This window comes from Falco punctatus (assembly GCF_963210335.1).
Source record: "Falco punctatus genome assembly, chromosome: 13".
NCBI lineage: Eukaryota > Metazoa > Chordata > Aves > Falconiformes > Falconidae > Falco > Falco punctatus.
Genome location: NC_137593.1, coordinates 17015346 through 17259138, shown reverse-complemented (window position 1 = coordinate 17259138; position 243793 = coordinate 17015346). Strand labels below are relative to the sequence as shown.

The 243793-nt window shown below is 38.1% G+C and overlaps 1 protein-coding gene and 2 long non-coding RNA genes across 3 annotated transcripts; 1 reads left to right on the top strand and 2 right to left on the bottom strand.

Moving 5' to 3' along the window:
- Positions 1 to 1639: 1639 nt before the first annotated feature.
- Positions 1640 to 12201, top strand: LOC308072915. Its single transcript, XR_013931845.1, has 2 exons — positions 1640 to 1750; positions 1789 to 12201. It is a non-coding gene; the product is annotated as an uncharacterized lncRNA (long non-coding RNA).
- An 8236-nt stretch (positions 12202 to 20437) lies between these two features.
- Positions 20438 to 239134, bottom strand: SLC9A9 (solute carrier family 9 member A9). Its single transcript, XM_080410492.1, has 16 exons — positions 235267 to 239134; positions 226815 to 227017; positions 222787 to 222864; positions 222080 to 222156; positions 188181 to 188296; positions 179885 to 179990; positions 152867 to 153002; positions 151942 to 152050; positions 141622 to 141710; positions 121511 to 121624; positions 119624 to 119735; positions 113729 to 113882; positions 84712 to 84760; positions 79190 to 79269; positions 26506 to 26611; positions 20438 to 25993 (listed from the first exon to the last, which is right to left on the bottom strand). Exons 1-16 carry the CDS (start codon positions 235439 to 235441, stop codon positions 25790 to 25792), a joined length of 1908 nt encoding a protein of 635 aa, XP_080266618.1. The 5' UTR covers positions 235442 to 239134; the 3' UTR covers positions 20438 to 25789.
- LOC308072916 lies at positions 67944 to 79182 on the bottom strand. The gene is made up of 2 exons (XR_013931846.1): positions 75300 to 79182; positions 67944 to 68489 (listed from the first exon to the last, which is right to left on the bottom strand). It is a non-coding gene; the product is annotated as an uncharacterized lncRNA (long non-coding RNA).
- Positions 239135 to 243793: the final 4659 nt, after the last annotated feature.

The following is a 243793-nucleotide window of genomic DNA, read 5'->3' as shown; positions in this document are numbered from 1 at the left end:
CCTTTCCTTGAAGGAAGAGAATCACTGTACATTAACGCTGCCCTGAACAAAGACTTTTAATCTTCTGGGGATGATTTTGTATTCAGTGGTATTAAAATAATTCTAATTCAAATTAAAATGAAGGCTCTCCTGAAATCACCTACAGATACTGTTGTCCCTAATTTCTGATAACTTATTCTTCACATACTGCTTTTCATCACTGGGCATTGTGTTCTGTTGTCAACCGTATCCTTTTATTCAGGGGAAGTCTGGCTGCTGTCTCATGCCAGCATAATTCAGTAAGGTTACTCTTGAGTTTTGTCAGCATAAGTGAGAGAAATCATGTTTGTTTCCTTTCTTAAAAACTATAGTTTTTGGTGTTAACTACTGCTGATAATACAATGGATAGAGAAGACACTCCTGTACACTTGATGTAGAACCTCTCATAATTGTTCCTTGGCCATTGGAGTTCTTGGTTCTTTGGAATCTGATTATTTGTGAAATATGGCACTTATATAAAAGAATGAATTCTGTAACCTGTAGAAGACCTCATCAAATTAGGTGGAACTGAACATGTACGAGTTGGAGGGTTTTGTTGCTGGCTGTGAACTCTAGAGCAGGTTGATGGAAAAGACCTGTGTTACTGTCTAGTTCTTAGCATAATTAAGTTTCACATACATGATCCTAATCTCTCTCCATGAATGCAGAAATTCTATTAACTTCACTATTTCAATTTAGCATGATTTCTTGAGAAAAGGTTTATAAGACACTTATGAAAAGTTCTACTGAAATAGCTGTTTGTTTGAACACAACAAAACATGATGATACGCCTAGTCTGGAAAATATTTCCCTGAAAGTGGTTCTGAGTTTGTTTTTGCAAATAAATCTTTCTTCAACTCACCTGAAAGGCAGTGTCAAAATGTGCTTGACTTTCAAGTTTGATCTTGATAGGATCAAACTTTAGCTGTATATGATTGTGAATAATCAGAAAAAATTAGGAGGCTGAAAAATCATGGAATTAAGAGGAAGGGATGAGCACAGAGTGACTGAGAATGGGACGCTTGTATCACTGACAGAAATAATATTGACACAAGGGATTTCTTCTAAAGAACTACATAGGGTGTACATTGCTTTGATGGCTTTCTTTAAAATTATAACTTTCTGTGTAAAGCTTGCTGTGTGGCATCTGAGAAGGTTGAACCTAAGTCAGTGCATGCTCTGAAGAGCTGGAACTCTTTACGGATCATGTTTTGGGCAGAAACCATATTTGGCTTCTGCCCAGGCTCTGCCAGTAAGGGAATGTGTAGGGAGGATCTTGTAATTATGATCTGATGAATAGACTGACCGTTCACCCAAAATCTTTTTCAAGTGGCAGACATTCTCCCTCCTGTAAAAAGTATCAAATAATTTGTTTTGCACCTATTACATCTTATTCAAGAGAATCAATGTGTGTTAAGTAGTTCTGTATATGAATTCTCCCGTCTGCTAGTACATTTTTTTCGTGGTAGAATACGTGGAGACAGAAATTGTTTAAGGTCACATAAGACACAGCAGTCAACTCTGATTTACCTGTGTCTTTTAATTTCTAAGTATGACTTTAAATTATGCATAACATTAAAGAATTTCTGCCCAGCGAATACCCACTTGTGTGAGGCACTGTACTTTCAGGTGAGGTTCTTCAGTACCTTTATCGTTAATATCAGCATTTGTGGGAGGCTTTTGAGCAGTTTCATGGGAATGTATATAGTCTTGCAAGACTGCATGTTTATAAGTAAGAATGCAAAAGTCTTCCAGTAGTTTCAGGCTCAGTTATTCAACTATCTCCTGTTCTTCCAGTCCAAGTGATCAACTGTGACATTAGCATCATGAAGTTGTGGCAATGTGTCCAGTGTCAGCAGTTCTACTTCTCTGAGGAAAAGCCAGATGTAGACTAAGGGACTAGTAGGAGTATGCCTTCACTGCAATCCAAGGTAGAACTGATCCGTGTGAAGCCTCAAGGGTGACAGCTGTGGTAAAGCTCCCATTTGAAATCAGCTGCTCTTTGGGGGCATGATCTCAGCTACTGAGTGCACACTTGGAATCCTGAATAGGCTTCTGCAGGCCTTGATGAATACCAGGAATCTGCAGTCTCAGTCCTATGGATAACAGAGCTGTCTAGCTCAAAGCTAGTTTGTTTTCTTATGTACTGCAGATACACTTCTTGACTGCATTGCAGATAAACTGTGTATATAAACTTGATTTATGTAGGTACATGTTTACTCACCCTGAAACAGACAAACACAAAGACAGTGTATACAGCATTATCCTTACTGTACAAAATCTTCTAATGGCAATAAGCTGATTTCCAGGGAAGAGCTGTGCCTTATTTGCCTCAAGCTAATAACACTTTCCAACTGCTTAGTAGGATATCTCTGAGTTTTGACACCAACTTGCATCATCTTGAAGATGAGTACATGCTTATGCACTGCAAAAATCATTAAGGAAGCTGTCTGTGACTTGCCCTTCTTTGTGTTGTATGATATCAATGTAGTGTCTGTGTTTCTCACGCTGGTTAGTGTTGGGTGAGCTAGACTTAACTCAGGTAACAAGTAAAAATTGGAGAGCATGGTGTATGTCCAAGTTGTCAATGACCTTAGATTTTTAAAAAGGCTTCCTTTGCTATGGCTGCCTTTAGTTCTTTGAGGGTGTAAGTGCAATATCTATTTATTTTCAATGAAGTGTTCAAGTATGTGAAGCTAGTAATATGCAGAGTGCCATAAACAATCTGTAACAAAAAGAACTGCTATGTGCACTCCCGGCAACCATGGGGGAAAAAAATAGCAATTTAGCTGAACGTTCAGAGCAGATAATCTTGGGCCTTTTCCTGTCTCTTTGAAGTTTCTGTGAGCATGCTGCAGAGCCAGACTTTAGGTTCAACATTGCTCTAATTAGTGACTGAGAAAAGAAGGTGTGTTTGTGTGTCAGCTGGAAAAACGTGCCTTCAAGGACTCAGCTCTGTTGATCTTGGATCTGATTTCAAATTGGCTGACTTGCAAAACAGCCCTTTAAACATAGAAACTGCTTCAGAATGACTGCTGTCAAAACAGTAGAAAAAATAAACAAAGTAATATATATCTAACCTTATAGTGTATGCAAAAAGCAACTCTAGGAGCAGCACGGTTGACTTATAAATGATGTGCCATAGGCATCCAACTGTGTAGATGTGAGGCTTCTTCCACTAGAAGTGCATGGGCATCCCTTTGTTTGCTGAGGCATTGTCTAAACTCAAACATGCAGTATTTTCTTGGGAATGGAACTGCATTTTAAATGCTCTAGTTCTAGGCTTCAGCAAACATTCTGGAAGAAATGCAGTTGGCTGCTATATATGTAGGAACAATCTCACCTTTTTCAAACAGGGTCATGTGGCATAGAGATGGGAGAGGTAATGCTTGTCCCCAGGAAATGGTGAGACTTCTGTAGGGTGGCCTCCTAAGCTGCCCTATGCAATTTCATCTGCTGTTCCAGCAATACATCCAATTTTTTCAAATGCATCCATACAATTATGAGATGATTCAGACTTGAAGACTCTTTTAATCTACTACTGTTTTAGGCCTAGCTTTTGCAAAAAAGTAGTTTTACAGTTACAAAGAGTCTGTAGGTTCAGAGAGAGCAGAGTGGTTTATAGACTGATGCTAGCAAGAGCTGCTTAAAAACTGGAACTTTGGTATAAAAAAAAAGAAAAATTGAGAGGCAAAGCCACCACTGTTTAGTGGTGTCTGCGCATGTATGCTTCAACAAAATGGGAAATAAGGAAATGCTTGCTTTAGTGGCAACTGATGCTTTTTTCTTCTTTGGCATGAAGCAAAATATTTTTTTTATTATTATTTCACACACACAGACCCCCCCCAACAGATTCTTAGAAATTATTTCAGACAAGTTGAAGACTCATTTTGAAAATGTAAAACCAAAAAATCTTGGTATTTCCCAGGAGAATAACTTAATCTGACAATGTCAAAATTAAGTATTTAAACCTCTTTGAGAATCCCCATCTGCACTTCTGTTTAAAACCTGTTTGCTGAATTTGACGTGGATTTGTGAACATTTTTGTTCCCTCAGAACTCTATTTTTCCAAGTTCAATGGATGGAGAGCAAATCCTGTATTACGTCTTGTTATTTGACTGTAGGCAAATCATACTCTCAATGTTTCCAGTGTTCATGAGGGGACACTGTGCAGACTTGAGTATTTAGTTATTCTTTCGTGTAACAAAGCAAGCTCAGGCCTTGGACAAAAGCAGACCTTGTGGATTAGGTCTGCAGGGTTTCATGAAGCTGCACGTAGTCTTTGGAAGCAACAAAGCTGGAGCAGCAGTCTGGCTGATGCTGCAAAACAGAGCTGTTATTGAGAGCAGTTCTGCATCTGTGAGTTATATGCTGCAAATTGCTATTGCCAAGCCTGATCTTCTCAGAGTATATGCATACATGTCAACAAATTAGAGCAGGAGTACAAGTAGCCTGGCACTCTTGGCTTGCTTTAGTCCCAAAGAAATGACCCACCCTCACAGTCTAAATTTCTCTTGGCTGCAGAGAAGCAGGACATGAGTTTAATATTCTGGATAATAAACAGAATACTGAATTAAAATTGGGATGATGAACCAGACAGGGAATCATTTGTGCTGCTCTGCTTGTCTCTTTTTGGGCTTTTTGCCTAGCTGGCCAGTGCCCAGGGAGCGCCAGGAGACCAGCGACTGAGGGAAACTGGTTGGGAATTAAGTCCTGCTTCCCATTCCTGATGATGAGAGGCACTTGCTGAGTGCAGCAGGGGAGTTGATGGTCTGTCTAAGGAAAGCAGCTTGCCAGGGCTCCAGAGGGAATGGCAGCTGCTCAGGGAGGAGGAGCAAAGCATTGGGACGCAGTGGCACATAAGGCCAAGCCTGCAGCTGTAACAGAAAATGTTATTTTAGAAATACCGAGCTGATTCAAATAACAGCCTGGCTGAACAACGTCAGTGTGTAACACCGCAATGATGAAGGCACTAAGAGACACCTGCTTGAAGCACCGGGGTAGTTGGAGGTCAGCAACTAAGGAAGCAAAATGGAGCAGCCCGAAGAGAAGTTCTCAGGCTTGATCAGAGACCCTGTGGGAAGGGCAGGACTAGGGCAGCATTGGGTGCTTACCCGAGAGAAGACGGGTGGGCATCAGGCAGAGGAGATTGCTCTGTGGGAATGTGGGAACACTGCAGCAGTGTAGTGCTGCGTGTGAGGTTGTCACAGGGCATTCTAGATGTGTGTCATGGTAGATAAGTCCACAAGGAAAAGACTGTGCAAATGAAAAGGGGTGGAAAAAGTCAGGAAGGCTGCTAATGTCTAATATGAAATACTCTACAGTGAAAAGGGAGGAATGGAGCATGGAGGGGAAAATGGAGACATTGGAATATTCCAGCTTAATAGGCAAAAGGTATTTGGAGGCTGAAAGTCTTGCGATCAAAAAGTAAGCTTGTGGGAGCTGCTTCTACTATAAATGACCCTGACAACCACTAAAAGTATAACTGCATTCCTCTGCGCCTTACGTTTCTTCTATTTTTAGGATGGGGACACTAACAATCTTCCATCTAATGTTGTGTGTGTACCTGTTATTTGTGTGTGGGAAGGCCCAGAGACCCCAGTCAGGATCTGAGTCTTGTTACACCAAGTGCTGTAAACTGCAGAAGAGCCCAGACAGCTTTAAAATAATTAATCTGCGATTTAAGTGTATTTATGTATCACTGTAGGGAAGCTGTTTGAGTTCTAGCAATATGTTATAGCTTAAAAAGGAGGACATAGGTGGGAAGTGAAGAATAACTGTGAAATGGCAAGAATCAAATAAATTAAGCTCACAGAATAGTAGTTCTTAGTCATAGACAGAAAATAGTGGGAACAGATTTCCCAATATCTGACAGAACTGAGAATAGAGTATTTCTTCTTTCCTGACCTTTCACTGCAGATAAAGATTAAAAATAAATAGGACTTGGGATACTTAGGAGAAAGGGGCAGAGAATTAAAATGGATTATGCTGCTCTTGCTGCGAGAATAAAGGTGATCATAACTTCTTAGTCTGTGACTTCTGTTGCTAGATAAGGTGTGTACTGTTAATTTTGTGATTTGGAATCAAAGTATTAAAAGGATTATTCAGTATCCTGCATGCATTCAGCTGGCCTGAATGTGGTGTGTGTTGGGTGTTTTGTGTGGGTTTTTTTGTTTTTAATAAATGAACAGTGTAGGCAGAGTGCATTCAATCCCAATCTGGTTAGAAGGAGGGTTGTTAAATGGGAAGTGGCTTATTGATTACTGTTTTCACAAGCTGCGATAGCTTACCTTTATCATTTTAAGAGATTCTTGTTTTGCCCTTTCACTTAGTGCAAGGTCGTGGAAGAATTGATTCAGCATTTGGTAGAATTTGCAGTTAAAGGGATGGAAACCATGTGTGAGGAAGTAAAATGGTTGGGGTGTTTGTTTTTACTTCTTCCCCCTGCTCTCCACCCCCACCCCCCCAAATGATTAGTTGCTGTATTTGCAAGGAAAATTAATAACCAGATTGTCAATCTAAGAATTTCTGCTTGATCAGAGGCTCAGCTGGATCCAGCAGTTCTTCCTCTAGCAGGTGCCAAAGACAGAATGGAGTTCTGCTTTTACCTACACTCTCCCTTCCCCCCTTCACTAAGACAGCAGCAAATCCACGTTGTATGCTTTTGTCAAAAATGTAATACAGCATTTAGGGTGCAGTGCATGGTTATTCTTTATTCTTAGTTATTTTTAATCCTTTTTAAGACTCTTGTCCAACATGTGACATGGTCTTAAAGTTGTAAACCAATGCGATTTGGCTGTCTGAAAACATAACTTTACATATTTGATTTTTCTTTTAAAAACACACCACACCACACACACCAACACTCAAAAAACAATGCAGTGCTCTTGTATGCAAAGATGCTGTGTTGGGATGGTGGATGCTAATTTGCAGTCGACATCACCTGCTTCATAATACAGTGGCTCTTTCTCTATGGGGAGCAGAGGCGCTGATGCAATTTGAGGGATGTCAGAGCTAGTGGGTATTTTCATGCAGTACGGGCAGTGGTTTGGCTTTTGGGTTGGGAGTGTGGTAGCGGCAGCCCTGTGACAACAGCTCTATTTGACACTTCTGCCATGACAAAGTTCCCTAGCAACTGCAGCTGGCAAGCGGGGTGTGCTTGCAGGGATGCTGTTGTCCTGCCTCAAAATGCTGCCCTTTGCACACTGCAGAGGGCTGGGGGAGGAAAGTGGCCTGACTCCAACCCAGACTGTGTGCCCGAACAACTGGATAGCAGCTGCCATGCAGACGGCAGGCACACTGAAAAACTGCTTCTGTGTGCCTGGGTTTTCAGAGCTACAGTGCTCTCTAGGATAAAATTGTGACAGGTATTAGCCAGTGTTTATGATGGGTATTGTCCAGAATATATCATACTGGTTAAAGATTTCTATCAGGCACACTATTCTTAGTACTGGGGACAGGAATAAAAGATGAACTGTGTATATTTCTTTCCTATTTCTTTATGAAGAGGAGTTTGTGGCTTATTCTAATCTGTCATACAGCAGCTGTAAAAAGACAACCAGTCCCCTGCAGTCCTAGCATCTAAGATCCTTTTACTTTAAGGAAACACTGTAAAGAACAAGCCATCCTTAACCTTATTTCCATAATGAAAATAGAGAGAAATCTAATGAAATCTTTTGTGATTAGCAATGCTCAGGCACTGAAGGTTCTCCGCAAATAGTAGCGCAAACTGTTTGGTGCAACCTCATCAGATAAGAGATTGTTCCTTGCCCTTTCTTAGGGAATGTTTTTTGTTAACAAGCCCTATTTGCAGTGTGCAAAGAGTTAATTATATCTTGTGTTTAATGAGTTCTTAGTTTGTGAGAATTCCTCTGGCTGTTGACGTATTTCATAGGCAAACCCTTTGCTGTTATCTCTGGCTTGCTGAAAGACTGCAATTGCTTTATCTTTGTGGGTGCTGGTAGTGAAACTGAGGGGTGGATGATAAGAATGGAAATTTCCTGAGAAAATTGTGTTATAGAACACATGCTGTGCAACTTCCATGAGAAGGTTCTTAATTTTTGTAACCTTGCTCTTTACAGCAGTCCAGTTCAGAAAAAATAATTGTGTATAATGAGGGCTACCTTTGCCACGGAGCCATATTCAGAGGAAAAGTAGGAAAAGGAGGAGGTGGCAATTCCCCTACAGCTAGTAAAAAACGAAGACACATGATTATTTCTTCAGTATGTACGGGAACTGGCCATCATATTTATGAGAAAAGACAAGCTTATTAGTATTGCAGTAACCTATGGTCCATACAAGTATTACTTCATCTTGCTAACTATGCTTTGAGGTGTGGAGAAGGCTTAATATGTTTCTTGTCATGCCTACCTAATTGTACCACTAATAAGAATTGGTGTTTGAGAACTACTGGCTTTCATACCTCTGTGAGAGCTGGGGGTGGCCAGCAGTGGACAGGATGGAACCTTTTGTCTTTTGCTGATGCAAATTTGGAGTAAAAATCCACACATATGCTGGCATGGTTATGGTGAAAGAGAGGAGTCTGTACCCCTATGTTTATTTTTTTAAAAAAAACAGAGATACTGGCTATTGCAGTGGAAGTCTGCATGTGTAAATGATAATGAATCAGGAAGTGAATGGAGAAGAATGTGTCAGGGAAGCAGTCAGGAAATGGCAGTTAATACCAGCTGAAAGGAAAATGGTTTGTGTACAGCACTTGGAGCAAGGGATGAAAAGGAGAGGAGCAACATGGTTAATAGGGCTTCTCTCATCATATTTAATTTTTTGATGGGGATGAAAGCCTGAAAATAAGTGGGAGGCAGCAGACTTTCTTGTCTAATCCCCAAGCACTTTCCCCTTTTCCAGTGTAACTAGGGGAACCTGGCATTAGTCATTACTACAGGTGATTGGGGAGCAGGAGGGATATATGGCTGAGAAGTGAAGGGTTTAGAAATCAGTCACAATTTATCTAATCACAGCCACCGAACTGACTTTAATTTGAGAGCATTTGGTGTGTTGTTGGCAAGCTTTCAATCTACTGTAAGCAGAGGCACCAAAATAATGAAAATACTTGCCAACCCCCTTACCTCCTACACGAAAACATTAAAAAGATAAGTGGCAAAGATGTGTCTGATGCTGAATGACTACTGGCAGGGGCAGGAGAGCATCTATTGATCTGCTTCACATAGGCATGTCTATAACTCGGATGACTGTGTTAAGGTGAAATAGCAGGTACAGAGAAGTGGTTTGATATTGGGAGAGAAGGAATCTGCTTCTAATAACTATACACATGGGCAAAGCAGCTTTTAAAGCAAATCAAAGTGAAGAGTTTGGTCCAAATTCAACTCTGCTACAACTCCACCGAGGGCAGTAGAGTTACACCAAGGATGGATTTGTCTTTCAGACCTTCACAAAGGGGATGTTATTGAGGCTGGTGAAATGAATTGACAATATAGTGGGTCTCAGGAGGGGATATTCAGAGCAGTAAAAGCCCTGGCCTTTTTTGCCAGGCAGGTACTGCAGATGGAGCAAAGGGCTCTGTGTTCCCCACAGTGCCACAGGGAGGTATCTTTCTTTTTTGTGAAATGGAAAGGCAGTGATGAGAGAGATAGATGGCAGCCTACCTGCCTATAGGAGTAGTCATTAAAATGAGGAGAAATAATCAGCCCTTTGTCTGGAGGTGTGCAAACAGCCAGCAGCCTTGCTGAACAAATGAAAATGTTCAGCCAGGTTATGTGCATCTCTTCACTGGGGCAGGGAAGGGAAGCAGTTGGAAAGACTGTGCAAAGCTCATATGGTAGTGCTGTTCTGTTTTATTTACAGTTCATAACACTTTCAATTCTTAGTTCTTTGGCAACAGCTAAAGCTAAGCAGTACTAGGCTTCTCCTGACTTGATCCTGTAGTACTATGAGGTCAGGGGACACTATGCTGTCTATCATTTAGATCACCAGGAATCATGGTTTCCTGGTTACTTGTGACAGAAAAGGTGCCTGTCCCTCTTTCTGAAAAAATGTCAGAAGTGTATTCATGCAGAGGGTCAGCTTCAGCAACAAAAATGTAGGTCGTTCTGAATGAGATTTATGTCCATTGCTTTATCCAAGCCTATGAACATGTAATGGCTGAAAGTACCACTTCCCTACTTAAAATTTCACTTTTAAAGTGGAAGTAAAGAGAGAGGCATTCTTTGGTTTATGCTCCAGTCTGTTTCCTAGCTTAGGTGAACTTGGCTAAGTCCATTTCAAAAAGCAGGAAAAGTAAACTCATTTTCTGTGAGAACATTAAAGTCTTCAGGGTTTTGAAGGCTATAAATACCAAGAAGAAAGAAGCTTCATTTTCATGACAATGAACAATACGCTGGGAACAACAGACTGAAAATAAGGGAATAAAGATTTAGGCTTTTATGTCATGAAGCTGTTTTTAAGTGGAGCCTATGTGCCATTGGCACATTTTGAGGAAGAGGCAGAGCAAGCCAGCAACTGGCTCTTTTAAAAGCGGGAAAGCTGAAATGCTGAGCTGTGTAGCCACTGGTCTTGGCAGTAGCTGGGGGATAGCATGAAGGTCCGAGATCAGCATCACTGAAAGTGCAGAAGATGTTTTCTTTATGTGCTTTGTGCTCAGTGCTGGTATGCATGGCAGAGACTTGAGTCATTACTGTGCTTCCCAGCATGAGCAATGTAGTGCTTTCCAAGCTATGGATATATGTAGGCATCTGTGGCTTCAGGTTTAAGAAACAGCCTGAAAAGCTACTGACTAGCTGTGAAATAATTAATTTTGATTTTTAATGTTAATATATTCCCCTCTGACACTGGAAAGCTGAAGTAGCTAGAGGATATCTGGAGTCTTAGACTAGTGATGAGGTACCTTGCCTTGTGGTAGAAACAAGGTTACAGAGATAAGGGAAGTAGTCAAAACCACAGTTGCAATAGGAGACCCAAACTGTGATTCCCAACACATTCAAATTGGGGTAGAGACTATTTAGGGCTTGATTCCTAGGGTAGGGACTTGCTCCTCCCAGGACTGGTAGCACAGGGCCTGTTCTGCTCAAAGTGTGACTGTCATCTTGTGCACAGAATTTTTGCAAGGGGAATAAGAAGCAGCCCCTGATGCAGTCTGCTCCTCACAGATGGGTCAGCTTTTATTTGCAATGTTCAGTCTCAGCTCGCTGCTAGTCCTAATGTAAACCCACCATAATGCCTATCTGTCTGAAGACAGACTCCACACCCTGTCTGCAGCTTGTCACACAACAGGGGCAAACCAACACAGTTTTGCTGGAGTAAATGGGGCCCCTCAGTTTCCTAATGGTTGCTGATTTGCACATTACTGCTTCTGGCAAACACAATTTGATGCTTCGTTGAAGTAAGACTAGATTAATTCAAGTTGTGCACTTTCATTAATTTTTTTGAGTGCAGTGAGGGGATAGAAGGGGATTAAAAAACCCACACAAAACCAAAAAGCAAACCAAACCCCCAGCAGTGGGTAGTATCCCATTCAAGAGGCCATTCAAGACGATAAGCGACCTGCTCCTCATCACCCCCCACCCCATCCCCCACCTTGCTGAAGGCCACGAAACGGAGCAGGAATGCACTAAACTGCATGTTCTCAGTAATAACGGTTCAGCAGGCAAGAAAATATCAGTGAATAAACCCTACCTGGGAAATGTTCTCCTTTTAACTGCTCTTACTAAATTCTCAGCTGTGTAACAACAGCGCCTTGAAGTCCCTTGTCCTCCTACTCCTTGGGGTACTGACTTTGGGTTCATCTTCTGGTTCAGCAAAAAAAGTGACTCCAAAGGCTCCCTTCCAGCTTTGATTCCCTGTACTGCAGCATGATTGGGTTCAGCTAAGGGTAGGCACAGCCTTCCCCGTGGCTGGGTTGCTTGGCAGCACTGGCAAGACTAGATGCATGCACATTGGCATGTGGCTGGGATGTCTGTCGTGGTAAACTTCCTATTTCCAAAATAAGGGGAAGAGGAGACTCCATTTATTCATCTGCCCACCAGATGCAAGGGGAGGTGGTGCTTTAAGGTGAAAGGCAGGCAGGCTATTTTTGAGGGTATCCCCTTTAAGTTCAAAGATCAATGGAATTATTTGATACTTGCCTTCTGAGTTTTGAAATTCCTGAAGTTCAAGTGGTCCCCATCCTTCAAAATAAAAAAAGTGTGTTTTGTTTCTTCTTTTTTTTTTTTTTTAAAAAAAAAGCAAACCAACTTCCTAGTCAGAAGGATATATTCTCTCAGATAAGCCAATAGTCCTGGCAGTGTGTTAGAGAAATTGGCTGCACTGTCTCTCTGTTCAGTTCCTTGGGTTGCTGTAAAACCTACTTGAATTCAAGCCACTGATGCAAGACAGGGAAAAACACCACCACAAAAAGGGAAGCGTTTACAGGGCAATTGCCACTGCATGTGGCAAGTCCCTTTCTTAGCACAAGAACAGTCTGCTGGGACTAACTTCTCAGTTAGGATAAAGCTTTTTTTGCACATATTGATAAATCTGCAGCTGGACTTGTGCACAGATCAAGATTTCAGCAGGTAGATCTGAAATTAAGATTGCACTAGGTCCCTATAACCTTCCCCTTTCCAAAGGTGAAGCATACCCACTTTGTCTGCATCTGAGAAACAGGCTTATTAAAACAGATGTGTCACAGGCCTGTTGTGAACATTGCCGGCAACATCTGTCTCGTCAACACTGGAAATAAAGGTGGGCGAAGGCTGCCTAGGTCCTGGGTGGCCCAGCTCTGGTGGCAGATGGGTGAACTTCCCACTGCTGGCATGCTGGGCAGGCAGAGCTGCAGTCTGCAAGTGCTACAGCTCTTTCCCCTTCTCTGGCACTCAGGACCCAGTGCTGGTGGGAACCTCCTCTCGAAGTGTTAGAAATGCCTGTGTTAGTTCCTTTTGCCTCCCTGAAACTCAATGCCATTTCAAGCTTTAAAATTTCTTCATTGCTGTACTACATCTAAAATGGAAAAAAAAATGCATAAAAGTGGGAAATTGATGTTTCTCAGTTATTTTACCCTCTTAGCTTTCTCTTGAGTAATAACAGATCTAGATTTTCAAACCACTGTTTGGTTTGAAACTAAACTTTTAGTTTGGAAATATTATCAAATTGAAGACCAAGGAAAAAAATCTTGGAAGGAAATTAAAGTGTTTTCTTCTAAAAGTAGAAGTCCAGATTTTATACCAGCAGCAGTGATTTTACTTGGGACAGGATTCATATACTTTGTCTCTTCAAAAAAGGTTTTTTTCCTTTCTGTAAGAATTTCCTTATTATATGCATTCCCTTTCCCTGGGACTTTTCTTAAACAAAGCACCAAACCAAAAAAAAAAAACAACCAACCCCAAAACCCAGCTTTGCAAACCCAGGGAAACTGTAGAGTTCTCCCAAATGTATGATTCCTATTGCACAGGTTTCATTTTGACATAGAGATGTGATGCTTGAAAACGTCTCCATTTTCTCTGTAAAGGGATAAAATCAATGTGTTTCCAAATAGACAGCTTATATGAATGACTATTTTATTTTTAACAGAAGTCTGCCAGCTATGTGCAGCTGGGTGTTTAATTCATACTGAAAATTTATGCAAGAAATTTCTCTTATTGTATTCACAAATTCTTTTTTTAACATAATCTTAATTTCAGGCTTAACTCCACTTTAACAGATGCTTTTGCCCATGAATATTATTAATAGACAGTTGTCCTTCCTTTAACTAGTGTGAGTTTCCTGGCTTTGTCGTCATGTTCCCATTTAAACCTCTGGGGGTTTTGGGGCCTTGTCATGGAAAAAGATTATTGTTGTGGGACGGAGTTTATTTGGGTGAAGCCGACAGGGAGCCAGAAAAGAGAGGAAGTGAGCTGGTTTGAGAGTGCTGGAGTTCATGTGATAAATGACATTCTTTACTACCCTGTCACTGCTGGAGCAGAGAGATACTTCTCCTTTCTTATCTGGGAAGCCCTGTGCATGTCCTATGTCCCCGGCGGGGCTGTTGGTTGTAGCAGTTGGGCTCTGGGACTGGAAGGAGCCTAGAAAGACTCTTAGGCAGGTTCTATAATGCTAACCCTGGGGGTTGGGGAAGAAAATCCTTGTATATGAAATCTTTTCCCTCTTCTGAACTCAAATGAAAACGTGAAACTTCTTAGGAGGACCTGAACCACTATTGTTTCATAATTTTCATCTAAAATTTAGTTTTGAATTTGGGTATAGTTTACAATGTCAAATAATATCCCTCTATGTTAATATTTAATCCGGCAAGGATATAAATGTGCAAAACTTTAACCAAAACAGAGCAGCAATCAAAATGATTAATGTTGGCTTGTGTTCTGTGGAGCTTTTAGTGAAATCAGTGCAGTATTGTGCAGTGGGTTTTTTTTTTTGGTTTTGTTTTTTTTTTTTTAATGTAAAGGTGCTTTTTCTAAGGCAAAACAACTGAGCAGTGGTTTTGATCAGTTCTATAGCAAGTGCTCTGCAACAATGAGAGCTAATTTAACTGTGCTTGAGTTGCGATGAATTCTGTAGTTTATGGAACAGTAAAGGTTAAGACTGTCCAAGGGGAAATGAAGTAACAAGGTGCAGAAAATGGACCATCAATGCATGTCAGACCAGAAGACTGACTTGTTCCTGTCAACTCTTGCACTGGCTTTACCAGTTGTCTTCATTTTTGAGACAAGGAAGAACGTTTTGTATTTGGAGGAGAACAAAAGGACATGACTGATTTTGAGGGCATGAGGGTTTATGGATACCTTCAAAGGGGTGATGCTTGCTGACCTTCACCTTCTTGCACGTATAGTGTTTTTCAAAGATTTTGAGGCATATCTGCCCCTTCTGAAGGGGGCAAGAGGGAGAGTGGGCCGGTGCAGGAGGACAGTTTGCCATCTGCAGGGAAGCATCAGCATAACACTGTGACAGGCGCTGGGGATAAGTGCTGGGAATAGTCAAATTGTTTCTCCAGTCCTCGGTGGTGGTGGCTTCTTGTCAAACCAGTTTACCTTGGAGGAAACTATGGAAATAGAAGCCTCTGCGGGAGGAGAGTGGGAAGGATGTGTTCCTTGTCTGCCTGGGATGGCTGTTGTCTGTGCAGGTGTGGGCAGGGTCTGACCAGGCTCCTGCACCCTTGGGAGCTGGTGTGGACTAGGTCATCCTTTGGAGAGGCCTTCACAGAAGCCTGCTCTAGGGAAGCTCCAATGCTTTATCCCCCCAGCATAGTTACAGGCAACCGGTACCTATAATGTCTGGGAAACTAGGGTAGAGTTTGCGGTATGATTTGTCATGTAGGTGGAAATAGACCAAAAAATCAGGAGCTGTACTTTCAGAGAGGTAGTTATTCATGTGTTTTCTTCATGCAGCTATGGCTTGAAACAGTTTAAATTATATCATAGCTGTAGTTTAACTTGCCAGTTATTTGGTGATATTAATTTCTAGATAATACAAAACCTTGTTGTAAGGGCTGTGAAAAGGTAGGTGATGGGTTAGTGAAGTTGGCCAGTTAATCTTTCATTAGAAAATCTTATAAGCCTTCTTAGTTTCAGAAGGTTTGGGCCTCCATTTAATACTGCAGAGCTGCATGATGGCAAATTCACGTAAACCAGAGAATTATTTCACTATGGTGCAAAATTAAAGCATTAGAGCTTCAATCCTCAATTTATGCCTGAAGGAGAGAAACCTCATAGATCTTATGAACAGTTTTCCCTGTATGTAGTATATCCCAATATAAATTGCAGAGCTCATCTGTGTTTGTAGATGCTTGTGGAGAATATTCTGTTCATGCTTTCAGAATTTGGAGGAACAGATGGCGAAAGCTTTGTCTAAAAAAGCTGTGTCCCAACTAGGGCTTTCAACATGAGTAAATCCTGGATATTAAAACCATAAAGAATCCAAAAGCTTCAGGCATTGCTTAACTCTAACAACCACGGCACTTTTCTGTACAGGAAATTTCTGAGAATCTCCATCAGCTAAGGCTGTTATGTGCACGAGACCAAATAGCACAGAAGGCATATGCTGGAGCAGCCATGGAAAAATAAGCTGCAACACATGCTGGGCTTTCACGCAAATCCTGGCTTTCCTTAGAAGTCATGCAGACTGCTCCACATGGCCTTGGCTGAGAGGCTGAACAAAAGATGAGGTCAGCACTCCTCATGCTTGCCCAGGTCTTAGCCTGGTTCTTAAGCCTCAACTTAAAACAAACAAAAAAACGGGGGTGGGGGGAAGGAAAAAGAGGGGGACACTCCCACTAAATCCAACAACAGTGGCCTGAAGGGGGTCACTTCTATTTAACTCCCTGAATTATTCCTTATGCAGTAACAGTCACACTGCAATGGAATAGTTTTGTTCTTGGAGCAGGGAGCTTATTGTGCTGGTCAGAGTAAGGTGCATTTCATGCTGCACTTCTGTCTTGCAAGCCCCACTGGGAACAGTAGGTGTTTTGACACTTCCTATGGGCTAATTTCAGCGCGACTTTAAGGCTGCAATAGGTTTCAGTGTGAGTTGCTGGGTATTCATCACTTCTAAAAACTGGATTATTTAATAATGAGCCTGTGAATTTTAGGAGCTGAAATTTAGGCTCTCTCTCAAAAATCATTTTAGGGTTTAACATGAAGCAAACCTTTGGACAACCTTGGACTTCTAAAAAAAAAACCCAAAAAAACCCGAATGGCATTAGCAAAGATAAACTGGGAGCTGTTATAAGCTGCTTCAACCTATCCTCGACCAGTTTCCTGTAGAAAATGAAGGGGAAAGTGGTGAAGGGGAGGCTGTGTGCTGCTGACAGCATCTGGATCATCCTTGCCCCAATCATCAAGGCTGCAGCAGCATGATTGCAGACTGTTTGCTGGCTCAGGTCACCCACTTAGTATGGTGGTTAGTACAGCAGATTGAGGGATACCAAAATAACCTTCTAAGGAACGAGACTTCATTGATAAATCTAGAAACCACCTGGAAAGCCTTAAGGACAGAACTGATTATTGTAGTGGTCTTCCTTACTCTCATTGCACACTGTTGAAAATTCTTTTAAGAAAAGCACCTAATAAAAGTCTTTGAGGTCATTCAGATAATACTCATGATATGTTAATTTCTACATATTTCAAAGAGACACATTAAATTGGTGAGTAGTGGCTATTTCTAAGAGCACCAGTGGATCTGTGTCTGTTTTTCTTTAATAAACCTTGTTAACCAGGGTTTAAGTGGTTTCAGAAAATGGTGCCAAGTGTCTGTGGAATAAACCAAGTTCTTCTCAGACTTTTGATTAAGGTGGGACACAAAACCAACCTAAAGTATATTATTATTGCTTTGTTCATGCAGATACATTTGGACTGTATATTAATGGAATGGACTATGTCACCGTTTGTTCACTGTGGATCTTGCATGAGCATAAAGAAATATTCCGAATGACTTTATAGTTGTATGTGCAGAAGGCAAAAACTTCTGTAAAATGGCTATAAGTTTTATTCCTTGGGAAGTTTAGCTGCAAACAATGCTCCTTAAGTGGTGTGTGTGTTTTTTTTTTTTATTTAAGTGAAAGTTAATTGTTGGCAAAGGTGGCTTACAGTTATCCTCCAAGGGCATCTGAAAGTACAGTAACTAAGCATCAGGGAATCTGCATCTGTGTTCCTGCTTGTATACTGAAGTCTTCTTCCAGTGCTTTAAAACTTCAGTTTAGGAATAGACCATTGCATTCTCCAATGAACCAGGTCAGTGTGAAGCCCTGCCTCATGCTGGCATATGGGGGAAGGTGGGGGTGGGGATGCTCGTGCAGAGCGGGGAGGATGTTTGTTCTGAGCCAGATTTAGGAAGTCTGAGCATCCATGGCATATTCTCCATTACTGGTGTCTAGGCCTGTAAATATCAGGCTCTCAGTGTTTGCAGACAGATCTTTGTATTAAACAAAAAGGTTAAACAGGAGTGTGTGTGTAGCTTTTTTTATTTTTTTTTTTGCATAGGCCTTGATGGTTCATTCAGCAGAAACTAGAGTACTTGTCTCAAGTGCCCACTTCACATTAGCTTCTATCAGAAAATGTGCTTCAGTCATTTCTCAAATCAACACCAGCAGCAGGGCTCTCTGAGTACCAGGAGGCAAACGTGCCCGGACCATGAAACAGTAAGAGCACAACACCACTCTCCCTACTCTGCCAGCCAGCCGGAAACCTCTGCTTGGTTTGTTGCAGATAGATGTGAGCTCCCCTATGGTGAGAGAGCCTTCCCTCCAGGAGCTGCCCCAGGCTGTGGGAGTATGCACAACGGGGAGAAGGCAGCGGTTTGGATTTAGGGTGTGTATATCGGTGCTACTCATTTATTTTCTGTGTGCTGGCACCCCCCAGCAGTGCATGTAAGTTAGTGTGCCCTAGCTTTTGGAGACTAAACTGCATCATCCTTACTACAGAGAATGTGCAGACAGATTACTCATATGACATTGCTGACTGGTTCCGAAACTGTGTTCGTGTCTCCCTCCCTGAGAATGGTTTCTGTAGCCTTGCTTAAGGGTTTTTGCTCTTGTTGGTTCCTGTAGTAAAAATATGAGTGCTTGCTCTTAACTTCACTAGCCATACTGAAGTGCCTAAAGGATATTGCCATGTGTTTGACCCACCTGTCTTCGGGTGTGAGCTCTACTTTGGGTGCAAGTTATATAGTTCATGCACTCTTGCATCATATTGGTTTCTTTTTTGAAGAACTGTTAAAGTTGTTGGCTGTGGATGTTGTGTGGAGGAGGATAAAGACTTCATCAAATTTTGCTAGGCCAAGGGGTGGGGGAAGTAAAGTTCCATCTTAAAGGTCAACCAGGGAAGGTGAAAGAAAACTTGGTGAAAGAAATGAATAGCTGGTGAAGGAGGTAGAGATGAAATTAAGAAGGCTGAAGAACTTATATCTTCAGTTGTTTTTCCACACTTCTGCAAATATCAGGCTTGTGTTGCTTTTATTGCTTTGCTAACAGTGCCGTTGAAGGATTAGCCTTTCACCTGGGGTCCTTTTTCTTCATTTTCTTTAAATTTGGTCAACCTTCAGCTAGCAGTGGTGGTTCCCTTTAGGTCTGTGGAAAGTCCAAGTTTTTACATTTTACAGTGCGGTAGTAGTGTCAGGGATACAGCTCTAGCAAAGTTTTTAGAAGTGTGCTTCAAGCTAATTCTTAGTTTCTCACTACTGGCAAATACTTAATTTGGGTTTTAGTCTGAAGTTGCTATGAATATCTTTCTAATCTTTTTCAATTTGAATATCTTTGGCACTGATTCTTCCCCCCCCCTTCCCCCTTTCCTCCTTTGATCATTCATGTATTCATTTCCTTTTCTCTCTTCTATATTTTCATTTCCAGTCAGGCATGTATTCTAAAGTACTGGGTTATATTTAGAAGGTACTGTACCTCTGGAATAAGAGATCTCACTATGCTTATGGGATATTATCCTATTTTGACTTGCTTATGTATGCCTTGTCCTAGGACTGCATAATGTCTAATATCATGGCATAAGGTTATTACTTTCAGTGTTTAGAACTCTCTAGTTTCAAATCCTTATTGAATAAAGTACCAGTATTTTCTTTATGTCCATCTGCCTTTGCTGTAGCACACCAGAAGCAGCCAGCTATGTGGTAAAGAATGATGTAGAACTGTAGCTGGAAAACACTCCTGGGTGTTCCCTACTGTTGCTGGCACCAGAATTTCCAGCCCTGCCTCAGAAGGATGATGTTAATTTTGACTTGCTTGGATTTGGGATACTCTGAGGCCTGAAACAATACTTGTTCTTCCATACCTCGGATTTGATTTTTGTAGGGGAATGATGTTGACCAGTGACTGAATTAATTAGGTGGGGAAAATGTTGCCTCTGCTCTGACACTAGCGATAAAAGATTTATTTGAGCCGAATCATTCCTGTAACACATCATGCAGCAGATCTTGTGCAGCACTCACTGTCTCCTCTGGTGTGCAAGAGGGAAGACTGTCCAGAGCCAGGGTGGGCTGGTGTGGGAGGAAGTCAGTGTGGTGGTTAACAGTGGGATAGCTGGCAGGGTGTAATTAGAAACATGAGTACTGTGGTTTTTTTCTGTGGGCTTCCTTGGAAGTATGAGACTATCTTGGCTGGTGGCTTTTTTAGCAGTGTAGCTGCAGTGTGCCCGTGCTGATGGTGCCAAGGGGCTGTTGGGAACAGAGCCAAAGTCGGAGGTGGGAGACTTGACACACCTTAAGTTAACTGTAGGAAAGTCCTTGTGCTTTTCATATGGGAAAGACAAGTATGGGCCATTGATTTGCAGCATGGAGGTGACAGATACTATCTTCTGCTTTTTGAAGACTTTGTGCTTCTTAACACACGCCAGAGTGTCCAGTAGATTGTTTTAGATCTGGAAATATGATTTGCACGCTAGGCTGTTGGTGGGGGTATTCACTTGTCTGTTGTCTGTTATTGCACTAGGCACATTCCTTCAATCATTTGAAAGAGACAAATAAAGACAAGTACTACATTGGCTGACAAAGCTTTCTTTCGTACTGCTCAGAAACTTGCACACCAGTATGTGATCATGATGTAAAAAAAAAAAAAAAAAACCACAAAAAACAAACAAGCCAGTATTCAAGGAAAAACATGTTCAAATGTTTAACTCTCCTGAACAGTAATATCTACCATGAAAACTAATCATTGAGCTAAAGGAAGCAGGGGGATTTCATGATCTGAAAACTAACTGGTATTGGGACTAAGGCTGTGGAAATCTGGATCAGCTGGAGAATTTTCAAGTTCTGAAAGACTGTTTATAAAATAAAAATGTTGTCAAGTCTTTTACAGTTCACTGAACAGAACTCATGTCTGTTGGGATTATATTGCCAGAGATGAGCTTGCTTGTGTTACTTAAAATGCTCAGAACTGGTTTGCTTTAAGATGTTGAAAAGGGCTATTTTCTATTTTGCTGGAAGGAATAGGGGAAAAAGAACTTTGTTTTTAGAAGGAGTAGTTTCCAATCTCTGAATCGAGTATTTAAGTTACGTTGTTCTCTGAAGTCCATAATTAATATTTGTATCCCAAGAATTCTCAGTTCTTGTGGAAAAAAGAATTCTGAAAGCACGCGTGCAATGCTCACGTGCATCTAAGATACTAAAGTATATCACTGTGTTCATGTTGTACCCAAACGTACACAGCAAACAGGATGTTACAGGCTCAGTATTACTTGATGGCTGATAGCAAAATACAGAACAGCTTTCAAAAGGAAGGAAAGACCTATTGTGCATACTATCCTCAGCTCAGCAAGGCATGTAAGTTGCTAGGTGGAAAGGGTATGAACTGCTCTCATGGCTTCAATGCAATTAGTTTAGCAGCTTAAGTAATGCACAGGGTTAATCAGTTCACCGATGATAGCATTGATGTGGTTACTATGGAAAAGTTTGAGCTTTTAGCGCAGCAATATAAATGTCTGCTTCCAATGGGCCCTGCTTTCAGTGGGGTTACTAAATGCTGCACTTCTCTGTCAAAGTTAACAAAAGACATGATATTTCTAGAACCATAGAGTCATTTAGGTTGGTAAAGATCTTTAAGATCATCAGGTCCAACCGTTAACCCAGGACTGCCATGTCCATCACCAACCCATGTCCCTATGCACCACATCTACATGTCTTTTGAACATCTCCAAGGATGGTGACTCCGCCACTTCCCTGGGCAGCCTGTTCCAATGCTTGAACACCCTTTCAGTGAAGACATTTTTCTTAATATCCAATGTAAACCTCCCTTGGTGTAACTTGAGGCCACTTCCTCTTGTCCTGTTGGTTCTTATCTGGGAGAAGAGACCTACAACCTCCTTTAAGGTAGCTGTAGAGCACAGTAATGTCCCCCCAAGCCTCCTCTTTCCCAGGCTAAGTAACCCCAGTTCCCTCAGCGGCTCCTAATAAGACTTGTGCTCTGGACCCTTCATCAGCTTTGCCCTTCTTTGGACACGTATTAGAAAAAAGAACTCCAGAGATCAATCCCCACTGTTTGCAGCTGTAATAGATCTTGGGTGGCGTCTGGTGGCAGATGGGGCCAGCTGCCATCTCTGTCCCACTGCCTGGACAGACTCTAGATGTGCTGGCGGGGTCTGGGGGTGTGTCTGCGCTCCCCATGCTCAGCAGAGTCTCCAGTGCTGGGAACCTCTAGGGCTCTGCAGCTGCTGCTGCTCCTACTGTTGCTGTGGCCCTGCATGAGCATGGAAGCGGTCATGACTATGATGGGCCACCCTGTCATGGTCATCCTCTACCTGCAGGTGACAGATGGCCATGATAGGCCCCTGGCAGAGTGGGTGGGTGACAGTGACTTTAGTGCAGCCCAGAGCTGGATGCAAGCATGGCAGAATGCATGCCATCACAGATCCAGTGGGGCCTTTGAGGGGACCCAAGCAGATGGGGCAGGTGTCTCCCCATGAGGAGATCCTGGCAGCTCCCAGCACTGCTGGCTCATGCCTGGAGGCCGCCGTAGCTGCTGCTGGAACTTGTTGTCCTGTCAGCCCCTGGTGGCACTTGATGTCTGGTCTGCTGCTGGTAGAGGTTGATGGCTGCCACTGGTGGGACTCTGTGGGTCCTTGGCTGCTTGCAGGTCACAACATCTGGTATGTCGTGGCAGGACTGGATGGCTCAGGTGCTGCCCATGGGACTTGATATCTCATGTGCTACTGGAAGTATGTGATGCTGGCATGTGTTGTTGCCCACTGCAAGTGACGTCATGGTGATGTCACGGGGCTCTTTAATGTTGCTACAGTGTATTTTTGGACTGGCTCTGCTGTGTAGCCAGGATTCATTCTGCTGCTTCCAACCTTTAGCTAAATGTTCTCTGCAGTTCAGTATGAAATTTCAGTTATTACTGTGATATTGCAGGTTTCCATCTTTCCTAACACTTTGGCCTTCATACTGAGTTTGCAGTAACTACGTTTTGACAATATATTTTACATTTCATTTTCCAAGCGGTGTTTTATTAGATTAACTCAGATAGGAAGGATAGCTTCACATTTATCACAAGTGACGTGTATGTTCAGTCAAACATTGTGTGATATTGAGTAGCTCAAATCTCCAGCGTATGAACTGTAAATTAACATTAAAGGCCTCTCTTAACATCCATTACTCTGTTTAAACAGTCATGCAGAATTACTAGTTGATGGTAATTTCTCCTCGAATACAAATATATCATCTATTCTAATATTGTTTTAACTCTTTTGATCTGCTTGTCATGAAAAGAACATCTTCAAATTAAGAAATGGCAAGGCAGAATAGTGTAACATAATTGAGAATTTTATTGCCACTTAGTAGAAATTTCAGGTTTGCTTGCAGCTGGGTTTACTGATTTTCCTAAAAGCGAGTGACACTTTGGTTGCCAAGCGTGGTCTCGGAGGATAAGTACTCATCCTGTGAGGACTGCTGCTTAGCATAAAAAATCTGACCTGTGAAGTATGCACACTTCTGCTGCAAGGGTTGACTTTCTAAGTAAAGTAGTCCTTTAAGGCATCCAGGTAGAACAGTGTGAGGAGTATTCACTACAGACTTTTTTTTTTTTTTTGATAAACAGAGAATTTCAGAGCCCAGAGCTCTCAATTTATCACGGTGCACAACTTTGAGAAATTTGGACAGGCATAATAAATAAATTGGTAAAAACCCTGTAGAGTATGCTGCAGGATGCATTTGAGTAGAATCTAAGCAGAATCATTGGTGAAGAGCCTGTCATTTCCAGTTCATGTAGCAGTTGTGGAAAAACAGCTTTGCATCTTCATAATACTGCAGCAGTTTATTGATTTGCGCTATAATCTAAGGACTGGGATATGTGCTTCCCAAGGAGCTTAAGAAGCCGGGTGACATGCACTCAATACTGCTGAAGATTGAAATCGGAAACTCTGTGTACTGAAAGCAGGACTGTGTTAGCACCCATCTATGATAATATCTTGCCACTGTGGTGCCACATATTCACCTTACTGCAGTGTGTCTCTCTGTACCTGCTTATCCTGCCTCCTGTTATCCGTGCTGTCTCCCACCGTATGCTGTGGGGTGCACAGGACTAGGCCATGAAACTTGACCTCCCTATTCATTCTCCATCCTCTCTTGCAACCTGCTGCACATCTTTTCCCACCTCATGCAGCTAAACAAGGCAAAGCAGGGAGCTGGGAATTCATTAGTTCTCCTCGGAACTTGTTATCGTGCCTGAATATTACTTGTTTTAAACCACATGGGGATTAAGATCCTTTGAAGTTCCTTGATTAGTGTTTAGGGGAAAATAAAATGCCCGTTTAAGCTTCTGATCTTTCATAAAAGCATATAGAATGCCAGTGTTCAAATTTGTTTAAAACAGCTGTTCTAGAATCACATTTAACCAGAAATTAATTAGCCTGGAAGAGAATGACTAAAACTTGATTATATTAAGTTTCTATTTCAGTTTCCATCTGTGGTGAAATCAAGACCTATTCAGCTTTACGATCATTCATGGAGATAGCGTGATTTTTTTTATTCTTTACAGATCAAAAAATTCTTGTTTGCTTATTGTCTTTGTGTATTAAGAATCACCTGATTTAAAAATGCCTCATGGTTTTAACTTTCTTAGTAGGAACGCTGTCATGCACAGTTAGTTGAAACTTCTGCAGTAAGAAAAGGCACATGCTCTAACAACAGAAGCCTGGCTTTATCCCTGTATTTGCCCTACTTAGCCGATATGCGCAAAAGCTGATATGCTTGATAATATGAAATGCCTGATAATAGTATATGGCAGCTAGATGTATGTATGGTTGATCAGCTGTTTATCCAGTTACTGTGTTTATGCAGGCAAAATTAACATTTCATACCTAAGCTCTCCTCTTGTTTTTTATATCTAATCACCACTGTCCTCATCACTAGTATGATACTGAGTGCCCAGTATAATTAGATGGACAAATTTATCCTTGGAGCAGCCAGTCTTAAGATATAGTAACTTTGCAGAAGTATTTGATTAGAAATTACTCACTTTCCTTGAACAACAAAAAAAATGAAACAGTAGACTTCTTAAAGCATACATCCAGAAGAATCTTGCAAAACAACAAAACTTCTCCTGGCATGTAAGCTTTGTGTGCTGCAAAGCTGTAACAAAACCTTGTGGAGTAATTGTTATTTAAATAGTGGTTGTGCCTATTCAGTGCAGCAATAAAAGCAGGTCTGTTGCTGGTTTCATAGACTTCAGTGTCTCCTATCAACATTCAGTTTGGGGCAGCCTGGGGCAATCCTGTATGGACTAAGCTATAAGGTGCATGTAGAAAGCAAGCGTTAAGCTGGTTGTCGGGAAAAGTCTATACTGTGAGCACAAAGGAGCTTGATCTATCAAGACTGAGGTGCTGCACTGCATCTTTTAAGTATTTTTACATCATGCCCAGAAAAAATCTTTTGCTTATTCCTTAGTTGTAATAGCTACTGGAGCAGTAGTGATCCGTTCAGGACCAGCTGCGTAAGAAGTGATGTCATCATGTGAGCATGAATGTGTTAGCAAACTATTTCTCTCCATTCTAGCTGACTAAAGACTATAAGCAACATTCAAAGGCCTGCAGACATGTGAGGAGTGTGGTACAGTCAAGTACCATTGAGACAACATGTGATTGTAATGGCTTTACAGTGGGCTGACAGTGCCACATCTTTTTATTAAAAACTGCTGCAGTCAGAAAACCTGCATATTGTTGATGAGCTCTTTCCTGGGGGGAGAAGGCATTTAGTTGGTAAAATCTAAGTTTTCTTTGATTTTTGTGCTTAGTAGGTATTTTGGAGTCATGCTCACGTAAGAGTATCTTTTGTTTCTTTGTCTTAGTCTTATTTCTTGTGATTAACTTTAAGCTGTTCATGCCAATGAATTAATCTAGGGTTGACCTGCGATGTGTTTAAACTGGAGTTTGTACCCTCCTAATCCTAGGTCTCCTTCATTAATATCTTCCTTGCCTGTAGCCTGGGTGGAGCCTGTTCTGTCCTGTGTTGGCACTGGTATGTGAGCAGATGTTTCATAGTTTTCAGTCAATTCATCGTTATTTATGATATAATCTGTGTCGTCATCCTTCAGTTGATCCTGTATTCAAACAAAGAAAAAAATCAGAGGAAGGGAAGGGGGGACGGGTAAGGAGGATTTTTGTTAAAGCTTAAACTAAGAACAAGTCTGACACAATTCCACTTTCATTTTATTTCCTTATTTGCTTATTTTTTTCAGGTTTTAATTTAACATGTTGATTAAAGCAAATAGTTGCTTACCATGTTCTGCTCTCAAGCAGAGCTGAGAAACATAACCTACCCTTCAGATCTTTATGGTAACTTCACTGCTTAAATATCACTGATGGGTAGCCAGTACTTTCAGCATCTGGCTGAATTATTTAGAAAATGTCATTCATATTTGAAGCTCACAGTATTAGTAGCCATTCTTGGAAAGGTACTGCTGCACCTTCTGGGACATCTTCTCCACAACCCTGAAGAAACTGTGTAGTCCTTAGCCTTAGCTTCTGAAAAGGGACTTTACCTAAGTGTTTCATTGAGTATGGCAGGTTTTGGGTTAAAACTTAAATACAATTAACCAAGTGAGGTACTTACGCCATATGCACTGGGGCTGGTCAGAATCCTGGCAACAGGATGACACCATTCAGGTAATGTTGTTGTGAGAGGTGGACCAGTGTGGGTTAAGATAGGTTTCAGGTATCTGTGAATTTTGTTAAAGAATATTGCTCATGCAGACATTGATACTAAAATGCTTCTATTAAATGAAGAAATTCCATTTTAAAGCATAAGGGAATCATCTAGGTGGAAACATAAAAAAAAATCCCATCTCTTTACCCACGTGTAACTGTATACATTCACCTGTCTTCAGCCTTGTCTAGCGTTTTTCGGGAATAACAAAAACCCAAACTCCCACCCCAAACAAAACCCCAAACACTTAATGCTCAAAGTCTGTCTTGAAGAGTACCAGAATGGCTGAAGGGGATGTGTCCTGGGATGCCTCAATACAGTAGGAGCTGGAAGAGAGGAAATGTCTACTAGGTTATCCTGTTTACTATTCTTATCGACTGTTTGCTGTAAGTGTGATCTCTTATGCAATTTTAACAGGAAACAATTTAAGATGCAATTACATCAGCTACATAACTTACTGTTATGTAAGAACAGTAGTGAATGTTTTCTTAAACATGTATATTCAGCCTTTTGTAAAATCAGTGCATTTCTTCAATAGACAAAGTACATTTAATCAAATTTCATCAAGCATTAAGTTTCTTCATCACTGGGAGTGTATGTAAGTTTTTTCCCTGTAATACTTTATTTTCAGCATTCAAGGTATTTGTTTTGCACTTCATACATAATTTTGTATAAAGGAGCATTGATGTAAGTAAGTTAGGAACAGGCTTTATGCTATTGTCTTGCACCTGTCTTTCCAATCTTTTCATGCAGAAGTGCTCTATTGAGAAAAAAGAAATACCTGCTCATCTTGAGCAATTATATCCTCCTTGTATCTGTCAATAACTGCTCTCCCATGAGTCCCTCAAGTTGGCTTATCTTCTTTGCTACTTTTACTCGCAAAGTAATTTTCAGTGTTCTCTGGGAAGCAGGTCTGTCAGCTATTTTTGCTGCCAGGGAAAATTTGCTTTATTGATTGGCGTCCCACTTTCTCTCCCCTGCTCCTGCCTTTTGCTTTGCTTGCGCTCTCTCCCTCGCTCTTTGCCTTCTTACAGAAGAAAGGAACAAGTATAAAACAGAGTAGTGATTTGAGCTCTGCAGCAATATTGTAGAAATACTGAGTGAGTAACAGTGGGTCTTAAACCTAACTATTCCAGTGTCTCCTTTCCTTTCTTTATTGGTTGTTTATGGTATCACTGCTTTAAACACAAAGTTCAAATTCAATATTCTGAAGAAACTTATGTAAAACATCCTAACCTTGGTTACAGATTGAAAGGCTAAATAACTTTACTGTTTCATATACTACAGCCATGAAGTTGTTCTATAGTGTTTGGACGACTGAGATCAAATTGTGTAGAGAAACTTTACCTCCTCTTGCTTTTTTAAGAGTAAAGTCAAACGAAACAATGCTTTTCTGATCTGCTTCTGACCTTATTTGGAAACTCCAAAGTGCCAAGCAGTTAAGAACTACTATTAAAAACCAATGTTTGAAAGCTGTCAATTAGAGTTGTTTTCAGCACTTCAGAAAAAAACTAATTAAAAGGTCAAAAATGGAAGTAGGAGCCTAATTCTAGTGTTTTAATCTTTGAAAATATTGGCTTCGACAAATGACTTGAATTTTTTTGAACTAAATTGTCAGACTTAGCATGAAAAATACAGGCTTGTAATGGAAGTTGCATTTGATTATGCTGAGTTCTGTCTGCTCTGTTGTTTTGTTTTCTTCCAGTATAAGCAACTGAAGATTAATATTATTCTAAATTTCCTCCTTAATCTGATGATCTCTGAGCTAGGCCTTACTTCTAAGCAGCCTTATAACTTTATAATGAGCTTTTATATCTCTGAGTAAAAAATTGAGTTCAGTTTTCCTCCCATGTTTGCAGCAAGGCCAGCATCGCATCTGATAACAATAAGCAGTACATGCTGAAATGGGCAATCTACTCTGCTGCTACAGTAGTCTAGTCTTTTGAGTCACTACCACTTTTAGCATCGAGTCTTGTCTGGTGCATTTAACTGGTTGCTCTGTGTGTACACTGATGTTCTTAAGTAGAGTGGTTGCTTCATTTTGGGATGTAACAGATCCTCTAATTCCCCTCCCTTTTGCATTTGCTCTAATATGTTCATTGTGTATCACCCATGCTTCTGTTGTGAAGCCTTTTGAGATGCAGTTTAAAGTGAAGACTATTTTCTGGTGCTTGTTATGAGGCTTCTGATACTGTAATAAATTATTTATCTCTTTGTTCTTTATTTAACTATTATTATTTGACCCACTAAAGGAACTTAAATTGCACTGGCCTATTTTTCCTTGTTTTAATAACCTATGCCATAAATGTTTCCTCTTTATTGTTGACACAGTTGCTTTATAGTATTACAGACAAAATCACATTGTTCAGTGTAGCATGAAAGAGGAATTCTAATCCATGTGCAGTGCTGGCATTTCAAAAGTATATCACACATGGGTCCATAGCACTTTAGGGCTGGCAAGAAGTCTTATGCTTTAGCTGTTCTGGTTGCATCTCCATGGAGAAATCACTAGGGCTGCTTTAAAAATTGGAAGAAACTAAGTGTAAAGCTCTTAGCACAACTCTGAAATTACTGTTGAACCAAACTCATGCCTGCCTAATTCAGGGATAGGGAAAAGCTAGCAGGAAAACTTTGTATTGATCAATCCACTTCTAGATTTGCACTTCAGCCCTCCGTGGGGAGAACAGTTCACCTGCATGCCTCAGATTCTACACGATACAACATACTCTGTTAAAGAACATTATTGATATTGTGAAGGTGGTAATTTCTAAATTGGCAAACTGAATTCAGGATGCCTGTGTATGCATATGCATAGTATTTTAATTCGTACACAGTGCTGGCACATGAACATGCCTTACTCGTAATCAAATACCAGTTTTTCCATTGATTCATACATCTCCAGGCTTCCACTCTCAGTTCACGTGCCCAGAAATGTTTACCCTGGTTCCCTTTGTTGCTATTTGAACATCCTCTTGCCCAGGCAGTTCCAGTCTTCCCTCGCCACTAGCCAGGCACTATTCCCTCCCTCCCTGTCTCGGTGACAGCAGACTCGACATATAAATCTGTTTACTCCTTCCTGGTTCAGCCTCTGTCTCTTCCGAGTTTGACTGGTATGATGTCCTCTTCGGTGCTGCGCAGCAATCGGCACAGAAGGCAGATGCCACTGCAGACAAGCCAGTGGGCAAGTGTCTGAGCAGTGTAGCCTAAAGCTGAACCACAGGCAGGTGGTTTGCTGAGGCTGATGAGGCTGAGCAATTCAAATAGGGTTTTCACAGTGTGATCTAGTTTAGGCTAGCGTTTCAAATAAATGGCAAAAAGCATTTCCAGGGTGGAATATGAGGCCTTTGCTGTAAGTACACTGCACTTAAAAACTATCACACGAGGATTTAGCAGGAAAAGAACCGTGAATTTGTGTGTATTTTATTTTTCCCTCAAAACATTATGCCTGAAACATCTATTATGGAAATTTTCCTCCTACAATATAGCTACTGTTTCACAAAAATACAGGTAACCTGAACCAGACTTCTTAAGTGAGAAGTCTCCGGTAATCTTGATGAGAAACAGTACTGCCAGTAGCCATATTGCAAAATAATTAAGATTTCCATTATGCAGAAAAATCTGTGATTTCAGAATAATTTTTGCATGGTATCAGGATGAAAAATCAGAATCTTAAAATTTCTGTTCTTTCAGCCAGTAAGTGTCAAATGACCATATTTTGGACAGAATGTATCAAGTTAACAAATTTTGAGAATGTTGGTAGAATGTACTATATCTTTTTGTCAATATAGCGTTATTGTGTTCAAATAGGGGAAAATAATTATGTGGTTGCTTTCACTCAGACTTAAAGGAGGTTTACTTTTTTCTTTAGTTTGAGTCCTAGTCCAACTATGGCTTTGCTGAAAGGCATAATAGTGAGAGAAGAATAACTTGCGGGTTGGGGGTGTGGGGTGCGGAACCAACCACACAACAACAAACCCCAAAACAAACAGCCAACCCTCCTCCACCCTCTCTCCAGCAGAAGTTGTGGCCCCAGTTTAGAAATATGTATTGCACCTCTGCTTCAGCTCTGTGAAGCCCTGCATTTGGCCCAGAAGGTGGTTTGCCTTCTGCCTCATTGCAGAATGGGGGCTCTGTAATTCAAGTTAATCCCATCCTCCCGAAAGGCAAATATGCTCACACTATAATATTTCCTATTATAAAGCTCCTTTGTACAGGAATTCTCAAGATAGTAGTCAAAATTACGTATAGTGATTTGTTCGGAGACCATTTTTCTGTCTCAAACTGTGCTATAAATACACATTAGTTAAAAGTATGTTGTTTAATATTCTATTGCTAGGTGCTATACTTCTGCTGTAGGCATAAGTCCCTAGAGGTAAATGTCACCACTCCCAGAATCCATCCTTTGCACAATGTTAGTAAGATTTCTTGAGGTTTGCAGTCTTTTATTTTAAAGCGTCCCTTTCATTAATATTTTTATTGAAGTCTGAGTTTGTAAATTACTTATGTCATGAGTTGCATACCACTTTTGTACTTATGAAGAAACATACGTAAGAAAGGTATCAAAAAGAAAAGTTGTCACTGTTCAATTTATTTTCTGTAGTAAGGACAAAAGATGTTTTGTTCCTTGGTACGGTGTGTTGCGTGTGTGTATGTTGTGGTTTTTTTTTTTTTTTTTTTTTTTTTTGAGAACACGATTTTGCTATTAGCTATGTGATAACCTAAAGAGCAAATATTTCCATCTTGGTAGTGTTTGAGTGGGAGCGGTCAAACCATGAAACTTTTATCTGGCTAAATTCTGCACGTGGCTGACTCCTGCTAACAGCTGAGCTGAGATTATTTGGCTACTTTATCGAACAGCCTGTGCGCATGACTGGGCTGGTGAGGCGCAGAGACATCTCCAGGTCTTTAGTGCATGCACAGCAGATTAAAATGACCCAAAGGAGAGGATTTTATAGAGGGTTGTCTCCTCCTGCAAAAAAGGATGATGTTTTCTCATGTACTGTGGAATTTTCTTCAGAGGATAAGGAGTTATCAGTGTAGGCTGGTTGAGAAGTGCAGGGTATGGTTATATTAGATTTAATTGTTAGAATAACAGATATGTTTTTGAAAAGCCCATGAGATCTACAGTGACTTGACATGTAAAGATAGCTTTATTCAGAGTGCAGATTAGGTTGAGAAGGAGTTACTAAATCTGATTTAAATGATATTTCAACGTGTAGCTGTTACTAATAAAGTCTGCTCTCGTTCTTTGTGACTTTTTCTTCTCTTTTTATGGAGTAGTTTAAAAAACCAGATCCCACTACTGTTGTAACTTAAAATACTAAATAACTGAGTATAAACAGAATCATACTGTAGTCCTGTAAAGTCAAATGATCAAGTCTCTTTATTTATTTTAAAGATTCATTCTGTCTTACTCATGTCTGAGAGCAGGGGGGGGTGGATGAAAATCAGTGGGAACAAAAACTAGTTCAATGCATCCTTAAGGAAAGTCTGACTCTCAAATTCTAGAACCAGACGTAGTGTCAGACCCAAAGAATTAACTTTATTTTTTATGCAGAACATGGCTAAAAATTTACTGCTTTCAATTTTGAAACTGGAAGCATTGCAGAGATGAGGGCAAAATGGAGGGAATTAATAGAATTGTTCTTAGTCAGGTGTTTTTATGTGTAAGTAGCTGCAGACTGAGAAGTGGCTGTTCTCTAGTATGCACTGAGTAAAATGTCTGGGATATTTGTAGATCATGGGCTTATAGTCATGAGCTCGCTGGAGCGCAGAGGAAAGTTGAAGCATCTTACTCAAGTTATTTGAAGCCTGTTATATCCTAAACATAACATCTCTGTGCAAAGAAAAAATCTGAGACATAAATGGAAACCTGCTTATATAATTGAGTGGGTAATGTAGCTCCTTTGGAAAATAGAAGGGGTAGGGCACACAAAGTTAGAAGAATACTCAAGTAAGGTTTGAAACAAATATATGAACAGGCGCTAATGTTAGACAAATTAACATTAGAAAGATCTTTGGAAGATGAAGACTGTGAGGCAGCTAAAGAGAAGACCAAAAAAACCTCCCTGACATCAGTTGTATAACAACATGGAAATGACCCTCCACCTAACAAACCCTGCTCCTCCCCGAAGAACAATTAAAAAAACAACAGAGATGCCTAAGTCAACTACACACACAACGAAGATATAAGACTGTGTTGTGTTAGTGACATCAGCATTGATGACATGCATTGACTTTTCTAAAAAATGTCTGATGCAAAGTTGGTATCATTGATAGGATCCATTTCCCCTATGTTCACCTATCTTCAGACACCTTATAGTAGGGTATCTGAATGAAATCTAATCTACCAGTCTTCCTTTTTCATCAGTAAAATGAAATAGCCAAATCCCAGGGCAGTTAGTCTCATCCTGCAATGCTGGAGTTAATTGGGATGAATTGAAACTAGGATGAGTTTATTTCCCCTTATTGACTATAAGAGTCTGAACAACAAGATTAAACTTAGTTAGCTAATAATTAAGTATTTAAAGTTTGGTGAAATTAATCTCACTTCAGGATGTAAGAGAATGGAAGCCCTGAGGCAAAATACAAGAAAGCAAACGTGACATCCTCCATACCAAGGAAATTATGAGTGTATGAAAGGCATCCTATTTCATAAATAGGAAATACTATATTAAATGCATCTAGAAGAAAAGAAGATAAAAATAATATAAACTTCTGTGTACTGAGTATGGCATCAAAGCCAGCAGCAGATTCAAAAACTTTAAAATCATTAAGCTTGTGAAAACCTGAATGACTATGGAATAAAAATAAATAAATAAATAAAATCACCCCTGAGAAAACGTAAGAGATTTCCTGGCGCATTTGAAGGAATAGAAAATTTTTCAAGATACTGCAAAACTGGTCTACCTGTGGATTTGCAATAGGGTTTCTTTTCCTGTAGAAAAGGAACTTCTGCATATGGGCTATCTTTAGCATGATTACAAAACTGGAGACACCGTTGGCATGAGTAAGCTAAATAATTGCGTTGGAAAGGATGAACAGTAGTGTGACCTGGTTGTGCATAGACCCTTAAGGCCTTAAGACTCTGATGCCAGCTGCCTCAGATGACATCACTTTCAAGCTCTTCACATGAAGTGCATTCATTGTATAAAATGCTTCAGCCTTCGTACTGGCAGAGAGAACAAATATAGAAAAGCAAGCAAGTTAGCTGGGATTTCTGCACTGCGTGGAAGATTATTTCATGAGGATGTCCTTGGCATCACCATATGCCTGAGAAGTACTCCAGAGAATAGACGTGTAAAGAATGAGGACTGGCAGCGGTTACATGCTTTGCTAATGACAGTCTAACACCAGTGGCACCGCAAATCTAATCATTTGCAAGATACAGGGAAAGTAAACCTTGAAGATTAAACACGGTGAAGTACAAGTACAAATTGGTTTTGATCAAATGAATTACTTCAATCAAATCCTAGAGGAAGAAAGAAAAAGTATGACTGAAATAAAGTGAAAGCTATAAAGCTTTTAAAAACCTCTCATCAATAGATTCTATCAGGTACAATGGACTCACACCTACTAAGACAGGTACCGAGGACAGCAATGGTTGTAGTGTCTTTGTCCTGGGAGAGGAGAACTTGGGGACCAGGAGGGTGGTGGAAGGTGTGGGTAGCAAAAGGCTAATGTGAACAAGACTTTCCAGACAAGATGGGTATCATTCTGTTCAAACTAAAATACTACAGTGAAAGCAAGGCAATAAAATGGCTCCTAGAACCTTGTAAGCAGCAGCTGGAGTAATATTCTTGCTATGGTCCTCTGGTGACATGGATTGAGGGCTAAAGCCAGTGTGCCAAAATTATACTCAAACAGGAAAAAAATGATTTGGCATTTTTTCAGGAAGCTGGATTGGATATTTTATCATTACGTAGATATAGCTGCACAATAGCAGTTAAAGTAGTTCACAGATCTGTGGAGACTGTTTTTGGCAAATCTCCAGCTCCTGAATTGCCAAGATTCGGAGGATGGTCTAGCAGTTATAAAGGTATGACTTGAAAGGGAAATATGATCCCCTATGAAAAAAATCCTTTACGACCTTTTCTTGCACAATTCTGTTGAAGGATGAGCTATGAATGAGGAAAAATGTGTCTTATATTCTGATGCTTGCTTGAGTTCAGAAAGATGCGAACAAAACCAGAGAAACAAAAGTGATAATTCACTGCATCTTTTAGAGGAAAAAAATGGTCAGTATAATAATAATAACAGAATCTTTTCTTCTCTATTAGAACACTGGAATAAGTAAATAAGGAGATGGGTGTCATGCCAGAAGGGAAAAGAACAGTAGCTCCAAAGAAATAAAATTCTGAATGTTTTGTGAGGACTGGTTGGTACTGTAGCGAAGATATACCAGAGAGCTATTCTCTTGGCCCAGTATGAGTGTAAAAATAGAACTATGATCAGGGATGTGTGTATCCCTATAGAACATAAAAGCAAGGTACCAAGGTTACTCGTGCTGGGTCAAGCCCACGACAAAGCTGACAGCAACAGGATAACCTGAAATGTATTAATGAAAACGTTACTGGTTTCTCACAACTGTACAAATAAACATACTTGTTCCAGAAATGGAAGTAGACTCAAAACCTGTGTGACAAGATCAGGATGTGGTTTAGCACTTTCGTGGATGAGTATTTTACTCAGTAATGTGTTGTACTTCTGGCCAGTTAGGTAATGAGTAAGAGGTGCTGGGAGTGACTTAGAAAAAGCAGTCTTTTAATCTCCCTATGCTGAGCTGCTGAGGGTAGGATAGCCTTTGCAAAGCTTTGTTAATAGAAAGCTTGTTTAGTTTAATATATCCTCTGAGAATCTCTACTCCTGTGAGCAGATTGGTCCAAAGATTGTCTTCAGATTCTCTAGCAGCTTTTTACAATATGTAACCCATGTTATATGCACGGTTAGCTAGCTGGATGAAGTTGGAAGTCTCTAACAGGTTTGTGAAAAAAGCCCATTGAGAAGTAGTGGGCTCAGTGCTGAGGAAGGAAAGACGTTCTTATTGCGCAGGAATAGGGGCCACTGTATCCAAAGTAAGTAGCCTTCTGGCAAGCCAGACTTTTACTTTTGTGAAGATATTTTAAAACTGAGAAAGACTGACTAGAAAACCCTTATGATATAACGTTCCCTAAGAGGTATGCAAATTTCAGTGCAAAGAACAATTAAGGGTAATGAATTATGGCAGATATCCCAGCAAAAAAACCCCAAAACAACCCCCAAAAATTTACTGAATAAGAATAATAGCGGCTTTTATACTGCTAGGAGTGAAAGAAATGTGAGGCATTTATCTTAATATCACAATTTAAAATTCTAGATAGGTAAACCAGGATATTTTTTTTAGTAACAGTGGCAGATTAAAATCACAGTACAGAGGATACATATTAAGAGATCATCAAATGGCCCTTTGGTCAGCAGAGAAGCTTATCAAATATGAAACAGAAATATGAGGAAGTAGCACTAGATTTCCAGCTGGCATAGTTAATCTCGCTGCTCCTATCACCATACTGTCTGGAGCAGTATAACCAAACTTCATATCTGTCTTTGCACGAAAGGCTTTCCTGCAAGCCTATGAATGTTAGAGAAAAATATGTTGAGTAAGAAAAGTGTGCTGTGATGGAGGAAACGTGAGACACATGGGTCAGGGGGTGTGTGGGGTAGGAACCAGATTTTTTGCAAATGTGGCAAGTGACTTGTAATTGTTTGGTCAGAGATACAGTTGGGCAAAGGTGAAAAAATAAGATTGCTTTTGCCAGAGTGAAGATTTGAAGGGGATATGATTTTGCAAAGCTATGGTATTCCAGATGAGAAGCTGCAATGAGAATTTCTAAGCTTTTCTTCTGCTTTGCTACATATTTAAAGGAACATGGGAACTTAATGAAATTAAAGGGCACTCACTTTCAGGCAAACAGGAAGATGTATGATTTACAGCACATATTCAAGGTGTAGCAATCACTGCCTGAAGAAATCACGGAGCATGTGACAAAGGGAAGAGTGATCTGATAGCCTAACACAATTACAGCTGTGCAAGCCAAGGCAACACGGGTGCCAGACCTTATGCCTCTGGGATGGGTGAGGGAATTTCCCCACTTCTTTGTGTACAACCCACAAGATACAATTGGAGGGTTTTATTTCTTCTGTCTACTGCTGGAACATCAGCATGATGGTAAATAATGGATCTGCCACAGTACAGGGAAATCTGTGCCCTTGTAGTGTCATTGCTGTGTTTGACCGAAGTATAAAATGCTTTTGTAACTCCTTAATGGATTGTTTTGAGATGTTATTAGGGATGTTGCATATCCTAGTCAGGCACCAGTTTCAGAGAGGTTAAGCCAGTCTCTTAAAGCTTGCCTACCTCATGTCTGACACTTCATTATGTTTCCAGTGAAAGATTCTGGAAATGGATTATGAAAGATATTTTTGTTTTAATTTGGCACCATTCCCTTCTATTTATTGGTGCAATACACAGCACACATGTATCAATGCTGGCACTGACCCAATACAGACAATAACAGAGGTGGGGAAAAGTACAGTGCAGCATGAATGAACATGAGGTTTTCTCATTCTCAGTGTTCCATCAGAGACAGAGGTCGGCTGTTGGGGTTTCGGTCACGAGTTGCTCATAATATAAAAGCCGGCTATACTGTGAGTGAGCAAGCGTAGCTGTTCTGTGGATGTGATTTGGTTAAGAAACACATTCTTTGAGATCACTGCTTTCCTTTTCCTTTCCCATCTCTGACAACTCCTGCATTTAACTCCTAATCCAGATCTGATTTCAGAGCTCTTTGCCCCTCAGATTTCACTCTAATGGCTTGTTTCCTCCAAATACCTGCGTGTTTTAATTGATTTAGAACTGGATTTGTATTCAAAAGCCTACCTCTGTGTGAACTTATGTTCAGTTTATTTCCTTTTTACCCAGCTATATTTCCCCACATAAAACTGATGTAGTCACTTGCTTATCCCCCCGCCCCCTCCTTTTTCCTTTTTTTATTTTTTTTTTTATGTATGGCCTATCTGATTCAATGACCTTTTAAATTACTGCTTGGCTCTTGATGACAGCTTGGTTTGACAGCATTTGTATAGCTAAGCCCATTGATCTGTTTTACCCCTGTGAGAGAGCATAAGAAGGAATTTGGTCACTTGACTCTCTCAAGTTTTTCCAAAGTACTGTTGCGTGCAGAAGGGACCTGTTTCCAGCAGCGCAGTTAACTCCCTCCAGCATGTTTACATAGCTCTGCAATCTGCTGTGGAAGGGAGGCAAAGCATGGTGCTTTCCTTTCTGGGGCTTCAGCTTTCAGGATTTATGTTAGCGGCCTTGCTTGCTTTGGTTTCCAGGAATGCTTATGTCTAAGACCTGGTAGATATCAAAATGACTTCTAAACATGTGAGAGGAGCATGGATAGCCTGGCCCTATAAATAGCTGATCTCCTGCAATGGTATGGTTAAAGCTAATTTGGTAACAACCAGAGCACTCTAGTGTAGAGGACAGAAGATCAAGCAAAGAACTAAAATCTTGTCTGAACCTGTGTTTTTCAAAGTGTGAAAGGGCTTTGAGCAGCAGCAGGTATGACATGTCTCCTGCTTTCTGTGTGAGCTAAGGCAATGCACCAGACTCATTGTGTGCAAACTGCAAGAGCTCTGCAATACGTTTGGAAGTGAAAATTGGAATACAATTATAGGCTAGTTTGATTTGCCCTTTCAGCTGGGGTGGTGTCAGTTATGTGGTCTAAGAACTGAATTGTTCATGATAAACTATAATAAACTCGTCTAGAGTTTCACCATTAAGACTCCCAAGGCAAGGCGTTCCCTGGCATGTCAACCAGTGAGTGCAGTGACACAGTCCTCCAAGCTCCCGTGAAGAGGTACGCACTGCTGCCACAGGCACCTCAATTAGCAAGACATTCCAATACAGTAGTATGGACTACTACACCTAGATTTCTGTCTTGTTAATTAATAACCCCAATTGAAGGCTACCTATTATTTATTAGGAGGACAATAACCTGTAATTTTTTTTTTTTTAAATCAAGATCCATGATGGTACCTTAAAAACCAAAACAAACCTAAAACAAACACTGCCACCCCCCACCAGTCTCCCCCCCCAAACCATAGAAAGTATGGAAACTTAAAACATATTGCTAAGCTCACTGGGTATCTTTGCAGCGGTAGTCATATTTTTGAGTACTTAATGAATTTTATGTAACGCTGCAGTATAGAAATGGCTGGCACCAAGGTACTCTCTTAAAAAATACCGAGCTTGCAATGCTGTGCCAGGAAATGAGCTGCCTGAAAGATTAAAGTCAAATTCTTCTAGGAAAAAAAAAAAAAGAAATAGGGAAGAGGGTAAAATAAATGTTTTGTTTCTGTCTAAATTAGAAATTGTTACTATTTTACAGTAGATGTTATTTAAGTGTTCAAGAAATTATTTTAAACTAGACATCTTCAGTGCTTATTGTGGAATTTGGGGACTAAGTATTAAATTGGCTTAATATTGCAAACTGTCAAACTATTAAAAAAAAAAAAAGCTCAGCATTAGTGAATCATGTCATTTAAAACCATATAATGTAATTTATAAGAGTAAGCTCTTGTTTTCTGATGTTTGATACTAAAAACCTTCTCCAACCTCTAATATAGTCCTTGGAGATAGACTATTTTAGGCTGTATTTGGACCTTTTTTCCTTTGGCTTTCAAGGAAGAAAACTGTAACACAGTGACAATAACATCTATTTAATCTACATATAAGGATGCTGAGAATGCTCTAATAGAAAATAGATCTTGTCAGACAAATCTAATTTTATCCTTGGATGAAATTACAAGTTTGAAAAAACACGCATGCATTTAATAAGTTTTGTTAAGGCATTTGGAATGGCATTATGATAAAAAAATTATCTCTCTGCAGTATCAATAAGACATGCATTAAGCTGGCTAAGAATTGGCTGGTTGATAAACCTGAAATAGTAATTGCCCATGGAGAACTGCCATGAACTGGGTGGGTGTTTCAGTGCAGGTTTTAGGGGGGTCAATAGAAAATTTGATATTCAATAATTTCACCATTATGAAGTTGCTGATGATAAAACACGTGGATGATGCAGACTGAATCTCAGTAAGGACAGAGCAGTCATGTCAACATACCTTGACTGCCTGGTAAGCTGTTCTCATTGAATTATATTGCCTCTAATTGTGTTTCTGAAAACAAATAAGCAAGGAGGTCCAAACGACTCTGCAGTGCTTGTGGGTTGTAGTGCCCAGACTTTTCATGAGCTCTGAGGAAAACAATGGCTGCAGCCAGTGAGTGGAGAATGAAACTAGAGTGTCAATGCTTTTGAATTAAATGCTAGTGAGACTCGTACTGGAATGCCACGCCTAATGTGTTGGTTCATGTTTTAAAGTGGTTTTCACGAAGCTGGGAAGGACGTAAGAAAGAAAGAACCCCCTCATTCTCCCCCCCCAAACCACTAAAAGTAAAGGAAAAGGTAAAATGGTGACTTAATGAACTCTTTAAGTACCTTTTAATGAAAAAATACAGGATACTGGATTGGTTATTTTTAAAAATAAATCAATGCAGGCAATAAGCTAGATCTATGCTAAAAGACACAAAACGTATTAACAGCATCTAACCAGTGGAAAATATCCCTTCCTGTTCAGAAAAGATCAGCAATGGACAGTTCATTACTACCCTTAGGAATATCTCACTGATACCCGGTATCCTTTAGCTCACACAAGTTTCTGAACTCAATATAGGATTAAATTTAAGTCTGATGTCCAGGAACTCAGACTTGGTAATGTAAAAGGCCCTGTACAGCCTAAAATTTAAGCTTTGTGAATTTAATTAGTAAGCACCTTAGAAGCCCTCTGACACTAGGAAAGTCATAGAAGTGCTCACTCAAGTTAATTCCCTCTGGAAAGATAGTTGCCTTAGTATCTGAGAAATAGTTAATCTTTAAGCATTTTTTTTTTTAATTATTTTTTCTTAATTTCTTATGTGCCTAGTTGTCCCAGGTTGTCTATGTGACTACACTTGCTAAACTTTATCTTTCTAGTTACTTAGCTCTGCTTCATTTAGCTGGCTAATATTCTGTGGAAGCACATAATCTAAGCTCCTCTTAATTCTCTACCGGTGGAGTAAGTATTTAATTATCTTTGTGTGTGAACCTGTAGTTCTTCAATGGGTTTTACAATACTGTAGTGGCTTTGTACTCAATTATAATCATTAGCTTCGAGTTTGCCAACAACAGACTGCAGAGGACACATAACTCATTGAGCAACTTGAGGAAATTGCTGTGTGCAAGGTATGTAGATTTAAAGTAATTTTTTTAAACTCCCATCTCTGACATATATGAATACAATTACTGTATTCATAATGTAAAAATACATTACAAGTAATGGATTATTCTCTCTTATTCTGGAAAAAATACCTCCAAATCACATCTAAGATCTCATGGAACTTGACACCAGCTCAAAGATTTGTCTGTCTCTACAGAACTATTATCAGCATGCTGCAGCAAGGCATTGGTGGTATACAGGGAAAATCCAGCCAGGACATTATTAGTGATGGACAGCTTTCACAGGGTCATGTGTTTATTTTGCTACAGGTGTCACCCACAATAGGTGTCCCAGGCAATAGGTAACTTCAGTACTGTCACAGAAGCTGACTTAAAGCTGTGTTAACTAGACTCAATCTCCATGGACATTGTGGTGGCAAATGTCTATGACTGAACAGTAGTAAAATTACTCTTAGTTTTGTGTGTGGCCCTATATCACTCTAGACAGCCAGGACCATCCTTTCCCCATGCTCTGTCTGTCTTCACTCCCACGCTATCCATTTCCCATCCTAGAGTTTTGTACAGCTTCTGCTCCTCCTGGAGAAGGACTGCTTTTCCCTCCTTTCCACGTGGCCAGTGAGGCTACTTCCTTTGCTTCCCAAAGAGCCAGAGCAAACTTGTGCGTGTGATTGGATGGGGGCGTTTAGACCTAGGAAATCAGCAGGAAAGAAGGAAGCTGTGTTGGGGCAGGGTGTTCCCAGTGTCTCTGCCTGTGACAATTTCTCTCCCAGGGACAGATGCTCATCTTCTGGGGAGTTGGTGAGATACAAGAGAGATATCAGGTTTCTGGAAACCATACCTAGTTAGCTCCTTATCCAGAAGGCTTATTAGTGTGGTAGTAGCTGATAGCTAGTGTGTAATGATTTGTGGGTATCGGTATCAGTATCATGAAGGACTTAAATGAGGTAATGAAGTTGCCTCTCCTTAGTTTCACTTCAGCAACCCAAAGGAACACGCTGAGGGGACAACTTCCTTTCATCCATTTTGGTCGTTGGTATTGCCGTGATCTAGGTGAGGGATTACGACACTTTACTAAAAAATATTGATTTTTTTTTCCCTCTATAGCTAATAATTTTCTTCCAGAGCACTACTGGACCAGCTCCTTTTGCTATTTCTAGCATACATGCCTCTAGACTGCAAACAAGAGCTCTGCCTGTCCCTGCCTAAATTATGTTTTTCTGTATCTGAGCGTGATGGTGGGTGTTATTCTGGATTCTGTCACAGTAGTTCTTGACTATTGCACACCCAGGAAAGCTCTTTTTGATCAGAGTAAGGGACTCAAACTAAAGTTTCTGCCAGATGTTTAATTAACACTTATAATAGAAAGATTTTCATCTGAAAAATGAAAGATATTTGAGTTTAGCCACCTGACACTTCACTTAAAAGTCAGAATTTACCAAGGGCATTTTCATTCAGTTGAAAGCTGCTTTTTTTGTTGAGAAGAGTTTTTAGGGAAAATACTTGACCAGCACAGTTAAGGCCCAGCTATGTATATAAATACAGCTTTGTCAGACTTAGGGTAGTAGTCAAACACAGAGGATTGGAATTATTTTGGGTTGAGGATGGCTAGGTAAGTCTGACCTCAGTACTAAGCAAAGTCTTTGAACACCTTTTGAAGGAAAAGGGTAATCCAAGGACATGAAGTTACATGGAAAATTGGATAACATGTAATGTGTTCCTAACAAAAGCAGATTGTGTCAGACTAGACCAGTATCTATCTCTGATAAGATAACTGATTTGCTCAACAAGGTTGATGTAATAGATCAAATATATGTAAAACATATAAGGTATATTGTATCATGGGAAAATATTAGTCAAAAGAGACAGAGGGGAGTAGTATGCATTACAAGATCGATAAGAAATTTATTTCCCATTTAACCAGCTTAGGTCATTTTACAAAGGGCGTTTAAGAATGGAGAGACGCTGAATGGGTTGTACCTCAGGCCCTAGTCTTGGGAACAGTCCTGTTACACATAAGTGAGGTGGAAGCAGGAAGTAGTGTCCATAAGCAGATTTCATAAACAGGTACAAAACAAAACTAGAATAGTGTCACCAATACCGAGGGAGTGTTAGGTTATTCTAGCAAAGATATAATCTTGAGGACAGCAGTAATAGAAAAGGAAGAAATATAAAATATAGCTAAGGATCTAGTGACTAGCAAAATGAGAATGCACAGCAAAGCATTATTGTTTAATAAATCTGACTCCTTAGCTGGCGAGTCCTTATTTTTGTATAACCAATAACATCACCTAATAATGCAAGGAGAGCTGCTTAGTAGTTACAGTGCAAAAGCAGCATGGCTTTGAGTGTCAGTAACAGATGCAATTTGCTCAAGAATTGCGTAGATAAATTACTTTAAGCACAAGGAGACTTGTCATACCTCAAGAACAACTTTTCAGGATGTGTCTTTTAATTTATAGACTTGGTTATGCGAAGATGTCATTTGAATAATATGGACTTCCATTTTTTTGCAACCCTGTGGATATGTGTGCAAATATATTCACAAATTCTCTTCTTTTCAGTGGGGGCTATCAAGCATTACAGCGGGGAAATGGAATTAATTTGATCCATTAGGCTTGTGACGTTTATTTTTAAAAGTAAAAGCAGGTAAAAATATGTCAGTCTGTTTGAAAGCATTTGATAACGATGTTTTCCTATGTTTCAAGTTTGATTCTTGCTTAACTGTTTGGCTTTAATCTTATTTTATTTATACAAGTTTGCCAAGTGTCTAGTTAATAGCTGCTCTTTGCATACTTTACACTAGGAGCTATACTCGCAAGGTGTAATCATACTTTACACTTCTGTCAGGAACCAGTTTTCACCATTTCACAAATATTACTTGAACTTCACAAAAAGTATACTGTCTTCTGAGTTCAGGAGATGAGAACCATAGTTCAATTTGCCTTGTAAATGCATTTTTCAGTTTATCATTCTGTAAAACAGGATTACTGATGTGGTATTTGACCTACTTGACAGGTATGTTGTAATCCTATTCTGTTTCTGAGAATTTATTAACGCTGCTCTCTCTGGTTCTGATTTAAAGTACCTTCAAAATATCTTTAGAAAGGGTTACTGTTTGAAAAGCAGAGGGGTTTGCGTCGGTAGCTCAAACTCTCTAGATAAGTAGACAGATTTTTAAAAGAACATGAGAGTTCAGGTGTTGTGGCCTGTAATGTTAATGATTTTTAATTCACACTGATTGTCCAACAAATTGTGTGGTGGTTTTTTTTTTTTTTTGTAAGGGGCTGTTTTAAAACCTTGGTTTTACTTATTTTTGAGACTAAAAGAGACTTGAAACTGGAAGAAATGCAGATCAAAAGGAATTAAAATAGGGTGACTTATATAAAAATCATTGGAATGACTTAGTTCCAGTTTGAGTGCCAAGTTTTTAATATCATCAGTTATGCTGATTTCCAACGTAGACAGAAGTAAAAGAAGGCAGGTAGTGTAACATTTTGGCAGTCTTAATCTGAGACATCATTTGAAATGAAAATGTGTTTAGATGACTTCCATATATGGAGTATAATGATGTGTCTTTCTGTGGCAATGCCTTCAACCTAAATAAACATGAAATTTACTCTTACTCATCTCACTTACCTCTTTAAATTCACTTTACTCATCTGACTTTTGCAATCATGGGTCTCAAATAACTTAATCCTAAACCAATCTATTAGGAAGATGATTAAGAAGTGCCAGTAACATTTTTAGGGGTTTTAATCGAAATTACAAGTAAGTTATCTGATTAGATCCTTTTCATGAAGTGGAACTCTGACAGCAAATGAATCTGTGTGTCATTATATGATTTTTTTTGTCATTTAAAAAAAGTCCTCCCTTTTGAACTGTGTGGCCTCGTGTATATGTTTGTGTGATTGTATAAAAGAAATGGAACAATACCAGAGGTCTGAAATTAGCAGTAGTCATAGGTACCTGATAGGAAAGAAATTGTACTGCAGTTTGAACTCCCGTTTGTCATCATTATTTACTTCAGCTTCCTTATTGTAAGGTCTTAAGCCTGCTTGTTCTTAAGTGATATAAATGGTACTTGGATACCTACACTATTTTGATGTCTCATCCTGTTTTGGCAACAGGTTATGTATACAGACTGAGGAATGGTATTTGATACACAGTCTGTCTTGGAATTAGGAACAAATTAGTCTGAGCTTTTCATAAAAGCTAGACATCTTTATTTGAATCTTTTGGTCTGTTTGCAAATGTCTGTGTTGCATTTTGTTTCCTAGTGTTTGTGTTCATGTGCTTATGCAGTGGACAAAAAGCATCTTTCATATGCCTTGTAGTATTTAAAAGTGAGAGTGGTTAGCCAGACGTTCAACATATAATACAGCATCATGCATACTCTAAAACTTATCCTTCTGAACTGTCTTGCTGTTTATGATTTTTGGTTTTTTCTGTAAGAATAGATCCACAGTATGTGGAGTTCACAGGCTTTCACATTTTTGTTAATGGATCATGGAAGTTTCATTAATTTTATTTAATGTGGATTTATATATATATCACCTAGGTTTTATGCAGCAATTTCTTCTAAATGTCTGAATTTTCCTGATCAGTATTCCTTGTAGGGTGGTGTATGAGATACTTTCTTGGACCTATTAGGATTCTGAGACTTCTCAACTTCTGTTAATTCACTTTTTTTAATTTTTGTTAATTCCTAAGGAACAAAGTCCTGAGTTGATATAAAATACTTTATTTGATTCTTCATCCTCGTTACTTTCCCAGTCCTGAATTCATGCAAATTTAAGTTAGTGGTATTATTGCAGATGAATAGACACAAATCAGTACACACAGCGTATGAATCCGTCATCTAAACATCTAAACATACTAGAAACTATGGGAATTAACTATTGTATGGAACTATTGAAGGCAGCTATTGGGCTAGTATGACCCAGTGCTAATACTATGAGACGTGATGTTATTTTGGTGTTATGTGGTAAATAGTTTGGTGAACTCGCATGATTTCCAAGGTGACAGATCTGCAACAGTAAAAAGAAAAGTCAATCTGATTTTTATATGGTTCACAAGGCAGTGAAGTGTGTTGGAAAGTGTATGCCACAAGAAGTGAAGAGGTCTGCGTTTTTCCTAGTTTTCTTTCTGACTTTGTGATGCTTGACATGCCACTTAACTTTACCTCTTCCCTTTTCTTGTCTCTGATATTATCATCTTGCCAAGCACTTTGAAATCTATTGGTAAAAATGTGTCACATAATTCATGGGTATCCTTTTTGAAAGGTATTTGTGGAGGAGCTCAAGGACTGAACTGGTCAGGGGGAACTTGCAGCCAAACACTCTTGGTTGTAGTCAGAGCTGAGCATAGGAAGGTGGTGGTGTACTGTCATAATGTAGGGCTGTCTCTTGTTGTGTTTGAATATCACTATAAAAATGTTACGATCTATATAATTCCTTCCTTGATTTTTTTTTTTTAATTTTTGGTTATTTCTCACATAGTATCAGGCTGATTTGTTGCTTATAGTAAAGCACTCTGACAATGTGAGAAAGGTGCCTGAGAAGTGCACGTTTCTACTCCTGTCACTCTGGGACACTGAAGTATTCTGTGAACCTTGTCAGGTGAGCAAACTGAAAGGAGCCTGTGACACAGAAGTGGAAGGAATTTAAGACACAGAAAGGTTTAGTAGTGGAGCCCTCTTTTTGACCTCACAGTTTTGACAAAGAGACTCTTACAACATTATCTTATCTTGAGAGACAAGTAGAAAGCTTTTTTCTGAAAGAAAAGATGACAGCAGATAAACTTTTATGGCTGCAGCAACATTGTTTGAATGGGTGAATCAGGATCCTGTGTTTGTTTAAGGATGAGACAGAACTTTGAGCAGACCTAGCATCGTTTTGAGATGCTGTGTGTCAGGTAGTTTTATTTGCCTGCACCTCAGTTCCATCACTGAGAAAACAGACACCTCATTCAGTTGTTAGCCATACCCTGCTGAACTACCTCAAGTTCTGCTCCTAATATCAACACACAGAAAATACTCTTCAGTTTACTGAGGGAGTTAAGGCTGGCAGGTCCCAACTCCCAGGTAGTATTTGTGGCCCTGCTGCATGAATTCATTCTGTTTTACTTTACACTGCGTGGTCTTTACCTGCAGAGATTGACTTGCAGTTAAGTCTAGCAGAAGGTCCCTGTGTGTGTATGTGGGATAGCATTATGGCATGGCCTAACAAAGGGAGGAAAATCCAAATACACGCTACCAGTACTGATGTTATTTTGATTTTCCTACTGGCAGTAGACAGACTAGGCGTTGTGTTGTAATATAAATAGTATGTGGTATAAAACACTTCATGATCAAACGAAAGATTATTTCAAGGAAATGAAGTATCTACACAATGTTCAAAAATCATGTCTGTAGTACTCCTTACAAGTGCTAGTAACTCTTCCCGGTATTCCTGTGGTAATAGGAAAGGAGCTATATTACTTGAACTCACAAACATTTCCATTTTGCAAGTTTTTGGTGTGTTTTTGTGGTTTTTTTCACTCCAGTAACTAAGGGATGATTATTTTAGGAAAGATTTGTGATTTGCTTTCCTCTCTCCTCCAGTTCTGGACTTTCCCTAATGATCTTTGTCACTCAGATGCCGAGATAAACTGCTGTACATGTCTTATACCATAAAAATTAATTGGGGCTTAGAGGGACTGGGAGGTGAGGTAGTAATAAGGGATGAGGAATAATGCTACTGAATTATTTTTGCATTTGGGTGTCTGTCAGGCAAGCTACGTGGAGGGGTTGGGGGAGGAGGCTTGCCAACTTGGTTGTCATCTTACACTCACTCCTCATGTTTCGATGGAGAATCAGGAGGTGAGCAAAGTCCTGCAATGGGAAGGTGGACAGAAGGAGGACTAGCACGTGTGCATTGATCACTGAAACATGAACAAAAGAGGTTTGAGGAGAAAAAATGGGTTTTCTGGAAAACCATTAGTTTGTATCATGGTACACACTGCATACACAAAGGGCTGAATGACAATAGTAAAGATTTTTTCTAACTTTTGAAGCTGTAAAATAAATATTGAAACATATTGAAAAATAAAGCTGCAGCTTTAAAATAAGAGCAAAGCATTTTGGTGTGCTGCTGTTACCAAGAGTGAGATCCTTCTAAGGGGTTGTGAACTTATCCACTAGATTTCAGACTTGGTGATGATTAGTCATGCTAAATCCTAGGAGTGTTCATGTACATAGTCTGTCCTCCCCCTTTTTTTTTCCTGTTCCTTTTGGACTTTGCTGTTTCCCCAGATTTTCTGATTAACCTAATTTTCACAATTTGCCCCACCCCATCATTCATCTCTCACTGAAGACTGAGTTGTTCTTCTGCCTCTGTTTGTCAGCATCCTAGCTCACATATTACCTACCTCTTAAATTTTCCAGGAAACGTGTTCTTTATTTTGTGTTGCCCCTCTGACTTCAATTGAGTTTTCTTAGGAAAATACCTTGGCTGTTAAGTTTCTTAAAATATTTTCTTAAAACTGCTGCTGTTATGTCACAGACATCCATCTCCACCACACTATCTTCAAAATCAAATTATACTCCTAAATACTCCAGTAAAATGCAATGGTTGTTAATTACCAGTGTTTCAATGCCCCAATCTATTCTGCTATTGTATACTTTCTGAAAATTTCATTCTATATCTTTCTCCAGCTCTATATCCATATGGTGGTGTTATACAGGTGGCTGTGCTGTAGGGTATGTGGGAGCTCTATTTGGATTCTATGCAGTGTCAAGCACAGTGCAGCCTCCAGTTTGTTACTGAAGGTTCTGAGAACAAACAGTATAGAAATAACAAATATAAACACATGATTTTGCATTTATATTGTGCAGGAGTTTTCTGTAACAATGTTTATATGCACCCTCTCCTTCACACCTCACCTTCAAATTTTAGGTATAAAATGAGATTTAAAATTAAGCTGGTGCTTGTTCATATGATTTTACATTGTTCAGTTAAAGATCAAAATTGAAACTAGAAAAGAAATCAAACTCTAAGAAATAATAAAGAAACAATATGTTTTTATTGCTTTTCGTTTCTTTGTCTTTCAGCTTGTTCTTACTCAGTGCCCTTTTACCCAGTGTAGGAGTGATTTCTTCAAAATTAGTTTCCCTTTGGCTTTTGGGCTTTAACGCACTGATTTTCTTCCTACTACTGAATATTATCTGATTCTGAAACAGGCTACAGTAAATAATAGAATCTTCCTGTCAATCACAGCTGCTTATCTGAGTTTTGTTGGGGCTGAAGCTGAAAGTCCCTTAATAGCGTGTTGTTGGAGCTTAGGTATTTCCTCACAAGGGCCGGGCCAAATTGCATTCCCCTCCTCCTTTCCCCTCTACATGCATCATGTCCATGACCAGATGCAGTGGTTATAAACTCACGCAAAGCATTGAGGTGAATCTCTGTGCGCATTTCACCTTGCGAACTGAGAGGGGTGCAGTAGCAGGAAGGAGGTGTTAGCTGAGATGGGGAACTAGCCGAGTTCATCAGCTATTCTTAAGCACTGCACAATGCTTGGTGCAGCAGCTGCTGAAAGGTGAAGCTATTGCTGCCCTGTAATATGTGATAGAAGATTCTGACCCAATGTGCACAGCCTCTTCTAGGTTTGCAGGATATGGCTTGCTTCCCTTCTACCTGTCCAGCTCCCAGGAGGTGTTAGAATAATGTAATGTTCAGATATCTGTCCCCAAATGATCAACTGTTGTTAATAATTCATTATTTTGATTATCAGCAAGGCTTGTGTTTACAAGGCTGCCATAAATCATGAACAACATCTAATGAAAATCATACTGGCAAAGAACAAAAGAAAGCATAAAGGTTTTATAAAGAGATGAGAAGAAATTAATTTGTAGAAAAGAAACTAAAACAAAAAAATGCAGTTGTGAAGTATTAAAGAAACTCAACACTAAACCCCACCATTTTCCTTATAATCTATATGACAGCTGAGTAAAGGCAGTATTCATTTTTTTATTTAATGTGTGTTTGTGCATAGCGTAATATTAATTTTAATTTCTGTCCAACTGAAGTCTTAATTTCTGCTTCTTTACAGAATTTGTAAAACAAAGATAAAACATCTTTTTTGCAAGTTGTTTCATGTACCTTCTGTTGTATATTTGATAGAAGCAGATTGTATCATACTTAGTGGAAAAATTGGTTTAAAATGATGAAACCTAACATAAGGCAAAGTAGTCATATGACTTTTAGCACAGCATAGTTGGTGTTTAGGAAGTCTCAGGGAGTTAGCAAAAAGGTGGGATTCAAAAAATTAATTGGGGGGAAATAGTCTGCCTTGGACAGATTTGTCAGAATCCCTTCCCTGTTTGCATTTCTGAGTAAGCAAAATATCTTAAGGGGAAAAATAAGTAACCAAAGAACCTCTGTGTTAATGTGGTAACACATTGGCACAGCTGAGTGCAGTACTTTCTCATGAGAGACTTGTAGGCTGTGCTGGACACACCTGAGAGGTGCCTAGCAAGTCTTAGCAACTGTCTGTCATGGTCCAGAGGCAGAAGATGGTTATTGATAAACACCTGTCTCACAGCCTCTGCAAAGGGAGAATACCTTGATGTTACAGGCAGAGTTCGCTCTATTCAATCATTTGGAGCACTGATATTTATGGCTTTTTAAATAATTTAAAAAAATGGAATAAAATCCTTCCTTATTTGCAGCCAATGTGACCAAATGTCACCTAGTTTCAGAAGACTTTCAAAACATTCTCAGTCTGGGTAATTAAACTTCATTTATACAATTAAAGGATTAATGAAGTAGCTTTGCTTACATACATGGAAAAATTGCAAAAATATTACTGAAAACACAAGAATTTTTGATATGAAAGACTTAATATGATGTCATAGGAAACAGTTTGCAAAACAGGTGTAGTAAATTGTCCAGTTTGTTTCAAAAATAAACTTTTGGAGTCCTGTTCATGTTAGTTGTTGATGAAGGCTTAGCATGCTGATAGGTATTCGAATACACAGAATCCCTGTTAGCCTGTGTGTAAGTGTGCACAGATGAATCTATTCTCAGTGGGAGCCAGGGTAAAACAGATGCTACCTTTGAAAAATTGATTTGTTAGTAAAGTTTATTTATTCTGATAGTCTTGTTAAATTTTGGCATCTTTCCAAAGTATTACTAGAATTCTCAGACTTTTTGCAGTGCCTTGCTACTTAATTTGTTAGCTTAGGACAGACACACTTATATTCAGAGCTGTACCACTGAAACTTAAGTCAGGTAATTCAATCATAAATTCGGTATGTTGACTGTCTATTATACTAAAGGTGTCCACTCAAGGTTTTGCACCACTTGGTCAATTTTAAGATGCCACCATTGAGTCAGCATGACTTTGAATAAAGATTGGGTGTATGTTCTCCAACCTGTTAAACTGGGTAATGCTGAGAACAGGGGAAGAGATATTTTTCCCATAAGTAACACCAGTAGACCAGCAGTCACATAAAACAAACTGCCAGCTGAAAATAGTTAACAAGCTTATGCAGCGCAGTCCTCAGCGATGGATGGCTTCCCTTTTCTTTTATCCTGTCTAGCCAGTGTGACTGGGCAGGACTTCCTGTCCTGAAACAGGAATATTCTGTGCCGCTGCCTGGGCTGGAAACATTGCTTTGGAGAACAGAAAAGGAAGTAACTAATTTTTGTAATCAGCTCTAAACCAAGTGTGGTGGTATTTACGTTACAATTTATTTTTTTTAAAAAAAAAGCTAATGAAGATTTACATGTAGTTATGATATAATTGTATTATAATAGGTCGAAGGATTAATTTCTATAGCCCTTGCTGATAATCTATCTTCTCACCAAGCCTCCTGGCACTACTCATTTGTGTATGTGTGCCATGTAGTGTGACACCTATATCTGCTGAGGTACTGTATAGTCCTCATCAAAATCGTTTCTGAAACAGGTTCTTTGGGGTACTTTGGTCTTGTAACACTCAGCACTGTGCTGTATAACTCCAGGATCCCAAAGTGCCTACTGGAATCCTGAGGCTTGGGGTCTATAATAACAAGACATAGGCATGAAGAGACTTTAGAGTCCAGGTGAGTGAGAATCCCTGAAGCTGTGGAGCAATAAGATGCCAAGGGATGGTGGGAAGCAGGAGCACCTCTCTCTGCCTAGCGCTCTGCTCTGGCAAGCGCTCCCTTCAGTGGATCTCTATCTCTTAGGATCTTAAACTAGAATCTGATGTTAGACATAATCTATGAAAATAATGCCTCTTCTCCATAGCTCTAGATACCTAATGTCCCAGGGGCTAAAGCACATCCAAAAGAGTCTGTTCAGATTTAATCTGCCCGATCCAGAGTTGCAAGTTGAACCACAGCCAGGACTATGTGGCATTCTGTGGTGGATCTCTGTCTCATCCAGTAGTATTAGTATTGGTAGTGGTAGCACTATCAGTAGTAGCAGTATTATTTCTATTAATCCATTTGGACATGGCCTTGAGCCTCAGTTTTCCCCACATGAGGCACCAACAGGTTTTAGAGTCTGTTCTTCTCTCTGCTTCATGGAGTATTTAAATACTTAGACAAGATAAAGTAGCTGTAATGGGAGAAACAGAGAGTGCCTGAATCGGTCTCCAGAATTTTTTAAAAAAATGAGGTTTCAGTCTCTAACATAAACGTGGTTCTTTATACCTTATGTAGCCAGTGAGCTCTGCTGGGACAGGGAAAAGGTGTGCTCAAATGCTCTTGCCATTCTCTGAATATGCCTAAGGAGTAGGAGCAGACTGGCATCATCGGCAGTTTTGCAAGTCATGCTCTAAGACGACAGGAACAGTTATATGTAAGCTGCATGCATCTGGGGCAGAAATTTAGCTACCATAAAATGTTGGTGCTTCTGGGGATAGTTCACAAATTGAGTATAATACCTGCCACTTAGGTTAATAAGCATCAGTATGTGTAAAAGCTTGGAAGCTTCTAAATTGTTCTGGACACATTTTTTTTGGAGTTATAGGACTCTCTGGTATGCTGCTGCTCATGCCCTTGTACCTTTAGCTGAGTACGCCAAACTTCTGCCCTTGAATTAAATGGATTTGTTCCTTTTGGGTTTATCCTATAAATTATGCTGTAGCTATATGAGACAGGATTAGAGCCCTAAATATATCAGGAGCATAATATGTATTTTATTTTAGCTCAGCACTGCAACCATTTGAGAAAATTATTTACATAGAAAACCACAATAATAGAAGTAACTCTTGTAAGATATCTATGCAAATCAAGACTGCATATATTAAAAAGCAACAAGTAATTGATATCCTTGTGTGACAGACCAAAGAGGAAGTGTAAAAGTGAGAAATATTGTACTAAATCTGAAAATTACTGTTAGAGTTAGGAAGTCTGTTTAGGACATCTGCCTGTGAAGTGCAAGAATGATTTATGGAATTTCATTTACACTAGTTAGCCAAGACTACTATTTACTGTGAAAAATGCCAGCTGTTCTTTAGCTTTAGGTTGGTCGTCTTTGCTGTCAAATGCAGCACAGTCCAGTGCTGAGATGCGCTGCTTTCTGCAGGCTTAGATGCTTATCCTGAAGATTATTGTTTAGTCACGCTAAGGATTTCCTGTACTGAAAAAAGCCAGGTGTGTGGGGCATGGCATTTTAAGAAAAGGTGTTTACAGCAAACACATACAGAAAAGAAACATAGTTAAATGAGCATTTTGGAGAAAAATTAGACTAACACTAGGCTTTGCCCATGTTACAAAGTTCTGCTTTATTTTTGTGTAGTCTTAATGTTACTTTAAAACACTAGGCAAAATAATTAAGCTTTACTTGGTATCTCATTAAAGAGGTGGAATAGTGCTCTGCCGGTTGATCAAAAAAAAAAAAAGTCAGATGTACCTCTCCTCCCAAAATGTTCATGCTCTATTAAGTCTTCTTGGACCATTCCTTCACCAACTAAATGTTTGCTGCCTCTGCTCGGGACTGTGCTCCCCAGTAGCCAGGGCTGTGGGAAGACTATCATCTTAAGTGGAGAAAAGCTAGAAAGGAGACAGCTGGTAGCATGCAAGACTTTAAATGGGAAAGCAGAGAGAAGGGGGGCAGGGAGGACTCTGCAACTGGGTCATTTCCTTCCTTGGTTTCTCTGTTACACTTAAATTTGTCTAATATTCCTCATTTCACTGCTGAATTGCAGTAAGGCAACTTATGTGTATTGTCAGGTCACCACTTTAGTCAGTCACAGATAAAACAAACATCCTGTCATCTCAAGTGAACGTCCTCCCCACTATCTTTTGACTTCTTGTAGCTTCTGTTCCAGGTATTTTTCTCTTCCCCCATGACTCACTTTTTAATATACAGGTAATAACACATCTCCTCCCCACCCCCCTTCAGAATGACATTCAAAATTTCTGCATTTAGTATAGTACATTGTAACTCAGCATCAGTAACAGCTGTCTTACTGTTTTTTCACTTTTCTTTATATCTAAACCTGTAAATACTTTTAAAATAACTATTTGACCTCTGTGATTACTAAGCCTGAAAATGGATTTTGATATTTTTGCTCTATGCTCTTCTTTGTCAACTGAACATTATGATTGAATTAGATCTGTGGATTACATTGCAGATGTCTCATATAGTACTGAGTACAGGTTTTTTCTTTTGTGGATTAGTTGTAACTTTAGCTTTTAAAAAAGAAATAACTGATGGCAGTGCTTGAACTCCGCCCAAAGAACAGTAGGAAACATTAAAGTTTCTACTCCTGAACCTAAACATACTCCTTAGTTGTGACCTGAAGCATGTTTACTCATCTACTGCTCAGCTGAAAGCACACTCTCCATTCAGAAAAAAATTCCTTAGTTTTGTTCAACAGCTACTACAGTACGAGTAAAGCACAGAGATCTATTTTATTTTTCTTTCTAGCTTGGATATATTATCAGGCATTAGATTTAATATTAGGGACTGAATAGTCTGTGTATTAGCCAGGGTATAAAAAAGATTATCTAGTATTATGCATTTATTGTGTAATTTGATAGTATTTGCGACACATTCTGGCTCTCCTGCGAGGAACACTTAAATACTTCTACTTGGTAGGGAGATAAATTAGTATAGTAGTTTACCTACATCTTCATTAAAAATTGTGTTTTTAAAATGAAAATGATTGCTTGATATTTCATGTGGAATGATACTACTTATTGATCGTCTGTTCTGAAGTTAATGAGATGTGTATCTTTCACACCTATCAAAGTAACATAAGCTCATTCCTCTGTATATGGCAGATACTACTGCAGCTACAGACATGCCCATCACAGTATGGTGTAAGGACACAGTGTCCTTAAGCTTAGAAAAACAAGCTTGTCTACAGGATAGTCATATTAATCTGGTTGGTAAATGATACTAGATCATTGTATTATTTACATAGATAATAGACGCTATTATCTCCGCACAATTATGACAAATAAAAAGGCAGATGAGGAAGACTTCATCCTGAGATTCTCATTGTGATCTTTGAAATGCAGAGCCCCACAAGAATCTTCAAGATAAAGATAACTAAATTTAGTCTATGATAGAGATACCTGAAGGTCACACATTACAGGTATATCACCCTACTGGTAAATGTAGTTTTTTGAGACAAGATTCAAAGATAGCAAAATAGAGAAAGTATCATAAAATGCAGATTAAAAGGAGCAAAACATAGGGCTGTGCCTCACTCTTTAAATTTTTTTCTACATCTAGGGATGCTAGTTAAGAACAGGGCTTGAATCTGTTCAGTTAAGCTTCGAAGCTTCAATATGGCAGCTTGATATGTGAGATAAAGCAGATTCTCAAAGAGCAGCATTCAGCATAAGTGTCAGTCTGTTTAGAAAAATTGTCAACTAGTAAAGACAAAATACTTTGTTTTGTATCTGAACAATGCAAGGAGATGCATTTTACTCCCGTTTTTACCACCTGTAGTACCTTAGGACTATTTTCCCCAAATTAGATTACTGCAAATGTAAATAATATCACCTGATAAGAGCTGAAGTGAAAGAAATGCATGGCACCTCTTACGTATAACCATATGTGCTCATCTGTTTTTTCCAAGAATAGTTAAGGTTGACACTCCAGCTGCAGAAACCAGTGAATCATTTCCCTCAGAAAATACATACATCAGTTTTTCTCCCTTACAGGGATTGAAGAGTGAGAAGAAAAACATCATAATAATCCATGGAAAGGGAAAAAAAGTCTAATGTGAATTTTCAAACAATAAATCAGTTACATCAATTTTGGGGAATCTATACATTTTTTATTTTAAGGTGTTTCTTTGCATAATATGAAAATGTGTTTTGTATTTGTGGTGGACAAGAAAGTAGAGAATATTTATCTTTCAAAGCTGGCAAGTATGTGCATTTTGCAAAGGACAGATGCTATTAGATTTCTTCCCAGTAGGAAGTCCTCTAAAACAATCAGGCTTCTGCATACAAGTAGGTCAAGGAAGACTTCTTCCAAAATGTGTACTTTTAAGCTGCAAGTAGGAAACTATTCCTAATTTTCATGTCCAAAAGGCCATATTAAACCTGACCTTGAGCTTCTGTACACTTTTGCTTGACCTCTATTTAGAATCTTTTCTGCTAGTAAACTGCCTCTTGTTGTCACTTAAAATATATTTCACTGTCAATATTAGTCAGTATTCAAAGCGAAAAGCTTTCAATTCAGCATGCAGAGGTACAGCAGAATCCAGACTTCACCGATGCCAGTGGAAATGTTTCCACCTGTTCTTATGGTACCAAGATTTTCTTCCACCTGCTTTATTATATCAATTGCTTTCATTATTTTTTCTCTGTTTTTTTTTTTTTTCTTCTGCCTGGATTACAAAAAAAAAGCATTTTTTTGACAGAGCAGCATATGTGTTTGTATATATAGAAGCATTCAGTTCTGCATTTATGCAATGACAATTACATTTGTGTAACTGGTGTTTTCATCACTCCTCTTTAAAGAAATGGTAGGGTTTTTTTCTTCAATTACATAACATCTGCATGAAAGCAGAATTCTCAGACATGCTTCTTGTTATTTCTTTTAAACATCAACCTACTTTTTTTGTAGCAAGAACTGCCTGCAGGCAGCATGCTGATAGCACAAGAAATGCTCACGAGCCAATTTTGTGGCTTGCTTCTCTGGTGACACCAAACCTAATGAGAGAGTTTTCATAAGAGCTGGAGTAATAGCGAAATGGGGATCTATCGAGTTAGATAGATCCTGCTTTCTTCCTTTCTGTTATTTTTAAAGGTTCTAGTTTTTCTTTCCAGTCTGTCTACCATAAAAAAAACCCCAAACATTTTTCCTGTCCCTTGGCAAGTACTGTTATACCAAGAACTTGTGAAAAGAAAAAAATTTCTCAAAGTGTGAATCATCTTTGAAGTTACAGGCACAATTACTGCATCTGTAGAAATGGACATCTGGGTCAGCAATTGGTACCTTAACTACTGTGTCTTGTGGTTTATTCAGCTGCAAAAAGGAAACAGTAATATTTATATCATAGGCGATTTTGAAGGAATAAATTGTAAGCTTCTTTGAGACCTGTGCTACAGGCTCACCAGATATATGCGTTACCATGAAGTTTGGTTGGAAAATTGGGCTAAAAAAGTGCCCAAATCTATTGTATGTATTAAATGGATGTATTAAAATGGATGGAAAAACTCCCCTTGACTTCAGTAGTGCTGATCATGGCCCATGCAACTTCTTTGAAGTTACACAGTGAAACTGTTGTGAACCTGGGAACAGAAGCCCAAGATCATTTAACTTGCAAACCTCTGTGCCATGCTCAAACAGGTGATAAAGTAGGCGCTTCCCATAAGATACTACTTAAACTTCAGTTTGTTTTTTTAATTCAGCAGTTCTTAAATATTTCGTATATTTTTTGAAATCTGCCTCCTAAAATTAGAGCTATTTTTAAGGGGAAAAAACCCAAACAAACCACCAACACTGCCACCCAACAAAATTTGTGCAACATATTTGGTCTTTATGTCCAAGCAGTATTAATAAAATTAAAACACATAGAAGCAGCATGAAAAAAATCTTGCACATTGTTTTGACATGTGCATCTCATGGAAGGATTGCTAATTGGTGAAAATGCCAATCATTACAGAACACGATTCGTTCTCAGGAGTGGATGATATCTACGGATGCTACATGGCATAGAATCAATAGTGTAGGAACCAGTTGTAACCAATATTTAAAGTATTTGGGAGAAAACTCAGTCTTCAAACTAGGTCTTCAACAGAAAGAATTGCAATTTTACACTATTGTAAGCACAGAAAAAGGAGAAGTTGTTTTTAGGGGAACAATGGAATAAAGAAAAATAAGAAATTGCTGAAGGTGGAAAAAATAATTATGTATCTATATCTTTAATTTTGGTAAAAATTAAAAATAGTGCCTCACTTAATACTCACAGAGTGGTGCTGGAGAATGAACACTGACAGTTACCATAGGAGTGATCTGGTCTGAGCACTGTACGTGCTCAGTTGTTTCCTTATAGCTAGGGTAGATGGGTTTTACTGAAGCCTTGCACTGGGGGGAGGGGTGGTGCTGCCTCTGGGGACACATAGCCACAGGGCATAGCTGCTGGGGTTTCTCTAGCTGTATGTGCAGTGCTGAGAGGATGGGAAAGGGAGTAGGTGAGCTGTACCTCTAGTCTGCCCCTTTCTTCCTAGACACTTCCCTTAATGTTCCTCTGTGCCCTCAGCAGTGAAAGATCTTACTATGCATCTTCTAAAAATCATGTAGGCTTTTGCTCATTCTTGCCTCCCAAGACTGAAGACATCCTTTACCTCAATATCTGAAAAGCTGTCAACTCTGTGAGCCAGGCTGTTGGTTTGTTTACGAAATGCCAAAGTTCATTCTTCTGACTTGTCACTTATCCTCTAGGTTCAATGTTATACTTAGCGCTGCTGTCAGAGGCGCGACTGCATGCTCCTCCTGCTAGCCCTTATGTTAGCTGGCTTGGGCTCTGGTGGCCACGCAACAGCAGGAGCAGCATGGCTTAGTGTGGGCCAATTGTTAGGGAATTCTTACTCAGGTGTGTTCCAGAACAGGTGTTGCGCTGCTAGAAGCAAATAGGCAAGAGTTGTCATAGTCATTAATCACATTCAATAAGATACAGGACATGTGTTCATCTGTCAGGAATAAAGAGCAAGTTTCACTTACAGAACATTATCAAATGCTTATGAAAATCGGACAATAGGTTTCCATTCACAGAAGGTTATCAATTTGCCTTCTCTAGTGACAGCTGGTATTGTAGCTTACAACTTCTGAAGCAGTGGCTGTGCTGGTGGTATATCTAAGTGAAGAATGAGAAACCTTGAGAGACTTGCACTTGAATTGTGAACAACATCTTTTAAAAGTCTCCAAACAACATATAAGCTATTAAATGTGTTCCAGCAATGAAGGGCTGATTAGGACATGGAGGACAACTTGGTGCTTTTGTTGGGGGGGGGGAGACAAAGATTTCAGCTACTTTGGAGTTTCATAGATTACCAAGAGGCAACTTTGTTAACAGAGCAGTAGGCAGCACTTCTGTTGCCATATCAAAACAACCATTGCAAAGAAAGGTGTTTTATTGCTTGCTACGGAGACTTCTCCAGGTACTGGAGGAAATACCATGGCAGGCTTCTCTGAATCACAAGTTTGCTGGCTTGTGCTTTTCAGGCTTAAGGTGAAGAGTTATATCTAAATATGTGATGCTGTATTTCTCCCCTTATAAATCAGTTCAAAACATGACAATTGGTTCTTGCAGGAAGATCAGGGATAAACCCGATGGTGGTAGACTGTGTAATTATGGAAATTGCCTTACCACAGTAAAGGGATGGGTTTTAAATGTCTTGGGTTAGAGTTTTGTTATATATAGCTTAACTCATATTTATGGAAAGAGTTGTACTTGGTTTTTGTGTGTATCTGATGGTATTTAACACACAATCATATACGGAATTTAAAAATACAGATTGCATTATGTGTGTACGTATGGTAAAATACGCATGTAGCTCTTAAAACCAGTCATGAGGCATCTCTAAAGCCTGTTGAAAACACCATGCTACTGGTTTGACTAAGAAAATAGATGATTCCAATGAAAGCAACAGATCTATGGAAATAATACCTGTTGATTCATGGAGAACTTTCAATTCACAGATTGGAGGTCATCAAAATACTATCTCTTCTATGCAGGTGGTATTATTAAATAATGATTGACATGCAATAATTTAGATAAATCAAAAAAACCCTGTAGGATGATCAAAAGAAAAGGATCTTACATTTTTTTTTAACCAATCTATTAAAGAAGCATGACGTGTTTATCAAAGTTTTAACTCTTCAGGTTTTATTAGACTCCCTTCAGACTTCTCAGAGAAAAATTACTGCCCATAGACAATAGTTGAAAAAGTCTTATGGAGGCTGAAAACATAAGATGTGGTATCAAGTAGTTGTGTTGCAACCTTGGTCTGTTTTAGCAGCAATTTATTAATTAACTGATGGTCAGATATTCCAGGCCTAAAGGATTCTGAAAAGATGATGGGTTTTACAAGTATGCCCTTGGAGGATTAGTATTTATTGGAAGCCTGCTACAACTACAGGATGTTAGACAAGTGCTTATAGATGATAGAATGGCAGCTCAAAACCATATACTTACAGCAAAGCAGCAAAGCTTTTTCTTTTGTTTTTTTTTTTTTTTTTTTTTGTCTGCAGATATAGGGGATCTAAAAGGCCTAGTACTTTGTGCCTCATTGACTTTTCTGACCTTTAGTGTGTGTCATAATTTTTTTTTCTTCTTTTCTTGTCTGTTCCCACTAAAGCCTCATTTCAATGTCCAAATTCCTTTACAGCTACTGTGATTGACCGGAGTTTCATCATGTGATGAGCATTTAATCTCCCTTCACAGATTTACTACAGCTTTCCCTTGTTCTGCTGTGTATGCTACAAGTACATCTTACCAAATAGCGAGATATATTCTGATTTTTCTGTTTCTATACTACTTTTTTCATGCCACCAATAAAAATGTTATCTCACAATGTCAAAGGCATTCTGTAAGATTGAGGGTGTGCACATCCTTGCTGAAATGTCCACAAAGAAACCTACATCTTATGAGATAGCAAAACAAATGATCAAGTTCTCATCTGATCTTTTGGTGCTTTTTTTTTTTTCTGCATTTAGCTAAACAGGTCTTCTGTCCCAAATGCAACAGCATATTGAGCAGAACGTCTTAGCAGTAACCATAGTCTTTGTTTTGAAGAAAACCAAAACCTGAAACAAAGTAACCCACCCAACATCTAAAGGTAGGATTTAGAGAAAAGCCCCTGTTATCAAAAAGCAATGAGGAAAATTCATATTTTTAACACGAAAACATTGGGGTCTATTGCAAATTTCGGCTTGAGCTGAGCTACAGATTTAAGGGCCTTTCAGAATCAGGTGAAGATGAAAGAGAAAAAAATAAGTAGGGCAACTACATAATCACAACTGGATACTGACATAAGTGGAGCAAGAACTGGAGAACTGAAGTGATGCAGTGCTTCAGTGAGGATGCAAGAGCTTGAAAGGAAAACCTACATACTAACTCCTTAACAGTTACTAACTCAAAACCCCTGTGCAGAGCAACACTGAAGAATTTCAATGAAACTGTAGTGCTGGTAGTAACATATGGTGATTAAAGTTGAAGATGCATTAGATCATTAGGGAAGAAAGATACATTTTCAGCAAATGTCTTGGAAAGAATTTCGTCATCCAGTGAAAAGGCTAGTGCCTTGATGAATGCTGAAATACCACTAACCAGTCTCTTAAAACTGAAGGAAATTTTAAACACATTAAAGTGCGTGTATTTTGGCTACGTACTCAGCCTCATTAGATGATTAATTTTAAATCAATCAGTGTGAGGAAATAACCATGCCAAAGAGAAATATTAAATATATTCCTTAACAGGAAAGCAAACCAGTCCCCTCAGCATCTGAGAGAACTGGAAGAGGTTAACTTAAATTCTGTAAATGCCAGGATGGGAAGGATAAAAGAAGTGAAATGATGGTTAATGATTTTTTCAAAGCTGGATCTATCATTCATGACTTCTATGTAGATCTCCAAATCATGATCAGCTGTTTACCTCCAAATGACTAATGTCCTCTTCCTTTGGATATTGCAATAGGAAGACTGTAGAATTAAGTTCCTGCTGTAAGGTGGCTGTGCTCATTTTGTGTGGTTAATATATCACCTTGTCTTTGTATTGTCGCATTGGCTGGCTTTGGCTTGTAATTTGCAGGGTTGAGTTTGAAGCTGTAACTGTCCTCAGCTTTCTAACTGCTGTAAATTAGCATGGTCTGGCATTTCAGAAAGAAAGAGTTGGGTCATACACTCTTTTTAAAATACCATCATATCTGTGAATACAGCAAATGTAATTGAACCAATACAGCTTTAAAAGTAGATTGCCTCCCCCTCCCCCCCCCCCCCCCCCCCCCCATATGTCAGTAATTTGCCTTAGATTTTTGTTTTGGTATATTATTTAATGTAGGAATCTGTAGGAAGTACTGAAGCTGAGGGAAGTTTTTACTTGTTTTCGCATTGATTATATATGTTTTACATGCACACTGATGAAATGTCTCTCTCCTTAATATATGTGTAATCCCCTTGTATTGTCTGCTCTCTATTCTGCTTGTCCCTACAATTAATAAAGAATATATGTATATTTGGTTAAATACCTAGCACATGCTTATGAGGGCATCTAATGTTGTGTAGCTCTTGGGTTACAGATCTTGCAGATGGTCCTTCCACTGTATAAAGACATGTGAAGGTTGTACCCCTACTTTGCACGAGAATGTAGGGAAGGATGGTAGTGTATGCTGGGTGCCCTGATGCTTTCAGATCCCTTGTCTTTAACTGTGTTTACTCTGGCTTTCACAGCAGACAGTTGAAAAGCATCTCAGCCTTCAGTAGGAATGGGCTGCACACACCATTCTTAGTCATTTCAGTGACAGAAGAGCTTGTTTCTATGATTTCTATTGTGTCTGCGGGCAAAAGGAATTAAGAGTAGTTTTTTTCAGCACCTGCATGAGAAGGACAAGCAAGATCTTGCATACCAGACAGCTTGGGTATCTACCCTGTCACTTGTCAGTACCAGCACTGGCTACCTGTTACTTTGGCTATTGTTCCCAGTTAGTGATGGTTATTGATAAACGCCGAGGGGTATGCTGGAACAAGCACCCTTCAAGACTGGCTTTTCTTGCCTGGTACCACCATTACATCAGCCTTCACAACCCACTGAAACAACAGGAAGGAGTCACCAAGGAAATTTCTGCCTTTAGTTACAGCAGTGCTAATGCAGAATAACCGACTCCATCTGTGCTGGTTTTAGCACTTGGAGCAAGAGCCTAAGGTATGTCAGGAGTCATATCAATTCCATTCATTCTAGGGGGATTATCTTGAGTTTACTTTTTCATTGGGTTGTTGTTTTATTGACACTAATGCAAAGTGGCAGCGAATGCATGTGCTGTTTTTGCATGTAATTTGTCTATATACTTTTCCTGTATGCTATTTTCACAACAGTTTGTGTATCTATAGTTTAAAAATAAAACATAAAATAAGCAGCATAAACACAGAACAAAGAAGTCACATCTATGCTCAGATAATGCAACTTTTATAAATATAACTAATGCATAGTCTAAGGAGATTAGCTGAAATTCTGTACAGAATCATCATACCCCTGACCTTGAAGCTCTCTATCATTTACTGTGAAATTTGTTGCCAGAAGATTTTCTCTCTTTTGCTTCAGTTTCCCTGAAATGTGCATTCTAGCAGCGGTCATCGAAACTGCAGGTATTAAGATGTAGGGTATGGAAATATAAGAATCTAATCTGATTGTGCGTGATAGATCATTGCTCTCTAGAATTAGTTTTGAGCATTGTTTGACACACAGTTTTGCACACAGTAGCGCTAAAGTGTTCATTGCTGAGGAGCTTACACCCACCTCTGTAAGCAACTAGAATCCAAACCGATGATAATAATTGTTCATACATCAGAAGGAGGAAAGAATGCAAGAAAAGTAATTTCTCTCCTGAAGCAGCCTGTCTCCTTGACTCTGTCAGGAGAAGGAACACATACCTTAGGAAATCAGTCTTCTCTTGTTAATTCCAGCTGAAATGTCTCAAAAATGTTTCTTGCAAGTGTTTTGACAGAAAGTACAGAGAAGTATAAGAGGCCTATTCCTCTGGTACTTCAGCTGGAACTAACACAGGAAGACTTTTAAAAAAGAATATAGTCAGGGGGCTCCACAGTCAAGGTGGGAATTCATGCATTAATATCCAAGTTAAAGTAGAAGTTCTACATCTGAAAAACTACAACTGAAACAAAAAAAAGCAAGAAAACCCTGCTGTAAAATAGAAGCTTCTTATAGATCAGAAATACTTAACAAGTGGAAATAGGGACTTAGTCATAAAGGTTTAGTTCTGTTCTCCAGTGTCCAAAAGAAAAAGGGCGCTCTCAGGCTGGTGCTGACAGCATATAGGCTTTATGAGAGGAAGTCAGGAGGAGCCCCATGCACATCAAATGCAAAGCAAATAAGCATTTTAATTCAATCTGTCAAAATTAATTAGAAACAAGATTAAAACCCCCTCACAATCAGGTGAAGCATTAGCTTGTTAATGTTAATTCCTGTTCTGTTATTGTTTGTGATAAACTGAGTCATAGTTATTTGCTTTGCAGCAGTCATAGTTATTTGCTTTGCAGCTGATGAACTGCGCTACAGAATCTGAATTTTCTTTTTATTTACCTCCGAAAGCTTGAGCAGAAAATAACTATCTGTAGTGAAAAGCTCATAGCCTATCTCCATAGCTGTGGGGAGGGAGGTTTTAGGGGTAAGGTCTTTTTGAGACTTTTGCTGCAGGAACTCCCCTCCCCACTCTAGGGAACTGCACACCTTTCAGGGAAGGGCTGTAGAAGTGGGTCCCAGGTGTACCCTTTGAGGAACTCCTGAGAAAGCATTTGTGATGCATTTGCCCTGAGCTTCCAACCTGATCTGGTCCATGTCTATTTGCTACAGCTTCCTAGCTGTATTTCATAACATACCTACTTGGTCTTTCCTGCTGTGTGCTTTCCAAAGATAGTAGCTCTGGCTTGGCACTGCTCTCATGTGCAGTGTAGCTTTCACATTGCATTTACCTTTCCCATGGAGGTAAGGCAAACATATGTCTGCTTGCTAGTGAGTGCGTAGCCATTTTTGCTTATTGGCATTGACTAGACGTGCTGCTGTGCATGAAAGCGCACCCCAAACTTTCTTTATGTCTTGGGTCAGGTTTCATCTGACCAGTTCGGTAGGGGTAATACTGTAAACCCCACTATGTGATGAGGGGGTGTTGTGCACCCTAACTACTATGTATCTGGTCTGAGTGCGGTGAGGTTTGGTCCCAGAGAGGTTTATTTTGATCACACATATCTAATTTTAGGAAAAAATTGTGAATCATTATTGGAATAGGTGACAAATTATTGTTCTGTGCTGTACAAAGGGTGGATACGTAGACAGAGGAAGACTGAGAAAGCAATCCAAGACATAATGCTCGTTCTGTAGTTGTACCCATAATGTAAGCACCCATGTACTTGTGCTTGAAAAATAGGATCTAGCTCTTTTATGTGCAAAAGTAAAAACACTGCCATTAATACATGGCTGTCTTGTTGAATCTGTGGCAACAGAGCCTAAAGCAAAAACATAGAGATGTAGAGGTATTTATTACTATATAAGAAGTTGAAATAAAAATGTAATTTTCAGCTGTCCTTTATGTTCTTGGAAATGTTGGTGAAGATGCATAGTCCAATAAAATGAACAGGATTGGCATTTTAGACCGAGAATAAACCACAAGTTACCTGCATTATTAGCCATAAATTTACCTAGGTTCCTAATCATATCCTTATGCATGCTAAGAAACAGCCTGGGCTGGGAAGCGAGGCATCAGAGGTAGACAACTTAGTATCGCTGTATTTTGGGAGAGGGTTGTGGAGATATTTCATTTCTGCCTTATTTCCTAGAGTGACATGATAAGTTAGATGTCCTTGCGCCATCCTTAACTCATGGAGACAGCAGTGAACTCAACCAAAAAATCTCAGCTGCCAGGTGAGCTACTGGCCATTTTTTACATAATAGGTTAGGTGTTAAAGCACTGATCTGGGAAATGAAAGATCAGGATTTTTTGTTCCTTTTAGCCCCAAGAGGGTTTGAATCAACTGCTCCTGTTTCCTAAAAGAATATCCTAGCAGGTGAGATACAGACCAGCCTGTGTTGAGGCCACGCTTTCTCTATTGAATATTGCTGCTGAGGCTGCACCGTTGGGTGACTGAGAATGGAAGTGGGGGAAATGAACGTTGAAAAAATATTGTATTCAATATGGACCACATATATATGTATACATACATATTTTTCATATTTTAAATTTCCTTATATTTTAATATTTAAGTTATTAAATGTTAAAACATTAAGGTGTGAATTGAGTATCACAGATAACTAAACTTAAAAATTGTATCTTTATATTGCCTCTTTAAATTTGTGTAGCAACCTGTGGAACAATCAGATCCAGAGTTGCTTTATCTGCATTTTCATAGATCATTAAGAAATAGCATTTTCTGCATAGCACAAAGTGTAAGTCTCTAGTTTAGCTAGAAGGACTAAGCCCTGAAGACCAACCACATCTTATTCACTCCAGTTCCTACTGATACTGGCCATGATATGAAATATCAATAGCAGTTTAACTATGTCTTAGTGGACTGTGTATATGTATTTTCTACATCTGAGTTTTAATTAAATGTGAATGAACCTGATACGCAGTCATTTGTGCAGCAAATGTAATCATATTTTATGCATCTGAAACTTTTGGATGCCTGCAGAAAAGCACTTTATGGGCACTTGCGTTATTGCATATTTCATTATAATGTAATTCTATATTAGATATTCTATTTATGCAGAATCCAAAAATAGTTTGTGCTGTGTAGCAATGCAAATTTGAGTGAATAATCCACAAATAATTTCAAAGCCTTAACCATTTGTGACATGCACTATTCTATATCTTTAATGAGGACTCAGGCGTTGAATAAATAATACTGGGCTTTTTAAGAGTAAAAACCATTTTTGTGCTTACCCATTAAAGAATGGTGTATCGCTTCTTATCTGAATCACATTGAAAATATTATGGCTTATCATTGCTGTTCAAAATTCCTTAAACTGGTTTTAGATATTCTGCTGACAGTTAAAGTGTAAATCAGATCGCTGTGCTCCCCTTTCCCACCTGACTGCTGATCACTGGAGAGTAAGAAAGCATAAGCAGTTTCATGACCGAGGCTATGTAGGATAGTGCAATAACTGAGGAAGAATCCACTTCTCCATGTTTTCTTAGGACTCCAGCTAAAATCAGTGTAGAATGGAGGGAATTTCTTTTGTACCAATTTGGGGAAACAGTGGACGTGAATGTAGGGATGCTTTGTTTTACCTGGTGTAACTGAGACTGTTAAGACATTGAAGCCAAAGACATGTCTAATAAAGGCCTAAAGGTTTTACGCATTAGTAGTTTCTCTTGTACTGGTGTAAACTACAACGAAACAGACTACACTTCAGTTAATGTTGTTACACTGGTATAACAATTGCAGTTCAAGTCATCTCTGAGTTTCGATCACAGGTCCTTAGTGGTGTACCAAACACAAAGTGAAACAAGGAAGGAACAACTTGAACTACTTATAGACATTGCAGAGTTAGGGCTTTCTATTCTTTAAAATAGGTAGTACCAAGCAGAAGTTTGGCTCATAAGAATATAATGAAAATCTACTGTTTAAAATGTCAAGATTATGGTCAGTGTCAGTGGGATATTTTATGAAATTCTCTATTTCAAACAGTGTAGAGAAATCCTTATTTTTTCAGCTGGTTTTCCCTACTGCATCCAAAATTAAAATACTTTATGTGCCTTAATGTGCCAGAGAATCAGTTCAGAAAGTCACCAGGTTGCTTTTTAGCAGATAGAATAAAACACCCCCTATAAATTTCTAATGAACAGATAGCAAAACACCCAAAGTCCATCAGCACTGGCTAGAAACTTTATAGAATCTGAGTCAGATTTTACTTTTCTTAGCACAACTGTGTTCTCAGTACATAATTGCACAGAGACAAAAAAAAACCCAAAACCAAAATCCTGTAAGAACTGTACGCATAAATAATATATCCTTTGCAATAATTTTTTAAAAAATGTTTAACCCATTAAAACTTTTTTCATGGGGTATAATAGCACAAGTTAAAAATGATGAAAATAATCAGATCAAAAATACTCATTGCATTCCTTCATGTAATTAAGTATGCATTTCCCAGTCTTCTATGACAATACTTGCTTTTTGAAATAGCATCTCCAGGACATTGAACCCACAAAATTTTGGTATTATTTTCATGATCTTTTAGGTAAACTATATACATTTTGTCAAAGTTATTATTTTACAATATAACATTACTCCTGTTCTCTGCACAAGTATATGATCAGCTGTGGCTAAGTCACAAAGAAAGCATCCCAAAATGTTCTGTGCTGCCACCCGTTCCTCTGCTCTTCACTTTTAGGAATGGCTCCTTTTCCTTAAAGTAAAGTAACAAAGTTCATAAAAATAATTGTGCTGTCCCATTCTGTCACAGACCAAACCCTCTAAGTCACAACATCTTTTTGTGTCCATCTGTTGCTAAAAATGGAGAATAACAGATTTTATGGTTGTGGTGCTGGTATCAGTGGTGGAACTGGTGCCGTGATTGGAAACTGTGGCTCATTATCTGTATGTCAAACTGGATTCTGTTCATGGCAACTAGATGCATACTGATAAAGTTCTAAAAATACCAAAATTTCTTCAGTTTCTAGGCCTGTAAGAGATTATATAAATCTGAATGCTGTGTTTACTATGAGTAACTAAGTATATCACGCTGTGCAAAGAAGGTCAGGATGGTAAGTTCTGTCAAAGAGCCTTCACTGAGAAGCCCACAAACGTGTTCAGCTAGAAGGAATGATGCTAGCTTTACAGAAAAAAAACCCCAAGAAACAAATTTACCTCTGCTAGGATGACTTCAATACACAGAAATCAAGAGGTTCCTGAGTTCTAGGTCTATATTTATAAAAAATCAAAGGCCAAACCCTTGATTTTTGCAAGTGTTGTACTGCTTTTTTTTTTTTTTTTTGAGGCATCTAAATTAAGAGACTGTGTTCCGATGGCCACTGTAATCTGACTTCCCATTGTCCTTGAAGCTTTTAGTATAGTGCAAGATGAACGGCTGCCTTTGTCTCCCCTGTTTGGGAGACACTTTTGCATCCTCTAACAATAGTTAAAGTGAGCTCATAAGATGTGATGATCTGCTGCAATACCTCATGCAAACTTGTAGTCAGTCCTAAATCAGCATTTTCATTCTTCTGATTTATCCTCTCCACCTTCCCTTAGCATCCCCTGAGAAGTGCTGAATTAAGAACTGGTACTGATGTTGGTTGATTCATAATATATTTGAATGCATGATGACGCACGTGTTCTAGTGTATTAGGCACCTATTTCAAGATCAGAAAATAGAAAATGGCTCTTGAGTTTCTCTGCTGCCAAAAATTGAATTATTTTGAATCACTGATTGCCAGAGTTCTCTTAAAATTAGAAGCAAACAATTTTTTTTCCTTGCACATTTGCCTCAGCCTTATTGGTGGTGCTGTGTTAGGGTGTGCTGAAGTAGTTTAGCTCAGAACTGTTACAGCCAACACAAACCAAGGATACCAACAGTGCTTTTTATGGAGCAACCACCTAGATGGAAGAATGCCAATATATAGATTAAGCTTCTAAATAAGACCTGTATTGAGGGCCTCATCCACGCCCACTGAAGGCACTGGAACATGTCAGTGACTTCAAGGGTTTTGCATCCTGATGATACTAGCTTTCTGTAGAAGAGTTCAATTCAAGAATACTTTCTAATGGAAAATCAGTGTGCCCTTTGGCTTTCCTGGTAATAACCTTAATCATGCTGCATTCCTTTAGTCTCACAGCTTTTACAGGAATACCACTGTAATTTAACATTAAAAACAGACCCTTACTTAGGAAGTATTTCCAATTTCTTGCTTAGATGATGTTATAATTAGCAATATCTTGCTGTGACAATTGCTGCTGTAAAAGTGCCATTTATAGATGGTGCTACATATGCTACATGCAAGTCCAAGCACTCTGATACCTGCTAAGTGGCTGGAAAGGCGATGGTGAAAGAAATACATGCAGAAGAACATTTAAAAACACTTTAGGTGTAATGTAAAGTAACTTTTTGCACATACAGGGCTGTAAATGAAATAAGAAGTGAATTGAAAGAAGGTTTTAAGTTATGCTTGATTAAATCTGTGTAATAAACTTCCGGTACTCTGATATCATACTTAGGTCTCCTGGGTGCTGTTAGGTATTGTCAGCCAACAAACTATAATTTCATGCTTGACTGGACTAATACAAGCCTAGGCTTCTTTGTATATTCAGACTACAGTATGCTATAATAATAAAGTGAGAAAGGGAGGAAAAAATAAAGCAAAATTAAAGATTGTCAAATGGAATAATAATTAATACTTATTAGTAAAATCAGACACTAAGATGACTTCATCTATAATTTGTTGGGTTCAGTAAACTATGAATCCCCATTTACTTCACTACACTTTTTAGATCAACTCCTTCAAGCTCTGCATTTGATTTGACAGGTGCTGTAACAGACAGCTATGCAGGTAGAAGCAAGCTGCAGAACTGGAAATGCTTTTTACACGTAGCAGTTTTTCTAGTTGTGTCTTTTGTCTGTGCTGGAGCATTTGGCTCTTGGTCAATAGCTATTAATATAGCACCTCTGTATAAAATGTACCTGTAAGAGGAATCCTCTATACCTAGCTCTGTTTCAGTAGTTTATGTGCCAAATTTCTCTTATACTGAAGTGTAAATCTTGATGCTGTTTTATTTTGACATGCTACAGCTGTATATGGCAGTGTCATACAAGTAAAAACAGTTCTGTAAGCTGGATTGCCTGACTGAAGCCTTGGTTGGGCAGTGCTATGTGCTCTTGGTGGAACTTGTAAACTTCTACTGGTCTGCTGAATAGCTTCAGAAATGGCCCTGGGTATATTTGTGTTATCGATTTGTTAATAAGTTAAGATTGATTAATTATATTAGATTGATTGATTGATTTTATAAAATCATTTAATAGAATTAAAATATAGAGGAATAAGAAAATTTTTATGGAAAATTTACAGCTATATAGTAGAAGTAGTTATGACATCTTTTGCACGTCCTGTACCAAGGCTAGAAGAAGGGCCTGGAACTATTGTGGAAAAACTTAGGTAATAACTTTAGGGTTGAAAGGTTCCTTTGTACTTAACCAGTCTTCTTTACGTAGAGGTGCATTGAAATGTCAGAGGATGAGATTAATGGGAACTGGGGAGAGTCGACTGGAACAGCTTGTAGGTGCCTGCCAAGAAACTGTGAACTTTAGTAAAAGGTAATTCCGGCAGGGGGAGATCGCGACCACCGACTCATATACCACCTACCCAAATCGTACCCTAGACCCATTTCTAGACCTTTCTAAGCTTTACTGCGCAGAATCGGATATAGGAGGAGAGTATGTAAATGATTTATGGGAAATGTTATGATTATGCATGAATATTTAATGAATATGTATGAATAAGTTCTATATATGGAATCTGTTTTTGGGACCTGGCGTGCGTTGATCGTGAGAGGACTCGCTCACGCACCCGGCCGTCAATAAAGAAGTGTCTGCTTATCTACATCACATTGGTGTCGATAAGTTCTTCATTCCGAGATTTCGGTAACATTTGGGATGAATGGCTCGGATATTTCTGCTCTTGGGTGTAGTGCAATGGTTCCTCAGGTCAGAGGGAATGACCACTCATCCACAGGCAGGGATGAAGCATGTAGTGGCACTTTGCAGCTAAAGAGGCTTTAGTGGTAGCTGCTAAAATATACTGAAGAAATCAGTTATAGCTAGTCAAAATTTTTCAGTTATCTCTGTGTCTAAAGTGTGGGTTTGCTGAAATAAAATAAGTCCTTTTTACTGGCATTGCAGACAGAAGCTTTACCTGTTTCCTGCTCTCTCCCTCTTTACTCCTCTAGCTTGTAAACCATGTGGAAGGCACGTCACACTAGCAGCCTCTGCTGAGAGCCCCACAAAAGCCAGATTTCTTAGGACTCCAGTTCCACTTCTCTACTTTTTTGTCAACTTTCTGACCTACTTGGTGGGCTGATAGACTCCTATGCAGATAATGAGTCTCAGAAACTTTTCAGAAATATTAAAAAAATTTAAAAAATTACTTTAAAAATAAGCTTTGGAGTTGTTTTGTACTGGAAAAATTAAAATGTTATATTTATTCTATGAATAATTTTATTCTTACATTTTAGAACTGCTTGTGGGATAAGGATTGTAGTTTATAGCTATTACAGATTTTAATGCATTTTAATATATTTTTATATGAAAGTGATATAGTTGCGTAAAGACCTGTGCGTTTACACTGGGGCCGCTGGGGTCTGTGAAACAGTCTTTGTATCAGTGGTGGACCTTATTATCAGAAACTGAGAGAACAGCTTGAACAGCACAAACGAAAGGGATGCTATCTCAAATAAAGCTAGGATGTTAAATGGAAAATCTGTTGGTTCTACACAGAGTTATCTAGAATAAGCTGTAGGCTGGGTTTTGCCTTAGATGCCATGCAAAACTCCTAGAAAAATCAATGACCATTCAGTGCAAAGAACAAAAAATAGAACTTGGCCCAGCATGTCTCCGATGGATGACAACACAGGTTCGGTAACAGCTTACAACACTTTTTTTACTTTACTGTGAATCTCTTTTCACATTAAAGCACTTCCCCTTTTCTCAGATTGCAACAATAATGACATGCTCTCCTCCACTGGCCCCATGCCTGCACTGTTTAACCATTATTTTGAACACTGATATTTTATTTTTTCTTAAATCCCACAAAGTTTCCCCTGTATGTATTTCTTCCTTTAGAGGCAGAAGCACTGCAGACTACTATGAAGGATTTAAAGAAATCAAAAAAATTGATATAATGGTTTTGCTACCAGCAAAGTAAAACCTTTGGCAAAAACGTCCTCTTCCAGAATGATTTAGTTTCTGTATTATTTTATATAACTTTTTAGAGATAAAACGAGGCTATGAAAAAGAATCTGATCTTTCCATTGTCTTCCCTTGTCAGTTCCTTTTCTCCATAATTTTTTTCCCCCTTTTTGTTTTGTTTTAAACATGTACATAGACTTGTTTGCAGTGTAGTGAATCTTAGTGCCAGGATGAAAAAAACTAAGTAGTAAAAACTTCAAACTTTATCTCGTTTTGGTTATATTTTGTGGAACCAAAATTCCTGCATCTCCCTTTTTCCTTCAAAACTGTGGTGGAGAAAGAGGGGTTCAAAGATTTATTTTTTGCAATAAAAATATCAAGAAACTATTGTATGTGTCTATGCAATGGAAGGGTGAAAGGGATCATGTCAAATCTTGTAATGGAACCAGAGATTTTTCATTTAAGACTGTATTTAACTTTGCTTTCATACTTGTTATTTAACTCATGTTTAGTAATTTTTTCTTGTAAAAATACATGGACATGATTGAGATTTTCAACGACTTGACATGAGAGAAACTTTACAAATGAGAATGATTTTACTTGCATATTCAGTGTGGAATTGTTTAAGAGTTATTTATCCAGGTTTCTGTGAATGGAGGACAAATCGAGGTCACTTATTATTCTGGTTAATCATTAGCCATGTTTATTTATTAGGTTAATTTGCAGAGTTTCAACAATCTTGTGTCCTTGGAAAGGGTCAGGAAATAGCACCAAATCAGATATACTGATTATCTGTGCTGTAAAAAGAACAATGAGTTTTTTCTAGATCATGTACTTGGAAATGTATTGTTGGAGTGAGTTTTGAACCAAGTTCAGGCAATTGTTGCTATAGATAAAATACCTTCTAGGGACTCTGGGCTACTCAAGTTTGCCCTGTTTGAGAAAGCCTTATGATAGTCTGCTGCTCTTGTGTCATGTTCATGTTATGATATCCACTTGAAAGCACAACTCTTAGTAAGTGAATTAATCTCAGCTTTTCTTATGGTCTGCTTGTGACACTGCAAAACTGATTATTGTGCTCTATTGGCATATCTATGCTATAACATCTACCTTTCGTGCTAGCCAGTTCTACATTACTGTTTGTGTGGTACCTGAATTTGCTTACATTGCATTATCTGATGCATCTTTGATTCGTAATTAGACTGTAGTCTCTCAGAGATAAGACTGTCTTTTCTCTGTCTGAAAACTGTCTAGCAAAATGAGGTTCTGGTCCAAAACTAGGACACTGTGAGCTACTTTGCTGTTGTCACTGGGGTGATAAAGAATACCAAATCAGAATATTAGCAACTAAGAAACTCAGTTATCCAGCAGGTAAAAGAAAATGGTGTGCACGTGCATGCTTACAGCCTCTTGTCTTTTCCTTCTAAAGATGTCTGTTTCTGATATGAGAGTGGCAAGTCATCCTTTAAGGAAAATTCAGCTGAAGACCATAAAATGCTGCATTTTTTCTTTGATTGTCAGTTCACCCTGAAATGCACTTTTGGGTTTAGTAGCTTTTCTATTTTTTTCACAGGTATAGAATAGTACTTATCTTACTTCATAGGCAGCCATTACGTCTGTTTTATCCACATACAAAGCACCGAAGAAATAAAATGATAGGTGCCCTGATAAGTTAAGGAGGATAAACTTTTGAAGTCTACAAATAATACAGTTCCTTTTAGCTGATTGATTTCAGGTAAGTGCAAAGGACACATACAACCCCTTTTTAAACTGAAAGGAATGCATCTGAATGATGGGTAACTGCAGTTCAAGTAGAAACACTTTAGAAGTTGCTTTATGGAGAATTGGTGCTCTCTGTCCCAGACTCCTGCTTCTATTCTGTGTAACTGAATGTTAGTTTTTCAGATTGAAAAGAAATCTGTAAAGAAGGAGAAAGCTTTCCTCCTACTCTATTCATAGCAGCGTGTATGTGAGCTGCTTGAAAAGCAAACCTCTGTGCAAGTGAGAGCTACATTGCTAGTTGGTAGCTTGGAGCAGTGTCAAGGATGCAGTAGGTCTGTCATTGTGATCCTTGTATTACCCATACTAGCCAGCTAACAACAATCATTGTATCTCTTTCTCCTTCTCACTCCTTGTATATGCCATCATATATACAGCATTAGTGCTCTGGTCATGTTGTTTAATCTTGGAGGACCACATCACATGCAATCTCATCCTCACCCCATTGCCAGAAAAAAACCCCATGTTAGTCTTGGCTGCAGATGGGCCCAAGGTCTGTCTTGCAATTTAATACATACCTAAATAGTCAAAGAAACTTACTGTGCATTTGAAGCCTTTGTCCCTCTTCCTTCCCTTCTTTCTTCTATGGTAATCTTGCACACATTTTCCTGTTGCGCAGTAACTACTCTTTTTTTCTCAGTGCAAGTTTCAGTGTGTACTATTGAAGTACATATCCTGCAGTATCATGTAGGCTTCTCTTTATGAAGGTGGTGAGCATTTATGGATGGAAACATCTTAGCACTTACATTATGCTCTCTTTTTTTCATGTTCAGTTATTTTTGCACTTTTGTGTGAGTGCAGCAATCCCAAATCCCTCATTCTCCTTTCATTATAGAGCATGAGAAGCCAGGAGAACAGTGTAGTCATCTTTCTGACTAATGCTACAGAGCAGCCAGTAAGGGCAAAAATGCCCCGCATGAGGAAGCAAAACTATATGAATACGGAGAAAGAAGCGTTAGTTGACAAAAAGCCTTGTGTAAGATCATATTAAACCAGAAAAAAACTGCAGGAGTTTAGTCTAAAGTAGCTGGAAAAACTGGTGAAGATTGTTTGCAAGACACTTATTGATTTTACCTTCATTTTTAGTGGTAGATTGTAACTGGGATTACTGGCCTGTGTAGAGGAGGAATTCTAACTCTGGTCAGGTGCACAGTGTCTTGGGACTAAGCAGGCAAAAACCAGTGATATTTGCTGGAGTAAGAAAGTAAAGATATTTGGGACTGAGAAGAGTTAGAAGCAAATTGCTACTACCTGGGAGCAAAGTTAAAATTTTATTGTGGGATGCTCTGGAATGGGACAACTTTGCTCACTGTTTGTTTGAGCTCTGCCTTTATATACACAGGATGAAATGTCCACGTACTTATTTGTTAGCTAAACTGGGCTATATCTGTCTTGAAAAAAGTCACGCAATATAAAGCCATGTACATAGTACTGGATTATAGATCTTGGTTTTTTTTCCCTGATAAATTCTTGAAATACCTTTGTTTATTCTCTCACTTTTCCACTAGCCTTAAGTAGAATATTACAGCTTCAAACGGTAATGCATTGTAAGCTGTAAAAACAAAGTAGCTGGAAAAAATTCACTGGAATTTACCCGCTGTCAGATACCAAGTATCTTATTTTGCATTTTCCTTATTTAAATTATTGAGATGAAAATCCAAGAGGATACCTTTAAGTACTGAAATGATCTGTTCTTTGTTTTTTTTATTCTAAAATTAATATTTCTTAGTCTAGATTTTAGAGAATGATATGTTTTTCTTAGGTGTCAATACCTGATTCAAAGACTTGCTTAAAAAACCCAGCCCTTTTTGAACCTAGCTGGCTCCAGATCAGGCTGCTACTGTTTCTGTCAGAATAAAAATACAATTTGATTCCCAAACGGGATTTCAGGTTTTTTTGTATAGTTCTACCCTAGTGTGGCACATTGCCATTGCCTAAGACTACTGAACTAAGTGGATATCATTCACAGGGACAACAAGGATCAGCACAACTTTTTGATTTCCTCAGTGGTATTTCCTCTCTCTTGCTTTTCCCTTGTGACATAAATAGGCGTAAGAGATGTTATTGCCAGAAGAGTGGGTAGGTTTTTGTTAATGCCTAAGAACAAATGTCAATCTAGAAATGTCAGTCTTGTATGCTTTCGAAGTATTTAACCAGATTATTATTTTGCTCTATCTTTTCTTTGAAAACTTTATCATAATGCTCTATGCAATCTTGTATTGGGCATAAATACTGTGCTACATGACAATTTCTTGCTCCAGATTTAGCAGCACAGCTTTGTAACGTTATGCAGGAGTAAAGCAAAAGAGAGTTTGGGTGGATAATTTCTCTCTCCCTGAAAAGAATGTCTTTCAGAAATAGACATACCAAAGAAATGCTCAGAGCTGTGAGTCACAGCATTAGTGGGTTGAACCATTATTCTATGCAGGTGTCTGGGCATACATTTTTAGGATTAGTAAAATGTGGAAGTATTATTTTTAATAAAAATATATTTTTAGGATAATGGCAGGGCTGTAATCTCTGAAAATCTGAATTCTAAAGAAAGATTGACTTGACTGGAAGATATGAATACATTTGTTATTTTTAAGAATATTTTTTAGAAAACACTGAAAATATTTTCTTGAAATGCAAAAGACAGAAACCAGGCTTTCTAGGATTAAAGCATCAGACACCCATATTCAAGATCACTACTAAACAGATAACCTCCAAGAAATAGTGCTTCTGGTGCCTTCTACAGTTCTTTCTTTTGCACGTACTGTTGTCTTTTTCATATTGATTTCTCTTTCTCTTCTGTCTCTGTCCCTTGTTCTCTAGCTCTATCCTAGTTGCTGTTTTCATGTCTTCTTTTTTTTTAACTCATGCCTTTGTCCTGTTCTTGCCTACCAAGATTTTGTGCTTTCTTTTTTTTTTTTTTTTTTTTTTTTTTCTTCCCCTCTTTGGAGCAATTCCCACCCCCCTACCCCTCCATTTATATTTTCTTTCCTATAAGAAGAAATTTGTAGTTTCTAAGATATAGCACAACCACCATAGGCTATTCCTTCTGAAAAGGAAGTGGGGCTGCGTGGAAGTTTAAGCCAGTTATGGTGGTACTCGGCATTAATATTTAAACATATTTTCCCCCGTTTATATAGCATTCACCTACTATTTCCAATTATTCTGGGAAAATTATCTTAGGGAAACATTTTAATGCTAAGTGCTTTTTGGCATTTAAAACTGCTCTGGCAGATTAATTTAGGGCAATACATTCATTTTTAACAAAAAAATGTTTTTTTCATCAAAAGTCTCTTTGAAGGATAACTTCACTTGAACTCCCTAAGGAAGCTGTATTCCCAAAGAGTTATATTTTATCAGGTGAAATATTTCATCCTAGCTTGTTACAGCTGGCATCAAAAAAACATACATGTAGCCTAAACATTAATCTCTGCTCAGTAGTGCAGGGTAGTGGACCAGTAGATGTGCTGTTGAATAATGGAGATGGCCAGTAGAGCTGTCCCTGTTCAGCTCCTGTGCCAGCACACATGGAAGTCAGACAGGCTTCTCTTGTATGCATCGTGCATCTCTGGTAAAGGCTTAAGGCATGATTGTTATTGTGGGATCTCGCTGATAGCTATGCAAAGGCTTTTCAAAGTCAGTTTAAAATGATAATAAATTAGGATGGTAGCTTTTACTGTCTTTGCACAGGCACTACTGACACCACATCTGTCTGTTTGTTCTGCCTTGGCTTTGGGAGGATGTTCTTTTTAAGAATATTTTAAAAAAATAACTTGAAATATTTTCGTGAAATGCAAGAGACATGGAAACCAGACTTTCTAGAATAAAGCATCAGACACCCATATTCAAGATCTTTTCCATATGTGCCTCAGTAGGAATGTGAATAGAAGCACAAAGGCTGGGGAATCCAGGGAATAGGAAGTTCGAGCTCCAGGGAAGTCCTGGGAACTATATCTCCACAATGGGTGCATCTTTCTCTGTTTCTAAGAGGTGTGGGTAAACCAGGGTTGTCTTATTTTTACTTTTGCTTGGGTAGTTACTGCTTTCTGAATATGTGGGCAGGCAGCAGCCACTGGGCTGCCTCAGTCTCAAACCTCCTGGTTTCCCAAATGCAGAATTTACATGTTACCTGATTAATAAGTGGATAAGTTCTATTCTGGAATTTAAAAAGATTAAAATTGAAATCTATTGTCTATATACTCTTGCGGAGCACAGCTTAGCTTGTTCTTACTCAATCAGAATGTACTACCACTGCACTGCCCAGCTTCTCTAGACGTTCTGTTTCTTTGAACTTTAAAAATTTCTAATCCTTACTCAAACATGTTTAAAATAAATTACACTTTTGTTTTTTAAAGTAAAATAATTTTTGAATTCTTAGTATTTTCAAGGTGCCAGTTGTAATGCAACCATCATCTATGGCTTATAACAGAAAAGGATACTTGTGGTCAAAGCCATACCATATTCTGACCAGCCATGCACTCTCAGCTTTGGTAGTATTTTTGTCCAAGTTAGATGCACTCTGCAAAATAAATGAATGAAATGAAAAGCATTTTTATAACATAAATAAAACATGGAGTTCTGATATTAAAAATACATGTCAGACTGAATTACAATTAACTGCACTTTTTAATTTAAAAAGCTTCTTTGGTGCACAAATGTCATCTCTGTGAATCAGTTCAGGAGTAAATTGGCTCTTACAGCACATTTCTCATTGCTCTGTACTCATTGGAAGAGTGCAGCATTGACTTTTATTAATGATTCCAATTTTATTAAGCAGCTGAGAAGCATTTTATTCTGAGATCAATAAAGCGGTATTTCGATTTAATTGCCATTGTGGGATTTCTTCAGTTTACTCCTACAAGATCAAATGCTTTTTGTGTATGTCTAACAGAATGTCGCTCCCAAAGGGATTGTGATATTCTAAAATTATGACACTGCTTTTCTTTCTGTGGTTCTTTCCGAGGGGAGAGGAACACGACTTGTGTGAACAAGACTCAAAATATGCTGCTTTTCATTCTGCCAGACAGTTCTGAGGTGTGCTGCACAGGTAGATAGGTGGACTGTCCTTTTACTCAGGGTCATAATTTGGAATTGTACAGGTGACTGTTTCTAATGTATTAAGGCAGCTAGTTTGGTCATACTTTAGGCATCACATCAGTACTAGCAGAAGAATTAGTGGCAGGATGGAATTAGGGATGGGATTGCCAGTTCTCCAAGCTTACTTCATTATTTTCTTGTTTGTGTTTTGTTGCAAGTTAGATTATTTTTTAATGGGAATATTTTTCTTCATGCAATTTTAAACAAATTTAATTATTACAAATGTAATCTCCTATTATATATTAACATACAAATAAATAGGCTGATGATAATAATGTCAATGGTCTGATCCTCAAAACTGTAAGGTCTAGTTCCAAGCCAACCTGTACGTGGGAACTTTTACATTGATTTCACTGAGTTTTGAATAAGGTTATATGGAGACAGAAACGATATTGTAGCTGTTACAATTTTGCTAATGTCAAAGGTGGTCACAGTGAACTTACAAATGCACCAAAGAGACCAAATATTATTCTTGGTATCTGTTTCCCTGTAACCGAATAGAGTACTTTAGTAACTCCCTCTAGTAACTGGGGAGGCTGGAGTTGAGGAAGATGGCACTAATCTCTGAGCAGCAGAACACTCTTGTAAGCCCTGAATATCTAATAGTGCCTTTTGGCAAAATAGATACAGACTGGGAAAAGGGTTGAAACATTTAAGCAGTAAGCATGATGCAGGTAAGGTCTGTGTTAGGTCAGCACAAAAAGAACACTGAAAAAAAGAGAGTGAAGGACTAGGGTGGACAGGGATAGAGACGAGAAAGAGAAGGACAGGCATGGAAATGGTGGAGTGAAATGCAGCAAGCAGCCAGTGAGTGCAATGCAGAGGAAGGCTAGTCAAAAGCACAGAGAGCTCTGTAAATGGCCTGTGTCTTTCATTTGACTACTGATGTTTCAACAAGTCATAGTGTTGTTAGTTAACTCCTCTTTCCAAAAGATTCCTCATATTGGAACATGAATTGTTCCTGTACAAAGTAGTGGACAAAGTCTGCATGAGAGTATAATCCTGCTGGTCCTGATCTGGACCTGCTTTTATTTCTTGCATTAATGTTTGTTGCTGCCTTGCTCCGCACCTGCTCTGGTGGCATATAACTTCTGGCTTGTTTGAGTTCTGTGAGTTTGACATGTTTTGCCTTCTTCCTTTTGTATATGAAATCTGTGTCTCATTAGGTGCTTTTGCATTAATGGGAATCTGGGTAGTTATCTGTAGGGCAGCTCCTGCGTAAAACAGTACAGTCAAGGGACAGCAGGAGATGCAGGTGTGAATGGTTTTGGGCTATAGCAGATCCTTGGATCCTATGATCTTCAACCCTATCTTTTCACTTTCCCTACAGTTCAGAGAGGTAGAAGTAGGGGGAGGCATTCCACTGCCTCTTCCGGACAACAGTTTTCTCTCTGGGAAGTGAGAATGTCAGTGTTTCTCACGTTTGTCTTGGGAATTACCCATATGGAGATTATTCTCATTAGTACTTCCAATAAATTCACCAACCAACTGGCAGATGTAACTGATGGGGAAAGTATAAATAATTTCCTCATTATACTAATAAAGACATAGGGATGGTTAAATAAACTATGAACGTTAGTTTGACAGAGATGATATTGATAGGTGTTTTGCAGGCTATTTAGTTTTCTCCTGAGATCAATACTAAATCTACAATATTTTCCCCAAATGCTTGTAGAGAATATATTCTTATAGTCTTGGTAGAGATTAACCTAGCAGAATTTCTGAGATATATAAACCATCTGAAGAAAATATGTTATTGACTTTTTTTTTTAATGAGAAATTAGTTTAAAAGCCCACTGCCGTAAAAGGTTTTGCCTTTAACAGATCAACTTTGTAGCTCTGTTCAGTGGTTATTTATCCTGCATTCTGTTTATCAGAGTTAGTTTTTGATATTTATACATGAATGTATGTGGTATGCAACGAACTGTTTTTGCTTGGTTTTATATATTTTCTATGAAATAATATATTAACTGTAGTATGCATTTATGCAATTAAATTTTGAAAATGGAGTTATGACAGTCCAGTAAATAAATGGATATGAATATTGGGCCATTATTTCTTCTGTTTATGTTTATATTGTGATATTGATATGATGATAAACATATTTAAGGAAAGACAAAGCAGAACTGACACAAAAACTGGGATGCTTTTGATGGATGAGGTCACAGTATAGTGAAGTCCAGATGTTAGTTATACATTAAAAGGCTCTACATTTTTGCTAGGGAAGGAGCCCTGGATTCCAGGTCTTACAACTTCAGCTGGAATTTTCTTCTAGCTGGTTGCCAAAATTACTGGTTGAGCCAGTTCAGAATAGAGCATAATCAGAAGTCCAGAAACAACTGTGTACATGGAAGTCTTGACTAAATATAATTCCTTGAAAGAAGAGAAAATTGAATTTGTGGAAGGGAAAGGAAGGAAAGAAGGGAGATCGAGATGAAGTATGAAAGGAAAAGGGTTATGCAGCCATGTAACTGCTATCCCTCTGACACAGTACTCATGAGGTAGAAGGTGTTTTAAGGCTTTTTCTGCCCCCCAAAAATCCAGGACAGGTTACAGATATGGATTGAGAGGCTCCCACAGCAAGGTACCCTATGTCCTGGTAGTTCGAGTGGTTGCAGAGGAGATAAATTCCAGCCTCTGCAGCAGACCTTGCGGCTTCCGTACTCTGGCTGAGAAGGGAGGAGTCTATCAGCTTATTTTCTGTTAATTTTACTGTCCTTTAAACATCCTATTCCTGACAAAATATTCAGGTTTTATTTCTGGTACAGTGTCCCTGAAGGTCCAATTAACAGCACTGAGATTTGACATGTGGTTTAAAGTCCAGCTGGGAGGGAGCTTGAACTGGGAGAGGGAGATGCTGGCACTTGATATACTATTTGTCCAGGGATATATGTAAGAAAAACAACTGTTTTGGCTGTGAAGACACACTAACATAGGAATAAAATGTAAACTAAACAAAGCCATCACATTTAGAAATAAAAGAAATGAAGGGAAAGAAAAGAGACAACAAAGGGAAAGAGGAGGCATTAGGCAGATGAAAGAGGAAATGAAAAGAAATAACCTGGCACAAATTGAATAACTGCCATAGGTACTAAGTTAAAACCAAGAGAGCTACAGAGAATGCGGAAAAGGTTTGAATTAGTAAAAGACTGAGTTGTCAAATACAGAAAAATTAGACAGATGAAAACACAATACCACAGCAGGGGGGGTGGTGGTGGGGTGGGGAGAGGGAGAAGAATAATCTGAGCAGCAAACCTATCTTCTAATGTAAAATTCTACTACTATAAGTAGTGCCAACTTGGGACACAATAGAGCATGGAAAGCGTTATATTTGTTTACACCTTCTGTGTTGTATTGCTGAGTTTTGTCAAACGAGATAGGTGTTAATTCACAGGGCACAGCTGGGACACTGGATATATTATTGCTATTCATAAACATTATTATTTTTGTTTTTAATCAAAGGAGAAAATTAGATACCTATTAACTTCTGAAGAAATTGGGTTTTCACAAAACATACATATAGTCAATTTTATACTGTATTCAGCCTTCTCTGATCTTTGATGTTTCATGAATACTGCAAAGTAGAAAATTTCTGAAATTATATATCTTAAAAATCCAATCAAGAATAGATTAAGATTAAGGTTCTGTGTCCAGGCCTTGGTCAGAGGCACTGCAGGAATTCCTACCAAGATGCTTAGGAGAGTGGTATTAGTGATTAGTCCCCTCAGACTCACAATAAATCAGTATCTTGGCCTGATGCAATAGGGTGTTATGCTAGGCCTGTTAATAGTGACTGAATTGTGAAGCTAAAGATATGATCAGTTATGAATAATATTTTTTCCTTTTTTCCAAATAAACATTAGGACAGTTAGGCACCTGAATTCCATTCAGTTTCAGTGAAAATGGAGACCCTAAATGCCTTGATATGTCCAAATGTGTAAAAGCTAAGAATACTCAGTACGTAAGATATATTAAATTTCTGCCTAATGATATCTTTAATGTATTTTCAAGTGAATAGAGTATCTTATTCATGTCTTCCCTTAACTTATTTTTTACATTTATATTGCTGCTGGGTGATTTCAATTTCAGTTCCACTTGTGCAGTCTGAGAGGATGCATGGGATGGTATTATTATTAAATAGGAACACACTTAGTATTAGGCACTTTTTGCTTTGGCAACTTGTCAGCTGTAGTGTTGCTTCTCCCTAGTTGTACTGCTCTTGCCACACTGAAGCACATGTTATATCTCTGTATTGACTTTCTGTAGATTTCTACTGTTGCAGGCAGTGCTGTATTTGAAACTGCCATACATGTATGACAAAAGAGGGAAGGTGGCAGATGAACAGCTGCAGCTTGTTAAATAGCCTTCTTTAAAGTTTTCAAGTTCACAATGTACTTAGGTTTTCATGTGAAAAATAACTAAAAAATATTTGCAGAAACCTGACTTACTAAAATTGAACACAACACATTCTCCTTTTGTATTCCAGGGCATTAAACATTGTTCTGAGTTGTCTCATTTCCATAAATGCAGCATTTGGAAGGTGATTAATTTTTGGATTTATGAAGGCAATACTCCTATTCATTTGTTTATTAGACTTTTCAGGATATTTTTGCACTTACAATTTTCTTCAAAACTCAATAATATTTTTAGTTGCAAAATTTTCATGAGTGCATACACATTGGAAACAAAAAATCTTATCTTTGTACCTTATACAATAAAGATCCTTTGCAGCACCTTCTTATTTTCAACCTGCCAGCCTGCCTGTTATAAGCATTTTCAGCTATAACACTATTTTTAATAAACATGATCTGCCAATAATTGAACATTTTTTAATTCAGCATGTATGTCTAAAATCCTGACATACCTGGCTTGCAGCTTCTACTTTCAGATCTTCATCTGGATCTACGCCAACTCTGAAAAAAAAAAAAAAAGGAAACAAAAAAGGCAAAAAGCAAAGACATATGGTAACGAACTGGTACATATTAGAGAGCTCTGAGGGTAGAAGTGTTTCCCTTGTGCCACTCTTTCCTGCTAGGTGAGAGGAAAGCAAATTTGCTGGGAAGCAAATCAGAGGGGAGAGGAGATTGCAGTGGGTGATATGCAAGATGATGCAAACCTGGGGGGTCATTTTACTAATATGGACAGGAAGAAAATAAAATTGGTTGTTAAAAGTGGCGGAAGAATTGATGTATTTTGAATATGGCTGATAGAATTGAGGAGATACGCAACTGAGAAATGTTATGAGTTGAATGACTGAGGCTTGTGCTGATGTTCACACCAAGAAAGGAAGGAGAACAGTAAAGGATGATGAATAACGAGCCTTCTTATCACTGGAATCTGAAGCCCACAGCTAGGGGACCAATAGCACCTGAATGCTTCACAAGCCTCTGCTATAACATCATGCCTACCAAGCTAATACAAAATTTAACGATGCAAAGAAAATGTACTTTTTCACTAGATATTCATTTAAGGCCACTTTACTATTCTTCTGGCAGTCTTCCATGAGTATATTTTTGCTTTTGGTAAGAAAGCATCAAAACAGATTTCAGATTCATATTTAATATTAACAGTTACATACCTCAGCATTCTTTCCTGTAAATATTATCCATACACTGTTATTCAGTCAGATACAGTGACAGGAACTATATGCAGAGTGGATGTTTTTTATATGTAAATACTGAATGGAAGAGAAAATAAGATGTTTGTTTCTATCATAGCTCTTGAGCTTCAACAAATCTGAGTCCTTCAGGCATAAATATTTCTGCCTTTTTATTAAAAATAATGATCCTAGTGCTGAATCAACAAGGAGACAGAATGAATAGCTGTTTCTTTTCCTCTTTGTCCTGTTCTTAAAATTGCTAGAAAAATCTTCTGATGGTGCTAACATATTCATTAGTTTGGAGTAAAGCAAGTTAGGTATTTTCAATTTCATTAAAATGGAAACATTTACTGGGAAAAGAAAAAGAAACATTACACAGAGGTTTAACCGCGTATCTGACATTGGATTTGCTATTGTCATGTATGTAACGGTGGTGTCTGGGGCCTTATCTATGCTCAGCATTGTAAAACTAAGCGGTGTGAGACAGCCCTGTAGTGCAGTGTACAGTGTAAGTACAGTAGGATGTGAAGGCTGAAACAATGGCACAAATGTAGGTGTGATGGTCCCAAACTCATAAAATGTGACAGAATCAGAAAAAGAATCCCAGTCTCCTCAATGTAATTACATGCCCTGTTTATTAGACTATGCTTGTTAGCTAACTCTGTACACTAACACCACTACTTGGCCAATACAGAAAAATACAGCAGTACAATAGTTAAGGGTCTGCACAGTTTTGGAAATAAAAAAAATAAATACAAATAATTTATGCATGATAGGTGCAGCTGAAAGGCAAAGATACATCACAGACTTCCCCCCACACTCTTCTCCTTAATGAGCTTGACTTGACCTCAAAGAATTAGTCTCCTGGGACAGAAGTAATTTAGCCTTCATGTAGTTCTGAACTGGGGTTGAGAAACTGCCAGTTCTGACTGATTGTGTGTGTTGGAGTTGTGATGTGTTTATTACAGAATAAGCTAAGACAACAGAAAATGTTTCACCCGGGACTAAAAGGACTGCAATGGTACATGTGAACAAGGGTAGGCAATGGGGCCAAGAGGAACCTGAGTTTCTGCTTGTGATATTTCAGTAACAGTGATATAACTATGAACTAATCACACTGACAACAGCAATCCACCAGCATAGAAAAAAAATCTGGATTTACAGAGTTTTGCAGAATTCATGGTATGCTTAAGCTTCTCTGCATGTATAATTTCAAATCCTTATAGTTAAAGATAGCTACCTGTTTTGCCTTGTTTATTCTGTACACAATAGTATATAGCATATATGAAGATACAGAAAATCTTAACAGGAGTACTATTACATTTACAGCCAGAAAAAACCAGCAGTAAATCTCTAATGAAATCACACTTCTGTCTTAGATTTTTCATACAAGAAAAAGAAAATAAGGCTTCTATGCCACATGAATGCCACATAACTGCATCTGATGCTTTCCTTCGGTCTGGTCTCTGCTCTTGTTTAAAACACTGGGTCAGATGCCATTGCTGTTTTTCTCATGCAGTATTATTTCGCTACTACAAATTAGTGTGGATAGCACAATCTTGCCTATCGATTTAAAGTCCATTGGGAAAAAGACCAGATCAATCTTTGCATTCTATGGGAAAATTTTTTAATGCATTAAAATAGCAATACATTTTTGTAATAATTTGAACATTAGCAATTTTATTAAGTATGCATTAAGCAGACTCAGTTCAGTCAGTCCTGAAATTGAGGCTAATAATTTCATATCCAAACATAGGCTTGGGAGCCTAACATCAGGCACCTAGCATTGAAAATCAGAGTCTGCTATAATTAACTCTAATATACTTGACATGAACTAGAATGCTATTTTTAAATTGCAAATGTTGAAAAAACAAAGTATAACAAATTATATGAGACAGTCAAGACAACTGAAATAAAGCACAGTTATGCACTTCGTTTCCCTCCCTGACTTCCTAAAATGACCTGCTAGATCTAATGCTATTGCCACTAGAATTTGCAAACTTGAAATTTGTATAAATTACTTGAAGGCTTCTAAGAAATACTCTTGTTAATATTTGTATAAACATTTTCCCCTTCTTAACCTTCTCAGCTTTCAATTTCTGTGAGAAAATTTAATGGATGGTCAGAAAAGTATTTTCTTAGTAAGTTTTTTCTCCTTTCTTGCTGTCAACTTTTGTCTCTTTTCTCCCACTACCTTGTTTTACTTCTTGCAGTCTCCTGTCCTCCATCCTGCTTTCCTGGTTGCTTTCCATTCCTTGTTTGTTTCTTCTTGGCTCCTCTAAATATTGTATGCTTTTATTTCTGCCTTTCTATTTGTGCATCTCTTTATTCTATACATTAAACATGTAGGATGACTTCTCTTCCATAAAAGCAAAGGCAGTGATTTTTAATCAGATCTATATTGCAGTGGAGTTTATCTACTCTATGTATTTAGATAGGTTTTGGTAATGTCTTAGATTAAAATTCCCTAGATACGAAGGAATTAAAAATCCTGAAAGCTGCTCTATGATGTTCTTTCTTTTTTTTTGGATTTTTTTTGGGGTGGTGATAGGTGATGTTTGTTTTTTTTGGTTTTTTTTTTTAGTAACGGCTAGATCAAAACCTGGCTTCAGAGATTGTTCAAAGTTGCTGTATTCAAAATCTGGAGGTGAAGCTTGTGACTTCAGCCAGTCTCTAGCAATTAGGCCTAAGTATTGCTAGAAACTGTGCATTAGTCTGCAGAAGTACCCTTTACAGCTGACTGTATTTAAATCCCTGTGTGCTATCAAGTGCATCATTATTTTTTTTTTTTTTTTTTAGCAACAGTCGGAATGCATTTGGTAATAAGAGGAGGAATTTGTCACTGAATACAAAGCAGTTGATAACATCTTTTCTTATGTGGTTTGAAATGAAAATGGATGGAAAGCTAAATCACAAATTGTCAGGGGAACCGGTGGTAAGAAATACAAAACCTCTCCATAGGAATACAGAGTAGTAAATCACTATTCAGGCATTGCAAACTTTTAATTCCTTCAATTCAAATCACCACAATGAAAACACTGTTGGATAAAATCTCTGCTTTCTACAGTGAAGCTACAAAAAAATCATACAGACTCATGCCTTCATGAGGATCTAGGCATGGAGAGCAGAACTTTTGGTGTCTGTACTTACAAGTGTGATTCTCAGCCCTCCATTGATTTAAGTGCCAAGAAATATGTAAATAGAGACATTTCTCTGAAAACTGAATTCTAATTACTGAAATTCTGCTTCTGGGCCTGTATAGGCTTTCTGTATTTGCAGAACCGAGCCTGGCTCGTTGCTTGCAGTCCCATCTAGTCTAGTTTGCACCAATCGTGTACTCATGCTGGTTAGCTGTGCTCCAGATGAGGCAGCCAGGACTGCTTTTATATGAAAACACGTCCTAAGAGAATGTAGTTGATACCTTCCCCTTTTTATTTAATGACTGATGAATTAGAGTGTCCTGCAAAGAACTGCGAAGCCTGGTTTCATCAGTCACCTCAAACTGAGGTGACTGCACACTACCACTCGTGAGTGCCATAAATACTGGCCTGAGAATGATATCGGTAGTGGCACTAACCGCTGTTCTGCTGCTATTGTCCTGTTGTACCAAACATCTTTCAACTTCAAGCACTAATGAGGCCACAAGAAATGGTTGTTCATATGTGTATTATTTAATGCAACTAATGATGTAATGAAGAATACATCAGGTTTAGAAAATTTTACAAGAGAAATGTCTTCTAATGCGAATAAGTCTTCTCTGCTCTAAGTGTACGATGGAATGTGATATTACAGAGCTGTCAGATAAGGGTCTGAATTAGCCATGCCTTTTCTGCTTCCTTCTCTGGATCAGTGGGGAAACAAAGGCAATTCAAGAGCTGAAAAGTTTGGCTGCTTTTTCTTTTTCTGGCCTCACGCTATAAAATGAGAAGAATAATGCTTCCTCCATGCCATTGCTCGTCTGTTTGGCGCATTTAGCTTGTAACTGCACATTCTTCATTACATTTGTATAAAATCTAGCTTAGCAGAACTATGATTTTTAGAGCCCTAGGACTGCTCCTGTAAAATAATTTAGTGACAATATTATTTTTTTTTGATTGTGAAAGATTTTACTGGAAGAACTCATCTTCTCAGTGCCATTGCCTCAGCCTGCCACTGGCTGTCTCATTGTAACTATAACAGCCTTTAAGCCTCAGCTTGTATCTCAAAAACTGCACATACCAGGAAAGGTTTTTTTGAGTAAGTGATTTATAGCCCATTTTCAAAGATGGCCATTAAAAAGCATTTGCAACAGGAGTTTTGAATATTTTTGCATGAATAAATCTGAAGCTTGTAGCTATCCATCACCAGTGTATTGCATTCAGTACAGAATTATTAACGGTAAAGACTAGAAACATGAGCAAAATCCAAAAAAGTCTGTTTCTTCCTCTATAATATATCTTTACAATTGAAATTAAAAAACCTTCAGGATAAATAATGATTGCTCAGGCCATTATTCTTGTCCATGAAGCAGTAAGTGTGATGTGTATTCCTAACAAACTGACACCTAAAATCAGCCTTTGCTTCTAGATTGCTATATTGCTGCTACATATTATATTGCTGTGGACTGATGCTGTCAAAAACATCTGCTTTTGTTATAGTATGATATTTTGATTGACACAAATCTCATGGAGAATTATGGCATGAGTATAGATATTTAAAGTTCAGTTCAAGCTGATTTTGTTAATAAATGAAAACAGTTTCGTTTAAGGCAGGAATAATCACTTCTGTCTCACAGCAGAAAGAACAAATCAGTTTAATTTCATGCTGAAAAGGGCTAAAATAAATTATCAGGTAAATGATGCTTCCGAAATGGCTATGACAGCAGTTTGTCATGTGGCTAATGGTTTCTATCTTATACACATAACATACTGAAATAGGATGAAAAGTATAATTTTAAACCTGTAGAATCACGAGAATAAGAGATGTGTGCCATAGTTTGACTTTTGAACTTGCAATGAACTTGATCTTTAGATATCTGGTATTGATTATTTATTCTGTTAATCCTGTTTTATCTTGATATTGGGGTGGGGCAGGGCTAAAACAGTTTGGTCACTTTGAAGTAACAAGGTACATCTGTATGGGTGAACAGAGTATCGGGCATCTTACAATCATGACAGCATGGCACTCCAGCTCAGGAGTTCTGAGCAGCAGTGATTTACATCCCTATAACGCTTCTGGTACACGCAGTAGATTATGAATGTCATTATGCTACGTGAATATACTTGTAGTCAGGAATCAGGCCCCTTGCTTAAAAGTAAGAACCAAAGTCAACTAAAAGGAGGTCATTTAACTTATGTGGAATATTTAGAAATGATCATTTGTAGTGGTATCAGAGCATATGAATAGAATTGGAATAAAATCAGTGTGAAGGTTGGCTGCAAGCAAAATAAGTTTTGTGTGGTAACAATGTAAGAATTCAGACTTGCTTTCAGATTTAAGGAAAGATCATTACAGCACATTCTTAGTCTATAATAAGAGGTGTTGTACTGTTCATTGTGACACTCAGGCTTGTTACACCGAAGATTACCAAATCTACCTGGATGTGAAATGCAAGTTGTGTTGTTTATGCCCACAGACTCAGTAGTTACATGAATTGCATTCAGTTCTGTGTCAAACTGAAAAAATAGCAGCTACTGCCTCTGCCAAACCTGCCCTGCACACTTACTTTGCCCTAATGGCATACTACTTATAGCTAAGCAGATCTAACTCGCAGCACATTGCTACAAGTCAGTTCAGGACTTTTTCGTATTCAGGCAGTGGGCTACGTGTGATTCCCATTTTAATGCTTGATTCTGAAAAATGTAGGGCAAGGCCATTTTACATTCATGTGTACATGTGTGCAATCTTTAGGGGATCCAAACTCACAGTTGCTTCTTGCATCTGATACTAAATGAGTGCATGAGAAATTTGATTTCTCTCCTTTCTCTAGACCTGTTTTCTTGGACTTCACAGGAATTGCCAAATTAAATATCTTCAATGTGTGGCTAATAGATAAACTAGTGAAATCCACAGACCCTTGGCAGCAATGTTAAACATCCACTCAGGACTCAGCTGATCAGCACTACTTGCTTCTTTTTGGTACTGATGTTTCTTCTGTGAAACACTCCCTCTTCCCCCTTCATTTTTTGTTTTCCCTTTATTTTAGGTTTTCTTACATATGTTTATAGTCATACGTCGTTCCTGTATCTTTCATTACACCATGGTATTCAGCTATCACCTTCTCCCTTGCAGTTTATTGCTCTGCTTTGCCAAGTAACGATTCACTTGCATGTTTTATTTTTCTACTCCTGCCTTAGGGAGAAGAAAAATCTTTCGTAAAATGGTATTTTTAGTGGTCCAAACTGAAATTAATAACCCTTTTGTTCTAATGTATGTGGAAAACTCCACTACTCTTTCCCCTTTTCTATATTCTTATCTGAAAAACATGTATCTTGTATGCAACTCTTTTTTTTTCTAGGAATCTGGCAATGTTCAGATCCTTCCAGCAGTTTGGCAAAGCTTTGCTCTATTTTCTGTTCCTTAGTAAGGACTGGATTGTGTGTTGTGCTTGTGTGTCAGCTGTTCCCCTCCCCTGCCCTAAAAGAGCAGTTTTTTTTCATCCTTCCTTTTTCTAAAACGCTCCCTATGGTTTTTGTGCAGACTCCGAATTGTGGTGCGAGGGGCGGTTTCCGCAAGGTGCTCTGCATGAGCCCAACCACTCCCATTCCAGCCAAAGGCACTGGTGTCACTGACTTTAAAAGGAGCACAGTTAAACCAGCCGTGCGTGTTTCCAAAGAGCCTTTCCTTAATACTTTTGCCTTCTCTCAGCATTCCTGAGCTATACGGGGATGTGATGGTCATCTTAATTTTCCACTTATCATTGTACTGCATGACTCATCCAATGTATATTTCACTAACAGATCGACTGGTGAATGGCGCTTCCTGGTACTGCTGTCATTTGCTGTTTTCTTAGTGAAAGAAATAGCTAGCTTCATGGAGCTCTTTTATGTAAAACCTGAGATCTATAGAGTAAGGTAAGCGCTTTACTGCCTGCTTTTCAAGCATTTAAATTCTGTCTCTAAATTCCCTCTTACTTTGCAAAGCAAGAAGAGCAGAAAGTCCAGAACAGTGTGATAAGATTACATGGCGGTAGTTAGTTAATATTCACGGCCTTTCTCAGTTACTCTCTTTACTTATTGAACAAGTATGTGATTACTTGTAGGCAATCAGACATAGATTTACGGGCAAAGCGTGGGAAAGCTTGAAAGGACTGTAATCCTCCTAAATTTTCATTTTCCATCTCAGCTACAGAAAAAAACACAAACCCTCAGCAAATCTGAAATGTGGGATAACTCTATTGCTACCAGAAGCCTCCTAAAATGAAACTCTTACACTATAGTAGAATCTTTAATACTAAAATATTACAAAATTATAAAAAAATTGGTTTGTTCTACATTGAAAAAAATCTGTTCAGATTCAGTTCAATCCAGGCATCTTTGGAGAAATGTGGCTCCAAGGTCACATCACTCAAAAATACTACATTGTGATTAGAGAAACTGAAAAATAATAAAACATGAAAAATAATGTAATTTGAATAACTATCTAAAACTGCAAGAGAAGCTTAGACATAAGGAATGTGCATGATAGTAGCTGGGATATACAGTGCAATTACCACTTTCTCAGTATGGCTGCATTTTTCTATTTAGTTCTCACCTGAGTTTTATGTCTCTGATGAGAGGTGGGACTTGTAGAATAACAGGATTCCTTGATATCACATTATAGCTTTGGTGCAGCATTGACTTAGAAGAAAGGATGGGATTTAGTACCTCTTTTGGTAATAATAAGGTTATTTCTTTTGAGTGCCAACCCAGTAAATCCCAACTAAGTTGAGCTTTTGAAATATTACTGGATCACAGCATGGACTGGAAAGGTTGTCATGAGATGACTGTGATACCTTCCATCCAAACTCTTTACACTGTAACTGTTTTGGAAAGGAAAAAAAAAAAAAAAAGCATATAGAGGGAAGGAGCTAATGGTGATGGCAGGTGGTTTTTTTTTGCTTTAACTGAAGACACTGCAAAATGGAGAGGTACAGATACATAAATGCATCTCTGTATCATCCTTTCAGTAAGAGGCAGTACACCAAACACAATATTGATCAGTCTTCACATGCTTTAAAAAATTCAGTATTATTACCATACCCCTCTCTATACTATGACAAAGTCTGTAGATCAAATGCTCAGTACGTAATTCTGAAACTGTATTAATAAACACCACCCTCCACTCCCCCCCCCCCCCCCTCCCCCGGAAAATTATTAAAAATACATTTTCAGTTAATGCAGAAAGACAGAAATGGCACTGCGTTACAAGAAGTGTAATTTTTTGCACATAGCCAATGTCCTAATTGCTACTTTCATGAACTCTATGGAGATTAATACAGCTTTCAGGAAAAAAAAATATAATCAGGAATTAGGCTATTTTGCTGGCATCTTTCTTAGACTACTAATGAGCTTTGCCAGCCAGGAAAAATGAGAACTGATTTTACAAAAGATCTGCATGAGGAAAAGAAACTGCGCTCAGATGTATTTTGACAATTTCCTACAGATGAGGCTAGTTAATTCTTGGCTCAGAAATAACAGTTCCCTCCAGTGAATTATGTCAATGATTTTTAGAGCAGTAAAGTGTTTGTCCTCTGAATCACTTTAGGTGCCTGTTCCTTTATTTTCCTTGAACATACACAGCACAGCTTTGGAAAGAAGCCCAGGCCATTGTAGATGGCTTGCATTATTGCTAATGTGATTAATCCAAAGTAAAACATTAAATGCTCCTGAGGCATCAGTCTAAATAATGAGATGACCAACTCTGAGTTCCCTGGGCTCGCAACATGGAGAAAAACATATCTTTATCTTTCTCATCAACATTTGAAACGTATCATATAAAGCTGGTAGTGGGAGCAATTCTGTGCACAGCCATTGGAAGAGAAGAGTAATGCTGGTCAAGCTAAATGTACGCTGTGACCAAAACACACTGAGTAAATGCTACCAGCTTTGCTGCTGGGAACTGGTGACAAGGTAGCTTGCATGCAAGCTGTCACTGATCTTTCCATTTAGGCTGCACTTTTCACAAGCAGTTTGTAAATCAGCTGCATTGCTTAAAGTCATATTTAATTCCCCGTTTGAAATATGTTCACGTAAATTCTGTCTGAAATACTCAGAACGCCAGGAAATGATAGTAAGGACTTCTATGGATTGATTGACCCAAGGCTGTATAAAACATGTATATGGTATATTGGAAAATATACCTTTGAAGATCTGCTGTACAATTGTTTTATCAAAGGGTAAATCAAAAAGATGTTTCTGAATTCTTGAAATGGTTTTAACCATTTAAAACAATGGCCTTTAGAGTTGAGTCACTACATTCGTAAGCAGATACATTGCAATTAGTAATCTGAGTAAGCATTGGTAAGATTTTTTCATGTTTCGTCATCTAGAAGTAAATATTGTAGGACAGCAAGTGCCCAGTCCGCTGTAACTTAGTCATATAAATATAGAAAAAAAATCTGCCATGAAACTTAATATTGCTCTTATTTTAGTTATCTATTTTCAGATCAGATGCATATTCACTATATTTTGCCAGCTCTGGGCATTCACCTTCTTTTTACATCTGAAATTACAAATCAAGCTTTGTAAAGGGAGAATCCAGGGAAAAGTCCCAGTCTCGAGTGAAATGTTTGGTACTAAAATGGAAGAGTTTTGCCTAAGTTTTCATTGTCTGATGTGTGCAGAACACTTTTTTGTTTTAATATTTCAGCTTTCAGTTTTAATGGCAGCGAAACACCTCTGCACATTCATGTCAAAACACTCTAAAACCACTTTAAATACAGCGGGATAAACAGTAGTGCCATTTCTGAAGACTGTTCTAAAACACTGCTTAATGGAAAATTTAACTTTTCATTTCTTTTACAACAGTTGGCTTCTCAACATCAAAGAATTAAAAACTGACTCAAAAAGAGACCAACTTTATTAGTTTTGTTACTCTACCAAAAAACCCCACCCTACGTGGATTATATGCTCCTGATACAGTAAATATCAAAGCGTAATAGTCTTTTTGACAGAGAATGGTTATATGGAAATGCTGGAAAAGTATGCTCCCCTTCATCATCTAATGCTCATCTCATTCCATGTTGTTTTTAATTCACAAATATTTTTATTTCACTATAATCTTGGTCTGATAATTGTACTGTTTAGTTTAGACAGTATAGATCTTAGTTCATTTAAAATTTGCTTTTGCAATATAACCCTTCCTTCAGACACATAGCTATCGTTACCAGTTTTAGGCAATATATTTAGATCTCATGTGGCTGTTTCAAATAATATTTAGGCTGTTCATGTGAAAACCTCACGTCTCAAAAATAGATACTGATCTGTAGTTGCACTGTTTACAATGCTAGACAATGCAAAAACTATTAATTATATAAATGTGCATGTGTGCATGCTCACAGACACCCTCTAACTCGTCGTACTACAGAAGTTCCAGAGGGAAAATTTATTTTCTAGTGTAGTTGGCAAACTTGGACCAGATGCCATCACAATAGTGTAAGTTCTGCTATTCACGCAGTGATCATGGAGCAGTATATAGCTTTGACAGAATGTTACAGTTTTTTTTTTTTTTTTTTCTTTTCAGTTTGCAGGAGAGTTTTACCTGCACAACAACAGCAACAAAGATAGATACTTCTACCTTAGTTGCTGCATTTGTCCAGAACTATAGGAACTGTTCTTATTTCACAGTATGTAAAGTCCCTTTCCAGAGTTCAGAAAATACACTAAATACAAATGTTATGCTTGGTTTTTTTACTCTCGAATTTAGTAGTCGCACATTTTTAAATATGCATGATGTGGTAATAGATTTACTCATTTGAAGAGAATAAGAGCTCAAGTGGAATGTAAATGATCCAGAAACCCAGGTCTAGCACTTTAACGTTGGTGAAATTCAACTTATATACATACATTTGCATTATGTTACATATTCAGAAGAATTTAGGAAATATTAGGCACTTATTTTGCATTTGTGATTATTCTGGGAAGGCAAAGGTTTCAAATATCAGTGCTAGCTTGCCCCTTTTGTGTCAGGAACTCAACCGTGGCTATAAACCTCTTGGTTCTGTTAATTCAATCCACCTCAAGTAAAAAATTTTCTAATCTTTTTTTTTTTTTTTTTTTTGGTAATGAACGAAATTGGGAATCTTTTCTGGTTTGCTGAGGGCTCTCTCCTAGACATGTCCTGTTTTGAGATTTTTATGCTGCCTGCACCAGTCTTTGCAAGCCTTTTATGAGCACCTAGGAAGAGTGTTAATTACCCCCTTGTTGAATAGCGTGTATTAACTGTGACACTGTAGTTAAGGCTGATAAAACAGTTTCTTTTTAATTAATTTAATTAATTAAAGCTTTTATCTTTTGTAAGAGTATGTGGAGATCATCAAAGCTTCTTTGGAGGGGGGTAATAGTAATTTTTTTCTTCTTCTCCTTATAATATATACAGCTTGAACATAAAGAGGATGAGATAGGGACTGTACTATAAAGATCCATAGTTTTATTTATGCTTCTTGTGTTGTTTTACAGTGTGTTGGAAGGTCTTTACTGCATCATGGTTAAGAAACAGACTCCATTCCCAGTGTGTTTTTTGCTTTCATGTAAAAATAAACTACTGTATGTAGCAGCTATGAGCCAATACCTGAATTCAAGCAGTGATGACAACGAAAGCAATAGCTTGCACAAGATAATGCAGAGGCAAAGTGAGAAAGCAGAGTGAGAAATTGCCTCAATCAGGGATCCCCAAAGCATATTATACTTCTGCCTACAGGCCAAGAAAATAAATGAATGTTATTATGACAGCTTGCACCAGCTGAGGATCTGTCCCCATTTATTCATTGCCACTCAGCTTCCCTGGGGCTCTAAGTAATTCTCTGTGGCTAGTGGCTTCAGGCATATGTGAAAGTTCTGTCAGTGTAAATATGCGATGCTTTGACACTGGCTTCAGGTTCCTACCTTACTGAATGGAGCAAGAAAACCTTAGAGCTGGAAGGCAAGTCTAATGCTTAAAATTCTACATAGAATAGTGGACTTGTTTAGGTTGGAAAGACATTTGAGAACACTGAGTCCAACTGTTAACCAACCACTGCCAATATCACCGCTAAATCATGTCCCTAACTGCCACATCTATATGCCTTTTTAAATACCCCCCGTAATGATGACTCCATGACCTCCCTGGACAGCCTGTTCCAGCACTTGATAACCCTTCCAGTGAAGAAATTTTTCCTAATATCCAGTTTAAACTTCCCCTGTCACAACCAGAGGCCATTTTCTCTTGTTCTATTGCTTGTTTATTTGGGATGAGAGACGACCTGCCTACAGCCCCTGTCAGGTACTTGTAGAGAGCAACAAGGTCCCCCCTGAGCCCCCTCCTCTCCACACTAAACCCCCCCAGTTCCCTCAGCCGCTCCCCATCACACTTGTGCTCCAGCCCCTTCCCCAGCCCCGCTGCCCGTCTCTGGACACGCTCCAGCCCCTCTACGTCCCTCCTGCAGCGAGGGGCCCAGAACTGAACCCAGGATTCGAGGTGCGGCCTCACCAGTGCCGAGTGCAGGGGGACAGTCACTGCCCTGGTCCCGCTGGCCACACTGTTTCGGATACAAGCCAGGATGCTGTTGGCCTTCTTGGCCACCTGGGCACACTGCTGGCTCATGCCCAGCCAGCTGTCACCCAGCACCCCGGGCCCGTTCCCACCAGGCACTTCCCAGCCGCTCTGCCCCAGCCTGTAGCGCTGTGTGGGGCTGGTGTGACCCCAGCGCAGGACCCGGCACGGAGCCTTGTTGGACCTCATACAGTTGGCCTCAGCCCACGGATCCAGCCTGCCCAGATCCCTCTGCAGAGCCTGCCTGCCCCCAAGCAGATCAATATGCTTGACCAGCTTGGTGTTGCCTGCAAACCTACTGGGGGTGCACTTGATCCTCTAGTCCAGATCATTGACAAAGATACTAAACAGAACTGGCCCCAGTACTGAGCCCTGGGGACACCACTTGTGACCAGCCACCAGCTGGATGTGACTCCATTCACCACCACTCTTTGGCCTCAACCACCTAGCCAGATTTTTACCCAGCAAAGGGTACACCCATCCAAGCTGTGAGCAGCCAGTTTCTCCAGTAGAATGCTGTGGGAGATGGCATCAAAAGCTTTACTAAGGTCCAGGTAGACAACACCCACAGCCTTTCCCTCACCCACTAGGTGATGGGTTTGTCAAGCAGGACCTGCCTTTCATAAATCACTGCTGGCTAGGCCTGATCCCCTGGTTGTCCTGCAGGTCCCATCTGATGGTACTCAGGGTGATCTGCCCCATAACCTTCACCAGCACTGAGGTCAGGCTGGCAGGGCTGTAGTTCCCCAGATCCTCCTTCCTGCCCTTCTTGTAGATGCCCTGCACCCTAATGAATTGGTAAATACTGTGAGACAGTACATCTTGAAGCTAAAGGAGTTATCTTGTTTGAGGTATACATTGGGATCCAGAGAGTATGTATGCAAGAGCTGAGCTGTAAACCATTAAAGCTGTTTGTTTTTTTTTAAAAAAAAACCTATGTAATATAACTTTTCCTGTTGTTGAGAGAGAACACTTATTGACAAAATCATCAATGAATTAAGCTTTTTAAAAAGGATTTTGTGCAGTTTTTTGTTAGGGTGATTGTTGACATTCTGTTTAGCTTAGTACAGCTCAGTGTGTGGTAGAGAATACCCCAGGGAGCTTGCTATCTGAAAGGCAAAACTGGGAAGGCAAGAGACACTGTGAAACTCAGAAAAGATTGATTTTACATTTTAAATGTATCACCGCTCCTTTCCAGAACATGCATGTTCTTTCTCTTATGTAACACACATTGAAGTATATGCAATAACCTGGACTGAAAGCTGTGACATTTGCTTAATCTAAATTGGAGAATGTATCACTTGTTTATAATTTAGATTTCCATGTGGTAGTAAAATGGCAGACAGCCGTTATGACTTAGATTTCAAAGGGATAGGGTAATACAAAGAAATGCTCTGATAGAGAATTCAATAATTCAATACAATGTTTCTTTTTCTAGTATTGTACTGAGCATAAATAAGAAAGGATGGAGGCTGCAGACTGCCTTTTGGAATTAAGTTGGGTGAATGGATGATTTTATTACTTATCAATGTAAAAGCATTAAAACGGTATTTCTGAAGATGGGAAAGAAGGAAATAAAGCCACTCTTCGTCAGTAAACAATTGAATTGGAATTGGCAACTCATTTTACAGGCTGAGTTTTCTTAATACTTACAGAATTGGTGAAACGTAAAGCCATGCCCAAGCGTTAGTTTCAAAAGGAACATAAGCACTAAGGAGCTCAGATGATGCCCATTTAAAATGGGAGCTAGTCACACAAAGCCTGAGATCTTCAGATCAATAAAGGACAGTCAGGTTGATGGATAATCATGTAGTCCTACTGATTTCAGGAGGGACAAATAATGATTTTTGGTCTTTTTTTAAAAGCTTGATCTGGAGTAAATTCAAATATATGTATATGTAAGGGCCGCTAGGTCAGAAAGCATGTGAACAATCATTCTTCTGTAGACTACCGAGTAGGGTACTGGAAGACCTGGATTCTGATCTTATGCTTTTATTCTTATGCATTCTTATGCAAATCTTATGCAGATTACTGTATTGTAGTTGATGACTCATTTTACATGAAACAGAAACACTTATTTGTACAGGAGCTAAAACCTGTTTAGCGAACACATTAACTACTAGTCTACAGAATAATTTTATTGTTTTCTGGTTCAGTTAAGTAAAATTATTTTCTGACTTCTCTGCTTTCCTCATCTCATGGATACATATGCATACATGTGCAGAACTGATGAAGTTTGGGCTGGAGTTTCTCTGGAAAGGTGGAAGAAATATTTCTGAATTGAATGAAGCAGAGGAAGCAAACCATCTAGTCCATGCCACTAGCTGATGCAGCAAGCAGGACGGACAGCAGGGTCTATTTTGCTGTGTCTAAAATGAAAATAGAGGCTGTGACAGCATTCATAGGATTTCCTTTGGCTGGAGATTAGAAAAGCTCAGGGGCTGGTCAAGACTCAAGAGTTTCAGGCAGACTACCCGAACCTACATTGTGATTTCTGACCAGGCTTAATGCCTGCGGATAAGGGAATAGCAAAAGCAACTGGGACGTTTCAAGGTCAGAGCATACAAGACCTTGTCTGCTTGTAAGATTAGATCAGGGGTTTTAGGATTAGCATGGATTTTTAGGATTCCTGTTTGGGGTATTTTAAATAAATAGCACTTTTATATATAAACTTTTATACAAACAGTTGTCCTGTATATCTGTTTACATAGAACATATCTTGCATTTATAAACCTAGAATTTTATGTACAGTTTCAAGATTCCTTTATATGTTTTTTTATCATTATGTAACAAAATGCTGTCTCTTCGAAGTAAAAAATGCAGAAACTGATGTATTTTTAAGTGCTTTGAAATCCAAGTACTTCTTGCTGAGATAAGAGGTAATTTTCTCATTTAAATCTCATAGATGTACTGACGAGCAAATCACTGTTGGGCTGTTTCTGCACTGATAATTCTCTACAAAAAGCCTGTATTATAGTGTAATTAGCTGTTTACTAAATGCTAAATGCCCATACTGCTCTACAGAGCCTAGGTTATTTAATATCTGCCTTAATTAACCTTTCACATTCAACTAATTCTGGAACAATTTGATAGGTTTGTTATCAAGGGTGCCAGAGTTTTCCTTCCACTCTACATTTTAAAAAAGAACAGAAAGTTCAGAATTTCTGGGGCAGTTTCAGGAAAGTTGAAAGTTTCATGAAAACTGAAGTCACACAGTTCTCTTCTGTCATTAAGTTCCTCTGCAAGCCCAGATATACCCAGTTATACCAACACATGCTTTTATTAATTTCAATTTACAAGAATATTTACATCACAGTCCATATACTGTACAAGACCATTAAGGCCTAATTCACTTCCCTGTTAGCACCTTTTTTCTTTCTGGAAGACAAAAGATACGTTTTACTCCCCCCACACTTCATGTATAGTTAAAAAATGGAATTAAATGTTCTTGCACTATGTGAAATATTTGATAGCAGAAAGGAAAACCACAGGAAAGTTTTAAAAAAACTAGAAAGGCTGAGAAATTTTGTTTTTTGCAGACTGAAATGATATTTTCACTCATGATGAAAACTTTCATCCCTTCAAAATGAAACATTAATTTCATATTTTCTTGCTGAAGAGATTCCAATATTCTTTGTCAAGCAAGTGTGAGAAGAATGAACATACGGGCTTTGGAAATTAAATAAACTAACAAATGTGAAGAACATACTAATTTCATACTCTTCTATTTTTTGGGCCAACTGACAGTATTACGCAGTTCTCAAAGCAGGAAAGTTAAGTGAGTTTTCAGAGCAATTATTTTGCAAAAAGCAACAGTATCTGATCAATAACACAGAGAGTTAAGAGTTATCTTGATCAATACCTACAAAGTAGGGGTAGAAAATTCATCTCAGCAAATGTGATCATTATTTTTTCTAGAGCCAAGATTTCATATGACATTTATCTCAAACTTTTAAAGGCTCAGATTGTTTTTCTCTGCTTTCTACTTACCCTCAAAGACCACAGTTTTGGCATATGCTTGAAGTCAACTGGTTTTATGCTGGCACAAATTTAATTTTGGAGGCCTAGTTAGAGATAGATGTCCAAATTAATTTGGCATGTTTTGGTAGAAAGAAATAAAGCACTAGTTTTGTTCTAAAATCCCAGGTAATCAAGATGTTCCCTAGCAGTATTTCCAGATAGGTTGGTTTGATTCCTTATTTGTAGTCTGAACAACTGCATCATGTTGGCTGCTGCATAGCAGCTACCCTTTGCATGATACAGAGGCACGTTTTAATGGAAGAAAAAAATGATTGCGTGAAATGGAAGGAAATGAACAGTATTTTAAAAGATAAGAAAACAAATATTTTAATTGACAGAAATCTGGCTGCATGGATTCTATTTCTTGCTATAGGTTTATTTATAATTTTCTGGAAATATGTACTAGTTATTCTGGGGTTTCGGCATGTTTAAAAATTATCCTGTCATTTATTCCTAGTAAACTGAAAGGAATGAATCTTTCTTGTTGCTGTGTAATTTTCCCTCTCTCCTGTAGCAAGTATTCTAGCAATAAAAGCGTATCTTTCATGTCTTCCTTCCTTTTCTCTTTTCAATAGCCATGTGGAGCTAGAAATACAAGGTATGTGAGGTGGGATTTAGCTGTCTGCTGTTAGGAGACTGTGCCCAAAATTAGACCCCTTTGGCCGATAAAGACCAATAGAGGTCACAGCAAGAGTCAGGTACATGTCATGCACAAGTCACAATTGCAATCCAAAATCTTCCATTCAACAGCTGCCCAGCACTGCCTTTCACAGTCAGAAAGCCCAAGTCCTCTGTATTTTGGTCTTTTATTTTGTTATCAAGCATGAATATTTATAAACCTTGTTTAGTATCATTCAGGCAAAATGCTATGTTGAATAACTCTGAAAGATCAAATGCACACCTTATCTTAGCAGAAAAGTACCTTGCAAATAAATGACAGGCATTTCAGGAGATCACTGAGATTCATTACCTGGATGATTTCTCATTTTGAGATAGAAATGAAAGGAAATTATCCAATTTCTCTTTTTATAATAACAGCCAATACATTTAATGTCCAGTTTCATACTGCTGCTTGATTTATAGCATTTACCAGGCTAATCATGCTCTAGCTACTATAATAAAAGCAGCTATTATATTAACCCTTTCAGTGTGGGTGTGCGCCAAGAAGTGTTTTCTTTGCTCACAGGTAGTTTCATGTGTGATGCTGAACATCTCAGGGTTTGAAACAGAATGCATTTCCCTAGTATGTCTTTTGTGAGGAGCACCAGACCATTTCTTACTTCTTGTAGATACTACATATGCAGTATAGGTATACACACCCACAAATTCAGAACTGGTGGCAAATACCACCGGGCAAAGGGCGAGTACCACATCTAGCAATATTTCTGTATAAAAAAGATCTTTAACAAGGATCTAAACCAATATTTTAGTCTGTGCTACTATGGGAGATCAAAGGGAATGAAGTGATAAACCAGAATCTGATCTTATTGCTTTCTGTGACCTATGTCACAAGTAATCAATAGATTACTGTGCAAATTACTCAAATACTTAATCACAATGATCTCTAATGTGCTTGACCAAATTTGAAAATGCTGATAGTTATTTATAGTGGTTAAATGTCTTATAACTGAAGCTAAAACTCTGCCTCGTCCTCTGCCTTTCTGGATCACTTGTTACCTGTCTACTAGTGGACCGAGTGACTGACAGCCATGCAGTTCCCTAAGTCAACCCTAACAATACTATTTTTCTGTTGTACCTGGAGTACTGTGGGAGCAAGGATGGAGTTTATCAGCAGAACTGTGTGTCTTGAAGATAACGCTCCTCTGATAATCATGGGACAGTGTTTTCTTTGAGCTGTTGTTTTAGACTGTCCATGAGCTCACACAAAAGCTTCCCTGTTAGTTTAGTTTCTTTTGAATAATTTTCAAGGTGTTCTTTGCAACTGCGAGACTTACCTTTTAAACAGCAATGTAGATTTTGTGACTTAAGAGTCTGTGCATAAATCAGTAATATCCTAATGCTGGGAGGAGCCTGGGGAGTCAGCAATGTCTCATGTATATGCAATTAGTGTTTGTTAGTGCAGGAACATTCAAACTATCGTTGGTATAAAAGACGCTAGGCAAAATGCTGTCCTTTAGATGTTCACAGGTGCTGATAGCTGGCCAACTAAGGACAGTAGTAATTTAAAGATAACTGCGGTGTTAGTTGTTAGACTTGTTACATGAAATTACAGGTGTTTCTGCATTTCAGAGGGTTTTGTTAAGATCTAAAAGATTTTACAGGCAAAGACAGTGTGATCTCTGTTGAATATGTGTCTGGGTTAAAAGGAACTTAGTGACCTGAAGAGGTCTGGCTGAAATTGGCTCCCAGCAGGAGTGTTTATTGCAGCATGATTTAAAATACTTACTGTACTATGGCTAAAGAGGAATATGACCCTGGAAACAGAGCAGCTTTGTTTATTGGACCTATTTCTGTTACTGAGAGGGAATACCAGTTAGACTGATTATGAGTATTCTAAAAACAAAATAATAAACAGTACAGAGTGCACAGTAATATAACAGTGCTTAAAAATATACTGCCTTTAATTGAACTGTTTGTCTTTATGTTGTGGTCACTTGCAAATTACACTTGATGATACTTAGGCTGATGTTTCATTTTCAATAGTAAATCAACAGATCCTTCACTTTCACTAAACTGTTTTCCAGGACTCTAGAGGAAATATGACCCGAAGGAACACAGTTATAGAAGAGAGATTGCGCCAAGGCCAAAACAAAACATTTAATTAAATCTCCTTTTCTAAACTGACTCTCTTTCCTCTTGACAAATGGTGAAAGGAAAAGGTGTTCAAAGGAACACAACTGAAACAAGAAGGTTCATAATAATTTATAAGTACTGAATTATGGATAATCTGAAGATATGAACACATGCTTTTAGCTGTTACATTCTGAGCAGCTCAAGGACTAGCTATGTTTCAGGAGGGATAATCCTTGTGCGCCCATGTGAGGGTGAAAAAAGAGAACTAAGATGCCTTTACTCCTTACTCCGTAAGGAGATGTAATATCTCAAGCTCTTCTCTATGTGCAGAACAGAATGCAGCAATGGAGTACAGTATTCTGATGAGGCTCTTCTATACCAGTCAAGAGGATCGCTCTTCCTCACCTCAGCTGACTGCAGCCTCTTTGCCTAGATCAGCTGTCAGGACACCATTCTTTCCAGTGCCAGTCACATCTCACCCCAGTAAGATTAGGGAAGGCATTGCTCCACTTAGCATTACGTGAAACTGTCTAAATTAAACTTTTCTAAGTGACTTAGGAGCTTCACCTCTGTTAAATTTCAGTGTGCTTGAAGTTTCTAAGCCGTTCCTGACTATAGGACTTTGCAATACAGTGTAGAACATATGTTTAAGACTTACTATTATTTGTTTTACAGTTTGGGAATTTATAGGAAATAGTTATTTTATCACTCTGAAGGTTTTAATACAGTTAGAAGAGTCTTAAGATTCTCACTACTTGTATTTACAGTAACAGTGTCTCAGGAGCTGAGGGGGCTCAGTCGCCTGCTGGGAAGGAATAAAAGTACAGTTTGCTCATAAAGCTCTGGGGCAGGAGGTTGTCAAGCATCTGCAAGTGCTTTCAAGTCAGTTGAAGGCCAAGACCTATGTGATCTCTGCCTCAGTTTGCTGTGTTTGACCATCTTAAAGCTCCAAAGACAGGTGCTGCCTGTCCTTTGCCCATGCAGCAGACTATTGCAGGTTGTGCCCCTCCTCAGTATGTGAAAGGCTTCTTCCTCTTTATTGGGTAAAGGTGCAGAACCCCAATCTGGATAGTGATGGAAGAAGCCTTATATGAAAGGAATCTCCTGTCAAGTTAAAGGGGAGCAGTTTCTGATAATGGCTTGATCACCGAGTACAGGGTTGAGTAATACAGAATTCCAGCCTTGTGTATACTGCACAGCAGATGCTGCAAATCGAGGCTGATATGAAAATCGTGAGTTTTAACATTGCTGATGTCTTTTCTAGGTCGCTTTTAAGCCAGTTTGCTATTGGCCAAAGACTTCTGTTTAGCAAACACTGGCATCAAGCATGGTAACAACATGAGTCCAGTTATATCACCACCTCTCCCATCAATCCCATTCATACTGGTTTCTACAAATCTAGTCTTGAAGAAGATAATTTTCTTTTATAACTGATTTGATAAAGGAGAGTTAATAAAGATATCCAGATGCTACAACCATATAAAGGCAAATCAGAATGTAACTGTGGCAGAACTCAGAAACAGGTACATTTTTAGTAAGAAAGACTTGTGTGTCATTATAAAAAAAGGAAGAAAATATCAATCTTTATAACTGGAAAAAATACAGTAATGTAGGCAACACTATCCACCTCGTCTAAACCAATCTGTTACTCCTTTGATTTAAAACGCATTCTTCTTTGCTCTTATGCTGTAGATAAGGAAGGTTCCTACTCAGCACCTCCTGTTCTGGAGCCCTGAGGCTCAGTCATATTTTTACCACCATTTCAGCCTTTGAGATTTCTTACCACAACAGCTTTCTAAATGAGGCAGAACTCTTTCCAAAGCCCACAATATTATTGTGGCTTTTTTTTTTTTTTTTTTTTTTTTTAATTTTGAAAGACCTCTTCTGGGAAGCAGAAAGAACAACTTTGGAAGCTTAAAGTACAGACCAGATCTGATCAAAACTTCTTACTTGGCAGTTGGTGGGAGCTGCCACTGTGGCATTGCAAACTGTCCTTGTGCAGCATCTCCTTGAACACAGCTGAGCACAGGGAATACTACTATAGCATTTGGGAATAAAGAAAAGAATGTTTTTGTTACTGGAACTGCAGCAATATGATACTGGCTAAGGTCATGTTGTTAAGTTGCTCTAATCATAAAGTTTTGTCTTTCAGCAGTCTATAACCAGTTGATAAAGGGCTGGTATAAACACAGAGTAACTCTACCAACCAATTCTCTTTTTTACAAACAGTCATGGTCACAGGCAGCCAAGCCTCACAGCATTTAGCCCCACTGCCCACCCACATCCCTGATGTGATATTCTGGTAAACATACGCACCACCTTTATCTTTAATATTGCAGTAATGGATTAAAGTGTTGGGTACTGAATGAACCAAAATCTTGATTTCTTGAAAGAACAGCTTGTCCATTAAACATCTTTATTGTAAAGGGATATACTAGCATTCTCAATGACGTCGAACTCTGCTGGCTTATGACTTTTGGGTGCTGATGTCTGCTAAATGATCATTTCCTATTGTGTTCAGTGAATTTGCAATAGGTGAGAATTTAGGAGTTAGGAGTGTTTTGACCTTCCAAATTTACACTGTAATGCTGAATAATGTTATAATTTCATGTGTCAGATGTGATATATTCAAATGTTTTGGATACAGTCCTATGATGTTTCTTCCTTTTTCATTTAGAAAACAATGCTGTAGCCATACCACAAGGAAACCCCCCCAAAAGAATCCAGTCTGTTTATGTTTTATGGTGGAATTTACAAAAGTGGAGCAACAAAAATCAGAATAAAACTGTGTAAAAAGCTTTTTAAAAAATGTACTTTGCCAAAATAGCAATGTAACATATTGCATAACAGTTGGTAATAAGTCCTCCAGTAGGTGTTTCTGTAACTTTCAGCCTGAGTTTTTACATTCTGTCAGTGTTATTCAATGCAGATTTATTGTCAAAATAGATACAGGTAGACCCCTATAGGGAGTATATATTTGAGTTGGTTGAATGATTCAGTCTATGAAGAATAAATAGAAGGACCCTTGAGACAACTCTTTTTTACATTAGTGGCTTCATATCAATGATACAGTTATGCCTATGTGTAATCTGGAAATGATTTTTCCTTTCAGTCATTACTGTAGATCTGGACTGGGCTGGGGGGTTACTGCATGCTTGACTCTTGCAAATGGCAGATTTTGGTTTTGTTTGTGCTGATAACAATATTGCTCCCAGTTTACCTGCACTCTACTCCTTGCCAGCCAGCATCATTTCCCATACAAAACAGAAAAGAGTCTCCAGAGCAATGATATCCTATTTGCTTATGTACTCGTTTCAAAGAGATCTAAGGACTCTTAATTTGTAGGACATAAATCCTGTTCTCTTCCTGTTTCACACATTAGATTGGTTTTCCAGTTATGGTTTTTTACACTTGACTCATTTCTATGTGTTGTGTTCTCAGAGATTACTGACTTTGTTAAGTTTGGCAGTTTTTACGCTAGTGTAGTGTGAGTGAATGATCAGCTGCTGTTCACCATCAGAGACCTGGCTCCAGCAATGCAAAGAAAGTTTTGGAACTGTATAACCTTGACATTTTTAGGTTTAGTTTTGCCTGGATGGGCAAAGAGAAATATCTGTCTGTAGTTATAAAGCTGGAATCTGAACAGTGAAAAAAATAAGCAAAGCTCTGGGAAATCTCCGGAGGTGAATCTGAAGGTTTGGGTCAATTAGAAATTAGGGAAAGCAATAGCTGAATTTTAGAAGAATAATTTGTTTTGATTATTTTAATTTCCTAGGTTGGTGTTTTCTCATAGAAAAGTGCAATGAAGAAATGCTCTTGCTGAGAATCTAAGTTTGGACAGCCTTGGTCATCCCCAGAAAAAGTGGTACACCAGGCATCTGGCATTAGTATTTAGAGAAAGTTAGAGGTCTGGAAGTGAAGTTTTATGTGAACTAGAGCTGGCATGTTTTTAAGGGCAGCCAGGCACATAGATATAGCCAGTTTCTAAAGTACATATCAAAGGCAATGGTCAGATAGGCACAGTATTCAAAGTTACTATTTGATGCTGCTTAGTGTTTATTTAGAATATGGAATAAAAATCTCATTATTCACTGAAGAACTGTTGCAAAGAGATGTACAAAGAGTCTGGAAATCCCCTGACAAACATTTATAAAGGAGGTGATGATAAACACACCTAGCATAGGACATGTTTTATTAATAGCTTTGTATTTTTGCTCTGCCTATCAGGAGAATCCTTTATCCCCAAACTTCTCATTGCAGTTTTACTGTAATATGTAGCTCTCTATTTTTAATCAGAGTTTGGGGAATGAAGGGAGATATATATCCAAAAGTATTAGCAGGTAATACTCAACATCTCTGAAGGCACATTTGTTGCATACTTCAATTTGACTGTGAACTGATGCTTAAATGGCTATCTTTGTTTAACTATTGATGTATTGTGATATTATTCTCATATGTGGATGCAGACTTACTAATTGTCTGCCAAGAGCAGTATATTGTAGTCCTTTCTCATGGGGAGTAAAGGCAATTTTTTCTAGTTATAGGTCTCAGATAAGCCAGAAGACAATGTATTATTTAGGAACATGGTACAACAAATTCTGCTCTCAGAATGCCAGCTGATAACACTGTTACGGACTGCGCATATGACACTTTGCTCAGAAATATGTTACTGTGCCAAAGAACTGGGAACATCTAAATAGGACCTGATTTTCAAAAAGGGAACACTCAATACTTCCCGAAATGCAGAGCTTCAGGTATCTAAAACAGGAGACAGTTAAAATAAGACATTTCTGAAAATGTATGTCTCATTCTTTTAAAACAAAGTTAAAAATATTCAGACTTTTTCAAGAATTTTAAGACTCATTTTGAAGGTTACTTTGTATAGGTAAATATACTAGTAAAATAATGAGAATAATTGGCATGGATTTCTTTTAAAATTGTATTTTGACGTATAGACACATGCAGACATAAATTCTTCCATTAGAAGGTCACATTTATGAGGCTTTAAGAGCCTTTCTTGGATTCAAGCTATAGTTTAAGTAGGAGCATATGTTTTGATGTAATTTGTTTGTTAAATGAAGGGACCTAGAACTGTGAACATTAATAAACATTAATGAACTTGGGTGAACTCCTGGGATCTATTTAAAGCTTCCTTTTATAAGCTGGCCTCTGCAACCTTGTGAGAGAGTTGAGTGATATTGCTGCATTGAATGGGAGATGGAAATGGGGCCTTTTTCAATAGCACATGGTTAGTTTTGATAATATATCTTATTGTTTGTTTTGGCAACAGTTTGCAAGTGTTGTATAAGCCATACATATTACTGAAATAAATCAGTTGCTAGTTATCTATGAGGACACATCTTCATCTTTTCTCTAAAAATAGTGACATATTATATTTACATTAAATTGAATTTTAACTGACAAAAAAGAAGATCTGATGCTGTTGCTGTGAGGAGAGATGGAAGATCATGAAAATTCCAGTTATGGGAAAAAAGATTGACTTTTCAGAAAACTATTACTATTATTATTTTTAAATTGTCATTGTTCTACCCTCATACTCTGTTGATATATGAGGAATCTTTGTCACCATTATTAGAATTTCACAGTGTAAATTATGGAGAGTGCAATAAATCATTGAAACATAGTATAATATGTAGATGGCAATATACAATAAGGTGGCTGTACAGATCTTGAACACTGTCTTTTACCTTAACTAACACTGTAATGCATTATGGTAAATGGTAAATATATTAGTGTTAGTTATTGGTGATTTATGTTATTTTTACATATCTTCAACTTAATGGATGGTAGATTTATTTATGTTTTAAAACCAAAATGTGAATAAGTTGGTTTGTAACATACACACTCAAGTACTTATCTCTAGGATAAGGCTGACTTGATCAACCCTGAGAAGCTGATTGTTGCATATCCTGAACTACTGATAGGAACTGTGGCATATTCCATGTTAGCTAGAATGGGCACAAATTAAAAAACATGTGAATAAGATTCAATTAATCCAAGTAGTATCAGAAATAACATGTTCCTCTCTGTCATCCTTTTTAATGCCTCCTCTTCAATTAAATAATTACCTGCTAGATACTCATATTATGATGAAATAGTAAATTGGCAAAAAAGCACGCTCAGCTTTAGACTGTTATTTGCTTGATCCACTGTATTTTTGACCATTCCTGCCTCCTGAGAAGGTTTACCTATACAGCAACTTGTAGCATATGTAGGGAAACGCAGTGTGGTCACTGTGATCTTAACACAGCCGTTCATATATTTTCCATTTCCTCTAAGTACTTAATTTTTATAAGATGAATAACTTTATTTCTACTTGTTTAGATTAACTGATCTAGCACTGTGCTTTGGAGTGAACAGTAGTGGTAAATCTGGCTCCTTAAATTACTGGGAATCACACAGAAGTGATTTCAAACTGCCCTGGGATGGTGCCTGATGTAAGTTCACACCAACTGAACACTTCGGGGGTAGTCTGAGACTAGTCTCCTCTGCTGTACTTACAGACATAGTTGCAGCATTTCACTGGCTTCATCCCTTTGTTCTGTAATGGGTGACATCCTAACCCATTCCAATGAATCTCTTTGCGGACAACCATACAAACTCATAGAACACTTTCTCTTGGCTTTGTGAGGAGAACCCTCCAAACTAGCATGAAAAATGCAATCTCTTCCTTCTAGTTTTATATATAAAAATAGTGGGGAGAGATGCAGCTCAAAATTGCCATTGGCACAGGTGTAGGCATACTGGGGCTAGTACACCAAGCAAGGTGGTGTTGGAGCAGCCCCATAACTCCCGCAGCAAACCCAGGTTTGCTAGAATCCATACAAGTATCAACTGGCATGAACTACCACCACCTTTAAATACAAATACATAGCACGTGTACTTAAGACTAAGATGACAAATGCTGGTAGCTAAGGACAAAATTCCATGTTGAGGTGTAATAAATTATAAAGACAATTAAATATTTTCAGTAGAAACAGAAATCAGAGTCTCAAGATAGACCTGTTTAATTACAAATGTATTTAAAGTATTATCTTAGTTTGACCACACACTCATAATTTATGAAGCTGTATGTTCTGATGTCAAGAAATTAAGTGGGAATTGCGAACCCAATAGCTTTATAGTAAGAAAATCTATATCCCAGTTACAAAATGAAATTATTTGATTGGTAAATCTGCCTGGCAGACCTGCTGGGATTCAGAGGAGATACTCAAAGAGATGAGCATTTCAGACCAATAATGACTGTCTACTTTCAGCATCTTTGGCAAAATCTATTGTACAGGTGGGTAAAGAAAGAAGCACCTGCTTGCATTAAAAGGTATAAATATGAGTCAGCCCCTCACCTGTGCTCTTGTGGGTCTTCCTACCTCTGGGTAGTACTAAGCAGCAGAAGAAATACCATTGCATCCAATTAAATTGCTTGTGTTGCTGAAAGCACTTGACAATGTTCCTTTAAAAATTACCTAGACCAGGCCAGGTGTCTAGTGACCTAAGTCCTTAGACTAGACACGTGACTGCTGCCCAACCTCTTTTTCCCTTACTATATACTTAAAATTATTCCTTAATCTCCTATTATAGTAATACAAATGGATTTGGTACACAAGATGTAATAATAACCATTCTCACCCTCATTTCTGTTGCTGTATAGAGCACCTCTATTGCTGACTGACAGTGAAAAAGTGGCAAATCTCAGAAAGATGGCTGATAGCGGCAGAGTATATCCAAACTGTAATGAACTTGACTGACATTACGGAATGTAAGAGAGAGGCCATGAAAAAGAATCAAACTGTCATAAAAATAGAATCCCTCCACATTGCATATGGATTTCCTGCATTTTATGTTTATACAGTACACTTGTGTGCTAGTCCTTATTTTGCCTGCAAGCTTTTATCTATGCTCTTTGTTGAAGATTCAATTTAGTTATCTTCAGCCGTTATTTTATAGCAACTGTCTGATATGAAGGCTTGTTAATCAGACATAATTTTGTAAACAAGGAAAGTATATGCTGTATATAGAATAAATGATTAGGAATTGTGAATTACAAGCCTATCTTGATACTCAGGTTTTCTTTGGAGACCTTATGAACCGTGGCAGTGAGATCTAAATGGATTATGAGGTAGCCAGAACTCAGTAATGGCATTACACTCTTATTGCTAAAAGCGAGGTTTCAAAAAAGCACTCTTGGCAGGACACTACATTTAAATTAGATGCTCTTTATTTCAGCTTTCTATTTCCCTCTCTTTTCTCATTTAACCTCCCTTGTCATTCATTGCTTTTTGTGAATACAAGTGACTACAAAGTAATTTAAAAAATAATATAGTGAAGAGGCTTATATAAAATGATGCATAATAAATTAATGGCTGAATGATACACCAGTGCAGGTAGGTTTTTCTAGTATATTCACATTATAATCAGAAATACATTATTTATGACATGTTTGTGTAATAAATACACATTTTTAGATGAGGGCAAAATCTGCTTTTACAGCTCTTTCTTCAACAGCGAGAAGGACACTAACATTTATTCATAGTGTTTAAAAGGAACAGTAGTGAAACAAACTCTTAGAAAATAAGGATGGGTCTGACCTAGGTCCAGACTTGGGAAGAACCTGTTCCTTGTGGTCTGGAGCCTCTACCAGGTAGCCAAATACTTCCTTTGTGCTTGTGAAATTCCATTAAAAAGCATATAAATAAGCCTTAGAAAGCTGCAGGAATTTAGTGATTGATCTGTAGTGATTGCATTCTATTTTGTTAGTTATTATTTTAAAGAGAATACTAACCTGATTTGAAGCCATGTAAGCATTGGTGTTGTGCCCCCACCAAATACCCAGACTGTGAAAAATACGATCAGCAGTGCTGTTGTAAACATCATTTGTTTGGGCTGGGACTTTGTGTCTCGAATAGCCAATGCGAATGCTATTGCACCACGTAAACCTGGAAAAAAAAGGACAATGATGAACTTAATGTGATGGAGAAACAGAATTTTAGTCTTTTCCACCCGGACCCAATTCCAAGGGCAGAGGAAGTTTTCAGACCATGACCATACTTATAAAATGCTGAATTGTGCTAATTGAAAGGATGGTGTTTAATGCATTGTGAGCAACTTTGCAGCAGTGGACAACGAAACTACTCTCATATTCACATAATATTTACATGTTTGTTTTAGATCCACTGAATGCTCTGTCTTGAATAACTGCAAATTAAATAGTAATCTGGACTTTATGATTCTCAAAACAAAAATTTATTCCTTGTGTTGTTTTTCTGACTTCAGTAGGACTACTCATGAAATTAGGTGCAAGTGAGAACAAGGGTTGGTATTAAAACCTGTACCCATATAGGCTACCTATTTCTTGCTTGAAAAAATAGAAAAATTCTTTCAAATGACTTTAAAATCTTTCAATGTGCTAAGACCAGTCAAAAATAACCATGACTTAAAACCAATGGATAGTTTTTAAAAGATGAGTTTAAGTATCTGAAAAGGGTATGTAAAATAATGTAAATTTAGACACTGGCACAGGTTGCTCAGAGCAGCTATAGGTGGATTCCCCAGCCCTGGCAGTGCCCAAGGCCAGGCTGGACAGGGCTTTGAGCAACCTGGTCTAGTGGAAGGTGTCCCTGCCCATGGCAGGGCGTTGGAACTAAATGATCTTTAAGGTTCCTTGCAACCCAAACCATTCTATAATTCTATGATTTTCAGCTCTTGGTGTGCTTGAAAAATTATAATAGTTGTAAAATTATACACCTACAGAGACTGAATAAACAAAAACTTACAAATATGGAGAAAACAGCTAACTGTGAGTTTAAAAAAGCCCCACAGGTAGTAATAAGCTAACTAAATAGGTCTTCATAGGGTGACACTTTTAAAAAAAGAGGGGAGAAATAGCCTGCTAGTGTCTCCAGCCCTCTGAATGCATAGTACAAATAATATTTTGTATTTTCCAATGCTTTTTATTTATAAATTTAAATTTAATTCATTGTTTTCTTAAAAAAAAAAATCCACAAAATAAGTGTAGAGAGCAAAGCCATTACATGTATGCAATACACGCTGAATCCAAAAAGTACTTTGCAAGTACAGAGATGCTAAATATAATAATTAAACCTTTTGTAAGGCACTGATGGTCTATACAGAATCATTTAATCAACTGCTAAATGCAGCTATTTTTGGAGTAGAACTTCAAACTTCTTTAAGATTATATAGCTAGAATATGAATTATTTGGTATAGAAAATGGACAGTTTATCTAGAGAACAACACAAAGCCATTTCTGCAAGGAAGTACCGGACTGTAGTTACACTAGCTGAAAATGGTCAGTGGCAGCAGGTTTAAAATCTCTGTTTTTATGAAAATAACACCGCAGTCAACAAGTGGGCTTGTCCTTGACTTTGCTTTTATGTAAGAGACATCTCTAAGGATGTACATGCTTTACTGCTTTCTTATGGAAAAAAACTATCAGCTCATTTTAAACAGGTATCTGAGGAGTGAATGAATCACTATTGAAATGGTCTTTTTCCAGTGGTTATAGTGGTAATGCTAGATGACTAGCCCAGATTAAATGCTTAAATTACTGGTGGCTGCATTCTGGTGGAAAACAATGCTGCTTTCCACAACCGAATCATAATGGTACATGCAATATTTAATCTAGAACATCTCTTTTGGTAAGACAGAATATATAAAAAAAAAAGTTAATTAATATGTCATTAAGACTCTACTTCTTGAGTGCTGGACTGGGTATTTCTTCAGCTTAGAGAAATAGTGAGTGTCTTCATTGCATTTTTCATTTATAAAAGGCTCAACGTGGTCTGTAAGAGCTAATTCAGTTTCAACTAAACCCATGTCTAAAGTAAAATAAATATTCAAGCAAAACATTTGCTTCCGACTAAAGCAGTGGGAAGCAGATGAATATAACCTGAAATGTACACTCAGTAAGAAGCAAGGAACACTATTGCATATATCAAAATACATTCCAGGCAACAACAAAACAAAGGAAATTTTAAGAGCTTCAGAAAATGGTAAGATGCTGAAACAAACTAAAGATAAGGCAGGTTAGGTTTTCTCTGATACCTCAGGGGAAAATACTAACAAAACACAATGGAATTATTGGCTCCAATGGACATTGATACTTCAGCGACACCTGGGTGAAAGTGGCATGGTGGAAGGAAAATGGTCTGATGCACTGCTAGCAGAGATCCTCTCCCCTCATCTTTCAGAGATGCCACACTGACAGCAGCTCCAGATCTGTGCTGTGATCTATTGATCCTTTGGGCTCTATCACAGATTTTCTGCCAGATTTTTCTGCTAGCTGTGCTAGCCATTAGGGACTCATCTTTAAGAGATATTCTTTAATGTGTCAAGGCCTCCAAAGAAAAGCACTTCCAGGGTTAAACTTCTGAGACCCACAGAACAGAACAGGTGTGTTCTATTGGGCTGTTCTCCATCCTTTGCTCATACTCCACAAATACAGATCTCTGAACCCATCCCTCTGAAGAGCCTTTGAGGGCAGTAGTGTTTGTGGATAGCATGGAGAGAATCAGCCAGGAAAGGAGACATTCTGTATGTAGATCTGGTGTTTTGGTTTCAACTGTAGTTCTCTGCTCTTTTCTTCCTTGCTTTCTTCTCTCTTTAGCAGATTTGGTTTTGTATCTGTTCCCTTGGAAAAGTTCACTTTGACACTTCCCACCACCATGTATGTACGAGTGTGCAGATGTAAATGCCTGCACAACAGCTGCCTGTACACAGGCATTCTTTCTCATTTTTCTTCTGCATTTATGTTCCACCCTTTCAGACTCTACTGCTACTGTAATGCCTAATATTAAGAGCAACCACCCCTGTAGCCCTCTGTCCCACAAGCCTCTCTCTTGCTGATTTACATGGTGTAGAGAAGAAGCACAGTAAAAAGTAAATAGAGATATTGGAAGAAGAGTGGAAGATGCAGTACTGTATCTGTTAAATAGTCCCCTCCTGGTCATGTGGCAGTGATGCCCAAATATCAGATTTGTTATTGCCGTTAATAAGTCTATCTGGATCCATTTAGTTTCCTTCCCTTTTAAGTTTACTGCCATCTAAAGGCATTATAACAGGGTCTGAACTGAAAGGAGGCATTTTGCATTTAGCATAGACCACTAGTGTACAGTGATAGCTCCCTTACAATTTAAGTCCTTGAAATGCTTGTTTTTCACATGAGCAGAGGCTGCCGGCCTGCTCTGTTTTAGCTGATGTTGAACTTGATTTGAGAAGCTCAGGCTTATTTATACGAAGAATAATTTAGTTTTGATTTACAATAGAATATTATCAGCAATCATGATTAAACGTAGTTGTAAAAGTGAATTTATCCTCTGTAATGTGTTGTTAGAGTGGCAGAAGCAGATGAAGAATGTAATAAATCAATATGCTACATAATCCACTTCCAAGTCTAACTCTTTTACCTTTACTAAAGTATATTAATACTCCTCAGAAAGTATAATTTAATGACTTCAGTAGATTTCTTTGCAGAGAAAGTTATACTCAAATTCTAATTGACAATGTACTTGCCTGACCTTAATTGCTTTTTTCAGACTTTGATATTCATGGTGATTATGGCAGTAAAACTCAGTAAAGCAAGCAGTAAATGTTTGGTACATCTGGTAATGATATGATGGAAAACAAAACTAACTCAAAATTAATTGTTCATTGTGTTCACACATCATGAGTGTGTGATGCTGCGGTGAATGAAGCCCAGTTTAACCTCTGTGATTGACTAGAACCTGATGCTATATCAGAATATTGCTGCTGATCTTGTGTAGGCAAAAAGCACCTTCCTCCAAATGCAAATTCAATGCCTTGTTTCCTCATATCAGAAATATGTTTCTCTTGTGGCATTTATTGCCTTTGTTTATCACTATATACAGTATGATCAGTTTATAGTAAGTAAGAATGCTACTAGTAAATAAGCACAAATCTTAGTGCATATTAATAAGTACAATTACACAGAAAATCCATGTATCTGAAGTGTTCTGTGAAGTGTGAAGATGCTGGCAGTGTAAGAGGCAGTCAATCTTTATTGCTCTACTTGCAGATGATGCCATTTACTTTTTTTAAGGTTGTAAAGACATTTTTCTCTACAAAATACAGTGTTTCTTCGAATACAGTTAAATTACTTTTCTGAGCATTTTAACATTTACATTTTACAAGTTTTCAATACTATATTTTCAGTTCTCAGCTGCCAGATTGTACTGGAAAGCTAACGTGTGAGTGTGAGTTCTCACATTCAGTTGTTGGCTGCAGGCTACTTTCTGCTCCTAGTTCTGTGCAGAAGAAACTTGCCTGGAGAGAAAATGAGGACAGAAGTGTTGAAGGATAAGATATATTTTAGAAGATTTTTTAATTCTATCCTTTATCTGATGAAATATTAAAGCAAAAATGGAACCCAAACCCCAGATAATTAGTGATATGAAGCTATTTTTCATGCCATTGTTTAGTTGGCCACCTGCTAGCTAGAGTGATCTACATATGCATCTTAACGGCTAACGATTGTAGGTGAGTAGGCGGTCTGAAAGCCGGCTCCTAATGGATATATGTCATCATCTCTCACTACAGTCTAGCTGGTATTAACTGACATTTTCAGTGGCAGCTTTTAGCAGAAGGATTGAATGGATATAGAAATGAACTGCTGTGTTGCTCTCTAGAGATGGAATTACACAGGCATAAATGAGGCACCCTGATGTGGAGTACTGATGAGGGAGCTTGAAATGTGGTGCATTGTATTTTACATGTTATCTGGCTAAATAGATCAGTGTACATCAAGGCTGTCAATCAAAAAATTTTCTCCATAAAAATTTGCAATAGGTTTCTGTAGAAAAAGTAGGAAAATTAAGAAAAAAAAAAAAGTGTTGACTTTCTAATTATAGAAAATTATTTCATAAAAGGCATTGGGGGATCTGTGTTTCTGTCTCTTACTGAAAAAATGTTCTTCGTTTATAAGTGAGTTTTTCCTAACTAGCACCAGAAAGACAAGTAGAAGTATTTCTAGCTTGTGCAAGTCCAAAAATACAGAACCCAGCTGAGATCTTAACAGTTCAGGGGATGATGTACAAATCAGAGTAGAACAGGGCTCCCTCTTCTGGATTTTTTTTTTCTTTTAACATTTTAAAATTAAGCAGAGTTAAAACTAATAAAATCTGAATTTGGAAAATGAAGTAGTCAAAAATCAGGCTGGAATATATATATAAAAATGTCTGTGGTATGGAGGTCTCCTATTTTCACGTTTCAAACTAAAACTGATCCTGAAGTAAAACAACTGCCAAAGATAGTGTCTGATTTGAGTATCAGTACTAACACCTTCAAAGTTGGGTATCTATTTGCTGGTATGTAAACATGCTGTCAGGTATACTACAGGCACCTCTAAACCAATACAACATAAGAACATGATATTCCCAAACTGTGGAAGTGTAGACAGATGTTGGACAATGGGTTGAAAGACTGGCTTCCTGGGTGGTAGGTTTCCAGAACGTTAATTAAAATAGGCCCAGAGCACAGTGAAGTTGATGATAATACATTAATTTGCTTCAGTAGCTTTGAAGAGACTACCTTGAGTTTGAAGGTAATGACTTCTTTGTGATAGATGTGGCTTTTTCTAGTGATAGATGAATATCTTTGTCAATTGTTAAATATGGACAGAAAAAATATCAAAATAGCACTTACCTGAAAACATCATCATGTGCTGAAAGTTCCTGGGAATCTTTTGTTTTCGACCCAAATTCAAAAGGAATGAAAGTGGGTATATGTTGCAAGCTCTTGCTACAAAAACTGCCACCTAGAAGGTTAGATGTTAAGGAAAATGGTGGAGGAACTACTGACATAACGGGTTATCTTAAAGCCAATATTTCTCCAAAGTTATTTTAAAAGAGTAATTAAAATGAATATGAGATTACTTCATATCTTACATGTCAGATCCTTCTGGTTCCAATTTCATTATAAAACTGCAGTGACAGAGATTGTCTTCCCCAGACCTCCTGGTTTTATGCTCATCATTACACATCCCACTTCAATCACTCTGCTTTTACTCATCACATTTGTATCACACGTGGCTTCATCTTCAGCCCTTCAGTAAAATGCCCACCATCAATTGCAGAGATGGCATTATCTCCTTGAGCAGCAATTTGCAAAGAATAAATGCACTTTTGGACATGATTATTACTTTCCTATTTCCTGACAATTCATATTGTCTATATCCAGCACACTTTGCTTTTTTTTTTTTTTCTTCTTTCCCTTTTTCTATGGAGATTTTTTGAAAGGAGTTCTTTATTACTTCTCTGTGGAACAATCACAAAAGTTGCCTTAATTAGAAACATGAGGCTATTTCAGATTAAAAAAAAAAAAAAAAGAGCTCCTTATATATGCTTTTAGCAGGTTCCACCCTCCCCTTGTCTTGTGACTCTTAGGACTCAATTACAGCACTCTTAGTCTGACACATGCTGTGGACTGTAGAACAGATGAAGTACTCGAGTGGCAACATCTGTATGCATCATATCTGCTGGGCCAAGAGCTGCTTAAAGCTCCTATGGACATAGGACAAGATGCATTAGCAGTGGTTGCTTCTCATGCTCTGTGCTCAGCTGTCCAGTGCAACCCTGTTCAAGTCTGTTGGCTCTTAGTGAGAAGAAACAATAAAGCCAGGTCCCTGCAGTGCTCTACAGCACATCTGGGGTGCTGAGCGCTGCTCCCATGTTCAACTGCCTTCCCATGTGAGGAGTGCAGGACACAGGATTGTACTTGCCTCGTGGTGGTGGGGTGCAACCCAACCTGCAGCCAAGGGAGCTGCGGTGAAGTTGTTATTATTCGTTTGGAAATTACATGAAAAAATTACTGCCAGTAAACAGTAGGATCCCAACTTTCAAAGCTGTTAGATTTCATCAGGAGGCGATAAGCAAAGGGCTGCTGCTCTGAGCCAAAAAACCCATTGTGGAAATTATCAGCGTGAAAAGAATCTATGCCACTGTAGAAGAAAGTAACAGATTTTTTGAGAAACCATGGCAGAATTAAAGACACAGACTCTTTTTCTTACCAGTCTCTTAGGCCCATGATGTTGTAAATAAATTCACATACACTAGAGATATCAAATACAAAGAATGAAAAAATTCAGCAAGGCAGAACTGTGTGTTTTAAGGACTTAATCATTTAAGTAGCTTTGGGGAAATTCTGCTTATGGCACACATCTGCCTGGAAGCAGCTTTGTGGAACTGCACTGGCTCTGGACAGGCAAAAAGATTTTGTGTGCCTGTACCTGTCCCCACAGATGTGTCCCACTACACATCCCAATTTCCCACCCTACTTGTAAACCAGTGGTAAAAGTTACCCAGCTGGTTTAAAGCTGTTTGCCTTGTAGCAGATCTTTTAAACAGCAACTATCAAAAGCCCATGTACTTACATGAATTGAGCTAGTTATTGAGATATATGTAATAAAGATGATTGCCTCTGGACTTGACAAAGAATTGATTTAGGATTTAAGGAACCGAGTGATTTTCTTGTTATTTTTTCCCACATTGAGCACGCATGTACATAGACATAGTTCTTTAAAGCAAAGGATACAAATGCACCAAATATGAAGAGAGGATTGAAGATATGATTTTGAAATGTGAATAGTGCGAGTCCCATGTAACAGAAGATGACATTCTCAGCCAAAAAATTCATGAACTCGAACAACTTAAACAAGAGAGAAAGAACATAATTATGACTCATGTCTGTAACTAACTATTGTTTATCACCAGGTTCTCTTGGAATACAGAACTGTTCACATGAAAGGAACACAAATCACACCTTTCGTAAGGGTGGATTTTAAAACCATCTAATTTTCTATACATTATATGCGGTGTCTTTCAGCTTTAAAATTCATAGTTGCTTGCATATTTTTCTCTGATTTGTGTATGAAAACTTGATATGGACAACTGAATAAAATACATAAACAGCAAGTAAGTTATACAAGCTCCAGTGCAAACTGAAGGGAAGCTGAGGGAATTTAACTTCGTGTTTACACAGGTGAGCCTGGGAAACTCACCTCCTGGGAAAATCTGTGCTCCAGATTACACAGGTGATTATGCGTAATACTGGATGGGGTACGGGTGCACCAATGCCAAGAGAGAAAAAGAATAATTTCCTAAATGGACTTTTAAGAACCTGTGCCTTTAAAATATAACATGATCTTTTTTATTACCACAAATATTATCCTGCAGATGAAGACTTTTATTACACTGTATGGACATCAATATCAATTACTCATTTCAAACCAAACTATTTAAAATATCATTTAAACGTATTATAAAATGAGCTTAAAATACATGATTACGGTAGGATTTCTTCTGTGAAAAAACAAGCAAAGCCAAAATATCCGTCTGCCTTGAGGGGCTGTTCTTGATTGCATTTTCAGCTGATTATATAAAAACTAATAAAAGAAATTTTCATATCCACATCTGGAAAAAATAAATCATTGCTGCCAAATAACTAAAGAGGAGAGAAAAAGAGGTCTTTTCACTTCTGAAAGTAACTTTTGGGCTCCAGAGGCTACACTAACAAATCCTGATGCAGAACTGGGGCCGAAGTTTGTTAATCTGTCTACAGCCAGTCATACATCATTATCCTGAATGTTACTGTGGAGATACTTTATTCATCCTCAATGGGCTTATGTATTTTTTGTAACATGTTTGTGTTTCTAAAAATAAATATCCAATAACAGTCACTAAGATCTAACAAAGGAAAAATGAGAGTTGTCAGAATCATTATTTAAAAGAAATTTCAGAGGCAAAATGGTATAAAACCCAGTAGTATACGGGAAGATCTTTCGGACCCATGGCAGCACCATCAGTTATCCCGAGCACACGTCCCATAGCCCCCGTTTTGTGCTGCAATGCTGAACAACATGAAAACAAACACAAGAAATATTTGCAAGTTAGTAGACTTAAACTATTTAACTTAAATTTAAATGAGAGAAACCAATTGTCAGAAAACCTCAAAGTATGGAATCTTGTGACCCACAGAAATTATTATGGTAAATCTTTCAATTTTGGGAGCAAACATTATCCCACTTCTTCATGGGAATATCTGACGCATTTTTCTAATACTTTAAACAATGTATCAGGAGCGTTGTGACAGGACCTACATATATATGTATATAGCGATATATATATGTGTATACGTAAAAAATCTTTTGATGGAAGGGTACTGCTATGAGGAGCCACAACTCCAGACTTTAGTTGTTGGGGTAAGATAAAGGTGCTCCAGAGGTTTTAAGGCTGGATGATACTTCACTCTTCATTTAACAAATCTCATTCAAGACTTACAGAAATGTAAAGTAGATCTACTATTACTGCATTTTAGAAACACAATTTCTGAAACTGATTTTCCAAACTTATTGTTGACATACTTTTTTTTTTGAAGGAAAACAGATTTTGCTGTTTCATTGTTTTTGCTGTGTATTCCTTCTCAATAATCTTCAGCAGTAAATTAAGGATTTTACTCTTGCCTGAAGTGCTTTCATGACATTACTGCTTTTAAACTTCTCACCCCTTGTCTCCAGCAATCTGGTTGAGATGCAGATGTACTACTTATTTCTTGTAAATTCAGTTTAGTGTGTATTTTACGTTTCCCTGTAACTTTACCTCTTTTTACGGCTATGTGCATCCTGTTTTCTTCCTACTTCAGTGCAGCTTCAAACCTCCAGAATAATTTCACTAAGTGATTCTTAAAGAGAAAATCCCTAATTCTTGACTGTGGTTCCAATCGACATGAACAATATATACTTACTTCACTCACTGTGCCAATGTTTTCTGTGCAACCAGCATAAGCCTATTAGTTTTTTTAGCCTGTAGTTACAGTGTATGTAACACTTAGCCATGTCATCTAAGTCAGGTATGTGCAACACTGATGACATGGCTATCTGTTGCAGTACTTGAATCATATTGTTGGACGTTAACTGTTTTGTTTGCAAGAGCAAATACAATTCAAATAGTATTTTTTTCCCTCTGTGAATTTTGGTGCTGAACTATGCTGTTTCCCCCCTCTGCCCCTTATCTCTACTTTTTTTGTATTTTGATCTTCCACTACCAGAGCACTGCCTACCTGCTAGAAGATTAAATCCAGATTAGTTTCCTTCCTTTGCATACCAAAAATCCAGGTGCTATTTCAATAGCTAATTTAGAGTAAGCTTCTTCCTATTCCAGACACAGCCACAATATGGTCTCTTATGAAAGATTCAGCTTCTTAGAATGGTAGAACTAGCTCATTAGCCTCATTCGATCTTCTGTATTCACCATATAGTTTGCTCTCTCTTTTAAAAAGTATATAACTCACACAACACATTTATTCATGGAGTGCGACCTATTCTAAATTCTCACCCTGAGCTGACAACAAAATATTAAAAAATGTCAACTGCTTCAGAACTAGCTATTGTCATAAAAGAATTGATATCTGAATGCTTTTGCCTGGAACATGATGCTTGTAGATATAACATAAAATTTATCCACTGTCCTCTAGACTTCACTTTTATTCCTGTATTCAGCATAGTATTATTTTCAGGTTTTTTTTTTTTTAACTTCTGTGTTTTGTTCAACAGTAATACAGAGCCCTTGGAGATACATTAAGCACTCAACTGTCAGCGTTGTGCAATAGAAATCTGATCAGAACAAAACAAGTTATTCTAAAAAGAGATTTTCTGAAAACCATGTTAAGAAACAGCTTCCATAGAAGCATTTCCCCAAATTGTCATGCCTTTCACACAAACATTTCTGTGATTATTTTAAAGATAGGATGTCAAGACCTTTTGATGAGAAGCAGAGGAATAGGAGGAATAAGTTTTTATCCGGAATGTGTAATTTCCTGGGACACCCAAGAAGTTCCAAGAAGAGCTGCATCACCACACAGGTTAGCCTCTGAAAAACACCCTTTTTTGTCTCAGTGGCCATAAGCCAGGTCTATGCTATGCTATAGTCCATGGTCTGCTTAAATGCTACTCAAAAATTTTCCTTGTTTTGAATGTACTTGCAGGTGGGATTACTTGCATAAAAAAAAAAAAAAAAAAGGAAAACAGGATTAGAATACTAGATATTGAGTCATTGGAAGTATTTTGTCTATAACTATAAATTCTCTTCCCTTGCCTCCTGCACAGATGACTAACTGCTTTCCATTCTAAATGAAATTGGCATTAAAATGCTCACATGCTGCATTTAGTTTCCCTAAGGGTACCAGAGAGTTATGCTAGCAACCATGTAAATACACATATAGTAATAATACATGTTTTCTGTGTAAAATGAAAAAAACTCGTTTGTAATATACCATTTTCACTTCTCCACGAAGTCTATAAGCCTGCTTATAGCTTTAAAGTAAGAGTTACAACAAATCACCAGTGTCAACACATTACAGAGCAGAGTATTAATTCCAAAAACACTGGTTCAGAACCAATTAAGGCACTTGGTTTAGGTGTTTAGCTCAGTGAGTTACTGAAACCGGGTGTATTTGCCTTGCTTTGGTTACTTTCTCTGTAAAAAGTGGATATTGCAAAAGATTTATATTAAAAATGTCTATTAAAATGGACATAATATTTATATTTTTAAAAATACATCATTCACCAAATACGCTTGGTTTTTGTATTATCGTCAGCCACTGTACGTATTAAAAGGGACTGCAAAAAATCAGTTTTCTGTTGGAACATCCTTCCAGGAAGAACTGCTTGCAGTTCAGTTCTCACTGGCAGAGGAAGGATTCAGTCCAGGTTAGCTACACCTTAAGACTTGCTGTAATCACTAAGTTTGTCTTATACTGATGTTTTATTTTAACTTAAGTGAAAATTTTTATGTTATATGAAAACTGTATTAATTTTATCTTTTGAGTGAGATAAGAAAGCACCTTCTTCTTTTCCTTCCTTCCCTCCACCCCCACAGTTAAATTCAAGCCAATTAGACAAGCTATGCTACAATGGGTTTTGCAACTTGATCCATTTTATAGAACTATTTAAATTTTCACTGAGTGTTAGAGAGATTATCTAGGTAATTAGTGCACCTGGAAGATGGGACGTGCTGAATTCCAATCTCAGGTGCAATAAAAATAGAATTCTTTAAAGGAGAGCATTAAAAGCACAAAATGAACATATTCTGTGCCACAGTCCCCTTGTGATTGGGGAGATGGAAAGTGCAAGATTTCTCAAATCCTAATAATTTAAACAGTATATTTCATCTCAAGGGAATAAAGTTAGTATGAGAGTACTGAGTAAGAGCAGAATTACAAACATAATTCTTTCATCTCAAGGGAATAATGTTAGTATGAGGGTATTAGGTAAAAGCCAAATTACATCCACAACTTATTTCCAGCAAAATTCAGCGGATTTTACTCACTGATAGCAACATTATATTTTTTCACTCGATTTAATACCTGCGGAAGGAATGTCATCCACCTCTTGCAGGAACCTGCAAGCCTTCTCTAGTTGCATTGATTTTGATAGCAACATGGAGGAATGTCACCTGTCTAGGGGTTACACCTATATTCTTGCATGACATCGAAACAGAGAGAGTTTCTCGACAGTCCAACAGCAGCTAGCAAGCTAGCATGTAAAATTGATTATACTTTTTAAGAGAGATTTGAAGGTGACAGAGAGCTATTAAAATCCCAAGCAGTCAATGCTAACTGATGGTTATAAAATGTATTATATTTGAATAATGCTATTTAATTAGAACACAGCTATCAAAAATGTTCCATGAAGTCAAGGATATTGATAAATCAATAGCTGATGAAAACTGCTTTTTCCTAACTATTTTGAATTAAAATGCAGTGAGAATTCAGACTACCATAATCTTTCTGAGATTGTAGAAGCCTTTATTGTAGCCTAATTGCTTTATGTAATCTTTCTCTTTTGATTAGAGGTTTCAAAATCAGAAAAAGAAGGCTTGAATTTGAACCTCTTGTCTAAAATCCTTCATACAGCTATAATGAATCTTCACAGCATAGTGATATAATGCTCATTTCTAGAATAACATGCTTAGATGAAAGAAACATCAAAAGCAACTCAAATTCATGATAGAATATAAACTTGTTTATGGTACTAATTTCGATATCCAAGCATATTTGACTGTAAACTTACAAACACACCAGCAGAGAGAGATTCTTACAAGATCTTTTATGTCCTGGGGCAAAATTCTGGCCTTTTTTATCAATAGGCTTTGCTGCTGAATTAAATCAATTTTACCCCAACAGATTTATGGAAGGCACACAATAGCTTTCTATTTCCCTATAGAGCTAGGAGGTTTAAAAGATTCATAAGGCCTGAGGAAGAACAGAAATAAAGAAAATAGCAGCACCAAGGGAGAGGAAAGGCCAGCACTGTTTTGCATTTACACAGTATAGATTATTCTTCCTGGCATAATCTACACACCACCACTAAAGTTCAGTTTGGGACAAGCTGGATAAACTACTGGCACAGGACAGACTTCTGACTAGCAACAGTAAAGAAAAAAATGTTGGTCCCAGACATCAAGGCAAATCCTTTCTGTTATTAAAAATGCCATAGGTCTTGAATGGCTTTGCTGGACAAAAGAAGCTTAAACTAATTTTTTTAAAAATTAGGCAGCTAAATTAGAATCTTTTCCTTGTTCTAAACTACTTGCAACAATGAAAATCAGAAAATGAATTAAAAGGTAAACTGCTCAGAACTTCTAAAAAGGTTTGACCTCGGGTTGAATGGAAGCTTAGTTTGGTGTCTATTCACGGTGAATCTGTCAACATCATTAATTACAGGATTCATATTAACCCTCAGAAAAAACTTTGTTATTTAATTTTATCAATTAATTGACAATTAAGTGACTGTCAAAATCTGTCTCAATATACTCATATGTGTAAGGTATGGAGAGCAGCAGAAACTTTGATGTGCACTTGTGGTAGTATAGCCAGATTGAGAGCCTCAGGAGAATTTATATGCTGCCTTCAATAGACTTTGCATCTAACTGTAGACAAATTAATTATTCTGTCATTAGTCTTGCTAAGTTGCCTCAGAAAGGGGATTTCTGCAAATTTTGGTGGCTTTTTTTTCTTTTTTCAAACATGGTTTGTAAGACGGGGAACCTTGTTAGATTACTATCTTCCCTTCCTGCAGCAGCCAGCTTTTACTGTTATACATCAGGCATTAATTTGTACCAAAAAATAACTCAAGAATGACACCTTAACAGAAGGTATTGCCAAAACAGGCAGGATGATGCTGTTGCTCCTACAGCTTGTCATCTAAGTTATTTTTTGGTTCACAAACTAGAAACAACCATTTTTAAAGTGCTTAATTTATCTTCATTCCTCCACTGAAATGTTGCAGGCATAAAGGAGGGAGGAATCAGCAGTGCTCTGTTGTATCAAGATAACGTGCTCAGGGATTACTGCAGATAAAGCTCTCTACGTTTACTTTAGCTGTACTGTATCATTCCATAAGTATTATTTAATAACTATTTTGTAAGTATTATGACCCATTCTGAACTTGAAAGTTACCTTCTCGGAAGGCATCTCTGGGGCAGTGAAACACCAGTCAGGTGGAAGCAAGGACATTACGCGCTGACGGTTAAGAGTATATGGAACAATGGTTAAAAAAATAAGTAAGAGAGAAACAATTTGTGGCTTTGCCAAAGCCCATTTCAGCTGACAAAGGAGACTAAATGCTTTAAAACATGACTGTTCTCCTTCTGGTCAAAGAAAAATAGTAATATCATCAATGTAATCTAGTTGTCTTTAAAACTGCAATGGACTAATACATCTTTTGTGTTTCTTCGTTTATGTTAAAATTAGAGGAACTGCTGATGATTTTTCAAAAGTAACCCGCAAAATCAATATCATCTTCCTCTTTTCACTCCCCCTCAAGTGCTTTTTTTTTTTTCTTCTTCTCTGTGACTTGCTATCACAGTCCTAACCTCAAGGGATCAATTTAATTTCTAAGGAGGACAAATGCAATTTATTTGGTTTCAATTTGCTGAGAGGAAATATTCTGTAATGTTAATTCTTCAAGTGAGTTCATAGAAACAATTTCCTTCCTTGCCAAGTTTTGCATATTGGAAAGAAATTCAGTTACTCTTTGACATATTAGGAACTAGTAACCACTATGAAGGCCTTTAACCTAGCAGGAAGGACAAAGAAAGGAGTCTCATGAAGTCTGTGGTGTCTTTTCTTCATGCTTTCCATCAAGAATCAAGACTGCAAAAAATTATCTCATGCTATAAAATTTCCATTTCACTGCAAATCCAACATACTACAGGACAAATACTTGCTCTCTGTGCACCTGTTCTATAGCACCTTCTCTCTACCCATATTGATGCTTCCATATGGTCCAAAAATGGTAGCCTTGGCAGTCCTGTGTTAACAGTTGGACTTGTTGATCTTTAAAGTCTTTTCCAACCTAAATGATTCTATAATTCCATGAAACCCTTTACAGTCTGTGAATCTACTTCTGTGGAAAAATGCTGTAGAACCGTAAATCAGGAAAGACCCCATTTTACCTTAATCCAGAAAACAGTAGCAGTACTTGCAGGCGTCTTTCTGATGACTTGCCATTTTGTTTTATTCAGTGCCTAACGTAAGATAAAAGACTGTTTGCTAAATAACTTTACTTTCTGTGCCACAGTTATTTGTTCAGGGGTTTCCACATATATACTGTTTTAAGTGTTTATAGAGGCTGGAGGGGAAGGGACACAAGACCTTACCTCTTTCTAACCTAAGTAGAGCATTCTTCCCTTCTGAGAACTGTTCTTGCTCTAACTGGTGTTGAATAGCATGAGATCCTGATGATACTAAGCTCCATTTATTATTCTTCAAGACCTATTACGGATGACCCAGCTTTCAACTACATTACCTTGGCAGAATGCTACCCTACAGTTATATTTGGTAGTGGTATTTGCAGTTACTCTGCAGATTCTAGTACCAGTTTCTGAAGCAGGATATTGGATTAGTAGGTCCACTGATCTGCTTTTATATGTTTAGGGTGTGAATTTGAGGAATTCTTTTGTTTCATTTCTAAGATAATCTTTAAACAGCTTCCCTGCCTCTTGATGCAGGCTACTATTCAAGAACTGATGATGCATTTGAACAAAAAGACCGAGAAATGTGAATATATGTTTTTGTCTGTCACATTTTTTTATTCAGTATTAGAGTACATGACTCTTCTCATCTAACTGTCTTCTACACTTAAAGATGTAATCTAGAGTGCAGACTGTATGGAGATGAGATGAGACAGAATGTGAGGGGGATTTGCTTGAACATTAAGTGTGAAGGGTCCCGTTTCTTAAATACAGAAAATGTCAGAGACTTGCTGGTGGGGTAGTTTTTGAAAATAATACAAAGAACCATATTGTGGATAAAGCACAAAAAAGCTGTCATCAAATACAAGTTACCTTCCAAGTGGCTGCAACCTTGGTACTTCCACTGTGAGTAAATAATTGCCTGTGGTAAAGGGCTGTATAACACCCTGCACTTGTAGCTGTGAAATACATCCCAAAATTGCAGATGAAGGATAATTGGAGAGAATGAACTCAGAGGAAATGATCAGTGCTGTTTATATGTGCTTTTAACATAGCACAGAACATATGTATGTGACTGCGTACACTAATAGTATGTGTAAAGGCAAATGAAGAGGAATATGTAGTATTAAGCACAAACAGGACAAAGAATAATATCAAAACTGCAAAATCTACAGCAGTTGGATGTTGTTAGGGTGCAAAGACTGAAAAGTGGAATCTTTCCCTCAAAGTAAGTATATATATATCCGGTCAGCCTATGGCTGTTTGAATTTAAATGATAGTTTTGTAATAATTTTAATGGGGTAGATTTACATCTGGCTGTAATGTGACTTTGGCTGAAACCAACAGAATAGAAGCAGTTGGAGAAAGTATTGTAAAGATTTCCAGTGTTTTCAGGTCCACTAAATTACTAGTGGTCTCCTTGGTGATATTTTACTAACCCCACAAAAATCCTAAACTAAGATACACCTTCAATTGTGCTTAAATCTGAGAGCTCAGGCCACATTCTTATGTAAAATTAAGTATCTGTGGTGAAAAGATAAACTAGTCCTTCTTTCTTGACCTTAAAACTAATTCCTGATAAGAACCTGTAGGAAAGCAGAAGGTGAGTGGACTAGGGAAGTATTTGGCACCTCATATACAGCTTAATGTTTTTTCAAGAAAAGTATTAGTCACTACATCAATGTGTGCTTCTGAGGGTGCTGAATGTCTAGAATTCTCAAATACTCAGAACTCCTCGAATTCACTGGAGACAAATGGTTGTCAAAACCCCCCTAAACTGGTGTGACTGAAGCAGAATTAGAAGTCAAAAGCTTAAAATAGATGCCTAAACTTGCATGTTTTTGTCATTATTTTAGGTGAATTAAAGTAGATGGGTACCAAAACATGTGGAAAGACAGGGCACTGATTCAAATCCTAGTCATGATTTAGACATTTAATCTGAAAGATTTTGACAAAGGGCTTTTTAGCCCTTAATTATTTCCACAGACGGCACCATGAGAAAGAGATGAGCTATATTCAGCTGTTTAGTATTTCTTGCACTGTGCTACCACTTTGTACAAATGTTTCTTTTGAAGGTAGCAAATCCATTAATCGTGTAATGGAAACACAGCTGTGCAGTCACTAAAAAGATGGGATGCTGACAAGTGCTTTAGACTATTTAGTGCCTTATTTACATGTATTTTTTTTTCTTGCAGCTTATTGTGTGAGAATTTTAGTGTTAGCTACATAGTCCTAACAAGTTTTGACCAAGGCTTTTGTGCAGTTTTTTAGCTGATATGGAATTTTGCAAATGACATAGAGAATTGTGAGGGATCAGCAGTCATGCAAGAATCATATAAGTTAAAAAGGAGAGATATATATAAGACATATTTCAGATTGCAAGAATGATTCTTTGTCAATAGCAATTTGGTAATGTCAGAAATCATGCAATGGCTCAGATTCCTTAAGGTGTCCCATTGCCCCAAGATTCTTTGGGCAGGACAAAAACGTTACTGTTTGGAGGGGAAGCAGAGGCCTCCAAACATCAGTACAGCTGCTAGCTCCCAAACCACACAGACCTTTTTCGGTGAGGTCAATGCACATCTGTGACAAAACACAAGATGCTCTATAAAGATTTTAATGTAATCTATCAAGCCGTACAAGAAATAACTATCTTGATTTTTTTTACCAAACACAATGTCCCCACAGTAAGAGCAATTATGAACATACTGACAAATACTCATACAAGTGTAAGGCAACACAAGGTTATAGCAAAGGAACGTATTAATAATACTCTCAACATTAAAAGCTGTGTAAACCTATGTGCTTAATAATATTACTGCATTCCAATTTAGCAGTATAATTTACTATGTTTAGAAATACAAAGCAGATGATGATTTCTAGAGGTTCATTCCATAATTGGAGGATTTATTGATAAATCCTGTACTAAAATAACCTAACACAATGTGAAGTGTTAGTGTTTCAAACAAAGTTAGAGAAAACTGTTACTATTAGGATATAACTATATTTTAAGAAAGAATCTGAATGTTGTTACTTATATTATTATTACATATGATATGAGCCATTTATATATGAAATGAGCCTCTTCATTTATAGCATAAGCCAGATCTCATTAAAGTCAAAAGGCTTTCACTTATCGCATAAAACTCTATTAAATTAGTTTACCTGTATGAAAAATGAAGGAAGGCTTAAATGAAGAATCCTACCTTTTCTTTTTTCTTTTTTTTTTTTTTAATGTGTCACAAATTCTCAGATGAGAGTTGTGTCTGAGTATGTTTAAGGGAATATTGTAACTGTCAGCTTTCACAAAATGCAAAACTGAGTAAGATATAATTTAAACTAAAGGTAACCATATATACTTTGTGATGTTAAACTGCACTGTGCTCTGTTCAGCACTACAAACTGATGATGCAAGAATATGTTCCAGCCCAGGATTAGATTGATTTTGGTTTGCTTTTTCTCCCTTTGCATTCCACAGTTGCAGTGATGAGGAGGGTGACAATATTTAGGAAGGGACTTGATTTGACAGCCTACATACTTAGAGGAGATTCTCTTTGCAAAACTAGATGTGTTTTACAGAGGTGGAGTGCAAGGTTGGATATTTGCATGGATGCAGATTCAAAAACTAGGTATAAGTGCTAAATCCCCACAGTAAGGAGAAACGTTTCAGAGGTTGCTCCTCAAACCTCTTGTGAGGAGATCAAGAGAGACACCATAACATGACCTGCATAGCTATATAAACCAGCTTTTTGATTCTGCAGTAGCTCATATAGTCCCATGCAGTCTGGTTCCATTGCACAGATGAAGACATATGAGAGTCTTATTTGTGATTCAGGGCACCTTTCAAAGAAATTACAGCATGTGTCTCAGTTTGGAATTTCATTACATATTTCTCCATATGCCAATGAGATTTTGGCCTATAGGTTTTAATTCCAATTGGTATATGTTAGCTAACTGCAGGCATCTGCTACTGTGCTGTAAAGAGTAAACTATAACCTTAACAATCACAGAACTTTATTAATATTTAAAGAAAATGTTTAATGTTTAAACAGATTGTAAAAACTTTAATGAAGCCATTTGCAAACTAGTTTGCATATGGCATTATGCTCCTTAGCCTACCGGCATAAAAAATTACATCATTTTTCAACAAGACGAGCTTCTCTGTAGAAATACTTCTTTCACTACAGTTCTGGGTTTCTTCAGGGTATGAATTACATTTAAGCATGTATATGTTCCAGTTCTTATGCTTAAGCAAAATGAAAGAAGGTTGTTTTCCTTTGGTTTTCAACATAAGTTCTCTTTCTCATAGGTCAAATATTGTATTTTTATTCATGGTGTGTGTGTGTGTGCATGTGTAAGGTACTCGAATGTGGTACTCCTTACAAAATGGTGATGACAAAGGGAAATATGTGATGGGAACTAATGAGGCCAGAGTAAATCTGCACATTCTCAGTTAAGGAATCACTAAAGCAGGTATGCAAAAACAGAAGAAAAAAGGAAACTAAAGAACGAACCATAGAACTGACTATTCTAATGTGATTTCTGTATATGGACACCCAATATTTTCAATATTATGGACAAGATAGCAGCTAGTTTATGATATATATCATAAATTATGCAGCTAATTACTGATATACCATAGTTATAAAGTCTACTGTTATCAGTTTACTTGTAGCAATGTTTCCTAGCTGTTTATCATCCATCACGTAGCTCACAGCTAAAAGAGAGGAAACAATTACAGCATTTCCACATAAATTTAAGGGGAGCTGCACGTAAAGAGACTGCAGATTGACATTCTTTTAGCATGGTTCAGTAATCAGGAACATCAGTCAGATAATGAGGGATTTTGTTAAGAAATTTAGATTGGAAGACATGGTAGTATAATTCCTTTTGCAGAAATCAAGATTTTCTTGTGTTGTTATGACTCTTCTTGTTAAACCCATACAGTAAGCAGCTTTAGCTTTCTTTATAGCATTATACTATTCTACAGGGTTCCATAAGATCTTACGGTACATCTGGTCAAACAATACATCTGGAATGTTTCCAATCTTTGGCTTTTTTCTGCTAAACACAGAAGATAGCTGTGTAGAGAACTGGAATTCATTGTACGCTTCCTGTCAATTACAATCCATTTTAAAGGTAATAATTATTACAAGCACTACGCATGTGGTGCATATTCAATTAGAGATAAGAAGGCAATTTATAAATGAGGGCAGCCTGTTTGTAACAGACCCAGTGGCTCTGTAGAGATGTATTGAGTTAGCAAGCTCCGATGGTCCAGCTCAGGAATACATGGCTTAGCCGCAATGTCTGTGACACAGCTGGAGCTCATTAGTGCCTCAGGAGGGAAAACTGGAAGTTATGAGGGAAAGCACAGGACAAGAATGAGCGGTTGCTTCTCTTCAGGGTACTTGAGCTAGAGCTATAATGATAGCTCACATATAGAGATGTGAGCTTTTGGACTTTTAGAAGGGCCTAAGACTATGACTTCTGTTGTTTTCCACATAAGTTAGGTGTCTTAAAGTTAACAGGAATTTCAACCTACAATTTTGGGTATCTACTCCTAACAGCTATATAGTAATGCAACATAAACCATTCTTTTTTTTTAAACTCTGTGCACACAACCTTTTTAGGTCTGTATAATTTTCGTGTCAGAAAGAAAAGGAACAGGGACATCTCTGAGGCCTCCCCAATCATTTTGAATAGCTGCAAAATGAAGGTTTTGCTATAGGCCTTGTCTAAAAAAAGAAATAATTAAAAATATCTGGGTGAAATAGAGGAAAATAAAGGCAACATTTTTCCCTAATGTAACTCATTTCCTAAGTATTCAGTTTAAGCAAAACTGGCTAAAACAAGGGCAAAACTATACTAACAGTAGTTTGATACAAATACATCTTCCCAAGTGCTATTTTATTTTCTTATTCTTGTTAGTAGAAGTAGCTGCTGCTTCAGACCTTTCTATTTGACTGTGGCAAGTTGGTCACCTGGACTCTTCTCAGCAGCACTGCCTGGACTCCAGTCTTTATCGCTTCTGAGTCTAAACTTGCAGGGGTTCAAGGAGGCTGGAAATTAGGCTTTTATTGCTCAGTTGCAGAAAAGGAGCCATGAGACAGAAAGAGACAGTGCCTGTCACAGCTAACTTTTATGCTTCCACTTAAATGGAAGAAAGTACTTCATGCATGCAACCTGTTTATTGCCAGTTAGGAATTTGGACTTTATTGGATCCTTTAGATAAGAACCTCCTGTATACTGAAGAGTGCCAGACCTGAGTGCCATGCATTAGTTAAAAAGAATTTCCAGTTTACCCTCAGACAGAGTATTAGCCAACAAATATGTTATATCAGACAGCCGATGGTGCTGTATAGCTCAGAAGATAATGAAAAAACATTATAGTATGAAATTTTCCTGCAGGCACTGAGATTGTGGTGTGCTGGGAAAACAGATTCCTTCTGCACAGCACATATGTAAAGACTGATTAGGATCCGGTACTGATGGTAATCTTGTTTGAAAGATAACTTTCTTTTCTCTCAGTCTTTCTCTCTGCCAATCATTTATGTGGAAACACCTGACCTCTTGCAATGCCTCATTTTTCCTAAGTAGAGTTCCTGAACAAATCACAACCGCATCTGCCAATTAGGCTACTCATTTCAAAAGGATGAGAATTATGTTTTGTGGTGGTTGCTGCCTTGCTAATTACCAAGGACATTTTCCCATAAGTAGGGTTTTCCTCAGGCTAGAAATACTCTCATAATTTTTAAAAGTCAAGAGACTGAATTGTAAGAGACATTATATCCTGACATTTGGGTGGCCTTTTCTTCCTAGAAGTGTAAACTAATTATCTATAAACGATCTAATGTCTGATAACAACAAATAGTAGGCGTTAGCCAGAGATAAATTAATATAGGCTGTGTGCTTTAGAAGTAAGCACAGCTCTAATTATTTGGTCTCTCAAACACTCATACAGATAGCAGAACCAAAGCCACGGGGCACACACAAGTCCTGTGTGACTGTGGGGGATTTAAGATAAGGTTACTACACCCATTTCATTCTGTGCTGTTGCTTCCTATGATTTTAGAGGGCCGCTTCTCCCAAATATAATATGGGTGCTAGGTATCTGGAGTGGGACCCCTTGTAAACAGATTGACATGGTTTTGGCAGTAGTAGTACATAGCCATCTCTACTCAGCCACTCCCCTTCTCGTACAGAAAGATACAAACAGTAGCTGCAGTTCCTGGTGTGTGCTTTATCGATAAATTTAGGAGAAATCATTCTACTACTGGAGCAGAATTTGCCCTGCATTATGTCTTTTCTTATGAGAAGATAGCTGATGGAAGAATCCTGTAAGATAGTAATATCATCTAGAGAAAGGGGATTTGTTGTTTCATTTCTGAGTGTAGGTCTGCTTGCAACTTGTTTGCAAGATATTTAGGCCAGCAGAAAAGCAACAGAATGACTAGATCACAGTGATGGTGCTTCATTTGGATTGAGTGAGCCACAAACTGACTTCAGCTGCCTCTTTTAGTCCTACAATGGTCTTTTTACTAAACATTCTCTGATGCTGTTCAGGAACCACTCCTTTGATTCATTGATTCTTCCCCCCCCCCCCCCAATCCCCCCCCCCCCCCATCCCCCCCCTCCCTTCAGCAGATTTCGACATCTCCATTGCCATACTTTGTAAGTTACAGTCTCCTGTTCTGATTTGCTTCAGAAGTGAGTCTAAAATTTATGATGGAACAGCATCAAGTCTAAAGTACATAGCGAGGCTATTCATTATTGAATACCTTCATCATTGAATATTCATCATTGACATACCAATGTCAAGAAACAATAATGATTTGATTTACGGTTTTTAAGGATTTAAAAAATATATTGAATAACTATTTTGTCAGCCTGTTTCAAATAATATGATTAATTTGCATTAAATTAATATGTTTATAAACACAACTGTTTTATACCAAACAGTCTTTGTAATACAGGTCAATTTATGTTCCAGCAATCAGATGATTGATTCCTAGCGTGTTTCCTTGTTGGAAAATATATAGCCATATTACAAATGAGTTACGCAAGTTTTGAAATCTTGATGTATTTTCAAAGGATTTCCAGGAGATATTAGCTGCTCTTCTGCAAAGTTGCAACCTTTAATAAGCAGAGATAATCATGTCTGCTTTATAGCGTGGAGATTAAAATTTGAAACAATCATTACTATGTCCACCAGTAAGCAAAGACCAGACTGAACTTTCGGGCCTTCAGTGTAAGTTCATTTGCTCAAGCATTCCCAGGAAGACTTCATGCTTTGGTAAAGTTACCCAGAAATTGTACAGCACTGAGTTGTCTTGTTTTACTTTTACCCCATTCTCAAGCTTGTGTAAAACCTTGGAGGTGAAGGGCCACTGAAATCTTAATGTGGCATCTTGTGTGTACTGCATGCCCAATGCACCTGAACAATCAGGCCAGAGACTTTTGTCTATAAGGGTTTGCTATCGGATCAGCAAAAAATTGTGAGTAACTGTTTAACTTGTAATGTGGTTAGAAAGCCTATTACACCTAATTTGAGAAAGCAACCTTCACAAGCTTGTTAGACACAATGATTTCAGAGGTGACTGTGTAGACAAGGTTAGACTGGTGGAATGAATGGAGACAGGTGGGACAATATGAGACATACCCCCTTGCTGGCTGGACATGCTTTCTTGTGCCTTCTAGTAATTCCCTGGCTCTACTTCCATAGGAGAGATGTTTTAGAATTCTGTTTGTGGAATTTGTAACCTGTGGGCACTGTATTTTGTTTGAAAGCAGAACTCTCCATACCCTTGCACACTTAACCAAAGAGTGGTATTGCAGTGTTCCCTGGTCTCCGTTGTGGCTGTTCCCTGGAGTTAAAGGAACATAACCAGAAAATTATATAACTCATAAGTATGCTGGATAACATTTATAGCTGTTAGAGAAAGTGAGAAGGCTCTTTTAATACTCCACCGCTAGGAAACTGTGCTGGTCTTAGCTTGGCATTTGAGTGAAACTGATAGAGGGAAGAGAGAAAAAAATAGTGAGGAATGCCTTCTTTTCCTGCAGAACACCCAGCACTGTCTGTACATCCCTCTCTGGAGCTGACCTGTAGAGATTTACAGCCTGCCTGCTTTCAACAAACCAGTAATCTGTTTATCTAGCAGCACCCTGCGCATCCACTGACTGGTAGCTGAGCAAATCACCCCAACCCAACTGTACATCTGAAGAAGCTAATGTAAAATCTGAACTACAGCGTCCCAGGGTTTAGAAGTAACTTGTTTGCCTGCAGCATAACGTGAGGTTATACTAGCAGCTGTAAATAATTCTAGAGAAAGCTGCGCAGAATCAAATAGCTTTCGATCAGGTCCTAGCAGTTTCATCTTCTCCTTCACTGAAGATATATTGGGTAAATTAAACTTGAAATATATGAAAGTCAGGGGCACTCTGTTTGACCTAACCTTATTGCTACGAATGGCAGTGTCAATTTTAATGTTAAAATCACTATGACCATAGTTAGGTCAATGATGATGGCTTAAAAATATTGCCATAAAACATCATTCATGTTAAAAACAAACAATAAAAAACACAGAGAATGTTTAAAAATACCTAGTGAGAACTGGGATAAATGGATTGAATGAAACCTCTCGAAAGCCTGCCTTTTCACTAAATCTTTGTTTTCTTACTTTTCTTATGACAGTATTAAAATAATCCATTGTTTTTGACAAGATTTGTGTTACATTATAGTTTCAGATTCTGTAAGTTTCGGATGCTTAAAGTCTAATATTACTCTTTCATGGAATGTTAAACAGTGATTGACTGGGTAATAAAGGATACAGGCAGACTGATATCATGGCATCTTTTACCAGGCATTCTTAACAGAGGTTCTTAAATTCTCATTTAAGAGCTGTAGATAAGTTTTCATGTTATATCACTATCTGAAGAAAATAATACTGGTTTTTTTTTCCTTATCTATTTTTTTTTAGAGCAAATGATGAGTTATTATGAGAAATGCAGAACTTGGCATCATGGCTAGAAATACCGCCTCTATCGCTGTATACTGAATTTTACCATCAAGCTATGAAATTTTAACAGCCAGTAAAAAATATAAAGAAAATTATGCAAAGCAGTAGAGAAAAAGCATTTGTTTAAAACCAGCTAACCAATTTCACAATCTGACTTACAGTTTTGAATCTAATTTCCATGGGGTTTTTTAGCTTTAGCTTCAGCCTTAACTCACTGTTTTGTCAGTGTGCATTACAGTTCACCAGTCCTTATTGAAAGATCTGTCATATTGTAACAGAAGAGAGAGACTGCTTTGGAATAATTCTATAAATGAACTGAAAAGCCCTTGACTTGGCCAGTAATGAGTAATAAAAATGACTTAGATTGGGAGCGAAGCCATCTGTCTGAGTAGCAATATTCATTTAAAATGCACTGAAGTCATAGATATTAGGAGAATGCCGAGTGTGTGGCTTAGTAAATTTGCTTGAAGAGAGTTCTTGGAGGGAGAGAAAGGAAGAGGCAGTGCAGATTTCACTAAAAAACCTGCATATGAAAGGGTAATATTTGGATTAGAAAATAAATTAGAAGAATCCAAAGGAATTTAACAGCAATTTTTGAACCTTCTCGTAAGGGAGGCTGAGGATTAAGAGCCTATGGGGGAAGAGAAAAACAGAATAGAAGAGGTGCGTAAATGCTCACAGCTCCATACAGAAACACATAATCCCTTTTCTGTGTGTTCAAGGGTAGATTCAGTTTATTTTCATTATTTTGTTTTGCACTGTTGAATCAGAGGGAATAAAAGAGTAAACATGAACAAAACTAGTATGCATTTAAACTATATGTTAATTAATTCTCTAGCCTAAAAGGTTAATAATTAAAAATACCGTGGCCTGCCTTTTTCTCTTTGTCTCTCTGAGGCTATGCATCACTTGCATATCATGCAGACCCTTGAAAAAGCCTTGTCTTCAAACTGTAACAGTTATATGCAATGGTAGTAATGGCATATGCGATTCAGTATTTCTGCAAAGTAGAAGCAATTCTATAGTAGATATAAATGTTATTCCCTTATGATACAGTTATCAGAAAGGTTTTCTTCTTGGCTGGAATACTTTTTGAAAGCATCAGCCTCTGCTGGTAGGAAGAAATGTAGTTGAGAAGACTTACCCTGTTCAGTAGCTAACACTTTATTCTGGAAGGACTGACCAGAAACTTTTTTGTAATTTAAAATCTGCGAGAGTCTGACAGTTGAACTGAAACTGGCCAGCATCTTTTCTATCAAACTGTTTTTGATAGAAAATTGGATTTTTTTGATTAAATTGAGATGTGCAATAGCTATGAAATTTTCTACATAAAATTTCCAATCCTTAAAATAGAGGAATTGCTGAAAAAGGTACCAGATTGCATCATGAAAATTATAGCCTCTGGCCATATGTTTCCATTTTATTCTAGGAGACAGATTTTCTATGACTTGGGGTTCTTGGGACATAAGAGTCAACATGAAAAGGGAAGAAAACTATTTAAATGACTTCTCACAGGATCTAGGTAGTGGCTAGGTCGTTTAAAATTACTTCTTGTGCTGAAAAGTATTTTGAACATTGCAATGCCATGTATCTAGTACTGAGAACATCCCCAAGTTTTAAAAAATGGTTACAATTGCACAGTTCACCTGTTCAAACAAAAAACAGATGACCAAATTTCTTTTGTCTCTAAATAACACAATGGAAAAAAAAATCACTACCTTTCTAATTATGTCAGATTTTAAACAAGCCAGAAATTAAACAGTGCTATTGCTCAAGTCTGTGGGCCAGACTGCAGTTTATACAGCCCCTTTGCAAAAGTCCACATGGATCCAATCTCTCAGACCACTTCTCTGTTTGCCAGAGCTCTTTGATTTCCTTAACTTTGTAGCATTTTTGTATGGATGCTAACATAGACTATTATTTCCTTGCCTTTCATCTCCTTGACTGACATGTCAGGGACCTTGGGAAGAACAGATTCCTGTATTTTTTGCTTATCCAGAGAACTTACTGTTTTCCTGGCAAAATCTCTAGTCTTTCCCCTAATGAAGACATAAGCCTCTTTTGCATTAATGAAATCACATCGAGCTATATTCCACTACCTCTATTCCTTACACCAGCTGAAGACACAAAGTCAGTTATTTTCATGTCCTACCTGTTTAGTTCTCATTTTGGACTCTGGTGACAGATTGTTGTAGGTATAATGGGCTTGCGTGACTCCACAGAAAAGGACTGCAACAATACCTGAAATTCAAAGAAAAACCAGAGTTAGCTGTTTCTATTTTCTTACTTAGGTTTTTCAAGGGGCTGCATAAAAAAGCTAGTTAGAGGGAGAACATCATTTTATAAGAAAAGAACTTTAAGATACGTTTCATATACTCTTATTTCAAACAAACTAGAATTTTTTTCTTTGCTAAAAATCATGTAGGTCTTGAATCTTCTACCTGGTTCATCATGCATTCATAGCTTTTCCACTGTTGTTTATTTGGCCCAAAACCCATAAAAAAATTGTTTGAGTTAATACATGGTAGCATCTGACCATAAATCTGACTGTCAATCAGGCAAGGCTAATGTAATTGCAATATGAAGGACTTCAGACTTTGAAAATTTTGGCAGAGACTGAATAGGAAAGGTAAAAATAATTTTATTACATTTAAATAGTTTGAGAGAACTTAGTACTGAATGACAGCAACAGGGGAAAGTCATATCAGCCTGTGCCTGATTATTAGCCTTATTGTAAGCTGTGTGTAACAATGTGCAAGTTGGACAACAACACATTGCTTAAAAGTGATGCTCTGGCAGGTGCAAGCTGCGTTGCCCAGAATGACTGGGTCAGTGACTGTAGCCATGTGGCAGTAATTATACTTCCCAGCTTGTGGAAGGTCTTGAGAAGCAGAGCAGCAAGCTTGTCAGGAATAATAAATTTTGTGTTATAGTGATATTTCTTATTTTTTAATACTTCCTCCCTGGCTCTGGTCCTAACTCCCCAGAATCATTGAATAACGACACTGTAATGTAGTATTAAACTTAAAGTAGCTGATAAGATTATAACTGCAATCTCCTGTCAGCTCTGGACACAGATAAAGCAGAAGGAACACACACAGGGAGAAAATGGGCAACCAAAAATAAGTGTCTACCAGCAAGCAAATGTAAATGCCCATGGAGGAAGAAAGCTCTGTGCTTTTCTTAAACTTGGGGCATGTCTACATAGATAATTATTTATGCAACAGCTCAGGGCTTGTTCATGTCCATTCCGATCACAGTTTTCCTGGAAACCTCCACACACATTTTCTGAAGCATGTGGAGCATGCAAGTTCTTCTTGGTTTCTAGATCCAGAGCACGTGAACAACTGGTTTTGCCCACAGCCAGCCTGCAGCGTGATCCCTGCATGCCTGTGATCTCTGGGGTCACATACAGGCAGTTTTCCACCATTCTCCCCACAGTGCTTTAGCTCTTGTGCCTTTCAGCCCTTCTACTCACTGTCTTCCTGTCTAAGAGCTACAACATGCCATAATTAGCATTTTAGTTTCTCATGGGCTACTCTGCAAATTGTTAGGTAATTTTTAGCTTGTAAGCTGCTCACGTGTACTGAAATAACACCATGATGTATCCAAGGAAATACACTGAGGCCACAAAGCAAGCAAAAAGATACCTGTCTAGGTTTAGGCAATATCTATCCTTGCAATGTGGCTGTGCAGCAGCTTTCTAGGCATTTATTCGGTTAAACTAGCATGAACTGAAACATATAAACCAATTCTACTGGAAGCAAAGAGCACAAAGTAGAATTGTGAAAATAATCTCAGCCTGTGCCTTCAGTCCTGGACTAGAATCTGGACAAGGCTTCCTCCGTCTTCTCCAGGATGGTGGTGACCCTCCGGAATTTTACAAAGGCCAGCAAGAAGAGGCTCGGCAAGGGGGCAGAATCTACAGTGCTGCAGGCTTTAGCACAGCAAACCCAATAGTTCAAAAGGATTAATAGAAGGCGGCCAGGCTTCAGTCACAGGAAAAAATGGTTGGTAATGCACTGAACAACTGTCAGGTGCAAGCTCTGGTGCCTTGATGGGTTCTTTAACAGGCCTATCCAGACCTCTAAATGCTTGAATTTTAGCTGCAAGAGGGCCCTGGAGGCAGGTGAATTATCCTCCTCCCCTAAAGCATGGGATAGAAAAGGAAACAAGGCGAAGTAAAAATTTAGACAATGCTGAAACTTTCATTTGAGGGAGCGTGTGTGTGGGAGCAGCACATTGCCACATACCAGTTAGTGCAATTATTACCTTACCATGTCTGTCTCAAGTTTCTGACGCTCCTTGGATTGCTAACTGTGAAAATACTGCCCAACAAAATCCAACTTTCTTTACTTGCGAGACCCTCTTGTTTCTGGGAAGAACTGAGGCCTGGCATTAATATGCCTTTGATGGAAGAAAAAAGTATGGAGTAAAACATTCTGAGAAGAATTCAGCACAAGGGATAACTGCCATCAGAAAGAAAATGTGAAAGCAAATCTTTTTTCCTCTCAAACCACTGTGGACATTTTCTTTGCTTCTGGGTTCTCTTTATGTTGTAAATTTACCTATACTACTTCTACAGAGCATGGTCTCTGTAGCCAAGAGAAATTCCACTGAGCTTTAACTGCCGTGTCTGTTTTTTAATATTTATTTTCTTATGTCTGTTTTGATATTTATTTCTTTCTAACTACAGTAAGACTTTATTCACAGTAAATAATGTGGGGAGTAGTGAGACTGTCACTGCCTAAATACATTGCAGGAAGTTCATGTTTTTGTGAGGTCTAACTGATCTCTTAAATGCATCTAAGTCTTTTTTTCTCAGTAACTATTTGTGCAGAACTGATCTGGGGCCTTTAAAAATTCTCAGAGCATTTGCAATGGGATGTTCAAACAATGAAATTTCAGTTAAAAAAATGTAGTAAATCAGTAACGTTCCTAAATATCACTAGCTCCAGGGTCAGGAACAGATATGGAGATAAGAGTTTCTGATTCACTTTCTTCTACATGAATCATCATCATGCCAAGTCTTACATTTGTAAAATTGACTATTAAATTCAACTATAATTATAAAATGTTTTTTGACTGCTAAGAAACTGTTAATTATGGGTAGTGAGAGAACTGAGAGTGACATGAGGAATAAAATGGCCTAAATCTGATTTTACAATAGGAATAAATGATCTGAACCATGCAATTATGCGAGCGGAGAAGCCAGATACCCTGTTTCCAGGGAAGACTGGGGGAATGCAGTAGAATATTTCAATTGCTACTACTGGAGTTTTAATATGTACCAGCCATTCCTCTCACAATGAATGGTTCATTAAAAGGCTTGGAGAAAATTGTTTGTAATACATTTCCATAAAAATGGTTCCTTAAGAGTAATGACCAATTACATGTTAATCCAACTACAAAGGAAAGAAAGGTACCTAAAGAGGCAAACAGAATTTTTTAGTTAGAAGGAAAAAGAAATCTGGATTTCTTTGTAAGACTATTAAAGCTGGATTTTGAAGTTAGCAGAGTAGCAAATACTGTATGAACTGTGTACGGTACATGAATTAGGTTGTTAAAGTTTTGCAGGCTCTCTTTCACAGAGAAGCAGGTAAGACCAAATGTGATAATACTGGAATTGTAAACAGAAAGTATTTATTAGCTACAGGGCAGGCAGATAAAGTCAGATGGACATTTTACCCATCCTTAGCACTCAGAGCTTGAAATTTCCAGATGTTGGAGACTTCAGCTCACTTGTTTTGTGCCATTACATTGTTTCATTTGTAAGTGGAAAATTTAACAATTACAAGATACTTAGTACTGCAGTTGCTGAAAAAAATGCTAACCTGAAGTAAACAGGGAAAGTTTTGAGTTGAAATGTGTGATTGGTTTTTAAGTGCAATACAGCTGCTTGTGTTTCTTAACAAAGTTACTGAGGTTTTTCACATAATATAAAAAATGAGAAACCTAAGTAAAATATTTATAGTTACTAGTAAACTTTGATCTGCAGCTCAATCTCTTTGAAGAGGTTTTATTAGATTTTTTTCTTCTTATATAACAGAGAAACAGTAATAACTTATTAGCTGTTAATAAAATTAGATAACTTATTCTTACATTAGTTTTGCTGAATGCTTGTAGTTGAAATTTTTGTTAGGACAAAAGCTAGTAATATCAAAAAATAATATAGGATAAAGGAGTAACATGACTTTAAAGTATTTTGCTGACGGTGTGAACATTAACGTGATAGTGTGAGCATTAATTTATAAGTGTTAATCTAAGAATGATACCTATACTGTCACTGAAAGAGAAAAATCCTTTGTTACATAATTTCACGAATAGGCCAAAGGAATTGTACCCTTGCTTTTAAATATCTGGTGCTAAAAGAAAAACTCGAAAAAATTCTGTGTTTTGTCAGAGAAGGGCAGCATGTACAGTGTGCTCTTAATGCAAACCTGGAAGTGACTGGCCCCAATTTAAACTTCAGAATTTGCAAATCTGAGACAATGAAACTGACATTGTATCTCTAGCTGTCAGGTCTTTTACTGATAAAAAACCCCAAACCTCTACCTCCTGGGGAAACAAAGAAGTAGAAAAAACGTATAGCTTCATTTGAAAAGATCTATAAGTAAACTGACTGGGTTTCATCCCAACTTTGAGCATTCCAGAGCTTCAGGGATGACTCTCTAAAGGTGCACAACATACTGCAAATCCCACAGGAAAACAAGCAATGGGAACTGGTCTTTCATCAAAGGCAGGGAAATGTATAGAAAAGAGAACAATGAGGACTGGGTAATAGAGAAATTATTTAACTAAGATAATGTTTACTTTGGAGCCCTGTTTATGTCAGAATATCTCCACAGCACCTACTAGGCACATCCCAGTGTGGACTGAATATGTGAGTGGGGGGAAATGAGGCACTGTCTTCTGCATTGGATTGTTGCAGTAATAAGGCTATAAAACCAGAAACAACAAATTCCCTACTCAGTCTGCTTTCACTGAGGGGATGAAGTGTGACTAACCATTTTCTTGATACTAAAGCAAAGATTTAAGGCTTTTTTTCACTAGACCTATACCAATGCAGAACCGCAGCTGGTGCTTTGTTCATGGAGCTTTCATCTCTGGGGTTGTCTGAGGTTGATTTTATGTTGAAGTGACAGAAAACAACAAAAGACAGAGCTGAGGGAATATTTTAGGTCCTTGTTTGAGGACTGATCATTGATATTGCACCTGGCTACTTCAAGTGAGACCTGAGCTTCAGTGTTGTACTTTTGTAAGCCAAATGAATTGCTGAATCTAATTTAGATTTGAACTCCTATGGTGACACATAACAGGCTTTATTCTAGGCATGCTAAAGAGTGCTTAAGCTGTTTACCTTGAATCTGTTCACTAGCAATAAGACTCTACTATCCTAATTTTATGCAACTGATTGTTGGTCTCAGCCTGATGCCATGCTAGAATATGTACTTTCCTCTAAAAAACAGTCACCTTTCTCTTTTTCCCTTACCGTCTTAAAAGGTTGTACCTACAACAGGACCTAAACTAGCCAGCCCAAGCACTGACTCAAGTGTGTGCTTGGTCTGGTCATGTGATGTTGATGAAAGGGTGAATGGGATAACTGAAACTGCATGGAGTATTTGATCTAGCTTATATGTCACCAAAGTATGTCTAGAGCTTCCTCTTAAAGTACAGAACCCACCTGACATTCCTCATCTTAGAATACCACTTAGATCATCCAGAGCCATCTCTAAATCCTACAGACAAGTAATGGATTAGTAATTTGTAGCAAACTAGCCCAATTGTCATCTGTCTCTGCACAGCAGTGCAAATGCCACCTTATCCATGAAGAGCCTGCCTCCCTAAGTAGACCCAAATTGCATCCTTTCCTCCCAGGAGTGGCAGAACTAGAGCTTAAGGGAGTTGAGGTCTCTCTCCTTTTGACCTAGAAGCCAAAGTATCCCTTCTCCCTCATTACTGGGAGGAGTCTGCCTACTTCTCTGTATGACACAGCGTGGTACATTACTTATGAAAAAGGAAAGAAAACCACAAAGTTTAGTATTTAAAGCCCAGAATAACTTCATTTTATAGAATAGCGTCAGCTCAGTGAACTAAAGCCAATCAGGTACCGACCTGCATTGTGTTCACAGTGCTCAGAACTACAGGCAGAAATGTTTTGGTAGATTCCTTCTGAGAGTGATACCAGAAGAACTGGTCACAACATTTTTAAAAAGCAATGAGGTAGATGATGGATCCAAGACTAATTACAGCAAACAGATAGGAACAGTGAACAGCCATGAGAATAAATGCACGTTGTCAGCAGCACTAAAGGAAAAGGAAGTTGGTGTCATTTGTTCTTGCTATGTCCTAAATAATATGCTACCTAAATAAAGGTAGCACAAAACTACTCCAGTGAGAGACTGGGTCTTTGGACTTGTCCTGGGTACATCAGTCATAATAAGTTACTTATTTTTGGAGGAAAAGCTTTCTCACTAGGTAGACTGTGCTGTCCTGTGGGTCATCCTGTGAACCCATGAATAAACAGGCAGGTATCAGACATATCGCAAAATGTTCAGACAAGAATTGCTGAAGGTAAGGAAGCAGCAGTAATTTGTTATTACAAGCTTTTTCCTTTATAATGATCAGAAAACAGTAATTTTGGGCTGGGGTCTGAAAAAACAGTAAAGGAACAAAGATGGTCTCCAACATTTTTTCCTTCAAGATCTATTGTCTTTCTTAGCTTCATAGCACAGGTCTTTGGCATGTAAAAAACAGAGGTGGTTTGCCATAATTTTGATGCTTTTACACTGGTAAATTCCATATGAAGTCTGCATTAGTTGAATACATACATGCAAATAAATTCACATACATATATTTAAGTGCATTTTTGCAGGTGTATTTATCTCTCTTTATTTGAGTATCTGCTTCGTTTGAACAGCTGTAGATAGAGAAAGTCTAACAGAGGTGAACATTAAATGCCCATGTACATAATGGAATCTCACAGGCTAATGACTGAGTGATCATTTAAAAATTAGTAGATTTCATTAACTATAAAGCAAGAGAACAAGCAATTAATAAATGCAAGATGTATTTTCCTCATTTATTTTGATGACTGTTTAATTTAAATTATTTACATTTTTTTTTTCATAGCCTACCAGTAAATACTCTGTAATGAAGTTTGCAAATGAAAGCAACTACATCAACACTGACCTTTTAGTACTCTGTTATTACAGCTTTGCTCAGCGGTCAGGAATGATATACTTTAAGGCAAATCAAAAAGTGCACAAATTAGATTCTATGTATAAGAATCAATTTATCATGCATATGTCACAGCTTGATGATATAGCTATAAGATTAATAACTATAACATTAATTTATGATTTACAGTTATCAGTATAACAATAATTCTGTAGTCATCCCAGATTTTTATTTTGATTACATCCATATTTCAACCAGGGTCAGGCCCATATATTATGTTATGTATCATGGGATATCTTGAGGTAGAGGAATAAAATGTTGTCCTGTACTGGTCTTCATTTACATTTTATTTTAAAAATCTGCAAGCTAAACAAGTGAGCTCTACCACCTACTATACCTACACAAAAACAGTATAGCCCATTATTTGTAAATTAGGATATACTTCAATATTAGACTTCAAAAGGCTCATAGTGATTGAAGAACTAATGTGGAAAGCATTATAAAAATAAAATTATTTTGCAATTACGCTACTTAATAGCTACAGGGACATATTGATGTCTAGTGTTAATCCTTTCAGGTTCATTTAGAAGGAATGAACATAGGAAACACAGTATCCAAGGAAAATGAAAGTGAACATAGGCATAAATGTACAATGAATCAAATTAATTTTTGAAGCAAGTGTACTGAAGTCAAAGACTTTAAACTAGGAATTTAGTTCATTGAATGGAGTGGTCCAGCAGTGCCACTGCATGGTTATGATGCTCTCTTAATTTTAATGATTACTTTGGAGGGTAGAAACACTTCAGTGTAAAACGAGATGATGTATTCATTAAGACAGAAAAATGGTGAATCAAGTAAACTGGAAAAGACTGTAAATGATAGAGTATGGATTAAGATCTGAGTGTGTTCTGAAGGGTGACTGGATTTTCCCTGGGCTCCTCGTGCCTTCTGCAACAGGTGCTTTATACATAACATACCTCCGTGGGAGACTGCACAGAATAACTGCATTTTAGATAGATTTCCTTAGCATAGGTATGAGAAATCGGAGCCATCTCTGAAATCTACACCTCAAAAGAATCTAAGTCAGTTGAAAATCTCTTAACCAATACAGTAATTCTGCTGAACTGAAAGTGCAAATTAATATTTCGAAAGGAGGGGACTTAGAGCTATTTCAGAGCCTGAGGGAAGATGAAAGCAACATCAAAACTGGTTAAACCAGACAACAAAAATATCCACTCTGAAGTGTAATGTTAGCACAGTACTCTAATAAAGTCAATGCGTTTACAAAATCCAGCTTCGAATTTCTGAAGGTACAAGGAAGGCTCCATGAATTTTTTCCGCTCTAACAGCTTCTGAAAAAAGCCTTTTACAGAAACTAAATGACAAAGAATCAACTGATAAAACTTTCAAGATTAAACTTTTCCTCCTCACAACAGTGTGATTAAGCAATTTCCACCTAAAACTCAGAACGCACTCAAGAAAAAAATGCTAGTGATGGACCTAAAAGGGCTTGATATGTTTTCCTTGGAATTTGTGTGTTGGCAGAGCAATTGTCTTTTATGTGACTATATCCGTTCATTTATTATAGGAAATAGCTAAATTTCCCAACAGTTTTCTATTTTTCTCCTTTAAATTGGAAGTTTATTTTGGTTCCATTATCTTTGTCTGGCTCTCCCTCTGTCTATTTAAAATTCTTCATCAAGACTACTGTAAAAGCCATCTGTGGTGTTCAATATTTGAGTCTTTTATTCAGATATTTTATATATTGCAAAAGAAAAGAGAAATGAAACACTCTTCAGAGTGACTACCAGGAGTGACTATGCTGTCTCTCATCACATTTTGAGTATGCAAAAAAAGACATATGCCAATTATATTTTGTCTGGACATATACGGTCTGTTTCTATGCCAAAGAAATGGAAATTACCTTTGGTGCAGCACCTGAGGCTCTGAAAGGTATTAATGTTTCCCTTGCGAATCATCTCTTTGAGTATAATGTGTAAGTTATCAATTGTGCATCTATCGAAACAGCATCCTTGTTCTCAGCAAGGAAACAGTCTTGCCTTGGAAGTCACTGGATTAGGAAACCAGCATCTCCAGTAGGAGGCAAGTGATTAACAGTCATCCTTCTTTTCTTCCATTTTTATGTAGTAATCATGACACATTTTCAAGAACCTGTTGTGGCTTAACCCCAGCTGGCAATTAAGCCCCACACAGCTGTTTGCTCGCTCCCGTCGCAGTGTGATGGGGAAGAGAATTGGGAGAATAAAAGTGCGAAAACTTGTGGGCTGAGATAAAAGTTCAATAGCTAAAGGAAAAGCCTCACACCCAATCAAAGCAAACGAAGAAATTCACTCACCACTTCCCATAGGCAGGCAGGTGTTCAGCCATCACCAGGGAAGCAGGGCTCCATCACACATAACGGTTACTTGGGAAGACAAATGCTTCACTCTGAAATTCCCTCCCGTTTCCATCATCTTCCCTCAGTTCATATGCTACGCATGACGTTGTGTGGTCTGGAATATCCCTGTGGTCAGCTGTCCCAGCTGTGTCCCCTCCCAACTCCTTGGGCACCCCCATCCTGCTTGCTCATGGGGTGGGTGGGGTGCGGAGCAGAAAAGCCCTTGGCTCTGTGTGACCACTGCTCAGCAGTAGCTAAAACATCTTCATCAACCCTGTTTTCAGCATGGATCCAAAACATAGCCCCATACTAGCTACTGTGAAGAAAATTAACTCTATCCAAGCCAGAACCAGCACAAGGCTGTTAAGACACAAACCAAACTTCTATTCCAGCTGGTATCTGGTTGCCAAAGGTGTTTATATAGGTGCACTGAACAATTTTGTTTAAAAATCCAGAGGTGGCTGCAACCCGCTAGCAACATTGAGGATGACCCTGTCCTCTGTTTAGTCATTGATAGCTGGGAAACAGGAGGAGGGCCCAGGACATGCAGGGCACGCAGTCTCTGACAGTCACATGGCAATGTATGCTTGCTTCCTTATACTTACCGTCATCTTTGGTCCTATAGCTGGGCAGAAAATAGTGAGACTTATAGGGATGGGTCAATGTAGGGAAGGTAAGGAAAAAAGACTGAGGACTTTAGCCTGATCTAGTAAGTCTTTCAAAGAACTATTCAATGTCTTTACAGATTTGCTCTTAAAGAGGAAACCATCTTCAATATAGGCACCTGCTTTTAGAGCCTTTATATATGATGTCATGCCCAAAACAAACATGCCATTTTCCTATACTAGAGACACATGATAAAACTGCTTTTATTCAATAAAATGGAACACTTACCTGTAAGACCAGCGGCTTCTGCTGATAAGAAGGCACTCCAGGACAGTAGGAAAAACAGACCTGTCTCCAACATAGGAAACTCGCAGATCTTTGTAAATTTTGTCAAGTGCTACAAGATTACTAAGGAAAAATAAAGCCCCAACTGTTTTTTAAGCTAAAACTGCTTCCAACCTGATAAAGGATGAAAGAAAATTCTCTCATCATCCGCATCTATACGACCTGAATTCAGGAAAAACTGCACAGCTTTTAACAATCTCAAACAAAGAGGAAAAACCAGCATAGGGTTTAAATGAGTAAATTCTACAAGTCTGCTATTTCAAGAACTCTTCTGGTTTTGAACTAATGCCTAATTGTTTGTGTTTGGTATTCTTCTCCCAGAAAAAAGGGAAAAGTTATTTTGTCCAGTTTTGTAAAAAAACTGGCATTTGTTTACATATGCATCAGTGCCAGAAAGATGAAATCTGCTGCTCTTTCTAGTATTTTCCATGAAGAACTGTAAAACACAAGAAAAATGCAGAGCAACAGATACACCTTTTATTTCTAGTTTAGGCAAACTGACTTGATTTATAGTCTAGTGTTTGCCTTGTACTTTTGTATAATTGCTGCTAGTCTGTAGTTCACAAATAAGTTGTAGTTCATAAATTCATGTTTTAACTCAAAATACTTCATAATGCTTTTCTAAAAATATAATTATTTAAAAATAGTAAAATAAAACCCACAGTCTTGCCTAGTGTTAAAAAGAAATTTGTGTATTAAGTTCTTTGTGGATTCTGATAAGTGAAATTTCCTGTCAGTTTAGGATTTGACTCTGCAAAATTTTGAATTAACAGTGAAAAGGTTCAGGCACAAACTAAAAATGGTCAGTCTCAGATATCACTAATATATATAGATTTTCTCTCTGAAAACAAACCATAAAGGATATTAAAGCTGTCACAACAGCATAAGAGGATCCCATGGCAAATGATCCAGCAAAGATCCCCAGGAAATTTCCCACTGACTGGAAGAAAGCAGCAGTGTCAAATGCATTAGGATTCTCCTTAGGACTGTAAATGGATATAGAGCTGAAAAGAAAACAAAGGGATGGGGGAGAGGAAAAGAGAAAGGAATAATGAATTCAATTACATTGTTACAATTTTGAAATCAATAATTGAAAGCGGACATTTATAGGGACTCAAAATGCAAAACAAGCCTTATCAGGGCTGACAGTAGATGGTAGAGCAAAGCAGATGGAGACTGGAGTGGAATGATTTATTTTCAAGGTATCACACTGGAAATCAATAGTCTGCTGCCAGTCAGTAAACATTTTTATACTAGAAGTGCCATAAAGAATATTGTTTCCAGGCCAACTAAACATTAAAAGGTGGTAGGTGTATAAGAAAACTGCAGGGAAGATAGATAACTTTGAATTATTTATTGGCCGTATGTCTTCAGAGCAGTTATAAATTCACAAATATTCTTGATAAAAAGTGCAGTTTTATGGCTGAGGCTCAAATGGGTGACACAAATCACAGCAGGTACCAAATCTGCAGCAGCAATCTTGTCATAAACCACCTAGTAGTTCCCTTCTTGGTGTAACTCTTCATAATAGAGCTGAAACCGTATCAAGAGCTCAACAAATAGGAAATCTTGTGGACAGAACAAATGTTGTTCCACAGAAAGAAACTGCTGCAGTTGTCAAAGGTCATCTGTATCCAAACCCTGAGTAGAGCCGTCAAGAGTACGTTTGGGTGGGAAATGATGCTGCCAAAGGGAAGGCTGTGCACTAGAGCACTATTGAGAATTTCAGGGTTGTTATTTGCCACTAATCAGTTATTGCTCAGAATGCTACTGACACCAAGCATACATGCCTTTTTTCTTGTTGAAACCTAAAATTTAATAGGTACAAAATAGCTCAAAGCATCCCAAAGGAATTCAGTAACATCTTAGATCTTTGTGGTTCTGTTGCTTTCAGTACTGTAGGTCAGTTATGTTCATTGTTAAGAAAATGTACTGAGCTTGGCATTGGGTCCCAGAAAACAGCTTTGATTGCTGGAAAATGATTGGTATTTTACGTATTAAAAATTTAGAATGTGTAAAGTATTTTGAATATTTTAAGTTCTTGTAGATTAAGAATGTGATCCCTGCAGTCTGATGTCTTCCATCTGGAGATGAGGCTTAGAGATGAAGCTCTGTATGGAGGGTTTTCTAAACAGTTGCATTCATTTAGGAATCTCCAAATAAAATGAAGTCACGTAAAAGAGATCTCATGCTTTACATCTGTAAAAAAGGTACAAGGACTCTAAAGGCATATGGTGGAGCACCAGTAAATGTGAGTGGTGAATACTTATCCACTGCAACAGAAATCACTAAGCAGCAAAGTCTGATATTCCCAGTTCTGATATCCCCAGTTATGCTGATTAGCGCCACTACAAAACCAGTGAGATGATTTGTAGCGGAAAATGCTATTAATATAAGCAAGTACACTTTTTTTTTTTTTTTCTTGAGGAAATGCTAATCAAGAACATGTTGCTATCTAACTTTTCAGTCCTCTTTCAACTGTGACTCTCTTAGATCCGGGGTTCAGTTATAATTCTTTGCTTCTCTTGCCTTCAGATGATTCTTGAAATGTTTTTCATTTCTGGTCTACTCAAAATGTATTGTTTTAGACCACATGTGAAATAAAGAACTATATTAAGCCATAGATACATTATCTAAACTGATGGAGTAGTTCTACCAAAGGAAATCCTATCAGCTGTGATACTGTATGTTTATAGTCTAATTTACTAAGTGTATTTTGCATACTTAGGGAGGGCTTCAGTTCAGTTAGGTATTTAAAGCTGAAACTATTTAGTAGTATAACTGGAACTGTTAGATCTAAAACTTTTAAGTGTGTCCTGACAGCAAAGCAGCCACTTGGTTCTCTGATTTTGTCCCAAATAAGTATAGAGAGGTTGCAGCTGTTGTTCTGTATTGCTCAGTGAACTATAAATCAGGAAATTATCTTTTGTGCCACTGGTGCTGCTGTTGCAGGCATTGAGGGGTGAATTCAGAGAGGTCAGCCTGACTACGTTCTAAAACCAAGGAAAATTTTTCTATTATATTGATGGGCTCTGCCCACAGGAGGGATGCTTAGTAATAAAAAGTAAACAAAAAAAATCTTGACATGGAGTAAGAGTTTAGTAGTCAAATGTAAGATATAGCCTTTAACTGACTTTTTATTAAATATGTTAACCTTAAGGTAAGAAAATTTGACTTTGTTAAGACCAGTTAGGGTTCCAATTTATCCTTCAATTTATCAACAGCTTTCAGGTGTGAGGAAAACTAGAAGAAAGCATCCTGTTCTTAATGTGGTTATTTGAGGAACAAATATGGAGTGACTCATTCTCACTGGGAAATCTTTCTACTCAGTATGCCCCCCAAACCCCATGATTTTTTAAAAGCACCAACATATGCTCATTATACTAACTGTGGTTTCTGGTCTAAATCTTTCCAGAACTCAGGTTTCCCTGCAGCTCAAAGTGTATTAAGTTCTATTTTTAATTTTGCATTATTCTGTACTAGAGCTGTTATTTCTTTTCTTTGAATATGTTTCTTCTTTAACACTTTCACCTCTTTCAAGCATTTAAAATACATACTAATTTACCCGATGATTTTTCTATATAAGCTGTATTTCAGCAGAACAGAATTTCTTCTTGTTTATTCCAGTACTTCCTGCAAAGCTAATTATTTGACCTAAAAACAAATTGCAAACTTTAACACTGGAGACAACCATAGTTAAATGTACAGTGTCTCTACTCTTCCTTTTCCTCAGAGAGTAATTCAGGAAACATGCTGGTATAACTTGCCGTTTCTGCTATTTGTTTCCTGTGCCTGATACAAAAGGGGTCGATAGCAGTTCATTATCAAGCAGTGTGTGAGAGTTTGATAGTAAATCTGAATCTGTATTTAGTTTTCAAATATTAGAGGCTTTGTAATTATTGAAGTAGTATAAGAAAAAGATGGGTTTGTTTCCATAAATTTGTATCAGAGGTGGATTACGCAAATTCTGATAATAAATGCAGTAGAAAACTGTTTTCAGAGATTGATAAATGAACAGAACTAAGGCAAAGATATGCTTTATCTGCCACCCATAATAAGATAGAGTGGAAGGATAGGCATAAAAGATTTTTGTTGGGTCCTCACTGGATGCTTGATAGACATACCTTGCAAACACCTGCCCCAGTCCCTACTATCCATCTGTATCCAAGTTTGGTAACCTCTGCCTCTCCTTCAGGTTCGAGTTAAGAATAATACTCAGCTTCCTTGGTGGTTATTATAAGGATTAGCCAGTGGTTTCTATATTAGAAAATTATTTAACAGATCCTTTTTTCTTTCCAGTCCTTCTGTGCCTCCTTGACCAACTAAAAAAAACCAGGGTCAAGTGCTTTTACAGCTTTCAGAATGGAAATATAGGCAATATTTATTTATACAATAAATTGCAAGTTAGGATTGTAGCTTTTGCTTGAAACAGAAAGGAGGATTTACAGTTTGTTGCAGTTTTACCACACTCGTCATTCGGCTTCTTCCCTCCCCTCATCTGTTAAGATTATTTTGGGATGAAAGCTCAGCATGATGAAGAATGTTTCTTTCTATGGGCTTATATAGGGATATAATACTAAAGGTTTCCATGACAAGCAGAACTCCTATTGCAATGGAAAGCATACAGTCACATTTCCAGTTCCGTCTTGACTGATTACTTTTTACATCTTCAGTTATTCTCAAGGAAAATCTCATTAATTCCTAAGATCTTTTTCTTCCTGTAAATTTTCCCAGCCTGTGAATATAGCACAATGTATTTTCCATTTAATAAAAAAAATTGAAAGCATTTAGGATTAGAGCAAAGATTTTTCAGTAAGTAATGGAAGTGTTTTCAGGAAAACCTGTAGGTGAGGTTAAATCTTGTATCCCTCCTTTCGTTCCTGTCAAGGCCTAACGTGCCTAGGGCTAGTGTGGCAGCATCAAATAAAGAGATGTTAATCAGCTGTAACTAGCAGAACAGCACAAAGATTCTTGGTTTTGGTACAAGCCAAAGTGATGCAACACATGTAATGGAAGAATTTTAGAAAAAGGCAATATGCAGAAGGAAAATGTGTGCAAACAGCAGAAAATTTCTAATAGAACAATGTGGAATCAATTATTAGAAAGAATCAGGAAACAAACTGTTTAATTCCTTTCTTCCTCCTTCTATTTGACCGCATGGAAACAAACACTTTATTACGTTTGGAGAGGAAGATTTATTTCCACTTGCTAAGTCAAAGGGCTTCCTTTTGCCCAGTGGCAGCCTCCCTATTTGCTGTACTATCACACGCCACAATAGTACTACACAGAAGAGCATCAGGAACAATCTAAAGAAAAAAAAAACACCCAACCCTGAAAATACTGGAAGGTCAGATATTCCTTAAAATACCTTCATTGAATGAAGTGGGATCTCCCTCAGGTGATAAATAATTATAGAACTACATGGTGATGTCATCAGTTGCTAATTAAGAAAAGTAAAACAGGCCACAGAAAAAAATGTTTAAAAGGAAAAGAAGGTTATTTTTTCCTGACGTTATATAGGAAAAGGTAGGTCAGTCTACTGTGTTAGAAAACTTGGAGCTTTCAGAGAAGTGAATTGAACTGAACAATTTCACAACTTTTTAACTATATAGTTTTCCTAAAAGTGTTGGAAGAATGCTGAAAAGCCAGGACACTAATTTTCCCCCACTGTAAGCGTTTGAACTAGAAGCTAGACATGAAAGCGCGTGCATAGCACCACCTACACCTTCTCTTGGCAAGTTTTAGGTTGGTAAAGCCTTCCAAGCTTCCTCATAAAATAGCTCCTCACACAGTAGGAGTAAGTAGATGAACTATAAAAATGAAAACAAATGAGATAAGATTGGGATGTGAGCATGCTAAGCCAAGAAAAGCACATATGAGGTAGAGAAGTTTTGCAGTCAGTTAAGGGAGAGCAAAGGAAGGACGCACTGCTGCAGGAAAGCTTTAGGGCTAGTAAAAGCAGCCAACTGTAACAACAGTTTGAGGCAAATATATAGAGGTCCTCTAGATGAACATTTCCCACAACAAAGAAACTTACTGTATTTTTTCAGGTGTGTTTGCAACAGGGATCAGTAAGTAACACAACTGCACAGAAGGTGCATTAAAAGAACATAGACAAGTCTTCTGTACATCCTTCTGTATAAAGAAATCTGTCTCCCTGGAATTTGTTCCTGACAACATTTACAAATGTTTAGAGAATTAAGGCTCCAGAAACATGGATTTCACAGAAATATGCATACTAAGCTTTCCATTTATATGTGTATAAGAACTTCAGAAATAAAAAAAGTTATTGGTGGCTGACGGACTCTTCAAGTGGCTAGCATCTGAACCCTTGTTTTTCTGGGTGTCCAAAACCTTATTCTCTTTGGCAATACATTACATCATGGTTTTTATTCCACTCACAAACTAGTTTCAGCACACTGCTAGTAGTGCTATTGGTTTTAATTCTAGATAAAAGGTCTAGCAGTTATTTTAGAAACTATCTTCTAGCGGGGATTACACTCTGTTCCTTTTTCTGTGTGTCAGAGAATGTTTATTTCTCTCCTTTCTGTCTTTGTTTCTTTCTAGGCATTTCCAGACTTTATAAACTATTGTAGGACATTTTATTTTGATTACTTTAAACCAAACTAACACTTACTGTTGTCGTAAGTAAGGTTTTTACTGTTTATGGAAACCTTTCTCAAACCGGATTTGTTACCAGTTCCAAAGTAGCTAGCTGATGGCAGATGTCAAAGCACCAGCCATGCTGAAAAGGTGAAAGTGTTGCAGACTTTATGGAAAATGTAAGTTTTCCCATTTATGAGGAAAAGCAGTATTTGCATGAAAATAAAAATGAGGCTCTCTGCTAGATTTTCCAATTAACATAAAGTATCATAGGCTATTTCTACTGATAGACTCAGGCTCCTTTTCAGGTGTCACAAAGCATTCGCAGACCTGACATAACTCAATCGCTTGCTACGTTTGTCAGCGGTGTTACAAAGCAGCTGCAGAGTTTGAGTGACTGTGCCCCTTAACTTGGGCACTCAGAAATCAGTTTAGCTTCTCAGGAGTAATTTTTGGCAGCTAATGATAAATATTTTCTACAATGGTGACATTTTCAGCTTTCTTCTGTGTTCAGGCCTGAGCTGACAGACAGCAGCCGCCTGCAGTACAGTCAGAGAAAATCATGAGTACTTTGTGTTGTTCCAGGTAGACTTTCCCTAATGCAGATTTTAGTTCTCATCTACCCTCAAACATCAGGGACTGCAAAAAATCTGTCATTTTCCCTCCTTCTTCTCTGCCTCCCTAGCCATTACCCTTAGGATGCCTGCTCTACCTCCTTAGGGAGCCTTGGAAATCATCTCTTTGTCATGGTGATCCCATTCTTGCCCTGAAAATTGCACCACTTTCACCTTTAAAGGGCCTGGTAGCTCACCCATCTCAACGGGGTTGAACCCAATATGCTCATGCCCAGAAAAAAGCCTCTGCAAGCCCCTCCTGACAGGAGGTGCTGGGAACACCCTCTCCCTCTGATCCCGGTCAGAACTCCATCACTATGGGCCTGTAGTCACTACAGACACATAGAAAGGAGATGTGAGATGATAGTTTTGACAGTGAGTAATGACCTAACAGGCCTGCAGGCTGAACAATTCAGACTCTGAAGTCATATCTGATCTGGTGTGGAGCTTCTCGGCCCCTGTGCATCTAAGAAATGGTATGTGCTGTCCTTATGTATCTGTACAAGTATCTTAACTTTTCATTACCTCATTCTAGGCAAATACTACCCTATTTTTATCTTTGACAGAAAGAAATTCTGATGAACAGCAACCCAGACTTTAAAATTCTTTGTAAAAGAAAACTAAGGCTTTAATAGTAAAATATGCTCACATTTATCTGAGGCTTGGTACAGGAATGTTTCATTCTTAAATGACTGCTATTGCTTTTAGATGTCTAATTTCCATAAATCTATTTGAAAATATCACAGTCATTTTCCAGTGACAACTCTTTTTCCAAAAAACCTGTCCTATATCTTTGAGAGGAATGAAGCACATCAGCAGAAAACAGATGGCTGATAGTGGGTCTGTGACAGCACGTGCTGCAGTCTGCATTATGCTATTACCAGTGTCTGACTGTTCTTATGAGCTGATCATATCAAAAGGCGCATAATTTACAGATTTCTGTGCTTGCAACTATGATACTTTCTCATTCGGATATCAGAACTGTAATCCAACTCAGCTTTTAATTTCCATTCATTTCAAATGTTGCATAAAGAGAAATGGCATGTGTATATAGAACAGCTTGAAGTCTGTCCTCCCAGTTAGGGACCATTAAGTGGCTTCATCAGCTGTGAGGAGGTACATAGTGCAAAGAATGTAGAAATAAAGAATCAACCACCAAGGAACATATTTGTCTGTCTGTCTGTTTATCTATCTAAATATATATAAGTAAATTATTATTGTATTAATGCAAAGAGCTTGATTTCTCCTCTGCCTTGCAGTCTCTAGAATCACTTATGCCTATGCAAAATACAACAGTACTGTAAAAAATACGCAGTTTCTCTGCCTAGAAAACTTGACTGTAAAAGTTACAAATCAGTGATATATCAATCCTCTTGAGTTAGCAAGAAACAATGAACTAGGAAAAAATTCTCCAATCTGTATGTTGAGGAAAAAATAAATAAATTTATATATGTTATTTGAACCAATCTGTTGCATCATGCTAATTATATAACTCAGGCAGAGCATATCTTGTGAATAATAGTACCCCATTACTTTGTGAAGGCATCTTACAGGTACCCAAGAAATGCAATAATCCCCAAGATAAGTCTCAGCTAGAACTGTTTCCTGAACAAAAAGCAAATGGTAAAAACCAAAAAGAGAACCTAAAATTTAAATGTACATATATTATGTCATTAAGGGGATTAGATATGTTGTATGTGTGACCCTGGACTATCTTTTTGTGTCCCTACTCCTGATACATGAGTTGAGAGCTATCATTCATTCCCAGCTCTCACACTTCTAGACCTAATAATTTGAACTTATACAATGATCTAATGATTTCTATTTCTGTAATAATACAACAGTTTGCAGCCCTTATTTGTTTTGTGTATGGATAGATCTTTATCTCCTGTCATCTTTACATTCTTCTTCATTATAGCATTCTTCATCTTTGTATTATCCTTCAATATTTTTTTTCTGTGAGCCATTAGCCTCCAAAGTAATTCAGAGTAGAGTAATATTTATCAGAAACATTTACACAACGTTCCATTTATGTGACAGTTCTTACCATTGGTCCAGGGTGATGAGACCTTGGAATAAGGATTTTCAATGAAAATGAAATATTTCTTTTGAAAGACAAAAATGGAATTAATGTGTAATTGCAAGTGTTCTATGAGCATAGCGAAAATAGTTTATTGTACTCTTGGAGGTCTAATTCCATCCACAGCTCAGGTTTATTTGTACAAGACTGGCAAAACATGATACTAGGGGACTTAATTTACTCTACACACACAGAATGCAAAGAGTAAAACATCAAAGCACGCTAACAAGATGCTGACTGATGTGTTCATAAGAAGTAGGGAAGGTGATTACTGGAAGGATGGGTAATCTTAATTAAACCCCACTTTCATACTAAAATTATTGGTATAACTCCAGGATGAGATAATGAAGCCTTTCAACTACCCATGCCTTTTACAGTGACTGCACTCTTGCAAATAAATGTGACGTTTATCTATGTCAGTTGAATTCTACCTCCCTGTTGATAAAACGGTGTAGCCTGATGGTTGCCTGCATTGAGTGATACACGTTAGAACGCTGCAGCAGATCACTGCTAAATGACTATGATTTACTGTCATTCAGCTTGAGCATTCTAGATGAGAAACTGCCTCAAACTATCGTTAGGATGATGAGTATCTGAAGTAACTCTACTGATTCAATGCGGTTGTTCCAGATTTACACTGGTGTTACATAAAAAGTAGAATACGACCTGAACACTTTAAGGAAAATTTCAAGGAGCTTGGTTAGTCATGAAAAAGCCTTTACCCTTATGGCCAACGAGTAAAGATTAAGCAGAAACGGTTTGCACGTAACCTTTATTGAATCATAATTTTCTCAGAATCACACAGCCCGTGATTTTGCTCAGGAGAAGCTTAAGACTGAAAGAACAGAAAATAATGTATCTGTTATGCCAGGCAGTACTTCCCTCACACAGGGTTTGATTTATCCTCATAATGCTGTAGCAGAACTCTCTACACCTGTCTGCAGTGTGAAACACTGAGGAATGAACAGCAGCCTTTCCTTTGTAGTAATAGCTAGTCCTCATCCTTCACAAATGCGTAGTCCTACTTACGTCACCCTCCTCTGGGGTTTACATCACCTTCTCCTGGAGAGTTAGATGGTTAAACAGTATGACAGTATGCTATAATCTTCTCTGAAATCCCCTTGAATGAATCTGAATGAAGTGGTGAAGGGGCGATATCAGGTTGTTTAGCTGATTGATGAAAAAGCATATACAGCAGGTTCTTATTTAATATTCAAAGAGCTTTTTTCTTCTGTGGCCTCTGCTTATGAAGATCCTGAGACGGATGTGTTCAAGGGTGGTGCGTCCGGTTTCTGTTTACAGACAGCATCCCAAATTCACAGGAGGCCTTTCTGTAGACAGCTCGATAATCCCAGTGACAGCGTGAGGAAGCTCTAAGTGCCTGGTCCTCCTCACCCTGAAGAAAATGAATAACCTGCTCTTCCACAGCTTCTCTCCTTTTTGTCAGGAAAACGGGAAAGAACCACATTTGTACTCCCGGTCTGCCAAGCCTCAAGTGTTCCATGTAACTGCCTTGCCTTAAGCGTAGCAGAGGCTGCACAGCTTACCTGTGAGTGTCGGAGAGGCAGGGCAGAACGGGGAGCAGGCTGCTGGTCATATGCTACAAAGAATTCAAAGCCACTAAGTGAAGGAGCAGGAGCAACTGAAAGGAAACTATATCTTTGTGATTTCTACCAGATCTCAATCTCTTAAAAATATAATGCATGAACCACATGCTTTCTTAAATTTTTCTCAGGCACAACAGAAGTAGTTTAGGTTTTTTCTTCTGTTTTTCCCTTATGTTAGCTCCCTGAAATAATCTGTCCGTGACACAAAAGTTAATGAAGCTTGACTGAATGATAATCTTTGTTCAGAACAAACCTAGAGTTTAGTAAGTAGTCAATGAAGTATGGGTACTCTTTGTCTGTTAGATCGGTAAGCTACTGTTTGTGTTTAAAATACTATATTGTAGGCAGAGCTAGGTCACTGCTAGACAATGCAGGTAGTCGCTGGAGTAGACGGATAGTCTATTGCCAATACTAAAGTGCTGTGCCAAATTTCTGGCCTGTCAACAGCCTAGGGCTTTTTCACTTCCAGAATGTTTCCTGTAAGAGATTACGAAAGGAGCCTCCAGTCTCCCTTTGCACAACTTCAGCATCTTTAGAAACTTGTGAACAGAGCAGTGCACTGAGGGGCTTGATGCTGAATGTAGCTGATGAAGAAAAACTACGTTAAATCCCATAAAAATTAGAGCGAAAGAAGTCTGCAAGTCTATATAAAGGTTTTTTTTTCTGTTTAAGTGCTCTCCCTCACTCCTGCCTAAGAGTCTTTAATGTGCAATAAATAGGAAGAAATGTGATCCTTGGTATGTGTCCACAACATGGTATGTGGTCCCTGTACAGTCTGTACTTGCAAAACATATTTTACATAGTCAGAAAGGCTTTAAATGAGAAAATGCTTTTAAATTTTATGTACATTTTCAACATCTGGAGTACAGTTTGTTTGTTTTCTACCCAGATTCTTGTGGAGATTTAAAAAATAAATGCTCTGAGATATATTGGACACATGCAAACAAAATGGGCCGTATGATTTCTAACATACCTGGCCCATACATTGGATGACACTACCTGAATCCTGACTTGGATCAACATGACCCTGAGGTCAATGAAAAACTTCCCTCTTTATCCACATTTTATTAAGGAAAACAATATGCTATTATCTCAGGTAACAGTACATTGCAAGTGATATGAAGCAAAATCTTAAAGGAAGGATGGTTCATTTTAAACTATTTTGTGTTAGCATTGCGAACTGCCTATGATTTTTTCCTTTGTATTAGATATTAGCACTTTTCAAGGATGGGTCACATACTTCCTCCCCCCCCCCCCCCCCCCAGTGAAGGTGCACCCAGTGTACTCAGTTTGCTGTCTGTGCTTCACTTGAGAACACAGGTAGTATGGGAATGAGATTTTCAGATCTTGGTACCCCTATAATTTTTTTCATGTGCCCACCAAACATGATAATTTTTGCCTCTTGTTAATCTGGATTTGAGATGAACCAGTAATCTAAAGAAGAAAATCTTTTTAATCTCTTGAGCTATTCAATCCCACCTACATTTCATTATTGAAAATATTTTCTATATTTTCCTTTTAAAAACCAGAAAGGCTAGGGAAAAATGAGTCTGGCATTGTCTGAATGAAATACTATCCTGAAAACAGAGCTTCTCTCACAAATATTAGTTCCACTTCTATTGCTTTATAATAAATGGTTGCAGCTGTTGCCATGGCAATTTTCATTTTTAAAAATGTATCCAAGTGAAGACAAGAAATGCAGCTGTTATCATGAGAAAGTCTAAAATAAATCCAGATGTAAATTTTATGCTCTAGTGTTGGCAGTAATAACGTCAGAAACAAAACATATTACATGTTTTATCTTCTTGATATACTGGAGCGGGGATTTAGGGATATTCTGAATTGTAGGTCTCTGTTCCTGATCCAAATATAGCAAATGAACAGAACAAAATTTCACCTTAGGGAAAGGCACTTCACTTGCTGGAAAAGCTGGTCAGCCTTGCATAGAGAATGGCAGTAATATTCCTGTAGGAACAAGGTAGGTCTGAAGCTCTCCTCCTTTACCTTTCTGGTAATACACTAATTTATTATTATTTTTTTTTTTTTTTTACAGTTTAGAAAAATCTAAGCCATGATACAAATTTTAAAATTGCAATCTTTTTTTGTTGCTTGTTGCCTTATCACTCTGTAGCCTGAAGTTCTTTAAAATCACTGCTGTACTTTTAACGTTAGACACAGAACATTAGAACAAAATTACTGGGCAGTGCTCTACAAAGGTGTAATTCAACAAGTAACAACACATGTACTAATAGTCATCTGCTGGAAAAAATGCATGGTGTTGGAAGGTATAGTCCATTTAAACCACTTTATATAAAAAAAATATTTAAAGAGACAATTTCTGATAAGGTGATAGAGGAATAGCTCTGAACTTTTAAAAGTAAAAAAAAAATAAAAATCTTGGAGTTGTATCTCTAGTAAATGCTGGGTGAAAAGCAATTGCCCAAAGCATGAACAAGAGAGGTCTTTAGGACAGACTGTGTAGCCTGACAGAGTGTGGGGGCTTGGTCAGGGTGGCAGATGGGTTGAAAGGTGGCTTTGCATCCATCTTGTACCTTTTCTCCTTGCCTAGGAACTGCAAAAGACTACTTTGGCTGAAGTCATTCCAAACTGTAGCTGGCTATCCACAGCCTCAATGGTTCATTTCAGCAGCTTGCGGCTGCTGAGAACAACAGAGATGTAGCTGCTGAACCTTATGGAAATTGTTTTGCTCAAGCATTAAGTAAGGGGCGATTGTGACACCTGCAAATACCCTTTACTCTGGAGGATTACTCAAGTTCACCTGTGATAAAATCAAACAAAGAGGAGGAATCATCAGTTAGGCAGTGAAGTTTATGTAGACAGAATTTCAGTCCCAAACTCTAAGGCAATCACAATGGTAAGAATTCTTCTTATCCTTCAAGATTATAGCAAGAAAAGAAATACTAGAACACACATATTCCTTATTTTTCTGACTTCTATCTTCAGGGAAATTTTTCTCAAAACTCTTGGTACAGTCTTTGTTTCCCTGTCCCTGGTATAGGAGTTTCAAATGATAAGCCAGCTTTAAGCAGTGATACATAAACACATACCACTCTTGAAGAATGATCTAAAAGCTAACTAGACTATCAAAGATAATCAGGTTAATAAAATCCTACCATCACCCACTACCCCAGTTTCCTAAATACACTGCAAATCACTTAATCAAAGAGTCCTTATACCAAATATGTTGGATGGGAGTGTTTGCTTTGATAAGAATGAATTATTCATAAGTACATATGCTAAGGGTTTTGGACCTATAACTGGCAGCTGCTTGTGAAGTATTCCTCAATGGTAAGATTAAAAGAATGAAGTAAGATCTCTTTTTGTTTAAAATTAAGGCATCTGCTATTACCTGTGGCCTAGATCCAATGCACTGTGGAAAATCTCACAGAAATGATAGGCAGCCAAACAAACAATTTTTCCTTCTGGGTTTGTGAAGACTCCACTGATTTATGGATAATCATTTAGTATAACACACTAATTTCCACCGCTTAGTTTGAAAATAGATACTTTCCCTAGACAGGCAGTTCCATGAGGCTTAAACACAGCTACCAATAAAATGAAAATAATTCTGACCAGCTTCATTACCCTCATAATTACTGAACTGAAGGAGCCTTGCCTCACAAACTTTTGCATTCTTCTCCCTCTAACAATGTGCAATGAAGACACTCTCCTAGCTATGAGCCAAGTCCTGCTAAGTGTAGAAATAGAAGGAAAGCCGTGAGCATCCTAAAATGATAGTTTAGAAATACCTTTAACATTACTCTGTAGGAATAAAAATACTGTAATAAAGATGTATGCTGTTAAATGGTCCAGGAGGCTGAAATATTTTCTTCAGGAATATTTTCATCTGGCTATAACCCTTCCCCAGTGTGTCTGAGGCAGAGAACAGCAGCCTGTTAGGCGCTCTATTATTCTCATCTCTCTTACTATAGTTTCTGGCTGTGCTTGCTATAGATCAGTAGAACAATGTAGAAAGGAAGAACCCTTTCATTTCTTTTAAGTGAGTATAAATATGCAATGAATGGTGATAGGAAATGAAAATGCTGTATGTTTACAAATTATTTTACTATGTGAGATTTTGTAGTGGAGAAACTACTAAGGGAAAATTGCAAATATCAGTTTATTCAATGTATTGTTTGGATGCTATTTGGTTGAAAGTTTTAATTGTATTTAAATCTTCTTTTCCAAAATCCAAATTGTAATGTCATTAGGTCTCCCCAGAAACGTACTGAAATGTCATTATGAATCCACATAACCTACACATATGCATATTACACTCAGAATATGTAGATTATTATAATTAGCAATTATTTAGGGAACATCAAAGTACCAAACATATTAAGAGAAAACTGATAACAAGACTGGCTTTTTTTCTTTGGTACAATGGTCTTTACAGGAAATATTCATAAATCCCATTTCCCTAAACACAGCAGAAATGACCAGGCTTTGCCGCGCTGCCCTCTCTCAGGGCCATTTGCACAACTGCTGCCTGAGTCTCTCCCGTCTTTCAGCCTAGCTCACACCTGCAGCATGCCAGGCAAAGCTCTTGTTTTATTTGGCTGTTGTTTTTTCATGGTTCGTGAACTTGCCACAATGACACCATTTAGATTACGTTCCCATGTTGCATTTGCACTTTTCATGAAGACTTTTTCTTTGTTTTAAAATCTAGCCATTTTGCAGAACAATATAGAGAGAATACATTTGTGCTTATCTTGGACAGAAACCTTACAACCACATAATTACAAAGCTTTCTCACTGTACCGCTTTGAAATTCAGACAAGTCACTTCTAAGGGGAGGAAAGAGGAAATCACCCATCTGTTACTCATGCTTCTTTCACCCTTGTGAAAATGTGCCAAAATGGAGCAAAGTTTTAAGGTTTCTGAAATGTTTAGTTGACAAATCTCAGCTGAGATCTGATAAAATTCATTACCTAAAAATTTTCTAAGATTTCATTTGTATAAAGCGTGTGCCATCTAAACTTCAATATACTATTTTTCTGTAATTGCTGCTCCCCAAACTCTACCATCTACTGTTTCACCAGCCTTAAGAACTGACCAGCAGCATCTCTCTCTCTTGTCCTCATCATCTCCTCTGTTTGTCACAATGTAAGAAGCAGGATAACAAAGAGGTGTGTGTATCAGAAATAAATACAGGGTATCTCTTGGCTTTAGGGAATGGAGGAGATTGGGTTAAGAGTTTAGTCCTAGCTTATCTTTAGAAATAATTTCTTTCCATCTCAGATAGGAGAGCAAAGGACTGATGACTGCAGCAGAAGTGGTGGAGTAGGTCATGCAGTTCAGGGGAATGGGCAGAGCGAGATAGAGATGGTGAGCCTTGTCTATTGAAAAGGTAAAGGAGAGAGAAGGAACAGGATTGACACCAAAACAAAAGCAGGTGGAAACAATGAGAGAGCAGACCTCTATAATCATTGGAATTTATTCTAAGAATAGAAAATTGCTGAGTCTCACCATTTAAGTAGCTCTCAAATGCAGTCTCTCCTCCTGCTGTGCCCAGCACTCAAGGAAAGCAGCTGCATGCTACTGTTATCAATTATTCTCTTTGCTCAAGTGACCAAAGTACATTCTGAAAATTAAAGTTCCTAATCCAAAAGGTGAAACATGCATACTGAACTAACGTCTTGGCTATGGAGAGAGGGAGATTTCTGGGTATGAAAAAATAAAACTAAAAATTATGTTTGATTAAAATGTTTACAGAAGGTGCCTCTCAGCTCCTCTTCCATAAGACATGAAAATCTTGGGGCATTATGTAACTTTTGAGTACTTTATAACCTTTGCATTATTTTGATGTGCTCTATAGATGATTCCCCATCCACACAGAAGTATGTATGTACACATGTGTACATGCAAAAGAATTTCATGTAGAGTCATGTCAGTTCACTCTACCAGACTCAGTAGATTAAGGATTTGAGTCTTAAAAGATCAAGGCTTGCAGTGGGAACCAGTTTACCTGACATTGCTGTTAAAGAAAAAAACCCACAACCAATCACAAAAAAATCCAGGACTTAGAGCAGGTCAGAACAATGAAATTAGAATTAAACTATATAAATAGCCCATAGCTTCTGGAGGATTCACAGAGGGATCGCTAGAGATTTTGGTCTTTTCTAGTGCTCCTGGGTAGCCACTGGAAATACATAGTCCATGCTCCCACAGTGTGAACAGGTTCTTCTTTCTTGTAATCACAACCTGATCTCCAAAGAATAAGATAATTTAGATGGGAGTTTATCCTGTTGTAACAAAACCTCTGTCTCTTTGAGATAGCTGCACTCTTCACTAGTGCATTTCTGGGAAGGATTTGAATGGTGGATAGGTAGGTATTGGTGAAATGAAATAGCAATCTCTCCCTCACCTTTCTGATGCATACTCCTGTCTTCCCTGCCAAGAAGACTTGAAAAATATGTTGATCTACTGCAAGTATCAGACTGGCTCTTACGTACGGTATCTCACCCAGAGAGGATGAAATGAGTTTTCTTTTGGAACACTCCAAGGGAACTAGCATCAATACATTCATTTTAAACTAAAAGGGAGTTGTCTCTGTAAGTAGAATTAGATTCTGTATGTAATTATCTTGCTCTCAGAAAATCTGTCTTATTCACTAGAGGAAGGTTATTTGGATAAGAAAAAACATCTGGAAGAGCTCAAAACCCAAGCTGACGCGTACCAGGGTGTACTTCAGTTCTGAAGAGTTTCCAATAAAGATCTTTGAAATGAGGAAGCTTTGATGCCAATTTGGTCATTTGTATGGAAAATGTAGCTAAATAATTGCCTCTTAGATGTGATTTGCAAGCACTGCAAGCAGCATTCTTAATTCTGAGCTTGCATTTCGAATTTTTAAATGTTATGAGTTTGTTTGTGTATAAGTGGACAGAAATACCTGCAGCTAGTCTGATTTGATTGGGTATGACAAGTACAGACATTCCCAGATGATTTGAGCTAAGCTACATTTTCATACATCCCTGAGGGCAATCTCCATAACAGTACTCACTGAAATTTATTCTAGCTTAGCAGACTGTAACTGAGGGCTGCCTATGCAAATAAATTGCATAAACAAAACAGAGCCAATTAGATAACTGTGGTGGGCTGACCATGGCTGGACACCAGGTGCCCACCAAACTGCTCTATCACTCCCCTCCTTGGCAGGACCAGTGCAGGGTAGAGAAAATAAGATGGGAAAAAAACTTGTGGGTTAAGATAAAGGCAGTTTAATAAAGCAAAAGCTGGGCGTGAAAGCTAAGAAAAACAAAAGTTGTTATTCTCTACTTCCCATCAGTAGGTGATGTCCAGCTACTTCCTGGGAAGTGGGGCTTCAGCACATGTAGCGGTTGCTCTGGAAGACAAATGTCATAATAACAAATGCCCTCACTCCTGCTTTCTCTTGGCTTTTGTTACTGAGCAGATGTCATCTGGTATGGAATATCCCCTTGGTCAAGACCCAATACAGTAACATAGCTAGAAAGACCTTTAGCATGTATTAACTAGAAGCCAAGTAGAATTTTAATGTGGAGCTGATATTGGAAAAAGGGATATGAAATATTAAAAAGTGAAAAAAAACCCTTATTGATGAGAATTACCTTCTGAAAACATTCTGTTCTAAGTCTCCATTTTCATACTGAAATTCCAGCTATAACAAGCATTACAGAAATTCCATAGCATTTTCCCCCTTGATTTAAATGCAACACTGGTCTGTTACAGTAAGGTTCATGGAGGAAAAAGAAAGAAAGCTTTATTAAGCAAGAACACCATCATTTTATGTGGGATTTTCTCTGTTTTGGGAAAGAAGCTCTTTTAAAGTTCCTGCTAATAGCAAGTTTGGTTAGTTTCCCAGTGCTCACATCTCCTGTTCCAGATGGTCAGTGATGTGAAACTTTAATTATCATCAACAAAATAAGCTGGGACTAAACCCTTCCTCAAAGGTAAAAAGAGCAGATGGAAAACCATAATTTCATTATTATAGAAATAATACATGAAAAGGATTCCTCATCCACCTTTAAAATCAGTCACTCACTTGTTGCACAATTAACTCCTTGCTCTATAAATTTGCAGGTTACTCTGACTGGTTAAATGGCTGCTTGGTACATAATCCTTGCTAACAATATTGGGAATAGTAGCCAAATTCATCTTGGCTAAGGGGAACCAGTAAGTTAACTGTTTGGGCTGAGCTTCCATCCAGCATTTTGCTTTCCTTCAGGTTTTCAAGTAATTCGATTTTATTTCCCTCCATGGTGTTACAGTCATCCCGCCTCATGATTCTTTGTGAGAATAAAATCACAGATAGTATTTATCTGGAATAAGGCAATGGCTGACTCCAGAGATTCAGTTAGTCATTTGTCCAGATCTGTAGCTCACAGACACTGAATTCCCTAATTTTTTGTCAAGGATTCAAAGTCTTGCAAGTCAGTACCATGGAGAAACTCTTCCTATGCCTATTTTAGGTCTTACTTTGATTTGCATGTTCTAGGTCAGGCTTTGCAAAGGCAATCACCCATCTAAGCCTGCCACTGCTCAAACTGAGCTCACAGAAGCCTCAGTTCCTCCAGTTCTGCCAAATTAATTTACGTAACGGCAGCTACAAAGAAAGGGTCTGGGGGCAACCCTGTGTTTCTGGCAGAATCTCATTCCTTTTCTGAGCTCAGATTCATTACCTGATCGCAGTGCATCACTCTTTAGAACTGGCTGTCCTAATTCCTATACTTTTCACAGTTTCATTACAGTTCAGGAGCACATTTTGATGTGCTACTCTAAGGATTTCAAACATAGATATTCCTAACAAAGCAACATAAAACTGCAGAATTGCACCAGAGAAAAATAATCAAGTTTTCCTCTGTATCCCTATGATTAAAAAAGCTTTTTTCCCCCTCTAAAGCGTCCTAGGTAGCTACAGGTTTATGTATCACTGTCATGATCTGTATTTAGACAGTATGCCTTTTATTTGTTTCTCAACATCTTTTCTCACCCTTTCTTCTTTTTTCTAGCCATACCTTCACAATCTCTATTTGTTGCTTTCACCAGTTCAATTTCCTACGTTCTGTTTCATCTCCTTTCACCATTTCTTCCCACTCTTAGAAATCTATATGCCACCTATTTTCTTTAAGCAGGAAAATGTTGTATGTGTTAATCCTTTTTACCTTTTTGTCATGTCTGATGTCACAGGTGCTTCTGTTTCCCTCTTTTCTTTCTTCCTTGGCTAGAAACGTGTCCCTGTGCACACTTTGTACAGTAATTGGCAAGGAATGAGGCTTATACACTTCTGAAAATAAAGTACCTAGGCTGAAGAGTTTTATGTGTAGGTATACTAAAGCTATTAACTGCGTGTGCATAAGGGCCCACTTATGAATACAAGTGGTTTTTTACACTATTACTTATGCACTAATATGCCTAGAACGTGTGAATAACATCTTGTCTGCACTCAGATACATGCTAGAAATGGAACTTAAATGAGTTTCTCTTTCACTCCAGTGGCAGAAATATTATGGTAAAAGACACAAGGAATTGCATCAATACATGGTTTAAAAAAATGGTTAAAAATAAAAGGTAAATAGAGAAATAAACATTCTTTTTTAATATGTGGTGACACAATACTGAAGCAATCATATTTTTTGCTATTTGCTAACAATGCTTAACAGATCTCAGCAGGAGGTGTGGGATACAGGCTGGCAGACTTCGTGATGTTCTTAGACTGAATTAACTCCCAATTACCTACAGATGAGGAGAAAACTGAAACAAAGTATTGGCTGATAGAGAAATCTTTGTTTCCTAATTGATTACACGATACAAAAGGTTTTGAGATAGTACATATGGAAGTTCATGATGTCACTTTTAAGGCCACTTTCTGACTGTAGCTGCGGTTTAAGGGAAAAACATGATGTGAGAACATTCGGCTGTCTTTCCTCTGCAACTTTTGTTATTCAATGGGCTTAGGGATCAAAGTGTGATAAAACCTGTACAGAATAATGCTCCAAAAACGGAAGGGCAAAGGATCCAAATTAGAGACAGTCCATGACAAAAGAAGAAAGCTTAAAATAATCATAAAGTGAGCCTCAGATCCACTGAGATATGCATTAAGGAGACACTCATCACAGCTTTCAAAGCCAGTATTATTTCCTGCACATCCTAGCTCCCAGCTTCATTATTCAGCAACATAGTTACAGTATCTTTTCATGTCCTTTATAGAACTGCTGTTTTTAATATAAAATACACTAGGAATCTGAATTAGAAATTGGGAAAAGTAGGAAAGTAACATTTGCAGGATAAGGGATAGTTACTTCACCAGGCCAAAGACCAAGTGAAACAGACTGAATGTTTGTATCTATATTTGGTGTTTGTCAAACATCTGTTTCTTCAGTCTCTGATTACATTTTCCTCCTGAGTAAACTACCTTCAAGTTCAATGACATAATAACAGAATTAAAACCACAGAAGTAATAAAAATACAGGTGAACAAATAATTTAAACCAGAAGGATTTAAAGGTTCTTATTAATTTTCTCTTTGAGGTCCATTTGATCAAAAGAGCTTCTTATATTTTGAAGAGATCTAAACAGAACTAAAATTAGTAATATCATGACTGGACCTATCAGTAAGAATCACCAGTGTGACAGAAGGAATTCTCTTGACTTCCTAGGACAGTTATAGAGATCACTGCCTGAGAAATGTCAACCTTAGAGCCTGTTCAGCACAAACTGCGCTGAAATCTGGCTTCTGAGTTATTTCCTCTGGAAATGGATATTGTTTTTCAATAAATTTGTCTCAGTTCCCTTTGCTGTGTTATTTTAGAAAGCCCCATATAAGCCTCCAGGAGAATTTCTACCAAGTAAGAATGGTTGGAGCATGATATTAACTTGTGTAAGGTACTACTAGACTAGAATGAAAGTCTTTTTTGAGCAGTGAAGAGTTATGGTATGACATGTGTTGGTACATGTCCATCCTGGAAATATTTAAAAGGAGCTGTGAAACTACTTTTACAAGAGATTTCTTCACTGGGTATAGCAAAGCTGACCATCGCCTTTATCAATTTGTCCTGCCCATTTTCCCCTCAAAACTATGCCCTGGTATCACAAACACATTGAATAATTAGAGTTCCTCCTTTATCCTACTGTAGCAGATAAGCTGTTTATGCTGAAGAGGGAAAGACAAAAACAAGATGAAATGGGCAATATCCAAACTATTTATCATACATTTCAAGCCTTTTAAACTATTAAAAAGGCGTCTGGATTTTATGGACAGTTAATTTATCAAGCACAGATATGGTGTCTTGAAATATATGTATTATTAGAGAAAAAATATTCTCCAGGAACTTTGGAAAATTGAATTTCTTTATCAGGGTAAACTGCTTGGTAAATCTTTGAACCAATCATAGAAGCTTATTATGTAGAAGGGGGTTGCAGTACCCTTCTACCAGCACAGATTTTTTTTTGGAAAAAAAAGGAATGTTACCTATTTATTCCAGAACATCTTATCTGGCCATCATAGGATCACTGAATTCCTGACACATTATTGCACCTGTGAGCATCAGCAGAAATACGCACCTCACCAACAAATACTGTTCTTATCAGCAAGGGGTCATACAACAACAGGATCTGTTACCTCCAGTTCTTATCTAGCTCTATGAATTTAGGCTTTCAGGGCTGGTCCCAGACTTTTGCAAAGGGAGCTTTACAGCCTGACTAATTCTTACTAATAGGCATGAATGAACTTTGTGGAATGTATACAACCAATAGATACTTTACAAAAGAGGCAGGATATCCATTTCAAAACAGTCCAGGTTTATTTTTTTTTACTTTCCTCTTCTCCTTTTTCTGAATCTCAAAGGTTATCATCTCTTCCTTTACATACCATTTAAGGTACTTTATAATGGCAAGCCAAACTTCACAAGAGAACTATGCTTGCAGTATTACTTTCCTTTCTGTCCAGAAATATCTACACTTCTAAGCCTTCCAGGGCAGTCAGCATTTTGACATGGGAGGTCTTAATTTCATACGTCAGCTAGTTTCTGTGTTCTCTGCCTTCACTGCTGTGTGATCCTCAACCACAATTTTTGTCTCCAGTATTTTCACTTCATTCATGTATCAAACTGTTCTTGATTGCATATAACAGAGCTAGTAAATCCATTCCTTGCCACATGTCACAGCGTCACATATCCTGTGTCCCCTGGCTGCCACTCACTTTTTTTGACTGCTTGTGAAAGACAGTGCCATATGGTGATGTTCCTGATGCCCATGTGGCTTCCACGCTCTCGCTTCTTCGAGGAAGGGGATGAAACTCATCAGGCCCACTGAGCAATGGTACAGAGCCAGCAGAGAAATAGTCATGTTTTTCACATAATGACAATACAAACATTTCTGATATTTGCTACAATGGAAACCTTTCTTGTGTAATGTTCTCTTAGGTAATTTGTTAGCAGGGAACACGTATTCATTACTGCTTTCTACATCCTGCACTCAGCATGAGAAAGATTAAATAGCTCTGCTAAATATACTCTCTCAATGCTAATGACCTGTTCAGCTACTTTTCAGTTACATCTCAAGCTATTCAATTTTTTTTCTACAACTTCTTCCACACTTTGTTCATTAAATTTCTCTGCAAATGGGCAAAACCTCTTGGCAGACCAATTCCAAACCTATAGTGTATGCATTCAAAATATATGCGGATGTTTTCTTCAACAAGTAATATATTGTATGAAGACAGAACAATGAAAAAGGAATGAAAGTGAAATAAGAGGTTAAATCCAAACCTATAGTGTATGCATTCAAAATATATGCGGATGTTTTCTTCAACAAGTAATATATTGTATGAAGACAGAACAATGAAAAAGGAATGAAAGTGAAATAAGAGGTTAAACATCTTTGCTCAGGACTATCCATAAGTTATTAATTTTCAGCCAGATTCTACAGTCTTCTTAACGCATAACTCCAACTGAAGTTACTGAGATGTTTCTCAGTTTTGATCTTTAGAATGTGGTTCGCATCTGGTAAGTGCTTAAGTACACAGACAGGTCATTGTATTGTCTTGTCTGTAAAGTACTACTTATAAACCTAAGCAACGATAAACATTCCTGGGTCCAAAATCTGTGAATGAAAATAGATCACCTTCAATGCTGCATCCTATAGCATGAATGCCTGTGCGTATCTGAAGCTGAACAAACTGCTGCTTTATGATGTTCAGAGAACTGGCTGGCAGAAGGTTAAATTTATAGCTACAAGAACAGCTTTATGTGTGCTGGAACATTTGTAAGCTAGATTTTGTTGTTAATACCTTTGCAAAAACGCTGAAGTTGAAAACCCAGAAGTTAGAGGATACAAACATGGAGTAAAAAAAGCTACCATCTGGAATCTTTTATGGAAACATTCACTACATCATAGACCAACCCCCAAGAAAGCAAAAGAAATAATTTTATGCAGTATATATTATGATACAGCTATGCAAGAAACATCATCTTAAATTATATTCTTTCATTCTGAAAGCCACAGAATACACTCAGGTAAACTCCTTGGTGATGAAGTACAATGTATCTGAAGAACTGAGAATAATTTTTTTTCTTAAAAATTGTAATAAAAATTTGATTGAGAAGATCTTTTCGTAAGAGTTTGCCATAACTTGGTGTCTAAATTTAAATTCTAAATAATGAAACAATCTCTAATTGTGAAGAATATAAGCATATTTAAACACACTCAGAAGATCAAATATCTTACTTTTCCTACCTATGTTTTATTTGTTTTAATTTAGCATATATAAAATAGTTCTACAGATAACAGTTAAGCTGTAAAAAGACACTGAAAGCGTGCCGAGTAAGTGCCAAAAGTGTGCCAAAAAAGACACAGGTGCCAAGTCAATTTCCTGGAAAACAAAGCATACAGGAAATATTTGTGGCACAATTAGTCATATAGGTTTTTCTGGATAAAAGCAGATGTGATGTGTGTAGTCATGTGATGTGTGTAGTCATGTAATATGTATTGTCTTGTAGGGCTCTGTTGGTTTTTTTTAAAATATCTTGATACCTTGATATAAAACAGGATCAAAAATTACTCATTTTGAATATTTAAATCCTCATTTTCTTCCAAAATGTTCCTTTTCTATGAGAATTCTCATAGACTTTTTATTAAAAGGAGGCTTTTAAGCTAAAAATGAGAAGCCGTAAGCAACTCTGCAAGTTACTTATATAGGAGAAACCCCTTGTTACACCCCCAATACCCTTGCTTATAGTGGCCCCTGTATAGATGAGCTCTCCCAGGTGCACAGCAGCTTGTCAGCCTTTCTGCAGCCACTGCTGTCAATGTGATTCACAGTGATCCCTTCTGCCAGGATTATCTTAAAATAGCACAGTATAAATGAAATCTTGCAATTACCACAAACACCCAGGTGTTTGGTATGGCAAGATGGCCTATAGGAGAGTTGCTAATTTGGCCTGGAGAACTTGTGTGCTTGACCGGTATTTTCTGAGCAGCTGGCCGCAGCATCTGTAACACACACAGCTCGTGTGACTTACTAAATCCATATGAAAAATGTAGGGGTAGCCGGTCCTGCTGCTGTCCTTAAACTAAACACCAGCACAGGAAAAACGGAGGTTGGAGGGAGAAGCTGAAGGAAAAGAGAGCTATCAATATAAAGCCTTGCTGGCAGCCAGCCATGCTACCTTCACCTTGCCAAATGGCCACAGCCAGCCGTAAGAGCCTTCCCTCTTTCATCTTCCTCCCTTTCCCCCAGCGAGTCACTCCTGCAGATGTTAACTTGGTTATGCTGTTACACTGTGTATTCCCTTACTCTGTTTTCTGTTTACTATTACGTAGCGTACAAAATTACTTATTAATGCTTTTCCAGATTGGTAAACATTATTCTCACACCTTCTAAAATAGTCCTCTATTACTGTAATTACGAACATGCTGTGTTTGCACCATCCTGAAAAGTGGTATGTGTTACAGAGAAAAAAACTAGCCGTTCTTTTGCAGTGACAGAAAAATAATATTCTTCATTTAAACTCAGGCTGTTTCAGTGGGGTGTTAATGCACTGAAGCTGACATTATTAACAGGTATATCTTTACTTAAAAGGCTACAGGAAGGAAGGTCATGTTAGGTTGCAGAAATGTATTTGTGAAGAAGCTGATTATTTAAGCCAGAAATGAATGAAATGTAGAACTGATTATGCCACCTATTCCCTTCAGTCTCTACATATGACTAAATATAATAGAAAAAAAAAAGTGTCAGTCACACTGCATATACAGAAAAATACTACCAGTTTTCCAGTGACAAGAGATTCTATAACAAAGAAGAGTTGCAATGTCCCATGTCTAGTGAAGAGAACACGTGAAGGAGATAGCCAACATTTGCATCAGGCACCTTTTCTATAGATTTCTGTATCTGTATGCAGGCTGAGGGTCATAACCTTGAATACTAGGAAGAGTAGAAGTTAGGCACTTGTAAGTCACGTACTATCTGATAGCATTTTTCTTTCTAGATTTGCTTTGCAGTTGAGTTGTACCTTTGGAGAGATCCACATGCTTTGACATTACAGTGATTGAAAACTAGAGACACTTGAAATATTCTGAGTTTCCTTGAGCTGCTTGTAGCCTAACTGTTCCACAGTCTACAGGAACCTTGCACTAACAGCTGAAGAGAGTCTTAATGAGCTATAAATGTCTAGGCCTTTATTAAACAAAGACAAGTGAGAGAGAAAAAAATCTCAGACTTTTTGTCACCTACATGCTTCTTTCCAGTTCTAACAGCTGCTTTAATGCTTTCCTATCTGTTCTCTCTACTGAGGTTTCTATTCTTTCCTTAGTTTTCCTTTTGCACATTTTATTATCTGATGTACTAAATGCTTTCCTAAGTGACACATTCCAACCACAGTCACTGAATGTGACAGCTGTGCTGTATCTATTCATTAAATGCTGTGCTCAGACACTTGACAGCGTTTGAAAATACTACTCTTGCTCTAAGAACAATGTAAGGAGTTTAGTGTAGGTGAATGTAACTACACTGATAATTGGAAAATGTCAAATTAAATAGGAATACTATTTTTTTTGTATTGTGAAACAATTTTTTTTGTTGTTGTTGTTGGTTCCCCCCCCCCCCCCCAGTTTAGTTATTATAAGTTTCTCCATGGACTTTCAGACAAAATATAAAGCTTATTTTTCAATGATGTAAACTCTGTAACAGTCTGTTTTTCTGAAGGGTAGGATAAAACCTAGTTTGAGTAACTGTATTTTAAGGAGAAAAAGTGGCACTGAATTGAGGCTTACTGTGAAGCATCTTCAAGCATCCAGGAAAACTGAATTTCATTTTGCAGAGTACTTTTAAGATTATCTGAAAGGATTATTTGTATTTCTAGAAAAGCTCCCGGAAGCCTGTAATACATGCAGAGTGGAGTTAACTTGATATCCTGTTAATCATGTACTTAGCATCTGTGTTTTTAGGACAGAACATACTTGTGTGATTTTGGCCCATCATTTGTGATCTGTTTGAGGATTCCTGAGAATAAAAAAGCTATATATAAATTTAAGATAATATTATCAGCTGAAGTTCTGTCAGATTCAATAGGCAGAAGTAGATAAACTGAACTACTGTGTACCACTTTGTGGTTTTAATCTTGGAAAATAATAGAACACAAAACATTAAAAGGAACCTATCTGCAATTTTATAGTTGCCCTATGTTCTAGGTGCTCATTCAGCATTATTTCTTCAAGATATCTTTAGATAGGAGAATAAATCCTATTAAATTAAATTTACATATTTTACTGTACTGCTTTCTAGGTTGAAAAAAATGAACTAAAATTGCATTCTGGATACATGGTTACCATTAACAATATTGGAATTCTGGTGTTTAACAAACAAAAAACAACTCCTGAATTGCATGTCTGCAATGAAATCTTCAAAACTGTATCAGTGAGAATTATACCAGGAATTAAATCTTGTAATTATCTCACCAAGTAACAAACGGAGGTGGGCGTACTTACCATGTCAGCACGATAGCCACAGCATCGTTTAGGACACTCTCTCCAAACAGGAGTGTGTACAAATCTGTATCCACATGCAGTTCATGGAAAATAGCAAGGACTGTCACTGTATGGAGGCAAAGCAAAGTAAGGCTGTTATTTTCATATTCCTCTGGTGGTTCAAGATGTAAAGCAGTATTAGAATATGGGTTTGAGAAGTACAGTCCTGTTTATTGCCTGAGTGGATAACAGTAAGTTAAAAGGGATCAGCTGAAGTATAGAAGATCCTTAAATCCAGCAAGTCTTTGAGTTTTGGTCCTTCAGCTGAATTAGGAAGAAACTTTCCCCCTCACACAGAGAATCATGCATAAATGAAAATCTCACAGCATACTTTACTGTGCATAAAGGACTGTGGTCTTGTGACCAAGAAGAAATAAGGGTGCTGAAAAGACTTGGGTTTTGCCATATGCTTTGTGTGCGATGAGAGTACCGGTTTACCTGTTTTCAGAAGGATATAATGATGTAATGCTTACCCATTACATATGCTCACTGAGGAACATGCATAGTAACCCTATACCCTGTCCCACCAGCAGCGCAGCCTCTCTCACCTCAAGTGTAGCCTATCTGTAGTCATGAAATGCTCTCATCCAGATCTGGATATCTGATACTTTTGATCCATTTTAAGGTTCCTTCAGCATATCATTAAGTCCCTTCCTTCTCCCTGAGTTACATGCTATGTTTGATTTTTAGCTTACCAGTGCAATAGTAAAAAAATATTGTGTGTTGAATTTAAATTGAACTTAGGCAAATCATTTAGACACACACGCTCGAGGGCATTTAGACACTTGGCTCGTATTCAGGTAATTAAGTCCTGTAGATATTAAAGGATGCTGTAGTTGTTTCATGCCTCAGTTTCCCTACCTGTAAGCAGGGGATTACAGTCCTTCCCAAGATATACCTAGCACTTCATAATCTCCAAGCACAGAAGGCTACCTGTGTTCTATGTTGATATTATTATTCTCTCTCTGCATGGACGAAACAGAGCTTTCTCTTTTCAAACAAAACTTAATGTAAAGGACCCAATTATTTGTATGGTTAAAAATCACATGGTAACTTACTGCTTCACTGGTGCTCATTCTAGTACATAATTGTGCAATTGACTCAATCCTCACAGCCCAGGAATCCCAAAGATTAGGAGTGCCTCTGGGATGCCATGTTAACACCTGACATTTCAGAAATTAAAATTATATAGTTTTACATTGAGATGGCTGTTGATATTTCATATAAAAACATGCACGGACAGATGATTTTGCTTTGTCTTAATAACATTTCTTGGAACTTTGAAATCATTACTGGTAAGATTTTCTAAATGGCACTTAAATATCTGTGTAATCTAAAAATCAGTTTAAAACCCAGAATAGATTATCAGTTCTCCTGTGAGATTTTATGTCAGAATGATCTCTGTGGATGTTCTATCTTTGAAGAATTTTGGAAGTGTTATTTCATATAAGACATTTTAGGAGATGTGTGTAGCTGAACATTTGCTGATATCGCTATATTTAAATTAGCTAGTTATATTTAACTATGCTGGTAACCTCGCCCACCTACTCCCAGTGCAGTTATATTTTAATCTAGGGAAAGAGTTCTTTCCCCAGAACAGCTCAAAGATGTAGGAAGAAATTTTATTGGCAAAAGATATTTTCTTGGTTCACCAATATATTCAGGTTTTTGCTTGATTAGCAGTGCTGCCTTAATGTGCTAAATGAAGACCCAATTTAGTCTCGCATTCTTTGATGTCACTGGTGTAACAACAGCCTTGTTTTCTAAAACTATTTGCCATTTCCAGCTTTTGCTTATTAGCTAATTAGTCTGGGCTCACATTAACAGTCCCTGTGATAATGAAAGAAGGAAAAGAAAATAGTAATCAGTCCAACATACTGTGGGTATGTATGTGTAGCAGGCCAAGCCAATTAGACAGATGCCTACACATTCTTCTCCTTTCTCTTGCCTCCTAAGAAAACAGCTTTCTTTTCTTGCTTCCTCTCCCAGATCTACCCCAAAAATCTGACTTAAAAGACTTCAAATGAAAGCAAAATAACAAAGCAAGCAACGCAGGAATGCATCAATTGCCTCTTTGGGAGAAACTCCCCAGTTCACCCAGTTCTCAGAAAGTATCTTCCATTTCAAATGTTTCTCCCATTCCCACTGGGGGTTATTGGATCTTCCTTACAGCATTGCCTGTCCCTGAATAAAGAATTCTGGTCTCTGCTCTGTCCTTATGTTTGTCTGGCCCCAGCAGCCTCCAGCCATACCACTGCTGACAGATACTTATCTGATGTGTTTTTAAAGAACTGAAGTGATGTTGGTTCCACAAATCCCAAGGGAGACTAATTTGCTCTTCAGTATTCAAATAATTTATAAATGCAGTTATTCCTGAATGTCTAAACTTGATCTCCCCTCCTGTTCTCCAAGTCTGTAGTTTCCATTCCTAGCATAACGAGGCACACATAATTTGTCATGTTTATTCCTTTTCTTTCCAGCAACATTTTGCCTATTCAAAGACTCATTTCAGACACCTCCTCCCTAAAGTGACTCACTTCTTTCAGTCTCCTCCTTTTGGTAATGTTTTCTAGCCCTCTAATCACTTCTAATCAGCCCATATCTTTCCTGAAATACAGTGCCCAAAATGAGATCCAAGTACTGTAGTTGACAGGTGCTGTCAAGAAATAGCACAAAAAGTTGCTGTAGAACATGTTAATAAATCCTGTTTTCCTTTTTTCTTTTTTTTGCTATGCATTGGTACTGATGACATTTTCAGGTTGTAAATGTGAAAAACTTCTCAGCAGTAAATGATCATTTCTTACTCTCTATCTATGAAGTTGATTATTTCTAAGTGTAGCATTTATCCTTGTTGATTTTAGGTCACTGCAAGAATCATATTGAGTTCTAATTGTGTCCTTCAGAGTGTTTGCTATCTCCTCTGAGGATAGTATTATACATTAAAGATGCATTCTCTATTGCATTAGCCAATTCATTAATGAAAATGTTAAATAGTATCTGCCTAAGAACAGACAAGTAATCTTTAGCACAAGCACTCCATCTGAGTTCAGTAAAATATTTTCACCTTGTTTTGCCTACCACCGTCTAGTCATTTCCTCAAGATCACATTTGCCTTTGTTAATTACGAGAATCTATAGATATAGTTCATTCAGAATAGGCATAATAAAAGGGATGTGATACTCTACTATGGAAGAAAGTTAATTTTAACTGCTCTCTGGATAGAATAATACTCTATAAATAGTTATCATTGTCCAACGTAGTCACATCATGTTTTGTCTGATGGGTGACTTTAAAACTCAAGGGAATTATTTTAAAAATTCAATATTTGCTATCATATACCACAGTAACACATCTAATCTGTGAAAACTTTCATATCTAAGTAAAGATCATAGATACTGCATTGCAATAAGTACGGCCTTTCTGGCTTTCGGAAGGGAATTTTGAGGAACATTGTGATAACTACTCAGAGACTTGTATAATTCATTATATACAATATGTATTATAAAAATACAAAACTACTTTTCAATTGAGAGCATCTCTTCACCTCTCACTTCAACCTAAGCATATGTGGACAGAGGTAGAGATAGGTAAAGAACTAGGTGACTGGAAGGACATGTGGTTGGGGGACAGCAAACAAACATCTTTTGTGGCAGTAGAAAACTGACAGAAATAGAAATAACATGTATCAGAGTTCCTGACTCAGAAAAAGTTGTCAACTTCATTAAAAATGTCAGTGATGGAAAGCATGAAATAGTGAAATATCTAAGAATTTCACAGTACTTGTGCCAACAGAAGTCTGATTCACTTCTTCCTTGACTTCATGGCCTGAGGTAACATCTGTTAGATGCTGAATCTAGCATTATTTCAGTTGTACCCAAGTCAGAACAAGTGTCTGTGGAGCTGGTTTTTCAAAAATATCTGCTGACATATGTAGAAACAAATTGACTTGTTATTAATTCCTGTAAAAAGTATGTATAACTAAAATATCATCAAACTACAACAGTCTCGAAGTTAACTGTATTCAATACTTCTTTGCTGTCATGTTTGAAAACAGTAACAAAGATCAGAAAATAAATGAGGCCATTATATAAAGTACTGGTACTATTGTCCCTCAGTCTTCTGACTAGAACTATTAATGTCTTTCATAGCTTACAGGCCTAAATTCTTTTAGGAGGGCAGTATCAAATGGGAAGAAAGTAAGATGAGAGAAATCTTGCTTATATTTTCTATCTGTCTTTCTCTAAAAGTAACAATTCAAATTTTAATTATAGTCTCCTTTCCCTACTAATCAGTCACACCACTCACAGATTAGTTCAGTGGTAAGAAGAAAGCATAAGAACATTTCAACTAAACCCACATTTATAAACAGTCTTCTGTAGTCTGTGTATAAAAAGTATTACCTTGCTGCATTTATAAATTATGCTTCTTAATGCAAAGTCCTTTGATTTTATAAGAAACAGAAACTGCTCTTTCTGATAAACATCCAATTTCATCAATAACAGCAGCAGTGCAACTCACAGGCCCGGCTCAGGTTTAACCATAGTAACTTCAAATAGAGAAAAGGCTTGTGAGTATCAGGCTGACCAAAGGCAAGGGAGTTCACATAGCTCAGGAACAGCTGTGCTTCAGCAAACCTTGTGAAGGTGAATCTGTTTTCTATGCTTGAAATGTCAAATGGTAAAAAAAAAAAAAAGTGTTAAAGATACATGAGATGGCTTTGGATTAGAAGGTCATCCCACAGAACGTGTTAATAACAGCTAAGCCAAACTGCCAAAGCTGTATTTTTCAGTTATTTTTTGGTGGCTAAGGCAGAGGTTGAATCTTTTATTTCATGTGCTGGTTTTGTTCTGTCATTCACCTGATTCCATTACAACCACTGGTACCCTGAAGCTGCCTATTGCTGGGGCTTATTGCTGTGTCTACCTTTCAACCACAGAGGACAGTTGGTGTCAGAAGATCCTTATCCGTGCTCACACGTGGGGCAGTTCCATTTTGCAGCTCTCTTGTGCTCAGGGACTGAGAGCCTGGGGCTCCACTCACCTCACCAGCACCTTTTCCACAGCCTCTTTGCTGCCCTTGATGAGTGACACATACCAGAACACAGGGAGGAACTGCCTGATCCCCTTTGATGAGGTCACACCAAAAAACCTCCCGTCAGGTTATATCAGAAATCACAATACTGGCACAAGGGAACTTTTTCAGCAGCGAAAAGTGAAATCTGTGTTGGTTTACACAGATGAAATAACAAGAAGAGATGATTTCTCCAACTACATGATAAATGATACCTATTGATCAGAGTAAAGAAGAATATAAATACTGGTCTGATGCTAGAATAATAAATACTGGTCTGACTCTTTAAGTCAAAGACTAATGAAGGGAGAATTTGGGAATTTTAGCATTCTGTTTCTTAGAAATTAGACGTCTCGCCTGGAGTCTTGAAATAAGAAACTTTTTCTGCTGAAAATGATAAATTATTGGAAGGAGATATTTTCTGTAAAATGAATTATTCACTTGAAAGTAACCTTGTTATGTCCCTAAAGTTTCTACATTTTCTTTCTAGAGATATGAGAGATTTTTGAGGCATCCCTAAGTATCACAGATGTTTAGGGAACACAGTCTATAATGCAAAACACACTCCCAAGTATATCCAGTCATAAATTAATTTCTGAATCTTAGTTCAAGTGCTAGTTTTCTGTATAAGGGAACCCACAGCATATAAGAGCAATTCTTCTAAACTAATTTTATGGGAAAATTTCTATACTAAAGATCTTCAAATACCCTTCAAAACAAAAACCTACAGAGTGCTATGACATTATTTCCTCCTTCCTAACAATATTAGTAACTTTTAGCTGACGTACATTTGTTTACTGCCCTGGTAGTAAAATTCTTTAACATGTAAACGTCTACCAGTCATCTTTACTATTACAAAGAAGGAACTCAATCAAAACTGCTTCCGTCAAGTCAACAGATCAGTTTTCAACATCTTTTGAGACTTAATTGCTTTCCACAGCCAAGGGAAATTAAATATTTTTTTAAATGAGTTTATAATCCTACACAGTGAAGAATTAAATGAAAAATCAGGTAGCGAATCTGACAGGAGTTTATTATATCATCTTAGGACAGTAATGTATTATTTTATTCTACTGCTATAACACTAACAACATTTTATCAGAGATTTCTTTTTATAAAAAAAGCTAGATATCACTTATAAATCATTAGACTGATTATTTTATGCCCTAGTTTGTATCAGCCCTCTGGGGCACAATATTTTAACTGATTTTGGAATTCCAATGAACTCTTTACATGGCTTGAGGTTGTAATTCACTACCAATCCTACAACACAATGAAATATTTTCAGCAATGTCTACCATTTAATTAAGCAAAGATTTAATTCAAAATTGTCTAAGTCTTTGAGGGACTGATATTTACAGATATCATTAGTAAAAACATGAAATAGCTTGGAATATTGTGAATAGATAACAGAGGGAGCAAGACTAAACATTAAAATACTCTTGGATATGCATAGACACTCTGAGCAGAAGAATAATTTAAACCAGTACTAACCAATGATAGTTTGTCACACTAAATGTAGTTTTCTCAACTGTAGTGTTAGCTTTTTAAGCCTATTTAAAAATCTGGGAAAAATAATCCTTGTCACTTATTCCTTCCATTGTAAGAGGAGCTTCATGTTTTTTTCCCCCCTCATGATCGTTCCAGATTAATCAGTGGTGATTTAATAATACTATAATCAAAATCAGTGCATTCATCTTACAAATGTCTTCTAGTAAGTCAACATGTTCATTTGTAAAAACTAAATAGAATTGTACTGGAAAGTGGGAAAATAAACTTAGCCAACTGCAAAACTCTATTCATAGCAGAATCAAGAAATATACTTGGAAGCTGTAAGCAACCTTTTATTCCATAAGCAATTAATTTTCCTAGGTTTTCTTTGTGCTTCTAATTTCTGTGTTTTTCACTTGCTCTGAACACAGGCTCCAATCGTGCTGAATCTTATTAAAGTAGTTGGATGATTTTATAAGTGGCAGCATATTGGATGCTTGGATTAATTTGAGAATAACAATTTGATGCAGCTTTTACAGCAATCTTGCAACAACCGGCTTTGTGTAAATAAATATTTTAAAGCCATCAGAATGATAAATCACAAGCTCAGTCTTTTGTTAAACATTGAAGGTTTATTTAAAGCATAGAAGAAATTTGTAGAACAGTGTTGCTTTTTGTCATTTCTTTTAATAGCCATGAATTTGAAAGATTTATTCATAAGTTTCTCAGAGAAGCTTCTCAAGGGTAGTTAACACTAATGCAGCATGTCATGTGCATCACAAAATGCTTTCTGTTCCACCTCCTGGAACAGCTCAACTGAAAATTTTGCAAAAACCTGATGTACCCTTGCAGACTTTGTACTTTGTCTCTCTGTAGGTAAAATATAAAACAACCCCCTTTTTTCACCTCCTCCTTCACTATTGTCCCACAGGTGCAAAAAGCAATACTTCCCTTTTAATACCAGAGTACTCTTAATTATCCTTTTCATTGTAACAAAGCCTGGACATATCTATGAAACCTAGGCTGACTTTGAGGTTAGCCCTGTTTGATTTAAGAGGCTGGACTAGAGGACCTCCAGAAGTCCCTTTAAATCTAAATGATTCTGTAATTCTGTGATTCCAAAATTCATTGAGTCTGTTTCCCAGAGTTGGCTAATTACTGTAACTTTAGGCTTATAAATCTTACATCTGCAAACTCAAGTTAACCTGTTGGTATGTATGTATCTTTTTAGAATTATATCATCATGAAATGCTGCATTCCAATTGTAAACTGATGCTTTATAAACAGTATTTATAGGGCCAAATATGAAAGCTACATTCTCTGTATCTTTCACTGGGTTAGATCACACGTGAATGCGATATCTAAATGATTAACCATGAGGCTGCAGTGTTACCTCAGTTCTCATATCTGCCATGAACATGTGGGGGCCCTGAAGACTGAAAAACGTTTTTCCAGTCTCCCTAGCAATTTATTTATAAAGTTTGTGAGCAAAGCATAGATAAACCAGTTACTCAAACACAAGGGATGTCTGCTGGAGCCAATCTGATGGATGACTATCAGAATATCAGACACGTAACAGCTATGAGAATAAAAAAGTCAAGAACAGAGACTTTGAACATTTCTGTGGCACAAGTAGTTGTTATATTCTTGTTTACTCTTCTGACTTTTGGAAAAGCAATTTATTTTAAAGGGTTACCTGGATCTGTGGCAGACATCAGTGATCCAAAAAATAAACAGTCAGTGAAGTGGAATTCCCATCCTTTTAACTGGCCAATGCGTACCATGGCCTTCACAAACCCGTACATTATCAACCTGTCAGAGGAAAGATAAGACAGGCATTCAGGCAGAGTATATAACACTTATGCTTAATTTACAGTATTAAGAAGGTTCTTATTCTCTTCAGCTTCTTTTAAATAAATGTATCATGTGAATACCGAACATAACCTGCTATGACATAAAAATTCTATTTCCTATTCAACTGTTCAAGTATTGTGTTAAAGCATCCTACACAATTCCAAAGCAAAGACTTTTCTGAATAATTGTCATCTGCTGGTAGCAGAGGACAATGCTTTTAGCTGTTTATTTTTCAAAAAGAAAGATCATGTAAGCTTACGAAGACATTATTAAGACCAATTTGTCTAACGTAGAACACTTACACAAAGGCATTTCTACTATCAGCTCTGTGGCTTGCTCTAATAATTCTAAATGAATGTTTTATTCTATCATTTTTAAATGTTAGCTGTATTCAAAGTTCCAGATAAGGTCTCCAAACTAGACAGATATTTTAACAACTCGCAATGGCAGTGAGGCAACAGTGTCACACTTCAAAATTCACTACCTCTCTAGTTTCACAGGGAAGGTTAACATTGGTTTATATAACTAGGTAATGCTATCTGAGATGTAACTAGGTAATGCTATATGAGATGTGTAATCTAAAAAGAATCTTGAAATATCTTGAAAAAAGGAATTCACTTGTCAGAACCTGTAGTTTATTTTTTTAATTTTTTGAACATTTTCAATCTGGTTGATAAAAAACCCAATTGCATTCAATACATTTTTTCATAAAACAAATTAAGAACTGTGCTCTTTTAACTACAGAATTAAGAAAAATCATTTAAACAGAGCTACATCCATTCACATACTTCACCACATTTTGCCCTCAGCTATACTCTGAAGATGTTTCTGAAGTCACATAAGTACAGAAGATCTGAGTGACAGATAAAATGCTACTAAACAAACAGCCTGAGAGTTAATTACAAATTGTTTTCACATATTTTACCAAGCTGTAGATTTTCTGAAGTATAGTAACCTTATTACATTAAGAGGGAAGCAGATAGATCACCACAGAATTTCCCAATGATCCTAAATATTTGTGTATGTATTTACATAAGCTGCCTAGCAAACAGTTAGCCACCAATTGTTCTAAAATAATTCATCCAGCTGTGGGTCTCCTTGATTGCTGAGCTCACTTTCTCTCTATTCCCAAAGAATAATGATTCAAGACCCTGCAGTTAAGTTAGTCTTTTTATCCCCAGCACACGCACACCTGCTTTAAGGAGTGAGTCCTTCAAAAACTGCTGCTGTGCTGCTGCTATCCTGATTCGCAATTGTCTCCAAAGTTGAGTGTAATGGAAGTGAATATATGCATGCCTTTTAGAAATCAGTGCCCAAACCTGCTTACGGTTTTGACCAGAGATACTCTTCTGACTCAGTTAAAAATATTTAAAAATATTATGTAAAATCAAGTTTTGACTATCTGGCAAATTTAGTCTTGTTAATTCTTTAAATACCTGGCATAGACATCATCCTGGTCTTTAGCACTGTTTCTTATACATTACTAAATATATTCAGTATATTTCAGTATGTATGTACAAAGTTGCAGATGAACTAGACAGAATTGGATTCAGGTCTTTCATTGACATAGGTGGTCTAAGTTTGCCATAAAGTTTAGTAGTACAGTAGAAGACTTACAGAACCTGGTCTTAGTTCACATACCATCCAATTCTTGGCTGCACTGAAAAGGGAAATAAAACTGAAGATCGGACTAAACAATGGTGCTGATTTAATCACTGAGATTAAGATCCAGCAGAGAAAAGAAACTCAGAATATTATGTTGTGGGTTTTTTTAAATTCATGCACTACTTAATACTTTTTGGTAATGCTAAAAGGGCAAAGGTCCAATTTTTCAAACATAAACCCAAATAAGTGCAAACGTAGATTTGGATTATGTGAGAAACTGCAAGCTTAAATAAACTATGAGGATCTGTACTTGTACCTCCTCCATCTAATACATACAAAAACATGTACAGAAATAATTTCCTATTGTAAATTAATATTTTAAACACACTGGTTTATCTTTTCTTTAAAAGCTGTGTATTTTAAATGAAGTTAATAGATTAAAGTGATCATTAATCATCATTTATCAATGATTTCTTACTAGACACAGCCATACAAAATGCAAACCCTCCTTCACTTTAAATAACTTTACAATAACTTGAAAACAGAAGTAATCTCAAAATTTGGTTTCTTATCATCTTCCCCAAACTACACGAAAAGTTAATCTAGAGGCTGTTTTGAAAACTGGAAACCAAAGGGCAGTTCTGAACTGGAGTAAGTTCTCTGATGTTTGTAAAATTAACAGAACCATAGCAGTTTATACCAGCTGAGAGTTTTCTCTCAGGAAAAAAAAAATATTAAATTCATTGTAATACAGGATATACTCACAATCCACTAAAAAAATGGGAATATAACTTATTGAATTTCTCTAGATATACACAAGCTCTGTCATGTGTTTAGTATTTTTTAAATTTACCTTTTAAATGAAGTTGCTTTTGTTATCCCATACATAGCAGATAATGTTCTCAGTTTCACACAATAGTGTGAATAGATTCTCTAAGAGAGACCCAATTCCAAATCACAGGAGCTACTCTGCATTTTAAAATGCAGACTGGTGAACTTGAGATAGACTCTAGTATTCCAGCCTGTAATTTTTTATCCTTCAAAAATGTCACTCTGGCTTTATCATTTTTCTTCAGTGACAGAGATTATTTAGGTGACACAGTCTAATATCTAGTCAAATTTAGACAATAAAGCAATTTATCTATAAGAAATTTTAATAAAAACTTTTTTTAGAGTACTAATTGATGATGTAGTGCAACTTTTCTACTACATATTGAAAAGTTGGATTGCAGCAGGATACCTGAGCTCCTGACAATAGTGTTATTAAACATCATCCAGTACTGCTCAACACAAGTGCTCTTAATGGGAATCTAGTGGGGAAAGCATACCTCAGTGACAGCAGAACATTAATCTCAAGGAAACACCCTGCACTGATACCCCTATTACTATTATAAACTAGATTTGAAAAAAATAGTCTTACTGATTTTTAGAGCTGCTGTCATTTCATTTGATATATCTAGGTTATTTTTAGCAAGTTTATAACCAGCAAGTTTCAGCAAATCTGATTGCTGTATTCATCTTTGACAATCCATTTAATATATATGTTAAAAAAATATTAAAATATCTGTTAAAAAGCTGTAAATAAGTCAAAGTGTCAGTGACTCTGATTTTCCTCCAGAATGTTCCTGTCCCACTAGAATGCACTCCCAAGCCAGCGCTCCCTGTTGACACAGAGCAGGCTATTGACACAAATCAAATTAACATTAGGAACTCTGAATCTGTTTATAGGATGGTACTTCCATCTTTCTGATTGTGAAACGGTTTTTTTTTACTTTTTAATTTTTTACTAATCTAGAATGCTAAAGTTTATTTTTTATTCTTCTAGAATATCAGAACTGAGATCTTCAAGGCTGCATAAAGGAAATAGAAGCTGAGTTACAAATCAGTGTAACCCTAATTTCCAATGTGGCTTTGAAAATCTTAACTTTAAAACACCATAAATTAATTTTATTTCATATACTTTTTTAAATCTTCCTTTTAATCTACATTGTAAGATCTTTGGGAAAGCGGTTGCCCCTTAAACTTTATCTCTGTGTTCTATGTGATACTTCTCTGATAATAAACTTCATAAAATAATTGCTACTTTCTATATATATATGGATTTTGTGTTTATACTGCAAAGTGCATCATTGAGAATACTGTATTAGCCACTTGAGATAGAGTTCTTCTGTTTACCCAAAATGAAGTAGCAAGTAGTATTTTGTGGAACAAAAAGAATGAGGCACAGATCTATGAAAGGACTTAGATAGGAGACTTCTACTTATGTTGAAAACCTGAATCCTTAGAGCTGGTTCTTTAGAAGCCTTACCACACTTAATTTTCATCCATAAAGCCTCTTACATCCTAACAGGTCTTTCTGGGGGGGCTTGTCCAGCACCATGTAATGCATGTACTGATTGTTTAAAGATCCTTCGGGATTCACAAACTAGGGAATGACCTCTCTGGCCAGTGAGGTCTGTTAGAGAGATGCTGAGACCTGGCCCTCACAAAACCCGAAGCTGAATGAAAAAGAGGTGGTTCCACTTTGCAGTCGCCTTTCACTCAACTCTATTAGAGCAAGACAGGTGAGCCTCAGATTCAAAACCTGCTTCACCTCGTTCCCCTTCATCCTTCCTAGATAAGAGACATCTAGGTTCCCAATGCCTAGGAGCTGCTCCACCTTGCTCATCATTAGCAGTTATTCATTAAACTGCTGGGACGTTCATGAATCTGAAAGTGTGATGAGGTATCCACCTCATCCTGGGTGATGGGAATCTGAGCTAGAGCCTACACTCTGAAGTCTAATTCTTTTCCCCTGTGTTCCTCTAGCTTTGCATAGGTAACTTGAAGCTGTGTGTTGTGCTAGGTGGCAGTGTCCCAAACCATGTCTTTTTTTTGCATCTAGGAACATACGACTGTTCAAGGAGCTACATACAATCAGTCCAGAGCAAAGAGCTGACTTGGGTTTGTCCCGTCTCCTTATCAGCTTCTTACTGTTATGAATAAATATGCAAATCCAGCAATTTATTTCTGTGATCAGAAACATTATTTAGAAAGAGGCAGCAAGTAAATTGATCAGTAAAAAACAGTCACGGAAGACTTCTCAGTTGGACTTGGTGGTGGTTCAGTGCTACAAATAATATTTGTGAATAACTGATATGGTCATGGATTTGGAACATAAATGAAGTAATACAACAGAAGAATAAAATTCAGATTAGCTTTGCTGCAGAAGAGCTGACATTTTCTACACCCAAATTTATTATTTTTGAAAATGTGGGGAGGAGCTCATGAAGCTAGAGCGAGTATTTTGCCACTTCAACAGGAAAAGAAAAAAACAGTAATGTAATGAAACACAGGGGAATTAAGAATTCTCCAGATTATGCAAGTCTGGCACTTCCAAAGTGCCTCATCTCTAAAAAATGTTACATACAATGTCATTACACAGCAGAAGAGACACTATATAAATATTTGATTTGCCGAAGTAAGATTAATCTTCTGGGAAACAGCCTTAACTACCATAATTTCCAATTAGACACATAAAATCTCAGTACAACGATGCAAAATAAACTTTAGACTGACAAAAAATCAAAATAAATAACACACTGAGCAACCAGAACAAAAACTCTGCAAGGCTTTAATGATTCTCAGCAGTTGGTTGTCCTCACAATTTTGAAGCTGGACTGAATTAAAGCTTGCCTGTGTGAAAAAAAAAAGGAAGATTCTCCATATGTAAATTTTCCAGGTTTTTTACTACCATAGTTCTGCTGCTACTAACCTTTTATTGCCATGCATTGAGAAAAGGAGTTTGGAAAGCACGTTGTCTGGCTGGGTAATGCTGCAAGTTTCTAGTGAATTTATTTATAAAGCTCCTCTCTAGGAAAGCTACTCTGGGATTGGGACATTCTTGAGCTACCTGCTGTTCAAATGCAGAGGGAAAAAATGAGCCCTCTCCTAAGGACTTTAATAAGTAATTACTACACAAGAAACTATATAAAAGCTTGGGGAAAAGCTTTAGATGCAACTCAACCAAAGCTTATTTTTTTGCAAGAGTTTCCTTTATCAACAGCTGGTTTTAAGAAGGAATCAAAAAAGAGATAGTGAAATTGCTTTGGGGTTTTTGGGGAATCTCTTGTCAGAAAGTTCTAAATAATAAAGCTTCCAACCAGTATACTGCTAGCGGGAGAAAGATAATTTGTAGTTTTGAAAGAAGCAGGCTATGTCTGATGCAGAATAGAATGGGGAGGCTGGAGGAAAGATGCAAAGAAAGAAGATGTTGAGGGAGAGGGACTGGGAGAATGATGTTAACAGAAGCATTATGAATAGCTGTAAATGGAATCAGACCACATCTGTGTAGGAGAAAGATACTGGAGTCACCAGGACAGGAAAGGTGAAAGCCTGGCAAGGGTTTTAGCCATATAGGTGGATGAGAAAGGCCATATAAGAAACGTGTCAGTAAGCAGCATACCTGACATCTAAACACATAACAAAGGGCCTGTACTGTACCTAAATACAGCCGGTAAAAAACTAATCCAAGGTACCAGCATTTCTGAGAATGTAAGACAACATGGTGTCCAAGGGAACTGTTGAGAGGGGCTGTATACACGTGAACAGTGAACAAAGGAGGGGCAAGATGACAATGACAAGCAGGCTACCTTTGCATAAAGTAGCCTAGGTACATGTGAGATGAGACAAATACAACTTGAAATAAATCCTACAAATCTCTCATGGTAAAAAATATGCCCGAATGGGGGGTTTGGTGGGAAAAATACTGCTGAGCTTTGCTTCCTCAAAAATCCTAGCCAAATCTTTGGCTTGCAGAAACTGTCATCACAGCACCTATCCCTCTGCATCAAAGCAAACTGAAAAAATTATGGCAATAAATACATATTGGCAGGTTGGTTTATAAGATGCTGCTTCTTTGATAAGTAACTGCATCCTCACATGCAAGCTATTGGGAAAACCTATCAGTTCTAAAAAATTGACTCAATTTAAAGCTGTAGGGGACATAATTAGAATGCAACAGAAACTGCTAAATGCTGTGCACAATACACATACTATATCTTCAATACAGACAGCCCCATCTGCCTGATGATTTTATCAGCAGTCGTATTTTCTTCAGCTTTGCTATTCATTGCATAACCACTGCTGAATCACGCTGCTAAGGGTCTTTATTGTGTTAAAGGTTTAAAAAGCATGATTCCAGATTTAAAGTGTTTGTGCAGTTACGCTATGTAGCATGAACAAGACTTGTAATTTAAATCTTTCTTGCCAAATATGTTTTCTAATCTGCAGAGAATTTTCCATCTCATATTCTAACTCCCTGAAGAATCTTACTCTATCTAGACATGATTATCTTGTAGCCTGGAGCCAGTTGAACATAGCTACAGATCATAATCGCGCAAGCAAAAGATGAAAAAAACCTGAGTAGCTTTTCTTACTTTTCACAAGGAATAGCAATATTAATAGTCCAACAATAGGAAAAGTAGATTATTTTATTCTTGCATGTGTATGAAGTAACACAGTGATTGAGTGATCAGTATCACAACAGTAAAAGTCACTAGAATTTAAAATGTGTGCTGTAAAACATAAATAGTACAGCTGAAAATGAAATACTCATTCCTTTATTCTGATCTTTGTATTTCTACCATGCCAATATATTCCTGTAACTTTTTGTATACAGTGGAATGCTGCACATCAAATGTTTTGGCTACAGTAATTCATTATTTCAAAGTGGTCTATGTAATGTTATAGTCTTCTTTTTGTCATCTTTTAAATCACTAGAAAGGGGATTATTATGGGTTTTTCTGTAATAAATCATTTGCTAACTAATCAAAGCAAAAGGAAAACCTCAGTGAAGTGTCTCAGGTAACAATAAACCAATAATAAATTTACCTTAAGTTATCCTGTATAAATCGCAAAAGAAGAAAACCCCTTTGGCTATAGAAATAACTGGAAGAACAGAAAAGAAACTGACTTTACAAATCTACTGCATACCCTAGTTACCTGAGGCACAGCGACTGTTCAACAGCTGAGTATAAGAAGTATACGCTTAGCTTTAGCACCTATAGATCTGACAACAGTTCCAAGTAAGCACAGCTGTGCTCCTGGCAGGACATTAGGTGATGAAAGAAGTGCTTTTTCTTAGCATTTCCCAATGACCAATGGAAGAGATCTACCACCAAGATTTTTTAGTAGCCACAGATTATTTTCTGTTTGCTTCTTAAATCAGAAGTTTTGATGGGAGGCCTAACAGGGAGGAACACACCTTGAACCTCAGAGATAAGATACATGTGGGTATGAGCAAGAGAGGCTGCATTTCAGTAACCACGATACTGCAGGTAGCTTAGGTCTTTAGGTATTCCTGTGGTATTGGACTTTTGGGAAAGTAATGGTGGTTCAAAGTTATTTAAACAATCAAGCAAACATACTGAATGTGGATGAAAAAAAAATAAAAATTATCCAGCCCAGGTTTCTATATCAGTCAATTTGTGGGTCACTGGTAGCAGAAAAAGAGCTGACACAGGCTTCAAAATATTTATCTTAGGTTCTACAACCCATCTTTCTCGGTACAGGACCTAAGCAAGAGACTGTCCTTATGCTGAAACTGGGGAAGATCAATTGAAACACATACAAACACACCCAGTCACGGGTGTCAGCAAGGTGCCTGTATGCAAGGCGGTAGCAGGGGCCTGTGCTCACCTGCCAACTCTGCATCACTGAAAGCAAGCTCAGAGGTTGCTGTGTTTGCTATCTCTGCGCCCTTTGCTGTATCTCTACCCACCTGCAAGGCTGACATGCCCCAGGAAGCCAAGTCCTTCGGCTTTAGGAAAGACCAGCCACATTTGTGTTTGATTCCTTTAGGACTGGTTTGAAGGAGACTATGCAGAATGCCTGAGTGGTTGGAAAGCCTGAACGTCTGAGCCTTTGCTTACTTAAAAACAACCTCCTATAGAGTTGTGCTCAAGAAAGTAAAGAATTGCTACCTGTCAGCATGAATTATAGTTTGGTTAGTCTTCTGTAGTACATTTGACCATAGAAAATATCTATTGAGGTATAAAGATGCTTTTCTTTAAAATGGAAAAAAAACATTTTGCCCAGGTTCAAAATGTCAAGGTGCAATTGTAGATTTTGCTAAGTAATGCTAACAATTTAGCAAAAGAAAGTGAGTGGAAAAAAAGGGAGTAAGATGTAGACCTACATGAGCTGAATATTTAGTTAAGGTCACCAAATGTAGCTGGAAACTGTCAATAAATGGCATTTCATGTTTGTTTTTTTTTAAAGCAAACATCTTTTTTCAGACTGACTTTTAAATAGCCCTTACTGTACCACAGTTTTACATTTTGCACCAAAGGCATACAAACCAATTCACAACCACACAATATCATTTAATGCATGTTTAATATTCCTCTAATGAGTATAACACAGCTTCAGGATCCCTGCATTCCCAAGCTCTGCTTAAATCAGAGCCATTATGCAGTATATATATAAAACCTTGAACCTTTTTGCAAAGAAAAAGCTACACTTGATCTTTGAGTGATGACTAAAATCTCATAATTACTTGGGCAAATGAGCCATGAAACACAGTCAGCTCTACTGTGCCCAAATCTTAGTTCCCCTGAATATTTTATTGTACCACAAAGATTTAAACATTGCATCAAGACTTACTTTACTCAGTATTCTTAATTGGGAGAACCTCCAATAGATAATGAATAATTGACAATCTTACACACATATTTTGAGACAGATATCCTTATGGCAGTAAAAATAAAATCTAAAAAAATCAGACAGAGATATAAGATTTTCCAGATAAAATAATGGTAAATTATTTTAGAAATGCCTAAATCACCATTGTACAGAAGGTGGTGGAAGCCTAAGTAAAATATTAGCACCACTGAGAGACTTCCATATGAAAAGAGAAGGACTGAAAATACCTAGTTTACAGAGGGAAAATAAGACTGACAGTATTACCTATAGGAATTAAAAACATTGGAACTAAATGCCAACAATTCTGAGTTCCTGGATTACACAACTGTTGTCACATACTGAACTAAAACATGAAGTCAGTCAGGTAAATCAGATTCAATAATTGATTAACTAATTGGTTCAGTCAGCAATGAATTCAGTTCACCAATGAGTTATTTCAATCATAATTATTGTAGCAATCATAACTTGCAAGGTTCCTTCTTTACCTATGAGATGTCAATATGCTGAAAAATTTAGTCTGGTGAAAACATTCAAGAGTTTTGTAAGTTCAAACCAACCTGTTACAGCCAATTATTAAATTGTCTTCTACAAAAGAAGCTCCTTTCTAGCTCTCAGCTAAGGGGGTGCTTTGTATTCTGAAATATGAAAACCCCTAATCCCATCTCATTATCAATATAAATGTCTGACTTTGTTAGAGACTCTGCTAAATCCATGGCTTTAACAACATCTGATAGCATTAAGTATCGCAGATTAGCTACAGACCAAGAACAAAAGTTTGTATCTGTTTTTTTCACCTTTGAATCTTCAAAAGTGCTGACCTTTAATATCATTGAGCATCACCTCATTATTATATTGACAGAGGGATAACCGAGGATCATTTTGTCTTTTCAACCTCAAGAACATTCCCTGTGTCAAAAAAACTTTTATATGAGTTTTCTTCAGAACTCCATGTAACAGCAAAATTCTACTTTCAGAAATAGGTTTCAGGACGGTTGAGAATGTTAGTATCAAAGACCTGTCTAGGGAAAGTTGTCCAGCCTCATGGACCTGTATCCTGGTTTGGCTGGGACAGAGTTAATTTTCTTCTTACTAGCTAGGACGATGCTGTGTGTTTTGGATGTATTATGAGAATAATGTTGAGAACACACTTATGTTTTTAATTGTTGCTAAACAGTGTTTACAATAAGTCAAGGACTTCTTAGCTTCTCAGGTCCTGCCAGCAAGAAGGCTGGAGGGGCATAGAAAACTGGGAGGGGACACAGCTGGGACAGCTGACCCCAGCTGACCACAGGGATATTCCGGACCATAGGATGTCATGCTTAGTGTATGAAATGGGGGAAGAAGAAGGAAAGGGAAGAATGTTTGGAGTTATGGCATTTGTCATCCCAAGTCAGTTATACATGATGGAGCCCTGCTTCCCTGGCAATGGCTGAACACCTGCCTGCCAATGGGAAGTGGTGAATGAATTCCTTGGTTTGCTTTGCTTGGGTGTGAGGCTTTTGCTTTAGCTATTGGACTGTCTTTGTCTCAGCCCACAAGTTTTCTCACTTTTACTCTTCTGATTCTCTTCCCCATCACACCGCGAGAGGAGTGAGCGAGCAGCTGTGTGGGGCCTAGTTGCTGGCTGGCGTTAAACCATGGCAACCTGAATGGTTAAAATGAAAAAAAAAAAAAAAGTTTGATTCAGCAGAAATTCAGAAGAAAAGTATTTTGTGTGAAGAAAGTGAGAGCCAATAACGTTTTGAACTTCTTCTCCAAGTACAAAACCATAGCTAGGTACTAGCCTGCTATCAGTCTATGTGGAAAACAGACTCATGCTTCTGGTTAGTATTCATGCTGAACTAATTAATGAATAATTCAGATATTCTCTGAATTTCAGAATGAACTCCCTCCCCTAAGATTCTGAAACAGTAATATTTTTTGAATATTAATTTAAATTACTTTTAAATACAGTGTAAGTATTATATTTTAGAGATAAAAAATGAAAATATTTTCATGTAATATTTCCCATCAAAATACATAAACCCCATGATCTTATTTGCAAGGACCCGTTACAGTAAGTTTTTACTGGAGCACCTTATGTTCCCTTTAAATGAGCTTGTATTACCATTAAAAGATAATTACGTTCAGTTTGTGATTTCAGAATAATGTAAATTAGATTAGAGAATAACCTGCTGTAAAATGGGGCATGAAATGAACTACAGAGAAACATGTTTGAAACCATTTTAGCATTTTTATTGTATTAGCTCAATCTAATAGTGATACAAGTGCTCAAGAACAATGAAAACAGAAATTTATACCCATACCATAAGTGGAGATTATCAAGCTGGACATTTAATTTATAGTGCAGTTTAGAAATGCAAGATATATTGTTTGATGAAGCAGTTGAAAGGGTTTAGGACAGATAAGGACTTTGCTAAGGCTTTAAGTGTTTTCCGGTATCTACTCAGCCTTGGTTCAACCTCCCATAGAAATAAGGGACCTTGAAGAATATCAGCCCCAAGTTTCATGTTTCTTAGTTATGGTTACCTCTTGGGATGTGATTCATTCTTGTACCAGATTTTCTTCCTTAGTAATTTAAATCCAAAAATTAGACCTCTGAAAGTCTGAGAATCTCTTTAAGTGTGTAGACAGGAAAAGAAAGCCACCCAACTTTTAACATTGTTTGGCTTTTTTTTTTTTTTTTTAAGCAATATCCTTGCTATAGGAAACAAGAATAGAGGAAATTACAAGATTTTTTTTGTCCAGGCTAGCTCCTGTTTCCAGGGGTATAAGAGTATTAAAGCATAATGATGTTCATTGGTCAAGTGAAAACTGTGAGGTTTTTTTTCTTGGAAAAAAATGTAAAAAATTAACTGAATGACAGGCATACAGATAGATCTAATGTGACACGAAACTAGTGTGATAAACTTTCAGAAACAGGAACCTTCTAGGTCAGTAAATAATTTCTCAGGGTGAAAGTATCCATCCCGATATGATTCAGAGTGAGTCAGCAGGACATGAGCTAAAAATTCTGATTTAACTTGTGGCAAACATGTTATCTTCTGCTTATACTGCTATACTTAATTGGTGTGCTGGATAGAAATGTTCTTTTAATACAGTAAATATAGCAGCAGAGTCCCAAAGAAGCCCACTATTTTGCTACTGTACTTCTACTTTAAAACACTCTTATTTAACAGGTTTGTGGCTTCTGAAGTTGTAATAATAAAAAAATTGATAAGCTTCGGTGTCTTATAAAGAAGCTGACTCTGCAGTTATGAGTCTTAGCGTTATGAGAGTTCTATCATCCCCAACCTCATTATGTTACTGTATCATACAGTTTACATTGTTCAGTAGGTACACAAATATTTTAATCAGATCCTTCAAACAGTAATGTTGGTTCTGCTTCATAGAACACAGCTGTTTCTTCATTGTAGTTTTGTTATTTTTTATATCAAAATGTATCGAATATGCATCTGTTAAGACAGTTCTTTAATTATGGCTAATTATGATCATGACAATATTGTGCTGAAGATTTGGGCTTTTTCTCTCTGATGCCATAAAATGCCTAAAGACAGCTCAGTTAGCTACCGTACTGGAGGAGCACTGGGAATGGGAGGAGAGTGAATACTGGGCAACTAGATGGAAATAAGATGACTTCTGTTTCTGCATTCACTGTCCATTCCAGTCCCTGCTCCTCAGGGAGTGGTTTATGCCAGTCACTGGCCTGAAGGAAGGTCCCAAAAACTTCTGCCAGATTGGTTGCCAAAAATGTCTACCTTCAGCCTCAAGAGGACTTCAAATTAACTTGCTCCAGCCTTTTCCCAGACAATCCTTTGGGGCAAAGGCTAACAATAACCAAAAGCATTAGGCAGGTTAGGCAACTGCTCTTTGTGGAGAGTGTGAAGGATGGGATTAGAGAAGTCACTCCCTAATCCTCTACTGCAATTGACAAGTTCAGGGTAATGAATGACAATGCAAATGCAAACCTCCCGTCCATGCTACCAAGGATATACTAGCTATTCAGAGGGCATGTTGGTTTTTGTCAGATATGGACCGTGCCAGAGTGATCTGTAGACTTCTGCCTTATCCCTTTCCAGGAATATGAGAATATTAATTCACAACGATGTTCATTGGTCAAGTGAAATGTGGAGTAACTGCATGAGTAACTGGACTTACATTGTTACTCACTGAGCATGACTGTTGGTCCCTGACACCACCCTGAACATGTTTTGTATATTTTATTGATCTTTGAGTATTTTAAGAGCTTGGAGAAGAGTCCTCTTTTCTTTGCTAGGCATGAACAATTCTGCCAGATGAATCGTATAAACATTTGACTATCAGTAAACCAAATCCATGTGATACAATGCTTTAGAAGATACAGTGTTTGCTAACATAAATTAACTGATAGTAAAAAGGAGGAAAGTAAACTCAGCTTCCCCTGTAAGAACTGATTATTTCATTGCAAGTTACACTTTTTGGTTTTGTTGTTTTTCACCAAGTCTATGACAACTGGTTGAACGACTTCTTCCCTTTACATGGTATATTAGAGCTTCTTCAGTTGAACCAAGGGCTGTCAAGGAGAAAGCAGAGCTCAGACTTAGAAATAATGAATGATCTGTCCTCACTTCTAGTATGTCCATGGCTCACACAAGCAGTCTGCCAGTCTGCCAGTTCTGTGCTGTTCCAGCCACCTCCTTTTCCTATAGGGATCTTTAACCTGGCCAGGTTACAACACTTTTGTGCTGGGTGATGGAAACAAAGAGGCTGTGTCAAACCCAAAACTGCATTCTAAGCTTAAACTGACCTTAAATGTCCAGGTTTGTGAAGGCAGAATGACATAGCGTTTGGTAGAAAAGCAGGTGCAACTTACTCAGATTCAGGATGAATTTGTAAATATGTGTCAGTTATGTTTGCATCATAATGTAGCAGTCTTATAACAGCGTTTATTACTCCAATAAAGTGTGTAGAACAGAGAATGAGAAATAAAGCCTACAATCAAAACTGTAGGGAAAGTCTGGGTGGAAAGTATGCAATGTAATTATTATGGCTAAAGCTAGTAAGGACATTGGGGCAAATTCCTGCAAAAATGTGCAATGGGGTCTTTATACGTGCATTGTTCCAAGTTCTACAGTTCTTATAGAAGCACAGTTACCCTTGCACGTTATGCTGGGCAGTATTCTATTAGAGGTGAAAGAATACTTACTGAACCACTGACACTGCTTTACTACATTTCATACACACCAGCATTGTCTTCAAAAATTCTCACCACAGCCCACTACTGATGTGGGCCAGGATATGGATGGAGTTAAGTGGCTATGTAGTAATGCACTGCAATCAGACACAGATTTGACAAGAGGCTGGAAAATATTTTTCCAGCAATAGAACTGATTAGACATTCACAGCTAGAGCTGAAGCACTGTAGAAATGCAAATAGATTTGTTCTCTATAATGGCAGCAATTACTGCTTTGCTTCATCCTATAGCTGGATCAAAGCAGACAGAAAAGGACTGACATTTCTGCACACTAGAATTGCTCCTTCATTATTTCCATGCTCCCAGGTTTTTATGGGACAAAGTACCCAAGAATGCACTACAGAGTAGCCTTTTAGGGATGGAATAATGAGCTGTATGGTCTAATAGCTCTTTTCTTGCTCTAATTTCTGTGCCTCTATGATCTACTCCTTCATTTCATCACTTCAAAGATCAGAGAAAGATTATATTCCTAAACGAGCAGGATGGGAGAACATTCTCTTCTTAGCAGGGCACTGATATAAATTAATTGATATTCTATCACTGGGAATTGCCTACTATGAACTATGGCAAATTTTGGGTTTGATATTATATAGCAGCTCTAGCCAAATTTTTATAACTTCCCCTGTGTTTGATGGTGCCAATGCCAGCTGGCTCCAAGACGGACCCGCTGCTGGCCAAGCCCAAGCCCAAGCCCAAGCCCAAGCCCAAGCCCAAGCCCATCAGTGATGGTGGGTGGTGCCCCTGGGACAATGTATTTAAGAAAGGGGAAAAAAGCCTGCACAACGGCAGCCAGAGAGAGGGGTGAGAATACAAGGGAGAAACAGCTCTGCAGACCCCAAGGTCAGGGCAGAAGGAGGCAGGAGGGGCTCCAGGCACCAGAGCAGAGATTCCCCTGCAGCCCATGGTGAAGACCATGGTGAGGCAGGCTGTGCCCTCAGCCCATGGGGGTTAACCGTGGAGCAATATCCACCTGCAGGCCACAGAGGACCCCATGCTGGAGCAGGGGGATGCCCAAAGGAGTCTGTGACTCCATGGGCAGCCCATACTGGAGCAGGGTCCTGGCAGGACCTGCGGCCCCATGGAGAGAGAAGCCCAGGCAGGAGCAGGTTTGCTGGTGTGACTTGTGGCCCCACAGGGGGCCCAGGCTGGAGCAGCCTGTTCCTGAAGGACGGCATCCCATGGCAGGGACCCACACTGGGGCACTTTGTGAGGAACTGCAGCCCATGGGAAGGACTCATGTTGGAGAAGTTAATGAAGGACTGTCTCCTGTGGGAGGGACCCACGCTGGAGCAGGGGAAGAGTGTGAGGAGCCTCCCCCTGAGGGGGAAGGAGCGGCAGAAACAACGTGTGATGGACTGACAGCAACCCCCATTCCCCATCTCCCTGCACCACTGCAGGGGAGAGGGGAGAGAAATTGGGAGTAAAGTTAAGCCTGAGAAGAAGGGAGAGGTGGGGGGAAGCTGTTTTTAAGATTTGAGTTTGTGTTTCTCATTATCCTACTCTGATTTGGTTGGTAATAAATTAAACTAACTTCCCCAAGCTGAGCCTGTTTTGCCCATGAGGGTGGCGGGTGGGTGATCGCTCCCTGTCCTGATCTCGACCCACCAGCCCATCATTGCATTTTCTCTCCTCTGTCCAGCTGTGGAGGGCAGTGACAGGGTGGCTTTGGTGGCACCTGGCATCCTGCCCACCACAGACACAGTTTTACAGAGTATCTATTTAGAATTCACTGTAAGCTGTAAATTGCAGAAATCTTTTTTTTTTTTTTTTTTTTTCATCTCTTATGGACAGTTGATTACTCAAAATGCTTGCCAGTAGCGGTTTGTAACATAGGTTGACCACAGTTTGTGAGATACTGTTCATATCTCATCAGAGAAGTCTTTCTTGAATCAGGTCAGGCCTCTACACATGGGGAAATTTTTTGATACTACTCACAAAAGTAAAATGTGCGTCAGAAATAAGTGAACATTAATTGCTTTAGGCTGCCTGTTGGTATCGCTCCAAGCAATGAAGTTAGTAAGTATTTCTGGAATTTCTTGACAAAACTTTAAAAATTGGCCTTAGGACCTCTTCTTCCTTCAGTTTGGAGTTCATGTTATGTTAACTACATATTATACTTTTTGTCTTATGTTTCAGTTTTTCATACACATGCACGCAGCCTTCTTTTTTTCATAGCGATTTCTCCTGTAAAATAATTCCTGGCCTATGTTTTGGAGCATTGAAAGGGTTAGAGACATTACAGAATTACTCACACTCACCAAACACCTACTGAAGGCACCAGATGTTTGGGCTGTATAAGGAAATAATGATGACAATGTTTTTTCTAGTAACTGAACATACAGTAAAAACCAAACAGAACATTAGAGACAGACAGAAGAGTGCAGCAGAGCTGTCTGCAGTTAAGCAATAGCACTAGCAACAAGAGATCAGGGAATAAATCTTGATCCCACATGATAGAGGAGGAAGCCTCAAGATAGGAAAGGGATGCCAGATGCCAGCTGAGGCACAGGGTGCCGGGAGCTGCGGAGCCACCTGTGAGCTGGGCTGTGCCACCCTCTGCTGCCCACTGCCCGCCCCGGCAGCACTCAGTCATTTACCGAGTTCAAGTCTTATTTGAAGCAAATTGTGTTTTCTGGGGCACCTAACTACAAAAGTGGGTATCACTCTCTTCCAGCAGCCTTTTACTTTGCAAAGCGTTGCCTGAGCGTCATTCTGGGTACAAACCCAGAAAGGCAGCTGCACTAAGTATAAATTTGGTACATTTTGTTTGCCACGTCTTTTTCAAATACTTCAGCTGACTGCAGTCGGGATGAGACACAGCATCAAAAGGACAGGCAGGATTCTGCACCAAAGCTTCTGGCCCAGAAGCCAATCTATCGCTACCATGCAGCACATGACTTTGACCTGGCCTAAGGAGTCCCCTAGGTTGGATTGTTCCCAGTTTTCCTGCTCTTCCCCAGCCTGAGCAGCTTGAGCCTGAAGAATACCTGAGCCTAGTTTGTCCTAGAAAGACTGTTTGTACCTGCTTTTGATGATTGAAAATATTTTCAATCTCAAATTAATTTTAGTGAGCGTTAGAACTTCTAAAGGATAAAACACAGATCTAGGAGCTCCATTTACATTCACTGACACTTGAGTATGTTCAGTGGCATAGAAAGCAGAACTGCCTGCAACACCTTGCCAGGAGAAAAAGCACAGATGAAAGGAGGAATCAGGGCACTAAGGATTTTACATTTCCATTGCACTTTGATGTTCAGTTCTCACTCCCCTCCCTACCCGAAGCAAGCTAACACCACCCTGTGTGACTACGTGCTTCTAAATGGTGGATTCTGCCTCCAGGCACTCTCCTCCTAGTCTTCCTTGCTACATTTGAAAGATCATCTGCCCCCCCAGCATCTGTTCATGAGTGATGACGATCAATGCTAAAGGAAGAGAAAGGGCATCCCAATGGCAATTTTATCAACTGGAATTCATGCACGAGGCTTTCAAAACGGCCTAGCAAACGGAAATTAAGAATTGGTTAGACTATAATGGTCAACTAGATCAAAGAAGTGAGAGAAAGAGAGGAAAGTAACTCAGACGACTTTTTAAAGGCAGAAAGCCCTGCAGAAAAGGAAGTATGAAGGCACAAGTATCTCAGCACAGCATCTTGGCACTGCACTGTTCCACATTCCCTTGAGACCAGGGCTTACATGGTATCACTATGGAAAGAAGAGAGCATTCAAGCAGGGATATTGGCTGAATAACACAGCAGTGCTTCCATAACCAACATGTTACAAAAACACCAAAAGATAAATAATAAGTCCTCAGACAAGATTTTTATTAAATGATGTAGTTTGTATTCTTTGGATTGTTGAGCTTTGAGTTTGCAGTTGGATCATGTTTTCCAGTTTTTCTTCATAATGAGGCATTAAAAATAATTGAATGTGAGGTTTTTGAACAACAAGAACATCCCCAAGTGTAGCATTTTAATTAAAGTATCAAAGATAATAAGGTTTGCCAATAAAGCCAGATTTGATAACACAGAGGTGTGGCACACCTCTGAAATGTGTTGCCTGGCTTCAGCCATCTGTCCTGGCTGTTACCAAAGGTTTTTGTCCTTGTGACACAATGGGCTTAGTTGTTGTTGAAAAGAGATACATAGGCAGAGTTTGAATAATTAATTCTTTCAAAGCAGAAGCCACCCAGAGGCCAGTACCTAATGAACAGATGAAGAACATAGAGGAGAAATAGTTCTGAACAGTGCAGCTATAGATGCCTCGTTTATAGCCTGTGACAAGCTAACCTCGTGGTTGTTAAAGGGATTATAGAGGACTGTATGAAAACTTTATTTGTAAAATGTTTGTGGTGATTGGTAAAAACATGAGGTATGAAATGTTAAAAAGAAAAAAAAAAGGGGGAATTGTAGAGGAATGAAGCTGCGTTGATTATCATTGATAATATACAGCTGTGGGCTGTCTTCAGGGGCGGCGGGTTGGCTGATGTAGACAGGGTGCAGCTGTGGCTGGTTCTGTGAAGGGGTTGGGCAGCCGAGGAAGAAGGAGAGAGATGAAGAAGCAAGAGAAGAGAGAGCAGGTCCTGGATGAGGTGGGATGAGGAGAAGGCAGCAGAGGGACAGGTATGAAGAGTGTGTTGGTATGAGATGGTAAAAGACCTTGTTGCAGCTTGATAGTTTGGAGGCTGCTGTGACACATGGTGTGGCATTTTTTTTCTCCTCAGCGGAGAAGCCCTTTCTGAGGCTCTTTAATCAGGGGTAATATTATCCAAGAAGCTTTGTGGAATTGTTTGTCCTTTATAAGGCTTTATTGGGCAATTACTGGGAAATGTGTTAGAACTGCTTCCAATGTGCTCTACTGATGTGGAAGCAGCCTGGCTGGATTCTCCACAGCTTTCCCAGGTCAACCTAAGGAAAGAACAGCCTGGTTTAAATAATCTGTGAGAAAAAATGGAATTTGTCCTTACATTATATTGAACATTTTTACCTTTACAACCTAATGGTTGTTTGTCTCTCCTGTGCACTGAAAGCCTATGAACTGACAATTCACCCAGAGAATGAGGGTGAATACTCTGAAGGAACGAAGTCTGAATAGCTTATGAACCTTAGGTGACTATTGCCTGGTGTTCTATTAGGCTGTGTTTTCTCCTGGCCAGACCCTAACATGCATAGACATGTATTTAAGCACTAAAGATTTTACTAACAGGCACCTGTTCTCAGAGTAAACACTGAAACCAAAGGTACCCTTCCTTCACCACAAGCTTTGATCACCAGTTGATGACACTCTCCTTACCGCTCTAATAGCACAAATAACAGGTTTGTTATCCTGGCTATGTTTTTTGTTTGTTTTTTTTTTTTTGTTTTTTTTTGTTTTTTTTTTTTTTTTTTTTTTAAATCCTTGCTCAATCACTCCACCAGCAGGGGAAAAGTCTTGCTGCCAGTTTAGCTCCTAGACACAGTTAAGAGGTAATAATACTTCTTCAGCACATGCACCACATATACTTCCATCCAGGCTGGGGTGTGAAGGACACACGAAAGAGCACTTGTGGACACTTATGGCAGACAATTCCTAATTATATAAAATTCTTTTATTAGTGGAGTACATGAACAGGACCACCTACTACCTGTCTGATAATAACTGGTATTGCCCTGTAATGTTAATGCATTGCAGCTCAGTATGTCATTGATAGGTTAATCTATTCTTTCATTTAAAAAAAATATAAAAGTAATTCTTGTTGTATATAAGATGCATATAGAACATCCACACCACCAAAGAGACAGTTTTGCAGGAAGAGGAAGTTACTTTATGTGTCTCGGCCCACTGGGAAAATATGACAAGATTTATGTGCTTACAATTATCATTACCTCTTAATTTTTGGCAGATTTAAGTACTACCTTCTCTTCCGCTTTATTTTTAAGTGAGTTGTGTGTTCGTGAATGCGCCGGTTTGATAGCCCCAAAGACACAGAGCATCTGTTTGCCTATAAAGGAAATATATTTACAACATTCACTTCCACAAACTGCTCCCGAAAGAGCGCTTCAGTCACACACTTGAGGGGCTAACAAGAGGATCAGTAATGTAAAACCCCCGTCATCTTGCCAAGATTACTAATGAGGCTGCAATTTGCCAGCAAGAGGTTGCAACTGTAATGGGTTTTGCAGCCTATTCCCTTTACTAGAAGGGCACTGTAGCAACTAGTTCAGGCTTCTGACTTGCTTCCAGTGCTGCAAGTGTTCCTGTAACTAATGGAATTTTGTTAGCATGTCCTTAAAATAATTGTGTCGTGATTCCCGTAACTAAGTCCATGCTTAAAAAAAAGTGAAAAAAACTAAGTGTAATGACCTGACATTTAGGCATCATGGACAGCAGTTTTAGCTAGATGAGCCCCTCCTATCCATGACATCTCTAGTTTTCTAATAGCAGTTCCTGGCTATTGTTTCATGGCTGTGTTATTCAGAACCCTTGGGTAGGTCAGTGTTGGAAGAGTGACGTGTCAAGGGTGATGCTTGTTTGGTAGCTTGTAGTACAGCCTTACAACCCATGCTCAAACTTGGAGAAAAGAGAAGCGAGTGTCCTGGCTCCTGCAGGCTTTGGGAGCTGTTCCCGTCAGGCAGTGAGCGGGAAAGCTGGCACGGGCGCTTCTCCTGTGGAACGGGCGCGCTGCCCCAGACAGGCCCACCATGTGCATAGGTGCCACCAGCCTGGAGAAGAGCTCTCAACAGAAACCAGGCACTTGAAAAAAAGTTTTGTTTGAGATAAAATGAGATTTTCTTTCCCTCCTTAACATTTTCCTTCGATCATCTAAAAACTAACACAGAGTCTGCCTTTAGACCAGCTTGGCATTTCTCCGACCCGCTTTCCCCGCTCAGCCGCGTACAGGGGCTCACGGGGAGCGCCGGGGAAAGCCGGGTTGGGAGGCCAGCCCGGGCCTCTCCCGCATCCTGCTGCCTGCCCCCCGGGACGCGGGGGCGCCCAGGCGGCGCTGCCAGGCGCTTCCCGGGGCTCCTCCCGGCCCTGGGAACCGGCCCCCCGCCAGAGGGGCGCGGCGGGAGCAGGGGGCGGCCGACCCCGCGCTCCCTGCGGGCCGGCCCCAGCAGAACGGCGCGTCCGGCAGCCGCTCTCCGCCCCCGCACCCTCCCGGCGGGGCGCGGAGCGGGGCCTGGCCGGCACAGGCGGAGCGCGGCCGCCACCTGCTGGCCGCTGCCGAGCCCTGCCGCCCCGCCGCCCCGCCCCGCGGGCCCGGTGCGCTGCTGTGAGACTTGTGAGCAAACACTGCCCGGGCGGCCCGGCCCTGCCCTGCACGAAGTGTGCGTTATTTTCTTGTTTTCTCCCTGCAGCACTGGATGCTATCGTTAAATACTTCTGTTTGCTGTTTCTGTCATTGTCTATTTGTATTTTAAGTAGTTAAGGCGTGTTTTTCCTCCTCCTCTCTGATGCATATGGAAAGAAATGCCCATGACTATCCTTAACAGAGAAAAGAGCTCACACACAGCCCCGCAAACACCCCGCAAAGTTGAGCAGTGACATGGCACCGTTCAGCCTGAACAGGACCATGGGTGAGGCCCTGGCGCTGAAGGCCTGACTCTGGCTCAGACACAAACGTTCCCTCTGGCTGCAGCAGAGGGAAGGTGCCAGAATGGGATCGTGCTTTGGCCAGGGAACCAGATCCCGAATCACCCAGCCACCTCTGTACGGCACCCGGCCCTGGCAGGGCGCTCCGATGCTGGCCTCACCGAGGCTGTTCTCTCTTCCATGGTACATGAATTTTTCAGCCACCTGAATGGTGATGGCAAAACACTGCTGTTGAGATGCTCCCAGTCACACAGCAAGTGGCGTGCCACAGCCTGGCGACGGGCAGGGCATGGGGCTGCGGAGTTGTCTCCCAACAGTCACATCCCTTAACTTATCAGCAAGTGCATTTTTCCAAACCTAAAGTGAGAGCAATATTCTGCTTCCTAGAAATCAAGCCAAAATTACAAGGTATTTGAATACTAGATGAGGACGTCTATGTAGCAGTCAGGTTAGACAGATAATGATGTCATGCTGTAGCATAAATTGTGGATTTCTGGGTGGGCCAGATAAGATAGCACTGATAGGATGATTACTGAAAGCTTAAATCTTAAAACTTAAAAGATAAATTAAGTTGCTCACCAAGGAAGAACTTGTGTGTAGAAAACCCACCCACCCTCCTGCTGGGTTCAAAAAGTAATGAACACTGGTTTGAAATCTCACTGGCACTTGGTTACTAAAGCTATTCCTCAGACACGGATACCAAGGTGCATTCAAAACTTGACCAGACAAAGCTCAGAGTAACCTGCTCAAACTTTTGAAGTTAGCCTTGTTTTTCATCAGGGGATTGCACCCGAGGTCAGCTCCACCCTCAATTATTCATTGACTGTGACAGAAGAGGGCTGAAGAGCAATCTCACTCAGAACATTGTTTGAAGGGAGAGAAACTGGAATCAGTTGTATTCAAATCCCGACGAACAATGGAGGGCAACTGCATAAACTAGATGATGTGATTTGCAAGAGGACTGAACAACATCAGATAGCTTCTGCCGCTTTCCTAATTTCATTTTATGATACTTATGTTCCATGGAGATTGCATAAACACACACTCCTCCCCTCCCCAAATCAAAGAAATGAAGATCATTCTCAGGGAACACACCTAATGTTTTCATGTGTGGTCTCACTTGGATTGAATCAGATAGGCAAACAGAACTCTGAAAATAATCCCTGTTCCTCAGCAAAATTAGTCTTTCCTTATTTTCACCGCTGAGTGGGTTGTAAGTATGGGTGAAAGGAAGGTGAACAATTCAAAAAAGTATTTTGTTTGTCATTTTCAGTCAGAGTAATAGCAATCCTCTCATGCAACCTAAGCGGGCTACAAAAAGGCATTGGTGGTGCAGTATCTAGGCCAATCGGTGTGTCTATATATGACCTTACATTCTTGTTGCAGTTTCACTATTAGTCATTGTCTTTTTACAGATCAAGTTGGGTGTTTTTTTTTTTTTTTTTACCAGTGACATCATCGTGCTCAAAATTTTCTACGTGCACATCAATATCACATAACAGATAAAAGCACCCATGCTCCCAATAAAGGAGAGGTCAAAAAGGAGTGGAGGTTGCGGTCTTTTAACATTTTAATTTTAGTTGCTGCTGAGCTTCAGAGAGAGGGTGGTTAGCTGGGGAGAGGTGATGGTGCAAAGAGCAAGCAAATGCCCATGGAGTGTATTACAGAAATGAAAGTGGTTTTTCCTTTTTAAGGTATGGAGCTGGCTGGGAACAGAGGGTACTTAGCATTTTAAGAGCCATCTTCACGCATAAAGTCCTTGCTGCAGCAGGAAGTGAAACGATCCTAGTAATTTTTCTTCAGTAAGACTTCTTAATTGCAGACTCCATATTTAAAAAAAAAGGAGGAAGAAAAAAATCCTGGGAAGCTAAATGTTGGGTATGGAATGATGGGGACCAAGATATCAAAAGAATCAAAAGAAAAAGTGGTAGAAAAGTTGAAAGTACAAAATGGTTGAATGGAATGGACTAGGTGCAGAATATGTTCTGCTGTAATGTATGTTATTTATAGCATCACAGAACTGTAGACTAACTTAGGTTGGAAGGGAACACAGGACATGTCTAGTTCAAATTCCTACTCAAAGCAGGGTCAGCTATGAGATCAGACCAAAGTGCTCAGGGCTTTAGCCACTTATGTCTTGAAAACCTCCAAGGATGGAGGTTGCCTAGCATCTTCTGGACAACCTGTTCCAATGCTTGAGTGTCCTCATGGTGAGAAAGTTTTTGCTTTTATCAAGTCAGACCTTTCTTAAATTATGATTTACATCTGTCAATTTTTCCTCCCACCGTGCTCTGCTGTGAAGAGCCTGGCTTTGTCTTCCTAATAACCTCCCCTCAAAGCCTCTCTTCTCTAGGCTAAACAAGCTCAGTTTCTCCAGTTTCTTACATAGTAAATGTCCCAGCTCCTGTCCATCTTGGCCACCCGCTGAACTTGCTGCCGTTTATCAATGTAGTTAAATGTATGGAGTACAGAGTCAAACGTAATGGAGTTCTTCTCAGACAGAAAGTATTCAGAGGAGAACCAAGACAAGAGAAACACCTTAGATGGTTCATGGTCATCTTAATACTCGGAAACAACCAGGAGCTGAAGAAAATATTTAAATATCTATCTATCACTGTGCAGAACCTGACTATTTGATCAGACCAGCTTTTGTAGATTCTGTCTCCACTGAGAGTAGCATATATCCTAGAGCCACCATGAAAGCTGGTGTGTTTACGAAACATTTCAGCCTAATAGCAGTTGTGCTCCATAAAAGTTTTATCAGGTGCAAGCGTCCTATTTGATCAACTAGCTCAGAAGAGGGTTATGTACGATGGTGGTGAGTGAGTGAACAAAGCATCCTCTCAGTTGGTGTATTATGAAATTTTCAAGGTAACAGGTAGGAGATCTGTGTCACACTCTCCCTTTCTGCCCTACGTCAAGCACACCAATGAACTACTGCCTGTACACTTCCAAAGGCTGATCAGCATTTTATCTGTCTAACAGTAAATTGGTCAGTTTGGGGAGACTGAAGATTGCAGGCAGCTCAATGCTACTGAAGTAGAATAGGATTTTCCTTCTCTCTTTCAAATTTCTGTTACACCTTTCACCCTGAAGCAGCTCAAAGCACACTGCAACCAATTCACAAATTCCTGTGTACATGACAGAGCTCATGTCATTGCCCAGCTTGATTCAGAAGGAAGTGCGGCATGGCTCATTACCTAGCAAAGCTATACAGTTATGTATGGCCTGAAGCAACGCATAGCATTGGCTGAAGTAGAGATATCTTCCTCAGTCATATGCTTTGTATGAAGCTTTCTCATGCAGTGTGCAAGAGTATCCATTGTATGGAAAAAGAACAACTACAGCAGAGTCAGTATACCTCCTTCTTCTGCTTTCAACTCCTCTGTAGTCTTTAATTGTTCTGGGAACTACGTACTCCTAAGAATGGCAGTGGTCTGTCAGGATACAGGGCCAGAAGGGACGCATGTTTTCCATTTCACCAGCTCTGTAAAGACATTTTCCCTGGAAGTTAACATAGACTGTGCGAGTAGTCTTGCAAACTTGAGACTTCCAAATGATGCCAAGGAAGCTGGGTTGCACAGGTGCGTGGGTGGTTTGTAGCCAGAGAAATAGGGGACGGCAGTCTTCGGAGACCACATTGGGTGTCAATTCTTAAAGGATCCATGAAGATTGGGAAGGAAGACATTAACAGATCTATCCAAAAGTATTCCTTCCTGAAGTAAAAACTTCAACTTCTAAGGCAACTGGAAAGAAACTTTGTAAAAAAAACCCAAAAACAAACAAAACCCCCCAAACAAACTCTTCCTTCCAGTGTAGGGTTCCTTCTTGGAAAATATCTGAACTTGAGTGGTTTGCCTATTTTGCAACAAATGTCATTTGTGTGTTTTTAAGAAGAGCGTGTGGATTAACATTTTTGCTGGATTCCTGGAGAACCTACTGGATATCAAATACCAAATTAAACATCCTTTTGATTTTACATGAGTTTCCTGGTATTCCAGGTTCTTTGCTTCTGCATTCCCACACCTTTTGTGTTTCCTATAATACAATTCTTTCAATATCCTTAGTATGCTGAGGGGTTCTTCTGGAAGAGACAAATAATTACACCCTGCTGTTCACCACATCTGTTTATGAGAAGAAAAACTGTTTTCTGCATGATCAACTCTGCTGCAGTAAACAATGTCAGATGTTTATTGTGAAATAGCTACAAACTCTGACTTAACTTGCAGCAAGACATACTTGAATGCATCAAAGTACTCTTGGAAGAGCTTTCAGCTCTGTGTGGGTGTTAGTGGTCTAGGAAACACTATTTTATATCAGTGTCTTGATTTAACTCAGCTTTTTATCCGTAGGTTGACAAGTCATGCAAATTACAGGCTTTTTTACTACTTTATAACTTTTAGGACTCGCTGGGAGTTATAGCTGTGAAAAATCTTCTTCCCTTTTTTACTCTCTTTGCAAAATTCCTATACCCAGATACCATAGCGGATGTGTATTTTCAAGCTTCTCTAAACTCATACTATACTAACCCATTTTGGATTCACCAAATATCTTTAAACAAAAGTGATGAGCAGGAACTTCCTCTTGCAACTGTAGCTGTGAGTTGCAGTTTGCAAATTCACAGACTGCAACAGAATTATTTTAGATTTGGACTGACCAAAGAATTAAAGCTACTGCCCTGGGCCACTGAGCAGCGCATTAACAACTAAACACACCAATTCTTTTCCTTCTGGGGCTCAGTGTTAGGTTGCCGCCTTTGGAGATCTCTGGAAAGACTTGATTTTTCAGCTAAATCCTGCCTGTTTCTTGACTTTCCTCAAGTCAATGCAAAAATGGTGCAATACTGCCTCATGACTGAAAGAAAATGCCTGCATTCACTCCAAGATGGGACGTGAAAGCAGCCAAAAAACCAAAACAGGATACCAACACAGGAACTATACTCTTACAAAACTTAAACTACATTCAAATGAATGTCTGCTTACTAGTTTTGTCTTTATTTCCAGTTATAGGCTGAATATCTGGCTTCAAAAGATTAATAGAAATTATTAGAGCAAGACAGGTGATGTTTGGGGTTTTTATCACTGAGGAGGGTAAATGTTCTATGTATAATTCTTCCCTTTTTCTTCCTCAGTTAATCTTTAAAACACCAACCCCCTCTCACCAGTTTCTGTTTGTCCCCAAACCAAAGCTTTTATTCTTCCCTTCGTGGAGGTTAGACATTTGCCATTTACAGGTGGTGTGTGGAGGAAAGGTGGACCTGGAGGGGTTTTTTGCATCTTTTGGTGGGAACATGCAGTTTAGAAAACAATATCTTAGAAAAAAGAAATTGCTACTTTCCTTGTACATGAATTAATTTTGAATTGATACAAAAATGTTTATCTGGGAAAGCAAGAGCTTAGTTGGTGTAGCAGCAGATAATCCTTGTAAAGGTATTTGCTTAGTTTATGGAGAGCTCTGTAATGGAGAGAAGACTTTTTTTCTGTTACCCTTAACCTGGCCCCATTTTTCCTTGCAGAAACCGTTTCCCAAACCCAGCAGAATCCCACAGCACTGTACAGCAGATTCAAGCCAATTAACATTTGGTTTTGCTCTGCTGAAGCACACAGCTACAAGTTTCCAAGTTGTTAAATCTGTCCATAGGCCTCAGATGAGAAAGAATAGTCAGATTATAAACTCGATACCGTTTCGTATCAGCAGACCCCATTTCTGTATTGTATTCAGCTTCGATCAGAAGGTAATATAGAACACACCTATACCCTAACTAAACATCCACCCAGCATTTGCCAAACTTCTGAAATATTTGGTGTGTGTGTGTGATGTGTGTGATGATAAAAACCCCGCACCCCAGAGCCATGCAGTGCTCAGTAAACGGAACTATTGCCTGCTGAACCTCTCAGGCATGCACTGCTGCGTGCTTAATGAGAGACAGAACCTGTAACCTGTGTTTACTGAGAATATGTCAGTGTATCAGTATATCAATAGTCCTGTCTCATGTTCCCATAAGAGCACAGCAAGCCACTTCTTGTTGAGGAGGCAGCTGTAAAATAAGCTAACTTCTCAGGAGGAAATGAATATACCACACACGCAAAAAAAGGTCACACTTTTGTTTTGAAAGACTGTTTTCTACTAAAGATGATTAATCATCAGTAGTCTGTTTAAATGGTATGCTAGTGGGAGGGATTTTTCTCCTAACCTTCGGAAGTACATTTGGATGCATATACTGATGAGACAACTAAATCTTTGACTGTATAGTTATGTCAGGGTGCAACATACCCAGTTAAACTGTGTAAAGGCAAGTGGAACATTTCTTGCTACTGCTGCTTTTTAGCAACACCGTTATTTCAGCCCATCCCTTCCTCCTTTAGGAGGCACAAAGAGGGGCTGTTACAAGTGTGCAGTTAAGGGTGAAGAAAAAAACATTTTCACATGATGATAGAATCTCGATACCACAGACATTTGAATGGATAAGGTCTACTTTCATAGCAAGGTTGTGATGGAAAGCCCAATCTCATGCCTTTTGTTTTCTCAAAAATATCTGAAGTGGTATTTGCTATTTCTTGATATTTCTTTCCTTCTCTCTTATAAATTTATATTTTTTTATGTGTATGGCTGTGTATAGAAACAAAAAAATAATTCTGGTTTTCAAACAAAACCATTTAAGATCTAGTTTTTGAAAGAAAGAATTTAGAAAATATTATATCATAATCTCAGGTTTTAGTGAGCATATGCAATAAGCATTTGAATATTCATTTGTAGAATGGTGAGGAATGGCAAGGGAAAGCATTCTTGACTGCCTGTGAGAATCAAGTATGATGAATTATTCCTCACACTTTAATTTAAATGTCAGAAGAGACTTCTTTGTCCAAACTTAGTCACTGCAGTTATACAAAGATGCACAAAAGAAATATTTTGACTCTGTGTGGTTTCTTTTAACTAGAAGTTCACTTTTAAGCATGATTACCGTGAAACAGTCTCATATGCTTATTCTAAAGCAAGCATCCATGCTCTCACAGGCTTGTATGGGAATTAATCAGGCCAAACTAACCAACTTTGGCTCTAGTTGGAATATGAAGACATCCTATTTCTCCAGCCAGAGAAGGCTATGCAAACTGAGTAGCTAGTATAAACATCTACATCTTTCCCCTTAAAACAGTGATGATCTTGGAATGACTCTTCCTAACACCAGCATTATCAGCTGTTTGTATTTCGTAACTTCACTGTCTTGAAACTACAATTTGTCTATTTTTTCTGACCCAGATGCTTTTTTTTGTTTTAGTTTTATTCAAGCAAAATTCTCACTGCAGCCACAAAGACAGATCAAACTTGGCCTAAGTTGTCTGCAAATACGTTTGCTATTTGAGCTGCACACTCAGAGTGCTTTGAATTCCAGAAAAATCAGGTCTTGCCAAATGTACCAGGCAGGCTGGAAAAATATGAGTAAGTGAGTACAAACATGCTGCATTCTGAATATCTAAAATGTGGTTTTGGCATTGCAATTTGCAAGAACCCAAGTGAAACCAAATAAAAAATCACAGATAAGGCCAACTTTATGATGTCAGTGCTCCTATGCATAGGCATCTTGGTGCTGGCTGGCACTGAGAATGCTGATCTATGAAGTCAAGATGTTTCAAGGGGGAGTGTGTGTTTGTGTGTGTGTCAATGCAAATCTTTCTACCCCCTCTGCCATTCAGTACCTCACATGTTGCTCTGATAGGGTGTTACCATAGTGTTGAGTTTTTTCCAAATACTTGAGCACTCTTCCATTATCAAAATTGACAATATCTATCATAGGCATCAATTCTGGAAGATGCATCCCATCAGATAGCATATAATCTTCCAGACAGCAAAATAAAATCTGAGGGAAGAGAACACTATTCCTTGCAGAAGCTGAAGTTTGGCCCTTCTCCCTGCTTCTTCTAAAAGATAAAAAAAAAGAAAAAACAAAACAGGGTGGATGTTCATTTAATTTTTCAGCAGCCCAGTTTTCATGGGCTCACCAAGTAGCATCAGCTCAGTACTGCTTCAGCTTACAGTCAGTCATCAGCACATAGCTAATATCCAGATACATATTGCAAAGATGGAATAACCCTGTGCAAAGGTCATGCAGGAGCATGGCTGGCCACATAGCTGTGTGCAGAAACCCCCTGGAGTCCTGGAGGGTAGCAAGTTGAGCATGAGTCAGAAGTGGACTTCATAACTGCACCTATGAAGGCTAACTGCAAACCACATCACATTCGTAGAAGTGCAGTGAGCAAGCAGTTAGTCTCTTCTTGGCACTTGTGAGGTGGCACCTAGAATAATGTGTTCAGTTTTGGACCCCCAATATGAGAAAGACTGATAGGAGACAGTCCAGGAGAGAGCCGCCAAGATAATTAGGGAGCTGATAGGCATGATGTATGAGAAGAGACAAAGAGCTGAGCTTGGAGAAAAGCAGCTTAGCTTTCTCCTGTAACTAGGAGGGGAGGTAACTGCCATCTTCAGCTAATTGGTGGTTATAGAGATGAGGCCACCTTCAGAGGGGTGCACAGTGAAAGGATGGGAGGCAAAGGTTACAAGGTAAAAGCAAGGAAAATTTCAGTTGGATATACAGAAAAACAATCTTTGTAGTGAGGGTGGTTAAGACTAGAACAGGCTTCCCAGTGAGAATTTTCATTCTTGGAGATATTCAAAACTCATCTGGATGGGGCCCCAAGCAACCTGATTTAAATTTGAAGCCATTCACATATTTATTAGGAAGTTGGACTGCAGATGTCCAGTCAACGTTTCCAACCTAGATTATTCTCTAAGTCTGTGAAACTCAAGTAGTCTGCTACAGCAAGAGGCTGCCCACCTGTATCAGGGAAGTCTGCTGAAAGATCTCTATGATTTTCCCTAGGAGTAAAGAGCTGTCCCACTGATCATCCACACTGTTCTTCAGGGGACAGGAAGCTGGAACCATGGGCAGAGAAAAGACCTGCTGAGAGTCCGGATCTTACGTGATCGTACATCATGCAGATCCAGTCAGCAGGCTGTTGTTCTCCATGAAGGGACAACTTCAGGAATTTTTCAAAGTGAATATGGCTTGGAGTGGGGGATGTTCTTCTTTCCCTCATGGGACCTCTCTGCATGGATCATGGATCCTTGCTGGTCAGGCTTGGTGCGAAGGGCATCATTTGGCCTAGCTGGGAGAGCTTGGGAATCGCTATAACTTGCTGGAGTGGCTGAGGACAGTATTACAGCTAGCGTGGGCAGGCGTTTCTTACAGCGACATTCAGCTGAAAGCGATTACATTTCAGCACTGCCTTAACTAAGAAAAAACAATCCCTCTTACCCCTCCTTCCCCTGCCCTCAGTGGGAATATCTGATTATCGCCTTTTCACTCAAATTCCACACAGTTCCTCTTTCCTGATGCCAGAAGACAGCCTTTCACACAAAAGCAAAGATTTACAAAGAGGAGACAGGCACCATTATATCAGTTTGTTCCATGGCAACTTTGCGCTCTTAAAAGCTTGCAACAATACAAATGATGTTCCTGTTCTTTATTGATGATGTTTCCCAGCTGTTTCTGGTTTACAAAGAGAAGCCTCGTCCTTCTTTGTTATAGGCTGTACCCTGTCCCTACAGCAAACCCCACAGGAGGAGTTCACGATGGGGCGCTTCGTAATTCACTCAGGCAGAAAGAGCACAGCCCCAGATGAGAGGCTGCAGATACAGCCTATGCCTGTCTATGTTGATGTACATGTATATGTGTTGTGCATATATAATAAAAAGTAAGCACAATGCTTAATCATACCTATGCACAAAATAGCTGTCTACAGCAACGCAGTCCAGAAGTAACTCAGGGTTCTGTCCTTTCTTTTGTAACAACAACTATAGCTCTTCATCCCTTCTCTCTTAGGACAAGTTTTCCTTTTAGGACTTAATTTCAATTTTCTTAGTAAAGTTTTTGTATCATCTTTCTTCTTCATGCATTCATTATCTCATTCTTATCCTGACATATGCATTATGCAAACACGCTCCACGTTCGTGGAAGCCCTATTCTGAATATATTACTGCCTTCTCTGCAGTGATTTCAGTGGGGGTTGTGGGTTTGTATGGAAAACAGCACAAGTCCCCATGCTGCTCAGTGTTTACTCCTCTTCCTTAGGGTTTCCTTTGGATCCTTATCCCTGACTACGGGTTTGAACTCTGAACTGCCAGTAGGCTTTGTTCCTAGTAGGAACTTTCTGTAGTAGATTCTATCTGCATTTATTCTGTTTTAGATAAAATAACATGAATATAAGAATGAAAGTATTTGGAATTTAGGCTAAACTCAGTGTGTTTCTTCTAACAAGCTTATCAAAGCTGCTCTGATGTTTTCCATTTACAAAGGCAATGACACATGTTGGAGCTCATAAACCAAATGCATGTGTAAGAGCATCACTGGGCTGGAAAGCCCTACTGCTTTTCTGCAGTCTCACAGAGCTATGAGCAATTGGTTTACAGGAGAGAAATGTCTAAATGTGTTGTGGTTTAACCTCAGCCTGTAATTAAGTACCACACAGCTGCTTCCTCGCTTCCCCCTCACCCACAGGGGTGGGGAGAAGCATTGAAAAGGAATGTAAAACTTGACGGTTGAGATAAGAACAATTTAATAATTGAAATAATAATAAAAAAAACCAATAATAATAATAATAACAGTTATAATGAAAAGGAGGGAGAAGGGGACAGGAATGAAATCTGAAGGCAAGGGAGAAAAGAAAACTAGTGATGCACGATGCAGCTGCTCACTGTCCACTGACCGATGCCCAGCCGGTCCCCCAGAAATGACTGGCAGCCCCAGCTAACACCACCCCAGTTTGTAGACCGAGCATGATGTCCCATGGTATGAACACCTCTTTGGCCAGTTCACATCAGCTTTCCTGGCTGTGTCCCCTCCCAGTTTCCCGTGCCCCTCCAGCCCTCCCGCTGGCAAGGCCTGAGAAACCAGAAAGTCCCCAACCATGCCGTTCCCACACCAAATCCAAAACACAGCACTGCACTAGCCACCAAGGAGAAAATTTATCCCAGCTGAAACCAGGACTCTACGACAAGTGAAAGGATGCACAAGAAGAGTTCTGCTTTTTTCCCTTCCTGTTTTTCTGCAGAAGCCATTGAGTCATTCCCAGGCTAAATTCACACATCGTTCCAGATTGAGGCTTTTTATGTAACCTTCAAATGAAAGTTTCACTTAGCCTTTGAAATTACTCCAGTTACTTTACATATATGCTACTAGGTATCTGTTCTTCCCCCTTTTGAGATTTGAAGGCCTTCCTTTTCTATTATACATCTGCTCTCCTGTTGAAGGAATTCTAGTTAGAAGCATGGAATTTCATTCAAGAGAATGGTTCTGTGTCTCAGGACAGGTGGTTAAAGCTACAGGGTTGTAGAAAACAGTTCATGCTTACATCAGTCACAGACCAGAAATCAAGGACACAGTTTCCTGTATGCCCTGGACAGTTCTCACTACCCAATAATTTTGCCTTTTCCACCTCAGCATTCCCCGATAAGGAATTACTTTATCTGTTACACAAGTTGTGAAGTGTATTGACCATGCAGGGTCTACAATTCTTTTTAAAGTTTAGTTTTTAGCTGAAAAAAATACCAAGCACTAATAATGACTTGAGCAATAATAGCAGAAGGCATTAACTTACCCTATGACGATGCAGGAGATGGCAGTTCCCAAAAAGGCATAGGTTAAAATTGATCCTAAGTTACGAAAAAAATGTCTCTGGGGAGGCAAGTTTGAAAAGAAGTCATTTGTGATATAGTCAATGAAAGAACATTCAGACCAAGTTGAAACACTGTACCTAGAAGTGCCATTTTTGTTACAACCTGTACCTCAAATATAAGATGAAACAACATAGTCTACTTCAGTTATTTTGGAAAATACAATTTCAGATGATTAATTTTTGGCCTGCTGGAATGCCATCAAAATTCTCCCTTTTATGTATGTGGCCAAATGGTTCAGGATCATAACAGAAGTTCACACTGAAAGTATCTGATGCAAAGACTGTTGTAATCCCATCCCTTGAATAACGTCCTGATTGTGCACTATACAAACCACAGGTAGGCTGCTGCCTACGTGCAGTGTCACCAGATTTGAAGTGGTCTCTTCTAAAAACAGGAATGCCCAAGTGTTATAAATCTTTGTTATAAATCTACTGCGCGATCAAATCTTTGCACAGATGCAGAAAGGGAGCAGAATGAGGTCCATGCATCTTTCATTTTCTTCCATTCCTGTCAAGTTCTTCCCATGCAATATAATTGTTAACCAACTCTGCTCTGTCACTGGCCTGTTGGATCTACAAAGTAGCAATCACATTCAGCCACTTTTGTAATACAAGAAAGAGACTCATACCTTTTTTAAACTATATCCAGCATGAAATATAATGGGTGGCAGCAAAATATTGAAGAAGATGGAAGGATCAAATGTCATCTGCCGGAAAGGAGAAAAGAGAGAGTAAGGACAAATAATCATTTAATTGGATAGAATAGACTTTGATTGTAACTTCTTATCAGGATTAATCTCTGGATCAGCTTCAATGTCTGCAGGCCAGAATGTTACTCGGCTGTTTTCTTACAAGTATCAGTGTGTAGTTCCTTACTGCTTATATATATCTAGAACAGTACTTGAAAAATATTCCTTACAGAAGGAAATCAGCTATGCACTGCTTTACGGGGAACACATACAAGCAGTATTCCCTGTGATAGTATCTGCACTACCAGACATCCAACTTGACAGTCCCATGTATTAATTCCTGGATCAGTCATGGACTTCTTGTTCAGTTTCAGGGAAGACACGTCATCAGTGTTGAGCTTCAGTTTCCCACATACAGAATGGTGATAAAAGAAAAGGCCTGCACTACCAAAACCAGCGTAATGTTTCCTTTGAAGTATATCTATTTAGGCACAGTCAGAGCTTGCTAATCTTGCTTACTTCACCTGAGTTAACCCCAAAATGATCAAAAATATATTTTATGTCACATTTTCAGCAGGGCTAGGTAATGTAGCTCAGATGCGACATAACTCATTAAACTACAATTGTACAATCAGCTCTGCTAACCTGCCAGCATAGGTTTTTACTGTCTTAAAGTTTCTCAGTAAATCTGCTGACTGCTTCACTAGCTTCATTTCTGTTGTAACACATCTTGTAAATATAATTGGTCCAGTCCAGGCAATCCATTTTGGCCTGACTGCAACAAAACAAGCTCTAGATTCTCCACAATAACTAGCTATTCCTGCTTCCTATGAAAATGTAAGTTTTGCAAAGCACAAGTTGTCCTCTTTGGCAGAAGGACTGCCTACACAGACATAACATTCACAAATGGCATAAGCCTTTTCTTCCAGATTTCAATCTGAGGGTTTTGTGATGGCCTTAATTATTAGCAGCTTAACTAACTTACCAGTAACATCCTCAGTTCCTTGCTTTTTTTTCTATTTCTATATGTGCTGACACCATAAGCCATATTGGCATGGCAATGAAACTGTTTTTCTTCTGGTGATGTCTGTCTCTGTGTTACTGAAGATGCAACGTACCCCTGTGTCACAAAATCTGAGAGGCACCAACGCTGTCCTGTTGCCTACTTGTCTTGTATCTGTTTTATTGGCAAAGGGGTTTCCTTGTATCCTCAGTAAGCTAAGAAGTAGATTCAGCAGTTCTCTGAAGATTAACTGGATTTTCTGCAAAGACATTGCTGAAGTGCTCTTTGCTTTCAGAACTGATGGTATATGCTACTGGGTTAGTCCCCCTGTGGTTCCTGTTCCAAGCCACTGGCTGGCACAGCAGCAGACACCACTTCATCCTCTGTCAGGCAGTTTGTTACACTCAAATGCCTGTGCAATGTCAGCCCTGTTTATGCAAAACACACATTTTTATTTCTACAACAGCCAGAAACAGTTTATAAAGTACCCATTATTTTTTTTTAAGTAATGCTAGAATGAGGATGATGTTAGACAAGAGATAAAGTTCTTATTCCAGCTGTTGTCGGTACACTGTTCATATTTGCTTTCAAATTCAGGCACAGAGAGAGACCAAGGACAATGTTCAGTCACTGCAATTCATTACAAACCTCCAGTAAAATAGAATCCTGTTTAAAACCACAGCATTGCTGGAGAAAAATAAAATTAATAAGCCTGTGTACTGTTTACTGTTCTGTCAGCAGGCTATATTATACCAATCCTTTTAAAAGAGACAGGGTGTAATTAATGCAAAAGCTTGCAGCTCTTTTGTTGAGATAAAGTGATATTTTAAGGCTACAGTGTTCTAGATTAATTATTTAGCTTCAGAAGAGTAAGACCGACCTACAAAATTACTTCTGTCTTCTTACTAACACATAGCTTGATTTGATAAACAGGAAGCGAGAGCTCAGCCTTTTTTTCCATTCTGCTTACTTTGAATTATAAAGTTGAAAAAAACTAGCTGGCAAATAATATGCCAGCAAATTCAGTTGTGTTGGTAACTTCATTGAAAACATGGTAGAATAAGGATTTTCTTCACTTATGAACTAACAGCCTCAAATGTTAATTTTGGAATGAATTCAACAAATACATTAAAACATTTTTTCCATAGACATTAAAAATCCTGACTGCATGTTTTATTTTTCAAAACCGTGTTCTAAAGTATACACATTTGTAAGTCATGGCACAGTCTATTCTTTTTGATAAATGCACTTAGTAAACTCTTATACTGAGGTCAAGTGAATTATAGTTGCACAAAAACCAGAGCATGGTCTGATACTGTTTTCTGGTTTTTATGTTAGTCCTTTTGCCAGTCAGGAAGACTTCCAGGCATTGTTATTGTCTCCTAAATACTGTTGAATTCCTCCCTCTTTCCTCTTTTTTTTTTTTTTTTTAATTCTTTTTAAGAGGATATTTGCCAAATAATTTTAAAGGAAAAAGGAGTGAAAATCCCAGACAGACTGAGGCCTCTCCAGTGATATTGAGAAATGCACAATTCACAGTCGAGACTCTTATGAATCTTCCAGCAAAGTGAGACTATAGAAGAAAGATTGGGCAATCCCTGTAAGGGCAACAGAATCTTCTGTGGGAGTTAGTGCTCCTTTCTCATACACAAGTCAGCTTTAGAATACCAAGTTTGATGAAGATGTTCAAATGTAATGGATTAGTACATATGTCTTGGAAACTCAACACACACTTTGACTAAGACGAACCTCTTGCAGCCAACTAGCAGGAAAAAGGATGAAGATTCAGCAAAATCGGACTGGTCTGACTGCCACAGTATTTTCCTGTCTCCACCCACCACAGCTCTAACAGTCCTTGACAGCCCAGTTCTTTCTGAGAACGGCAAGGATCTGGCAGTAATAATAGGCACACAATGGTGTGTCAGCAAGGAATCTGAGCAGATGGTTAAATCCTAGTTCTGCTGAGTTCCCCAGTGTACATTCTAACATAACTTAAAAGGTTTTATAATGATAACCACTATAATACACAGGAACATGTATTACTGTGCTAGATAAGCAAAAATACTTGAGAAAAAGCAAAATACTATATTGCAATACTGTCAAAAAGGACTGGCAAAGGCTTAGAAGTTTCATGTGTATATGTGATGTCTGAGCATAAAATCCAGGTTTCAGAAAGTCCCTCTGCATTCAGGAGTTCTTTAAATTGCTGCTATTTTTTAAGTAAGTGAATGTTACAGAAGTAAATATTGCAAGAGTGGGGAAAGACTATACTAATGTAAAATATTTTAATTGTTATACACTGGAAAACAGAAAAGGCCATGACATTGTATAAGACTGTGAACTTCCCCCTACGCTTCCCTTTTTGCATCCAGCCTGAATTGCCGCAATGCTGTCTGCCAAGCTTGGGATCAGCCAGTGAAAGCCCTGCTTAAGGACCACTGCGGTAGTGAGTGAATGTATGAGAACATCGTAACACAAAATTTTAAGTGTTATAACCCCCCCCCCACACACACACACACACATCTGTGGAAGATTACATATATACAAGTTTATATTTTGTAACATGTCGTTACCTCTGCTGCACACAAGAGGTAAACCTCCCTTGCATTATGCTGCCAGAGCAAGTCACTTTTAAAACAGAGAACAAGTAAAGTTATCAGTGCGGCTTCTAAAGTTTTGGTGGTGATGAGTCCGAGGTAACAGCTGAATCAGCAAGTGAACTCAGCGTCTGCAGGCTGTGGGATTGTCATCTAAAAGAGCTCAGGCAGCTATAGCCAGACGTATGCTATGTGATGGTCAGGCTTCTACCACACCTCGCTTCCTTTCCTGTTCTCTTCTCACCCTAAATTCAGAATAGCCTCTCTCTCTCTCTGTCACATTTTAGCTTGAAATGTTTTCCTTTCTCAAGGGCGTAAATAAAAGAAATATCTTACACAGTTCAGAGCAAAAACAACATAGGTTTTACCTTTTGAAGCATTGCATTGCCCTGGTGGCCATTGACATTGTGGTGGCTGATCTCTCCTTTGTATTGATATTCATAGACCTGATTAGTTATATTAATAAGTAAAGTGGATGGCCCAGATTTCAGCTTTTCACATTCATAAACAGTTCCTCTTTCAACATCTGATGCTTTTGTCGTGTATCGTATAATTAATCCCATTACAAGGCCTGGAGAATAAAAGAACAAAAACAAACAACAAAACTAAGGAGATTCAGGTACTTTTTAGTATCTGATGCTACACAATTACAGTTTTGAACAAAAATGACTTCTATTAAAGCTAGGACTCCATGTTCTCAGTATTTCCACCTTCACAGAGGTACACCTACCTCACTCAACACTTCATGGATGACCATAAAGTATGGTCATCATAATTTCATTGGAATACAGATGTTGGTTTGACATATGCTCAGTTGTACTCCTATTTTTGTGATCTGGTTGCTGGAATCATTCTAGTTTAGTTATTAACTGAGCTGCTCACTCACTGCATTTTCAACAGAGGTTTGGAGAAGGGGGCTGCCTGCATAATTAATGTGTTGTACAGCATATGAAAATCAGATGTGCTTTTGGTGATTTTACACCATTCATGGGGGAAAAACTCCGACACTATCCTCGGGCACATTTTGCTTTCTGTAGAACACTATTTTTGAGACTGTATAAACATGGGAAAATAAAAGCAGGAAGAAGGAAAGGAAGATTAAGAATGGGACTAATTGATTTGATTATCTATAATTTAGGACTTTTATCTAAGACAGACATTTTGTCTTCCTTTACAGTCAACACAGAGGAAAAGGTACTTCTGCAATTGTCCTCTGGAGGATCCGTGTCTTTCTGTTGGCTCTAGTGGGAGCTTGCAAGAATACTTCAGGGGAGGTGACCAGTATTTAGTCAGATAACATTACTGAGATTATTTTCACCCTCAAAAACTTGGATTTGGTTTCAAATTTAATTTCCATGCTTCTTTTATGTCCTATGTGCTTTAAGTCCCATCTATATGATGCACAGCTTTACAGTTACTAATTATGAACACATTCATAAAATGCTAAGACTACTCAGATTAAATATTGATGGAAGACATCTACATATCTAGACAGATATACTTACGGATGAAAGATAAGAAATAAATTAAATTGCAGGAAATAGCTGATAAGGATCTGAAAAATATGATGTTAAAGTTTAAGTTTTATCCAATAATCAGATGCCATGGTGATAAAAGTGATCATAAATATCTAGGGAGATAAATAGGATGTCTTTATTATTGCTGCATTTTTCTGTAACTGAGACTCTCTGAACAGCAGATTTCTAGTTCATGTAAAGCAAGTTTGTTGCTTCCTGGATTGATGCTACAACAGAGTAACAGCTCTATTGCTTGTTTAGTATGCATATGCATTTATGCTTGTTTTTTATATATTGTTTAATATGGTTGTTTTCTTTAAATGGTAGAGGACTTTGATAAGCACTAGAAAATCCCAAGGCCACTTTCTTAAGTTATACAGCATTTGTGCGACAAATCAGATAATAAACCTAGCTGTAGTAAAAGACAGAATTCCTCAAAATTTTAGGAGAAAGCGTGTATGGGAAAGGGGAAGCAAGAAATGAATGTGCTACTGTGAAATATGACTTCTACAGTGGTCAGCCCCAGATGTCTGAAATGATGTCTCAGAACCCAGGAAAACATTCACTAGTTAAAACTATCAGGGTTTCCATCTTATTTTTATTCAATTTCCTCTAGAAGAATGACATATTTCATTTTCAAATTAAATTTAAAAGACATTAAAAATTCAACTTCATTTGATGCCTGGGTAAGACTTGATGTTTTCTTCTCATTCTCTGGAATAAAAAACTTTCAGTTTTTCTGTTACCATATTTGTTCCTATCACTCAGTGTTTTAAAATATAGCCTCTCTTGCACTTCTGTTACCAGACTTTATCAGCTCAGGTAACAGAAATATTTTGCAGATGTCCAGCAATGCCTGTGCAAGGACACTGGTAGAAAAAGACTCTTCAAAACCAGGAATATTTGGCAACACAGTTCACTAGAGTCAGTATCAGGTCACAAGACGGGAATAGGTTTTGTGTAGTCAAGAGAAAGAAGTGTTTGGTTAGACGAATGTGCTGTTACAACCTGTTCACCTATCCCATCATCTCCTCTTTCACTTCCTGTTTCTTTCCTTCTGAATTCTCTCTGCCTGCTGACCGAATTTCCCTGTATGTCCCTCATTATCTTTCCCAGACATGATTCTTCTGTGCTTGCCCAACTTCTTGTCTTGCTCTGTTTCCTGGTCTCTAATATTTACCTGCTTGTTTATAGCATCTGTCATATTAACCTGCCTTTTTCTGAATAGTTGTACTTAGGTCTTCACATTATGTCTTCCAAAATTATGTAGGACAGTAATCTTGTTTTCTAATAGCCTTGTTTCTGTTATACTGGCAACACTGAACATCATGCTCATTTGTACAAGTAAAAGTCTTGCTGCATACAGAAGACAAGACTTTAAGGAAACAGCACTATTTTTAACTGAGAGCTCAAAAATCATGAATAAAGAGCCAAAACCATATAGTTTAAATCTGACTATTCAGAGTTCTTCTTCCGATTTATTTTTTTAGCTTTTGAAGTTTGACTGTTTACATGGCTTGTGCACTTAATAACTTGCAGAATGGCAACATGGAACTGCTCAAGGGAGACCAGTGGAAATCAGTTGACATTGCCTTTACCGTCTCTGTTGTACAGCCAGGTGGATACTGTGTCCTACAATACCGAGATTCCTAGTATGTGTGTTATATTGGCTAATTTAGCATATACTTTGAACTAAACTGTTTGATTGTTTTACAAATTAAAATGAATGTTCTCAATTACAGTAATGCAATTGCACTGAACGATTCAAAAGAAAATTATTTCAACCTGTAGTGTCAAATTTAGACTAGAAGTAGAGGACTGTTCTTATTCTGTATTCTGAGAAGATAACGTTATCCTCAGCTGTAGTCTCAAACTGCCTCTGTAGGAATTTTCTGGAGTAGAAACAAATGCAAATATTGTAGATCCTGGTCCTGCAAGACAGCCTTTGAGTATAAATTAATCCATTTGCAGAAAAGGAATATTTAAAAAATGTGATCACAGTAGCTGTAGAGAAATAAAGATCAATGGTGACTGAGATTTATGACTGGAATTCAAGTTTGCCTTTTGAGTTTTCTTCTACTAGCTTTAGATCTTATCCTCTGATGGAGTTCCAATCTGAGTAATGTACAGAGCCACACAAATAATGAAATTATATTGAAAGAACAAGGAAATTGTGAGGGTATCCAACAGCATACACATATTGGAGAAATTCCATTATATTCCAATATAAAAATATAATATAATGTAAATTACATATATATATATATAAAAAATATATATTCCAATACAATTCTAATTGATATTCTCATGGTATCGATGGGGCTTGGAGGTCCTTGTAGCTCTTAAGGAAAATCTGTATTGTGTTAAATTTTAACAAAATGTGGACTGGATACATAATGATGGGTTGATTTATAATATTCTCAAATGCTCTACGGAAGGTTCAAAGACAATTGCTACTTCTGCATTGTATTGCAAGAGTCAATATAGGTGATGGGATCTTACTCTTCCTTCAGTAATAATAAATGTGCCAAAGACCCTATATAAACCCCCCAGTGAGTTAAAAATCTGGGAAGAGTGTACTTAATATTTTAGGAGGTGTATCATTTATGGAATGTGCTTTCTGCTTTAAATCATTATATAACATTTCTTTCATGACAGAATTTGGGAACGTAGATCATATTCTAATGGAAATAATTCATTTTTAAATAGGTGCATAATGTACTCTCCTTTCTACTATTCTCCCTTCCAAACTGAAATCATGCTTTTGTAATGTGTCTTCTGAAACATTCTTCATAGTTCATTTAAATATTCTTTACCAGCCTACTATAAAAAGTCAGCTTCTGCCCTGATCATGGTTTTCCTACTTTTTCCCCTGAATCCTGACAATCTTTCATCACTGCGGATGTTGTAGTCAGGAGGCCAATGAAGTGCTCTGTTTCACTGAGGGCTAGAGACGCCGGTTTCTGGGACTTGCTACATCCATTGCTACCTTTGAGAATTAGGGATAGCCAGAACACACAATCAGAAGGGAACTACAGTTGTTTCACGCAAGAGACATAATGGATTTAGGAGGTGTAAAAATCATATTGCCTAATCATTAGACACCTCCACCAAAGCTGAACCGAGAACTCTGACGGTGCCTCACTTCCAAACAGCGCTGCATGGGATGCTCAGAGGAGGCTGTGGGAGGGCTCCTGTGAGCCGGCTTTCCCACTGCTGAGGGGAGCTGAACCACTGGAAGGAAGGAGAGCAAAAAGGACTGGTGGACCTTCCAGTTCCCTCAAATTTTCAGTAAGCTTCTCCAACCACTACAACACAGAGCCATTTCTTGTGGGTGCTACAGTGATCGTGTTCTGTCTTTCATTCCTTTTGCATTTTCCCTCCAGTCTGACCATCCAACCCCACAGAGCACCGCTCTGAAGGCAGGCACATCTTCAAGCAGCCTCACCTCCGCCCCAATGGGTACCACACGCTCCCTAGGGGTAATAACTATTCAAGCTGAGATCAATTTCAACTGAAATTACTAATTAACCCAGCAGATAAAAGGCACAGATTACACTGGTGGGTTGTTGCTGGGAGGTTTTTTTGTTTAGTTTTTTTTTTTTTTCCTAAAGTTTAATTCTGGCTGCCTACCTGCAGGAGTGCTTTAGCCTGTTAATCAGAGGTAACTGGTAGCACCTCTGTGTAGCCCTGATACCTAAATTCTGAGGAGGGTGAGAAATTTGGGCACTTACACTCAGTTTTTCATTGTGCTAGCTCTTGGCTATTCCCCCCCAGCTTATGTATTATGTGGGGAATTTGCCATCTAAGGTTTTACGACCGAGGTATTTAAAGATACTAGGCCCTGTAGGAGCTGGCTAATAGGCACTTAAGTCTTTTATTGTCTAGTTGTCCATTGCTGAGTACTAAGAGGCCAGCTTCTGGGGTCTGGTGCTAAAAGAGAGGCCGCCTACTCCAATCTGAGAAAAGTGCTGTTCAGTTTTCATTACTGCTTGTGTAAATAATCTACCACACTGATTTTGACTATGCTGTTGTATAGAAAACTGTGCTGATAATGCATATAAAAATGCTCTTCCATTTCTGGGTGGCACGAAGTTACTTTTTCATATCCACCTGCCTCCCTGATATACAGAGATCAGGAACTAAGTTGAGTTTACTATTTGGGGTCTGTTTGTCAAACCAAGCTACAGTGTATAGAGAAACTTTTCCTCTGAGATACTGGAAAGCAAAGGAAGGAATGAATAAACAGGTAAGTCTGTATTCTTCATTGTTTGCGAGTGATTTTTTCAGTTTGGTGTCAAAACAAAACATTTTGAGTGCTTAAATAATTTCAAGCTAAGTACCTTTAAATGTGTGTATATACGTACACATAATTATTTTTTTTTGTGTGTGTGAAATAATGTTGAATTCCTGTTATGCTAAATGCCTTGGGCTTTATCTTTGCAACTGCAGAAAATTTTTTAATTTAACTATAGGTATATTTAGTGTTGAACCATTGCTTTAATTTAAAAAAAAATACATCTCAGTTTTTGAAGTTTCTAAATGGATGGTTTTCCAGCATGGGCTTTATTTGGCTGGAACTGTTCAGCCTAAAAGTGCATTTTCTTGCAAAGCTTAGGCAAAAAAACCCAAACCAAACCCACAACCCCAAAAAACAAAAAACAAAACCAACCCAAAACAAACGACCAAAAAACCCCACTGAAATATCCCTTTCATTTGTTCTATACTTTAAATAGAACTTTGTATCAGGTTGTTCCTAGTGCTTAGTTTGTGGCTGATCAGCACTTTGCAGTAACTGCAAAACTTCTTCCTGTTTTTGTATTTCTGTGTTGTGGTTTTTTTCCCTGGTCTTCCTCTTATTTCACTTTATCCTTTCCAGCACTATACCCCTAATGGCATGCTGTCTTTGATAAGGAATACAGACCCATCTATCATACCGTGGCTGCAGTCTGCAAATAAGTGGCCTTGTTCTCCTATCACTCTAACAAATAGCTTGATGAGCTGGAGTAAAGCAAACTGTAGGGCAGAGACATCTGGTTTGTACAAAATGGGTACAAACCAGAATTGTTCTGATAATGAAGGCAAAAAATAAGAGGGCAGGATTTAGCTCACAGTCAGTGCCTGGTGCCATGAAGATTTTCTCCTGAAGTTGCTGCGTGTTGATCTGACACTTCTATCGTGACCTCTGAAATTCCACTTTCTTTTCATTATTGCTATTCCACAATGCTAAAGATACCTAAACCCATATCCAAAATTTCTAAGGATTGAAAGGGCATAATCAGCTGCTTAGGTCCTATGAATAAACTTTTTTTCTCTTTGAAGGTTGCCATAAATAATGCAAGACTAAATAGACAGTTTGTTTCCAATCATGAGGAATGTTTCCTTTGTTCATGAACATTTTAATAATTCAAAATCTCTGTCCTGCTGGAGTACTCGTCTCTTAACTGATCAAAATAATATCATGACCTGGTTACCCCTATGATGTGCAGATAATGTTGTAGGCCAGCAGCAAAACAGAACCAAAAAACAGATAAAACTAATTAAATACTGGTTTATTTGTGCAATGTTGTATTTCCCCAGATTTAATTTCTATTTTGATAGGCTTTTGTCTAAATCTTCAGCAAACATTGTCAGTTGCACATGGGAAATGGCACAATTGCATAAAGAAAGCTACTATAGAAGAGTCACCCATGTAATCCATGTAATTAGGAAAACATTGCCATAATTTAAAAGTTGATCATAATTAATATATTGTGGTTTCAGTGCTAATAGAAATGCAATAAGCAAACGTGTTTCCATGATGCTGTGTAGCTTGTACCCTGTAAAACAAACAAAAATCAGTGAAAGCCATTGCATTTAACTAAGTATCGTGTGATGTGTATTTCAGTCTCAACTGACTCAGTTGAAGTGTGTTTTCTATGTGCAACAGATTTCAGGATTGGAAAAAGGGCATGTTACCAAATAAATACTATTTCACAACTTTAAAATACATGCAAGGCTGGTGAGAATTAAGAGATCCCACAGACCCAGGTGTTAAGGGTTCAGTGACTGGCTTAATACAAGTGTTTCTTGTTTACCTGCTTTCCTTCTAAGTATCAAGTCACTTGTGAAGATAGTAAGTGAGCCAAGATGATGAAATAGCCTGTGTTCCTGAAATTTCATACAGTTACTTTATCTAATAAAATAGTCTGAAAGGGACACATGGAACACTGTGATCTTCAGCTGCAGTCCTGTGAAACTGAGAAAATTTTAAAATAGTTGATATAGAAAGAGCAAATGAAGACTTTTATCTCAAAATGTAGGAGTCGGTTGCCTTTTCTGTTGCAGACTTGCAGCTGAACCTCCATAGAGATTTTTGCATGCAGTGCGCCATGATAAACAAATATTCTTCAGAATATGCAATCTTAACATAACCGGTTTGGGGTATTACACCGCTAGAGCATGTGATGTGCACAGAACGAATATGAATCAAAACAGGCTGGCCTTTAGCTGGCTGCTGACTGAGCTGTTTATTTGTATCTTCCATTTTGATAGCGTTACCCTCCTATGTGTGTTTTATGGTAACAAAGTGGCAGTTGCATACTTCTCTCAAAGTGAAACAGCAGTAAGAGAGAATGACCAGAGAAATCATTGTACGTGTAAGTGTATGTACCACTACACCACATACACATACAGTGTATGTACCACTACACTAGTGAGCACTTCTTATAGCGGACAATGCAGAAAGTTGTACATGAAAGTGATACACGATATTGCAAAACTTCATAAAAGAAGATTAGAGCTACACAGGCAAACTGAAATTACAGTATGACGACAGCATTCAGGGAAGACTTGAGAAGCATTCTTCAAAGTGTGTTCCTCAAGGGCACAAAAGAAAAATCTCAAGATCTTTTAAACTAGACAACATGGCTGTATCCACAAGGTTCCTTAGTCTAACACCTTAAACAAAACAAGCATGGGGAAAAAAGCAAATGAAATAGTCTCTTTCACGGAGGACACGTCATTCTTTTGAAAACAGTAAATTTCTTAACTCTTAACACCTCATACAGTGGCTGTCTGCCCACAGAGGAGCATAACATGCACATCGTGAGGATAACCAGCCCATGACAGTTGCTGCTTTAACCAGTCAGCCTCTAGCTACTTCACGAGAGATACTGTTAATGTTATTTTACCTGCACAGTTATGGAGCTGATGACGTTTTGTTCAGCACATTTTCTGAGCTTTGTCAGCACTTGATCACAAGTGCCTGATCATAAATATGCGACTAGTCCCAAGTTAAGATGGCACTGGAATTTATACTCACCATAAAGCATAGCTCCTCCAGTTTCATGCAGAAAGCGGAATCGATGGTTTTTGAACAACCAAATAGTTAATATTGTAAGGATGAGAAGAAAGTTAAAGACTAGCAGCTCCACAGCTCCCTGATGATAAAACTGATCTTCATCTTTCACTGATATATATTTCGTCAACTTCTCCATTTCATTCCCTTTATGGAAAATATGTGCAAAATAAAAGAAGGAAAAAAAAAATAATCACAGGAAGGAAAGTATTATCACCTTTGGTACAAAGAGCCCAGATACTACAGAAATTCACAGCAAGCACATCTGTTTCGTTTGCAGGCTCCTAGCGAAGTGCCCCAGCTCCAGCTCAGCTGGGTTCCCGTTACAGCTTCCTGCTTCCCTCTTAAAGCTGCCCCGTCGCATTTCTAACGTGGCGGTTGCCTTGCTGGACCAGGCTCGCTCCAGCTGCAGATGCACAGATCACCTCCAAGGCTCAGGCTCTGCTGACCTCCAAAATTCTGTTGTAAATGGGTCTGTGTTCGTAACGTTTGTTCCCATAGTTTACAGCATAAGCTAAATCCTAAAAAAATTATTTTTCATCTTGATAGTTTAAGATGGAAAAAAATTACATGAAAAGAATGGCATATCAATCTTTGTGACGTTTGGGGAGTTTAGAAACCTTTTCCTCTTTCTCATTTTTAAATGTAAGCAACACAGAATAAAGGTGGCACTTTGGTGCAAAGATGGAAGAATAAAACAAAACAATTAATAAGGATTTCAAGATTCAGGCCTTGAACTTGTATTGATTCTGCAGGAAGACTGAGAGATGTCTGTAAAAGCAAAGGTCCAGTTACCTAGAATTAAAAGCACTTAAAAATTCCTATCAGAGTAAAATGCAGTGGAATTTAATTTCCATAATTCCTGCTGTTTTTCTGTTTTCATTTCCATTACTCATTTAAGCCAGGAAAAAGGTAGAAATTGTCTTACTATTTAAAGCTAATACTCATGGAGACTTTTCTGTCTGAGCTCAAGACTACAATACGTGTTTTGTACTAGAGAATTACAAATAAACTCTCATCTTCATCAGGAAAAAAAAGCTTCTCACTAAAACCCAACAATCTTTTCATTATTTTTGGTCAAAATATCATACATTTTATTTTATTTTGGGCCAGACTAATTTGTACAGAATCCATTCCAAATCGAGTATTTGTCAAAGGTGAGTAACCTAGAAACACCTAGATAACCACTCAGTAATTTCAGGGCTGTAGCTCAGGAGTGTTCCTGAGGAGGCACTGCTGCTTCCATCTGCAGTGTTTAAAAATAATTTTTGCTTGGTAAACAATCAATTCTTTCCTCTTTGTAAACTAATTTAATTACATTTTACAGGGGTTTATTTTTTTATTTCACTTTGTATAAAAACCAATTTCCTTCTAGTTCTTTTTAGTCAATACTTTTTCTTTGCTTACCCGATTTTTTTTTTTTTCATTCTCTATCACTGGCTATACTGTTTCACTACCTTCTCTCCTTTGTGTTTCCATGATTTTCTCATTCTTTTTGTAATTTTACCTGATAGTTTGTGAACGTAGTCAGGATTATTTAAGTCAAAACTGTATTTCTGAACTGATTGTCAGTGGAGTCTCTGTGAGATGAAAAGTTGGCAAAAACCAGCTGACACTTCCAAAATTAATGAACCATGCAACTCAATTTCAAGTAAGGATAAAACTTTGAAGATAACCTGTATTTTATTTGAGAATTATTCACTATGTTTTGAATGACAAAATAATGTATAAGGGAATTAGGTGTAGTAATTTCGTTATACAGCTGACGCAACTCTTTAAAATGTTAGTCATATAGCCAAGGCTTATAACCTTTATAAAAAATATAAAATAAAAAAAGACTTGATTTGGATATCATATTCACAGTTTAGAAATGACAGTGACCTTAACATTGTAAGACTGATCATCCATCTCCAGTGTGGAAGTATCAAAAGCAAACCAAAAATAATTTGAAAATAACCACATTTAGTAACTATCACAATGAAAACCAAATACTTATTTATTATGAAAGCCAGAGCTTTTTGTTACTCTTATAAATTAGGTAATTTGCAGGCACTTATAATAAAATCAATGGAAAAAAAGCACAAAACAGTGAAAGGAGGTCATATGATACTGAGAATCTTGGTGATTAGACTATTCGCCTCAGATTTGGGAGACCAGGTTCAAGTCCCTTTTCTATCTGAATTTATGTGAACCCATATTTCTCACCAGACAATAAGGAGTTCCTCAGTCTTACTGCTAAAGCAGCTGCTACATGAAATATTTGAAATGCATAAGTGTTAATTCCCCAAAGCTGTATTTCCCTTTTTTGCAAAATAGGGTTATAATTCTGCCCATCTCACAAGATAATCTGATGCACATTTATGAAACAATCACATGCTATTGCAATTTGCACCATGCCAGAGTTTAAATGGAAACAAATTCTTTTAGATTTAGCATCAGATTTGGATAATAAATAATATTTTAATGTATTAACCCATAACAGGAGGTGGAAATGATGGAAAATTCTGAGTTTTGTTTTCTGTATCCAATCATTTTCATATTGGTTCTATCAGTTATGTTAAGAAAACACCAGTATGTGATAATAGGATCACAGGAATAAAAGGTATTTTGCTTAGGAGCAAAGGGGAAAGATTTTAGATTGCATAAACAATTTGAGTTCTTTATTTCCCAGTCTTTTGCACTCTTTCTTTTAATATGAACTATTATAGTGTATTGACTATCCTGAGAAAAATATTAAGAAGAATATACTATCTATCACATACAGTACAAATTTCCGGAAAGGTAATATATTAGTGGGCAAAGAGTAGTACAGTTTCCCTGGCTTTGATTCCCCAGTAAAGAATTTGACATAGATCTTTGAAGTGTGGAGTTCTTTTTGTGTTTTGTTTGTTTGTTATTTTTTTAAAAAAGTATTATTATTGTTGTTGTTTGCTTGTTTACATGGAAAAGTATAATTCATGGGGAAAACACCAAACCCCTAACTTACATGGTCATTTGATAACCAAAGACTGGACTATTTTCTGGCGGAGTTTTCTAAGAAATGGTCACACTGTGAAAATACATAAATTGTGTAGTGGTTGCGTCATGCTTTTGTGTGTGAAACTGTTCTAGAAAGAACTAGGTCGTCGTCAGAGAGAATGGTATGTTTTGCATTTGGTTGTGGTTTTTTAGTTAGTTGAGTTTTGGGGTTTTGTGTTTTTTGGTTTGTTTTTTTTTTTTTAAGAAGTGCTGAAGGCATTTTCAGACTTCTTTTATGTAAGAACTGTGTCAGTCAAAAAACATCATTGTCCTCAGGAATGAGAATTTGGACATTAGTAATCCTTCAGGCATCACAAAACCTTGCCCTTGTTGGGAAAATGTTGCGGGGTTAATGTTTCTTTGACTGGTTGTATTTGTTCTTTTTGAACTAAAAATCATGTTTGTCCCAAGATTTACTTTTTTGGTAGGCTATAAGTTTCACAATTTAAGGGCTTCAAAAAAGACTACCTGAAAAGTAAGACCAAGTGTCCCAGCACTACAAACTTTTCAGTATGCACTTAACTTAAGTCAGTTAAGTCACTGATTTGGTCATCACTTGCTGAATAGGCTTTGGACTTAACACATTAATCTAGACTCGTACCAAACTTGTGCTACTGATAGTTAAAAGGGTGGGTTTCATTAATGTTAGCATAATAAAAAGATGCTTATACGGCAAGAGATTCTTGCTGTAATGGATGAGGGATAAATTATGTATTTCCTCACTTTAACTACTTCCATGTTCTGGGTTTCATAAAACTTAATTATTTTAGTAGAAAAAACCCACACCTGTACAGAAAATCGGTAAATATTTCAATGCAGCCTTTGAGACCCTGGGACCAAACCTCTATTTTCTTTAAACTATTAGAATACCTGTGACAGCCACAAAAAGGTTGGGAGCAATGATGTGAATCAGATTTTTACTTCTTGCAGGTAACGTCTTTAAACATTAGGCTAAACAGTTCTGTTCCTACATACACCCTGGAGTTTGCCAATTGATTATTTTATTTTTTTAAATGCTTTCTTTCATGCACAGAAGCACAGTACTAGACACTGGGAAAATGGTTTAAACAGTTTTCTGTGAGCTCAATTAAAGTTTTAGGCTTGCATGTGTTGGGTTTGGGACTTAAATTCTGCCAAAGACTCAGCACAGTTCCTTTTATCATTTTGGGAGATACGGTTCTAAATAGCATTCATCATGTTACAGAATTGGGCTTTTAGGTATTTCTTTCCTCTCAGAGATGCAAGAGAATTTAAAATCAGCTTTCCAGACACAGCAACCCATCATAGTTACTGCTTATGAGAAATCCAGAAATTACGTCCAAAACTGTTGGTTTTCTTTGTATTCTCAAACACTGTATGAATTCTTTACAGAGCCGTGTATACTCGTCTAATCCTATAATTGTATCCTTGTCTGCCACCGGCACAAATAGAATTTTTAATTTGCACATCCATTATGCCAAACAATTGCTTTCTTTTTGTTTAAAGATAAATCATGATTATTTGAAAGTAATCTTCCAAAAAAAAAAAAAGATACGATCGACTTTAACTCCACGGGTTTTTTTTTTTGTTTTTTTTTCCACACACCCCACCCCCCACCGCCCCTTTTAACAGTCTATTTTTCCAAATAGCTTTTTTTTGTCAATGTTTTTCATCTTCCATTCCATCTGGTGCATAGAGCATTCTCTGTGAATTTCAACCAACATGTAAGTTTCCTGATTCCCGGGCAAAGGTATTTCTCCAAATTATGAGGGTGGTGAGGCACTGGCACAGGTCGCCCAGAGCAGCTGTGGATGCCCCAGCCCTGGCAGTGCCCAAGGCCAGGCTGGACGGGGCTGGGAGCAACCTGGTCCAGTGGAAGCTGTCCCTGCCCATGGCAGGGGGCTGGAGCTAGGTGATACTTAAGGTTCCTTCCAATCCAAACCATTCTATGATTAAGCTGTTTTTTTCTTTCTAAATTAAATGCAGAAATGTGGATTCATTTGATCTTGATGAAAGATTTATCATAGATATTTATTTTCCAGGCACTGTGTCTTAATGATTTTAACCAAATTCTGTTCCCCTCCAATCAAAACAGTTCAGAATTCTTGGTGTATGTTTGCACTGTGCTGTTCTAAAGAAATTAGTGCAAATTTGCATCAGTGGACCTCTTTTCCACGTGCTGTTAGTCTTATATTTTTGGGAAAGAAGATAAAATATGCTCATGAGTGAACTATTGCCACTACTAATGTTTGTGAAGCTTCTAAAGAACCGGTTATTTAAAATGGCCATGCCGGAGTAGTGTAAACTTACCCGTAGGCAGATCGTGGAAGAAATTGTTGTGCAGTGTTAGCAAGTAGAAAGCTGATGCCATAGGCTTTTTCTAGGGACTAATATAGACTGAAACATGCAAATACTTTTCATCAGGTGATTTGTGCTAATCATCTGGGCTTGAAGAGAATATTTTAAAATACAGATAAAAATCTGTGTATATAACTGAAAAATGTCATGTGTCTCACAACATAGTTCTTTCCTATTTGAAAACACGTTTGACAAGTGACCATTTCTCTTTCTAATCTTCCTAATTTAATGTCGTCATTCATTCACTGTGAAGAAATGCTACAAAACAAGAGGTAGCGTGTTTTTCGCATGCTTTTTTTCTTTCTACAAAACACAGGATACTTGTTTTTAGCTATCTGCCGCAATTTATCTGCATCTTTAAAATACCATTGACTTATCTTGGTTCCTTACAGATAGTACAATGCTTTCTCATTTTAGGATTACAAATAGCAATGTTTACATAATTTACAAGGCTTGTAAGGAATTCATTAATATTTGTAAGTGGTCTGAGGTCATTGAGTGAAAATTGCTATCTGAGAAAAACGTAATCTTAGTATCAGCTTTTGGAATACACCTAGTTATTCAAGTGTCCTTTACAAAGAGCAACTGGTGCTTATTTCCTATTCCTCTGTATCAGATAAGGCATTTGAAAAATATCGTAATCACTGAGAACATAGAGAAGTAAAATTTTCATATCTGAGCTTTAAGTTACTAATATTTTCTAAGTGGGCCAGATGTTCAGCTGCAGAAATCCATGTGAGAGTTCACACGGATTATTGTGATTTATATGTGATAATAATATTCACATATTATTGGTATACACTATCTGAAATATGTAAAAAAAATATGAAGATATGATGATTAAGGCAAGCTAACTATCTGATGCAATGTGCTTGCAAGTTGGTATTTTATGCATATGTTACTGGGGGAAACATATTGGAACTAACTGGTACAGGATCTTAAGAACACTTTTTGCTTTTAATAATCTGCTGACATTTTGGCATCTATAGGCTACTCAGAAGGATGCCCCAAATGCTCAAGGTCATATATGAAGAATAACTAATGTGAAACCTGTATATAATAAAAATCCTCTATTAAAGGTTTCAATCCAGTTACTATTGTTCTCTTTATGCCGTAATTTTTTTAGAAATATAGGTACCCAGAACCAGATACCTCTTGTGCTAAGGTAAACAAAAATGCTTCTCTGGTGTTTCTTGAGGAATGTTTTGCTAAGTACCGTTCTGGAAAAAAAGATGAGTCTGTATAGATGAAAAGCAACTCCACCAAAAAAGTAGAGCTATCTATGAAAAATACAGAGAAACACAGTATGGCCTCAGAAAACTTTATCAGTGTTTGAAGTAAGACTCACTTGAAAAATTGTTGGTAATGTAACCAGATAATCTGTGTGATTCTTTCTGTGCTCAGGTCTTTCCACATTCTTATACGTAACCTCAATTTCAGTGGTATTCAGGTGCTTCATCTGTTTCCCACCCTAACTGAAATAACTTCTCTCCAAGTTTCAGTTTGCAGGTCAGATAGAACAGCAATGTTTTGCGGCAGCTGCATCGTATTTGCAATATTGATAACAGGTGATAAATTAAGAGGGAAGGGATCTGGATAAAATAAAAAGTTACATTTTGGCTTTCAGAACTGGCTGCCAGGTGAATGAATAAAGTTTTCACAGAGAAGATATTTTGACCATTATTTAACAGGCCAAAGACAGAGCCCAAAAAAATTTAAGTTTCTGTTGGAAGGTAGTATGTCAAGTAATTCTCATAATACTGTGCTCTTACTACAAATATTTGCTTCATCTCCCTTGGCATGCCATTTTTATGAAAAAGAGGTAGTAGTCTTGCTTATTTTCTATGTTCACTTTATCAACCCTAATTCATGAATCGCACAGAACAATAATCCCTTCCTCCCTTAGCTTGGCAGATGTAGAAGTCTGCTCTTACAGAAACTATCAAGATTGAACAGAAAGGAGTCTTGGAAATCAGTAGAGAGATTCTCATCTTGGAAAACACAAAGTCAGAAAAGGAGCACCATGTAAAAATTGTAATTAATTCTAGTAATTATAGTTAGTTGGAATTCCAAGCAAAGAGACAATGCTTCAGCAATACTGGCAATTATGCAAGCATAGGAAAAATACAGCCAAAACTAAAAACAAACATGGAAAACAAGTGCATCTGTATATGTAAATAAAAAACCAGCTCTGAAACCGGGAAATCAAATGTGTTGCCAGTGCACAGATAACAAATATTCTGTCACAGCTTGCTTGCCTAAAATCCCCAGACAGACTGGAACAGGATTAGTGGGATCACAACTGGTTATCCTTCTCTAATCCATTCCAGCCAAGAAGATCTGCCTTGCTAGCTCCTGTTCTGATACACAGCTGCCTATGAAACACTGTGCTCTAAGGCCACTTAAGGCCACTAAGCCCACACTGGTGGGCCAAGTGTCAGTTTATAACTGCCAGGCCTCAACGTATTTGAAATCTGTTCTTCTGCTTAGAAGAGCCTTCCTATTAAATAAGTTTATTTGCTGGTTGCTGTTGATTTGTCTTCTCTTTTTTTTCCTTTTTTTTTTTTTTCTGAGGTCAGACTATGCTTTTATTATTGCTTATTTGGTATTGCTGGTGTTCTGACAGAGCCTCTAGTGACAGAAATAAGTCTACATAATCTATACATTGAATATGTTACAGCTATTGCTCTTGCTGAGAAATAGTTTTAAAAAGCAAAGACTTCCCCCCACCCCCCCTCCTTAGTTCAGACCCTGTTTTACTGTCTAATCAAAATACAATACTAATTATAAGTATACATTGAGTTGAGTGGAATTAGACTTTTAATCTGTCAAGAGAGTTGTGATATTTCTGCTCACGCGCCGCTGTCTCCAGGTGTTGGATCAACACAGCAAAGCCTTTTCTCCCTTTTGGGCACCAGTGAACTCAATGCACCTTGCAATGTAATGACCAGCTCAACACTGCAATCATCGTGCTGGAACCAGCCTTTACAGAACAACTTCAGTTAAGAGCACTGAAATGCCCATGTGCATTTTTCTCTCTGAGAAGAGAGAAATGCCAACACTTCTGGAGAAATTAAAGCTCTGAAAGAGTGAGCAGTTTGCTCCTATGAGTTATCAAAGTACGGTTGATCTGCTC

Bases quoted from the DNA above. Each gene is read 5' to 3' on its own strand.
- SLC9A9 (XM_080410492.1), bottom strand. From the start codon at position 235,441: ATGGAGAAGTTGACGAAATATATATCAGTGAAAGATGAAGATCAGTTT. The intron at 227,018-235,266 runs GTGAGTATAAAT...TTTATTCTCCAG, and splicing joins TGGAGGAGCTATGCTTTATG to GCCTTGTAATGGGATTAATT. The intron at 26,612-79,189 runs GTATCCTTTTCT...CAAAATTCACAG, and splicing joins TGGTATGGCTTTGACCACAA to ATACCTGAAACCTATCTTAA.